Here is a 251,650-nt window from a genome sequence, read left to right on the forward strand (position 1 = left end):
GTGTCGGCGTCCCTCGTAACGGAGCGAACGAGCGCAGTGGGGATGAAAGACGGCGATAGCGAAGAGAGCACGAGGGGGAGGGTTCAGCAGAAGCATGTGGAGAAAAGTGGAGGAGAATATTATAGCGAGAGGGTGAGGAGAAAAGAGAAATGCCGGCGGCGGTCAGGCTTGCTGCGAGCACGGAAACAAAGTGCTGGCCGGAGCTTCGCAACGCCTGCGCATGCGCATGCGCTACTTCGCCGCCGCCGCTCGGGCCCAAGTCCGACGCAGCCTAATCAAATACATGTAAAACGCAAAAAAAAAAACGTTTTTCTGAGATAACCCGTGGACCGATTTTAATGAAAGTTGTTGCATTTGAAAGATAATGGTGAATTCTAGTGACTGTTGGTCGCGGAATTTCGATTTAGGGCCTGAATTTCATGAAACGGATTTCCAAGAATTCGAAAGGTTGAAAAAAAATATATAGACGCACGAAGTTTACAAATTAATAACTCTGCTTCAAAAACAGATATTGCGGTTCTGTAAACGGCATACATTAGATCATTGAAAGCAGACAAACTCGATATGTTATTTATATCGTACGTGAATTTGATACGTCGTGTACAAGGGTTCTGCAAAAGCTGCATTTCCACTTTACAAGATTTTGCAGAGTCATGTGTGATGTATAAATTTTGTCCGCTTTAGATTTACTATTAGATGCAATTCACATAATTGTGATATTGATTTTCGTTGCTCAGTTACAGAGTTGTAAAGTTGATAGTTACGTTTTTTAGAAATTTGCGATCTTTGTCAATTTTATTAAGAAATTGACGACATAAATTGAAAATTCGACACCAACAGTCACTAGATTTTAAGTAATCCTTTTAAATGCAACAAACCTCGTCTAATTTGGTGCAGTGGTCGACGAGAAAAACGAATTCTCCTTTTGCATGTAAATAGATAGGAGCACCTGAGCTAAAGCTTCCTCTTAATGATGTCATTGACAGTCGCACCACCCTTGAACACAATTAGGTGGGAGGTGTTTTGCACGAGGCCTATTCGTATGTGGGCAGCCATTTTGGCATTCGATATCTGCTAGTCTACTTTGCGGGGACATTATAGAAGCGGAAAGGCAACATAGTAGACAATATGGAGAACATACGAATACCGCTTGTATTACTGCACAATTTTCTTAAATAGCGATCTTCTTTCACGCACGTAGATAACTGTGACAGGACAATACTTTGACAACTAATGAAAAGTACTGTATATTGTCACATCCTATATGGTCACCGTGGGTATGTGCCAGGCGATGGGAACGACGCTGAAGTAGCGCGCGAGTGAAAAAACAGAGACGACAACGACGTCGCGTTGACTGCGCTGATAAATTCATGTAACAAAATTTTAGATTTTTACCTCCTTTTCTGAACACACAAGCAAAGTCTGCCAGACTCTTGGCCAATCCCCGCGAGTGGGTAAGCGCCAAACTCAAGGACATCATCATCATCATCAAGTGCTTCCATACGTCCTCTACGCCGGCTTTCCCGTCTTCTACTAGGCTGCGACACTGGTGGAGGTGCTGGGTAGGATTACCTGATGCTCATCACCCCTTCGCGGAGCCATACCTCGAAAACAGAATCACCTTCGTTCGTCGAAACTCCTGTTCACCGGTACAGTCGCCGCCTGCTAGGCCTGACGCCCGAGTTCAACCCTTTGCAGGACCCTGCTGGAACGCGTCTACCTACTTTCGCCATGGCTACTGCAACTCCATCGCAGGTGACGCTGCAGAATCCTAAGATACCAGAAAGTTTCCATGGCGACGCTTTTGAAGATGTCCAAGATTGGCTTGACCAATTTGAGCGTGTCGCCAGTTATGACTGGGGCTCCCAGCAAAAGCTGTCTAATGTCTATTTCGCGCTTCAAGACAGTGCGCGGACGTGGTTGTGAACCGGGAGAGAAGTTTGACCACATGGGATACCTTCCGCACCCAGCTGCTGGACACGTTCACTAGTACCGACAGAAGAGACACTGCGCAGCGCCTACTCGAATCCCGTATTCAAAAACCAAACGAGAGCGTAGCCATGTATGCAGAAGATATGACCCGCCTTTTCCGCAGAGCAGACCCTGAGATGACTGAAGAAAAGAAGTTACGCTATCTCTTGCGCGGAGTGAAGGAGGAACTGTTTGCCGGACTCGTGAGGAACCCACCGACGACAGTGGTCGAATTCACCAAGGAGGCTACCGCTATAGAACGGGCACTGAAGCAGCGGTACCGCCAATATGATCGCGCGAACTCGCCGGTGAATGCTTCAGTTCTACCTGAGAGCTACGGCACGTCTCTGCGTGAAGTCATCCGGGAGATTGTGAGAGAGGAGATCCGGCAGCTCGGGATTTCTCCTATGGCACCAGCGGTGGCTTCTGTCGCTGATATCGTTCGGGAGGAAGTTCGACAGGCCTTTTCGTCCCCCGACCGGCAGGCGGTGCCGCGACGACTAACCTACGCGGAAGCTGTCTGTCGTCCACCTCCCGCGACTTCGATGCTGCTAACACCGTCGACCACTACGACGCAGCCAGCACCGCCACCCCCGACGCCATATTTTCGCCAGTCACAGCCCCCGCCAGCTGTGCCGTATCGCCGCCAGCCGATCGCTGCGCCTCGGTCTTACGGCGAATCCCCTGTGGGCTACCCGCTTCGAAAGGCCGATTTGTGGCGCACCGCTGACCGCCGGCCGCTGTGCTTTCATTGCGGCGAAGCTGGACATGTTTATCGCGCGTGCCACTACCGCGCAGCCGGGTATCCAAGGTTTCCCAACTGCAATTACCCTGTGTTTGATGCTGCACGTACCTGCGACGAAAATTCTACAAACTTTCGGCCAGAAGGTTCAGCGACGCCTCGATCACGTTCCCCTTCTCCGGCTCGTTATACCCCACCGACCCGTCGCGATTTTTCTGATGCCTCTAGGGGCAGGTCCCCTAGCCCACGCCGGGGAAACTAGAAGCAGCGACCTCCGGGGGTGAGGTTGCAAACCGTCTAGCTTTCCAAGAGCCCCCATCACCGACGACCGACGACTCTAAAACTCCGACGTCTCCAACCACACCCCCTGTAACCGATGCCGTCAGCGCCGATCTTGTCGTTTTCATTGACGGCCACCAAGTGGCCGCTCTCGTCGATACTGGTTCGCATTTTTCGATAATAAGTCAAAAGCTGGCCGACAGATTGAGAAAAGTGAAGACGCCGTGGACCGGGCCCAACATCAGAACTGCCGGCGGCCAGTTGATGACGCCGATCGGAAAATGCACAGCCAGGATAGTAATCGCCGGTGAAACCTTCGTCGCCACTGTCGTCATTCTCTTTGAGTGCTGCAAGGAACTTATATTGGGTATGGATTTCTTGAGAGAGTACGGTGCAGTGATTAATGTCCGTGACCTCGTCGTCACATTTTCTACGAGCTCAGACGACGTCGACCCCGTGGAGCACCAGCGACCCCGCTTACGTATCGCCGACGACGACGTCACGCTTCCGCCGCGAAGCTGTGCCCTCGTACCTGTTATCTGCGACAACTTGAACACCGGGACTGGTGTCGCTGAACACATCGACGCACTGGTACTGAGTCAAGGCGTTTCCATCGCCAGGGCCGTAATTAACGTACGCGACGGACGTGCTGAACTCCTGCTGACGAATTTTACCAGGGAACGTCGACACGTTGTTAGAGGCACGGCTGTTGCTTACTTCGACGAATTTACCTCAATACAAGACTGCCTCTCAGTGGAGCACGTGACGGCCACCGTGGCCATGCCTGCCCCTGTGGTTGATATCAGTCGCACTTTGTCACCCGTCGAACGTAACAGCCTTCTTGAGCTCATCGATGAGTTTAAGAGCTGCTTTTCATCTACGTCACGAGTCAGCCAGACGCCGCTCACTAAGCACCGTATTGTCACCGAAGCCGACGCCAGACCAATTCGGCAGAATCCTTATCGTGTGGCACCGAAAGAGCGCGAGGCGATACAAACGCAAGTGAAGACGATGCTTGAGGACGGGGTTATTCGGCCATCTAAGAGTCCTTGGGCATCGCCTGTCGTGTTGGTGAAAAAGAAGGACGGATCTCTTAGCGACGAAGTCCTACACGCCTGTCACAACGAGCCGACCGCTGGTCACTTGGGCTACACTCGGACATTAGCAAGAATTAGGCTAAAGTACTATTGGCCGAGACTTGCGTCGATCGTGAAACGTTACACACAGACATGCCTGGATTGCCAGCGCCGCAAACCCCTACATGGCAAGCCAGCTGGACTGCTGCATCCTGTTCAGACACCGCAAGCGCCGTTCGAACAAATTGGCATGGACCTTTTAGGTCCGTTTCCGCTGTCTACTGCCGGAAATAGATGGATAATCGTCGTCACGGATTATCTTACGCGATACGCCGAAACAGGTGCTATCCAACGTGGAACAGCAGCCGAAGCAGCCCGATTTTTTGTCGAAGCCGTTGTCCTAAGGCATGGCGCTCCCGCAGTGGTCTTAACAGACAGAGGATCTGCGTTGACGGCTGCGCTTCTGGATACCGTGTTGCGACTAAGTGGTACCACTCACCGAAAGACCACGGCTTACCATCCCCAAACCAATGGGCTGACAGAACGTCTGAATAAGACTCTGGCAGACATGATGAGTATGTACATCGACGTCGACCACAAGACCTGGGACGAGATTTTACCATATGTTACATTTGCATATAACACGGCTCGCCAAGAGACAACACGCGTGACGCCTTTCAACCTCGTTTACGGACGTGAAGTGACAACCATGTTGGACGCAATGCTGCCGCACGAGTGCGGTGACGACGAGACTGGTGCCGAGGAGTTTACGCAACGCGCAGAGGAAGCCAGGCAGCTTGCGCGTTTGCGAATCAAAGAACAACAGGAATACGATGCCCGACACTACAATCTTCGACACAGACCCGTCACGTACAACGTCGGTGACCAAGTGTGGGTCTGGACTCCGATTCGTCGGCGGGGGCTGTCTGAAAAGCTCCTGCGAAGATACTTCGGCCCGTACACAGTTCTGCGCCGTATCAGCGATGTTAATTATGAAGTTGTCCCCGACAGCCATAACTGCTCCAAACGCCGGCGGCATCTGCCCGAGGTTGTGCATGTGCTTCGTATGAAGCCATACATTTCCTCATGACCTCAACTTTGCACCGTCTGTGCACAGCCTTCGGACGTTGGTGCATCGGGACGATGCCTCTTTTTTCAAAGGGGGGGCAAATGTCACATCCTATATGGTCACCGTGGGTATGTGCCAGGCGATGGGAACGACGCTGAAGTAGCGCGCGAGTGAAAAAACAGAGACGACAACGACGTCGCGTTGACTGCGCTGATAAAGTGCTTCCATACGTCCTCTAAGCCGGCTTTCCCGTCTTCTACTAGGCTGCGACAATATGTCGTACCGAAAGGTGTGCTTGGCCCGGTGGCCAGTAAAAAGGGCGCAATATAGTAGCAGCTTCGGCGATAGCATGCTAGCGGACGACGACACAGATATACTTTGCACAATTCCTGTGTCGGGCATTTTGTCTCAAGGTGCAAAACCAACCAATTTGTGCCGGCATTCGTCCGCTGCTCTTTGTTTTCTATTGCTTCATTGGTGGATCACGTGGCGGTTGTTAATCGCGGTTGTTAATCGCGGTTAATCGCACATTATGTTGATGCGGTTGTCGCGAGGTTGCTGCGGCGCTGTCGATAAAACGTTTCCAATGTGCTCAAGCATGACTGCTGTTCATGTTGCGGACATTAGCACCTGAAGCATATTCGAAGCAGCATAAGCTAGCGCAAAACATTTTTTTTACTAATCGGAGCTTGTGAGAGATTCGGCACGACAGTCTGCTATTGGTTCCACTCTTTCAAACAATACGGGAGAATGTACTCATCGGCGCTATGTCCAGCGATCATTCCGGTATCGCGTATGAAATCTTCAGTATTGAGGAGAAGTCCTTATTGTATACATGTAACAGAATGCATATGGGTGTATGCGTAGCACCGGCAGGTTGAAGAAAAGCATTTTTGAGTCCTGTACTTTGTTTTAGAAAGCGTAGTGGTTAGTCGGTTTGTTCAAATTGTAGCACACATAGTCAATGAACCAGCACTGGCGCCTACATTTCCAGTGCTTCCTCACTTCACATACACGCTACACAATGTTTTAATCTTCTGAAAATTCACCTGTCAGTAGTTCATCATCAGCATTAGTGTTTTTTCTCCTTAGCTTTTTCAATGTGCTATGTGGTAGCATTTGGTGCATGTTCCATGTCATGTGCTCAAGTTCACGCTGTGGCCACATTTTTTTGTTGTGCTATGTTTTTCATTTCCGTTGCTTAGGTACTCTGACTTTACTTGGCGCGCGAACGCCCAGTGTACACGAAATTTTCGGAATTCCGGTGCAGGATGTGGGCTTTGGAAGGACCAGTTGATGAAAAAATATCAATGTCTGTGCTGCACAGAAAGGCTTGTGGCAGACCTAAAAGCATCGATAGATACGGTGCCTGCCCTGTTGGCATTGCACCAGCCCGCTTCCCTGAAAGAACTTAAGTGCTCAAGAAGTACCTGACTAATCTACTCGGTAATTAGTCTGTGCTTATTTTCATAAACTTTGTAATAATATTGGTGTTACGTCTCCCTACATTGACAAAATGTCGAAATGGACACTGTTATTTGTAAGCACCAATATCAAGCAGCTATACCATAATGAAATGAAATGCATGTTTTGTTCCTGTTCAACTGTCATATAAATTTGTTTTGGAGACCATACACATTCATGATTATGATTTCTGATTTTCCCTTTATTAATGATGCGCGAAGTCATCAGTTGCCCATGATGCGTTGCCATTGCGATGTGAGCTTATTACTGTCCACAATTTGTGATGCACCGCTTTCGTAGCATTTGTAGCCAGAACTTTAGTTTGCTGAAGCTACTTTAGCATGAGCTAGTGTACATTAAGAAATATTCTATAATATTGTGGTTAATCGCAGCTTGTCTGAAGTAACGGTAGTGATGCACTCTATACCGTAGTTTTCAGGATCGTCATTGTGACAGTCTGCATCATCATTTGGCCTGATTTGGGGTCCTACAAGACACGCTGCTACCCTGCGTTTTGTTCCTCGGTCAATTGGTGAAGTTCTGCAAGCCAGCACGAGCATTTATTCCTTCTTATCCTCGTCGCCCACTTCTTTTATACACAGATAACGTTATCAACATACAAAAAGAACCAGTCAGCATAACCTCTGCGACAATCAACGAGCTATCTTGAAGACCAATGCTGCTAGTTGCAGGCAATTTTGTTTCAGTGGAATTTCTTTGAACCTCATTTACATCCCCGTCCTTATATGCGCTCATGAGTTCTTGCTGATATAGAGAATAATCGGTTACCTCAAGATTACTTCCCATGCCTAGCAACTCTAATTAGAGAGTATGACTCTTGAACGATCTGTACCCTAAATTCCCACAATTTAATGCAAGAATTCCTATGAACGGGCAATTACTGCCCTCCCAACCCAAACAGAAATGCACCTGGAATTCTACCCTGACCGCAAATTCATCCGCAATGCAAACCAACCTGGGAGAAATCCCTACCAACGGTATTTCGCATACGCGCCGATGTACGAACATCAGTGGTTAGGACGATGTATACCGTCTTCCAGGTCCCGCCAAAGATACGCATTCAACTTAGCAACGGACCTGGTCCGTTGTCAAAAGCGTCGATGGGTATAAAAGTAATTACATCCAGCAAGTTGTGGAAATATATTAATACGAATTATTTGATACACAATGCATGTAATTCAATGTTGTGCAAAGTTGTCCAATTGCGTGAGAGAATGCGGGAACATTGTGAAGCTTGCAGGAAGCGCGAACGGGCACCCTACAACACGCTACTGGTGCCAGCGACAGGGCTAGTGTAGGTCTAGGTGAAAATTGTCTCGACCGCTATGGCGCTGATCAGAATTCGAGACACGCCCTGTATATATAGGAGGGTGGGGGGTCACGTTCGTGCAACCACATTGGGTGGGCGTGTATACGTGTGTTTGTGCGTGTGTGTGTGCGTGTATGCGTGCGCGCATGTGGGTGTGTGGGTTGTGGAGGAAAACCGAATTGGGGCTCGAGAGCACGACGAATAATTGTGTACGTTTATTTTGATAGCTTTTTTAATTGCGCACTTTTATGCAAAAGGACCACGTTGTAGCTGGAAAGAAACACTCCACGCGTCCACCCGCATATTTACAGCCATGAATTCGTTTCACCCAGTCTCTTTCCATTTTGGTGACATAAGATTCATTTTGCCATTATTGCAATAAAACATCCAACCACGTTTACTTCAATGAGGACATCATGGAAACGTCCCATCACGTACAGGAAAACAAAAAAATGCGAGGAGGCAATATTTCTTAACGTTCCTAATTACGTCAGTAACATGAACATTTAGGTTAATATTGATCTTCACATGCGGCATGCTTCTATACAATAAAAGATTTTTCTAACACGGACTTCTCTCGAGAGACAGCGAAGCGTTGCTGAAAGGAGTAGCGTGACACATCCGAGCTTTTCTTAAAGGCATTTCTTACAAAATTGACATTTTTTACACCTGCGCTTAATTTGGCCCAAGGAATTGCGAAAACGATCCCTCACTTCGCTGATTTTGCTTTTGCGGCATTTGTAGTTATGCTGTTAAAAAAATTCATCCATTTACAGAGAAACCTGCGGGCAGTGCATTCCGGAGAGCATTCCGTATTTAAAGGAGTCCTGACAAAAAGTTTCGAAGCCGTGTTAACGAGTGAGAGCGATTTACTTAGATACACACACATCGTCTGCAGTATATCAACGGTGTATATAGCCTACAACATATTTAAAGTCAATTTTAAAGTACCTGCGCGCAGCCTACCGCAAAACGCTGCCCCTCGCGACATCGACATGAAGAAAGGAATGTAAACAACCGAGAAAACAATACGTCACAAATTTTCGTTGGCTGCCATGCCTCCTCGCATGTTCTCTTCTTCTCAATTATTGATTGTAGTAGGACGCTCTCCGTGTTGCTGCAACTGCAGAATTAGGCGGCAGTTTTCGTCGTGTCAGCGGATTTGCCGCACTATCAGCTTGACTTGGTCCTTTTTCGTTGCTGCGCGCTGCCGTGTAGATACGTCTGCCTCGCTTATGGCGCCGAGAAAAGCGCTGTCATCTTCAGGATCGGCAGGTTCAACAGGCGCGCTCGACAATGTGCCGGCATCTTCGTGTGTGCGACCCGACACGATGGTCATGTCGTATTCGTGCAGGCACAAGCTCCACCGTGCCAGTCGTCCAGAAGGGCCTCTCAGGTTTGCCAGCCAGCGTAAGAAGTGATGATCCGTAGCGACTCGGAATGGGCGGCCCAAGAGATAAAGTCGTAACTTTGCAAGTGCCCATACGATGGAAAGGCACTCTTTCCCCGTGGTAGTGCAATTGGATTCTGTACGCGATAGGGTGCGACTGGCGTAAGCTACGACCCTTTCGCCATTGTCCTGCCGCTGTACGAGCACTGCACCCAGACCGGCATTACTGGCGTCGGTATGAATTTTCGTTTCGGCTTTTGGTGGTATTCAAGGTAGAAAAAATAAATAAGAAAATAGTTACCTTTGCTGGCTTTACTGCCTTACATCGACGCTTTGGCGCAGGTAAAAACATGTTGATATTCTTTTCTGCTACATGACGACGCAAATGAACCGCCACAACGCTTCGTCTCATAGGACCTCGCTGCGTGCTTTGCCCACTTGTATGATAGTGTGTTGATTTGGCTTGTCTCGTTGCATGGTCCGATGTATGACTTTAGAAAAGTCAATGCACTTTTGGTATCATATGTTTATAAGAATTTTACGCCCATAAAGTTTCGCAATTGAAATCCACCTGCTCCGTAGGTTCCGCGGCCTCCGCGCGTTACCGCGACGAGCCCGCTCGGCATGAAAACGCCCTTGAAACTTTGTGCTCGGATGGCGCTTCTTGGCGTTATGTGACTCCAGGTGCAGGGGAGTAGCCGCGATATCCAGCCCGAGTTCGCCATGTTCGTGCCGAAATGTCTTTTCGAGCAGAAAAATGACATTCTAGACGAAAACCAGAATGATTTCCGGCGCCAGGGTTGTTTTGGTTGGCGGTGCATGAGAGCACGAAAAAATTTCGGGGGCGGGGCTGAAGCCCTATAAGCTCTCCCCCCCCACCCCCTGGCTACACCCCTGGTGGCAACTATATTTAGTCTTTAACAAGTAAAACGTTATCCTGTATCAAACGTCTATACACTGGCGTTCCGAACTTATTTCCACCTCTAAAGTATTAAAACAGGGGCCTACAAAAGTAGATAACTGTGTTTCAACCTTTTTAAAAGTAGTGGCCGGCAAAAATTTTAATTTATCAATTTATCGATGAAAAGCCCTGCATCGAAAGTGATTAAACGATTACAGGCTGAAATGATGAATGAATAATAGTTAATCGAATTGACAAGGTAATCGACTATCCCTTAAGTTATCTCTGCCCGAGCCCACTTTGTCTACATCCATTTCGTCACGGCCCGCTGGTGCGTGAACTACGATGCGGTTTCGCCACTCGCCTTCCGATGCTGCGTTGTTTCTGACTTATCCAGCCTCATGTTAAAGCAGGAGTGGTATTTTTTTCCTGCCACTCCTGCTTTAACATGAGGCTCGATAAGTCAGAAACAACGCAGCATCGGAAGACGGCTGGCGACACCACGTCGTGATCCAGTGATCCTGCGATCCTGGATTCTGTGATTGCGCAACATGCTTATTTCCCTTGTTTGGTGCATTATATACCGTGGCTTTTGTTTAGATACGTAGATTTATTGGAGACTGGTACGTATAGATAAATATCTTGTTGCGAGCGTTTGTGTATACGTGCAATGAACTTTGTTTCCAGTGACACTTTTCTGTTCTTCATCAAGCTGTATCTTCGCATTTGTACATTCCAATGTATCTTCACATTTCTAATGTATATTTTGCATAACTCCTGCTTTTTATATATGCTCTCCATTGCTACTATAATTTTGGTGCAATTACTCACAATACACCCCCGATGACAGCTGCTCCTGCGCAATACATTGCAACGAAGGACAGCGCCATTGAGATTTTTTCCTGGCCTTGCATACGTAGAAAAAGGCAAAGAAGATTGTTGAGTTAAAACATTTCATTAAAGTATTTAAATACTTGTCCTCAACTTGCTCATTTCATGGCTTCACGTTTTTCATATGAGCGGCATGCGCTCCTTTGCTGGTTTCGAACTAATATATTCCGAATTTCGTGTGATATTTTCTTTTAAATAGACAAAAAAGGTGGAAGCATCGATATCAGTTATTTCTGGCACAGTATTTTTGGACATACGAATATATTCTTTTATGACGAAATACATATTTTACATGTCTTGACAGTGCGTAGCGCTCAAGAAATCGTTTGCAGCATTTTTGGCAATGGCAATGCAGTTATCGTTGATGTATTTGATCCCTCGACAAATTCTATATGGAGCAAGCCGAGCTAGAACATGAGCCCCCTCCCCCCGAACGAAATTTCTGGCTATGCCACTGGTTGTCACTAGGAGCTTTTGAAAAGATAAACAATATATGGTATAACATGGCAATTAGTGAAGAATTAAATAACAGACGTGACAATAGTCGAGTCCCTGTACAGTTAAACAAGAAATAAGAAAAGGGCGAAATTGAAAGGTGAAGTCCAACGGAAATATGCTATAAATTGCAATATGCACAGGAGAAAAGTAGATTACCGGTTTAGGATCTTAAGCCACATGCTCTTTTCTACAGAGCGAAGGAATGTCAACTGTCTGGGAGGTTTGGGTGAAGCCGACACCTTGTTTGAGTGGCCACGCAGCCAGCATGCGAGAATAGACGCTCGGAAGCTATGCATTTGCTGGAATCGACATGAACTCCATCGCCATGTCAAATACGTGTTGCAAACCGGCGCGCATGCCGTGCCACGCCTTTAGTGGACTGGGAGCCACACGACGATCAACGACTGGGTCGCAACAGCATGCCACGAATTGCGAGGACATTTCATTCTAAAACTGGTACAGCGCACCATACAAAAGTAGAAGCAAGCCGAGCCGGCCAGATAAAGGAACAGAGTGCTCGGCTTGTTTCTTTCTTTGTATGTTGCGCTGTAAAAGTTTTAGAATGCAATACCAAGTCGCCCAATCCTCAACCCTAGTGAGGACATTTCAAGCGTCCGCCTTCGGGCGTCGTGGTGAGGGGGGGGGGGGGGGGGGGGGGGGGGGGGGGGGGTTGAGGGAAGGGAGGTGAAGCGCTTGGCTCGACTTCACTCGAGACTCGCAAGGACAGTTGACGATCACTCTACCACAGAAGCACGGTACCTGCTCGTGCTCCACGACTGCAGTGCGATTTAAAAATTTTCGTGCGACATCTGTCAAACTCTCTAAAACAATTGAGCGAACGGGCCTAATCGATTAAGTCGATTAAACGAAAGGTGGACGTCGATGAAGGTTAATCGTTTGGAGGGATCGTTCTGTGGCTGGCGCAGCCTGGCCTTAGTCGCTTTTGTGCCATTAAACCAGAAATAATTGACTAACTTTAATCGATTAATCCATTGTTCATTCGTCGATGTTACCAACCCAAGATAACTTTTTTATTGCCGACACCATTTATTAAAAGAGCCAGCGACTGAACTCGGCACGTTTTGTGGACATTTTACTGCTCTGCAACGTGTACTGCTCTGCGGCGTGTACAATACCGCGAAAGATACTTTAAATTCATGACATCACACTGAGGCACCGTCGCTGGGGTATTGGCGTGCGATTAAAAAAATGAACCTTTGACTTTTGTGCCGTTTCTCTTCCATAGTAATCAACATCATACCGCGAAACAACGAAAATAAACTTTTGGAAGGACAATTTGTAAGTGCGAATTGACTATTTGTATCGAATGTCGCTTTATTATTGAAACAGTGACCGCTGCCGTCGCCCTTCAACGTCGGCTGTCCTTGAGCCTGACAAAGGAGCTGTCATCGCGCGTTCCGGGGCTAGTTCAAACGCGGCGCGATTTAGGCAAGCGCCGGGCTCCCCTCACGCAACGATTGGGTCCGTGTGTGCCTGCGTGTATCTGGGCGCCCGCTTAGCGGTGGAGCCCGCGCGTGTGTGTGTCTGTGTATATTCAGACAGCCCCGACACTGGGTCGTTATTCGCGCGGGCCGACGTGCGCGGGCCAACGTGCGCGCATCGATCGACGCCCAGTGGGTCACTGGCAGTTATTCTCGCACGCGTTTCGAAAGTTGGCTTCGACATACGACAATTTTTGTGTGACGAAAAATTTTCTGGACCTAGCAAGCATGTGCACCCTTCGGGTGTCAAAAAAAAAAAAAGACAGGCCTAAATGTTTGTGCGCAAACGTCACATTTAGCGAAGCACGGTAAATTATTCCTCTCAGCAGGTGGTGCGAAAGTTTGAGGATTGTCAAGCTTTTATTTTTTTTTTTTTGCCCAATGTGGAAATTTGTCAGTTTATTTTAAACGTGGCGTCCATCGGCAGCTTTGGCTTCACATAGTGAGGCCAAAGTGAGAGGGGATGCAAAAGTATAGTAACAAAATGAAGCACACCACAGCGTTACACAGTACTTGATGCATCGCATTAAAAAAAAACACCTAACGAGCAATCTAACGAGTCGATTATTCGGAAATAGAGGGCTTAGCAATCGTGAAGACATGGCTCCGCGAAGCAAATAGGAAAATTCGGCCAGATAATTCCACTCTGAAAAAAAGAAACTCTCAGGGTCACGAATGCAGGCAAGGTCGTCCAGAATACGCGGCTACGCAGTTCATAGTGGCTTGCGACAGGGCGAGCAATGCAAGAATGAGAAATGCAAGAACGCTCATGTACTCCGATTTAGGTGCACGTTAAAGAGCCCCGGGCGGTCAAAACTTATTAGGAGTTCCCCACGTACGGCTGCTAGCCTGATAATCAGATCGCGGTTTTGGTACGGAGAACCCCATACTGTAATTTAAATGTTTATTCGTTTGAAGCGATCTAGAGGAAATGTAAAGAGCAAAACAAACACGGGACCTAGAATGAAAGCTTGAAACATTCAGAAGCTCTACCACCGCTTGAACAATGCTGACGTCAATTCTGGTACAGAAAGAATGAAAGGACTGGTCTGTCCAATTTGGCGAAACGGCGCTTTCGAAATCGCTTCAAGAGAAACGTCGACAAGATTGAAGGAAACGGGCCAGCGTTTCGATTTGATTACGAAATGAGCATAATGTACGTAGAGGGTTCCAGAAGAGGCCTGTGAGTCTAAAGGTTTAGGGTACGTCTAGTCGCCATTGTTCTGGAGAAGGATATATCTGGCGCGTTTTTCCGGCAGCATAATTCTGGAACGTGAAACTGAACTCGTCATGCAAGTTTTAGGAAGAGGTTTTGCAACCTGTTGGATTTCATTTTTCGTTTCATCTATTTATACTTTCAGCCGCACTAGGGCTATTACAGACGTGGAAAGAAAAACATTCTAAAACCGGAGGCACACCCATTACACAAACAGCAAGGCACGAAGAACGTGTATACTAGAAAAATAAATTTTCATGGGACAATCATATCACTTTACACAAAGATAACGCAAACAAGGATACCACGACACTGTACAACGTCTTGGAACACCACGTCATTTAGATTTTTCAAAAATGAGTTTACAGATGGAGACGAAACAATTGAGTTGGGCAACCTGTTCCACTCACTGATTGCCCGCGCAGAAAGAAACTGCTTAAAGCAATCATTGTTGGATCTGGGAGGAGCAATATGCCTGCTATCATATGCCAATTCAACGGTTACTAAAGCTCATATTTGCGTTTTCGTCAAATCTCCTGAATAATAAAGTTTACGAATTCGGTCCTGTTATAAAATTTTACGAATGTTAATTGCGTTAAGTGTTGCGAAAAGCTAATTATGTTCGCAAGAAGGTTCCTGCTCATCGGTCCTCGCACCTTCCTTTGAAAGCCTTCCGACGGTGAAAGGATGAAAGCGAAATGCTTGCCTGGAGGGGGGGGGGGGGGGGGGGGGGCAAGTTCACACAAGCTCCCGAAGCAAGCGAAATCGGCAACACCAAAGTCACTGAAAAAAATCACCGTGACGTGAAAGAGTGTGTTGCTTTTCGGGTTTCTTTTTTTTATGTGCTGTGCCCTCCAATAGGCGCACCAACCTACCGGACAAACTCCGCTTTTAACCTACCCCTACCCCTTCAGGGGGTCTGGGATAGACACGCGCCCGGTTTCTGTACATAATAAAGTTTTTCTGCTACTACTACTACTACTACTACTACTACTACTACTACTACTACTACTACTACTACTACTATTACTACTACTACTACTACTACTACTACTACTACTACTACTACTACTACTACTTCTACTACTGTGCCAATTTGGTTGCTGCTCAGTTGTCTAAAGTTAATGAACTATTTAAAGAGGCGTATCTATCCCTGGCAATGCCTTAGCTCAAGGCGGTATAATTTTTTTCAACACGCGCTTCCGCGTGCGTAATCAGGTAAATTGAACGAGTAGTTTGACGCCAGAGATTTCGGCCTACGTGTCCATCTTGAAGTGCAAAAACCAGTGACGAGACTTCTCTGCCCATTCGCTTCAACTTTTCCGATATAAGCATATGCTGTAAAATTTGTAACCAGGATTTTTTAGAGTGTTCGAAGTAAAAAAAAAATAAAAGAAAAAAAAGCATTTTCTATATTATAACCCCAGAATGAGTGATTGTTTCATTCCGGACACTTGCGCAGCTACCTTACACATTTGCACGTACGTTGCACATATAGTTTGAGATGTATAAAACACTCGTGGTTTTGAGTGTTCCACTTGTTGGCGGGAGCGTTGGCTTATGCTCTCGATTGGTCGGTCGAGGCCATCTCAGCACGGGACTGGTGTGAGAAGCAATATGGAATTTATTTTGAAGAGAAAAAAATGCTTTTGAATTTATATCTGATACCCGGATATGTTCCAACTACACGTGTACTTTTCGTTGCGATAGCAAATGCTCCTGGAATGCCCATTTCCGGAAACATTTTTGCCATCGCCTTCGCCAAGACATTCAAGGGCTATAACACCGTCGTAGCGCATCGTATGCTGTATGTGGGAGGGAAAGCATGTGACGAAAGCCGATGGTCGCGGCTCAATTTGGCGTGCGTGAAGGAAGGAAGCGGTAAAACCCCTTAAACTTCGTAAAGTAGTGACACTCTCCTTCTCCGCCTTCACTCCTCCTCGTTTCTCCTCTCTTTCACGCTCCCTCCTCACCCGTGGTGCCGCCTACACCGCTCGAGCGTAGCAATGGCGCCAACATTCGCTCCCCGCCACTCCGTAGACGCTTCTCGAGCGAAAATGGCGCTGATGCACGGCGCGAGCGCCCACGTGATGCTATTAGGCCAATAGCGACGCGGCGTCAGCCTCGGCCAGAGCGCACGAGGAGAAAGTGGCATTCATCAAAGCGTGGTGCTACTTTACGAAGTTTAAGGGGTTTTAGGAAGCGGTGAGCTAACGCGCCATCTTCCGTCTCGCGAAAGGCCGTGGGGGATGGGAGGGAGGAAGGGAGGGGGCCGCGGCGTTGTGCTCTGGCAGCTGCTGCGTATTTCGCGACCGGGCGCAAGGGGATCTGTCGATCGCGGCTAAATCTAGCTCGCGAAAGGGAGGAAAGTCGGGAAGCAGCACGGGAGGGAGGGGGTGCGGCTTCGACTCCGCAAAGTGCGTACTTTGCACAGCCTTGATATGAGGTATGAGCCTTCTGCAGATCCCTTGAAAGGGATCTGCAGAAGGCTCATACCTTTGTGCACGCTGTGGTCTCGCTACCTTTGCGTTGAAACAATAGACATGACAGCACCAAGGTCACTTTGCTCGCTGCTGCTGCCGCGCAACGCTCACACCAGCGTTTTGACAGCGAGTATCCGCGCTCATCGAGTGTGATTGGTTCATGTTTGCTTGTGCGTGCTGACATCACGCTTGTTAACACAGTTAGTAAACAAATGTTTCCAAATTTATAAAACTACTATCCTTACTTCGTACAACTGCCTACTAATTTGCTATCGCAATCGATGCTTCGCCTTTCGGACGAAACTACGACTTTTTTATGCGCGTGTTCGTTTTATGGCCATGACAGGCGATGGTTGAATGCGACGAGGAAGCAATGTAGCGGTTGCAAGAGGACGAAATAGAAACGGAAAATGAGAAAAACACGTTACCTGTAAGACGCAGTTGTCAGTCTGGTGTAAACAGTTTTCTTTGACGCTGTTAAATAAGCGAAACGTGCTGCTTCGCCAGTTGTCGTCCTCCATGCATTTATCAATTTAACTTTGCCGAGAATTCTGGGACATCTTGCTCTTGTTGCCAAAGTCACGAATAAATTAATTAATTAAATAATAAATAAATTTGTCTAATCCGTTCATCTTTTTCGGAAAAAAATTTGTTTGTCTGTTACGCCTGTAGAAAGAATAGGCTACGTTCTGGACGCGATAATCCAGCTCGCTTAATAATCGTCTTCATATCCTGCGTTACTGCCCTTGGTGAGTGTATAGCTACCAGGTCTCGCAGGTGCCATAGGAGAAAGGCCTACCTATGCGGCGTCCTTATCGCCGTCATTAGGCCTAGGCTGATGCATCACTTCAGACAGTGGCGTCGTCGCATCGACGGGGGGTTAACGCCCATTACTCCTTTCGATCGTAAGGAACGTGCGCCTCTGTAGGTACACGCAACAGTCATAACAACGACCGTTGCGTGTACTGCTGAAGTGTTCGCATTCGTTTCGATCTTTGTTTCTTCATGCCACGGGCTGTGGCGACCGAGTGGCGGCGGCGCATAACCGCCGTTTTCGCAAGGCTCTGGTACGACGGGCTCGTGTCCGTTCTTTGTAACGGTTTTTTGGTTCGGCGAAAGCGAACTTAGCGCGCAGCGGTCAGCATGGTGGCACGTGGACACCCGAGAACTCAGAGCCCTGCTCCTCAAACCTCGCATGCTTTTTCTTTTTCAACCTTTTCTATTTGTTAAATCTTTTTCTCAGAAACAGTTCTGGTAATGCATGAGACGATGTTTCGAACCATGAGAAGTTGCCGTCGACTCAAGCCGAAGCCGCGTTCAGGATTACTCTGTGTGGGACCAAAACAAAAGAATACCTTCAGAAGCACCAGCGATCGTTTTAAGGCGCAGTTAGGGAGCAAGTGTTTCTCGAAGAGCATTAGGGTCGGACAAGTTGAAATGGTCAGGAGGTGAACCGCGCACAGTGATGATGGGGCATCGTTTCGAACGGTAATGACTTAGCGTTACAAAAGTACGAAAGACGCGCGCAAGAAAGTCGTGGCGGCTCGCCGAATCCTTCGCAATCCTGTTACGTAACGCGCTTCCGACTCCGCTCGACGAGCGCTGTACAGACAGGGGCCGTTGTTCGGCTGCCGTGGGCCTCGCGTTTCGCAAGACCCGGCGCGCTATGCTCTACATGCGGCGCTTCGGTATTCCCTCGGTCCAAGGCAGAACGAAATAGGCGAATCGATCTGCAGACAGACTTGAGGGCCAGCTTCTGAGTGGCGTTTTCCTGTTTGTGTGGACGCTTCGCGTAGGATGATCTCGACCTTTCTGTATAGCAAGCAGGCAATTGCTTTGAGTGGACGCTGAGGAGACAAGTTTAGGTGTATTTTAGTAAATTAACCCTCTACAATACCAAATAAGCCAATCTTGGCGGGAGTGGAGACTTGGTAGGACAGATAAAGCGCAAGAAGGAGAGGGGGGTGGTGACCCCGCCTCAGAGTTTGCGCACCAACCTGCCGGTGACGTCAGGGATTTCGACGCTGCCTGCTCGGGTCTATTAAATTTTTCTTAATCGCTAAAGATCGACTACATCTTATTCTGAAAGAAACAGAGACCGACCTTGGCACTATCCAAGGACTTTTACTGAGCCGAAGTGGCCCAAATGCGAGGAAATTCCTTGAAATTTGTGACGTCACAGTAATGTTATCGGCGCTGAGGTTTCGGCGAGAAGGGGAAAAAAAACAATAAAACTTTGACCTTCGCTTTCTCTACTAGTAGTCAACCTACCACCGCAATATCAAGAAAAACAAAATTTTGGAACTATACTTTATCAACATATATGCATTACTTTTATTTCCACTGCGGGACCGGAAGCCTCTCCGATTATCCGATTATCCCTGGCAAGCACTATAGCTCATGCCAAGTTATGTAAGCAAATTTCCTAACTTGATCACACCAGCTAATTCTCGCCCTAATTCTCGACAGCGCCTCCCTTCCCTTGGTACCCATTCTGTAACTCTAATATAGACCAACGGCTATCTTCCCTACGCATTACGTGACCTGCCCAGGTTCACTTTCTGTCCTAATATGAACTAGAACATTCACTAGAACTAGAACATTCACACCCATTTGCTCTCCAATCCTTACCTCCGTCCTGCAGTCTCTTGACGTTACTCCTTACATCATTCTTCATTGCTATTTGCGTGATCCTTAACTTCTTCTCGGGCTTCTTTGTTAACCTCTATGTTTCTGCCCGATATGTTAGCAACGCTGCAATGCAATGATTATACACTTTTCTTTTCAGCGATAGCACTCACCTTCCGGTCATTATTTGGTAACGTCCGCCGCAGTCGCTCTTCTTCTATAATCACGGTCCTCTGTTGTCAGCGTCCGCTGTAATTGAGCTAGATAAACATACTTCTGTACAAATTCTAGAGGCTGACTGCCAATCATGAATTATTTCTCTCTTGCCAGACTGTTGAACATTATGTTCGTTTTCATTCGTGTCCCTTCAAAATAACACTTTCGACCCGGTCACCCGCCGTGGTTGCTCAGTGGCTATGGTGTTGGGCTGCTGAGCACGAGGTCGCGGGATCGAATCCCGGCCACGGCGGCCGCATTTTGGTGGGGGCGAAATGCGAAAACACCCGTGTGCTTAGATTTGGGTGCATGTTAAAGAACCCCAGGTGGTCGCAATTTCCGGAGTCCTCCACTACGGCGTGCCTCATAATCAGAAAGCGATTTCGGCACGTGAAACCCCATAATTTAATTTTAACTTTCGCCCCGGTCGCCCACGAAATGTTTGGGTCTTTCTAATTTGCCGTTCGCAATGCCATGGAGTCTGGTCCAGACAAACCAGGCAGATGAGATTAAGTAACACCTTGGCGACCGCTCTCGTAGTCGGTAAAATGCTTGTCGTCCATAAGGCTGGTTCGACGATGGCGTCAGCGCTACGAACGACTAGTCCGGCGACCGTTTCCAGCACTTGTAGTATGTATACTCTCTCGATGGCTCGAAAGTTTCAGGTGACGAAGTGTTTTGACACGAGCCTGTTCGGGGCGCAGGGTAAAGGGACAAAATAAAAAGTATTGAACGACTGTGGTAAAGGTATGAGAAGGCCGATTGCAGAACGTGTGCATATTACCGGGGTTTAAGCAATGTTTGAGCAAGCCTTTCATGCGTTCACTGTGGTTGTTGGGCAGTTTTGTTACTGATGGTGCACCTTGCAGTTGAACACGCAAGCAGATCGTATTCGTTTAGGGTCAGCAAAAAGAGAAAACAAATGTATAGATAGATAGATAGATAGATAGATAGATAGATAGATAGATAGATAGATAGATAGATAGATAGATAGATAGATAGATAGATAGATAGATAGATAGATAGATAGATAGATAGATAGATAGATAGATAGATAGATAGATAGATAGATAGATAGATAGATAGATAGATAGATAGATAGATAGATAGATAGATAGATAGATAGATAGATAGATAGATAGATAGATAGATAGATAGATAGATAGATAGATAGATAGATAGATAGATAGATAGATAGATAGATAGATAGATAGATAGATAGATAGATAGATAGATAGATAGATAGATAGATAGATAGATAGATAGATAGATAGATAGATAGGGGAGTTTCATGGCGCTGTCACCAGACTATCCTCGAGTGACAGGTCGGCTTGATACTGACGCATTACGGTGGCTTAAGTATAACACAAGTATCCCGCAAGATTTTATTTAGGGCATTACTGCCACTGGCATTCTATATTTCGTCTGATCACGCTTCAACAAAAACGTGGTATCGTAAAGGAACTGCAAGCTTCGGAATGCGATTCGCTTATTCGATTGACGCAGCAGATATGAATGCAAAGCACGTGCGTGCGCGTTCCCGATGTGGTATCGGCCCATCGACCACCTGCGACACGGAATGGGATGGTCAGAGGGAAAGGGGTGGATAGCGAGGGCTAGGGAAAAGCAGGCGAGGGCTAATGATGCCCGTTATGAGCATATTTCCATTCAAGGTCGAAATCGCCGACGTCCAGCGACAGTTGGCCGGAGCATGTGTTTATCGATTCCGGGGCACCAAGCGGAGATAGTACACCGACGTGGCGTTGTTCGTGGAAATATTCCACGCAACCAAAGGGTCCGCGCAACGAAGCGGTCTGCGTAGCCACGATTCTATTCAGTGACTATGCGTGCACTGTTCTTTCGTAGGTTCCTTTTTCTTGACCGTATAATCGGCGATGTCGTGCCGTTCGGTGTGGTATAGAAAACACAGTTGGGCGGAGCGCGACAGCGGGTCATAAAAAGGAGAAAGAAAGGGCGTTGACTTGCCTTCTAATTTCCGGACGGAAGTTCGGTGCGGGAAATGAAGTCGAGTTAGAAAATGTCGCGTGCGTGTTTTTACAGCTGTTCCAGTACCTTCCGTGCATTTCCTGGCAAGAAAAATATTTTACTTGGTTAGTTTTACTTCAAAGAAGGCAAAAGCGAATTATACTTTATAAAATTGTACCCTAAAACACGAAAAAAAGGAGCATTTCTGTCGTTCATAAGCCGAGAAAGACTATTGACTTCGATTTGACCAGAGTTTAAAAAGAAAGTTAAAGTGGTTACAAAAGTTCGGTCGCCATTATTAAACTTACTCCGCCTATAAGGAACGGGCACGGTCGATTGAATATAGCGCTTGTTATACGTATATGATTATTAAACTCGAGGAGTTGACGAAAGCTCGCGTGGACGTTGGAGATCGTGGTCGGTATAGAGACACACCCTGACCGAATTCAAGACATCAATAAAACATAAAAGAACGACGTTCGAAGACGCTTCTGTTTCCGCACGAGATTATAAAAAGGCGTCGGTGCGGAATCCTGGACGCCTCTACTGCTCTCCGTTTAGAGCGCACCTCTTAAGCGCTCGTTCCTGCGGCCATCGTCGGCGTCGGTGTCCCTCGTCACTGAGCGAACGAGCAAAGCGAATGGCGAAAGAGCGAACACGGTGCTCAGCGAGGGATGAAACACGGGGATAGCGAAGGGAGCGCGAACCATGAAGTGGAAAGCGGGAGACGGGGATACGTCGACAGCTAGAGAAGAAAAGCGTAGTGCCGCGCAAGACGGGCTCAGCGGCGGCGATGAATACGAGATTGAGCTAGAGTAGCGCACGTAGTCTGTTCACCGATGACGTCACCGATACCATATATTGAAATAAAGCGCTGCATGAGCGGAAGACTGTCTGCGGCGGCTGCTATGAATCGCGTCCATGCGTCACCCACGTACTGCCTCTCACGTTCTGCCGATTAGCGAGGCAGTCGCGCCGCACTTCCCTCTGTTTGCAACGTGCCGCACGAGACAGATTGTGCGCGCCAGATATCGACAGATATCGCGAAACGAAAACACGTGTAGTGCAGCGTTCAAATTTCACGTTAGGGAGTATCGTAATCGTTGGTGAATATTTTTTTTTTAATTTCCGGTGCAGTGTGACTTGTGCTTCTTATTGAGACACGAGCTAAACGTTTAGAATTGTTTCTGTCTCTCTTTAGTGTTACGCTTTGGTCTTCATGCCGCCATCGTCAGACCATCTTCTTCACCTGCATTCCCATTCAGTACATGTCTAGTAAGAAAGCAATTTCGCCAACTACCGCCACAGGGGATCAAATCGATGTCCCTGTGGCAATAAAGGATGTCCAAAAATTGGTAGTCACGGCTTATTGTCGGTTCTGAAATAATTTCCCGCGCATGCAGCCCGCAAAAGCTTGGAGGTAACGATCGCTCATGCGTGGATATATAGGCACCACCCATGCACAATTGGGAACTGAACGTGGGAACTGGACGTGCCAAGCACTGAACTATAGCGCCCAGCATTCGCAGTGGACAATTTATGTTGAATTTTATGCACCAGCCTAATTATGAGAGCGCTGGCGCCTTTGCATGTCGTTCGGAGGCAGCAACAGGCAGTGTGCTGTATTGGACGAAAACTATTGAGTGATGTATCGCAATGAAAAAATTGTTCTTCAGATGATGGTGCTGTCTTCTTTTTTTTTCTTCTTAATTGCATGGAAAGCAGATCTAGAGGTTAGCAAAGCACTGCACGAACAGGCACCTAAAATTAACACACACAAACACTCCCATGCATCCAGTTAAAGAAATACAAAACACAAGAATATATAGTCTCGCGGCTGCTACCGCTTCACATACACACTGCACACATACTACACAGTCTTCATGGAAAAATAATCACCTCGTAGACTTAGGAGTCCTTGCGTGTCGCCCACAGATCCGACTTTGCCAGAGTCTATGTAGTCCCTTGAAGACGAGCGTATCATGGAGGGCCGTCGGAGTTTATAGATGATAGAAAACGTATTGAATATGGTGTACCGTCTATTACTTTTCTATGTGTTCTTTGTAAGATACCCCAAAGGAACACCGCACCTCTGCAGTCTACGGAACGATAGTCAGTGTTTGAGCTCTCAGACACAGATGGCAATTAAATGACGGTGGTCCAAAACGATCCCTTTCCTCCAACCACGCTTTCACTTGAAAGGGTTGCTGAATGCGGCTTAAAAAATGTGAAGGTCTGCTGTCACAGTAGATGAGTTCGGAGCAGGACAAACTGCTAATTCTGATGATAAACTTTTTATCTGTATCAGGCATTTGTTTCACTAGTGCCTGAACATGTAATACTTCATTGAACAATTCACGAACTTATGCTCTATATATAGAAGTACTCAGAATGACAATATAGAAAAAAAAGCTGACATATTTTTTTTACAAGGCAAAGCTTGTCGCTCTCAACAGTTGAGAGGCCACTGACCCACGGGGTTCATCTAGGTCATACGCGGAAGTAACCTCGGCGAATCTAATCAAATCAAAAGACGGAGGAGCAGAAGAAGATGCCAACCGCAGGCAATCACGTCCATTTAGAGATTGACTTATAAAATGTACTGCGTCCCTTATTTTTTGCCGCGCAGCCTTCATTACAACGACACGTTGTTTTAAGAGGCGTTTATTCAGAGCGACGCTGAGGACGTGTTTCACAGCTTTGTCTAGAGAGAATGTCAGATAGGAGCTGCAGGTATAATGGTGTTGAAATGCGAAATTCTTTGCTCGCGAAGGATAGGTACTATATTCAACCACATTTTGAAATTTTGTTTGTGCTTAAAAAATGTTGTTGATACAGGATCGATCATTCGTTGGAAGGGATGATTTTGTGGTTACAGAAACAGGGCGCGAATTCACGATGCTTCATGCTTGTATAACGCAACTTGCTTATCACTGGCGCCCGTCACTAATAATATGTTGGTCATCGCGGGGCTACTTAGCCTGCTTTTACGAAAGGATCAACACAGCACACCAAATGCTTTGCGAATAAGGGCCCAGTCTTGCAGAGCTCCTGGAAGTGATACGTACGCCCACGAACCCACGAGTTGCAGAAAACGTAAATAGCTTACACAACTCTGTCGGTCAGAATCCCCGACACCTCTCTCTTTTTTAAGCAACTACTCCTTTATTGCATTTGAAAGATGGTAGCTCCCTTTCTTCAGGCTAGCTAATTGAAGCATAGGTTTTGCAGAACTGCCCACGTTACTCTACACCACTTTATCTTCTGTCACCATTGTTGTTGTTGTTGTTGTTCTTGCTTTGCGCCTGACTTGTCGATTGATCGATAGACTGAACTGCGCATCTCAAGGCCTATACGGTCGGCATATCTATGTAAGAGCCACCTGCATGGCAATCTCAGTACTAGCCCGTTTTTGTATTCTACCTTTATGCAGAAATTAGGCCGGCACGGCATGGAATATCGAACCCACGACCTTATGCACAGCTGCACAATGCCACAATCACTCAACCCTGACGCTATTATTTCCACGTTCAAATGAACAGGATGATCCTTGTGAAGAGAACTTTCCGCACAGAAATAAGTGAGGCCAGCTCAGGCAGCGAAATGCTGCTCAATAGAAAGTCCGTCTTTCTGTGCTGCCAATACGCCGGAAGCGCCGGTATCACTCAGACGCGAGTGCACCTATCTCGCGTGCAGGCTTTCGGGATCCACTTATTTTTCGCCCTCACTTAAACATGCTACGCACGCTTCGTGTGTGGCTCAACGCGTCAGCTTCCGGCCAACGTCCTTAGCGCTTTCGATTGGCCCATGGCCTTCTTTTTTTTCAGGCCCCGTCTCGCGGTCTGAGGTCCCCGTGGGACGTTCACGTCGTGTCGACCGCTTAAAGTTCACCGGTGCCAAACGTGGTAATGGAGAACCGCGCCCGTCGGCCAGACGTGAAAGCGGAACACGCGCGACAACCAGCCACGTCCCTCGCACGTCCGGTCTGTGGACGCGATGTTCTCCGCGTAGGTGACGGTCTTGCTTTGTTATTTTTTTTCTCTCGTTTTCTTTCTGCGTTTACCGATTGCGGCTGCTGATGATGGCGCTAGAAATCGAACTGGACATTTCGGTTGCCATGGTGCCGACGGTCGACGCGATACTATGGTGCGTGCGCCGTATTACGGCTGCGGCCCTCAGAAGCGGTCGAAGCGTCCGCCGAGTCTCGCTCGCTTCAGTCACCGTTCTTGACTTTCCGTACCTGAGGAGAGGAAAGTGGCGCAGACTGTGGGGACTGTGCGTACCCGCCGGCGTCTTCGTCGATGGCACCGGTTGGGGACGTGTCTACGACTGTCCTGTGCTCAGAAACGTGACGATTGATGGGGGTGCGTGTACGACCGCAGCTGATGTGAGCCGGCAGCACAGTGATTCCTGCTCGGATTGGTGATGCCAAGACTCAAGACTCTGCGTGTCTCATTCTTTTCAGAAACGTAAAGCCATATTTGAAGGATTTATGGAGGTGGTACGTGGCTGACTGCCGTTTATGTGTGAAACGGTACCTGCCATCCGGACGCAACTGTGCGGCAGATCATCGCCAATATTCAGGACCATGAAGTTGCCTTCCAATCTCAGTGTTTGTCTTCGGGACAGAGAAGCAATCGTCATCGTCGGAGGGCTTCGAGAAACGCGGTATGTGTGGTGCCTGCACGAACAATTACACAACTGCTGCTAGCTGTAGTTCTTATTACTTTTGCTTCCTACAGTCAGGTCCCAATGTCGGTATGGGGCCGAAGTTTCATTGGAAGGTTGTTTATCCCCACTCGCATAGGAACCGTTCCGGGTCGTGATGATGTCATGGGCGCACCCCGAAGATCTTGAACGGTGGACAACAGCAAGCTCTGCTGTTCCGCGGTTATGTTGACGTGCGTAAGGTCTGATAATGCTGAGAGACATGCGAACGGACCTGCCTTTGGCAGTGTCTGAAGATTGTGCTCTCTCGTTCCTTTGGGCGACGGTTCTATGACACAGTTGAAGAAGGCCCTGGGCTACACTCGAGCGGCGAGTGACCCTGGAGACCGCAGAAGGGGAACCCTTTTGACAGCGATTCCGCAGTCAAATCGCCACCCAAGCAGCATCCGGTGTCTTCAACAAAGTCCGAACGATTTATTGCGCGGATACCAGCTGAGCAGCAGTGCCGGATACTTGTACGGTGACATGCGTCCCTTTGAGGAGAACGTCCCTGCGACAGCATCGGCAGCCCTCGGCAGGTTCAGAGAAGAGAGATGCTCCATTTACGAAGGTCAGGACAGAACTCTGTCGCCGGCGTGGTGCACCGGCAGTTCCTATCGAAGGCTATCCGTCAACCTAGACGACGACGTGTCAAGACTGACCGCTTCGGCGCGTTCCAAGACGTCGCTGGGACACAGGTCTTCGTTGTCCAAATACACGCCCCTGCCGGCAATCGGAAGCGGTTGTTCTCAAGAGGAAGCGGAGGCCGCGACAAAAGAAGACGAATCATGCGAAAGCGACGATAGACGGGAGTCCTCACAAACGCACGACGAGAGTGATGCAGGCGACTGTGACCAAGAGGAAGGCGTGGATGACCAAAGCAGTCACGAGGCCACTGCGACAGAGTCGGAAGATGGCGAGAGTCTTGACGGGGATGGTAATAATCTCAGCGGTGATGAAGCCGATGGGAACGAAGACGAAGCAGCGGACAAGTCACAGTCGGACGTTGACGACTGCGGTGACCGGCATCAAGGTTCCAGTTGCAATGCGGAGAACGTGAGCGAGGACGCGCGTCCACCGCTCGTGAGGTCTCGGACTTTCACAGTGCTGAAAGTGGACGAGTCCGAGGGTGAAGATGTTAGCGAAGGAGACCGCACGGCGAAGAAAGGTGGGGTCGCGTTCTTTATCGGTGGTGCTGACGACGGCGATGGTGGAAAGGAGGATTCTGAGGGAAACGAATGCGAGAATGGCGACAGTCAAGTGGACTGATGTGTCGCGGACTTTATGAATCACTCGAAACGATGGTTTTGAATCTCGTTTCCGGTGGTGACATGGTTGAAAGCTCGCCGGTTCTGGTGTAGTTCGGCCGGACTCTGGACCTCAAAAACAAAACATTCTGGAGCTCACAACGGTTGTTTGTGACACTTTCGCGAAAACGCTTAGATTGACAGACACAGTGAAGTAAATGCGGCTAAATGGTTACTTCTTTCATAAAAGAGCGTGCCACATTCGATTTCGTTCTTTTTTCTTCACCGCAGCCCAAAACAATCGGACTATCGGCTGGCAATAAGATATGAGTGCTAAAGGCCATGCTTAGTAATCCAATTTCTCTTGACGTGCAAGCCGCCTTTTCTTTCTTTTTCTTTTTTCTATAGGCTTGCTTCACAAAAGTACCTTCGTAATACTTAATGCCTGATGAATCGGGCAAAGCTCTGGACCAGTAATGAATCGTCCAAGTTTTGTTGTATGGAGTCTGGATGATCGCTTGTTCTTACGCGGCCTCGTAACTTTCATGTTCCGAAGATCAACCGCAATTCACACGTCCGATTTCTATCTAGACACACATATTATGTCTTGCTGCCAAAGGAGAGTTCAGATATTGTGCAAGCGCGTGCAAAAGCTACAGACCTACCAGCAATTTTCAAACCGTGATTGGGCGTCGTATGAAGGGACGTTACCGTTATTTCTCGTTTGAGCGTAGTCATACCCCTGGAGGATATCCTCAACTAAAAACAATGGTGACACCTTTGCCAGCTGATCCACAAATTGTGGCCAAAACGGAAGATCCTCTCTTTCTTTGGGGGGGGCATCCGTTAGATTTGCACACAAGGGTACAATAGGTGAACAGAGCATTCGCTGACATCAGCCGCCACCACTGTGCGCCGTAGTATTTGGTGTATTGACTTAATATGGACACGTCATCACGCCTACGATGCATAGGTAAAATCATAAATCATCACTGATACTAAATCACAGATAACAGAAGTTTAGACACTGCACAGGCTAAAGGAACCCTTCTATGCAAATGGCCTCCAGCAATGAATTAATGTAATTTTGGCGCTTTACGTACCTGATTATGATTATGAGGCACGTCTTGTGGGAGACTCCGGACTATTTTGACCACCTGGGGGATTATTTTGACCACCGATGTGAACATAGTCTCATTCTCGTGGCAAGGATTAAACTGATGTTCTAACAGCTAAACATGGATGCGAGCACGAAATGTGTACTTAAGAGGAAGCTTTAGCTCGGGGTCTCTTATTTAAATAAAGGAGAATTCGTTTTTCTTGGCAACTAAGCTGCCACATATTTGGCGAAGTTTCTAGTATTTAAAAGAAAATCTTAAAATCTAGCGACTGGTTGTTTCAAACTTCTTATTTAGTTCGTCAGCTTTTTATAAAAAATTGGTAGGAATTGAAAATTTCCAGAAAACAATGCTATCACGTTTACAACTCTGTGACTCAGCATTGAAAAATGATAGCACAATTCTGTATATTACATATAATAGCACATCTGAAGCAGACAAAATTGATTTGTTACACATGAATCTCAAGATTTTAGTAATATGAAAATACAGCTTTCGCAGAACCCTTGTACACAACGTAACAAAGTCACGTAAGAGAGAAAATCACACATTTAATTTGTCCACTTTCAGTGATCTGATGAATGACGTTTACAGAACCGTGATATCTGTTCTTGATGCAGAGCTATTAATTTGTAAACTTCGTGCTGATATTTTTTTCAAGCTTGCGAGTTTTCGAAAAATTTTTAAACAAAATTCAGGCCATAAATGGCAATTCTGCTTGCAACAGTCACTAGAATTCAACTTTCTATCTCAAATGCAACAATTTCATTAAAATCGGTCAAGGGTTTTTTTCACATGTATCTTAATAGGCTGGGTTGGAGTTTGGCCCGAGTTAAAGCTTCCTCTTAAGAGCTATTCGTTTCGCTCTTCTCATAATTATACAGGATTCTACTTTTTTTTTTCTTCTATGGTCCCAACAACGCAGTCATGGCATTCGATCAGGTCTACGTTTTCCATATGCTCAGCCGCGTATATTGATTTCATGATGGCTCCGCCATTTCCTAATCGTGCCCTTATTGTCGGCTTGATGATCATGGGCACGACAGGCCGCGCTGTACAACCTACAGTAGAGACCAGCGACGCTGCATCCTAAATCACAGTCAAGCGCACCTGAGTAGTGGAACCTCGCTGTCGTGGGCGTCATTTTATCTCGGTGTCTTTTGGACGGGTACATGCTTTCACATTAAGTTGTATTTCAGTGAGAGCGAGCGCGGTGTCGTCCGAAATCAGGCTTTCAGAAATCGACATTTTGCTGAAGATCCATTTTCAACAACGGCTGAGCGATGCAGCTCGGCTCCGAGCGCCGAAGTGTTGCGTCTCTTGAGGAATCATTTGTCGCACTCTGGCAAGCAGTGCTTCTACGAGAAGCTATTAGCAAGCTTTCCTTTACTGGCGAAAGTCGGCATGGTTCAGTTTGGTTTGGTCGCGGCGCTCGTTGTGCTTGTGTTCCTTACTACCTTCGTTATTTCTTCCCTTGAAAGAGAAGGACTACTTTGCTGAGTTCAGATCGATTCGGTGTTCGTTGGATCTTGGTATCTGGCCACTTTCGTCTTGTAAGTGAAACAATTCGAGGCATTCTAGTGCACATACGGTAACGAAAAAGATGTCAAAATGAAGCTGAGAACGAAAAAAGGTGCTGTGTTCAGATAGAGTTGGGGTTCGTGAGATCTGGGTAACTGGCCACTTTAGCATCGTAAATGAGACTAAGTACTTCCAGTGTACGCAGAACAACAAAAAGGAGCTAAAACGAAGCTTAATACAAACAAAAAAGGCGCATCGAGTTAGCGTAGAGCTATCTAAAGAGTAGTAATAACGCATAACTAGCGAAAAAGGCCATAACGAAACTCAGAAACGCTCGTTCAAAGTGCACGTGCCTAAAACGGGAACCGAAAATGTGGCCTTACCTAACGAAAAATGCAGATTAACCCCGCAGATTGTGCAGTGTAAAAATGCAGTTTGATCCCGAAGGTAGAGTAGTCTAAACAGAAAAATAGCAAAACAAATAAAAGTGAAAGTTAAGTGTAAATAGCTTTATGTAAGAGTAAAAGCCGGATAAGGTGGCGTTGGTGAAGTTAAGGTAACCCAACAGGCAGTTTACGCGGAAGAAAGACAAGGCCTCCTGGAAGGGTCTCTCTTCCCTCCCGAATAACAAGCATGGAAAAACATGGAACAACAAACCACATGGTAAACTAATGCGCCCTGGAAGACATCGTCTTCGATGTCAACCACTGTTGACTCGCCTTTTTTTCTCCGTTTCTCTCTTCCTTCCATCCATTCATTCACCGTGATGACCTGCCCAATGTAACCGACGGCGGGGATCCGGTACACGTTCCGGTCACACATCCTCGTTCCGACAGAGGGAATCGTCCCACGAAACACGACGCGGACACGTGCAAGCAGGTTGAACCCCGCCGTGGTGACTCGGCGGTTGTTCGCGTTCTGCCGATGAGCACCAGGTCGTGGGTTCGAATGCCGACTGCATTCTGATGAGGGGCAAAATGCGATGAAGCTCGTGTTCTCAGATTGAGGTACACGTTAAAGAACCCCAGGCGACATAAGAGAGAGAGAGAGAGAAAGAGAGATAAATTCAGCGCCCTCCACTACAGCGTCTCTCACTACTCACTGCGCCGAGTTTCAGGACGTTTAAACTCCCCCAATTCGAGCAGCACCTTGAACTTGCTGCACAGACACACGCACGCACAGTTCGCCAGCGCGAGCTCTCATGCGAGGGCTCAGCGCACAAACGTGCAGACACTGCGGCGCAAGGGCGCCGAGTGTAAACGCGAACGCCTACACGCTCACACAAAGGGTAATCGGCTGGCAAAATTTTTACAACTTGTCTTTGAGGAGCATTTACAGAAATTACCATTTTTAATGCTTCGAAGGAACCGCGGCGATGAGTTTCTCTTGTTCGCTGGTTTCCTTGTTCACTTGATTTTCCTTCGGTTGCCATGATTCTCTTTCTTTCTTTCTTTCTTTCTTTCTTTCTTTCTTTCTTTCTTTCTTTCTTTCTTTCTTTCTTTCTTTCTTTCTTTGGAAGCCACATCGTGTGCATTTATAAGCAGCAGACCACGTCGAGCTGTGGGCTTGCTCTGAAACGAGTATACATCTGGCGACAATCTCGCGCTCCCGTGATTTTCCAGGGCGGGGATGGCCTCACTAAACATGTAGCAACAAGAAGTCTCCTGACGTCACAACGTTTCGCATTCCCCTCCTCGCTAACGCAGGCTGTTGCTGCGCAATGCGAGAATAACAACGACCACGGCATATGTGGTTATCCACACGCCTGTCGCTCGTCAGCTCTGTTTTCGGCTGGTTGCGTCGGCCGCTGCGCATGCAACAATATACAGCTGTCACCAGAATCCGTTCCATAAGGCTGCATGGTTCGCGCTTTCGCCTATTGCGCCTCGCAGTCGAGTACTGGGGGTCACAATTAATGAAAGCCAAGTTACTGACTCATTGTCTCGCATGAATCTTTTGCGGAACTTTGCGCGCTACGAAAGCTTAAAACATTTAAGCGCGATTTGGAACTTTAGATAAACTTGAGGACACGCAGAAACTGTTATTCGAAGAATGCGGTACCTCAGCTGAGAAATATAGCGAAATCTACAAGCCGCGAATAAGCGTGATGCATGCTGCCGGCTATTCACGACTTTTTTTTTTTTTTTAGTGGGTGGGGAGGGGGGAAGGGTGCGAAAATGAATATGCTTTGGTGTTTAATGGCACAACGGCATATCAGGCCATACTGTGTCACATGCTTTCATGTTACGCGATGACGATGATATGAGGAAGTACCAAGTGTACTGCAATGAAACTAATCGGTATGTAATTATTGGTTCGAGCGAAGCTTTGGTTCGGCGATCGTGACAGTTCTCTTCGCATGGTATTGCTCGATTGGTTACTTGATGACATCGGAAACGTTGCCACCTATAGTGTCGCCGGCTTTACCGCATATAGGGAACTGATCGGGCGGCCACCCCACGCACTCTGGAAGCCCACTAAAGTCAACCAAATTCTTTCTGTTGACGAAATAAAGATGTTACCACCACCACCCACCACCACTGCATATAGATAGATGCCGTATAAATTGATGTAAATTGAGATGCCTTAACTAGGCACGGTCTTACTGAACTTTACTTACGACAGGAATTTGCGAACCATGGTCCGCATACACTCACAGCGGCCGGCCCAAGCGTATCAGTCACACGTCATGCGCGCACATATGCGCGCGCAAACGAATCTACCGGCTGATCATTTTTGAGTTTAACGTAATTTTTTTTAATTCACCTTTGGCAGATAGCGTAATTCTTGTACTTGAGCTCGTTTATTCGAAAAGGCAAACATTATTCGCACGAGGAAGCGGAATGCATAACGGAATAATTAAAAAAACAACACAGATGAGCTTTTTAATAAATTACTTCCCGGCACATATTGTAATTTACGAATTGTAGCCGGTGAGTGTTCGCAACGAGTTTTCATTTGCAATTCAATTTTCAGGATGACACCAATTTCGATATATTCGTTCCCCAAGTGTGGAAAAGAAATATGTGGGTGTTGCAGATACTTTTCTGCTGCAATGCATAAAAGAGCGTTTGTTAAAAATGGCAAGTTGTACAACTGTGCATCTTTACGCGAAGGTTGATGGCGCCCATCTCCAAAGAAACTTAAGCAAGTTTGTGCGAGGCGATCATTATAACAGGTGTATCTTTTTATGCGGAACACTTAAAAAGGAACTGACATATCTAGGCCCCGGCCACTCTTGCAGACAGGTAGCGTGTCTAAGCGTACTTAACGAACAAGAAAATTTTCGACGATAATTTTGCTAATCAAACAAAACATACTAGTTAACTGCGTAATAACTAAATTTATGGCATATTTTGTAATTGCGAAATTGAAGCCCAAGAGTAGTTAAGTCATGCCTGTTTATACATGGCAGAAATCACAAGACTGTCGCCACTTTTGAGATATCCATTCCCAAAATCTGGTAAAAGATGACTCGGCGTTCTAGTTATTATCGGTCTCAACTGCACGCTTTTGCAAAAGTTTTACCTGGACCGTCAACGTATTTAATTCAACATTTTAGGGTCGCGTATCTGGAAATTAGTGCTAGCCTTAAGATTTGTGCTTGGTAGACATCGCTTAACTACTCCTCGGCTTCAAATTCGTATTATAACATGTGCCTTGAAGTTAGTAATAGGAAGGTGATTAGCATATTTTAACGCGAAAGCGTTAATGGCCCCGTGTCACAGAAAATGCGGTGTCGGCGTCCGGCAAAAAGATTTTCTCCTACCCACGAAGGCTTGCCCGGCAACGAGAAAGCGCACGCATTGCCCCGAGAGCGCATTTACCGGTACACCAATGCAGCGCCTCTCCAGCCAGGGAGCCCCAACAAAAAGAAGAAGACATAAGACTTGCAGCGAAATTCTCACTTATTATACAATGGGAAGGAAAACACTGCCAGAGGCGCATAAGCAACTAAGTAAGCAAGAAGAGATAACATGGAGGCAAGCCCAAGCGAGGGTGATCTGCAACCCCTACATTCTGAAGAGATGGCACGGTAACACTGAGACCAAGAATAGCAAGCACTGCGGGGCAAAGGTGGACGTAAATCTCTCTCAAAAGCTGTAGACAATCGTCACCTAAGCCTTCCCCTTTCAGAATATCCCACAAAATGTTGCGGTCTACGTTGTAATAGGCTCCTGTAATGTCTAAAAAGGCCACGTATAACAGTCTGCTTTCTACTTTTGATATTTCAATTCACTGAGTAAGAACAAATAAGTTATCATCTAAACGCCTACCTATTCTGAAGCCGTTCTGGAGTTCTCCCAAAGCTCTCCCAAAAGCGGACGCGCGGAGGTGAGCGCCATCTGGATGGTGTTGGAAGGAATCGAGCGCGCCGCTCTATGAACTGTGGTAGAAGCGCTGCAAAAGGGTTTCGTGTTTGAGTTTCCGTGTAATTGAATTATTATGTTTTCTCGTATATTCAAATTGGAATCCGACGCTATCATATCTATAGGTTGTCTGTAAGTCGTATTTTACGATTCTGCTGAAGCATTCTACTTTGAGAAATTCAATTTGTTAAGCAACGTTTTTGCGCTACAAGGAGGGCTTGCGTGGTTGGGTATGCGTGGTTCGGATTGATTCTTCACTCATAAGACGGTTGACGCTGGACGCGAGACCCTTTAACGCTTATGACGGGAGGACCGCAGTTTGTTTGTTTGTTTGTTTGTTTGTTTGTTTGCTTGCTTGCTCGCTTCCCTGGTTTCATGACTTTTTTGCTTTGGCTGCCGCTGCTGCCATCAGCCACATTATAATGCGAAATTATTACGTGCCCCATGAAGTGGCAAATCCGGCGTGCACCATTAACATACGATGGTACCAAAACCCACGTGACCAAGTGATAACGCCACGTTCCCGGCGCTGGAGCTGTTGTGGCTCGCACTGTGAAAGCCCACTGAACAACCACGTCGTCGGACGGACGCCATTGGTCCACAACCAAAAGAACCGACCTAGCCAACTCTCAAAACTGGATTAAGGTAGATTAACGTTGGTAGAAACCAGAGCACGGTACATTAAAGTGGATCAGGCCAGTGTTCTAATTTAAGGTAATAACTTAGAAAAGTCAGTGTACTCTCGCATTGAAATCGCGTAAGGATACTTAAGTGACTGTTAACTTATTTTCCCTGTTTGAGTCTGTGTCTGAGGTTACCGTTTTTTTTGCGGACTCACTGTAGAGACTTTAAGACGGGCCTTTTACATCGGTCCGCATCACGAAAGGGTAGACAAACTATCGCGCAAATAAATTGTCGAGTAAGCCTGCAAAACGTTTTCTCTAAAACTTTAGATTATCCTTAGTACCGGACCGTTACGAACCCGTACGAAGCATTATTTTTTGCTCGGGAGCTGAACCTAAACCGAAGAAGAAAGTATGCAGAAGCCCGAAGCCGAACCGAACCCGAAAACTGTTCGGTTAGACACCCTGATCTTATCACACTTCGACTATAGACGGAATAACACGGCGACACCGACGCCGTCGGCGGTGATTCCCCTGGAATGTCCATATATAATTGATATCGCAATAAAGATAGCCAAAGAACTAAAGACAGAAAGCTATTCAATTCTAAAAAAAATGTCTGATGCGTTGAGATCCCAAGATCTGTAGATGCTAGCTTGAATGACCATTGAAGAGCACAGGAAGACGTTCGCAAAGCAGACCAGTTATAGCGGCACGAAAGCACACGCAGTAAAGCCTCTCGCGTGTAGTGTGTACCGGAAATAAAAGAGTACCCCGGTGGGTGGATGTGGAAATGTGGTACCGTTCGTTAAGGTTATCAATTGTATACGATACCCGACAATATCATTTGTCATATTTTTTTTTTAGGCTCTCATTTACGACGCGACTTCAGCCGTGTACAAGAAGCCAAGATCGACTGCGCGAAACCTATCGTTGATTTAGCTATTCCCTTGCTTTCCCCTGCTTTCATAACTGCACGGTCCGATGGAACGTGGAGCACTCCTGATCAGCCACCGGCTCCGCTTTCGAGTCTTTTTTTACGACTGTCAGCCGGCAAGTCTGCTGTGCTCAAGCTTTTAAACAAGCCATTCAATAGTGACTTTCGCAATCAGCGGATTTGTAAATCACGTGTTATGCCTCGACGATCACGTTCAGAGAAAGCCACCAACGGTGTTTTTCAGTATTAGCGATATCACAGAGCACATCATCGCGCCTGAGGAGCACGGTATGTCATGAAGGAATGCGAAAGGACGAAAATGTGTTTTGCGGAGTCCTTTTAAGGCAACTGTCACGTGCACGCTTGCGCAGAACTGCCCCGTGTTTTCCCATTGGCGCGCATGAGTCATAGTTAGACTACTCTGTTGACTGATTCATTGTCGATGAGCTCAGATGTTTCATTTGCACTCGAGCAAAGTGTCCGTTCGGTGTTACGCCTAAAGAGTCACACGCGCACGACAGTCGAGTCGGCCATCTCAGCTTTATGCTCTCATGCATGCGCTACGTTGCGCCGGCCCCGAGTTTCAATGACACGACATCCATCTTATAGGCAAGTTCCACGTCGACGAACACATGCGTCGAGGCCGCGGCACGACACTGCTCTACATTATGCGCTATATTTAGCTGCAGGCCATCGACTGTGCCCGGACTCGTGCAGAGAATTCTTGCCTATATTTTTCTACAATGAAGAGCCAGAGACGTCCGAAACGTGAATCTCATTGATCGTGCCCGTGAACCGATTCATTTCGTGAAAGGTCATATTCGAAATAGAAAGTCCGGTGTAGGTGTAGGTCGATCAACAGTCAACTCGCTGTGAGTTTGCATCGCATCTTTACGATGTACAACAGACGCTTATTACTATGGTTAGACTACGTTCTAAACTCGGTGAGGGGAGAACGGGTATATATACAGGGTGTCTCCACTATCACAAGATTTAGAAATATGCATATGCTACGTAGCTGAACAGAACCAAGGTAATGTTGTTGGCCGTCGCTTGGAGATACTCTGAGTTTTTTTCTTCTTTTTGCATTCCGCCTAATTACATAATTAGTCTGAATTATTTAACCAAGTTCTCAAATATTATAACTAGATGAAAAATGTCAATGAGAAAATTGTAGAGCAACATGAAAGCCTCCCGGTATAGCTTTCTGTCGCTCAATATGTGCTACATAAGACTGTCTTTCCGAAATTGAAATTGCCGCGCCACTGGTCGCTCGAGGAACATTGCGTGCATTCGCGGGCCTCTTTCACGCTCTGAAAAACATTTATCTAGCACGTATTTAGCAGCAGGAAGCTTGAAGGAATAACCGTTGGAAGCAGCAGGAATAACCGTTGGACGAATAACGTTTACTCCTATCCTATCCTATTTTTCGCAAGCGCAAGGGGCATATTTTTCTTGACGCAAACATGATTAAACAGATATCTGCACCGATAGCGAGAAGAGGCTAGTTTCGGGTCCAGTGTCAAAATATAACAGACAATCTGGTGCACTTGGAGCATATTTCGGGAATACATAATAATCGCTTCCGTACCACGAAATACGCGTGCGGATTTCCGTGCCTACGTCGCGGGGCTCGTGCAAGAGCGCTACGACAGCGACAAGGCGATCGGCTCGGTACCATATGTGTAGACGTGCATGGCTACGCACCTCCGTCGATAAGTCCTCACGGTCAGCGTGCCCGACCACACCTTCCCACCATCACTGCAGCTGATGAGGCAGCCGCTGACCTTCACACCGTTTGTGTAGACCTAGAACATGTCGCCGTTATCTCTGATTGCCAAGCTGCTTGTCAAAACTTCATCCGAGGCCGGCTCGCCGCTGTTGCCCACCGTATCCGTTGCCGTGCTACCGTCATACCATCCAGCATGAGCATCGTATGAGCCCCTGGCCACGAGTCTCTTCGCGGAGACCAGCCAGCCCTCGCCACCACCCTGACGCCCAGTAGGCCCGGACAGGGGACCGGAATGAAATAAATTTCTCCCCCTCTCGCTGCCGCCCGAGCCTATGTCACCCGGGCGCCGCACCCTGAAGTAGACCGTGACCGCAATGTCGAGTCCAAGCCCCCGTTTACCACACTATCTTCTAACACAATCGCATTTGCCACTGCCTCTGCCCCCTACCTAACAAAACCCTCGAGAGAGAAAAAGCCGTTGCGTAGCGGCAGCTACACAGCAATAGCTTTCCGCACTTAAGCTAATATCGTGCCGTTAACCCCACCCTCTATATTCCTGCAATCGCCCACATATGTAAGCATCCCTTTACCACTCCACCTTGGCATGCCCAAGTAGGCCTACCATGACTCCCGTCACAAATCCTACCTCCGAAAAGCGGAAGGCCGCCCTGTCCTGTCCTGCGTGACCAGCAGCAGCTTGTGTACCGGGCCCAGCGGCAGCCAAGTTCGAAATGATCCTGGACTGAGCAGCCCTGCTACCGCCCGCCCCCCTACCATGCACACGCACACGCACATTAGCGCGAATCGTAAGTAAGAGGAAGCTGCCGACTCACGTTATTTTTCTTTGTGATGTACTTCTGAGCATACTCGTACGCTTGTATTTCACTTTTTACTTGTTTCTTTCTCATTCTTGCGGTATTTCCGCTCAATTACTTCTCTTATACTTACACTTCTTGACCTGCATTTTAATGACCTGATATTGCTTTAATTTACTGCCGATAGTAATTCCTCTCACTACCTAACCTTCACCGGAGGTGCCAATACGCTCTGTGGCATTATGGGACCTCCATTTACATTTCATATCTATCTAAACCCGTAACCACTTTGACGCAAGAACTTTGAAACTTTGAAACGTTTTTCCTCCTCCACCTCCTGAGCCGCGCCTGTACCCGGGCAGGAGATGGCACGTGCCCAACAGATGACGTAGTCCCTACACATGATCTATCATACAACATTGTAACCTCGCATAATTCAATATGTCACCAGGATTAGCGTCATCAACGGAGTCGTTGAGCCGCCTATACTACGGTTTCCGACGGCTGGACATACGGCCGGAAGACCGCGGTGTCTTTGGAATGCCGCTAGCAGCCTTCAGGCTTTCTTTTTCGTCGGCCTTCTGCACTGGTAGAAGTCTGCGCTTAGCGGACGCCGTTTCTTCTGCCAGTGCTGCGGTGGCGTTGACTTCGAGCTGCCGGGGAGTGCGCCCACTAAGCACGTGGCGATCCATGGACCGGGGTGTCTCCACCGAGCTGGCGGCAGTGCGGACGTCTTCGGCAGGGTCGTTCTGTCGAGGCACTGGAGAAGCTCCTACGGAAGACGCACCACTGACAACACCGTCAAACTGCCCCGACGCTCCGCCTCCACTTCTACGCGTCGTCGGATCGGCGCTAGACTTAAGGGACCCGGTCGTTGCGACGCTGACTTCTGTGTCCACGAGGTCGTTGAGTGGCACTTGCCTCGATCCCATAGCGCTGCCGTCAGCAGCGGCACGGTCGCTCTGACGAAGCTTTCGCTCCGCGGTTGACAGACGAGCCGGCACTGTGGGGGTCGTGGTTTCGCATTTCTGTCCTTTGTTCTTCGTCCGGGACAGAGTTGTGGTGGTGGTGCCCGCGGTGGCAGTAGCCCCGCCCTCGTCGCCTTCCGGTTGACGTGTAGCGCGGACGGGGGGCCGTTGAGACGCCGGCGTCGTGCTGGCCGTGCCCGCTGAGGCTTCGGCGTAGCCTGAAAACGGTGGCGACCAGGATCTTGGCGTTCTCTCTCCTGGGGTTGGTGCTTCCAACGTACGAGTGGCCGTTCGTCCACCAGGAGTTCGTCCTCCGGGTGTACGGCTGCCTGGAGTCGGCCCGCCGGGAGTTCGTCCGCCAGGGGTTGGCCCGCTCGGTGTACGACTGCCAGAAGTCTCCCCGCCAGTGGAGGTCGCTTGCTCAACCGGCGGTAGGGTTTGTCCACCAGGAGTACGCCCTCCAGGAGTTCGACTGCCTGGAGTTCGACCACCTGGGGTTCGAGTACCGGGAGTTCGTCCGCCGGGTATTCCCCCTGCAGAAGTTTTTTCACCGGGTGTACGACCACCTGTTAGCCACCCGGTGAACGGCCACAAGCGACCTCGCTGTCGTCCCTTGGCCCACACGTTGACTGGAGCATTCTTGTCGAACGCCCTGCCCTGGGTTAGCTGGTAAATCTTGTAGAAGCCGTATAGCAACGAGGTGTAGTACAGCTGTAACGTTAAGAAGTGCAGCTGTGTAATTACAAGTATTACAGCGCAATCACGGTACGCATTTTGGCGTACTACGTTACATGGGTCAAAATGCGCTATTTGTCGGAATGATCAGTTGTAGTGGTGGCAGAGCTTTAATTTAGGCAGCACACAAGGAACTTTGCGCTTGTTGCTTGCTCCATATTAGGAGTGGCACCTGTGGTTAAACGGGTATTCCAAATCCGCCACCATGGCCTCAAGCGGCTCTGGCTAACACTTTGAAGGCATAGTAAAATCTAGGCGAAGTACCGCAGCTGTCGTTAGGAAGTTGTTGATTTGGCACCCGCCCAGAGGCAGATTGTCCTCTTTTTTCCTTTCTTACCTTCTCTTTAATATGTAACGGTAACTAAAATTAAATCTAATCTCTTATTAGACTCTACAATTAAATACTATTCCTTTATTATTTATTTCTCACTTATGTTTCTGCTGAATTTAGATTCGTTGTCTTTTGAAGCCTGTAAGTTCCTTCGCTTATTCACGCAACTCTACTGCTTGCAGTAGGATGTCGGAAACCTGCTTAAAAGGTTTTCACTACGCATCTCATATAAGTACGCATCTTGATCATATCGATGCTTTTTTAAACAAATAACTGTGGAAAGAGCATTGGCTGCTGCTGCTGACGATCACGGTTTATTGGCATTCCCTCTGAAACATGGCGGCGACAGTCACCTAGCCTGCTTCAGTTAATGAGGTATACTATACATGCTATGCATTCTAGCATTTCTGTATACATTTCCTTTATCTTTTTTCTCTTCCTCAAAACTTGTTTGTCTACATTGTACCGCTACCTATACCTGTAACAGATCCGGTCGCATCCATCTCTTCCCTGCTTTTCTTCCCGCCATTACTCTAAATGTCTCTAGTTTATCTCGACTGCTGACCGGTCGATGCCTCCATTCACTTTAAATCTGCGGGCTTCGGGAAGGCGTACGTTGCCTACGGGTCTCATAATTTTGATACCTTTGCGTTCCATTAGCACGTGCTGAATGGTCCCAGATTTTTGCTGCAGCAGAGACGTGCCTCTCTTGTTTCTACCTCATCTCGTTACGAATACCTGCACCGATATGTTTTTGTCCTGATGCAACTAGCTTGAGCCTGAAATAGCAAGGAACTGCCCTGTGCTCTCGTACAATTTTTCCCTTCTAATTTCTTTGTTCCCATTCTGGTAGGTCTGTAAAGGCATTCTCCATCGTGTATCCGTGCTCTTCAGGTACAGATACTTGTGCACTTTAGCCGCCTGCTTATCTTCATCAATGTTACTGAGCCTTTCTTCAAAACTAATCGTGCCCTGCGCTTCTCTGACTTCGAGAAAGAGGTTCAACCCACGTCAGGCTGGGCTGCCGCATTTGTCGTTTCACCGTGGGCTTCCTAAGCCAACTGGCCCTATCGATCTTTGGGTAACCTCCAACCCCGACAAGATATCTGATTTCAAGCGCAGAATGGCGTTCGCGAACGTTTGTGCGGGCACCATTACTTATTTCCAGATTTCACGCACTACGTCATATTTATTGTTGCCCCAAATCTCTATATCTTTCATTAGTGCTCCATTCCGCTTCCTCTTTACTTTCAGGTTATCTTGGCGGGTGCTTGAGTGTGTCTTTCCTTCGTTTATGTATACGGCGAGGTACTTATACTTCTTAACTGTGGGTATGACTTGCTGTTGAATTTACTCCACGTAATTTCTCGTATCTTCTTTGAAGATCATAATTCCCGATTTCTTTGTGCTAAACTTGACGCCTAGATTTGTCGCTGCGTTGCCACACGTATTCGCAAGTGCCTATAAGGGCATTGTCCTCTAGTACTGCTATGTCGTCCGCATATATCAGTTCGGGGACGTTTTGTTGCAACATTTGCGCATTACGCGTCTAATATGAATGAAGCTCTAAGTTATTTTTTTTTAGTCGTCTCTTCGTGCCTTTAATATAAAGCGTGAAATACAAAGGAGACAGAGGACATGCTAGCTTCAGCCGTTGGTGAATTTTCACCACTTCATGACATTTTCAGCCTTCTCATACAATTCGTATTCGGTCGTCTCTATATCTCTTCCTCAGCAGCTCCACGAAGTCATCATCTATGCCTTTGTACTTGTGAATATCCCATAACAATACCCTGTCTACGTGGTTGTAGGTTCCCTTAATATCTCGAAATGCTATCCATCAATGTTTATTCTGAGCTATTGAAATATTGATGCACTGAGCTACTTCAAACATATTATCGTCTGTTCGTCAGCCTGGTCTGAACCTACGCTGTAGTTCCCCCAGTATATCATTTTTTTTTCTTATGGCGCCACATGCGGTACCGCCATCTACCGGAAGCGTTCCACTGACATAGTATGAAGGGCAAGACTGCGTGCTCCGCATAGCTTGCATGCCGGCGCTCAATTGAAACGACGCTCAGGCGCCCTCCTGGAGATTTATGTTAGTGTTTTCAATGTGAAGAAAGTTGTTCACTACCACATTAATGGTCCTGGGCAAACTGAAATCTCACGGAGTCGCAATAATTGACTGCTTGCGCGTGTTTATGTACGGCAGTCACGTGATCATTCCATTTCGCGTTTGTCGGTACTAGCTATACGTTTCTGCTTGACTCTTTATTTCTTATTTCGAGCGAATACCTTTGAAGATCATGTGTGAAACACAGCGCAATTCGGCCTGCACAGGAGCAATACATGAAAAGATTACGTTACTTTCACGACAAGATGGAATACCTATGCTGCTAATGAAAATAATTCATTTATAAACTTTCAAAATTATTCACTTGTTCCAACTGCGAAATTTTTACCGAGGACTGTTGCAGTCATTTATGCTTAGCAGAAATCCTGAAACTCGCAACACTGTCGATATTTCTTTATTTCCAAATTGTGCTCAAGTATATATAAGCATTAGCGTCGCAGCAATGTTCTTCACATCTAGAAGAAAGCCGTTGAGAAAATGTAAAAAAAAAATAAGAACAATGTATTTTGTACCACATTTTGGATATTGATGTGATACAGGTGGCTCTATAGTCTTGATATTTCTGTTAAGCTATGCATGACTAACCGTTGCTAAATTTCACGATTTCTACGCGTAACCTAAATTTAATTATTATAAAGCAAATGAACCATTAAGTGTAATTAGCTACATGTGCTTTGCGATTCGCCATGCAATTATTGTCCGCATCTTCAGAAAATCAACAAGGAATTCCTACAAGAGAAAAAAACAGTATTTTGAGTGATAAAGATACATAAAACGTGGTATATAAAAAAGGGTTTGTATTTAACATCACTGGTACAAATTCATCCCGCAAAATGTTGCGACAGATACGGCAAAATAAAGAGTAGACAGCACAAATCGCACTTTGGTCCGCTCTTAATTGTCCCCTATTCGGCGCAGTTTTCTTTTGTTTTTCTTTTCTTTTGTTGATTATCATGAACGCGCGATATTTTACATATTTACACTGAGCTTTGCGCTTTATGTGACAGCACGTGAGCGCTCGAGAGGCCAAATTATTTTTGAGCGAGAGCTTTCGGCAGCTGTTCGAAATACGTTATGCAGTTATAGTAACTTCGTCATGCACGGCGACATGTGATGGCCGTTCACAACGACCCAATATTTCAATAAATCCTTCGACGTGGCATTGTTCATCATGGCTACGCTGCAAACCACCGTGCGGCTAGGTCTCACACGTTGTTGTTTAAAAGCCTCCCCCCCCCCCATTCTCCGCTCCGTTTCTATACTCCCGACGCCGCCGTCACAGCCAGCGCGGCAGCTGTGTCCACGTGATCCCTCATACTACGTCACGCCGACAACAGTGCCAGACGTTCCAGTGGTGGATCTGGTATACACATTACCTGGTTGTATTAAAGAGCTTTCCGGCAGTAAGGCATTTAAGACAGCAGTGATAGTTTCTGCAAAGCTGTATAGCCTCTCTAAGATTTAATTCAACCATACGCAGGCTTCAATGGGATAATTACGTCTTAGAGCTGCTGCAGTCCGTTGTTCAAAGAATACTGCTTTAAAGCCTTTATTAACGGCTTGTGTGGCAAAAGCCATACCGACTCGAAACAAGTGGACAAATGTACCACTAGACAAATGCGAATAACCTACCTTCACGAATGCGGCGAAGATTATCACGGGAGCCCAGTACACGACAATTGTCAGCTGCGAATAGAGAGTTATGCTTCGATTACACTACCATCAGCGTGCCGTCGATTATACACTACACCTGACGCGGTATAGCCCGGTGGCTATCGTGTTGCCCTCCTGAGCACGAGGTCACGGTTTCGATTCAGACTGCGGCGGCAGCATATCGATGGGGGCTACGTGTGAAAGCGCACGTGCACATCGATTTAGGTGGGCGTTAAGGAACCCCAGGTGGTCAAAATTTTATGGAGATCCCCCGCAACAACGCGCTTTAACAGCGTCCTGGTTTTGCCACGTAAAACACTAGGATTCAATTTAAATTGTACAACGTGACGAACAGACTGGTTAACTCTAGAAGTAGTACTTATTAAGTTTGTGATCAGTAGCTGTCTCGCTTACAGTTGTTTTGGTTGCTTCACTTGTATAGTTAACATGTAGCTAACAGTTATGAACACGCACATTGCGCCTACGGGTCCTAGGTCTTCTAAGTTTTCGGCACTGCTCTTCCATTCTTAACGTTCACAGAGGCTTCAATGAACTAACTAAAAACAGATGGTCCCAATTATTCCGCAGTCCATCTCTAAGGCGTTTCTGATAGACTTTATGTGTCGCTATGGGCGTTAATTAGTTTGACCTACAGCTACCGCTCTAAATTTTGTGCAGCGACGGTTTTACCCATACTGCGTAACGCGAGGTGGTCGCAGTCATTTCTCCGACTTACGTTATCTCTGAGAGTCAGGCTGCTTGCATATTGGTTCGTGTACTGGAAGAAATAAGAGCACAAGCGACAACGTCAAGCCAATAATGTGCGTCTTCCTGCAGGCCGTGTTTGAGCCATGAGCTCACTGCAAAGTGTTCTTTCCAGAAGATTTTGAAGCCTCGCTTACATGGTGGGCTACTAAGGTTGGAGTAATACAGAACTGAATCTTCGCCACCAAAAATAACATTTTTATGAAACTGAACCGGTTTTACCCATATACCGCCTTGCGCGACGCTGAATTCGACAAGATGTGGAATTAAGAACAAATCAGGCGATCATCTCCTCACGACTTCGTGTTCTGCCGCATTGCCAAAAACGTTTTGACCTCGACTTAATCTTCCTACCACGCCTATAACACCCGATGATCCCGCAGTTGCTGTTAAATATTACTGGTTCAGGTAATCTAAAAGTAAATAGCTCTTTACAGCATGAGATCAGATCCACGTGGCACTCGCTAACAATGCATGAAACTCACAATGATTTCGAGTTGAGCAACGCCACTGTATTCCCGGTATACGTCTATAGGTGTACGCTTGCTAATTTATACCTGTGTTACGCGGGCATTCTTGATTGCGATTAAGCGCGATCGGGGTCGAATTTTGCAATCGTGCTTGGTTCCTTTGCCCAAACTTCGTAGGACAACCAAGAAGAGAGCTTCCTGTGGCACTGACGAAATCCCTAACGTTTTTCTAAGGCGATATCCTGATCTTATTGCCAGCTTTCTTGTAAAAAAATTTTCTGCTTCACTGCTGTCGGGACCACTGCCGGATGAGTGGAGGGTGGTCCGAGTTGTTCCAATATTCAAAAAGGGGGCTCGATTTAGATTACAAAATTATCGTCCCATTTTCTGACATCACAATGCTGCGAACTCTCGGAGCACATTGTGGCAAACTATATGAAGGAATTCTTCGCTGAAAACAACGCGCTCACGGAGTTCCAGCCTTGCTTTAGGGAGAGTTGCACGACTGCAACACACCTTGTATCAGTGATTCACTCGTTTGCTTTATCTCCCGACAATAATGACCAAATGAATGTAATATTCTTAGATTGCACCAAGGCCTTCGATAAGGTTCGACACGACAAATTAATGTTGAAACTTAGAATGATTGGCATACCTGACATTTTGATAAAGTGGATTATTCTTTGTCTGACCAAACGCACTCAGTACCTTATAATTGGTGAACATAGCTCAGCCACTCTTCCAGTCACGTAAAGGGTGCCGCAAGGCAGTGTCTTGGGGCCTTTGCTGTTTCAAGTGTATATAAATGACATCGTTAAATACATAACTCACGGTGTGCAAATTATACTGTTTGCGGATGATTGTATATTGTAGTGATATAATTTGTCAGAATGGTCATATTCTCCTCGAAAGGGATCTAAACAACACATTGAAGTGGCGTAATGAATGCGGGATGTTTATAAACGCTGAGAAATCCGTATTTTTTCTCGCATTACTCGTAAAAAAAGCACTAAATTGTTCTTATGCGCTAGGTTCTTCCGCACTGCGTGAGACCAACAACTACAAATACTTAGGTGTTACTTTGACTTCCACATTGTCTTGGAACATATGATATGTGATGTTCCGCTTTCCGCAAACTCTGTTTCGTAAGACACAAATTGAAAGATGTCCCTCCTACTGTAAAATTACTATGTCATTTTTCACCTATTAGACTAAAGCTAGAGTATGCATGTACATCATGGGATCGTTACACTAAGTCAAATATCAGGCATCTTGAAAAAAATACAAAAAGAAAGCAGTTAGGTTTATATTTCATGAATTCGCAAGGTTGGACTCTCCTTCGGAAATTATGTCAGAAAATTCTGTACCTACTCTTGAATCACGCTGAAAGCAGTTGAGGCTTGAATTCATTTCTCTCCTTCTCAATACAAGCTCGAAATGAAACCATCCACTTACACAACGCCTGCTATAACACGGCACACAAGACAGTATCATCCTGACTCACTGACACACTGTTATGCTCAAACTGATACGTTGGAGTTTTCTTTTTTCACCCGAACAATATCGGATCGGAACGACGGTTTACAGACACACTGAGACTAAAATTGTATAAATTTATACATGCTTGTTCCTGATTCGTTCACTATTGTTTGTATGTATCCTATCGCCCCTCTGCTTGGACCGAATGGTCTGCAGTATGTAATAAATAAATAAATAAATAAATAAATAAATAAATAAATAAATAAATAAATAAATAAATAAATAGATAAATAGATAAATAGATAGATAGATAGATAGATAGATAGATAGATAGATAGATAGATAGATAGATAGATAGATAGATAGATAGATAGATAGATAGATAGATAGATAGATAGATAGATAGATCGCGAACGAGAACCTCAATACCAATAGGGCTCGAACCCGATCGAAAGGGCGCCATCTGATTGCGGTATTAGGTATAGTCATAAGGTCTTTCGTTTTCAGGTTTTACATTCTTTTTTTTTAATTCGGCGTTTAAAAGTCCTGTGTTATTGTTAAAGAAGAAAACCGAAGAGAAATTAGGGGTTGTGCTTTCTGGTAGAAAAAAGGTCCCCGATTTTCCCGGTATGTTGTAGAAACTAAGCAGTTGTATCTCTTCGAGTACACGCGTTCTTTTTGAGCAAGCGAAATCACCCACAGCACGTTTTGGCAGAGGGCTGCTCGATAATCACGTGACGTACTCATCTGTCAAAATCCTCGTGGTCAGGCGATAGTAATACATTCAAAAGATACCACAATAACAAAAAAGAACAAATGGACACCGCTTTTGCGAACACTTGTTCGCCGCGTTCTCTGCATATATTCAATCAAAGAAAAAGAAAGTACGAAAAGTATTTCCCTCGGGCATGTTTCGCACGAAGGCCGATGCTTTTCCTTATCTTACACGATCTTCTTAACGTGTATTATCCTATGCATTGGAGTCACTTCTGTGCCCACCATAGACATGTCGAGCATTTCGTCCTTGTCTGCTGCCCTTCCGGTTTCACTGGTTCCAACATACGCTCATGCCACAACATTAGTGAACTATCAACTAGGCGAATCGGCAACCCTTAATTGAACGTACTTACTTGGAAAAAAATCCAACACATCATCTCAACGTCACAGCTGCATTTCCCAATTCACAGCTACGTCAGCGCTTCTCTGTCCGCGTCCTGGTGCATTACCGCCGCTTACGTCTTTGGGACGTGCGGGAAGTGTGATAGAATGTTTCTTTGTTGTAGCCCTGCAAACGTGGCTATTAAAAAAGCACCAAGATGTCGTTCCTTCAACGCCGGCAGGCGCTGAATATATTATATGTTTATACGTGCAAGCTTTCACTTGAGCTTCAGGCAAAAACGAGGGAGACGCCCCATTCACGTATTATTAATTCGATATATATTGACGACTCTTTTAAAAAAAGGTGCTCAGCCTTCATTGGTGTTGCAACACCTGGAAGTTTTTGTCCTTCACGGAAGGGTAGGTTTCGGGCAGAATCGTATTTCCAGATTGAAATTTTTGTTTCACTTGGTTAAAGGTAATGATAATGTGCACATGTCGCAGATACTTTCTTTCTCTACAGCAAATGCCACAGGGTAGAGACAGGCACTGCAAGTATCTCCTCTCAGCACCCGGAATAACGCGTTCAAATATTAGCTTCTTTCCTAGGACAATAACAAAATGGAGCAAACTTACTAATGAAGTCGTTTCACAACCATACTTAAACCTTCTTGCTGTACACCTCCAGCAGTGATTTGTCTCGCATAACGTGCTATGCTTATTATGTGTAATGAAATAAAAAATAAGGGTTTAACCTGATTTTCATAAATCCTTTGCGAGGTGCAAGAATCAGGTTCCATTAGGCTTTACCCAAAGGACGAAAGAGCCCGGACCATGCTGAGTGCAGCCGAGTCAGGTTGAATAGGCTTGCTTTGAAATATCCCATTCGACAACAGCGAGGTGGCCGTTCATCCACTCACCCACTTGGGCGGGTATCGCAGTCCCATCAAGTTGGCTCCGCAGCAGAGCAGCATTGCGGCGGTGTTCCACGCCACGAAGGCGCCGAGAACGCGCGGCATCTTTCCCTGCGTTCACCAGGCCCAACCTTCAAGTACTTCTTTTACATGGTTCGTTGGGTCACCACCCTGAATTAGCTCTGTCAAGCGCATAATTTTGTTCCAAAAGCCAACTTTATTATCATTGAGAAAAAAAAGTCGTGAAACTCACCATAAGAAAATTCACCATTCAGTAGAGAATGAAATTAGATGTTCATAAATTAAGAAGTTTCATGTGGTCGGTACAATTTAACGACCAGGATCAAATGGTTGCCTCTATCTTCAACACCATCGCTTACGACCACAACAAGAAAAAGAGAAGCTTTTCGTGGAACTCTCCTTCTTAATGCTTATTTGAAGAGAGAGACAGGTTTTTAGCAGTTTCGTGATTGTACTGGTCTTGATGATAATTATTTTATCCGGCATATTTGGCATCGCCATGTTGGAGAGGCGCTTGACCTGTTGCGAGGAAGCAAAATGCGCTCCGACTAACACTTCACTCTATACGCAGACATCGCGGTAGAGCTACAGAGTTACTACCGCCTGGAAGTAGACCCCCCGAGACCCAGAATCAGGACGCACTGAGGGACAGGTTAGAAGAGTAAACGACACGTCTTCAAAGTGGTACATCTGTACTGAAGAGGAACGAGCAGTAGGCACTGCTTAGAGAACGACGACGACAACGAGTGGTTGGAAGCCTTGTGCCTGTGTTGCCAAAGCTCTGCGTCCTCTCGCTGCGGTGCTCTGCTATCTGAGCGTTTTGGCAATCGAACTATAACGCCTCTTGACATTTGGTGGAGCTGCGGGATATCGATCCCCGTACCTCTCGCATCTCGCTTCTCGTACCTCTCGCCACATCTTTTGCATCCACCAGGCATCAAAGTGGTACGTATATTTCGCAATAACCAGGCACCGAAGCTTTAGGTCAGTTTTAGGCCAAGAGCCGCGTTAAACGCTCTAGATCGCCGGACATTGACATCAAGGGGCACAAATCCCACTGCACCATACACGGTCCCGATATACTTTTACTGAGTTATAGCTCAGAGGGCGACATGCTATCCATGGTCAACGTAGTCTACACTTTCGACCCGCTAAGCACAATATTCTAAAGGCAATTTTTCGCCACGAATTTAATTCCATTGCAGTTCAAGAATCTGGCGTCTACTCATTTTCCTGGATGGAAAGCTTGTCGTCTGCTCTACGTATACAATATGCGGCATAATCTGGCTGTGTCTGGGCCTTAAATGTGCGCTACACTTTGCGCTGCCCGATGCGTAGCAGCATAGCAGATGACCGAGCGACCAAGAGCGAGAGCCATAACGTCACAATGTTATGCTCCCACGTGACAACCTTCTGCGTCCGCACCACTCCGTGGTCCGCAAACACACACCAATTGTTTCGGGAGCGCTTAGCCTGGCCCGTATTCTTCCGAGGGTTTCGAGCTCTAAGATCTTCATGTAAAGAAAATAAAAACTCAACTATGTCATATATGTCTTCTTTCGAAAACTGCGTGCCATACTATTCTTAAGCTTTAGAACCCTCCGTCAGACTTCCATTTCTTGTTTTCTTTTTTTCCTGCTTGATAATTGCAGTGCTCTGAAAGTGTCAAGAACCCCTCGTGTCTCGGATGGACCACTGAGCTTGTCGCTAAAGCATTAAAAGCCTTATACGGTAGAGCTTTTTGCGCCTATCAGATTTCAGGCCAATATCAGTGTTTTCTTGACTAATTGATCACCGAAAAAAGTGATAAAATCAATACCGTGACTGGGATAAGTAACGACTATTTCTTGGCCAATTTTTCTGCATTTTCAAAAATCCATTGCATAGGTACAGCAAATTCTTGTAATGTCGCAGGTGGTGGTTCAGCTTGTAGGACAAATGAATGGGAGTGCGAAAAGTAATAGCACCGCAATAGCAAGGTTCCGTTACTGCTGCCATGTCTTGCGGCTCGCACAAACACGGGTTATCTATGTGTAAAGTCAAATATATTGAGTTTGACAGATTTTTGCTGTATCTCTTGCAGCCATCAAGTTCGAGTGTTTTTAGATAACTTGTTTATTATTATTATTATTATTATTATTATTATTATTATTATTATTATTATTTTAGCTGGTGTATACATCAATAGCGAGACATTCGTGTTACCTTTAACCATTTTTCGAATGGGGCGAGCTGTCCTTGAGGCGATGTCTGAAAGGCGTAAAAAAAATTAAGAAAAACAAGAAAAACAAAACAAAGTTGTCTGTTCACTGCATTGTCGTCAACTGGCTTCGCTATGGCAGGAGGTTTATGCACTGACGTGATTACTGCCGCCATGTTGTTTCACACTTTATGACCGTCATCGCATTCTGCCTAATCAGCGGCGTTGTAAAGATGGCGGGTAAGAAGGCGACATTGCGTCCGTGATGTCACGTCAATACACACTAAAATGTGCGGATAACATTCTCGCGTTTCTCTATTTGCATACAGCTGAATCCGTGCCGGCCTCGAAAACGAGATAATCATTATTTTTCCCGAATTCCCGCGCAAACGCAAGTGTGCTTACGAAAGCATTCAATTTAGAAAAAGAAGCTGTCATATAAGAACGTTTTCATGACATTACCCGACGGACAATATACATGAAACATACATGATATGTGACATTGTAATAACTAAATATAAAATAACATATGAACATGAGTTCACACTGGAATTATAATTTCTATTCTTAATTATTACCTAGTACAACACATTGATATCAACAACATTCGCATCTAAACGCATATAAACGTTTTAATGTGCTTCTAACAACAACCCATGAAAAGCAAGATTTAAAATGTAACACACACACGAACATACGAGCATGTGTGTATACGAAACACTTCACTGGTACACAATTGCATGGATCGGGATAAACGACGCAATTTGAATGCAACGTACGTTTTATTTTACAATTTCCCAGAAAAGAAAAGAAAGTGTTCTGCAGAGAACTTACGTTCGTGGTATATGCACCTGTCTATTCACAGTTAGTATAATGTCCTTTTTACTTCTGCAGGGTAATTGTCGTATATCGATATTCTTTTTCGAAAAGTTTTTCTATAGCATCGGCATTCTGCATTCCAATCTATTACGGCCTTGCTCGGTCAGTGAAAAAGGAACCATCAATATTCCGCGATCTCGAATGTCGTACTGAACTTGCAAAGTCTAAGAAACTTGGTAACATTGCATCTAACGCTAGTCACGTGTTTTATTGCAAGATTGAAATCATACACATGATAAAAGGGAAGAACGTTAAGCGTCGAAACTAGATGTCCCGTGTGAGCGTCATGCGCCACCTGACCAACGTGTCGCAAAGCTTTTTTTTTTTTTGTAAGACAGATAGCCTACTTTATTTTGTACGTCGTTCCCGACACAAGGCAGCATTAGTTAGCGTGAGAAGCGAACATAGAATTGTAATGCAGTAGCTTCATTCTTATGGGGAAGAGTGTCCCGCAGTTTACGAAGTATACCACACGCTCTTGCCGTATTTGCCGTTACGCGCTGAACATGTTCATCCCAACCTAGATGTTGATTTAAGGTTAGGCCCAGTGTTTTCACACTAGCTGCAGTATCAATTTTTTAATATCCAATGAAGATTTCCAAGTCATAATTTGCCTGTTTTTGTGCAGGAGTAAACAGTATTACCGTTGTTTTTTTGTGTTTATATCTAAGGAGTTTGCTTTTGACCACAAGAATAGGTTACGCAATACGGCGTTTGCTGATTGTGTAGCTTTTACATCTAGCATGACTGGAGGAAAAAGGCTGCATCGTGAGCATAAACTATAACTTGGGCTTCATCGTTAATATTTATTAAGTCATTAATGTATATAATAGAAAGTACGGCCCTAAGTAGGCTCCCTTCAACAACCACAGCCTGCAAGTTTAATAAACCTGAGCGACCATTTCCACTACTGACACATTTTCTTTTAAGACTAATGCAGTTCAAGAGGCAAACCCCAAAAACCATAATGGTATAATTTCATAAACAACGTGATATGCTTAGTCCTATTAAATGCTTTGCAGAAAGCTACAAAAACACCGAAAGTTTTCTTTTCCTCAAACCCTGTCAGTATGAGGTCTTTTGGCTTTAACAGAGCCATTTCTGCTGACATGCCTCGACGAAATCCGGATTGATGCTAAGTTAACAGAGAATAATTCTCGCAAAATGACACTACCCTCTCACAGATGATTTTCTCGAGTCCTTTTGAAACTATTTAAAATAATGACACAGGCCGATAATTGGAAATGCTGTTTATGTCACCACATTTAAACAACATAGTAGCTTTTGCACATAGCATGCCAGACGCAAATCCTTCGGTAGACAAACAGTGTATATGTGGGAGGATGGTGTCGATAACAAATTCAATCGGCTTTATCTGTAGCTCATCAATACCGCATGCTTGGGCGTTCTTTATATACGTAAGAATAGCGTACACTTCATCTGGAGTAGCAGGTTGAAAGAATCCACTTTCCGGGTTTGGAACACCTAGAAAACGGGCAGCCTCAATGTCGTGAACGCTTGATACGAGGTTCGTAATGAACCTCGTTTGCTAAGTTTGTGGCTAAGCGGTTTGCTAAGTTTGTGGATTTTAAGTGTCATCCATTATCATTGAATTCAAGTTGCATATTCATCTGCCCTTTCAAGTTTAAAGTTGCCCTTTCCTATGTCTCATTATTTAAATAGTTGTGTGTTATCATTGCCAGTAACCTAACGTGGAAGGATCACATAGATTCAATCAATGCAAACGCTAACCCAAAGGTAAGATGTATCAGACGAAGCCTTCGCCTTAGCAATACTACCGTTAAAAATAGTTACTATGCACTATACATACACTCGCCCGCATCTTCAATGCGCTTCAATTGTCTGGGATATCGCTAGTGTCAGGTTAACTAACCAACAAAAAATCCAGCACAACATCGCTGCGCACGTTTCATATTATCAGACTACAACGCCCGTCCAGTGTAACCTACGTCAAGTCGCAGCTTAACCTCTCCCCACTTGCAACACGTCTGCAATTGTTGCACCTCTGTTTGTTCCACAAAGCATTTTACCGCAATCACTACCTTCAAACGCTTTTGATAAAGTCACCAACACATATCTTCTTACGTATTGACCATGCCTAGAAGGTATGTGTGCCAAGATGGCAAGCCGTAACATGATCTGAATCTTTTCGCCGAAATCTTGTATTGATTGGAACCGCCTCTCCCAAAATATCGTACTACTAGGTGACCCCTCCGGCTTTTGTGCTACACTACTCGACATTTTTAACTGACATTCATTCTTGTACTACCAGAGTTCAACTGCTTGATCACTGTTGTACTTCTTTGTATATCTGTCCATTTTACTTGCGACTGCTTTTCTCTTTTCGCTCGTGCCTGCTTCCTTCCCTCATGTTGTGAATCCTTGAAGGTAAATATAAATGAAACAAAATTCAATGAAATGTAAGAATATTCGTTTCTTTTTTGTTTAATTTTCCACTCCTGTCGCGCTTCGGCGTCGGCTGGCGTGTCGCCAGGTCTCCGCTATCGCCAGTATCAGCCACTCGCTGCGACAAATGATAAGGAAAGCATCGAATCGAAATAAAGAATTCTTCCTATAATACGGCTCCAGCATGCTATTATTTTCTCACATGGATTGTCTATACAAAATGTCAGTCTTCAGCTGCTTCACTATCCTGCCACATAATACAAATGTACGTTCTCTTGAGTCACGCATGTTTAGTACGTCAGAATGTCGACTTCTCAGTGTCGAAAAAGATGTTAGAGCACTAGAACGCGTCACTAGATAGCTTCTATAATAATATTTATAATAATAATAATAATAATAATAATAATAATAATAAAAGAGATAATTTACTCACGGTTTTCTCGTCCGCCTTCTCCTGCATTTATGGGAACGTAATAACAATAAGTACGGACAATGATCGGCGACTCGTGATTGATGAAACAGCCCGTTAGCCCGTGCAACCTTCAAGCTATGTTGTCATTGGCATTCTTTCGCAGTAATATTGGAAGTTCTTAAAATACACGTTTTCGCCAGATGTCTACAATTTTTGTTGCTTCGGCTTGATAAGACTTCCGACAGCACGTTGTTTGTGGACATTGTTCGCCAACCTGTTGTCCGGTGTGTCGGCGACAAATAAAGTGTTTGCAGCTGTCACACGACAAAGTGTTGTCGCCCGGCATTTGGCAAACAAATACCGGGCGCTCATTTGCAAAGCGCTCTGTATACGCCAGGGTAGTTCACACAGACAGACGCTAACCATCCGTGATTGTGAACGCAGAACTTGCGAAGAGCGCCAGCCCACTCTTACCCAGCTCTCACGAACGAAACTCCTCAGATTTTTTTCCACTAATATGTTCTTGCGTAGGAGGAATTTCTCATGGGCCGGCGTTCGTATACCTACGGTTCACAACATTGATTGACTTCGATGACCAGGAGATCGTCGCGGCAATGGGCAATCGCGGACGGCACTTACGTAAAAGACATTTCGCAACTAACGGCATATAGTTTTCGCTTATATTCCTTAATCTTCCCGCACTTTTCCAGGTGTTCACACCTCTAACGCCAAGTGGTTCAAATACGTTATACACTAAACCATAGTCTCATCAACTCTATGTGACTCATGGGATTTTCTCCCGTGCGTGGAAAGGGTAACGGCCTATGAATTCAGACAGCCTATGGACGAGAACACGATAGTCTCGAACCGGATCGGCTGAGCGCATACTCCGGAACCCAGTGACCGGCCGCCATCTTCCCTGAGCTGCCAAGACGCGCTCGCGTGCATGTAGCGTGTGTGTGTTACTGGGTGTTCAATGTGTAAACATGTCTGTGCCCGCAACATCCAAGTACTGAACATCATCGGGGCATCCTGCGTCATATATTGATGTGCAAATAACCAGCAAAAACGAAGCAGATTGCAGAGCACCGTTTGCGACGAACACGATATACGTCGAGAGCTGTGCCCCTGTCGCATATTCAGCCATGCATATCCTTTTGTCTCTGTATGTGTGTATCTGTGCGCGTCTCTCTATGTGTATGTGTCTGTCTACGGGCCTCGATTACACAAAAGCCTGAGGTGGGCTTCGTACAGCGGCTCTCATCATAGAACTTCGCACCTGATTCACAAGTAAATGCAGCGAAAGTGTTCGCACCGCTGCAAAGCTCTGACGCTCATGACAATCGAACTCATGCGTAACAGATTGAATTCCGTGCACTGGCGTTAATGGCCACGAACTTTCGCAATACCTTTCAGCAACTATTCGAAACCTTTACGTGTGAATGCCGGATTGTGCTGCTTATCGTAACTGCTGGCCAGATGGTAAGTGCGGCGATGTTTGTTAAAAAAAGTATGCATACATTGCACAGTAGATCCGACATGGTTGAATTAATGGTAATTCATTTTTCCGCCGTCACAAGACAAAAAACGGACACATCTGGGCATCCCCGCACGTGCGCTACGCTTACTCGAACCTGCGGTATGCCGCCTGTTTTCAAGGTGCAGGGCCGCGAGATTTTTCCAGGCATTACGACGCGGAGGTAAAGTATATCGCGTCCTGCAAGGCTTTTACTAGTTCATAACGTATTGTCACACGTGCAAATCAAAGTGGAATAGCCGCAGGACCAATGTTTCCGAATGCAAAGGTAACGCGGACTTATCCGAACGATCCGCTCCGTCTGCGGACGTTGCTCTTGCCACAGCCATTCCTTTTTGCAGCACTATCTTGCCGAGAAGCTGAAGTTCACTAACTAAATTCGCTAGCTGAAATTCACCATCCCGTCCTTCGTGAGAACTTCAAAAAAATATCAAAGCACAAGCAGCGCAAGCACTGCGTCTACCTGCGGTCACCTCGCTTGGCAGCTCGGAGCCGTTGGAGCAGCAGGTGGCGCCACCGCGCTTTGAAAATGGCGCCACTCTATTTTTTTCTGTGTTCTGGTGTATAGATTGTCAGTTGACTAAATGTACAGATGTAGACAGCCTTGCTTACCCGTAGATTGTTCCTCTATGGCTACCCTCCGCAATGGCCTAGCGGCTATGGTGTTACGCTGCTAAGCACGAGGTCGCGGGATCGAATCTCGGCCATGGGGGCCGCATTTCGATGGGGGCGAAATACGAAAACACCAGTCTCCCGTTCATGGGGGGAACGTTAAGTACGTACTGATGGTCAAAATTAATCTGGAGTTCCCCACTACGGCATGCCTCATGATCAAGTCGTCGTTTTGGCTCGTAAAACGACGGAATGCAATTCGTATATGGCTATATATAGCTACACATGCTGTCCATACTAAAATGGTTGTGTTAGAGTACTTCGTGTTTTACGGACGGCTGGTTTGAATTCACGAAGTCTATCGACATTACTGGAGACGAGGTAAGCGTTAAGCCATTATTCGACAGGTTGTTCCTGTAGACAACCTTCGGAGTTCGCAGAAGAAAAAATAAAGGCGTCCATGGAAGTTCCATATCATGCCAACATATATATATATTTTTTTTTTTTGCAGGGGCATTTCTAGCACATTTGCAAAAATATCATGACAGTCTTACCACTCTCCAAAGAAGCAGGATCACTATGACGTCACTGACGATATTGACAACGGACTCGACACCGAGCAATGCGTCGAGCAGGAGCCCGAAACGCGCTGCGAAAAAAAAAAAGCGGTATAAACAGTAAATGGACAATGAAGATCCACCCTGGATATACTTAGAAGCAGATTGTTATCCTACGACGGATGAATATACACGGAGAAAGGAAAAAGAAAGTATAGGTGGAAGCGTCAGAGGATAAAATTTGAAACAAAGAAAAGTCGGTCCATCACGTGGCCATGTCGCGGTATGATTTATTGTCTGCTACACCGCGGTGCTAGCCACGCTCAGCCCACGCCCTCGTGAAGATAGGACGGTTGCGACAGCAACGTGCTGCTGCCGTTTTCCCACTTGCAACGAATACGATAAATGTAATACGTTGCAGTAAATAACCAATGTCACATAATCACATATATCTGTAGAGAACCTGCGCAGGGCGGTCGGAAAAAGCACCCGAACAAGTTCGCATCACCTAGAAACTACCATGACAGCAGCACACCGGCACTAATCCGCCGCGTGCGGTGTCACGTGTCTGGATGACTGAGAGATAAAACGAGGAGGGCTTCGCGGTGGTTTGCCTTGCCAAGGCTGGCGGCGTGTCGTATTGTTATCTCCTAGCTTGCTTTCTTACTCCTCGTTAACATGCTTAAATAGACATTCCTTCGTCGGTCTATTGACATTTGTTTGGAGGGAAAAGGTTGACTAATGTATTGTACCAAAATGAAATCTCAATTTTTCTTTTTTCTTACATTAAATCTTGCGCCGATACCCCGGCGCCAGCAGGTAAGTGTGGCGTCGATGATTTGAAGCCATCTTCAACCCCACCTTCTTATCCGCAAAAAAAGTTATCGGTAGAGGCTGAAGTGATTATTCGGTTTTTACGCAATGCAATTGAAATTTCGTTAGGGACAAACAGTCCTGAGCTGTTTAACTGTCATAGTACCCGTCGTTACGTAGAGCTGTTCGCGAGTTGGCCGTCGGGGTCACATACCTTCGTCCTCCCGTCTTCTATATGCACCTTACCAAGCCTCAATTGACACATAACAATATTAGTGGTTCGGAACCATAGATCAGCAAATTCACTCATGAGTCGACCCACTTAGACGCACCGAGATTGAGACCGGCCAGTGAGTCTGAGTTTGAGCGAGCACGGCTGGCTGAGTACAATTTTGGTAAGCCTCAGTCCGAGTGAGGGGGGGGGGGGGGGGGGGAGGCCCAGCTGATAAGTTTGGGTGAGTACGAGTCCGACTGATCCCTAACCAAAGATATAATTTGTTAGTGAGTCTGAGTGAGTTCCGCTTATTCTTCCGACCTGTGTTCCAAAGTGCAACCTACCAATGCCGGGCGACTTAATATTCCTCTTTAAGTGAGAAAAGATTATATTTTTTTTCGCGGGGGAGGGCAACTTTTTCGATGGGCGATTCAACGTGTGCTCATGTTTATGCTAAATCCAGTCGCATCAACTGGGTCCGCGACAGATAGCTGACATATGAGCATTCCTGCACGGCATCCACCTGCAGCCGCACTTCATGACATAACCGTTCTTTAATGGCTTCCCCGCAGTACAATTGTGTGATTTGATCAAATGCACACATGGCCGCTATTTCGATGAAGGAAAGTGTGCATTTACGTAAGTGCTAAGCGTAAACAACGTGTCGTTATTTAGTACACTTGTGGGCCGATCTTTGCGAGCTGCGCTTCTTAAAACACCGAACTCGTAAGTCTACTGACGTCATCGCATGCCGTACAGCGCACTTACCCGATGAGGTCCGGTGAAAACCGTAGGAGAAACGGGCGACTCCAACGATGTTGGGCACCTGCGATTACAAGCGAACGTCTGATATTTCACGATTATCTGAATAGACACCCCTACAAATGTAAGCATACGTAGGGAAGAACATATGTCAGTCTTGCGTTGTCGAAAATTGGTTTTTACTTACGATGTGCATTCCGATCAAGTAGATAGCCCCCCTACGTGACGTGATCATTTCTTCTTCTTCTTCTTCTACCTCCTCTTCTTCTTCTTCTTCTCTCCTCTCGTTCTCACTGTGTAAAAGCCGATGATGACGACGACGACGTTGATGATTAGGAAGATGATGGAGATTGAAGATATGCGTCGGCGCCTTTGCTGTGGCGCTGACGCCATCCCGAAACGGTTCAATGAACAAATCCAATCTCGACGACGAAAGGGCGCTAAGATTTAGGTGGTGAGGCTGTGATTGGGTGACAGTTGGTTACACATTCTTTTGTGTAAACGCGCAATTTTGCTCAAAACCAAAAGAAAAGTCTTCAAAACAGGACGGAATGTGGTGTGTGTTCCGTCCAATTTTGAATTATATATCTTGGTTTTGTACAAAACTACTTTTTTTTTTGGCCGATACATTCACTGTTCGGGTGATGTACTATTTTTTGCCGAATTTTTAGCTTTACATTTTCCAAGAATTGATTGCCCCTTTTACTGTGAAGCTGCATATAGCTAGCCGATTCGTCCGGCTGTACCTCTGTCGCTTGTACGGCAAAAACTACAACGGTGCAACTCCATGCGCGTGCGCGAAAAAAAAAAAAGGAGGCGCGCGATTGGCTGCGCCAATCGCGCGCCTCTTTGATGATGTAAAGAGAATAGAGATGATGTGAAGACAATACAAATTTATTCTTAGTTGCATTAGTAGGCATATAGATAACATATCATTACACCACCTTGTGATATTTTCCGTCAGTATTTAACTTATTAACGAGAGATTAGATATAGTTATGAGGGGTGAATATGGTGGTGTCATCTGCGTACAGAATGCATTTTGTGGAAGAAAGACAATTAGGTAAATCATTAAACCAAAACCAGAAGTGGCCCCAGGAAATTGCACTGGGGCACACCAATGTTAGTCATTCGCTGTCGGGAATAACCATTACAAATAGAAAGAACTTCAACTCTGTTATGTAAGCAGCTTTTTAGCAGTGAAAGTGCAGGCCCGCAAACGCCAGTTGCTTCGAGCTTAGAGAATGGGATATTATGATTTATGCTATCAAATGTGTTGCGTTAGATCGATAAACACTGAGGCGCCGAGAAATCCCTCGTCGATTAATATTTCTTTAGTTGCTCAATAAGATGACTGAGAGAAAGAGAGAGAAGTTTAATGATACGAAATGCTGAGAGGTCGGCCTGAGGTATATTCCTCTAGCCAGCTACTCGGCATTGGGGGAAGGGGAAGAGGGAAAGAAAGAGGGAAGAGGTGCATGATGGGTGACGATGACGATAGAAGGAAGATGTAGAACATATCGCAAGCAATTTGGCATGCTCAAAGTCTGCAACCCAGGCCCGTAGTTTTTAAAAAGTTCAGTAATGCCTGAATGGCCTTGAAACTCGATTGAGCATCTGGCCAAGGGCCTAAAATAACGTCCTCCGACAACGGTGCGCTGTCGAGACGCGTAAGGTCGTTGTCCAACCTTTCACGCTCTTCCACGTACTTAGGGCAGTCACAAAGCACATGACCTATAGTCTCAGTCACATTGCACACCTCACAGTGTGGAGACTCGGTGCGTCGCATGAGGTGCACGTATCCGCGCGTAAACGCTACCCCCAGCCTTAGTCTGTGCAGAAGACTGGCACAGCTTCGTTGAATTTTCGGTGGTAGCCTAAAATTCATGGCAGGGTCCAATCTCTGGAGTCGTCTGTGGCGATTATCCGGATTGTCCCAGTGCTTTGCTGTCAATGTTCGGATGACACTGGAGAGGAGACAGTTGGCGTCCGCTCTTGAAAAGGGAATTGAAAGCAGTGACTCTCGTTCTTCGAGTGATTTCTTCGCTTCGGCGTCGGCCAGTTCGTTGCCCTGTATACCACAGTGACTGGGGATCCACTGAAATGTGATGTGGTGGCCGTTTTCTTGCGCTAAAGTGTAGAGCTCGGCAGTTTGAAGAGCCAACACTCTGTAAGCGCTTTCTTTCAACACCACTCTAAGTGAGTGCGAGCTCTGTGGAAAATTCATGGCGAAAACCAAATTGGCATTAAGAGAGCGTATTAAATTTAGAAACGTACTTGGTTAGCCGTACTTCAGTTATTTCTCAATAACATTTCCAAATAACGGTAGAATGCAAATGTAATTATGTATTAATGAGCTGTCGCCTTTTTTCAGAAGTGGGATTATTTTAGTATAGTAGTTTGCTGGGCCAGTTGGTGCGTGGTGAACGTATAACGGTTTCCAGCAGGCACGGACGCGAGCACAAGTAAGTAGAAACGGACAGGACAACGCTGGTTGTCCGCGTTGTCCTGTCCGTTTCTACTTACTTGTGCTCGCGTCCGTACTTGCAGGAAACCGTTATACGTTGGGAGGATTTTGCCACGCTTAAATTGAAAAGGAAATAAACAAACCTGGAATAATATTTCGACAATAAATGAAAGTATGTCTGAAATTAGGTGCACAATTAATTTTATGTTAGCAGGGTGCACCTCATCAATTCCAGCACTTGCGACTTTTAGATTATTTATTACGGCAGTTATTTCTTCTGGTGTTGTAGGAAATAAAAAAGAACGAATGAGGTAGGTGGTTCATGCTGATGATCTGGGCAGGAGAACGTAAATTGTTATGTCGAAAACAAAACTACTAAAAGCCTCAGCTATATCGGCAGGGGACTTGAGCTCTACTCCATCCTCTAAAATTATGCATACCTGATTTAGTCGTGTGTTCCTGTTTAAGAAGGAGTTGGCAATCTCCCATGCCTTTTAGCGTCATTAGCAAGAGCTTTGTGGCGCAACCCACCGCCCCGTTGCGAGGGGGACGCTCACAGCATCTATCCATCCATCCATCCTGACCGGAGCCGCCGCGGCAGCATTTCACAGTTTTTGCTTATGGCGCGTGCTCCGCTTGCTTTCCTTTGGAATTTTAGGCTGTAATAGTGTAACCTCCTTGGATATATAGTGTCAACATTGCAGTTGTCCTTAGCTCGAAGTCAGCGCTTAGAGCTGGCGTCTCAGCAGCGTGCTGGCCACGTATGCAGAAGGAACACGTAAACGCGCTCAGCAAAATGAAGCGTGCATTAAAGCGTCGAGGACACCCAGGCCCGAAAGCAGCGCAGCATGGAACAGGAGCGTCTTCGCTACACAGCGAAACATGGTGCAGACCGTGAATGTATATATACAATGTATACATACAATTATACGTCTACGTGTACAATATTTATACGTACAACTCCATAATTCAATTTAACACATCTGCCACGATGCGATGTGCTATGTGAGCCAATGATAATGCTAAACGCTAGCAGAGATTATGAACAATGATGCCTCAAGCAAACGCGTATCCCTGTGTGTTCTGTGCACTATACGCAGACAAACAGCAGTGGTTCACGCAAGGTAACGTTTAACGACACACCATGCAATCTCGTATTAGACTAAATGCTGAAGAAATCGCACATTCGCCGCCGATTTTACAGCTAATTATCGTCAGTCAACGCAAGCAGCATACAATGGTTCGCTTACATCGACTCCCACATTTCGTGGGATCCGCCGATATTAAGAAAGCTTTAGACAGCTCATGGAGCAAAAAATCTTATGTCGGGCGTTATGACACCAAAATGTATGGCACCAAAATTCATAGGCAGTCGGACCCTCGACCTTTGGTGGGAGTTGAACCCACGATCTTGAGTGTTAGGCGAATCAGGCAATCAGTTTCGTTATAAGAATCGTAAAACCGAGGCGAATAAGCGTCAACATGACCTGTGGTGTTAATGTACTTTCCGAATGCAGCAAGATGGAAGAGTTATTTTGATCTTTTTGGTTTTTCTTTCAATAAAGTTTTTTATTTGAATATTTGATTGTGGAGCAAATGCGGAAATAGTGAAAAGTGTTTTGTAGCTTTGCGGTCAATATGAGCACTGTTGTAGCCGTGCAAACTTAATGGCGTGACAGAGAAGGTCCACATAGCACACGGCCTGAAAGCGGCTCCCTGCAGCTCTAATAATACAATCGGTTCTATAAGAAAGTACGTTGCCAAATTTTTTGTCAATCTTACGAAACGGTGTTCACTGCAAAGCACGCACGCTTCACCTACCTACTCCTCTATCAAACAAAAAGAAAAAGAAACCACGTTCGCTACACTCACAGCGAGTTTATAAACAGAATTGTATAGTCCTAAAATAAATTAGGTTCACCGCTGCGACATGACGCGGCGCATGTTCCCATTCAAGTAACATGCTGAATGAATTACCCTTGGGCGTTTCAGACGCCGCGCTCTTTGGTGCAATTGTAGCCTAAAGAAACATCTCGCGGCTGCGACTGTTCAACTTGGGTCAGCAGGAAGTTGAAAGGATTAGTCGGCGGTACTGACAAATAAGTACGCTGCTTTACGGAGCAGCAAATTGATGTGTCGTCAACTCTTAGTGCTGTTCACCGTTGCGTCACTCGACTACACATACTTCTTAAATAATTTTTACATATCGCCAGCTAAATTCTCTTCTATTTCTTGCCACCACGAAATGGTCTTTCGTGATATTCACGCGTTGGGCACATGCATATACTACGTACACGACGCAGAACGACGCTGAGCGGCTCTGATAAGGCTTTATTTGAACGCCGTCCGACATCGCGTCCCGTTTCAGCCCGACAGCAATCACATTATGATGTTAGCGTTTTGTATACGAAAAATTCAAGCAGTTACATCTCGAGTGCTTCTGCTTCGTAGTTTCTGGTTGCCAGCTGGTAACCTAGCTCTTCACTCTCTGCTTCCCTATAATGTTGACTTACTTTTTTATTTTTGCTAGTGCAAGTGGTTTATTTTTCTTGACACAATCATGATTAAACAAGTATCTGGACCGATAGCGAGGGAAGGCTGGTTTCGGGTCCAGTGTCAAAATGCAACAGACAATCTGGTGCACTTGGCGCATATTTCGAGGAATACAAAAGGCTCGCTTCCGTACCACAAAATACGCACGCGGATTTCCGTGCCTGCGTCGCCGCGCTCGTGCAAGAGCGCCACGACAGAGACATGGCGATCGGCTCGGTACCATATGTGTAGACGCGGCTACGCACCTCCGTCGATAAGTACTTACGGTCAGCGTGGCCGACCACACCTTCCCACGATCACTGCGGTTGACGAGGCAACCGCTGACCTTGCCACCGTTTGTATAGACCAAGAACATCTCGCCGTTATTTCTGATGAAGCTGCTTGTCGCAACCTTATCCGAGGCCGGCTCGCCGCTGTTGCCCACCGTATACATTGCCATGTTACCGTCATGCCATCCAGCATCAGCATGTCATGGACCCTACTCAAATGTCTCCTCGCGGAGACCAACCAGCACTCGCCACCACCCTGACATCCAGTAGACCCGGACAGGGACCAGAACGAAATAAATCTATGTCTGTCTCACTGTTGCACGAGCCTATATCACCCTGGCGAAGCACTACGAAGTAGACCGTGACCGCAGTGTCGAGTCCAAACCTCCGTTTAACGCACCATCCTCCAATACGATCGCATTTCCCGCCGCCTCTGCCCCCTACCTAACAAAACCCTCTGGAGAGAAAAAGCCGTTGCGTGGCGGTAGCTACAGACCAATATTTTTTCGCACTTAATATCATGCCATTAACCCCACCCTCTATGTTCCTGCAAATGCTCACATGAGAAGCATCCCTTCACCACTCCACCTTGCCATGGCATGCCCATGTAGGCCTACCATGACTCTCGTCACAAATCCTACCTCCGGAGAGTGGGAGGCCGCCTTGACCTGTCCTGACCTGCGTGACCAGCAGCAGTTTGTGTACCGCACCCAGCGGCAGCCAAGTCCGAAAGGATCCTGGAATAAACAGCGCTGCTAGCGCCCCCCCCCCCCCTACCACGCACACGCACGCGCACACTAGCGCAAATCGGAAGCAAGACGAAGCTGCTGACTCACGTTATTTTCTTTGTAGTTTACGTCTGTACATACTCGTGCATTCCATTTAACTTTTTACTTGTTTCTTTCTACTTTTAGGGGGGTATTTCCGCCCAACTTCTTCTCTTATATTTCTGCTTTTTGACGTGCATATTAATGGCCTGATATATCGCTTTAATTTGTTGCCGTATAGTAATTCCTCTCACCACCTAACCTTCACCGGAGGTGCCAATACACTCTGTGGCATTATGGGACCTCCATTTACATTTCATATCTATCTAAACCCGTAACCACTTTGACGCAAGAACTTTAAAACTTTGAAACGTTTTTCCTCCTCCACCTCCTGAGCCGCGCCTGTACCCGGGCAGGAGATGGCACTTGCCCAACAGATTATATCGTCCCTACACATGATCTATCTTAAAACATTGTAACCTCGCATAATACAAAATGTCACCAGGGTTAGCGTCATCAACGCAGTCGTCGAGCCGCCAATACTACGGTTTCAGACGGCTCGACATACGGCCCGAAGACCGCGGTGTCTTTGGAATGTCGGTAGCAGCCTTCAGGCTTTCTTTACCGCCGCTCCTATGCACTGGTAGAAGTCTGCGCTTAGCGGACGCCGTTTCTTCTGCCCGTGCTGTGGTGGCGTTGACTTCGAGCTGCCGGGGAGTACGCCCACTAAGCACGTGGCGATCCGTGGACCGGGGCATCATCACCACGCTGGCGGCAGTGCGGACGTCTTCGGTGGAGTCGTCCCGTCGAGGCAATCGAGAAGCTCCTACGGAAGACGCACCGCTGACGATATCTTCAGGCTGCCCCGATGCTCCGCCTCCACTTCTACGCGTCGTCGGATTGGCGCTGGACATACGGGACGCGGTCGTTGCGACGCTGACTTCGGTCTTCACGAGGTCGTCCGGTGGCGCTAGCCTCGATCCCTTAGCGCTGACGTCAGTAGCAAGGCTTGCGGCGCCGGCGATACGTTTGGCGGCCCTGGCGCTTGACGTCCCAGAAGTAGCAGCGCTACTCGCGTTCGCCACCTGCTCTGCGGCGGCACTGTCGCTCTGACGAGGCTTTCGCTCCGCGGTTGACAGACGGGCCGCCACTGTGGGGGTCGCGGTTCCGTATTTCGGTCGTTTGTTCTTCGTCTGGGACAGAGTTGTGGTGGTGGTGCCCATGGTGGCAGTAGCCCCACCCTCGTCGCCTTCGGATTGACGCGTTGCGCGGACGCGGGGCCGTTGAGACGCCGGCGTCGTGCTGCTGGTGCCCGCTGAGGCTTCGGCGTAGCCTGGAAGCGGTGGCGACCCTAATCTTGGAGTTCTCTCTCCTGGAGTTGGTGCTTCCAACGTACGAGTGGCCGTTCGTCCTCCAGGAGTTAGGCCTCCGGGTGTACGGCCACCTGGAGTCCGTCCGCCGGGAGTTCGTCCACCGGGGGTTCGCTCGCTCGCAGTACGACTGCCAGAAGTCTCCCCGCCAGTGGAGGTCGCTTGCTCAACCGGCGGTAGGGTTTGTCCACCAGGAGTACGCCCTCCAGGAGTTCGACTGCCTGGAGTTCGACCACCTGGGGTTCGAGTACCGGGAGTTCGTCCGCCGGGTACTCCCCCTGCAGGAGTTTTTTGACCGGGAGTACGACCACCTGTTAGCCACCCGCTGAACGGCCACAAACGGCCTCGCTGTCGTCCCTTGGCCCACACGTCGACTGGAGCATTTCTGTCGAACGCCCTGCCCCGAGTTAGCTGGTACGTCTTGTAGAAGTCATACAGCAAGTTGGTGTAGAACAGCTGTAACGTGAAGAGGCGCTGCTGTGTAATTACAAGTATTACAGCGCAACCACGGTACGCATATTGGCGTACTACGTTACGTGGGTCAAAATGCGCTGTTTGTCGGAATGATAATTTGTAGTGGTGGCAGCGTTTTAATTTAGGCAGCACACAAGGAACTTTTCGCTTGTTGCTTGCTCCATGTTAGGAGAGGCGCCTGCTGATTAACGGACGTTCCAAATCCGCCACCATGGCCACGAGCGGTTTTGGCTAACACTGTGCAGGCATAACAAAATGTAGGTGCAGTACCGCAGCTGTCCTGCGAAAGTTGTGGACTCGGGTCCCACCGAAGGCAAATTGTCCTCTTTTATTCCTCTCTTACCTTCTCTTTAAGATGTAACGGTAACTAAAATTAATCTCTGATTAGACATTACAAATAAATACTATTCCTTTATTATTTATTTCTCACTTATGCTTCCGCTGAATTTAGATGCGTTGTCTTTTAAAGCCTGTAAGTTCCTTCGCTTATTCACGCAACTCTACTGCTGGCAGGAGGATATATTCAGGGTATTCTGATGGATGTAAGAAAGGTGCTTTAAAAGTTTTCACTACGCATCTCATATAAGTACACCTCTCGATCATATCGATAATGTTTTTTTTTTTTTTTTTAACCAATAACTGTCGAAAGAGCATTGGCGGCTACTGCTGATGTTGACGATTTATTGGCATCCCCTCTGAGAAGTGGCGGCGACTGTCACCTAGCCTGCGTCATTTAATCAGGTATACTATATATGCTATTCATTTGAGCATTTTTGTATACATTTCCTTTATCTTTTTTCTCTTCCTCAAAACTTCTCTGTCTATATTGTACCGCTACCTATACCTGTGCCAGATCCGGTCGTACCGATCTCTTCCCTGCTTTTTTTTTCCCGCTAATGCCCTAAATGTCTCTTGCTTATCTCGACTGCTGATCGGTCAATGCCTCCATTCACTTTAAATCTGTGGTCTTCTGGAAGGTGTACGTTGCCCACGGGTCTCACAAGTTGGATACATTTGCATTCCATTAGGACGTCCCAGATTTTTGCTGCAGCAGATACATGCTTCATCTTTCTCTGCCTCATCTTGTTACGAATATTTGCACCAACACGTTTTTGTCCTGATGCAACTAGCTTAACCCTGCAATAGCAAAGAACGGCCCTGTGCTGTCGTACAATTTTTCCCTTCTAATTTCTTTGTTCCCATCCTTGTAAGTCTCTAAACGCTTCCTTTATACTATGTCCTTGCTTTTCAGATACAGATACTTGTGCACTTTAGCCGCCTGTTTATTTTTATCAATGTTACTGAGCCTTTCTTCAAAACTAATCGTGCCCTGCGCTTCTCTGACTTCGAAATAGGTTCAACCCACGTCACACTCGGTTGTCTCGTCTGTTTTACCGTAGGCTTCCTAAGCCCACCGGCCTACCGATCTCTGGGTAACTTCCAACCCCGACAAGATATCTTATTTCAAGCACAGAATGGCGTTTGCGAAAGTTTGCGCGGGCACCATTACTTCTTTGCAGATTTTGCGCACTACCTCATATTTATTGTTGCGCCAAAGTTCGAGATCTTTCATGAGTGCTGCATTTCGCTTCCCCTTTACTTTCAGCTCATCTTGGCGGGTGCTTGAGTGTGTCTTTCCTTCGTTTATGTATATGCCGATGCACTTATATTTCTTGACTATGCGTATAACTTGCTGTTGAATTGACGCCACGTAATTTCTCGTATCTTCTTTGACGATCATAACTACCAATTTCTTTGCGCTAAGCTTAACGCCTAGATTTGTCGTTGCGTTGTCACAGATATTCGCAAGTGCATATGTAAGTGCATTGTCCTCCAGTACTACTATGTCGTCAGCATATATAAATTCAGGCACCTTTTGTCGCACAATTTGCGCATTACGCATGTATTATGAATCAAACTGTACTTTTTTTTTTTTCAATCGTGTCTTTATATTCTTAACATAAAGCGTGAAATACAATAGAAACAGAGGACATCCTTGCTTCAGTCGTACGTTGGTGAATTTTCACCCCTTCATGACATTTTCGGTCTTCTCACACAACTTGTATTTGGTTGTCCCTATATCTATCCCTCAGCAGCTCCACGAAGTCACCATCTCTGCTCTCGTGCTTGTGAATATCCCATAGCAATACCTTGTCTGCGTGGCCGTAGGTCCCCTTAATATCTCGAAATGCTATCCATGAAAGTTTATTCTGAGCTATTGAAATCTTGATGCAAGATGATCTTGATGATGCAAGACTGCGCGCTCCGCATAGCTTGGATGCCGGCGCTCAATTAAAATGACGCTCAGGCACCCTCCTGGAGGTTTATGTCAGCGTTTTCGAAGTGAAAAAAGTTGTTCGCTACCACATAAATGGTCCTGGCAACACTTAAATCTCACGAACTCAGAATAAGTGACTGCTCGCGCGTGTTTATGTACGGCAGTCACGTGATCGTTCCATTTCGCTTTTGTCGGTACTAGCTATACGTTTTTGCTTGACTCTTTCTTTCTTTGTTTCAAACGAATACCTTTGAATATCACGTATGAAACAGCGCAATTCGGCCTGCACAGAAGCAATACATGAAAAGCCATACGTTACTTTCCGGACAAATTGGAATACCTATGCAGCTAATGAATGTGATTCACTTACAAACTTTCAAAATAATTGCGTTGTTGCATGCAACTGCAAAATTTTAACCGAGGACTGTTGCAGTCATTTCTGCTTAGGAGAAATCCTGAAACTCGCAACACTGCCGAGATATTTTGTTTCCAAATTGTGCTCAAGTAAGCATTAGCGTTGCAGCAATGTTCTTCACATATAGAAGAAGGCCATTAAGAAAATGTAAAACAATAACAACAATGTAGTTCGTGCCACATGTTGGAGATTGATGTAATACAGGTGGCGCTATAGGCTTGATATTCCTGATAAGCAATGCATTACTAGCTGTTGCTAAATTTTACAATTTCAATGCGTGACCTAAATCTCATCATTAAAAAGCAATTAAACCACTAATTGTAATTAGCTACATCTACTTTGTCGTTCATCATGCAAGTATTGTCCGCATATTGAGAAAATCAACAAGGAATTCCTAAAAGAGAAAAAAATGTTTCCTGTAAGAAAGACACATAAAACGTGGTTTATATAAAAGCGTTTGTATTTAACATGACTGGCACAAATTAATCCCAGAAAATGTTGTGACAAATACGGCAAAATAAGGAGAACAGTACAAATCGCACTCTGGTCCGCTCTTAATTGTCACCTATTCGGTGCAGTTTTCTTTTCTCTTTTTGTTTATTATCGTGAACGCGCGACATTTTGCACATTTACACTGAGCTGTGGGCTTTATGTGACAGCACGTGAGCACTCGAGGCCAAATCATTTTTGAGCGAGAGCTTTCCGCAGCTGTTCGAAATACGTTATGCAGTCGTAGTAACTTCGTCATGCACGGCGACATGTGATAGCCGTTCACAGCGACCCAATATTTCAATAAATCCTTCGACGTGGCATTGTTTATCATAGCTAGGCTGCAAACCGCCGTCCGGTTAGGTCTCACACGTGTTATTTAAAAGCCTTTATTCCCAGTTCCGCTCCTTTACTCCCGGCGCCGCCGACAGCCAGCGCGGCAGCTGTGTCCACGTGATCCCTCATACTACGTCACGCCGACAACAATGCAGGACGTTCCAGTGGTGGTTCTGGTATACAAATTATCTGGTCGTATGAAAAATCTTTCCGGCAAAAGGCATATACGACAGAAGTGATAGTTTTTACAAAGCTGTATAGTCTCTCTTAGATTTAATCCGACCTTACGCGGGCTTCAATGGGATAATTAAGTCTTAGAGCTGCTGCACCCCGTTGTTCTAGCAATACTGCTTTAAAGACTTTATTAACGGCTTTCGTAGCAAAAGACATACCGACTCGAAACAAGTGCACAAATGTACCATTAGACAAATACGAATAACATACCTTCACGAATGCGGCGAAGATTATCACGGGAGCCCAGGACACGACAAAGGTCAGCTGCGCATAGAGAAGTATGCTTCGATTACACTACCATCAGCGTGCCGTCGATTATACACTACACCTGACGCGGTATAGCCCGGTGGCTATCGTGTTGCCCTCCTGAGCACGAGGTCACGGGTTCGATTCAGACCACGGCGGCAGCATATCGATGGGGGCGACATGCATAAGCGCGCGTGCACATAGATTTAGGTGCGCGTTAAGGAACACCAGGTGGTAAACATTTTATGAAGATCCCCCGCAACAACGTGCTTCAACAACGTCCTGGTTTTGGCTAGTAAAACACTAGGATTCAATTTCAATTTTACAACGTGACGAAAAGACTGGTTAACTCTAGACGAAGTACTTATTAAAGGGACACTGAAGGTTAATAATAAGTCAACGTGAACTGTTGAAATACCGTCCCAGAAACCTCGAAACACTTGTTTCATGCGATGAAGAGACTTATTTTAGGAGAAAATGCGTTCTGTCCGCGTACCTCTAGCGCTGTTCAAATCGCCCGCTCTCCAATCGAGGAGTGCTGACGTCATGGTCTCACAGTGACGTTGCGCCATCGGTGAGTAAAATGGCTGCCGCAGGCGGCGCTACGGCTTTTCTGCGCAAAACGCAAACGCGCGGCCAGAAACAAAGCCAAGACAAAGCCGACAGCAGCGCGAAAGTGGAACTATGATGGCTAGCGGAAGGGAAAGCGCGCGACAATAAGCTGGTTCTTTATTTTATGACTCCAACTTTGACGCTCGTTGCAATCGACGACCCTGACAACGACACATTGACTCGCGATGCGGGGCTCGACTTCAGTGATTTAAGCACTGATGAGCGTGACCTGCTGCTGAGGGCTCATGCTGCCGGCATCGTTGCGTACTACTACGACGGCAACTGTATGTCATGGCTGTACATATTCGCGCATTTTTAGCTTTTCCTTCGTGAAAACCAAATGCCGCACTCACCGCCCCGTCTTCGACCTGCAGTTGTTCTTACGCTTCGGAGAATGCAGGCGAGACCGATGGAACAGCACTACGGCAAACCGTTGCTTTGGAAGGCACTCCACACGACTTCAGTAAGTCGGCGTTGAACTCGTAATCCTCCGGACGAAAGTGCAGCGAGCACACTATGCGATTTTTCGGCTCTTTGCCAACGCGCCGTGGCAGAGGTATGGCACTTAACCACTTCGAACGGAGAGATTCACTCGTTGGCACACAGTGATAAGTAACGTTGGATTCGCCGCTGCAACTGCCCTTGACCAAGTTCCGCGGACCGTTCGCGCAACGCACGACGTCACATGGACGTGGCATTCTCGCTGCTTGTTCCAAATGCAAGTTTCGAGAGCCAGGAGAACAAGCGCAGCACGACGCGATAACGAAACAATTGAAACTCCAAAGCGCGCCAGGCGCAGAGCCGAGCGCCCAGAGTCCAATGAAAACGAAGCCTTTCGGCCACCCATACTACTGAAGGGTAACGTCAAAATGTTATTTTTTTCTTAGGATCGAAAAGAAGTAGACTAGTAGCATTTTCTTCCATCTTACAACCTAATGCTATTATCTTCTTAATACGAGTAGTTGAGTACTAGTGACATAAATTATGATGAAAAGTGCCTTCGTTATCGGGCTACTACCGGAACGTCGCTGGGGGGTCTAAAATTGTGTCATGTATTTATCTCGATTTCTCGGTTACTAAAGCTCTGTTCGCGATTATATTGACGCCTCAGACGTTCTAGAGCATTGCTTTATCACTTTAACTTGACTTCATACTAACCTTTAGTGTTCCTTTAAGTTTGTGGTCAGAAGCTATTTCGCTTACAGTTGTTTTGGTTGCCTGTCTTGTATAGTTAACATGTAGTTAACAGTTAGTAGCACGCATGCACGCACAATACGCCTGCGGGTCCTAGGTCTTCTATGTTTCCGGCACTACTCTTCCATTCTTAACGTTCACAGGCTTGAGTGAACTAACTGAAACAGATGGCCACAATTATTCCGCAGTCCATCTCTAAGGCGTTTTTGATAGCCTTTATGTGTCGCTATGGGCGTTAATTAGTTCAACCTACAGATACCGCGCTAATTTTTGTGCAGCGACCGTTTTACCCATACTGCGTAGCGCGAGGTGGTCGCAGTCATTTCGCCGGCTTACGTTTTTTCTGAGAGTCAGGCTGCTTGCATCTTGGTCCGTGTACTGGAAGAAATCAGAGCACAAGCGACAACGTCGAGTCAATAATGTGCGTCTTCCTGCAGGCCGTGTTTGAGCCATGAGCTTACTGCAAAGCGTTCATTCCAGAAGATTTTCAAGCCTCGCTTGCATGATGTGCTACTAAGTTTGGAGTAGTACAGAACCGAATCTTCGCCACCACCACAAATGACATTTTTATGAAACTGAACTGGTTTTACCCATACGCCCTTGCCTTATGCTGAATTCGACAAGATGTGGAATTAAGAACAAATCAGGCGATCATCTCCTCACGACTTCGTGTTCTACCCCATTGCAAGAACGTTTCGACCTCGACGTAATCTTCCTACCGCGCCTAAAACACCCTATGATGTCGCAGTTGCTGTCAAATAAGACTGGTTCAGGTAATCTAAAAGTAAATAGCTCTTTACAGCATGAGATCAGATCCACGTGGCTCTCTCTAACAATGCCCGAAAGTCACAATGGTTTCGAGTTGCGCCATGCACCTGTATTCCTCCCGGTGTACGTCTATAGGTGTACGCTTCCTCATTTATACCGGTATTACACGGGCATTTTTGATCGCGATTAAGCCCGATCAGGGTCGAATTTAGCAATCGTGATTGGTTCCTTTGCGCAAACTTCATAAGACAACCAAGAAGAGGGCTTCCTGTGGCCCTGACGATACCCCGAACGTTTTTATAAGACGATATCCCGAACTTAATGCCATGCTTTCTTGTGAAAATTTTTTTTCCGCTTCACTGCTGTCGGGACTGCTGCCGGATGACTTGAGGGTGGCCCGACTTGTTCCAATATTCAAAAAGGGGGATGGATTTAGATTACAAAATTATCGTCCAATTTTTCTGACATCACAATGCTGCGAATTCTCGGAGCACGTTGTGGCAAACTATATGAAGGAATTCTTCGCTGAAGATAACGTGCTCACGGAGTTTCAGCACGGCTTCAGGAATAGTTGTTCGACTGTAACACACTTGGTATCAGTGATTCACTCGTTTGCTTTATCTCTCGACAATAATTGCCAAATGGATGTAATATTCTTAGATTGCACCAAAGCCTTCGATAAAGTTCCGCACGACAAATTTATGTTAACACTTAGAATGATTGGCATATACCCGACGTTTTCATAACCTGGATTATTGCTTGTCTGACCAAACGCACTCAGTACCTTATAATTGAACATAGCTCAGCCATTCTTCCAGTCACGTAAGGGGTGCCGCAAGGCAGTGTCTTGGGGCCTTTGCTCTTATAGTGTATATAAATGACATCGTTAAATACATAACTCCCGGTGTGTAAATTATAATGTTTGCGGGTGATTGTATTTTGCACAGTGATACAATTTGTCAGAATGATCAGATTGCCCTCGAAAGGGATCTAAGCAACAGATTTAAGTGGTGTAATTAATGGGGGATGTTTATAAACGCTTAGAAATCCGTATTTTTCCTCGCATTACTCGTAAAAAAGCACTAAATTTTTCTTATGCGCTAGGTCCTTCCGCACTGCGTGAGACCAACAACAACAAATACTTAGGTGTTACTTTGACTTCCACATTGTCGTGGAACATTAGATATTTGATGTTCTGCTTTCCGCAAACTCTGTTTCGTAAGACACAAACTGAAAAATGACCGTCCTAGTGCAAAACTACTATGTCATTTTTCACCTATAAGACTAAAGCTAGAGTATGCATGCACATCATGGGATCCTTACACTAAGTCAAATATCAGGCATCTTGAAAAAATACAAAAAGAAAGCAGTTAGGTTTATATTTCATGAATTTGCAAGGCTGGGCTCTCCCTCGGAAATTATGTCTGAAAATTCTGTACCTACTCTTGAATCACGCTGAAAGCAGTTGAGACTTGAGTTCCTTTGCCTCCTTCTCAAAGCAAGCTCGAAATGAAACCATCGACTTACATAACGCCTGCTATAACACGGCACACAAGACAGTATCATCCTGACTCACTGACACCCTCCTATGCTCAAGCTGATACGTTGGAATTTTCTTTTTTCACTCGAACAATATCGGAACGGAACGACGGTTTACAGACACACTGGGACTGAAATTGTATAAATTTATACATGCTTGTTCCTGATTCGTTCACTATTGTTTGTATGTATCCTATTGCCCCTCTGCTTGGACCGAATGGTCCGCAGTACGTAATAAATAAATAAGTAAGTAAATAAATAAATAAATAAATACATCGCGAACGAGCAGCTCAATATCAATAGGGCTCGAACGCAATCGAAAGGGCGCCGTGTGATTGAGGTATTAGGAATAGTCATAAGGTCTTTCGTTTTCGGGGTTTACATGTGTTTGTTTTAAATTCGGAGTTTAAAAGTTCATTGCTATTGTGAAAGAGGAAAACAGAGGAGAAATTGGGGGCTTTGCTTTCTGGTAGAATAAAGGTCCCCGATTTTTCTGGTAAGTTGTACAAACTATTAAGACAACCCGCCGTGGTTGCTCAGTGGCTATGGTGTTAGGCTGCTGAGCACGAGGTCGCGGGATCGAATCCCGGCCATGGCGGCTGTATTTCGATGGGGGCGAAATGCGAAAACACCCGTGTACTTAGATTTAGGTGCACGTTAAAGAACCCCAGGTGGTCGAAATTTCCGGAGTCCTCCACTGCGGCGTCCCTCATAATCAGAAAGTGGTTTTGGCACGTAAAAACCCATAATTTAAACTATTAAGACAAACAGTTCTATCTTTTCGGGCACACGCGTACTTTTTGAGAGAAGCGAAATCACCCACAGCACGTTTTGACAGAGAACTGCTCGCTAATCATGTGACGTACTCATCTCTAGAAATCCTCCTGGTTGGGCGGTATTAATACATTTACGAGAGACCACAGTAACAAAAACAACAAATGGACGCCGGTTTTGCGATGCCTCGTTCACCACGTTCTCTGCATATATTTAATCAAAGAAAAAGAAAGTGCAGCAAGTATTTAACTCGGGCGTGGTTCGCACGACAGGTGATGCTTTTCCTTATCATACACGACCTTCTTAACGTGCATCATCCTATGCATCGGAGTCACTTCTGTGCCCACCATAGACATGTCGAGCATTTCGTCCTTGTCCGCTGCCCTTTCGCTTTCACTGCTTTCCAACATACGCTCATGCCACAAAATTAATTAAATATCAACTAGACGAACCGGCCACCTTTATTTTAATGCACTTCATTGGAAAAAAAATCCAACACATCATCTCACCGTCACAGCTGCATATCGCAATTCACCGCAACGCCGGCGCTGCTCTGTTCGCCTCCTAGCGCACTACCGCCGCTTACATGTTGCCACGTGCGGGAAATGTGATGCAATGTTTCATTGTCGTACTCTTGTAAACGAGGCTTTTAAAAAAAAGCACCAAGCTTTCGTTCCTTCAACGTCGGCAGCCGCTGAATATATTATATGTTTATATGTGCAAGCTTTCGCTTGAGCTTCAAGCAAAAACGAGCGAGACGCCCCATTTACGTATTATTAATCCGATATATATTGACGACTCGTTTAAAAAAAGGTGCTCTGCGTTCATTGGTGTTGCAACACCTGCAAGTTTTTATGTCCTTCACGAAAGGGCAGATTTCGTGCAGAATTGTATTTCCGGGTTTAAATTTTTGTTTCACTTGGTTAAAGGTTAAGGTGCACATATCGCAGATACTTTCTTTCTCTACAGCATACGCCACAAGGTAGAGACAGGCACTGCAAATAAGTCCTTTCTGCGCCCGGAATAACGCGTTCAAATATGAGCTGTTTTCCTAGGACAATATCAGAATGGAGCAAACTTAAGAATGAAGTCGTTTCACAACCATACTTAGACCTTCTTGCTGTACACCTCCGTCAGTTATTTGTGTCGCATGTCGAGCTATGCTTATTATGTTCGGTTCCAGCGAAGCAGTGTGTTGCATTGCGAAAATATATACTCCCATTTTCTGTATTTTTTTCTTGTTACAGGTGTTGGCCAATTTGCAGAACGGAACAAATGTAGCTCCACTCTGCTGAAACCCCAAGTCGAAGTTGGAGTACTTATATATATATATATACATATATATAATGAAATGAAACAAGGGTTTAACGTGATTTTCATAAATCTTTTGCGAGGGGCAAAAATCAGGTTTCATCTGGCTTTACCCGAAGGACGAAGGACCCTAAACCATGCAGATAGTAGCCGAGTCAGGTTGAATAGGCTTGCTTTGAAATATGCGATTCGACAACAGCCAGGTAGCCGTTCATCCGCTCACCCACTTGGGCGGGCATCGCAGTCCGATCAAGTTGGCTCCGCAGCAGAGCAGCATTGCGGCGGTGTTCCACGCCACGAAGGCGCCGAGAACGCGCGGCATCTTTTCCTGCGTTCACCAGGCCCAACCTTGAAGTATTTTTTTACGTGCTTCGTTGGGTCACCAGCCTGAATTAGCTTTGTCAAGCGCATAATCTTGTTCCAAAAGCAAACTTTATTATGATCGGAAAAAAAAAGTTGTGATACACACTATAAGAAAATTCACCATTCAGTACAGAATTAAACTAGATGATCATAAATTAAGAGGTTTCATGTGGTCAGTACAATTTAACTACCAGGATCAAATGGTTGCCTTTATCTTCAACAGCATCACTTTCAGCCGCGACAAGAAAAAGAGAAGCTTTTCGTGGAACTCTCCATCTTAATGCTTATTTGAAGAGAGAGACAGGTTTTTAGAAGCTGCATGCTCGTACTGGTTTGGAGAATAATTATCTTGTCCGGCATATTTGGCATCGCCATCTTGGAGAGGCGCTTGACCTGCTGCGAGGAAGCAAAATGCGCTCCGACTAACCCTTCACTCTATACGCAGAAATCGCGGCAGAGCTAGAGAGTTACTGCTGCCTGGAAGTAGACTCCATGAGGCTTATAATCAGGACGCGGATTGAGGGACGGGTGGGAAGAGTAAACGACAAGTCTTCAAAGTGCTACATCTTTTGCATCCACCAGGCTTCTAAGAGGTACGCATATCTCGCAACCACCAGGCACCGAAACTTTAGGCCCGTTGTAGGCCAAAAGCCACGTTAAACACTCTAGATCGCCGAACATTGACTTCAATGGGCACAAAGCCCACTGCACCATACACGGTCCCGATATACATTTACTGAGTTACAGCTCCGAGGGCAGCACGTCGAACGACATGCTGTCCACGGTGATCGTAGTCTCCACTTTCGACCCGCCAGGTACAATATCATGAAGGCAATTTTTCGCCACGAATTTATTTTCATTGCACTTCAAGAACCTGGTGTGTATGCATTTTTCTGGATGGAAAGCTTGTCGTCTGCTCTACGTATACGCTATGCGGCATAATGTGGCTGTTTGTGGGCCTTAAATGTCTGCTACACTTTGCGCTGCCCGATGCGTAGCAGCATAGGAGATGACCGAGCGACCCAGAGTGAGTGCCACGACGTCACAATGTTATGCTCTCACGTGACCACCATCTGCGTCCGCACGTACACACACCTGTACCTAAAGGAAAACCAAAACTGAAACTCGTTCGTAGAGATGCTCCTTTAGGGAATTGTTTTGGGCGCGCTTAGCCTTGCCTGTATTCTTCCGAGGGTTTCGAGGTCTAAGACCTTTATGCAAAGAAAATCAAAAATAAAAACTCGACTATGTCATATATGTCTTCTTTCGAAAATTGCTTGCGATACTATTCTTAAGCTTTAAAAGCCTCCGTCAGACTTATATTTATTTTTTATTTTTTTCCTGCTTGATAATTTCCGTGCTCTGAAAGTGCCAAGAATCCCTCGTGTCTCGGATCGACCACCGAGCTTGTCGCCAAAGCATTAACAGCCTTATACGGTCGAGCTTCTTGCCTATCAGATTTCAGACCAACATCAGTGTTTTCTTGACTAATTGCTCAGCCGAAAAAAAAAAGGAAACAAAATCAATACAGTGGCTAGGATGCTGTGAAGTAACAATTATTTCTTGCCCAATTTCTCTGCACTGTTAAAAATCCATCGCTTAAGTCCAGCAAATTCTTGTAATGTCGCAGGTGGTGGTCCCGCCGCAGGGGAAATGAATGGGAGCGCGAAAAGTAACAGCACCGCAGTAGCATGGTTCCGTTATTGCTGCCATGCCTTGCGGCTCAAACAAACACGGTTTATCTATGTCTATAGTCAAATATATTGAGTTTATGACAGATTTTTGCTGTATCTTTTGAAGCCATCAAGCTCCAGTGTTTTTAGAATTTTGTTTCTTTGTTGTTGTTGTTGTTTCTTTATTTCTTGTTTTAGCGGGTGTATGCATTAATAGCGAGACATCCGGGTTACCTTTAGCCATATCTCGAATGGGGCGAGCTGTCCTTGAGGCGATGTCTGAAAGGCGTAAAAAAATTTAAGAAAAACAAGAAAAACAAAACAAAGTTTTCTGTTCACTGCACTGTCGTCAACTGGCTTCGCTATGGCAGGAGGTTTATGCACTGACGTGATTAGTGCCGCCATGTTGTTTCACACTTTATGACCGTCATCGCATTCTGCCTCATCAGCGGCGTTGTAAAGATGGCGGGTAAGAAGGCGACATTACGTCAGTGATGTCACGTCAATACACACTAAAACGTGCGGATAACATTCTCGCGTTTCTCTATTTGCATACAGCTGAATCCGTGCCGGCCTCGAAAACGAGATAATCATTATTTCTCCCGAATTCCCGCGCAAACGCAAGTGCGCCTACTAAAGCTACTAAATCCACAAACACACCGAGTGTTTTTTTTCTTTCCTCAAACCCTGTCAGTATGAGGTCTTTTTGGTTTAACAGAGCCGTTTCTGCTGACATGCCTCGACGAAATCCGGATTGATGCTCAGTTAACAAAGAATAATTCTCGCAAAATGACTCAACCCTCTCACAGATGATTTTCTCGAGTCCTTTTGAAACTATTTAAAATAATAACACAGGCCGATAATTGGAAATGCTGTTTATCACACCACATTTAAACAACAAAACAGCTTTTGCACATTGCATGCCAGACATAAATCCTTCGGTAGACAAACATTGTATATGTGGGAGGATGGTGTCGATAACAAATTCAGTCGGCTTTATCTGTAGCTCATCAATATCGCGTGCTTGGGCGTTCTTTAGATAGATAAAAATAGCGTACACTTCATCTGGAGTAGCAGGTTGAAAGAATGCACTTTCCGGGTTTGGAACAACTGGAAAACGGGCAGCCTCAATGTCGTGAACGCTAGATACAAGGTTCGTAAAGTACTCATTTAAGCCGTTTGCTAAGTCTGGGCCTTTTAAGTGTCATCCATTATCAGTGAATTCAAGTTGCATATTCATCAGCCCTTTCAAGTTTAAAGTTGCCCTCTCCTATGTCTCATTATTTAAATAGTTGTGTGTTAACATTGCCAGTAACCTAACGTGGAAGGATCACATAGATTCAATCAATGCAAACGCTAACCCAAAGGTAAGATATATCAGACGAAGCCTTCGCCTTAGCAATACTACCGTTAAATATAGTTACTATGCATTATACATACACTCGCCCGCATCTTCAATGCGCTTCAATTGTCTGGAATATGGCTAATGTCAGGTTAACTGACCAACAAAAAATCCAGCACAACATCGCTGCGCACGTTTCATATTATCAGACTACAACGCCCGTCCAGTGTAACCTACATCAAGTCGCAGCTTAACATGTCCCCACTTGCAACACGCCTGCAGTTGTTTCACCTCTGTTTGTTCCAGAAAGCATTTTATCGCAATCACTATCTTCAAACGCTTTCGATAAAATCACCACCACATATATTCTTACGTATTGACCATGCCTAGAAGGTATGTGTGCCAAGATGGCAAACCATAACCCATTCTGAATCTTTTTGCCGGAATATTGTATTGATTGGAACCGCCTCTCCCAATATATTGTACTACTAGGTGACCCCTCCGGCTTTCGTGCTACACTACTCGACATTTTTAACTGACATTCGTTCTTTTACTACCAGAGTTGAACTGCTTGATTATTGTTGTACTTCTTTGTATATCTGTCCATTTTACTTGCGACTGCTTTTCTCTTTTCGCTCCTGCCTGCTTCCTTCCCTCATGTTTTGAATCCCTGAAGGTAAATATAAATGAAACAAGATTCAATGAAATGTAAGAATATTCGTTTCTTTTTTGTTTAATTTTCCACTCCTGTCGCGCTTCGTCGTCGTCTGGCGTGACGCCAGGTCTCCGCTATTGCCAGTATCAGCCACTTGCTGCGACAAATGATATGGAAAGCATAGAATCGAAATAAAAAAGAATTCTTCCTATAATCCGGCTCCAGCATGCTATTATTTTCTCACATGGAGGGTCTATACGAAATGTCAGTCATTCAGCTGCTTCAGTATCCTGCCACATAATACAAATGTAGGTTCTCTTCAGTCACGCATGTTTAGTACGTCAGAATGTCGACTTCGCAGTGTCGAAAAAGATGTTAGAGCACTGGAACGCGCCACTAGATAGCTTATATAATAATAATAATAATAATAATAATAATAAAAGAGATAATTTACTCACGGTTTTCTCGTCCGCCTTCTCCTGCATTTATGGGAACGTAATAACAATAAGTACGGGAAATTATCGGTGAGTCGTGATTGGTGAAACAGCACGTTAGCCCGTGCAACCTTCAAGCTATGTTGTCACTGGCATTCTTTCGCACTTATACTGGAAGTTCTTAAGATACACGTTTTCGCCAGGTGTCTACAATTTTCGTTGCTTCGGCTTGATAAGACTTCCGACAGCACGTTGTTTGTAGACACTGTTCGCCAACTTGTTGTCCGGTGTGACGGCGACAAATAAAGTGTTTGCCGCTGTCACACGACAAAGTGTTGTCGCCCGGTATTTGGCAAACAAATACCGGGCGCTCATTTGCAAAGCGCTCTGTATACGCCAGGGTGGTTCACACAGACAGACGCTAACCATCCGTGATTGTGAACGCAGAACTTGCGAAGAGCGCCAGCCCACTCTTACGCAGTTCTTACGAACGAAACTCCTCAGATTTTTTTCCACTAATATGTTCTTGCGTAGGAGGAATTTCTCATGGGCCGGCGTTCGTATACCTACGGTTCACAACACTGATTGACTTCGATGACCAGGAGATCGTCGCGGCAATGGCCAATCGCGGACGGCACTTACGTAAAAGACATTTTGCGAATAACGGCCTATAGTTTTTGCTTATATTCTTTGATCTTCCCGGACTTTTCCAGGCAGTTGTTCACACCTCTAAGGCCACGTGGTTCAAATACGTTATACACGAAACCATAGTCTCATCGACTCTACGTCACTCATGGGATTTTCTCCCGTGCGTGGAAAGGGTAACCCGCTTATGAATTTAGACAGCCTATAGTTGACTATACTTGTACAGATGTAAACAGCGTTGCTTACCCGTAGGTTGTTCCTGTAGGCTACTCGCCGCAATGGCCTAGCGTTTATGTTGTTGCGCTGCTAAGCACGAGGTCGCGGGATCGAATCTCGGCCGCGTTTCGATGGGGGCCAAATACGAAAGCACCCGTGTCCAGTGCATGAGGGAGGAACGTTAAATACGTCCTGGTGGTCAACATTAATTCGCAGTTCTCCACTACGGCATGCCTCATGATCAGATCGTCGTTTTCGCTCGTAAAACGCCGGAATGCAAATCGTATATGGCTATCTATAGCTACACATGCTGACCATACTAAAATGGTTGTGTTAGAGTAGTTCGTGTTTTACGGACGACTGGTTAGCATTCACTAAGTCCATCGACATTATTTGAGACGAGGTAAGCGTTAAGCCATTAGTCGACAGGTTGTTCCTGTAGACAGCCTTCGGAGTTCGCAGAAGAAAAAAGAAAGGCGTCTATAGAATTTCCATATAGTGCGAACATTTTGTTGTTGTTCTTTTGCAGGGGCAGTTCTAGCACATTTGCAAGAATACTATGACAGACTTACCGCTCTCCAGAGAAACAGGATCACTATGACGTCACTGACGATATTGACGACGCACTCGACGCCGAGCAATGCGTCGAGCAGGAGCCCGACACGCGCTGCGAAAGAAAGAAAGTGGAATAAACAGTAAATGGACAATGAAGATCCACGCTGCATATACTTAGAAGCAGGTTGCTATCCTACGACGGATGAATATACACGGAGAAAGGGAAAAAAAGTATAGGTGGAAGCGTCACAGGATAAAATTTGAAACAAACAAAAGTCGGTCCATCACGTGGTCATGTCGCGGTATGATTTATTTTCTGCCACATCGTGGTGCTAGCCACGCTCAGCCCACGCCCTCGTGAAGTTAGGACGGTTGCGACAGCAACGTGCGGCTGCCGCGTTCCCACGTTGCAACAAATACGATAAATGTAATACGTTGCAGTAAATAACCAATGTCGCATAATCACATATATCTGTAGAGAACCTGCGCAGGGCGGTCGGAAAAAGCACCCGAACAAGTTAGCATCACCTAGAACCTACCAGTAAACCAGCACACCGGCATTAATCCGCCGCGTGCGGTGTCACGTGTTTGGATGACTGAGAGATAAAGCGAGGAGGAGGGCTTCACGCTGAGTTGCCTTGCCAAGGCTGGCGGCGTGTCGTATTGTTATCTCCTAGCTTGCTTTCTTACTCCTCGTTAACATGCTTAAATAGACATTCCTTCGTCGGTCTATTGGCATTTGTTTGGAGGGAAAAGGTTGACTAATGTGTTGTATCAAATTGAAATCTCAAATTTCCTTTTTTGTATTACATGCGCTGATGCTCCAGCGCCATCAGGTAAGTGTGGTGTCGATGATTTCAAGCCATCTCCCCGAGTTCTGATACGCAGGAAAAGCTACCGGAAGAGGCTGAACTGATTATTCGGTTTCTACGCAGTGCAATTGAAATTTTATGAGACACTAACAGTTCTGAGTTGTTTAACTGTCAAAGTACCCGTCATCGCGTAGAGCTGTTCGTGAGCTGGCTGTTGGGGCCACATACCTTCGTCCTCCCATCTTCTTTAAGCAACTTACCAAGCCTCCATTCGTGCATAAAAAAATTAGTGGTTCGTTACCATAGACCATCAAACTCACTCATGAGTCGACCCACTCAGACTCACCGAGATTCAGACCGACCAGTGAGTCTGAGTTTGAGCGAGCCCGGCTGAGTACAATTTTGGTGAGCCTGAGTCCGAGTGAAGGGGGGCCCCAGCTGATGTTTGGGTGAGTACGAGTCCGACTGATCCCTAAGCAAAGTTATATTTTGTTAGTGAGTCTGAGTGAGTTCCGCTTATTCTGCCGACCTGTGTTCAAAAGTGCAACTTAAACTTACGAATACACAGCGACTTAATATTGCTCTTTAGGTGAGAAAATGATTTTTTTTTTTCTACGCGGTGGAGAGCAATTTTTTTCGATGGGCGATTCAACGTGTGCTCGTGTTTATGCTAAATCCTGTCACATCAACTGGGTCGGCGACAGATAGCTGGCATATAAACATTCGTTCATGGCATCCACCTGCAGCCGCATTTCATCACATGTGTCTCATACGCGTTCTTTCATGGCTTCCACGCAGTACAATTGTGTGATTTGATCAAATGCACACATGGCCGGTATTTCGATGAAGGAAAGTGTGCATTTGCATAAGTGCTAAGCGTAAACAACGTGTCGTTATTCAGTACACTTGTGGGCCGATGATTGAGAGCTGCGCTTCTTGAAACATCGAAGTCTACTGACGTCATCGCATGCCCTACTGCGCACTTACCCGATGAGGTCCGGTGAAAACCGTAGGTGAAACGCACGACTCCAACGATGTTGGGCACCTGCGATTACAGGCGAACGTCTGACATTTCACGATTATCTGAACACACACCCATACAAATGGAAGCATGCGTAGGGAAGAACATATGTCAGTCTTGCGTTATCGAAAATTTGTTTTTACTTACGATATGCATTCCTATCAAGTAGATAGCCCCCCTACGTGATGAGATCATTTCTTCTTCTACGCTTCTTCTTCTTCTTTTTCTCTCCTCTTGTTCTCACTGTGTAAAAGCCGATGATGACGACGACGACGTTGATGATTATGAAAATGATGGAGATTGAAGATATGCGTCGGCGCCTTTCCTGCAGGACTTGGGCCAATAATCGGGGTGTTTGCACGCACTGATATATATAGAAAGGAGTGCATACCCGGTAACTTCGAAAACATTTGAAGGAAATGATTAACCGCTTCCTTCTTTTGCTCTTGGCTGTATGTAAATGAGGGACGTTTATAAAGGTGACTACGTCCGCGTTCTCATGCTTCTACACTCAACAATAAAAGAGCAAGGCGCACGTGTCGCGATTATGGTCTCAGCATCAAGTTCGGAGTTGCTTTCCATATGCGCTGGCACTACTTGAAACTTTAAACAAAGCTGCTCACGTTTATTTATTATTTAAGGCAGTAGCGTTATGAGTGTCAAAGTGGAAAGCAGTGCATGTGTACGAAGTGTGGGAAGCCGCTCACGTGGTAGAGGCAGCGAGGGGATGGGAGAACTTCTGAGCTTGTGTGTTTGTGTGTGTGTGTATGTGCAAAGGTGTATGTCTGCATATGGATAATATAAATGTAGCGCAATTCGCGGTTGTCTGCTGTGGACCGCCGCCAGTCGCACTTCGCACCTCGAAGAGGCAGGACGTGGTTCGAATGAGCTGGCGAACGCGGTGTGAATCATTGATCTGGGATCTCAAAGAGGTGCGACGTAATGGTAACGCATTTTTATCGCATTTACCGCTATATCACTACTGAATTTTTATTTATTTATTTATTTATTTATTTATTGTTTTTTTGTTTTTTTTGTTTTTTTGTTTCTTTGTTTGTTTCTTTGTCTGTCTGTCTGTCTGTCTGTCTGTCTGTCTGTCTGTCTGTCTGTCTGTCTGTCTGTCTGTTTGTCTGTTTGTTTGTTTGTTTGTTTGTTTGTTTGTTTGTTTGTTTGTTTGTCTGTTTGTTTGTTTGTTTGTTTGTTTGTTTGTTTCGTTCGTTCGTTCGTTCAGTCGGTCAGTTGAATCTTACGCGCAACATGCCACTGAATATATTGGAACTGTGGCTGGTACAAAAGTCCGGCGATCCACGCCAGAATCCAAGAAGGTTCATGTACAGCGCCTAGAGCCCACAGCTGGCTTATATTCAAAAAGCTGGCAAAAGAAAATATCCATACGATGGCCCAGTGCCTACAGGACGCGATGTGGTCAGTGCACTACAAAGTTCTCCACAACTGACGCCACCGTGCTCTTCTCGGCGACCGCGCACGAACATTACTTTTGTTACCACGTGATCAGTTTCCTTTTCCTCCTAATTGATATTTTCTGCTACTACTCCGCCCTCACCCCTCACACCATTTGACCGCATCATATCGTCATCATCACGATCACTACGAACTTCATCATCTTTTTCACTGTCATCGACGCCCGGCCAGGACACGAAGAAGAAGTTTCGCATTTACTTGTGAACGACCATGAGCTTTTCACGGGAAACCGTCCTCTGGCTGCTCATTTTCTGCATCGTAAGCTCACCCATTTATCACGCTATAGCGACAGTTTTCAACTAACTTTATCGAATCAGTATCGCAATTGCTGGCCGGACGCAGACGTGTAATTTACGGCCTTTGCTGTGGCGCCGACGCCATCCCGAAACGGTTCAATGAACAAACCCAAATTCGACGACGACGGGGCACTAAGTTTTTGGTGATAAGGCTGTGATTGGGTGCCAGTTGGCTATACATTCTTTTGTGTAAACGCGCAGTTTTGCTCAAAACAAAGAAAGACTTCAAAACAGGACGGAATGTGGTGTGTGTTCCGTCCAATTTTGAATTATTTTTCTTGGTTTTGTGCAAAACTACTTTTTTTTTTGGCCGATACAGTCACTGTTCGGGTGATGTCGTTCTATATTTTGCCGAATTTCTAGCTTTACATTTTCCAAGAATTGATTGCCCCTTTTACAGCGAAGCTGCATATAGCTAGTCGATTCGTCCAGCTGTCCCTCTGTCGCCTGTACGCCGAAAACTTCTCCAGTGCTACTCCATGCGCATGCGCGAAAAAAAAAGAGGTAGAGGCGCGCGATTGGCTGCACCAGTAGTGACGTCGTTGCTCCCTGTCGCAGCTGAGAGTGCGAGCAACAGTTTCTCTCCGGCTCTGAAATAGGTAGGCAACGCGTCATGCGTACTCCTGAGGAGGAGGTGGCTTTCGATCAGCATCGCCGCGAGCAGAACCGACAACGAGAGGTCTACGCCGTGCGATGCTGCAGGCCGGGCACAAGAACGGGCTCGTGTAGTCAATCGCAAACAACATCTGCGTACCGAGGATCTGGCAGCCTACCAAGCCATCGTTTAATGAACCGTCGGGATTACCCAATGATAAACACCGGGGCCGCACGTTTCAGCTTCGCTGGCTAACCATCTGTACGGAGTGCTTGGGCGATGTTTTGTGATAAGCTATTGTAGCGTACTTCCTCTTGCGGTAATGCAACTGTTGGTTTGAAAAATGCTGACCGGCAATCCGGCCAAATTTAGTAATTATGGGCTTTTACGTGCCAAAACCACGATCATATTGTGAGGCACGCCGTAGTGGCGGACTCAAGGAATTTGGACCACCTGGAGTTCTTTAACGTGCACCTAAGTCTAAGTACACGGGTGCTTTCGCACTTCGCCCCTATCGAGATGCGGCCGCCGTGGCCGGGATTCAATCCCGCGTCCTCATGCTTAGCAGCCCAACACCATAGAACACGGCCAAATGAACGAAGCCTGCCCTGTATATACATGCAATCTCTAGCTGAGCTTGCGAAATTGGAGTTCCACAGTTTATAACAAGGGCCGCAAAATTGTTGATTGTTCTTGCTTCTATTAGATTCTTTGACTATAGACAGTATGCATAGACCGTACGTATACAAAAATTACGATGTCAATTTCTTTGGTTTCAAAAAATATGTAGTTCATGTTAACAACCATCTATATGGAGTAGGGATGAGTGAATGTTAGAAATTTTCAACGCGAATCTAATAGTCCTTGCTTATCTGTTCGTATCCGATTCAAGAATTCAGTATTCGAATTTGTCCCATATTAATTTCGTACGAATTGCGGTTGTTGTGCAGATAATCAAGTTCTGTAACAAACACATTCTAGAGGTCAGTTATGCACAATACTTTGCAGCTGTTGAGTAAGTATGTCTCGTTTTAAGCAGGCTATGAGTTCGCTGTCTCTCTTTAGACAACGCAATTTGTTACAATTTATTCATACGCAGCCGACAGCGGCTGCGTATGACGCGGCTGATCAAGGCCGCGTGAGCCTTATCTTTAAAACAACCTGTGATAAGAAGGGAGTCTAGGTGCGCCGAAGGCTGACAGCCTTACACCGCTTAGTTGAATCAATGCTTCGCCGTTTCGGGCGAAACTGCGACTTCCTTTTTTAAAGAGAAGCTTTCGTTGCCTCTTCTCCCGACTTTCCGGGCGCTGCTTCTGTCTTGCTCGCGCACGCCGCTGGGTTTCTTGAGACAGCACCAGATGGTGCTCGACTCCGTGCATTCCGGTCCACATTAATTTCTCAACATTGATTCACAATGGAGGACAAGAACTAGGAAGCTTACAAGCAAGTATGCGACCAGTATGGTGAGAAATACGGCAACAAAGAACGTCAAGCGGAAAGTCAGATAGGCTGAGACAATCTCATGGGTGGCTGCAAGGAAAGGAAACCTGCCATGAGTGACTACTTAAGAGGACAAGACGAATTTAGGGAAGGAACAATTTATGATAACTTAATGAGAAGCACTTTACTTTTCGATGCTAAATCAGGATGCCTTAGAACACGCACTTAAAAGCGAGATACAACGAGGAAGAAGAAGCATGAGCTTGCTGCGGTAAGGCTAGGGAAACGATGGAGCATGTTTTATTAGAATGGGAAGATATCTGCCCAGCGGTCGATTCAGGCAACTCTGGCCTCCTTGAAGCCCTTGGATTCAGAGAAAGCTGGGGGAAAGCAAACATGTAGGCAATAGAGATTAGTAAGAGGCGATTGGGAGGTTTGTGGAAGAAAAGTAGGGAAACGACAAAGGAGGCGTAAAAAAACAAAGTTCCCAATAGGTGTTCAGAAGGCTTCACGATATGAATTCCTCGTGTTTTTTTTTTAATATAGGTAGGGCCTTACGTAGTATAATCAGAATTTATTATAAGAAGTTGGGTCATATTAGACGTATTTAGTATACAGGAGGAGGTCCCATAGTCAAAGACTGTATTGGGACCTCCTGTACAAGAACAGTTATGATAGTTAACATTTCAAAGCAACACTAGGATATAATAAGGAAGTGCGCAAGCAAACAGAAAAGAACGATTACACAGCAAAACACATAATTGATTATATATAATAACAAGGTTTAGCCTACCTCATGGTATCAGGAAAAATGGTGTGTGAAGAAAGTACCAAGAGTTTATTTACAATAACAACAACAAAAGAAAAACAGCGAAAAACACGAACAAAAACCGAATACAATAAACCTTCTCGTTAATCTTTCAGTGATAAATGCAGTATTAGTTCTCTTTTAAATCTGCTGATATTATGAATCATCAGGTTAGATGGTGAAAATGTGATTGATGGTAGCTCATTATTCACAGATCTGTAGAAAAAAATGCCTAGTTTGTGTTTAGTGAGTCCAGAGATGGTAAGGATGTTATTCTCATGTAGTAGGGAATTGGTATTAGAAAAGCGTCGACTACAAGTAATTATTCTTATGGCTTCGTTCTGAAGTATCTGGAGAGATGCAATATGAATATTATAGGTGTTTTCCCAACATATCATGTCGTGAGTAATGTGAGAGTGGACTATTACGTTAAATTGAAAGCAATGTGGTACGTGTGAAGTAAGGGCATGTTTTAAGATGCGTATGCCGTAAGCTGATTGTGATATTTCAAATTACAATCAAGTAGAACACCAAGGAAAGATGAACCTGAACTTGGAGGAAGGCAGTGAGGACCAAAAGTGATAGGTCGAATGGATGGTATGCTTCGCTGATGTGAAGAGCATACAAATTTAGTTTTAGTTGCATTAGTAGATAACATAACATTACACCACCTTAGGATATTTTCCGTCAGTATTTAACTTATTGACGAGAGATGAGATATATTAATTGTGAATACGGGGTGTCATCTGCGTAAAGAACGCATTTTGTGGAAGAAAGGCAATTAGGTAAATCTTTAATATTAATAATTAATAATTAGGTAATCATAAATCGACTGGAGGAAAGCGCGGATTGTGCCCGTGCTGAAAAAGGGTGATACTGCCTTGATTGCTAATTATCGTCCCATATCAATAACTTCCACATGTTGCAAACTTGCTGAGCATATCATAGCTATATATATTATAACTACATAACTACATTTCTAAACGATAACAAGGAACTTACCCCCCATCAGCACGGGTTTCGAAAAGGCTTTTCCACTGTCACTCAGCTAACTTCTGTCATTCATACTTTTGCAAGTGTACTAAATAGCGCTGGTCAAATGGATGTTATTTTTTTAGACTTCAGCAAAGCCTTTGATGTTATTTCTCATGCCAAACTAATTTACAAACTTGAACTTATTGGTCTTCCTAATTTCATAATTCGTTGGATTTCCTCATACCTTTCTCACCGCACACAATTTGTTTGTATTGATGATTGCTATTCAAACCACCTGCCGGTCACTTCAGGCGTCCCACAGGGAAGCGTCCTCGGACCTCTCCTCTTTTTGATATATATCAATGACATTACTAACGTTATAACTACCCCTGTTCAAATTAGATTATTTGCAGGTGACTGCGTTTTATTTCACCAAATTACTTGCCAAGATGATCAAGTTTTACTAAACTCCAATCTTCAGAACATACATACATGGTGTAATAAATGGGACATGAAGCTAAATTTAGAGAAAACAGTATACATGACGATAACTAACAAAAAGGCTTCCTTCTCATTTCCTTACAATATTTCATCTCACCTTCTGACCGAAGTCAGCGAGTACAAGTATCTAGGAGTTACAATAACGAAAAACCTTAGCTGGAATAAACATGTATCAAACGTATGCTCCTCAGCCTTTCGTAAACTCTGCTTTCTTAGACATAAACTAAAACTTGCCCCACCTGAACTTAAAAAATTAACCTACTTTTCAATAATAAGGCCATCACTAGAATATGCGTGCACCGTCTGGGATCCCTACACTAAACGTAACATCGAGGCCCTTGAAATGATTCAACGCAAAGCCGTCCGTTTTATTTTTTCAAAGTATCGTGTAACTGACTCACCAACGGCCCTCATGCGAACTCACGGTATTGAAACATTACAGCTGCGCCGGAAAATTCAAAGACTGAAACTACTTTTCTTACTAAAAAACCATAAACTGTCTATGAATGCAGACCCCTTCCTTAAACCTAACACTACGCGCCAAACACGAAATCATCATGCACAATCATTAACCCCTTACAGTGCTAGGATTAACGCCTTTAAATACTCATTTTTTCCACGCACCATTGAGGAGTGGAACAGGTGTCCGCCAGATCTTTTAACCAGAGCTGATTCTTTTGACTCAATGTTTTCTTCACAGCATTCAATTTGAGAGCCATTTATTTCTACGTTTACTTTTTGTATTTTGCATCTGAGCCTTGTATTTATTGCTGTATTTTGTGTTACAACTTGTACTTAACATTTTTCAATTTTGCTAATCCTGTTCTTTTTGCATATATTATGTATTCGCCCCTCCTGCTTGGGCCTACTTTAGGCCTGCAGTATGTTCTAAATAAAAATAAATAAATAAATAAATAAAATATAAACCAAAACCAGAAGTGGCCCCAGGATAGGGGCCTGGGGCACATCAATGTTAGTAATTCGCTGTCGAGAATAAGCATTAGAAATAGAAACAACTTGAACTCTCTTATGTAAGTAGCTTTTTAGTAGTGAAAGTGCAGGCCCACAAACGCCAATTGCTTCGAGCTTAGAGAATGGGATATTATGATTTATGCCATCAAATGTTTGCGTTAGATCGATAAAAACTTCGGTGGCGAGAAATCCCTCGTCGATTAATATATGTTGGTTGCTCAATAATATGACTGTCGGCTCTTTCATATCTATGGCGATAACCAAACTGGCATGAATAGAGCGTATTAAATTTAGAAAGGTACTTGTTTAGCCGTATTTCAATTATTTCTCAACTTTCCCAAAACTGTAGAATGCAAATGTAGTCATGTAATAATGACCTGTCGCCTTCTCGCAGAACTGGGATGATTTCGCCACGCATAAATTCAGAAGTAAATAAACCCGTCTCGAATAATAAATTAACAATAAAGGAAAGTATGTCTGAAATTAGGTGCACAATTAATTTAGTGTTACCAGGGTACACCTCATCAATTCCATCACTTGCCCCTTTTAGATAACTTATAACAGCAGTGATTTCTTCTGGTGTTGTAGGAACTAAAAAACGTAACGACGAGGTAGACGGTTCATGCTGATGATCTGTGTAGGAAAATGTAAATTCTTATGAAAGAAAAATACTGCTAAAAGCCTCAGCTATATCGGCAGGGGGAATTGAGCTCTACTCCATCATCTAAAATTCTGGATACCTGCTTTAGTCGTGTGTTGCTGTTTAAGAAGGAGTTGGCAATCTCTCATTCTCTTTAGTGCCATTAGCAAGAGCTTCGTGGCGCAGCCGCGCCGCCGCGGCAGCGTTTCACAGTTTTCGCTTACGGCGAGTACTCTGCTTGCTTTCCTTTGCAATATCGGGCTGTGATAGTGTAACATCCTTCGATGTATAGTGTAAACATTGCAGTTGTCCATAGCCCAAAGAGAGCTCTTGGAGCTGGCGTCTCAACAGCGTGCTGGCCACGTGTGCAGAAGGAACACGCAAGCACGCGCCAGAAAAATGACCCTATAGCGTGCATTAAAGCGTCGAGGACACCCATGCCCGAAATAAGCGCCGCGTGGAACACGAGCGCCTTCGCTACACAGCGAAACATGGTGCACACCGTGAATGTACATACACAATGTATACATACAATTGTAATTATAATTGAAATGCGTACAACTACGTAATTCAATTAAAGTTTAACACATCTGCCACGATGGCGATGTGCCATGCGAGCCAATGATAATGCTAAGCCCTCTCAGAGAATATGAACGATGACGCACAACAACGCGTCAAGCAAATACGTCTCCCCGTGTGTTGTGTAAACTACGCAGACAAACACCAGTGGTTCGTGCAAAGTAACGTTTAACAACTCGCCACTCTCGTATTAGACTAAACGCTGAAGAAATCGCAGATTCACCGCCGATATCACCGCTAATTATCGTCAGTCAACGCAAGCACCATACAATGCTTCGCTTACATCGACTCCCACAGTGCGTGGGATCCGCCGATATTAAGAAAGCCTTAGACGGCTCATTCATAGGCAGTCGGATTCTCCACCATTGGTGGGAGTCAAACCCACAATCTTGGCCGTTAATTAAAGCAAATTAGGCAATCAAGTTCTTTAAGAACCGTGAAGCCGAGGCGAAGAAGCGTCAACATTACCTATGTTGTTAATTAAGTCAAAGTTAATCAAGGTACACTTAATTAGGATAGAGTTAATTATGGCTCTCGAACCGACGACCTCCAAGTTGAACCCACTTGGAGATATGCGCGAACCGGCCATATCTCCAAGTCGGATTCTAATCGCCATCGCAAACGTCGAGAGTGGCGCCCATGAGCTTTGTGGGAATCGAGCCCTCGACCTTTGGTGGGAGTCGAACCCACCTGGATACATATGGCCTAGCCGGCCGTGTCTCCAAGGTGTATTGGAATTGACGCTGTGAAGGTCCTGAGTCGAACACACGACCTTTGGTGTTAATTAACGCGAAGTTGATTAAAGCACTCGAACCCACGGCCCAACATGGATATATGGCCGAATCGATCATATTTTCAAGTCGGATTCCAATTGACGTCGTGAAGGACGACATTCGAACCCACTACCTCTGGTGTTAATTACGGCGGAGTTAATTAAGGCACGGTTAATTAAGGTAGATTTAACTAAGGCACTCGAACCCACGAGCTTTCGTGGGAGAAAACAACTAATAGGAAGCAAGAACGCATTAGAATAAAAATGTCAAGTAATGTAATGAATGTCTCGTGAACGGGCAGGCTTTCGCCTTCATCCGCTTCAGCGTATTTCTTTTTTTATCCCTCAGCTATTTCCTTCTTTAAAAAATTTGAATATTTGGTAATTGATATGATATTCGATGGTCGTCTTTACTTAGTATTCGCAATCGACTGGGTTCGGAAATAATTGTTGGACCAACGCTCAAAATTAGACAATCTGTAGCAGCAACAGAAAAAATCGTCTGCATTCTTTCTGTCCATTGCGCTATTTTAATGTGTGTTTATGACTGACGTGGAATGGTGTTCTGTTCGCTTTGCAGAACCACCAGGCGCGCTTATTACTAAAACTTGAAATTTATAGCGTTTCAGCTACCCGTTCCGGTCGTTCTAAAAACGCAGCGTAATACAAGGTGGTTATGTCTGTCGGCAACGCATTGTTCGTAACGTTCGGCATTAGGAACTGTGCAACGTAGTCACCAATAAACTATTTATTTACCTAATACTTAGAAAACATTTTGCGAATTAGTTTGTTAAAGAGAGAGGGGGGATCGATAGACAGAGAAGAGGAAAGCCTGCTTGCCGCATGTATGGCACGCGGCTGACACCTGAACACCGACCGGTCAGCCGTGTGGTTATGAAGGAGAGCGGGCGGAAAGATTGCAGAGATAGGAAGGAAGAGAGCGCTTTGGAGCTGTTACCACTGCCAGCATTTACTGCTCTGCCGACGCTATAAACGGTGGCAACCTAAGAATTACAAAGAAGCTCCACCCACAGAAACGCAGTGGACCTGCTCTTCACCTCTGCAAGAGAGCTGAGCCATCTGGAATCCGCCCACAGCTTAATGACGTTGGTGGGCTAACGTAAATGCTTGGCTAACAAGGAAATGGAGGATAGTTGTTTCAAAATAAGTATTACCTCTGGCTGAGCAGTGACATCAGGATCACCTATAAAATGTACCTAGATGTTCAGGTTTCATCTTGAAACCAGTGGCACAAACGTCGATCTTATTTCGCAGTGGCAGGATCGAAGCCGGGGAATGGTGAAAAGATGTCCTACATACGTGCGGTATATAGGAATCCGAAAAGTATATGGCACTAGCTTTTCGTCACAAAGACGCAGCAGATAGGGTCAATATCGATATAAATTTGTGCGCGCTTACTGGGGCCCGCCAACGCGTTTCTTTCGCTCTTGTAAAACGCGATCGACATCTCTGGTTTGGATAAAGCACCACATGCTTATATTTCGACAACGTCGTTGATTAACTTGATCCATTGGCCGAACACAGTGACTTATGTTAGTTTGTGTCATAGCAATAATTTTGAGTCTAGTGATCTTTGCTTACTAGTAGTGAACACGCTTCTTCCAAGCGGGATGGTTACGCGGAGGTCGGCCACCTTGTTCACCTAATTAAGAATGATCAATGGGGCAAGTCATGTGTACTCCGTGCTTTAAAGAACCAGGTTGAACAGGTCCACGAATTAATTTTCAAATCAGCTGTCTGGGGGCACTGGTCAGCAAACCAACAACCTACTAAATGTTGACAAGCTGGCGATGCTACAATTGCAACCTTGTTTAGCGGTGCCTCATTGGCAGATTTCCCGCTATATATGGGTCCATGCTTTAAACCACGTGACTGATCTGGACGAATAGAATCGCGAGGAGTGCTGCATGGAAAGTTCACGGGCATCACTGCGCTTTCTTTGGGAGCATTTGCAGTAAACGTAGTTCTTGTTCTGAAAATCAGGGTGTACGAAGCTGTGTTAGAGGGGCGAAACTGAACAAAATACCCCGTATTTCCGCCACTATCTACATAAATATTGGAGGCATTCATTGCCAATACGCTCGGGAGCTGCTAGAAGTTGCACAAGTGGTCACGCGTTTTGCGCTTACCTTTCTCACCGTCTATTGCAGGCTGCCAACTGCTACAACATCGGCAATTATGTGCTTGGTCACTACAGAGTTTTTGGACGTGAGTCCGTTTCTAACTCTCTTTAATGCTAAGCCATATGCCACTGTATTTTTTACTATTGTTTTATGCGTTTGAATGTCTATAGCTTTATTTTAAAGATGCTACGCACGAAAATGTACTACATAAACTCAGTTCTGGGGTTTTACGTGCCAACGGCAGAATATTATTACGAGACGCGCCGTAATGGGAGACTCCTGATTAAACTTGACCGACTGGGGTCCCTTAAGCTCAACTAAATCCGAGTACACGGGCGTTTTTGCATTTCGTCCCATCGAAATGCGGTCGCCGCGTTCTGAATCGAACCCGCGACCTCGATCTCAGCAGCGCAAGGCCATAGCCACTGGACACCTCCTGCGGGTGCGAAAACGCGCACGGCATGTTGTCGGACATAAACAATTTCAAAGAAAGTGGTGTGGAGGGGGGGGGGGGGGGGGGGGAGTGGGAGGGGGTGATGGAGGGCTTCAGGATAAATATAGAATACTGACAAGCTCCCCCTCATCCCCCTTCCCTTTTTTTTCTGTGGAAAATAAATACCATATTTTCTTGTCTATAGTCCGCACCGTACGTATAGTACTTGAACATATTTTGTTAGGCACGCATCACGTTCCCCAGTAGCTAAGAGCAAAACCTCAAGAATTGTGAGGGTTCCAAATGCGATCTGAGGTTTCTTGGATCTTTATTCATAATTGGTGTGCTTCAGGTTTTTACCAGGCAATGGTGAGGACATACTAGTTCTACAGTGGGTCAACTCGATATCTGAAATGTTTGGCCTCGACATCTATACTTTCTTGCCTGTGAAGATTGTTTGTAAGCACATTCACGCAAGGTAACTTCTCCGTTCAGGACCGAAGCGTGACGTCACCGCCCCCGCCCCCGCTGTCAATGTTCCTTGCGTCCTTATAAATTATCGTTTCCAGAAGCTTCTCCGGAACATTTAAGAGATCCACTGGTTTCCACACATGGTCCCCTTGGTTCTCCAACAACTGGAAGAACCTAAGTGTACTCCAGCGGCGGCTGCGTACGACGCGGCTGAGCGCGCCCACGCGGGCCTACCTTGAAAGCGGCGCGCGATGAGAACAGAGTCTAGGTGCACCGAGGGCTGATCGCTTCGTGTGCACGGCGTTCTGGCCGCTTAGTTCACGTTGTAGTGAGTGGCAGCACGAAGGTCGATTCGCTCGCTGCTGCTGCCGCTCTTCCTCATGCCAGCATTTCGACAGCGGCTGTCCACGCTCATTAAACGCGATGTGTTTCTGTTTGCCTGTGCGCGCGTGACACCATGCCTTAGTTAGGAAGTGAATGTTTCGAGTTTATATGGCAGATAAAACAACTATCTTTATTTCTTATAGGTGTCGACTTATTTGCTATTGTAATCGATGCTTCGCATTTCGGGCGAAACCGCGGCTTTTTTTTTTATCGTTCGTGTAGCTAACAAGGTGCGACAACACCCGCCTGCGGCCGGCTAGCTCCCTTTCCACCAACCCCCTCTCCCCGAAAAAGTTCCTGGCCATGTCATTGCTTTTTGCTAAAACTAAAATAAAGGGCATAAAGTTTGAGTATAACAAGGAAACTTCATGCAACAGGGATGAAGCGCAACGTTGAAAAATTAGGAGCACACTTCACCTGGAATATTATATTCTATTTGAGATTAGAAGAAAAACAATGAAGACTGACACGTCGCGTAATGCGTTGAACAAAACGTTCTGTATGGGTTTGGTGGTCCATGAAAGTAACAGAATAGGTCTTGGGGGAAGGGAAACGCAGTGGAAGGAAATATACTATTGTAGGAAGCGTAATGAGATTAGGAAACCTAAAGGCGTAGGCTAGAGTTAGCTGACAAGAGATGGTTGTAATGGCACATTGCTGGTAGGTACCTTTCTGCAGTTAGCACAAAATAGTGCTAACTGCAGAACTGGTGATGGTAACTGGTAACTGGTTATGGTGACGAAACGGAAACTGTCGCCCCATGGTTCCACCTCTTCGCACGCTGATGCTGTTGCACTCCGCTTCTTGTTACCCGCAAACTGGGACAGCTCGTGGTTTCATCTTCGACGTCTTGCTCTGCGTTGAGACAAGTGTCAACCTGGTGTCCGACATCATGCTGCTCAAGGTGCTCAATCAACCGGTAAGCACTAAAGGATATCGCAGCGTTTGTTGTAAATACAGGGAATTTCTAACAACGGCGTTCTTATCCTAACTATTCATCCCCCACGGCCTTCCCCGCGTGCAAAAGGAGTATGTTTACTCTTTTTGAAAACAATAGTAAGCCTATAAAAAAATGGGGAATATTAGGGGAATTTTCGTAAAGGGAAGTCAAATGTGCAATAAGCATGCTCCCTTCCGCATTTAGGGTCATTAGAACTCCTTTTTCTTTTAGAAAGAAATTCGAGCTCGTATGCGAAACAGAAAGCCTGCGCAAGATATAACTGCCGTGTTCGTTGGGCACTGCAGATAGAGTAACAAGACTTCGTAACCATGGCAACAATACGTAGGACCAAATAGCGTGAGACGCGGGACACAGCAATAGCGTGTGCGTTGTGCTAACTTTGGCCAATGTTTTGAATACACGAAAACGCTATAGCAAAACGCAACTGAACATATGTCGTTGACCTTATTTTATCGCAAGTCAAACAAATTTGCATTCAGTTTTGTAATACAGTTGGTCAATATAACTTGCGAAATTTAGCAAGTCCTAGATGAATGTCCAGAGAAAAGGTTGCAGTGTGTTCTTGAAAACGACCGATCCTGCACTATCATTCCTACCTATTACGCAATAATTCCTTTTTTCTTTCGCGTAATGAATACCCGCAAGAAAAAGCATGTGATGCTCTGCGTCAAGTAAGTTTTCGTTGCGTCAGCCCGTTTAATAACGCTCACAATTCGTCAGCCAGAGACTCCGCTCAGTACCCGGCAAACTGTTCATTCCTTTGATCTATCGGCTTTTCTGTAATATTTCAGGCTAACCCTACCCAGCCGGGTGCCCCTCATGTAAGTACATCACACCGCTTGAGTTTTGGGACAAGGAGAACAAGAAAAAAGGTTTTTTTTGTGTCGGCGATGGTACGACGACCTTGCGAAAAAAAGAAAGTATCAGTTTGCTCAAAAAGTGGAGGAACCCTTGCGATTAAATCATTCCAATATGGTGCCACATGCATGTGACGTTATCATAGGGCAGAATTTGTGCGTTGTCGATTGTGTTTCAAATTTCGAAATGATAAAAGTAGATGCTGTCAGCGAGCGAGGACATGGCGTGTGAAGGGAATAGGAAAGGCTGTTGGCTGCACCGTGACTATTCAGCTCCCGATCAGTAAAGGCGCAAACATTAGTCAGCAGCATGGGAAAGGAAGGATAAAGATATATGTTGTTGTGCCATTACCACCAGCCCGGATTCCGAATCTTCAAGATGCAGAATTTATCCTGCGAGCGCCCTTTGGACAAACCCGGGGCTGCGCCGAAAGGCACAGCGCCCTAATTCTCCCTTGACAAGTCAAGATGCTGAGCCGTCAGGCAGCGGTGTCATGCGGAGAAGCATCGGCGAGCAACATGTTCAAACGTGCCGCCAAGTGCCAGACAGCCCGGCGCGTACCTCCCCTTGCCTGGAGGTCACCGCGCCCGCCAACTTTGAACGGGGTGGCCAGCGCGGTCGCTGGTTGGACCTCTCGGACGACCGTCGAGTGCTCACTTTGTATTGGGCCGTTTGAGTGACAATGGTTTCTCGGGGATTATAAAGCCGCGAGGCGGCCGCCTGAAAAACCGGATCCGCCGACCCACCGGGAACGAGTGCCGCTCTCGACTGGAGTGAGATGTGTCACGCGTTTTCGCCGGACGTCGCCGTGCGGGAACAGTCGCGTTTGCTGTGAGCTCTCGGGCCCAGTGCCGATCCATTCATGTCCTGTATAATGACCTGTATATAGTGTATAAAGTCCCTTTTGTTATTCTCACCGACGCCTGACTCGGAGTCTTCGCTACCAACGCTCTGTCACGAAACGCGTGACGAGCGCTACGGGACCACCTCAAAGTCGTAACAGTGGTGGCACCGGTGCAAAGTCGTAACAATGTGCAGAAAGGGCAAAGGTTAAGTTGAAGCCTCTTCGCGCAGAAGCTGCCGACAAAGTGCTAAACGCAGTCGGATTGAATACAAAGCGCGGGAAATTCTGCTGTGTCATCGCCGCAGAGCAAAGCAGACGAACTATCGACGTCATGCGATGCCAAGCCATAAATGCGCTTGAAAGACGTTTCATGTGGTTCCCCGCTAAGGACTTGTAAATGATCACAGTGTCAATAAATAAAAAAAGATGCTTACCACCTTTCGGCCCCTTCATTAGCGCAAGGGTCCAAGTCGGCAAGAGAAGGTTATGAAATTTCCGTTAGTAAAAGATGGCGCTCTCTGTTACACATGAGCATTTGTCAAATGAACGCTGCTTTTTTTCGCTATGTGTGCGTCCACGTTCGCAGGCCGAAGTGGTGGAGACGTTGCGCAAGTTCCTGACGTTGAACACCGGAACCATAGTGTTTTGCTGCGTAGTCCACATAGCCGCATCCCACTACACAGCTCAGAACGTAAGTGTTTCGAAAGATAACCACCGCACTTCAGTGACACAGCGCATAGTTTACATTCACATTCCATTCATTTGCTCCTGAACACTTATAGTGCCGCTGCAATTCTCTTTTATGACGATAAAGAAAAAAGAAAGGCTACTGCGGTCTGTAAACAATGCTGCCATGAGCATGCGTGCCAAATAATATTCAGCTGCATACAGCAGGAAGCCCACAATGTCTCACAAAAGATGACTCGCCCTCTCCTGCGGCTCGTCGTGGCGCCCTCTATAAAGTTCAGCCTATGATGTCATAGACCAGCGCGACAGCCCATAGCGTACGTCATGACCATGACTTATCCCGGAACGCAAGCTCGTGCATGCATACGGCACCCTCCCCATTTTCTTGCCAACGGGAAAGCAGGAGTTAAGTCCTATTTACGCTCGAGCCGCACGCCGCACCACCCGCCTGCCGCACGCGTGCGGTCGTGCGAGAAACTGCACATGTCGCCCGCACGCGTGCGGCAGGCGGGCGGTGCGGCGTGCGCTCGAGCGTCGTTCCGCCTGCCCTGTCACCGCTTCTACGCACTATCTTTGTCAGACACCAACCTCGAAGGGTTATCGTAAATGCACCGTCTCGCGGTAGCGGCACATGCTAAAGTAGCAGAGATACATCTGAGAGTGCTCCTCGAGCGTACAAGAGTGGATGCATGAGCTTGATGTATCGTTGCCCGATGGCATCGCTTTTGGTGCTTTTAGGTTTAGTTTCTCAAGTATATCGTGAGCAACTTGAACCTGACCCACCCCATTGCAGGTCCGCGTGGAAGGAGCTAGATCCGTCAAAGAAGAAAATGATGTGCGGGTGAGCTAAAACAGATTTGAATTCTTCTCGGCGCTGCTTGAATTATTGTCTTTAACTGCCCTGCGGTTTAGGCGCTTAGCCTTCGCAACTGCTTCGAACATGTTCCGCTTCTTTGTTGCTGTCAAGCAGCTTCTGGAAGCGCGCTACGTTTCATTTCTTTCTCTCGAAGTATCGTTATAGGCGTTCCTACTAAGACTTTTAGCAATATTTAAAAATAGATGTTTTGAAATAAAAGGGCGGTTCCTTCACAGACCTTCCTCTAGCGTTGTCGACCGTGGGGGCACGGGGGATATACGAAGTAATTAGTTGCTAACGGACAAAAAATCCGATAATTATGTTTCGAACTCTTAATGTGAGCGGGCCCATTGTAATCGCCATATTGAAGCGTGCATTCCGTACAAGTCAAGTCCTTTGGATCTGGGAAAATGCGATTACCGGCGGAAATGTGGAAGGACGAAATTCGGCTATCAGAGCGCGCGATACCGAAACCGGAAGGCTTCAGCGCGCGCGTAACGGCATCTCTCGAGGCGACTTTCTGCTCACGTCACCCAGCGAAGGGCAGCTAATACGTTGCAAGTCGCCGCTGGGTGACCTAAGCAGAACGGCGCTCACGTCCTCAGAATGAAACTCAAAGGCAACTCTGACGGTGAATTTCACTACGCCACCGCTGGTATCGCCTTCGCTAAACTTCGGCGCCGTGGCAACTTCGGCTAGGGAAAACATTGAGTGTGACATACGTACCCTTCTAAGGTAGATCACTGCCTGGTACCACTTTATTTTCGCGCCTGCTAACAACTAAGAGGCCGTAAAGACATTGCATTCCTACAAACAAGCTTATTATGAGCATCGACTTGCACACATAGGAGAACACCACAATAGACAGACTCGGAAAGTATGTATACATAGTACTAAGGCACGTGTGTTGTTACACTGCGTTGCCCCGCACTGGAGCAGCCAAAAAATGGAGAGGTGGATTAATTTCTTTTTTTATATGCGTTGCCATAAAGCTCCCCTTCCCACTTTGTTCTTTTCGTCGTGCTCAGTGCTGCACCTTGGCGAGTTCTTGCGCGCGTGGATGCGTGTTAGCTCTTTCTTGCATCTTGTCGTTTGATCTCTTGTTTTGTATTAAATTTGCAGCCGCATGCCTAAACTTCACCTAGGCCAACCTCCCCACCTGTCATTAAAGTTTCTCTTACCAGCGCACAGTTATTTTCGCTACTGGTTGATACTACGGTTTACTTGTGATACATTCTTGGGATACGCAATATGTGTGCATGGTGGGTGGGCTATGCGGTGTGAATGACGTGAGGCGGCAGTGCGTGTTCAGCAGACTATTGCCCTAGGTTAGTGGCATGGCATAAAGCAGCACCAACATTTTGAGCAGTTTGGCTCACAGGACCCAAATGGAAAATATCATATTTTTTTCCCCAACACTATATTTCAAGCATATACAACGCACTGAGATTTGCTGAATACGTTTGAATTTCACCGCTAACGCTTTCCTTTTTTAATTTCAACACTTCCTTTTCGGTGGTCCTGTTCGTACAGCGCGGAAACCCCCACTCTAATGTGAACAGCAGTGTCTACACACAGTTCCTATTTGTCATACTTGCAGGACCTTGTGTTTTACGAATTGGCCGTTTACTACTTGTTTCTGGCTGCAGTAAAGGTAAGCCAGAATTTTATTGACAAGCAAACGTTCAGAAGCGGAAGCTCGCTACCATTTAGGCGTGAATAACGGTCAAAAACATGACGTTGTAAGTCCCTGTCTTTTTCTTTTATGTCTGATTTCGGGGCAGAAATTTTATAATGTCTGTTAAGTTTGCGAGCTTGACGTACTAAGTTTTCTAAGCGTAACGATCCGTCTAGTTTAATTTCTGTAATAGTCTCTTACATAACAGGCTGCTTTATAATCACCTCAGTAGATTCTTAGTCTTCTTCCTACATCACTACTTTTAATTTCATAACAAACAGACAAACAAAGCGTCGAATAAGACGTGCTAGAATAACGGTTAAGTTACTCAGCCGGTAACTGATTCATGCCCAGTGAACTACGTTAATTTCCCGATCGGTCAGTGGCGTTGCCCAACAGTGTTCTCGAAAGAGATACTAGTGACCTATTTCATTCGCAATGTAAAACTGAGAAAGTCAGAGTAACAGGTTTTCAAATCCAAGTACGCCATAAAATATTATTGCGCAGTAACTATACGGACACTTGAGGCTCCTATCTCCCATCGGTGTCGCCGTCGCCATCGCCCCGAGGATCAGTATAAAGTCCAAGGGCGATAAAGTCGTCACCGCGCGCCGTATGTTGTATGCGCGAATGAAAGCGTACGAGGGTCGGCTCAATCTCATGCACGCGAGGGAGGAAAGGGGGGAAGAAGCGTGCCGCCTTCCGTCGCGCGCAAGGCCCAGGCAGCCGCGCGCGCCCCCCTGAGCCACTGTATGTTGAAAGTCATCTGCGACGGGGACAGAGTCCGCCGTGCGCTGTTTTTGCGGCTTAGTTCGCGTTGAAGCGAGAGGCAACGCGAAGGTTGATTCACTCGCTGCTGCTGCCGTGCTTCCTCACGCCAGCGTTTTGACAGCGAGTGTCCGCGGTCATCGAGTGGCGTACATATTTTTGCCTGCGCGCGCATGGCACTATGGCCGTTAACTTAGTTTGTCAGGGAATGTTTAGAAGTCTAACGGCCGATAAAACTACTGTCCTTATTTCGTATAGCTATCAAATAATTTCCTATCATAACCGATGCTTCGCCTTTCCGGCAAAACTGGGACTGTTTTAATTATAAACTTTAGACCGCCAAGGACAATGGCGCACCTGACGCTAGTGGCAAGCTCGCAACAAATAGGCTCCTACAACGGATCGATTGCTCTTACTTAACGCAAGCTGGCCCAAAGAGTTCTGACTCGTTTTCAGTGTTACACCGAGGGCGCCAGGAGAGCACGTAACAACGCCTAAATATTAGGTCGTACGACAAGAGCCACGACACGAAACGAATATCGCGAGTTCCGCTCGAAGCGCGAAGCTCTGACAGCCATACCAAGGTTTAGCGCGGAGCTTGAACTCCTCGGATTGTGTTTTAACTAAACGTGGGTGCACCAAAATTTCTGGCACTCTTAAAAGCCTTAACACGCCGTCCATTGTAATGGCGTTGAACAGGTGCCACTACGCAGCACGTGAGGAGCGGTAACCAATGAAAATACATCAGTTTCAGATAGTGATCACTATGGCTTTGCTATTTTTTTTAATAGTCTTAGACGGCTTCAGATAACAGGAATTGGCTATGACTGAAATGTTTCATTAATTTTGTTTGCGCGCTAAATACTAACAAATACCTGAGGAATAATTTACTGGACAACATAGAAAGTGGTTTTTCCAAGTTTGGTGGTTAAATAGTATAGCAGATACCTCGCATATGCGGCATACCTGTCCCACTAATTACCAACTTATGTCATTGACACCCGTTCTTAGACATATAATATACTCGCACCTCATTGAATTTCTTGAGTCCAATTCCTTCTTCAGTATTTATCAGCATGGATTCCGTAAAGCAGTTCCGTGCGAAACGCCATTGCTATGTTTTACCGACGACTTGTTTATTAACGCGGATCATGACTTTGATACTGATTGGATATATTTAGATTTTGCTAAAGCATTTGACTCCGTCTCACACAATCAACTTATCTTCAAGCTTAATCAACTTAACATAGACCCCAATGTACTTGCATGGATTAAGGAATTTCTCTCTCACCGTAGTCACTATGTGACGGCTAATGACTTTTGTTCACCTAATTCTGCCGTAACATCTGGTGTCCCGCAAGGGTCTGTTTTGAGCCCTCTGCTTTTCTTGATTTATATTAATAATCTTCCTACTTGCCTTTCTTCCTCAACTGTCCGACTGGTTGCTGATGACTGTGCAGTTTACCAGAAAATTACTAACCATGCCGATTATCTCAACCTGCAGCACGATATAGATACATAGGGTATTTGAATGGTGCAGTAAATGACACATGACACCTAATACAACTAAACGTAAAGGTATGCAAGTTTCTCGCCAAAGCACTAATCATTGTCCGCGTACTTACTGCCTCAATAATATTCCATTACCATCTGTTGACAGTTATAAATACCTTGGTGTTCACATTTCTTCTAATCTTTCCTGGAATGCGCATGTCGAATGTGTAACTAACAACACGTTGAAACCTTTTTGATGCCCCATCGTCTCTGAAGTTATCACTTTACGAAACCTTGGTACGGTCGAAATTAGAATACGCGTGCGCCATATGGGATCCTACTCAGACTACACTAATTCAAACTCTTGAAGCCGTTCAGAACCGCGCAGCACGCTTCATCTTATCGAATTATTCACGTCATTCCAGTGTCACATCTATGAAGAAAACCCTAAACTTGCCTGACCTTTCGTTGGGTCAAAAGTCATCTCGCCTTAACCTTTCTAATAAAATCCATTATTGTAGCAACGATTTGAGGGACGTTCTGTTTAATCCACCTCATTATATATATTCAAGGACCGATCATCGCTTCAAGGTGTGTCTACCGTCTTGTCGCACGAAATTGTGTGGGCTCTTTCGTTCCTATAACAAGCGTCGCATGGAACCGCCTTCCCTCCACAATCGCCAGCATAACTAACGACCATGAGTTGGAGATCGCTTTACAAGATGCCTCGCAATTCCTTCCCCCACTCCTTTCTGTAGTGCACTTGGGCCCTGAAGGGATTTTTAATAAATAAATAAATAATAACCATCTAACCATGCCACATTCATATGCACAAATATACGGGAACATCACGGCGACGCCGACAGCGGGAATGCTTCTTGAGTGTTCATACATATGCTATCGTAACAAAAGCAAAAAAGACCTCGTGGCGGCAAACCTGGCGGGCTGCCAGCCGTCACTGCTTGGCGTATGTAAGATTGAGGCTCTAATAGGCGTGCCACGAGATGAAGTGCAACAACAACTCGGCGTTCAGTCCTGCACTAGAGTTCCACTCGCAGCAAACGAAAGGCTGGGTGAGCTTATAACCTGGTAAAAGTACGTCACTACGAAACTGGACAGAAGCACTAGCAGTTCAGAAGTCGGAAAGTTCTCGTTAAACGACCCCTGGGTATGACAAGTTTAAGCAATCCTACCGCAGTGCTCCAGCGTTGCATGTTGCCGCATAATCGCGTTCTTTCGACGTGTACGTAGTTTGGTCCGAAGGTCTTGTACGCACTTTATTAAATGCCTCTATTGTGGCTCTCAGCTGAAACTTCTTCCTGCTTGGCCATTATTTCTGGTTCCTGCGAAACATCAGCCTTGCTTGTGGTCTACGGAGCTCAGTTGTCATCTTAAACGATTGGATCCTTGCTAGAGGGAGCCCTGCCCACCTGAAAGTAGCGATCTATACAACAACCTGCCTGTTATAAAACGCTAAAGTGTAAAAACATTTACTTACCCAAAGCGCCCCTCCTAAAGCCCTGCAGAGGTTTCTTTTTATTTGTTTTTGTTTATGAAACGTTCTGCTACCTCGCTGTCTCCCGGCCTGTGTGGTAAATTCAGATTGATGAAGAGTGTGTCTGTGCATTCTGTGTCCCGTTCCCTGCATCTGTTTTCCTCTATGCCAATGACAAATTCATATTTCAGGCTATCATCTTGTACCAAATCTACGGCTTCTACAAGGAGTTGAAGGAGAACCCGGCCGTCGCGAACGTTGTCCTATTCTTCAATCCGCTGGGCGCACTGAGACAGCCCGTCATTTTCGTCAACGTGAAGGCACCGGCCGCGGCGACGACGACGACGACAACGCAGTAGAAAGCGCCATTCGTATAGTAATTTGTAACAGATTTTTCGATACATAAACAATATATCTTAGTACGTGTGACTACGAGTTGATTGTTTCCCAGATTTGTCGTTTCTTGTGCCATGTTGCATCGGGCACGGCAAGTAGGCCACTACGCTAAAGTAACTGCCAGGCGCTACTATATATCAGGCTTAGCACATACCGTACAGTCTTACCAGCGCTGACGTGTATAGATATGCTGTGACAATAAACACGAGAGTATATGCTTAATCTAGTTTCACACAGTTTCTACTGCGTGGAAGCTTGACCTTTTGAATTGTGGTCTATTAACTTATTGGAGCACTCGTTCACGAACAATGGTCGTGAACGAATGTTCGCGAGCGTCGGTTCTTCTAGCAGTCGAGCTTCGGGCAACTGTTAGATCTATATCACTCTTACTATCGTTTTACACAACTTTCACTAGGTGGAATATTTTTATCTCTTTCTAAATATATATATATATAGGTTCCGCCAACTAAGCGGCACATATTTTCAAATGTGCAGCTTATACAAAGTGAAACTTAAACAAAATTAGCGGTGCAACAACGACGCTGGTTACATCTCGGAACACTGTGGTCAACCATGCCGCGCAGTAGAAACGTTATTGTAATAATCTCCACTGTATAGCGGATACTTATGCATATGTTAAAGCGATAGCCTTCTTTGGCTATCCCCTCCACCCAGTCTGCAATCTGCAGGTTTATGGCCGTTTATAGGATACTCGAAGCCATTACTTCCCATTAGAAACAAATAAATAAATAAACATGTCATGGTCGGGGCTTTGAACCGTGGCTCCCTATAGCACGGAAGCTTGCTCGCGAGGCTCTATCCATTTAACCACAGATGCTTTATTTTTCAGCGGTGCCTTGACGTAAAGATATTCCTATCTGTTGCTATTATAATACTGCGCAAGCCATCCACGATTGGTCAAACATTCTTTCGGACCAACCCCACTTCACCTGACGGTCATGCGACGTCACGAAAACATAGAAAACACCATATCTGAAATGACGTCTACACATTGATTATGCATGAATAGGCTGGAGAAAGGGCAAAAATCGTTATTTCCTATTCTACACTTTGCTCGCGATGTGCCCGCCGCTTTGGCCCAACTTTTTTTTTTTTTTTTTTTTTAGGGCTGCGTACACTTCCCCTTTCGGTCACGCGACGTCACAAAACAACGAAAACTCGACAAGTCAAAGAGACACGTGTGCCACTAAAGATGCATTAATATGCCGAACAAAAGCGGCTTTTTTTTCTTTTTCATGATAGCGATGGTCGGAGACTGCCTCATTACGAAACGAATAAAATATGGCTACCAACCAGTCGCTCTGGCACTGACTACTCATAGTTGTGCGGAAAATGTATTTCTCTGCATATGTTACAATTGTTTGAGTCACCCGCCGTGGTTGCTCAGTGGCTATGGTGTTAGGCTGCTGAGCACGAGGTCGCGGGATCGAATCCCGGCCTCGGCGGCCGCATTTAGATGGGGGCGAAATGCGAAAACACCCGTGTACTTAGATTTAGGTGCACGTTAAAGAACCCCAGGTGGTCGAAATTTCCGGAGCTCTCCACTACGGCGTGCCTCATAATCAGAAAGTGGTTTTGGCACGCTAAACCCCATAATTTTTTTTAATTATTTGGGTGTTAGTATAACGCTGGCGAGCCGTTCTCGCACGCATACGACATCGCTCTGTCAACTCTTCTGCGCATAGGATTCGTTTTAGCGTCATTTTAAATCTTACGGGCGTCACGCCACCGCGATTTTCGACCAGCCACTGTAAACTATGGAAAGGGTAGCAGACTAATCGCAGCTGCCGGCGCCACCCTCCTCATGCGTTTATTTATTTTCACTGCGCTCACTTGGACCCATTGCAACCCTCTCCCCTTGTGCGTGTTTTTCGCCTGTCGTCAGCCAATTATGTAAGAAAAACCTTTAAAGGTATAGGCAGCAGCATCTGCTTCAAAAGCAAACAAGAGTGGCCTCCCATGAACGAGGATAGCGTTTGATGGGCTGTTAACAACAACTAAAGAAACAAAAGTTACTGACGATTAGGACCCTCGCTAATGCAAAATATGAGCGCTTCTGCTTAGGTGTTTTGAATTCGCCATATACTGAGGCAAAGAATTTCAGTCTGAACGGCGGGATGGTCTCGGCGGCGGCGCTGAGCCTCTGCTCGGGTAGCTCATTTAAGCAGCGGCAAACCTCCACTGGTTGCGTCGCTCATTGGGCAGAATGAATGCGTGAACACGGAACCGCGGTGCTCCCGCATCCTCTAGCGGCGGCGCCGGCGGCGAAGTAGCGCATGCGCATGCGCTCGGAAGCCCCGGCCAGCGCTTTGTTTCCGCGCTCGCCGCAAGCCTGGTCGCCACCGGCAGTCCGCCTTTCACCTCACACTTTGGCCACATTCTCCTCCGCTTTTCTCATGCTTCCGATGCTTTCATGCTTCCGCTGCACCCTCGTCCTCGTGCTCTTTTCGCTGTCGCCGTCTTTCATCCCCGCTGCACTCGTTCGCTCCGTTACGAGGGACGCCGACACCGACGCTCAGCGCAAGGACGGGCGCCTAAGAGCTGTGCTTTAAAAACATTTCACGAAAGGGTCTATATAACGCATTCGCATTCCTACAGGTAAGCTGTCGTGTCTCTGCCGAAATTTCGTACACAGTACCGTTGTAAATACCATAGGGTTTCCTATAATATACTAGAGGGAACCCTGGCGCTATAGTCGTTGTCCTACCATTGAAATGATGGAAGTACATGGATTTGTCTTATTCTTGTGCTTTTGGATTCAGACATTCTTGGGGTTTTGTATATTACGCTACATAAATCTTACTGTTGTACATTTCAGAGCAATCTATACTCTTCGAAGTGCAGGAGACGCCGCGAAAACGCACAATCGCTACTAACTGCAACGATTGAGCTTGTTGAGGTGGCCAAATCGAAACGCGCCAAGCGTCTCAAGGCGTTTGATGCCCGCGATAAATTCATAAGGCCTTTCAGATCTCTTGTCGATGCATGCGTTCGTGGCTTGGACTTCCACTTCAGCCACCGAGGTGAGCGGAGGCGGAATGTTGGGCTCTTCACGAGCGGCTTCAGCGACCCATTTGGGCTGCGGTATCAGCGTAGAGAAAGAAAAAGACTATCAGGTCGACGGAACAACCAGGCCAAGACTACCAACTGATTTTACGAACGCTGCCGTATGGCATCGCGGCGATGCACTCTCCCCTCACGCAATGCCTCACCCGCTGCTTCGGCAGCTGCAGGTGTCCGCTTTCGACCGCTTTGCTCCGTCGAGGCGCGCTCGTGCCCGGCTTTCCGGCTCAATTGGTGCGATTGCATTGATGAGGCCGGATGCAGCGAGAAAAATCCGACAATTTTCTACTAAAGCCTAAGCATTATTTTCCACCGGAAAGATCATGGGTAGACGCGCATAAGCTAGGAAAAGCAACTAAGCAAAACTAAGCAAAAGCGTATTTACAACCGAGCCATAGAATGCTTACGCATTAGTAGACAATTCTCAGAATTTCTTTAGCGTTTTTGTTCGTCATATTGCCACTCGGTTCCTAGCCTACCTCCTGCAGTGGGTTTGTGTTATTGTGCAAAAAAAATGACCATCATCATCATCATCATCATCATCACCAATATCCGCGCACGGAGGGCTCTCACCCCAAGGTCTTCACTGAGTTGCTCTCAAGTTTCCGTGTTTTCTACATTTAATTGCGAAGCGATCGTTTGACAATAGCTCGCAGGCTCTTGATCCACGAGCGTGGATCGTGCTCATAATAGATCGTAGTCATGATGATCGTGATCATAATGATGATGATGATTATCTCAAGCGCGGCTACGCATAATACCCTCAAAAGTCCATTGGGCAAGAATAGGGTGACGTATAAGCAATATGTGCAATACTGGGATAAGTCCTCAGCGAGAGAAATAAATGGAGACAAAAATAAAAGAACTGTGTAAGAGATGTGTCACTAAAAATTTTTCTCGTGAGCCATACGGCACACGCATCCAAACTTTAATGCATTTCTAATGCGACTCCACCTACACTTCCCTCACAAGCATGGCGCCACGCTTGACGCAGTATCCTTCGACACTTGAGCAGATTATCCGATCCTTTGTCTACACAAACAGCAAGGGCTGTTGTATCAGCACGAGCCAGGCAGCATCAGCACGCAGTGGATCGAGTCGTCGTCGTCTTTTATTTCTTGTCGTTTGTGAGGTTGACGCTTACTTGCACAAGTCCTGTGAAGTGATTTTAGAGCGTAGCCCCGTTCCTGTGTTGAACGTCGACGTCTCTCGCCGTAACCGCGAGAACGCGCGCGTTCCTCGTCGTCTTCTTCCACAGCTGGCTCACTGACGGCACTGGCCTACTGCCAGTAAGCACGGTGATTTCGTTCTCAAATTCTTTGACTCAATATATCGCGAAATGAAAACACCACCCTTCGCTCCGTTGTAAATGCAGCGAAGTGTGGTGCCGCTGCGTCGCTAATCGGAAGATAGCGAGAGGAAGCGCATGGGTGACGCGTGGGCGCGATTCACAACAGCCGCCGCAGACAACCTCCGCTCATGCAGCGCTTTGTGTTCATTCAGACGATTCGCGCTACTCCGGCGCCATCTCGTAGCCATAGTCGCCGCAAAACTTTTCATGCGCGGCACTACGCTTTTCTTCTCACGCTTTGGCAATACCTTCCTCCTCGGCTTTCCTCCTCGCGCTTTATTCGCTTTCACCGCTTTTTTTTTTCATCCGCCGCTGCGCTCTGCGTTTGCTCTCATTTGTCGCGCTGCTTGTTAGCTCGTTTACGATGTAGGACGCCGACGCCGACGCTCGCCGCAGGAACGGACGTCTAAGAGCTGCGCTCTATTATTAGGTAACAGATCAGATAAGGCTGATCATACTTTCTGAAATGCTACACTACAGAGTTATGCACAACAATGCACAAGAGTGGTCGGATGACGCTGGGGTACCACAGATGGTTACTAAGGACTTACGGCATCTTTCAGCAGCTGAGCAAGGATTACTGTAAGAAGTCATGCAACAAGTTGAATGTATAATGATTGCAGCAACGTGCTACGGTATGCGGAATAATTAATCGTCGATTTGTAGCACAGTCCAGCGTGCAGAACGCATGTTCCACGAAAGCGTGTCAGTTCAGAGATGGAGCACCTTCAGTAAAAAATGTTTACACGTAACAGGCGGGAAGAAAACACAGAAAAAAAAGTTACGACCACCGTATGTGCTCGACTCGAAGGTCAATGGTGGTCAATCCGAAAGCCACTTCGTTAAGTGGGGTGTTTGGAACCGAGCGTACCGATTGTACGGTCCAACCTACTAAAGGCGCACCCGCGGCGCACTTTTTGGACGAGTGGCCACGGATTGTGGGCTGAAGACTCCCAAAGGCAAGCGCGACCCGAAGAAATGAACCATGGAGCCGTAGCCTGCGCTGCTGGTGGCCGAACCGGACGCGTGGCCAGCGAGCATCGTGACAATAGAAGAAGAAGCCTTGGTGGCGCGATGCGGCGCATGCCCGCATGTTGCCCGTGGCTCGGGCTGAAACAATGGAACCGCCTGCAGCTGCCACCAGGTTTTTCGAACACAACGTGGTGGGCTTTCGGATGGTCGGTGTCTGCGTGGCCTGCTGCCTCCCCCATCTGCGGCCGCCGCAAAAGTCCTGAAGAACCATGAGCAGCGGAGCCAGGGAGCTGCCCGCGCGCAGCGTCTCCTCGGCACAGTGCCTCATTCGTGAGGGCTACACCGTCGGAAGGACCATTGGCGAGGGCTCCTACTGCCGGGTCAAGTAAGCCTCTCTCACGCGCCGGTCCCGCCGGGCTCAGGGAGGTGCCGCGCCCGGTGCGGGCCAGCCGGCACCGACTGGCCGCTGCCTGGCGGACCTTCCCAAATAGAAAGCTCTCCTTTCGTGACAGTTCTATTAAATATTAGGGCCAATTTTTCAGATAATTTAGCTTTTTTGTCCGGAATTAGCCGTTAAGACCGCGAGGCTTCGTTTTTGACTCTGCTAGTCTTGGGCTCCGCGTTCGCCGATATCGTAGACAGCAGAATCTGCCCTGTTTCTTGCGGTCTCTTTTGAGAGAAAGCGCTTTAGTGTGCAGTTTTCCGACTTCGTTTTTGCCCTGGTCATTGTCATATTACCTGTCGCTTTGCCCTGACGGTTGTTCCAGCCGCAGGAGCAGTATAGCTCGCGTGCCCTGGGTACTTCGGCAGAGACGTTAGCTCAGCAAAACTCAAATTGCAAGCTGGATACCGAGTGAATTACGGCTAGGTGTATACAACGCTTTGGAGCAGCCCGTATATAGAGACACAGGTTGAAAAAAAGGAAAAAGAAAATCGCCGACGATTACTGCACTCCATAATCCGAAATTTGAGCGCACCTCTATATGTGTTTTTATTTCACGATATATTGATTGGCGAGGACAATCTATCTCTTGCTGCACCTTTCAAAGGGAGCGAACTGTGGCGCGACTGCCTCGCTAATGTGGAGATCGCAAGAGGCAGCGCGTGGATGACGCGTGGGCGCGATTCACAGCAGCCGCTGCAGAAGGCCTCCCAGACGACGCGCGCTACTATGGGGCCATCTCGTAGCCGTCGTCGCCACACTACGCTTTTCTTCACACGCTTCCGCCGTACCCTCCTCCTCCGCTTTCCACCTCGTGGTTCCGCTGCCCCCTTCTCCGCTTTCCTTCTCGCGTCTTTCACCCTTTGCGCTCCGCGTTCGCTCTTTCATCCCTCACTGCGCTCGTTCGCTCGTTGACGCCGACGCCGACGCTCGCCGATGGAACGGGCACCTAAGAGCTGCGCTAAAAAAAATGAGGAAACACTGACGCTCAGAAAATGTTTCATGTGCTTCTATATGGCGTTCCTCGCGCGAATGGTAACAAAGCAGCGTGAATGGCTATGGGAGAAAATTGTACAAGTAACTGGTGTGGATGAAATGACGCGCTGCATTATTACATGCATGGCGAGCGAGGTTCTCCCAACAGCCGTAGTTGCAGCTGTGGTGACCTCGACGCGTCTAGATATGTAAACCTTGGTTTGTCGGCTAACAGTTTTGACACTGTGCCAATTCACGCTCGGGCGCACTGTGTAGCTTCGAGCACAACATAGTCATCAGAACTTTTCGTCATTCGCGTGATCTCCAATGCCCACAGCATCGTACTATTTAGTTGTTTGAAAGGCCTAGCTTAGGTTTTGTTCGGCAAAGTTCAATGCGATCGATAAACATCGTTCTGCGGCGGAACGCTGGGACATTTAAATGATATACCACATTTTATTTATTTTTTATTTTTTGTGAAATTGAGTCGGCCGGTCACTAAGGTCCCTCGTTGATAGGTTGTGGTGCTCTATTTTCGACTTCCTCGTTAAACGCTCATTAGCGAAATTTCCACCGACTACGCTAGCAGCCTGCCGACACGTGCAGGCAATTACCGGCAACCTGAAAAATTTGTTCCGGACGCCGTATTCGGAACGTCTGCGACTTCGCGTTCGCAGTTCATTCGTGATTTTTAATACACTCTCACTGGTGGTTGGTGTATGCAAACTAATTCTCGTTTGCAGAGCAATTGACATGCCCATGCTTTGCTATGTCTTCCTGTTTCTCTACCCTTTGAAATGAAATTGTAAGTTTTAAAGAAGATTGGCTCTAAAAGAAAGAGGGCGCCTTATCTTTTTTTTTTTTTCAATGGCGCATGTAAATTTCATACAACACGTTTAACCGCAGCGTTAGTTTCGCCAACGGCGTTAGCCTTTAGAGTGACGAGGACTGTATGTACCATCATTCATGGAAAAGAGCACAGTCCAAACATCCAACGTAATAAAGATATATGTGAATGCATGTTAGTTCGACAAGTGTACAATCTGATGCATGGCAATCGTGAAGGAGTAGGAATCTGACAGCGAAAGCATGCCATGACGCTGGTTTCAGGCATTGAAGCAAAGCCCCTGTCCACTTAAGCCCTTCAGTATAGTATAAGCTCGTGGGCATTCAAACATCGAATGAAATGTCCTCGCCGTGCGGTGATGGCACAGCTGCATTCGTGACTAAGTGTTCAGTAACTTATACAGCTGGGATGAAAGATATCAAGAAACGTAATGGCGCATGTAAATTTTGTACAACAGGTTTAACCGCAGCGTTAGTTTCGCCAACGGCGTTAGCCTTTAGAGTGACGAGGACTGTATGTACCATCATTCATGGAAAAGAGCACAGTACAAACATGCAAACATGCAACGTAATAAAGATTATGTGAATGCATGTTAGTTCGGCAAGTGTTCAATCTTATTAAAGGCAATCGTGAACGAGTAGGAATCTGACAGCGTAAGTATGCCATGACGCTGCTTTCAGGCATTGGAGCAAAGCCTCTGTCCACCTAAGCCCTTCAGTGTAGTATAAACTCGTAGGCATCCAAACATCGAATGCAATGTCCTCGCCGTGCGGTGATGGCACAGCTGCATTCGTGACTAAATGTTCAGTAACTTATACAGCTGTGATGAAAGATATCAAGAAACCTACTCCCCCCTCTCCCCAACCCCCTCTCCTATCCATACCTCGCTACAGAAATATCACCCGAAGAACGTTGCCGTGGAAGCGCATAACGAAGTCAATATGTTTCTAAAAGACGGGACGCAGCACCATTTTACGGCTCTGTCAGATTCAAACATGGCAGCGGTGGCGGCGATTGCACGCAGAGAGATATCGAAGGGCCAGGAGCGGTACGCGGTCAAAATCATCGCAAAGAACCAGACGTCGTCGGACTTCGTGAACCGGTTCCTCCCACGCGAGTTGGACATCTTGCCGCGCATCGAGCACCCAAACATCGTCAAGGTCTACCGCATCCTGCAGGCGCGAGAGAAGGTCTTCATCATCATGGAGCTGGCCGAGCATGGCGACCTGCTGGACCACATTCGGGTGAGCAGCAGCAGTGGTGATTACTCGCTTCGTCGTAGTCAGTGGCTCATTTAGCGCAGATCACAGACTACCGTCTGGCCCTCGCCAAAGAACAATACTTAAGCGCCTGCTATACGGCGTCAGCCCAAGAAGCACGACTATGTCCCGAGATATTTCCTCGACCGAGACGACAAAGAAGGTTAGCCTTAGCAAGAGAAGGGAGCGTGAGTGCTATCAGTGTGTCAGCGGGAGCTCTCGCTGCATCAAAAACCACAACGCATGTGTTGATCGAAGAGGCTGTAATCGTTTTGCGACGTAACAGAATTAATAGTGTGTAGCTAGCTTCCGCTATAGGAATACTGATTCTTGGGTCAGACGGGAGTGCCTTTGTAGAACCATATATTGCATTGCATTGAAAGCTTTCTTTTTTAATATCCCCAAAGGCTAAGAGCCCACTCAAGCCCTATATATATAGGGTGCACTAGGGAAGCGTCAAAGCGCCGGTTTCTTGCTCGCAAATTTCTTTGACGCAGAGAAACCCGCATCAGAGTATTCCGGCAAGTAAAGATTTCTTCGCCTAAGTACAAGTGATTCTAGTGGTCTTCCAAAACTCAGTGACAGCAATGCCAGAAACGCGAGCATGTGCCGCATGTGAGCATGAGCATGCTCTGTGGAAGACGCAACAGCAGACTCGGCTGGAAGTCTTAACCGCAGTGCGCGCAGTACTGAATAACGCTCACTCCGTTCGCATTCCACGCAGAACCACGGCCGCATCAGCGAGGACAGGGCGCGCCGATACTTCGGCCAGCTGGCCAGCGCGCTCAACTACCTGCACGGCAAGAACATTGCGCACAGGGACCTCAAGTGCGAGAACGTCCTCCTCAAGGACGAGAACACGGTCAAGCTGACCGACTTCGGATTCAGCCGCTTCTGCCGTGAGTGCAAAAGGCATAGCTTGCCGACTCCCTCGCCATGAACGGGTTCTTTCTATAACCATGGGGCGAAGATGTATATGATTGAATGCGTAATTTATTAATAGTATTTCACTTGTTACCATCATGCCCACAGCGGGGTTCTAGCATGTCACTTGTAAGCTCACGCTGTCAGTTCGTTCTCAAGGTTTTTGTCAGCTTTCGAGCTCGTGAGACAATACTGCTTTCGCAAGCTGCCTGAGCTTGACAACAAGAAACGTAATCAAAGACATATAGCGCCACTGTCCATGAGTAACGTCGGGCAACGCGCCACCAAGAATCCGTCACAGGTTTTCTGTCAATCTGCTCATGAAGTTTATCGCGCTGCAGCATCGAATAAGGTTGTCCTCCGTAGGCTCGTTAAGACAAACGCGGGGACGGCGGGTCGAGCATGGTATAAAGCATCCGCTTCCCAGTCAACGAACTTGTGCGCACGACAAAGCGCCCCACATGTATATTGCTGAGCGAGTCGGGCTGCTTCCGCCTGCAACACGTGCATGCGTGTCGACTCGTCACTACGCTCACCCCTAACCCGTTTTTCGCCTGGTTCTTGCGAAACAGCTCATACATATTTTCCTTTAAAAAAATACTTCGCATCGACCACAGAAATGCTCACCTCCCACGTCTCCGCACGTTCGCCTCGCGCATGCGCAGATGACCCCAGCGGCAAGCGCGTGCTGAGCTCGACGTACTGCGGCAGCGCGGCGTACGCGTCGCCCGAGGTGCTGCAGGGCATACCGTACAACCCCAAGATGTACGACGTCTGGTCGCTGGGCTGCATCCTGTTCATCATGGTAACCGGCACGATGCCCTTCGACGACACCAACATCAAGACCCAGATCCGACTGCAGATGCACCGCGACGTGCGCTTCCCGCCCAACTACTCCATCAGCTCCTCCTGCAAGAGCCTCATCCGGCACATGCTCGAGCCGGACATTGTGAAGCGCGCCACGCTCAAGCAGGTGCTGCGACACCAGTGGCTCGAGGAAGGCGTCGCCGTGGCCTCGTGAAGCGCCCGGTCCGGGGCGCTGTGACCCCCGGCGAGCAAGCAGAGCACGCACCCCCCCGCCCCCGCTGAACTCGCCTTCCGTTCGCTCGCTCTTGTGCCTCGCGTTGCAGAGAGAGACAATCAGGCGACTCAAAAGTGTGCGTGCCACGCGCCATTAGGACGCTCGACCGCTGGCGCGGAAGGCGCCGGCGATGCTAAATTCCCGCCCGCCATCGCAGACGCCGACAAGTACCACCCAATAAAGCCCATACCACGTTAAAAAACACACACAAGCGGGTTCTCTGGTTTCTCTGCTTAAATCAAGGAGGCGACCATGCTAAGATTCCGAGCTATAGCTGTGCCGCCTTGCAAGCTAGTTTACGACTATGTACAGAAAACGTATCTGTAGAAAAAATATCGCTATGGGATAGCAAATGTGAAGTAATGTAACGCGGCGGTCAGAAATGAAGAAAGAAATGAAAATAACTCGCTACCCACACGGCTTCTACATAGCTCACATAATGAGTGACTGACACGGTTCAGCAACTTGGCACGGTCGATCAGCACTGCCATGGCTGATCGATTTCGACCGTCGGAGGAGTGGCCTCCTAGCTTGAATGGCTTCACACAAGCAAACCGCTTTCCCACGGGTAAGACGGCGCAGTCTGCGAAATAACTCTTGTGCAAATGACAGCGTTGTCATAACAGAATGATTCAGTAGCATATGCCTGTCAATTTTATCTGAATGTTCATTCAGCGAATTCCCAAAGCAACAAGATGGATATCGGGACTGTTCTTTCCCAGGCACCAAAAGCTCGGTACATCAGCGTTTAGTATTCTGCCTCCATGAGAATGCGGTCGTAGCGGCCTGGGACTGAACCCGAGACCTTGTGCTAGGCGGTAGAGCGCCGTTCATATCTACGACCTTAAAGGGACAAACATTCGTTCCACACGCGGATCGAGATAGCTCCGCTAATGGAAAGATCGTCTCTCTTATTGACTGAAACGGGCGCCGTTTTCTTCATTGAACGACGATTTATAACTTTAATTCTTCACAAATTGCGCAAACTGACTTTTGGCGCCCTCACGCCTGTAAAAGCATGACGAAAGATAGGATGCTCTATCACGTGACCTTCTCTTAGTATACGTGGCTCCTCTACCTTTTTTTTAAATATTGAAATGCAATACATTCTCTTTCTGTTATAAGGTCTTTCTGCAACTTGCAATGCGCAGCTAAATCTTCGCTTGTTGCGAGCAAAAAAGCGACGGCATTGCCTGCGAGATCCGGCGGCGCCCGCTGCAGCCCGTTCCCGGTGCCCATAGTGGTGCTGTGAGAACGTGCGCCCACGGTCAAAAAAAAAAAGGGGGGGGGGGGGGGGGGGGGGGGGGGAACCACATTGTCACTATAGCTAGCACTAGGATTTGCAGCCCCCCCCCCCCCCCCCCCCCCCCCCCCCAGCCAGAGAAACTTATTACAGCAACATCGTGTTTTGGGACGGGGGCTAAAAGTAAAAAATGCGGATGGAACGTCAATGAAAGTTTGCATTCACTCCTGCGAAAGTCGCCCATCGTTTTGCTCACCCGATTTGCGAGGCGGGCTATGGGCGTCGCTCTCACTTCTCAGTGTTGCTGGCGTCGGGCCTATTTTTTTTTTTTTTTTTTTAATTGCTCGAGTTGAAAAGTGCGGCTTACTTGCAACATGTGTACGCGCTTCTGGAAGTACCCGCTGCGGGCGTAAACGCAGCCGAGGATGGGAGCTTCGTTGCCCCATAAAAAACTGGGTCCGTGAAAATCGATTGTCAGCACCCTTATAAGCACCGCGCTTACTGGGCCTGGTTTTTTTCCACGTGTGGTGCCGCGATGTAGAACTGGGCGCGTATTTACACTGCCGAAGCGCCGCGGCGCCACTCGCTCATATTCAGTTGCAGATCCACGAAACGCTAGCGAATTGCGGTATCAACAAAGACTGCGCATAAAAAGGCACGCTGCCTCTTTGAACTATATTTGCAGCTTTCTTTAGCCCAGGGGAAAAAAAATCGGTGGCGATTTAGCGGGACATGCGCGAGAAATGCGTTATCATTACGTCGCATCTCTTTTTTAGGCCTCGGATCTATAACTTAAACTACATTCCGACACATTGCAAAGTGTTGTTCGGGAGCTCACCCGACACAAGTCCTGCCACTGCAACGGAGCGTGGTCAGTAGGAAACCACCGTCATTCTCCTCTCTCTCTCTCTCTCTCTCTCTCTCTCTCTCTCTCTCTCTCTATATATATATATATATATATATATATATGAGAAGCCCACACAGAAGGACAACACAGCGAGCTTATGTAGCTTATGAGAGTTTATCCACTAGTTGCTTTCACCCAAAAAGCACGTACTCGTGATGCCTGCGGCAGAAAGGATGTTCCACATCCGCCGCCAAGGTTTGTAAGTGGTGGCACTGGCTAACACTCCCAAGGTTAGTTCCAGTAGCAAAACAAACACCCAAGAAAACAGATGGGAAAATGGCGCCGCGGTAGCTAGTTTGGTTAGAGCATTGTAATGCGAAGACGTGGGATCGCTCGCCACCTGCGGCAAGGTATTCTTTCATCCACTTTCATTGCCATTAATTTATCGAGTATTTAATTATTTATCGTGTATTTAATTCAGTTAGTACAAATAATTTCCTCTATGTTGTCCTTGGTGTATGTTTGCTGGCTTCTTATGATATGATTAATAAAAATCGGGCACCTCGGTTAGCCCCCTTTCTTCTCGTTCATATACATATGTACACACCTCTCGTGACCTACCTGTACCATGTGACCGGCCTCCCATACCTTTCTTTTAATTTTGACGCCCTTAATGCTAACACAATAAAAACAACAGTGGGCATAAACAGAAGCCTTTGTGGAGCAATTATTTCGACAAGGAGACTTGTGCAACCTTTGTCACGCACGTGAAACGGTTGCACTGTATTTCTGCTAATCTAGTTATATTCCTACTATGACTTATCTGCTTAGAAAGCAGCTACTAGCATGGTAACACGCACACCAGACAAAAGCAATATCACAAAAATCAAGACCTCCACTTTATTAAAAAAAAAACGACAAACACGGCAACACTCATACACGAGTTAAACAAATCGTCACTGCTCTTGTGGCTGTTTGAAGGAGATCTTGAAAACTATATACATAGGGTTGGTGACATCCACTACTAAGAGTTCTTGGCCGTCAACAAATCCAAGTTCTGCAAGCAGACATGAGAAACAAACATTACGTTTGCGAGAAAGTTATACATGATAAAAATAGCTTGCCGTACATGACACACTGTGCTTAACTGCTCGAAGTCTTGGCACTAATTTATTTTGGTGACTGCCCAAGCACCACATATTGAGAATTCATGCAGAGCACGTATTTTCTCTCTCTCTCTCCATGGACGTGCATGAAAAAATGACATACGTGCTCTTTTCTCCTTCCACCTCTTATAACGCTGCACCGCGCGCACCAGTGCATAACGTGGTGCACGCTTCACAGGGGAATATCGGAGCCAACAGGCGACAGCCTGCAGAGTTGTTTCGGAAACTACCATCCCATGTAAATATGCTTACAACCTTCATTCACTTCAGAATGACAGCTCTCCCACTTCCCCACTCCCGCCTTCTTCCCTAGGAACACATAAACCCGAACAGGGACGAACCGCCTGTTACGCATAAGTATACGTGAAAGTGCGACGTGAAATCGCCCCGTAGCCGGATTTCAAGCATGGAGCACAGCCCCAAGTGTATGTTCTGGAGGTTAAGTTACGCCGCCGGTACAAATACACCTGAATCTGGGAATAAAATTTACGCATTGAAGTAGTTTCGGAATTATTCGAGTTTGTGTTGATCACGTGTCCATTTCATATCTGTCCTGTCATTATACGTTATTATACGTTACTGCACTAATAAATCATTCAACGACGATTGCAGGGCTTGTTTGTCGTTCTGTCTTTCTCGTACATTTTTCCCGTACAAAAAAGTTGACGCTGCCGATTTCTCCACCGTAATGAATTCAAGAAAATTTCACGCATAAAACCGATATTGCGGAAGAAAGCGCCGCTGTTACGCCTTTAGCAGTCGCCCACCAGTGACGAGCTGTTTGCACCTCACAGTCGCGCGAGCATGAAGCGAGCGTCCTTATCAAGCCGCGATCTCGATGAAACTCTAAGCAGTGGGCTCACATGCTACAAGTTCGCTGTATACTCTCGTCTTGGCGCAGCTGACGGTCTTAAAAATTAGGGCTTTACGAGCCAAAACCACGATCTCATTATGAGGCACGCCGTAGTGGGGGAGACTCCGGAAATTTGGACCACGTGGGGTTCTTTAACATGCACATAAGTCTAAGTACACGGGTTGTTCTCGCATTTTGCTCGCATCGAAATGCGGCCGCCGCTGGGGGGGATTCGATCCCGCGACCTCGTGATTAGTACCTCCGCACCATAGCCACTAAGCAGCCACGGCGGATTTGCTCGCGGACTGACCGCGCCCCCTTAAAAGTGCCAAACGTATTTCTCAAAAATCGCGATTAATACGCTGTAACTACACTGATGCACCACTGACTACGTTTACATGAACCCGTCGAGATCCACTGCAAAGCTCGGCGGATGTAACGTGCCATTTTCCTTCCCTCGTTCATGGGACAAATTGGCGGTGTCCAAACCATGGCGGCCATGACGTACTTATGGCGTTCCTGCCCGTAGAAAAAGCAAAGCCTTTAAAATCGGTGTCTATTTCTTAAAAGGTGCCGTCGGTAGACGGGGATTTTGACACCACGATTGGGGCGCTGGTAGTGCTCTCTCTCTCTCTCTCTCTCTTACATGACCCTGGTCATCGCGGCGCAAAGTGCGAAGCCGCGCTCGGCCTCTCCGTGAAAAAGGGCGGTACTTAGTTGCCCCATAAGCGCCAGTGCGAGGAGGTTTCTCCGAAAGTGACGTCAGGGCCTCTACTCCGAGAGATTGTGCAAGCCGGTGCAGCCACAAGGTGTGCGCGCGAACATTTGTTGACGATGTTAATCGGAAGTCGCCGTGACCGTAGAATTCTGTTTTTCTTTTTTTTTTTCACTTTTTGGCGATGCCACAGGCGCACACAAAAATATGGAAACCTTTGGGTAGCGACCTTTGTCTGGTATTTCCACAGTCGAGATTTCGAGATATTCGGAGTCCGGCGTGAAAACCTTGCGAGATAAGGGGGCAAAAAATACACGGAGCTGACACAGCGGCGGGACACAAACGTCGACACAGCCGACATTTCGGGATATCAGAGTTCGAGTTAACGAAATGTTTGCTATATCGTCGGCTGTGAACTATTTTGTCGCACCATTCATAGTGCTTTCTTTTGCAACTGATGCGAGGCAACGTAAATCGTTGCCACACGTATATTTAATTATACCGTAAAAGAGAAATAGTGGGCCTTAATTCATCCCACAAGACTACCAGATTAGCATTTCTGGTTTCATGTGGAAACTCGCCTGTATTTGCATCGGTTTTCAACAGATCACTGAGACATTCTCCAATTAATTGGAAAGCTTCACATCACCACCGCTGGCCCCACGGACAATGTCTAACTACGATCGAAATATCGGACGAGTTGATCCTTACTGCGTGCGATAATTCAGACTCCGTATGCACAGCCGCGTGCTAATTAAGGCCACCGATTTGTGCAAAACTAGCAGTACTTAGGTTCAACTGATAAGCCACCAGAGAATGTTCGTCGGCCATGTCGACTGTGCCTCCTTGAAACCGAAACTACAGAAGCCTAGGTGATCCAGTAGTCAACTGCGCCAAATCTTAAGTCAATCCAGTAAGTTGTAAAGGCTGCATTTGCGGATTGTTGTGCGAATTCCACACACCCAGCGTTAGTTCAATTACGTGTTAAGTGGCGACATGGTCTCGGACGACTTCCTCACGCAGTTTTAAGTGGTGCCAACCCTTTGTCTACACCAGCAAGGGTTGCGTTTAAATGAGCCCTGAAAGACGTTCTGAAGATACATAGTAAGAAAATGTCGCCAATCTGTTAACGAGGCTCCTCTGAACATGTGAGCCAAATATTATTGCACTGTGTGCAGCAGAGGATTGACAATCTCATGCCAAAAGCAGTGAAAAAGCGCTCCTTCACAATGTCGTCATGTAGCATCATCACAAGCAGCTGGACCCACCAACAGCTGCTGGCTGATTTCATGACCACTGAGAATGTTATCAGTAATACAATTATTGCTCATTTAAGTTAAATAGATGAAAAATATGTCTGCAGTTTCAATAAGACGAAGACAATTTCATCTTTGCGCTGCCGGTCTACACAGGACAGCTGCGTGTTGCTGCGACTGCTGCATGTGGCCTCTGAAATGAGAAGCACAGCGTAGGTAACACTCTCGCCACGGAGTGCTGCCACGAGCTGTCTCGCTGGTGAGACGTTCAACCTTCGAGCGGGGCCAGCAAAGCAGTTGTCCCTTGCCCCCCCTTGCCGTCTCCCCTGTGTAGCTAATGCAATAGAGAAAGCTGCTAGTCGGTCTGATAACTATGACCAATCTTGCTTGTGCCTGAAGGATCAACAAAATTTTTGCGGCAGGAGATTCGCAAGGCAACTTAGTGTAATCGTAATGTCATTCTACGATAACTTAGGAAAGCATTTCAGGGCCCCTTTAATTAAGTGAGGGACCCATTGCACAATGACTGTTGCGAAGAAACTGAGGATCATTCAGCTATTCAGTGCGGTCGACTTGTGTTATAACGCTAGGGGAACAAAGATCCGGTGCATGCATTGACTCTTTCATCGATCTGTTGCAACAGAATGACAGTGGTGAAGACACAAACTGATTCGCTGGAAGATGAGTAACATTATATATCACAAATGACGGGAAAGCATTTATGCACGCAACAACCGCGTTGGCAAACTTGGCCCATATTCTCAGATCATCACTTCGAAGATATTTTCACTTTCGCAATATTTCGCACCACTAGCACCAGACGTGTCGACAGCCACCAGGGTTCCTGGCACTTTTATAAGACAGCATTGGCACTGTGTAAAGAACAGAATGCTGTTGCTCGAAGACATCATTGCTTCTGGCGCTAGTCACGCTGAATCTCTCGAAATGACCCATCGCCGAAAGTGATCATACGAGAATACGGCACACCTTTCTTTTTTAATCACTTGTGATATAAAGTAAATTACTGGCAAATTCGATATTCCGGACACCCGATTATTAGGACTTTTAGACGGTCCCCATCGAATCTCAATTATCAGTCGGCAACTGTATTCGCACATTTATGCAATTGGACAAACTTCCAAAATAATTATAACAATAATAATAATAATGATCATAATAATAATAATAATAACAATATTAATAATAATAATAATAAAGAGGATTCAAAAAGGAAGGGCAGAGAGGTGAGCCAGAGCAGATTATTCAGCTCACTACCTTACACTATCTGAAGTATAAGAGCCGATAAAAAAGATAAGGGGATAAGGGGGAGTGAAAAAGCATGGAACACACATGAGCACAGAAACACAAGAAAACTTCACGAAATGCGCGAAAACAAGTATGCAAACATGTTAATAACAGCCTCCTGATGAACAGTCCCAGTAAAAAAAGAGAACAAGTGATTGGTGGCTGGAGCGGCAAAATCACGACAGGTAGCGCTGTTGTTCCCAGGCACGCCAATAGCGAGAATGCCAGGCTCATTCCATTTTCGAAAGCAGGGTTGACCGGCAGAGACCAATCCATCTTAAAGTTCGCATTTCGAAAGCTATCATATGTCTCACTTTTTGGCCAAGCTATGCGTCAACGAAGCTGTGATAGAGAAACTACCATTGCTTATAACGCCCGCAAATAAAAACATTACTGGGCTCACGTGCGCAGCCTCATTGGTGCAAAGTGTCGCCGAAAAGTGAGGCATATGACAGCTTTCAAAATGCGAGATTTAAGGTGAGTCGGTTTCCAATGGCCACCCCTGCTTTGGAGAATGGAATGTGCTTCGCACTCTCACTATCGCCACCATTTTTATCAGCACTATTGACATCTTGAAGCAAGTATTTAGGCACTCTACCACAATACGCATCTCAGCGACTGCACAGAACATGTTCGTTTTAGCAATGCGTGTTTTTTCTTTTATTTCCTTACCCTTCAAGGTTTTCTTGAGATTTTCTTTCGTCCGCTTCTCAATGTCGGGAACCGAAGGCATGTACAAGGTTTTGCTGCGTCCATCGACATTTGTAGTCATGCCTGGAGACTTCATCTGACTGCAAAACCAAACAATTTTGCATTTAAGAAAGGCACGGAAACAGATGCACAGTGCTCGGTGATTCAAATGTGATAATCGACTCTCATGGTGGCCGACACCTTTCCCGCCACCGCTGTGCGCTGGAGACACCGAGCTGATGCATTGTGGCATATGACGACTGTGAGGGCCTTTGTGACGCATTGTGGCTGCATTAAAAATGCACCTTAAAAATCTCACACCAGCTTACCATGACTGAACTTGGCAAGTTTCAAGTACTGTTACTGAGCCGCAATGGTCAAAACACAAAAAGCATCACTTCAAAATTCACGACGTCACACCGACGTACAACCGATGGTGTTTCAGGGTGAATTTCAAAAAACTAACTTTGACCTTCATTTTCCCATCTCATTATCAACCAATTCCCACAGTATTAACAAAAATAAGGTCTTGAAAGAATATTTTACCAGCCTAATTTGATTTAATGTGCCTTTATACAACGTTTTGCTAGCCATCACTCATACACTAAAAATTTGCCTACTGCACACGTTCCTTTTTATATTGTATTTGAATCAAGGCCTTTCTTTTCCACTTGTGTGTATTATACATTTTATATGCAAGCAAAAAATTTTGCATTTGTCACACATTTTCTTCCCAGTGAGTAAGGCCCCCCAGTTGCCAAGCCTGTACAAATCTTATGTCCACATCCAGTGATGATGATCACGATAACAACGTCAATGAAGATAACATAACGAATGAGCCCTCAAGATCGACAAAATTAAAGAAACATGTAGGAGGAACGTTGCAAATTCATCCCGCTTGCCTAGTGAACACACCTTATTCAGACACCCACAGTGACCTCACAATGAAACATGCATGATGCATTTTTTAAAACATCTGCAACGAAGTTTACACATCATTAAGCTGCGACTTACTAATCATGGCTGTTGATCAGGTGGTCATAGATTTCTTGCAGCTTGGTCTCTTCAGTAAAGTGAAGTGTGACAGGAACCTGACTGCAGGCGAGACATTTTTCCTGAGTGGAAATCAGAATGTTAGTATGTAAGAACAAGTGGTAACAATTAACATACCGCCCATGCAAAGAACTTGCAGAAGGAACTGAAGCAGCAAGCACGACATTCACAGTAGCAAACACAATCCTTATACCATTCAAGCTAGACAGATTTGTTGCTAAACAATAAACGAAAAAAGAAAAGAAGAAAACTTGTAACAAATGAGACCAATATAAGAAATGATAAGAGAAAATCTATAACTGATATGGTGCTTTCCATCGGTTAAATAAGCCCTGCTGTTTAAGTATTATTGCAATAAAAAGGAGGAACATATCCCATAAACCCACTGGTACACACCCAAAGGTGCAAATAAAGATGGCTCCAGAAAAGCAACCATTATTAAAACATTATATGGATGTTCTAAATGTCACCTTACTCCAACTTGCAATCTCAAGCACCTAAGTCGCAACTGTCGTCATTTGAATAAACGGAGACAAACACAGCAGATTTTTGATTGACCTCAGTAAATTAAGAAGTTCAATCACACAGCAGTTTATGCTAGGACATGAAGCAAAATATCTACTCAACATTTCGTTCAGCTTCAAAGGTGTACGTGTAGATGCCATCGGTGTCATTGAAAACCACATAGTTGTTCAGAGGGTTGCAGCAGCTGTGAAGACAACACAACACGGCATCTCATTAGGTCGGCCATATAACGGTACAAATCTGAAATGCTTTATCCCCATTATCTTCATATAAACAATGTATGCCAATAAAAAATATCTAATATAACAAAGACATTTTTGTGATAGGTATGAATTAGTTATAAATTGCCAAGGTTTGACAGCAGTAATGCAGCAGACACCCATTTGTCGCACTGGTTAACTCCACTTTTGATGTCACAATTAACTCTGTGTTTGCATCACTCTGACTCGCGAGAAACAAACTATAGCAACATGCATGATGGGGCAGACTTTGTGACAACATTACCTGGTAGCAATCTTGAAAACTTCATTAACACAGACTGCAGCTATCACTGCGTTGGTTGATGCCACAGCGGGTATAATCCTCTTAACTACACCTGCAATGTCAACGGAGGTTAAGGGAAACAACATGTAGAACATGAATGTGTCATTGTCTGCACGACAACAAGCAAGAGAACGCTCTTGATACCGTATTTGCATGAATCTAATGCATGTCTTTTTGCCGAAAAAATGGGTCCGAAATTTGCCTGCACGGCATAGACAACAGTCTACTGTCAGACACAGAGTCATTGCTACCACGAGAGGTGGCAGACCGCTTTTTCTTGAAGGTTGCTGTGGATTCATTTTGTGCTCGACTGTGATCACTTTCGGAGGTACTGTAACGTCACGAGATTTCGCACGGCTCGGCACCAGATGCGCAGGTGCACAAGGTCACCAGCATTTCTGGCGCTGCGCCAAGCTCGCTATCTGAGCAGAGTGCCAGGAATGCTTTCTACGGCATATCTTGTCAAACCCGATGCTGAGTCATGTAATATCTCATGAAAGTGATAGCAGTAACTCTAAAGGCGATCGCTCAAGAATAACACCTTGTTTTCTTGGTATCTGAGGCTAATAAAGCACGAATGGTGATGATGCGGGCCGCTTTCATTTCGAAAACTCACTAGAAAATGCCCGCTTTCTGCGAAAATTGACCACTTTTTTTTTTTATCACGAACGTAGGGCCATGCTATATTTTTATTTTATATATCAGGCACATATTAGATCCAGGTGCAAGTTACAATCAGATGCATGTTACAATCAGATGCCCTTTTATTTTCTTACTTTAAGCTTGCAAAAACTGGGTGCACGTAAGATTCAGGGGCGCATTAGAACTGTTCAAATATGGTAATCAATACATTAACTATGGTTGCCAATACTTTCCGATGCCGTGGCCAACTAGTGGTACCTTTGCAACACTTTTTACTCAATTTTCACGGAGTCATGGTATAATGGAACTTAAAGGGTCCCTCAAACGGTTCGGACAAAATTTGTAGATGTGGAGAGTACAGCTACAGTGAAACATTCGCACCACAATTTGTGTGACGCATTTCACAATAAGGAAGCTACGGACAGTTACAAGTTACCCTCCTCCATAGCCATACTTTTTCTCCTCAACTAATTCGCTGAGTGATCGGCACTAAGCTCCGCCTTCACTAGCTTTGCGTCATTATGGGACGTCATGTTGTCTACTTCCAGTTGTCTTGGAGACAGCGTGTGAAGCTTCTCAAACCTCTCCGCCAGCCTAATGGCACTCGATCCCAAGCTAGAGCTATCGAAGCAGCGCGCGTTGCGAGCATTCCGTCACAGAGCCAAGCGTGTCTGGTATTCCGGTAACCACAGGCAAGCTGGGCATATTGAGGAATGGGTGGAGGCGCAAGCTGAAGCCCCTCCATACTAACATTGCTGTGATGAAGGAGTTTAGCATAGACGTACGTGAGCAGCCTGATCGGTCTGCACAGTCCAGCCACTTGGTGGTGAACAGCTTAACCAGCCAAACAAAAAGCTAATACTGCTGTAACCAAGTGTAAAAGATTTTAAACATTTAGAAAAGCATGTTCACAATTTTGCCAAAAATTTACACCAGCAGCAAAGTGGAATACACTTGGTTACTGCTATATGAGTTCTGTGTTTGGTTTAGCTGCGCCACCAAGTGGCTGCACCGTGCAGGCCGTTCCCGTTTGCGCCTCCGCTCACCCCTTAAAACACCCAGGCTCAGTCCGCTTGTATTTACCCAAATACCAGACACGCGAAACATTATACTAGTCGTATATAGTAATATCTTGGCATAAAGTGACAGCCGCAAACGCGTCGATGCTGGTGCCGCTTGGATACAGTCAACCAGCACTGCAGCCTATCTGCTGGCATGTTTGCCTTGCAGAGGGACACGATGTCGCAGCTTGACATGTCGCTGATTGCTACGTTTGCAGCCCATAACACAGCTCGCGTGAACAGGGAGCATGCTGTAACAGGATACAACCCTTGCTGTGTACCGAAAGTGCTTGAGTGCAGCGATACATTGTCCGTTCTGTTACTTTCTTTTTATAGAAACAAATTAACTAGCGTTTGAACTATTACGAACAACATTTGTTCACCATAAAGGTGGAAAAATTATCATGACCCGCCTTTGGCAGCCAATCAAATAGCTCGCCCTACTGGTGTCATATGGTCATCCCACGTCACTTGGTCAGGGGTGGCTGAAAACTCAGGGGAGTGGCATGCTGCGATCGGCAGTGATGAACATTTTTAAACCTTTTAAATAAATTACATCAAATCACGACATAACAAATCACACGGGACCGCTGAAAATAATTCATTATGTTGAAATATTGTTGTAATGAAAAACGTTCATTTATAAGCCAGTGCACAAACCTATAGCGGCCTATATATATATATATATATATATATATATATATATATATATATATATATATATATATATATATATATATATAGCGGCTCCATAGCCACCGTAGTCCTCCATAAAGAAAGCAACAAAATCCCAATAAAGAAAGGCGTCAGGGAGGGAGATACGATCGCTCCGATGCTATTCACAGAGTGTTTACAGGAGGTATTCAGAGACCTGGATTGGGAAGAATGGGGGATAAGAGTTAATGGAGCATACCTTAGTAACTTGCGATTCGCTGATGATATTGCCTTGCTTAGTAACTCAGGGGACCAACTGCAATGCATGCTCACTGACCTGGAGAGGCAAAGCCGAAGGGTGGGTCTAAAAATTAATCTGCAGAAAACTAAAGTAATGTTTAACAGTCTCGGAAGGGAACAGCAGTTTACAATAGGTAGTGAGGCTCTGGAAGTGGTAAGGGAATACATATACTTAGGACAGGTAGTGACTGCGGATCTGGATCATGAGACTGAAATAATCAGAATAAGAATGGGCTGGGGTGCATTTGGCAGGCATTCTCAGATCATGAACAGCAGGTTGCCATTATCCCTCAAGAGAAAAGTTTATAACAGCTGTGTCTTACCAGTACTCACGTACGGGGCAGAAACCTGGAGGCTTACGAAAAGGGTTCTACTTAAATTGAGGACGACGCAACAAGCTATGGAAAGAAGAATGATTGGTATAACGTTAAGGGATAAGAAAAGAGCAGATTGGGTGAGGGAACAAATGCGAGTTAATGATATCTTAGTTGAAATCAAGAAAAGGAAATGGGCATGGACAGGACACGTAATGAGGAGGGAAGATAACCGATGGTCATTAAGAGTTACGGAATGGATTCCAAGGGAAGGAAAGCATAGCAGAGGGCGGCAGAAAGTTAGGTGGGCGGATGAGATTAAGAAGTTTGCAGGGACAACATGGCCACAATTAGTACATGACCGGGGTAGTTGGAGAAGTATGGGAGAGGCCTTTGCCCTGCAGTGGGCATAACCAGGCTGATGATGATGATGATGATGATGCACAAACCTAGGAATGAAAATGACGTACCTTGGCAGTAGACGCGTGTACAGACAAGTATACTCTCAAATAAAAATGTTTTACTCACTTCAAAGCTGCTTTATTTGAAGAAATCAGTGATTTTCTTCTGGTGCGTGCAGCATGCATGACCAATTAGGAATACGTCTACATCTTCCACTTTGCGCAATACCTCATCGGGTACGTCATTGCACCGAGCGATGAAAGTGCAAACTTTGTTCATGTGCACTAAAACATCAATTGTTCGGCACGATGTTATCTTCTGTGTTTGGTGACCCACAGTCATCTTCCTTCAGGTCATCATCGTCACTAGAGACGTCACGAACACACTTAGCAATCTCTTTAGTAGTCAGGTCCACCGCCATTAGTGCTCTGCTGTCGCTCTCCACGTAGTCATCGAAGAGACAGCGGGCAGCAATTCCGCAACCTCGGTCCACAGGTCTTCTGGGTTGTTGCCAATCGCCTCCAGGTCATATTCAAGCTGCACAGGCACTTTGACAAGCCCTGCTTTTCGCCAGCAGTTGCTAATGATGAATGCCTTCAAGTTCCACCAAGCTCCTGTGAGCATTTCTGCTGCCTGACGAATATTGATTGCAGTCAGCTGCTTTAGGCGGAGGTAGATAACCTGTTATAACACAACTGTTACGACTGCTACCGGGCGGGAACGGCATCCGGCCGGACGGCCAGGAGCATAATAACGCCCACACAAGAACGGGAACACTGCGCCCATTTATTCAGCGACAGCCCTTTGTTCAGACGTTCTCAAGCCGCTTCAGCACTTGCGATGACGTCTGTCTCGCGCCACGGCGAACGCGGTTTTCTCTGTCTTCGTTGTTGTTTTCACTTTGCAACACTCTTCCCTCCTTAAGGAGAGTACTGCTGTACGGATTTTCGTATACGGGTCGATCTACGAAGCACAGCTGGTTGAGCCTCTTCTGGTAGCGTCAGTACACCAGCTGGTTGATCTTGCGAAGGCTGTGCTGGCACAGGACTGTATCGAGGACGGACTTGATCCATGTGACGCTGATGCTCACCTTCTGCCATTTGAATGGTGATCATTCGGGATTCTCTTGTTTCTTTCACTGTGGCTGGCAGCCACCTTTCTCCCTCTCCGAAGTTGCGAGCCCAAACAGGAGTGCCCGAGCTCAGCTTGTTTTCTTGATCTGCCTGTGGACAGATAGGAAAGGTTACGGGTGGTGGAAGGCATGTGTCCAACCGAGAACGGTTGAGACGGTGATCGTCCATCATCCAGGGGCGTTCTACGGTAGCTAAAGAGCAGTTTAGCCAATCGCTCAGACAAGTCACCTGACCTAACCTTCTTGAGGCCATCTTTCAGTGTCCGCACGGCGCGTTCAGCAAGCCCGTTCGATTGGGGGTGATATGGTGCCGTACGAAAGTGCTTTATGTTATTTCCTGTCAGAAACTTCATGGAAGTCTCTGACGTGAACTGAGTTCTGTTGTCTGTCACAATGGTTCTTGGTATGCCCAGCCTGCTGAAGATTTCACGCAAGGATGTAATTGTCGGTTCTCCTGTGGCATGACGCACTGGAATTGCTTCGATCCATTTTGAATGTGAATATATATAGCTGCTTTAGGCGGAGGTAGATAACGAATTGCTGCACAAGGCACTTACGAAATTCTGCTTTCACACTCTTTATAATGCCCTGGTCTAGGGGTCGCAGCAAGGACGTCTTGTTTGGTGGCAGAAACTCTAAGCGAACGTGCGTCAAGCGAACATTTACAATGTGAGCAGAGCAGTTGTCGACAACCAGTAGAATTCTTCGGTTATCCCTCCTCATTTGGTCGCCGAGTTTGATGAGCCACTCAGAAAAGAGTTCTCTGGTCATCCAGGCTTGCTTGTTGGAGTGGTAGTCATACGGTCACGACATGACGTTTTTCATGAAGCGAGGTTTCGCGTACTTGCCGATGACGAGCGGTTAAATTTTTTTCGTACCTGTAACATTGCAGCAGAGCAGGACTTTCACCAGAGATGCGACTTCCTCCCTCCTTTGCACTGCTGCCCTTTGAAGTGCATCGTTCGGCCTGGCAGGAGCTGATAAAAACATGCGGTCTCATCCACATTGAAAATATTGTCTTCAGAGCACAATTCAGCCACCTCTAGAAAATGATCATTGCGGCAGGAATTCGCACCTTCTATGTCAGCAGCCTTTTCCTCACCCGAGACTACCTGCTAAGTTATGCCATTCCTTTGGCAGAAACGAAAAAGTCAACCCGCACTGGCGTCGAACCCAGTTATTTCAAGTGCACCGGCAAATTTGCAGGCTTTTTCTTGGAGCAATGGGTCAGACACGGGAATGTTTTGCAGTCTGGCATCTTTGAGCCACGTGAGAACAGCTTGGTCTACATTTTTAATGTTTCCCAGTCGCAGCTGTTTCATAGTAGGAGCGAGCTTGACAATCTTGTCTCGGTCTTTCAAAATGGTCACAACAGTCGATGGGGCAATGCCATGCTGTCTGCACACGTCGATTTGCTTTTTTCCTACATCAATTTCCTGTAATACGTCCAATTTGTCCTGCAGCAAAAACTGCATTTGCTTCTTCTTGGTGCCGCCGCACAATATCGTTCATTCATCGTTGGATTTCGCGCAAACCTAGCGCGAGATCGTATTTCGTATCATTACTTGGCATTTCGTATCATTAAGCTTCTCTTTCTTTCTATATATCAGCTTGAAGCCAAAGACTATCTTGTGAAAGTCTAACAGGCAGAAGACAGCCAAGAACAAAAAAGGAAACTACCCTAACCCTGCACACCAAGACATTTGTTATCCAAAAGAATGCACCAGTTTTTTATCTGGCAAGAGTCATGCTTGCAGTAAAGACAGCTGTTGGCTTAACTGCACACGTACAAGTGCCCTCTTTTGTGTTTGTTGGTTTAGGCCAACTCAAAACATGTCAGCACAAGCGGGCCAGTTTACCTCACTGTTGCGACACATGCTTGGAGGGAAATCTAGATTAAATTTTTCTACGCAAGTTTGGTACAGCACAGTTCACAGCACTCTAGTGTAAGTTTTATTGTTGCACGGAGGACACCGTCTACATGCACTGGAACATTAACATGTTCCCGGTAACAGCACATTCAGAGGTTCTAACTCCTGTGTCATGACCCGCTGGTGCATCACATACCATGCGCCACAGGCACGCTGTGGCTTACTGGCTAGTCGCACACTTTTGTGTCTTTCTCAAGCTCCCAGGAGACGGCATCACTGCATATGTAATTTAAAGAAACAAGAACTTTTCCCCTGCATTATGTTTCGCAAAGGATATTGCTTCCACACTGCAGGAAAAACCTGCATTTGTGAAATAAAAGCTTCACGGATAAAATGACACTTGCCTTGTGTAAGCCTGTAGGTAACTCCACTGATGTTGTACTCGCTGGCGCGCTCTGTTGCTTTCTCGTGGATCCACTGAATGTGATCAGGATTGTCACCATCGATGGGAGTGTCGTCTGATTACGCGGAGCAAAGGGGAAAAAGAAAATGAAGGGCGTGTTTCATCAGCACCAATATTGTTTCTCCCGTGAATATCAGTGAGGAACTGCAGTCACTGTTCTCAGTTCTATAGCCTTTTGGCAACATTCCATTGGCAGGCACCATCAAAGCAACAAAAGTTAAGACCTCGGTGTCATTCTCTGGGCCTAAGAAATAACCTAAGCAGCCCGAAAGGAGAGTAAAAGTCAATAGCAGTACTGAGTTACCTTTACAATGTACCAACATGTGTAACAGGAGTGGTAAGGATTGAGATGACAACTTTCAATTCTCTTTTACACATCACTGTGGGGCCATAGTTGAACCTACCGCAGACATCAATCAGTTGGGAGAGCAATAAACATATTAAGGGTGTGCAAATATCTGATAATTTCAAACACGAATAGAATAGTCCTTGCTACTCAGTTCAAGAATTCATTATTAAATATCGATAAAAATTCAATAATGTTTAATTCCTTTAATTAGACCTTGGTGGCATCGACGAAATTGATCAAATTATACGGCGAGTCGAATTAAACAAGATGCAGGAAAAATGCCAAACTTGAATAATTTGGCAATATTTTCCTGATTGTAACATGAATCCCAATAAAATGCATGCCCACCTTCTACGTGTCCAAAGTAAAAAACTAACGTAGAAATGAAATGAAAGCTCCTAGACAAAGTATAAACCTAACGCACACCCAATTGTTTAGCAAGAAAAAGTCGCAGTTTCGCCTGAAAGGCACACCATCGATTGAGATAGCAAATCAGTGGAAAGCTATATGAAGTAAGGATAGAAGCTATATCGGCCATACAAACTTGTAAACATAGGCATACTAACTAAATTAACAAGCATGCTGTCATGTGCACGCAAGCTAACACGAGCACATCTCACTCAATAACTGCAGAAACTCGCTGTCAAAACGCTGCAGTGAGTAAACGCAGCAGCAACAGTGAGCGATTCGACCTTCATGCAGCCGCTCGGATCAGTGCGAACTACGATGTGAAACCATAGCGCAGCGCGGACTCTGTACCCGTCGCAGGTGGCTTTCAAGATACAGCGGCCCGGCCGGGTGCGCACGGCCGCCCAGATTTCTTTCAGAATCAGACAAGGTATATTTGAAAGATTGCAAGTTTCAGGAAGCGTTCTTGTAAAATAATTATTCAGAGGTGAACATTACAAGCCAAATTAAAGCAGTTTGGGTGCTTTGTTGTCCACTTTTCCATTCTACATGTGCCTATGGCTCACATCACCAATTCAGACAAAATAGCTACATTGAAAATCTGTATTTTCTCTATCTCACACATGAATTCATTCTTTTGTCAGTCACATTCTGAAGCCATGAAGCATACTGCAGGAGAAGGTTCCAGGTTAGTTCCAACAGCCTCGGGTTTTTTTTTTTGATGCATGCAAACACATCAACCCCTGTTGCCGAGTGGTCACTGGCAAACTCTGCAGGCACAGAGGGGGCTGTATGCAGACCTAAAACTCTGCGATTACAGCCATCAGTTTAGCCCGTTAATGAGATTTCATGCTTGATCGCCGATGAGGTCTAGCAGCACAAACAAACTGATGCCGAGCTTCCCACAACAGCTTCCCACCAGCCACTCCACCAGCCGTTGGCAAATTTTCATCACAGCCATGCTGTCTAGGCCTAACCAGCTCCGCTTCATTGGGAGTTGGCAAACGAAGTTGTGGTTTGGTGCTGAGTCTACTTTAAGCCAACTTCCATCACAGCTGCCATGTTTGCAGCATTGCGCACGCAGATAATGTCTGAAAAATAGAGCCACACCCTATGCAGCGGCGGAAATTTTGGTTGCCATTATACACTGCCATAGTCCGAATAATTGTGCAGGTACGAAACATTAGACTTCCGAAAATTTGGCCAGAGGCTGCATTTGAAATTTTTCTAGCAGAATACATCCAAGCCATTGCAAAAATTTTTAAATGTGCGTTGCAGTAACCAATACTGCACAGGGTACCACATTCTTTGTTTTGTAGTGACAGGAGATTGCTCATAAACATAAAAGCTGACCAACTAAATTTTATATTTACTTATTTAAAACAGATAGTTGGTTACAGCATCTAATCGTTGTTCAAGTGCATCACCACCTTTCCAGAGCAGACGTTCTACCAACTGAGTTGACCAGGATGCTAACAAATGGTAAGCGCATTACTCTTCTAGAATCTTTTCAATGATTGCTCTGTGCAAAAAAATAAGCAGCAGATAAAATCACTGGCATTAAGTAAATAACCAGAAATGGTTCGTGAAGAACATGGCCTTTGTTTTCTTCATAGTTATGGAATTAAAGCACTACCATTTTCCTGTTTATGGTCGTACACAACCAAAGTTCTGTTCATAAGGCCTCTGTTCACTGACCTCCAAAAGGCTTTTCCTTGGGCCACAAGAGGATCTTCACATATTCGATGCAGTGCTCCGGCAGCCGTGGAGTGTGGGCTATCGTGCACAGTGGGAAGTTAATCTGAAAAGGAAGCATTGCCCTCAACTTTTAACAACAAATTAAGGTGTTTGACTTCTCGAAACGGTACAGTGGGTAATGAGGGATGCCAAATGGAGTGTTCCGGATTAATTTTTACCACCTAGAGTTAATTAAAGAGACATAAAATGAGAAATACTGAATCAGTTTAAGCTGATAAGGTTTTCTTTGAAAACTATTTTTGTTATTCCTGCAATAGTAAATTGATTTCTAAATGAGGAACTAAAAATCGAAGTTCAATATTTTTTTTTTTCGTGGCGGAACCTTAGTGGTAGTACTTCGGTGTGATGTCACGAATTTTAAATTATTTTCCTGTGTTTGGGCTGTCGTGATGCAGTAACATTCACGAACTTTACTAAGTTCAGTTCTTGGTTCTTTCAGAATACAAAGCAGTTCATCTTTACCAATAAAAAACAAACTATTACAGGCCCAAACAGACACTGCAAAAATCCATGATATCCACAATGTCTTGTGAACGATTTTGAAGGTAACTGGCTATCCACCATCGTAAGGGGTTCTGCAGAGCAATACTAGGTAGACCAACATGTTTGTGTACGGTGAGCAATAGCGTACTAGATACAAATGTGCAAGTAGTGACAGCAGCAAGGCAATGAAAATGGCGATGACAAGAGTATGATGGCGACAGCAATGGCATGACGAGTGATTTATTGTACTGCGAGGACGAAACATAACAATTTGTTCCTTACAACCCGAGCCAAGCCCGAGGCCTGAAAAAAGTCACACTGCATCTCAAAGCACTAGTTGCCACAAGGGAATGGCGAGAGGAACTGGAATTCTCGCATTTATAAGCAACTTGTTACAACCTCATGCAACACACCCGAAGGACAATGGTAGCGTTCAAATTCAGATTTACTGCGCACATACTAACAAAAATATAACGAAGCAAATAACACAAAGGTTGAGAGTTATTTGCATGTTCTATTTCTGCGTCTGTGTCCCGACGAAAATTGGTGCACGTGCACATTCTCTCACTATCTCAAGTGAATCGATGCTACGCAACCTGGCACATGCAACCTTTGTCTCAAAGTTCTAGTTGGTGTTGGCACGAGTGAAGCACTGTAAATGTGCACATACAATACAGACCCAGATATCCATATGAGGCAAAACTTGGGAAAACCAAAAAGTGAGAAAAAAAAAAGTAATTTTAATCAGTGTATACAGTCGCCGACCGTTTATTCGGACCTCACGGGGACTGCTGAAATGTCCGAATAAACAGGTGTCCGAAAAAGCAGATTAAGAAGGAAAAAAAATGAAATCCTTTATTTCCACGCACTTATTCGGGCTCGGCAGTAGGCTTAAAGAAATCGTGAATGCGCCGTTGCACGCTGTTCCGTTTACGCGCAATCAGATAAGCCTGAATCTCGGAGAGGGTCGTACGGTCACTATAGGCGGCTGAAAGCACAGCCACTGCTTGTACACGATCCGCATGCGACGGCAGCGTAGCACATGGTGCGTGAACTTCCGACTCGGTCATCGTCCGGCGGTGCAGCAGAAACCTCACGAATGATCTCGCCGTCGTCGAGTTCTGCGCATGTCAGTACAGCAGTGTCACCACCTGTGAAACTGTCAATGAGACGGTGTCCGGAATCTCAATGCAACCACTGCGCAAGTCTCGGCAGAACATTTTCCGCGTCGGTAGGGAGCACATCGGAAGGCGACAAATCTTAGGCCTCCCGGCACCCGCTTGCCGGCATTCCGCAGCGCAGTCTGCGCGGGCACTGTCGGCGCCGTTAGAGACTTGACGCGATGTTTCCGTATGCCGCGTTGGATCGCCGAAACCTCGACACAGCACACAAAGCAAACACCGCCGTGCCGACACCAGTCACACAAATGAGAAAACGCGGCCTGCTCGCAGCGTCGTGCGCGAAGAAACAAATCAGCTGCTGGATTGTCTTGACATGGCTCACTAAGCTGAAACCGGAACTGCTGCAGAGCCACTCTATCGAACCAGGCAGAAACGATGATGATGAGCGGGGATTTCCAGTAGCGCCACTTCGTGGGGCAGCAAGGAAGCTCCGTTCAAAACAAAAATGGCGTTCAGCAAGTCGCACCGTGCACCGGTCAGAGTCTGTGCACGGTGCTCTCGACCGAGTTGGCTCAAGGAGAGTCCGAAAAATCAGACGAGAGGTTGCAAGGTGTCCGAACTTTCGGCAGTTGTTATACATTATGGTCTATGGGGAGAATGGCGGTGCCGCGAAGCTGACCGAATAATCGGGCATGTCCGAATTTTTGGAGTCCGGAAAATCGGTCGGCGACTGTACAGTTAGGCCCCAATAGAGATAATGTCCGTAAAATCGGCAATTTGCTTCATTATAATGAAATTTCGTTGTATTGAAATTCAACCTCTTATGGAAATAATTAGGTACAGTCGTCACTAGACTTTCCTCACATGGAAGAGGCTGCAAATTTTTCCGAAATATCAGGCAAGAGAAAAAAGCAAATTTAAATGAGAAAAAAAAACATTCATTCTTTTGAATTTGCAAGTCAGCAACGAAAGATACGGTTTCATGCTGTGTCGACAATATCTTTGCATCGGCGGCACAAATTAAGTGAAGCCAGCCACGCATTTGCGTCCACTCCGCTCCCGTGGCTGATATAGGGTTGCCCGCAGTGCGACGTTCGATGCTATCATAAATAGCGGCGGCAGTGGGGAACGTATGCTTCATCTGCCTCTCGGTTCAACACATCTCGAAAAGTCTAGATTACACAACCTCCCCTACTAAATGCGTAGAAAGACACTGCACATGATGCCACGCCACCTCAGGACGCCCACTCCTTGCATACGCAATCAGATGACCTCTAAAACATGGCACGTGTGCTTTGTATGTGCTCAGCCATGCTAGAAAAGGAGATGCACACCAATATGCACACCCTGCATCCCCATTCGCATGCAGGTACGCTTGATCATGTTACCGCGAGCGCACTCTCACCACCCCCACCCCCCCAGTGCCCCTTGCTCGCACAGGAAGACGACACTCATCAAGCCACGATCCTCAGCTCACCCTCGCAAACTTTCACTCGCACCCAAAGCATACAGCATGTGGGCGCAATAGAACCTTATTACACTTGGACTTTATACAGAATAAATGAAGCTGCTCCACTTCGGCGGTCACTCTTGATAGTACAACGCGTGATTTGAGAGATGCATTCACAAGCAGCCACTTGTAATTCAACCATTTAGTTATCTGCGCCCACAAAAGCTTCCACTTGGTTTCTTTCTTTTCCTTTGGGGCAGCAGTGAAATTTCGTTATACATATTGCAATTCTAGATAAACACACTGTTATACTGTGGTTCTAAAATCAAGGTGTTCTATATACAAGAAGTTCAGAAAAGTTAACAACTTTGTTATATCGAGACTTTTGTTACATAGAAGTTCGTTAAATCAACGTTTAACTGTACTACAAGTGAGCACAAACCCAAGCGTTATGCTGAGCATACCACACCGTGGTGTACACAAAGTAGTTCGAGCGGAACGGACATTACACTTCTAGCTACAAACGTTGATGGTTTTCCCTCAATCTCATTTCGTGCCCCACTGAGCTGCTATGCCTGCAACGTCAGTGGTGGTGCTCCTCATGACGGCAGCATTGTGAGATGCCTAAGCAGCTGCCAGGGTGCTGTTTTTGCTGTGCAGCAGTTGCCTTGAGTGCTATGCCGCCCCAACATGCCGCTCCTACGTATTCTTAGAGCACCGTCCAAGGCACTTCAGTGCAACGCTAGACCTGGATATCGCTTTCAATGCATCGGCCTTCAGGCAAAACTGCCCAATTTTCTTTGAAGAGGCCCGAAATGAGGTGCAACCAGAACTAACTTAACTACTGCAAAATGCCTAATACAAGGCAAAGAATGTTTCGCATCAACAAGTGTGAATACACATGACAAGGGGCCATGTTTTTCATTTCTTCATAATCGGAAGTGTCACCCAGGGAGGCCAAAATAGGTAGGCACCCACTTGAAAACAATGAAACAATGTCTCATTGTGCAGCAAAGGATAATAAACCGCAGATACTGTTGAACAAAAGCACTGCATAGTATGGAGATAACATAGCTGACATAGGGAAACTGATAAGAAAAACTGTGTGCACAGTTAACACTAAGAAATATCGTCTACACCTGAGTAACCTGGGCACCTAGTCCAGGTTTTCTCGTAAAGGGTTCTACGTTCAGTCTTTTTTAATCATTTGGACATGTCCATGCCACCTATCCCTGCTTCTTTGTCCCATACTTTTTCACGACCGCTGTGACATAATTAGATCAATTTATGTCCAGCACCTTCTGATACAGCAGTGGAGATACTGCTGCTTTTTACTACAGAGCATCAGCTGAACACTGTCTGTTTGCAGCTCCATCTCTATGTAGGTAGGACGAACCCCTTGCATAATGGGCAACAATGTGTTTATGGTTTGGAGGGGCTTTCATTGTGTACAGCACTCCGAGAGAGTTGCCTAACGGTGGTACCTTCTGTGTTTGTTCATGACTCAAGATGACTGACTGACTTTCAAGATTACATCAGCTGTCTACTTTAGAACAAAGCTTTACTACGTTGAATTTAAGCTCATCCTCCTATGTTAATTTGCATTTGTTGTGTTTGTATTAAATTATGCCAGCAATAGCTACCTAAATGGGCGGAGTGTCTGTGTTCTAAAAGGATAGCTAGAAGTGGTGACACAGAAAATTGTGACTCCGCTCTAGGAGCATGTAAGTTCCCAGGAAATGTTCGCGCCCATTAGTTTTACATTCACCTATTTTCGACGGTTAGTCGATGTGGTCGAATAATTATAGCCAGATGTTATTTAATCACTGCGAGAAACAGGCTCGTTTGCAAGGAAACATCACAACTAACCTGTGGTGGGTACAGGTCCAGTGTACAGTCGACGCAAGCATTCATGCTGGGCAGAATGACACGGGCGTTGCCCTTGAATCCTTCTGTTCCACCATCCACCATTGGCACTATCGAGCCCTGATCCACAAGGCTGAGCTGCATATGAGAGACAGAACCAAAATCATGTAGCAACATCACTGAAGACAAGGAGTGCACTAATCAAATGCTTCTGTGTTGTGAAGAGAACATTGAAAATGCATGACTGAGTTGTAAAGCCCTCGTCAAATGTACAGAGGCTAACACATACAACTATGACTCTAGCTAGGAAATATTGTTCGTAATTCTTTGCTTTGCTTGTGAAAGTGAGAATGAGAAGATTTCAGATTGCTTCAGTAAGTTTCGTTTGCATGGTACCTATATACGCTTTAGACAAAGTGTGTACCATGACAGCCTAAGCTAAGCCATCCAGGGCTTTCTGGTGGATCAGTATTGTTGCAGTACAACAGAACGTTCTCAATACATTTTCACAGCTGCTACATTCTACTCCTGCAGTCCCATGACAGTTCCATGGAAAGCACATCAGAGTGGTTATATTATACACTGTCTTTTAAACAATGCGAGTTTAGTAGCGACGCATCGAAACCGGTGTCCTTGAAATTAGGGGTGCATCATCCGCTAGGTTCACCACGCAACCTAACCTCCATGCCGCCCCAATTACAATATAGCTGTTTCACCTTGACTCACAGAAATAACCTAAACATCTGCATAACTCGAACATTATTGCCATCATTTAATATTGCACCGATTACACCGCTGCATCATAGCCTTCTCACATAAAAATGTACTCTGCACTCCCTTTAAACAGAAGTCAGAATTGAGCACTCCTATATTACGCAGGCATCAGACACTATTCTCAAGTAGTTATTTACCAAACTATGATCGGTTACGACCCAGGCAAGTTCAACAACCTGCAGTAGTATAATCTGTATCAATGACAAAAAAAAATCATAATGTAGCCAGGTATGGCTGAGAATTTGAACAGAGAATATGAACACTACCCCAAAACAGGATTTATGGGTGTACTGTAGACTTCTCTTAATTCAACTCCGGTGAAGTTAATTTTTCTGTTAATGCAATCCCATCCGGTCCTGGCCGGCACCCATGCATTTCTATGGGCCCCAATAACATTATTTCAATCCTAAAATTAGCCTTCACCAGATAACTTCATCACCAATCAGCACACACATGCCTAACTCCCATTCTATTACTCTAGAAGAATTTCTGAAAGAGTTACTAATTTTCAAATGTTAAAGTCGAAAAAAGTGTCATTCTAAAAGGACAAAATATTTAGGAATTCTTGTGCATAATATATCACTAGAAAGGCACAAACTACGCCACTGTCTTGTTCAATTTCCGCAGTTTGTATTGAAAAACAAAGACTGCATAATTGGCTTCGCCAGGAACTGAACTTCCTTGCAGCCAAAATTTAAATTTTCATACAAAAAAATTGTGGTATCTGAAAATTTCAGACCACAGTTGCATTCTAAATATAATTATACTCCAGTATGCAGCTCACTGATAAGTCTTCCTTTTGTTATACAAGAATGATAGTTTCGTGAAAAACACAGATTGACAAAAACAGTTCAAAAATTTCTGAAGTGTGTCCTCTTATTCAAATTGCATCTATCATAACTAACATCCTCCTGCAGCATACACTGGGCCTTCTTCAATTCAGCTTTTCTCTGTTGAAATAGCTGCAAGCTTTCTTTTTTTTCCAAGCCACTTTTGAGCTGTCAAGTGCACTGGCTTTTGCGCGTGACAAACACTGCCTGATGCTCGCTACAGGTGCTCCAGCGCCAGAAGACTGACAATGCATCAGTGTCAGGCAGTGTGCTCAATGAAATCAAACACAAGGGCAACCCTCGCACAGCCAGTCATTGGCTGCTGGCTCATCCCCTAGATTTCGTGAAGCATCCCCGCTTCCCAAACCGGTGCTATGTAGGTCATCTTCCAAACAAAAAAAAACTCACAGAAGAAATTACAATCACATAAATAGTGCATAGGAAAGCCATGCAAGGTCTCCAAAAACAGAGCTTCGGTTCAAGTAAAATGAGCACCAAGAGATATGTTGCGAAATAGGACCTGAGCAAAGTGGCACGAAGAAGTTACAGCAACTAGAAAAAAAAGAAAAGGACCACTGCTGCCTTCTTTTAGACAGTGTGGTATTCCTCCTCGCCCCCTGCAGCTCCGTGCGAGTGAACCGTGGAGAGTCCACAAGCACAGCGAAGCTGCAGGAAATCGGAACATTCTCGTTTGCGGGGAGTCACCGGCTTGTGATAAAATATCATTTTGAGCATTTCTAGTGCGCTGATGAAGATATAATATAGTTTTGGCACATTCTCAGAAAGTAAAGGAACCTGAAACTGCTATAATTTTGAAATGCACCCCATGTGACCCCCTTAATACCCGCCATCTCAAGTCAAAAAGGCCTACTTTCGGCCTGCCCTAGGAAGGTTTTCAAGCAATAACCATAGCTCACAATGTGCGATTATGGTATTCAAACACATGCCTTCCTTTCTTTCCAAGAAAAGTAGGCCGAGAATTGCCTGCGTGGTACAATCCAACAAAATACTAAAACCATGTTCACATGCTTTGCCGCATAACAAAAATATATTACGGTGAAGCTGACACTAGGAAACAGGCTGCCATTGTGCAACACACATCTTGCCTATTATTCTTGCTAGAATTTCGAATGCACGTTAGATTTCTACTTTGTTTAGGAGCTTTGATGCCATGTCTATATTAGTTTTCTACTTTGGGCACACAGAAAGTGGGTGTGCATTTGATTCGAGGGTGCACTAGAATAGAGGAAATAATGCCAAATTAATCAGTGGTGTGTTCTGGCCTTCTTTCTGCATCTTGTTTCATTCGATCCGCCAGATAACTTGATTAATTTCATTAGTGACGTCAAAGTCTAATTAACAAAAGATCAACTGTATTCACACAATTTCATAGATTCAACATCGCAGTCCCATTCAGAGCTTCCAAATTATTATAATTATTGTTATTATTCGGTATGAAAACATAGATATAAAATAAAGAGGGAAATAGTGAAGGAGCAGGCTGGCAGCTGCCACTGGGACGGGCCAGATGCCTTCCATCTCTTTAGGAAGGAGGGGATAGACACAGAAGTTGAAGATAGGAATAATAATTGATCTGATCAATAACGATCTGCTACGCTATAACGTCTGGTATCCCAGGGATTCCAGTGTTGCCCCTGCGCCTTTCACCACACTCACCAGCATGCCGTTGGCCCAGCGCCGTGCTACGACAGAGTCGAGACCACAAAGGACAATGTGGAACTCTGCACAAAGAAGCAGAAAGAAAAACGGGATGAGCCACGAAAAGAAATTTCAATGAAAACCAAGATTTAAAGGAGCACTGATGCGAAATTTTTATGACCTTGCTTTTTTTTGTTGCGCGTGCATTTTAAATTAGTGTCTTGGACCTTGAAATTTTAGCAAAAATACTGGCAATCCTCAAATGGTCTTAAATAATTTACTATAATAGCTTTTCTACGAACAGTTTTGCTTTCATTTAACAGAAGGTCAGAAGGTGTCATTATGGAGAAGGTGGTCATGTGGGATGTTGTGATGTCACTGCACCAAATGACGTAGCCCCAATTTCAGGATCGAAATGAAGAATGTTTTGGCCCATAGCCATGTATTGGCGCCAGCCTGGACTTTTGGCCAAGATTGGACTGAGGAATAAAAGCCAAAGTCAAACTAACGAAAATCGACAGTGCCATTACTGGTTTGTAAAGTAAGTGTCATTGCGTCCTATGGTGCGAAACATAGGCAGCACTCAAGAAAATATGCCCTCACGTTGGTAAAAACTTTCATCATAGTCCTGGATCTTCTTGAAGTGCCTGCATGATAAACAACAAGTCAAGGATACAACTCCATCCCAAAGTACCACACAGCGGGTGCCTCATAATGGCTTACACCGAGGCCACATCCTTGGATTAGGCAATTTCGAGAGTTTCCATGCTCAGCATATGCAAAGCACCTAAGATCTCAATCACATTGTCTCAAAGGCAGTCTATGCTTGCAAAGAGAAAAAAAAGCAGAGATTCAGAGTTCCGTTCATGACAACAGTCAAATGGTATAGTACATACTATAGATGGTCTCAGAGAAAAGGTCAACTGCAATGAACTGTCACTTAGACTCAATTGGTTACAAATGCCATCACTTGATACCATTTATTGGCTGTACACCATCAAACCAACCTTGGAAAATGGGCAGGTCTTGCAATTTTCAAATTTTCTTTTAGTAGCACAGATTTTAACCCCTTAATGACAAGTGTTGCCAGCAGGCAACATACCAAAAAAAAATTGAGTATCTACGAAGTTTCTGGCTATGTGTTTTCGATCAACACTAACTGAAAGGCAGCAAGCATGGTTTGTTGGTTTAGAGCAGGAACACAGGATGAGAAAGAAGCTTGGCATGCGTCTCACTCTCTTTTGAAAGCAAAGTCAGAGAGACAGACTGACGCAAGGTCTCCGGCTTCTGCGGCGTCACACGTGATGCAAAGCAACTGAAATGTACACCCACGGTTCAGATATTTCAAGAGCTGTCTTTACAACATTCGAAATGAAACCATAGTTAGCTTGGGGTGAAGCCCACTTTGTTTACTGCCTGGTGTTTCTCCCATATGGCTTAAAAAGTTTACACAAAATATTTTTTTTGTTGATTATGCTTACTCTCTATGTCTTTTGCACATTTATGTAGCAAATAAACATTTTTTTGGGTATTTATATGTGCTGTCAATAATGGTTAAGTAGCACCATAGCAGCAACACGGGCACTTGGTCATTAACAGATAAGATGCAGATTTCGGAACAGGGCCTCCAAAATCTTAAGCACATTGTAGGTGCCTCTTAACCTCGGAAGTCATGCCTTGGTGCTGTGCTGCTTCTCAGCCTTCCCAATTTTAAGTCATTTTCGGTGAGTGGTAATGGCAGCATTCATTTGAATTTTGTAGCCCGAAATGTATAATTTTGCTGTCTTCTCATGACACATCTACTCATACTTCAAGTGTAAAGTTTTACATAACAGTTGCTTAGTACCTAACACTATATGAAACTAGGCTTTTCTTACACAGCTACACACTTCGTTGCAGGTGGCACTTAGTGCCATATTCTTAAATTACACTTCTACAACACCAAAAGAGCCACAATTACCATTGCAGAAGGCGTGGTAAGCCAGAAAAGATGCAAAAATGAAGGACTTCTGGTGAATTTCGGTATGAAGGCTTTTCACCAGCTTGCCGTGACGCAACGAATTTTGACACCATCTGCTCGGGCCCATAATAAACCCAGTTACCATGAAATAAACGAAAATATAGCTTTTAAAGAATACTTTGTCCATTCTAAACATTAAAAGGCCTAGCTTGAAAGGATACGCCTTGACTTGGCAACCAGGTACACGTTGATTGATGAAGGCTGCAGCCACTTCAGCTTTTGGTTTTCCAATGTCACTTTTCCTGAATGCAAAAAAAAAATAAAAAAATACATAAATAAATGACATGTTAATGGTACTATAAGGGGCCAGCACATTATGACCTCTGCCAAAGACGTTGACCCCCTGTACATACCTAAACAGAAATTGTCGGTTGAGGTTGGACAGGTCAATGGTGTCCATGTCGATCACATCTATGTGCCGAAATCCCATTAAGGCCTGCACAGAAGCACATAGATAAGACCAAGAGATCCAAATTTTGGTTTCATTATCTTTCTTTAGGTAGAGCTCTACAATACCCTTCACAGAACAAGTAGGAACACAGATTTGACGACATTAAAAAGCAACAAGAGAAAATTAAAAAGTGGGCAGTCCATGGTTACGGTGCAATACAGTCCAGGTACGGTCCATGCACACGCAAGTGTGGCATAGCCAGCATGACATTCTCGTGTCATCAGACAAGCTGGACATCTTTCCCTGGCCCAAAATTCCTGCAGAACTTTTTGTTGGGCTAGTTGGTGCATGTTACTGAAGTACTAAAGCGCCAAACAGACAACACAAGAAGAGACACGGACGAGCGCTTACTAACAACTGATGCTTTATTGACGGAAACACACAATATATACTATACGCAAGTCTGGCGGCGCAACTCACACGTCGAAAATCACATGTTAACAGGCAAAAGGCGATAAAACGATTGTAATACGCTCTGGTTAATGACACGTGGTGTATAGGAGCCGAGATGTGAACCAAAATTCCTACTACAAGTAGGGGCCGAGATGTGAGGTGGTATTAATCCTTAAACTTGCAAGCTTTATCAAAAACAAAATTGTGCGATATACCAAATTAACTAAAAGCACCAGATTACTGTAAACAGCATCACAATTTGAAAAAATTGATCATTTATGTGGGTTATCCATGGCAATCACCCGAAATAAAAAGGGAATATACATGATTAAGAATGACATGTTAAGCTACAAATTAATTCCCATTTTATATGACCATATGACATGCTTTTAGTTGAGCAAGGTGGCTCATTTCGTGGAGCAATGCAAAGGCAACTATGGCCAGGATGCGCAGTGGTCATCTTTGGCAACAATGGTACATAGTGGTAGAAGAAACACAGCTCAGGCTCGGAAGAAGAAGCATAACTTGACACGCAGTTATGGGTCACACAAAGCATAAACACCATAATATAATCTGTCAAGGCCCATGCTCAAAAAAAATTACCCAATGTCAACAATAGGCGACAACAGAATGTAGATGGGCACTTTAATTGTGCCTCGCAAACCTATTCAATGAACCTGCACATTGTGTATATTATTCACTTGCTTAATCCACAATGCGACAAGCGAGCACTTTATTTAGCCAAGCTGAAGTCGAGTATGACGATTTTTAAAAGGGTACTGAACCACTTTTTATCAATGTCGGGAAATGTATTTGACTAGAACAGACTATTCCAGAAATACCTCGCAGCAAAAAGTACTTAGAAATGCATTTGATGTTAAAATGAACTATTTCAGAAATACACTTCCACAAAAAGTAGTTAAAGCGTTCAGCAGAAGTGGAGTTATTGGCCTACTGAACATTACAGTGGCATGCAGTTCAAATTTGATTTTGGATGTTCACATTTATGCCACTATCAATTTTGGCGCCTACGCAGTGCAAAACTAGGAGGCTATCCCTCAGCTTATGGTTGAGTTCACGATGTCTCATTTCTTCGTTGTGCTACAGCAAATTAGATAGCTGCATGCAACTATTCTCGCACTGAGTGACACGAGTAGCACATTTTCTTTTGCACTGATCTCTACAACAATCACACAATTTTCACGGGTGGAACAAACTTCATCTTCACATATATTCATGCGAGCATGTCAGCAGCATGCACATCGGCTAAATGATAGGTGCAGTAGTTTGGAGTCGTATTGAAAGGATTGCTAATGTAATGAGTTTCGACTGTGATGACAACACACCTCGAATATGTGCAACTTGGGAAGCAGACGATCAGTTCATCAGATGTCGCCACTTTGGCCTTGAGTCATGTCACCCACAGATATCAATCGGAGCATGCTCTTGTACTCGACAAGCTGCAGCGAGCAGGCTCATCGTGGAACCTCGCAGCGGCTGCAGTATCTACGCTACGCTGCAGATGAAGCTACATACATGTAACTGTAGCGGCTAACCATGTGCACAACAGGGCTGGAGAACATATTCGCATTCATGTGCTCCAGTCTGGCTGTGCAGGTGGTGCAGGCCAGTTTTGACCTGCACCAGCTTGACCAACGGATATCAGCCACATCCAAATTGCACATTTTCGCAACAGCTCAATACGAAGCAAAGTCTGCCAAGGCATCTAGCCAGAAGTATCCAAGAGTGAGCAAGCGATGGCAAGTGTACGTCTGGTCTGACCTTAAGTTTCGTGTGCTTTGCGGTTAGTTGAGTGTTCAAACCTAAAACAAATTAGCAACACCCAATGGCTACGACAATGACAAGCAGTGTAGGCAAAGTTTCATTTCTAGACAGGTGGGTGCAGCCGAGCATTAGCATATGACAGTCGCCAATAGTACAACAGTCGTATTTTCAGAAGTACGCAATTCCTATCTTATGCTTACTTCAGCCTGTTTATTAAACTGCGTCAATAAATACACACAGTAACAGCAGAAAGAAGCACACTGATCCAAACACCTTTCTTGATTGATGTCACCTATTGGCCAATAGCAGCTGCATATGGAAATCTGCTATATGATTATATGGCAACCCCGAAAAGAGTGAGGGGAAGGCTTCTGTTGAAAAGAGTGTTTGAGAAATAGATGACTTCAAGCTCCACTTGCCAGCTGCTCACGCTGTGCATGACTGCAAAACTTGACCGAGATGTTCAGAGCAGTGTGTGCTATCCACGGACTGTTTTTTTTCACCAAGCCCGAGAGGTGGTGCTGGATCTCTTTAATATATGAAAGGACTAACAAATGCTGTTTCATATGTTAAAAATAAATATGTGAAAGAAGCATTGTTGGAACAACAACAAAAGACAAATGGTAACAAAAAGAGACTGAAACATCTCATTCAACCCAAAAAGGAGTTGGGTTCCTAATCACATGTCATTCAGACGTGTGAAACCGGAGGGAAGAGTGGATGACAGCATTTCTACATGCAAATATAGGGGGTTATTCTGTAGAGATAACAATTGTCCATGACTTGTGAAATGTCACTGACAGATTGCCAATGTCACTAACAAGTCAGTGAATGCAGGTACAACTGTTTGAAAAAGGGAAAAAAGAAAGAAAGAAATATACACTGGCTTACCAAGTCTTTGAGCATCTCGCAGCCTAAGCCACCGGCTCCAATAACCAGAATTTTGCACTTGTCGCGTATCATCTCCATGTTCTGCATTGAGAGGAAGGCATAGAACAGGTTTGTATCCATAATAGTAAGCATTTTTTGACAAATTCGTAGCACCTCAGTTAAAAGTAATGTGAAACTAAATCCAGTAGCAACAAATAGGGCTGCATTGACAGCAGCACACCCAATCACAGCCAGGTTAGGATCTAGGTAAGGAAGTAAGGATCTCACATCATATATGTGTTATGTTTTTGAGGGTGTCCACAGTATTTCCTAGTTGGTCAAACAGTGCACTTAGCTAGCATAAGTTATTCACATGCAGTTGAAGCTAGTTTTATACATAACCAACTCACTCGCATCTTAGTGGGAAGCACTTGCTCATATGTGAACTCAGCTACACTAGTTCTACTGCTTAAACAGTGCTTACAATTTGCTTTGATGCTCCATCCCAGTGACTGCTTTTCAACTAGCATTTTGTTAATAAAATTTCAGCAGACATGCACGTGACGTCTCTATCCATATATAGCAAAAACACTTTTTAAAACTAAGTACACTGCTTGAACAAAACTTTGCTAGAACGGAAGTGCTGTATGAAAGCATGAGCAATGATTATGGTTAGCTGCCCTCCTTTCACAGGTGCAATGATTATGTTATTGTCTTATGGCCTGAATTTTCTTGCCTGAAGAAAAAAATCTAAATTGCAGCTAAATACCTGTATGCAAGGTAATGACATCCAGAAGTACAAAATAATGCCTTTATATTCTAATTTTTTCACACTGAACAAACTCCCGACTTGGAAGGAGAACTGCCTCGCATCTTATAGCAATCTGTAAAACAGTCGGTATTGCAGAGATGGCAAGAACAATTTGTCCACACGGATGGATGCAGCCTCACGAGTTTCTTGAAGTGTTCACACTTGTTGGAGGCATCAAGCACAAAGCGTCGTTTTCTGACTCAGAGATGGCTACATGCTGACAAATTTTAGCTGGATGATGACATCGTGTCAAAATCAATTTCTCTCGCCCAAGCATCCCATTTGTATTTATGATCGCTGCTTCGGTATGTCACAATACCATGACAACATGCTAGAGAGCCCATTTGCCACACTTCAATACATATGCAACAAAGAAAGGCACAACTATGTCAAAACTTACCCCAGGGCCTGGCTCGAAGTCTGGGTGCACAAATGGGCCAGGTCGGAGAAGAATTTTCTCTATGTGTGTCCATCGTTTTGGCCAGTCAGCACTTCGAAAAGAATGTTAAAAAAAAAGATGTGAGAGTGGAACAAACAGTAGCAATGAGGGTTGCAAAATTTGCTTGAATGCACAGCGCACAACTAAGGATAAAAACTTCCTTCGAACAGATTGCAACAAACTAAGGCAAAATTTTTCTTATGCAACTTGCAGTTTTACAGAGGTGAAAACAATTGGCCAATTTAGCTAGTGCTGTTTTGCTGGTTTCTTATTTCTTAAACTGATAGAAATGGCGAGCTTTAGAATAATTGACCTAAAACAGCAGCAAAATTTAGCCTTGGCGAACAAGTAACATACCACAGTAGCATAGAACTGTCAATATTAAAAAAGAAAAACACAATCCAGAGAAATTGGCATTGAATGCTTACTAACGTTACCACAACCCAGAAATCACCGTCAAGACTGTTTTCTCAAAGCCTGGGACTGTGCGGATTCCAGTACATTCGTTTATACACACATACTCTTCTACATAACTGCAAAGGCGAAAGTAATATTCTTTATTTCAAACCTACTTAGTGTTTGCACAACCAAACTAAGCTACGAAGCGGCCATATCTATGGTTGCCGACACATCGCCACGTAGGCTTAAAACAACAGCCTTGCTGGACCAGCAAGTATTTGTGGTTCCAAGGTTTTGCTGCGCAAGAACAGTAAGAAAAAAAGTTACCATATCGCTCACCGTGCGCAACGTTCTGTTGCGATAGTGCACGGAACCTTTAGCGACAGCGCTCACGGGATAAAAACATTGTGGTAAAATGCATGTGTTACTCATATCGCACGAAATACATAATACTCTACCCTTAAATGCGCAAGCTACTAATTGTTAAGAGAACAGCGAAAGAATAAAACAAGGACCGACAACTAAAGTGCAAGCAAGCCACAGACAGCGCCTTGCGAGTGTCTCACTCGTCATATTTTACTTAGCTTTGCGCTCTTTATTTAAGAACGAAAGACAAATCAACGAATATTTAACCACTTATAATTGAAGGCAGGTATAATAAAGTAAGACAGGGCAAAGAAGCGGCAGTAAATGTCGATACGCAAGATCATCTTGCGGTGTTTGTGACGCTCCCAAGATCATTAAACTACCAGCACATCGTTACATGTTAACTTGGTGGGCGGAATCATGACAAACTCTTGCCGCTATACAAATTACAAAGTCCAATTACAGGCACGTTTGCTAAAAAACATACCCGTCAACATCCATGTCGAGAGCCATTTGAGAGCAGGCGGCCCGGCTTGCCCAGCTTCTTGGATTGTTGTGTGTCGGATACTTACGCGCCTACACAGAGCCATAGTCAACCAAAACCAGCTACTTTCATGAGCAGAGAACCGAAACTAACAACTGCCACTGTAGTTCGTAGCTGCGCCTGATTACACCTGCGGAAACAGTTTTGTTACGTGCGGACTTCAATGCGTATAACATAGTAAACCTGCTTGAGTTCCTTCTTTTATTTTATATCACTATTTCCTGTCATTTCCTGTCATTGCGCGCGCTGCCGAGAGGCTGTTGCGCATGGTTCATTTTTGGAACATATACTATGTTATTGCGATAAGAATATGCTCAATTTATACTTAACTGTATTGCGGCTAAGGATGGTTACGCGCTATTTCGAAAGCGCGTCCTATAAGCAAGACAACAACCAGTTGTTTTTGGACTGGCGCCATATCATTAGGATATGCGGCTTACTACCTCAAATTCAAAGCAGTGAATCACCGAAGCGCTTCACTTTCTGTGCACAGTTGATCACTCCACATATCGTTCGCCTATGCTTTACGTTGCAGCCCAACCAACTGTTCAAGTCACAGGCATCTCAGCTTGCTTAGTGTGAAACGCGCTACTACGGGCTGCTAACAGTTGGTTGACTTGCAGCGCTTTTTCCCGCAAGAACTTCTTGCAACGGAGAACAAAGGAACTAACGGCCACAATCTAGCAAGCGGAGAGGCATCGCGCTGAGCGGCCTGTTTGTGAGATACTTTTGGCGGCGATCGCGCGTTGGGCGGGTTTTGGGGGCGCTGCCGTTGAGACCGCTGAGACCCCCTCGACCTGCCTGCAAAAATCGATCCGCAAAAGGGAGTAGTGCAGTAGAGAGTTCTTTCCGTGATGTCCTCGCTGGTGGAAATGGAAATGTGCCGCTTTTACCACTCGTGTGTGTTACACTAGTCAAAAAGTGTCGGCCCTGTGGACTAACCTGTGACTTCGCCAGACTATCAACATGACCAAGGACAGGCTCGCCGCCCTAAAAGCGGTAAAGTACCCATGTAACTGAAACGGCGACCGCATCTGCGGGGCGGGTTGCATCGGCACTGCGCTACCGTCTTGGGACGGAAACTAACTGGTTGTTTGAAACATTTTGTGGGCAGAAATGCGGTTGGTTGGTTATTGTTTTCAGCCAGCCGACTTTCGGCGACGTTATTCATACGTAAATAGTGTTGTATGTCACATAGTTCCGGCTCCTGACTGCTTGAGATGGGGAAAAAAAAGGTGGCATCGCTCTAATGCACGTAAGACGGGCACGGTTGTACCAGACTCGAACTTCCAAAGAAGTGCAGAGGTACATCCGAAATAAAAAGAAATCTTGCGCCAACACGGCGCCGTTGAGGGTCGCCTGGACGCAGGACTGTCTACATGCTTGGCGTCCAGTTTAGACGCAGCTCCGTGTTGTGAGCTACCAGGGCACGCATTGAATCGATCAATTTCACGAGCGATGTGAGTGCTTAAGCCTAAAATCGTGGCTCAACACCTTCCAAGATGCACTGCTGATCGGCGATTTTGGAAGAGCAAGGCGAAGATCGAGCGATTGTGCGAAACTCCGAGCTGGTTTCGCTGCCGCAGTGTGCCCCGGCCGCACACGCAAGCGTGCCGCGGCGCTCTGCTCATGGGCGCAGCACTTCGCTACCGATCAACACTCCCTCGATTCACGACGGGAGCGGTAGGGGGGCGGTGAAATCTCGCGTGTGTTTGTATCGTTGCTGGGATAACTGTCACAGGCCGCGGTACGAAACCAAAGATTGTTCCCTCGCACGACTCTAGCACGGTGGGTTGGAATCAAAGCCGTGTGTGATTGTGTCTGGCGAGAACACTGCGGTCGTTGCTCACTTGGTCGATTAAGAAAAAGTCGTCGAGTGGTGTGTCCGTTCGCTCGTTCGTAGTGCGGTGGCGTGCAAGAAGGGCGCAGAGGAGGAAAGGAGAGGTGGTTCCGCTTTGGTGGATGCCGACCCTCGTTCTTGTGTTTCTTTTGACTCAAAAAGCTCGTAGTAGTGGCGGCATGGTGGTGGAAGGGCAACCCTTTCCCCTCTCTTTTGCTTGGTGTCCCGTGTGTCACACCGTGGCCTTCTCGCTCACCCGGAGACGACGCGACGTTCCCTTCGGCGTTGCCAGTCAAGGGGCGTGGGTGTTTCATTCACCGCCGACGTCAGGAGCGCGGCGGCGTCCTCGTCTGCGGAGGGACACTCTCGCAGGAATTCGATTAGTCGGGTCTAATTGGCCGGTCCTGATGAAAACGCCGTCATCGGTTGCCGCGAATATAAACTCGTTTGCGCCTCGGACGCTCGCTGTCCTTGCTCGGCGTATTGTAGGCCGCCGGAGTTGATCGCTCGATTGTTCCGCCGAGGCCGAGAGACATTTTTATGTCCCCTCCAGGAATGCGGCGCTCCTTCTTCTCTTGTGTGTACGCAAGGCGTGTTCCGTCGCATATCGGGTGTCTCCGCGCGCTCCAAGCTGCCGACCAGCCTGTTGATTGACGGGCTGCCCTAAAACAACGGCGGCTGGGACCACATTATTCGTGTTTGCACTGCCGCATTATCTCGGCACTCGAGCTTTATTAGCAGCGCTTTGCTTTGGAGGAAACTCGTGAATTTTTGTCTTTCACGTGGAAGACGTTGATCTGCCGTCGCGGTCAGTTGAGCTTCTCAATTCACCGATGCAAGGAGCGCCAGTTACGCAGATGCTTACGAATTTACAATCTTGTCGAATCACAATCTGCTTCAAGCTGGTGTTGCGTAGTTCTAGTACTTCAAAAGATGTATGTAGGGCAACGTATTGTCTTCTACGTACGTTCCGTGTATCAGGGCTGAACATAGGTTGCCTGAGCTGCTTGCCAGCATTTCGCAAAAGCGACCAGCATTGATTATACAAGCGGATACGCATTGTTACTTTTTGAGAGCAACTCCTAGATTGCAATGTTCAGCGACGCTTTCAGTCTTATGCAGTTTTGACTCATAGTCTAAGGAAGTCACCACATAGAATACCTGCAACAAGTCACTCAATATGTTGATCGAAGCTTCAAAATAAAGCACAGTCATGCACTATAGCCAGTAAAAGAGATTCTGAGAACCAGCTGTGGTGCTAGATAAGCAAAAAAAATTTGTCTGGCCGCTTTTTGAAGTTGCCGGGGCTTGTTATATAGGAGATACAAAACACAATAGAGTTCATTTTGATGTGGTAGGAAACCTGTGCTTGTAACCAACCATGTCCATGGTTGTTTAGAAGCATATCAGATGGTACAAAGTAGTTGAGAAGGGAATAGATGTTTTTTTTCTATTTATGTATAAGGATGGCTTTAAAGTAACTTTTAAAGACAACAAACAGATTGGCAAGGTAAAAAAAATAATATTGTTTTGTCAGATGCAGTGTGAAAAGAATGCTGAAAAAAAAAAAAGCAATGCAAGGCAATTAGTTGGGCTCTGGGGTCGTGTTACAGTTATGTCCAAGTCAGCTGCATTAAACCAGTTCAGCTGTTTTGAGCGTTGATTTTTATCACTTATGTTTTTATTTCTTTTTTTGCCACAGCTTGTGGGATACGTGTGTACATACCTTGAATAGCAGTTGTGTTGTGCCTCATTTTATGACTCGTGAAACCTTTGTTACAGACAAGCAGGTCACGCTTCATTGCACCCAACACTCATCTAGTCCGTACCGTCTGTTGCCCTTGTAGTGGGGCTGGTGACTCACACTTCCTTGTTTGTCCGAATATGCATGAAGGAGACATTAACGTCCCTTGTGCAATCTTGTGCAGCTTGCCTGTTTTCCATTTGTGTGTGCATATGCACAATGTGAAATTTCTGATCTGATGGTAAGACTTGCACAACTCTGGCTTTGTCGAGCACTTAGCCTTCTGTTCACTTCAGTGGTCAAGAGAAATTAGGAAACGACACCTCATTGCTGATAAGGCTGCCCTATCAGTGACTAGGCCTCTGCCGAGTTGCCTATTGCAACTGCACTTTGCACACTTGCATTCCATTCTCTGGACATATTTTTGATAAAAACAGAGCAATGAGCTGTTAAATTAGCACTGCATCTTTTCGATGCCAGCAGTCAATATGAACTAGTAATCCGATGCTGTTAATGTTCCTGGATGATAATCCTTTGCTAATAAGAAGGTGTTTACGAAGGTGACAAGGTTAGTGCTATATTCTCACTGGCATGTTGCCCAATGTTTGCAAACAGATGCATGCCTTCACCCTCAACCTGCATCCTGGACTTATTTGGCTCAATGTTTTCAAAGTTGTGGACTTGTACAGTTAGTTTTTTAGGGTTAAAATATACATTAGTGGAACTTGTCCTCCTTTTTGTAAAGTAAAGGAAGCCACCCTCGGAGCATCTTATGACTACAGTGTGATGCATTCATAAATTGACTTGAGAAATCAAGATTGTTTTGTATATAGTTTAGCTAATTGGTGTATGTGGTTGTCGTTAAGTGCTTCCTGCACCCAGCTCTTTATATTGCAGCAGCATGGGTAGGGAGTGTTCACGTTCCAATTATCTGATTTATTACATGCATTCAGATAATGGTTGACTCACTTGTGCACAGCTATACTCAATTGCAGTTGTATGCTGGTCAGTCAGTTGCAATGCATATTAAGTGGCTGGTTTTTAAGGCAGTCAAAAAATTGATCATGTCATGCTTCAGCAGGTCATATGCAGAGTGGTAAAATGATGAATAATTGTTCCTATCATGCTTAGGCAGGATTACATCTTAGTAGGTGGTGTAGTGTTCAATTTATTGGAGCAGAAGTAGCTTCTGAGAAAGTCAACGTAAATGTAATACAGGCATTTGTGCCCCTTGCTGGAGCACTGTTATGAGTGAATTGCAGTCACGCTTGTAAAATGTATTTCTATTTGCATTTACATGTGCTCCTTCTCAGTTGTATGCAGCATAGCAGACGTGCTTGAAAAGTGTTATGTTACAAGCAAATTATGGCCACCAACCCTTAACATAACCAACCCATTTAATGCCACCAGCCATCAACTCTCAGGCCAAAAATTCAACTCTCAGGCCAGCCACAATGAAATTTTGGACAGCTTAAAAAGCCTAGCTCATAAAGCAGCTTCCAAGCAAAATTTTACATTTGTAATGCGAATAGATGCATTTAAAAAAAACCTAGCAAAGTTAAACGTATTTGATACCAAAACTGAAAAATATGCTGCCGTTACTGCTTGCCACAAGTGGCGTGTCACCCAAAATGTTCAGAACCAGCACACTTCTTCAGCATGGCCTTCGAGATAAGACAACACCTGCATGCATGCAGGCATGCTACAAAATCTGTGGCAATGTGCTGGAATTTACATCGTATCCGCTAACCACCAGGTGGCAGCATCATCTGCTTAGGTGCTATTTAGTCTGCTAATAGGAAAATTACACAATTACCAGCCTTGCAGCTTTGCCAGAATTGCTTCAACAGCACATGCTACTCATAATCATTTAAACCAGAGTGAAGTTGCTTTTCAATTGGCCTTTAAGATATTTCTAAACTGTGAATTTCTTTCAAACAGAAGCATAGTGCTGTTGGACAAATGCAGTAAACTTTGAAGGAAAACACTAGGGAGTATTACATCAAGGTAAATCAGTACATTACACTTCTAGCATATTAAATGAGCTATTCCATCTGCAAGCAGAGACTTGATGCCCCAGAAAGCTCATAATGAAATATGGTTAATGACACTCTAAGTCAATCAATCAATGTTTATCCTTATCACAAATTACATGGAGGGAGAAATAAAAACCACCATGAAATTTCCACACCACTTGTCTGTGATGTAAAATATTTTGCCAGTGTGTGTCTGGGGCTGGTCGTTAAATGATTTCAAGTAAAGATTACATTGCATTAAAAAATGAGCAAGGATGCAACTACACAGCTTCTATAAGCTTTTCCTGCACGAAAATGATGCAAATGCAATAAAATATGTTGTGAAATTGTCATGATGATGTCGTTGGTGCAGTGGTTACATAGGAAATTCAAAATGGGGTGTTCATTCTTGCCAACTCTCCTAAATTTTTCGCAAACTGAACGAATTTGGCCTCATTTTACAATTTTCATGAATAGTGTGTCACATTTTAAAAAAAATGAATTATTTTTGTGAAAGACTTTCTCTGTACCTTCTTTTGGAACAATTCCAATGGTGAAAGGATGCCAGATGTGGTACTTGCTTCAAGCAAGATTATGCAGGCAAGTTCCTGAAGCAGGCTTAATTGGCAATGCTAAAGTCACCAAGAAATTGCTGTGATCTAAAAACAATGTGTTGTTTATCAGTATTTGCTGTGTCAAGTTAGTTGCCACTTGTGAGCTACATCTAAACTTAAATCATTTTACTAAAGTGCATGCGTATCTCTCGTAAAATGTGTGCACTCAGGGCAAGCCTTTAAAAAAGAATTCATGCTATTTAATTTCCCCCGCACTTGCTACCCACCGTCGCAACCCACCCTCATGTTCTGTCGGCAAGATTTTACTCATTTTAATTCCACAGGTCGGCACTTATTTGCGTTTATTGTTCACGTTAAACGTGCCTCTTTCAGGTAGGTCACTAAGTCAGTAGGTACTGATCAAAGGTTCTCAAACTTTAGAAGCTGGTCAGAGATTTTCAGAGTCTTTCCTGGAGGAACTGTACTGTAGAAGACGACCTACCAATGAGCCCGTATAGCCACCCTCATATACTTTACGACACAATTTCTGTTGTGTCATCGTGTGCACACGCTACGTCCGAACCAAGATCTAATGTTGGGAACAATGCTGAGCCTCTTGCCAAAAAGGAATGGAAGTCTTTGTTCACATACGACTTACTCACTTCGGATAGCTTGGTGCTACAGGACTCCAACCTAATTAGTAGCAACATTGACGCTGGGCGTCGGGTTAGTTACTACCTTTCAAAAGTGGAGCTACACGCAAGATGCCCACCTGACCACCATGTATAAATCTATGGTCCGCATCATAGGTTTCATCGAACATAGCCAACTAATATGTGTATATATAACATGTACATATCAAATGTTTTGTAGAACAGAGCAAACTTTCGAACAAAGAAAAGTGTAGGTTAGTTTAAGTGCATTCATCAACGCTGTGCATGCACTCTTCCTTTTGAATATTTTTGCCCATGTCTCCTGGCCATTACCCGAAGCTACAGTCTTTCTTGCTTGTAGTGTGTACCAGTTGCAAATAACAACTGTTCTACAGTGAATTAGTATCTGGTCTTTGTTATTTGGTTTTGGTTTTGCCATGCACATGTAACCATTGTATCTCCAAGTACACCACCACTGGGAACACAGGATGGGAAAACATATTCCAGGCACATTCTGTTCAGCAAGATTCCTTGCGAAATTTGTAGCAGTTACGGATGCTTTGAGGGCTGAAAAAAAAATTTATTTAAGAAGTATTGGATAAAAGCACACTGGAAGGCAACATGACAACTCCAGTTCTATATTTAGGCATATTGGAGCACAGTGCCTATAATGCCCCACATGTGTTTGGACAAGATTCAGTGTTTTCTGGGCAAGAGTGTATGAGATTACGCAGGAATATGGGCTGGCACAGCTGTTAATGTTCATGACTGTACAGAAACTAACATGTTCACAGGTCTAGGGCTCTTTTTACTTATGTTCTCTTAGTGTCTGAAATACAATGACGCATATGGAAAAATGCCATGAATCAGCATTTAATAGCATCCTCGATGAAACCCAATTTATGGCTTAATTTTTTCGCCTGCTAAACTGCATTCCTATGCCTTGACTATCTTTTAGTGCACTGGTGCGGACACAATATGTACCTTTCAGCTGATGCTTTCTAATGCTTTTTTGTATGTTATGGCACGGAGGAATTTTGTTGCTGAGGTCTGAAAAAAGAGTGATCATGGAAGGGCAGCTTGATAGACTTTCACACACGGGTTTTGTTTTGTTAAGGCATTTTGGTGCAAATGTGACAAACAAGGAGGGACAATCATGTGACACTGAAAGTGAAGGGGTTGTCATGTATTATGAATGTAGCATTAGCACTTACTGTTGTGAAATTCTACTGTATAGTTTCTCCATGCCTTGAGACTTATGATAAGGTGAACGGAGTGCTGTCCTATTAAAGTAAATAAAGCAATTTGCCCTGCATTATTTTAACCAGTCTTCAGCATACTGGTTCTCCAAGGACAGTTTTTATTGGATGAAATTCAGAACTGCCATATATAATTTACTTGCTGTGATTCCCATTCGAGTTTTTTAATTACCCAGGAGCTGACGTGCCGTTAAAGAGGACTTTGAGGACTTTTGAAATGAACACATTCATAGTGTAAAGAATACTGTGACAGTCATTTTTGGTGAACATGGCAGCGCTAGCATGGCAGGGCAACAAAAAATGAAATGATAGCAATACCATACCCCTCTCCAGACCAAGCGTTCCAAGTTGATTTTTCTTTTTTTTTCACTCGTTGTGACACCAACAGGAACCTTTGTGTGATGTCATAAAGGTAAAAGCTGTCGCTTAACCAGTCAGACCAATGATAGCACCAACTTGACGAGAGCTGCCTCTCTATTCTAAAAAAGAAGAGGGAGCCTCGCCCATTGTATGCCACTGATCCTTCCTTGAAGCTTCCATTCAGTTGGCATTGCATGGAGGGCTATTAAGGGCAGGCAACGCAGGAGCATTTCCTCTGATATATTGAGTGTGACCTTTAGCTTTCCCTGTACCGCGTGGAGCTGGTGAAAGTACGTGGCGAGGAGAGTGCCAGTGGGTAAAGTAGTGAAGGCAAGCAAGAAACTGCAGCGGCCATGTAGTTGTACATCAAATGCCTCTAACTTTGCTATTATGGCATCATTTCAAAAAGTTCTTGTAACTGTTTGTTCATTGTAGACTGGCACACAGCTGCCACTCTATAACAAATTTATCTTTAAGTATACTGTACAGTTGATATGGTATTGATCGAGGCTCCCAAGTGCTGCGAATTGGTCACAATTTTCTGAAGTTCAATAAAGTCAGATTCAAAACAGAATTAAGAATGACTATGCAAACGGATACACAAACAAAGCCTTTTTACGTAATGTAAAGAATAACTGTGTATTTTTATCATTGCATCTGTGTTTCATCATACATCTAAATTGTTTTATTTTTCACTACACAAGCTACTTGCACTCTTTTAACTTCTCTTACTTGTTTATATTTAGCGTCTAACACAAAACATGGTCTCACATAAAATTATCTATTCCGTTGGCTAGACAAACCTCATAGTGACACAATGACATCATCCCATACAGAAACATCCTTTTTTCACTTAATACATACTGTAAATGACATAATCGATACCTCGATGTTCCAAGCTTTGGTTCATGCCGAAATTTTACTATATGTCACAGGCATTAAATTTCACAGGATGGCCATGCCACTACAGATCTGCTCTAAAAAAAGATTGAAAAGCATGAGAAATTGACATTTTTGAAAAATATTGTTTAAGGCATTTAGCTTCTCTGCCCTTACTCCTGCGAGTTTCTTCTTATAAAGGCCACAACTTGGTCGAGTATTTTTTTTTTCTTTTTCTTCTTTTTTTTTTTTTTTTTTGTGGGGAAAGGTGGCACCCTTGTGCACCGCATTCTTGTGCACACGGCCTCACTGGTGCATGTTCTCTACTAGGCATCGCATTAATTCTATGCCGTACTTTCTACCTTCTGTAATTGGGGCACCTTTTATCTTGCCTTTACAGGCACAAGGTGAAGACGACGTTTCCGTCACAGTAGAAGATGGGGCAAATTTCATGGAAGAATTCTTTGCAGAGGTAAGTAAAGGTTACCCATTCTCTTATTGGTTCAAAGCACGGATTGAGGCCAGTAGCCTGCCACTAGTAGGTCAGTGAACAGTATTTTCTACACCCACCACCTCTCGAGATAATTTGCCTCCAATTGCAGAAATAGTCTTTGAAGGAAACGCTGGACTGAATGAAAGAAAATGTAATGTATTATGCAAGCACCAACCCTTTTGTTCAATCAGCACTTTACGAAGACTCTTAAACCCCCCACAGTAGGAATCACGCTGCTGAGTATGAGAGTTCTATCCCTGTTGTGGTGGCCACATTTCGATGCGAGTGAAAATGTGAGTGACTGTCCCATGGCTTATGTGTGAGACGGTGTTTTGTCCCGCTTTTGCCTCTCCGGTCCCCAAGTTATTCCAAAATGCCTGCCCTGTGATACCGAATCGGCTGTTCACTTTCTCATGTGCGGTGGCACCACTTTCAAACACTTGAAAGGCAGGCAACGAAGCCACACACTGCCGGAAGTGAAGCAGCACCTGTGATCCTATAACGGCTCCAAAAGTTAACCGTTTGCTCTCCCTCGTATGGTTGGTCAAAATGACACTTTTGCTGACGAAAGTGTGCTTCTGATAACAGTGCGAAGGCAAGCAAGCGGTTCACTTTACGAAACGTTGTATGATCGCAGCCCTCCTAGAACGCACAATCACTTAATGCCTCGTACGTTTTCTCAACGCCGCTACTATGGGCTTCTCAATATGATGGCTAACGAGCCAAAGCACACTGACCTTGCTGTCTTCATGCCATCTTACTTGTCGTGCACGTGGTGTTGGAAGCACATGGAATAATGCCAAAACACAACTGCAAGTTTACTGAATAGCTTGGAAAAGAGTTTCCCTTCACATAACAAAACTTGAAAGAAACTGTTCTTTCTATCTCCATCTTTCGTCTCACTTTGGCGTTCGAGGAATATAGTGACATTACTTCTAACTTACTTCAAGGCTTGTTAAACTATGACTTTGTCCGACTTAATAGATAGGAGGGGCACACTGTGGCAATACCTCGCCACGGCTAAGAAAAACAATCTATAGTTAGCAGTAATTGGTTTGTGTTTAGCCTGTTAATGTGACTGCTTGATTATTTTCACTGCTTCCAATAGTGTTGTCTATTTAGAGTATTCAGAGCAACTCACCCATGACAACTATTTTTGTTTTAATTGCTAGCCTTTACTAGTTTGTAATGCTACACTGGTCTCGCACAACACAGGCACTTATGTTGTACACTGAAAAAATTAGACGACTGAATCATTTGTCAAGGTTAAAACATTCGGTTAATGTTAAAAAAATGCTTTGGCACAAAGAGACATTGAAATAAATGAGAAAAAGAAGTATTCTAAAAATGTTATTAGCCCACCCGTCTGCATACTTCCCATCATTCGTACGGCGGCCGCAGCTGCCACACCAAGTTGGCGTCTAGCAGTGTTTGTACGGGACTCTGCATGCCTCGTGGGCGACTTTTGCCGGCAGCAGCCAGCTGCTGCCTTATCTCCCAACTTCACAATGACATTTTGACGTGACCAGGGCCATCTGCAGCCTAAAGCTCCTCTCCATGGCTGTGCTTCCACAGCAGCAACATTTCCGAGAGTTCGCTGCCCTTTGTGCTGCAGCTGCGTGCATGACAGCTAGCGAGCCGCGGAGTGACGTGCGTGTTGTTTCTGTCTTGCTTGAGCCCTTGGGCCTACCACTGTTCTAAAAGAAAGGGAATTGTATTGCACAGTGCACCACTGCTTATTTCTCTCACCTCAATAGAGGTTGGCTCATTCTTTTCCGTGAGAAGGTCACGTCCACATGTTACCAGCTGTTGGATTATAAATCGGTAATCGTGTGTCTAAACAGGCCGAGACCTTTGAGTTCTGTTCTGTTTACTTTTTTTCCTCGGTCCTTTAGCTGATTGCAGGCTACATTTATGCAGTCCAAAAGCATTTTAATGTGAATCTTTTCATAGAGCTTGCACAAAAATGTCATCCAGCACTGTATCAGGTGCTTTAGTGATGACCTTAGATAATTTGTAAAGAGTGTGCCCCAGGCTTCAAATGGTCCCATTAGCGTCATCTGTAGCTTCTGGGTTTTCATCCCAACCAGCCTTGCTCAGTTGGACTCATGCACCATGTTTCCACTTTCTTACTCTTTTTTATGGAAACCAGGGCTTCCGAATCACATGTAACAGCTTTTTGAACCACATACATGTAGCTAATTTTCGCAGGGCACACTAACGGCTTTGGAACAAAAAGAAAAGTAAAAAAGTACAACTGGCATAAAGAGGTGCTTACTTGGTGATGCAGTAGTATTTGTGCTGGCAGACATCAGATAAGTTACTCTAGAAAGCACATTGCATTTGCTGAATTGAAGCCAGCCAGTTATCAAGGCAACGCCACTACTGACAGTCTCAGGACTAGCAAGGTCCGAAGCTGTCGCCAGCTTCTAAATATTCATCATGGCCGATATCTTAAATGAAGTACAGTTTTGTTCCACATAGTTTTGTTTTACAGCGCATAAGGAAGGCATTCTGGGAAAAGGTAAGCGGAACATGAATGTGTCTCATGACACGTTCATAGAGGGATATCTTGAAACTGTTGCTGGTAGTCTCTGGTTTCTTAATAAGCAGACGTGCCCCAAACACTGACCACTTTGAATTTTGCAATTGCAGCACATGCCCTGAAGTAATTAAGCAAATATTAATGAATGTTGCAGTTATTGTCATGCAATTTCTTATGTTCACTGGCATGAACATTCTGTTGCTGAAAAAAAAGTACTTTTATCTATCTCAGATCAACTGCATAAGTTATTTCTTCACTGAATACTCTATCTATAATAAGCACATTCACATACTTGTAGCTTGTATGGCTATGTGATTGTCATGTACTATACTATTCAGATTTTTCAATATTTGTAGTGATACTACTATGTTGTTACATATCTGTTTTGGAATATCTGCTTCATCATGTGCCATCTAATGACATTTCTTCAGTGTCTTTCTTGCAAGATTTGTTGCACAAATGAGGCTGCTTAGCAGACTTTGATGCATGTTCTGACGGGTCTCCATAGATTACTCACAGTGCATGGACATGCATTTTAGAGCGCGACTCTTAGGCAGCCGTTGCAGTGGCGAGCATTGGCGTTCCTAACCGAACCGAGCGTATGAGCATAGCGAAGGATGAAAGAGCGAACACGGAGCGCAGGGGAGGATGAAAGACTGCAATAGCGAAGAGAGTGTGAGAAGGAAAGTGGAGGAGGAGGGTATGGCAAAAGCGCAAGGCGGGCTCTGCAGCAATGACAACTATGAGATGGCACCAGACTAGCGCATGTCGTCTGTATGGAAACAAAGTGCTGCATGAGTGGAAGTCTGTCTGCAGCGGCTGCAGCAAATCGTGCCCACGCGTCACCCGTGCACCTCCTCTCATGATCTCCTGATTAGTGAGGCAGTCGTGCCACACTTCGCTCCATTTGCAATGCGCCATACGAGACAGATTGTCCGCACCAGCCAATACCTAGCGAAATGAAAACACTTGTGAGCTACGTTCAAATTTAGCGTTAGGGAGTATCGTAGTCATCAGCAAATTATTTTCTCTTAAAATTATAGAAAAATGATTTGGCATTTACCACTGCTCTGTTTTTACTAGAATTTTGCAGAACGATCACATTTTATAGTTCAGATCGTTCAGTATAACACTTAACAACGTTACTTACCTGGTTTTAAGAAAAAAGAATAATGACATGTTACCTCTGTGGTGCATCTTTCAAATGCATCCCCTAGCAATTAATGAAAACCAATCTTGAAAGCCATGCTTTGTCATATTGCACACAGCAGAAGTGGCATAGCCGCCATGTTTTAAGCATCACTTACTACTGCAAGGGGTGCAGATGAAGGCAAATTCTAAGTTCTTCTGCTTGACACTAGAAGCAAGTAACAGCACCAAGTGTGATACGTACTGAACAATTCGCACCTTAAAATGAGATCTTTCTGCGAAATTTGAGCAAGAACAGAACAGCATTAAGAGAGAAATCTGTTTTCAATGATTTTGACAAATACATCACTGGATGCTTGTTTGCATCCAACAAAAAAAAAGTTCATCTAACTGGAGGATTGGGCTGCAGCTTGGTGAGTGCCACATGCTCCAATAGATGTGCTTATGCTTTCTTTATAATAAGAATTTGGATGGTGAAATTTTATTCGCACGTTGTCACTTCTTGTTTATAAGATGCTCCTTTTCTCTGCGTTCTATTTTCAGGTGGAGGAGATTCGTGAGAATATCGACAAAATACAAGCAAATGTCGAAGAAGTCAAGAAAAAACACAGTGCCATTTTATCAGCTCCACAGACTGATGAGAGTATGTAGTATCATACTTTTTTTTCTGTGTGTCTGATGGGGCCAGCTGAAGATAGCTCCTTACATTAGCTGCAAGTAGACATCAATGTCTTCAGAACTAAGAGCACAGGAAGAAAAGCAGTTGTTCAGTTTCTGATTGCCAGCTATAAGAATGAGTTTGTAATAAGCAACTGCATTCTTTTCTTTCTTTTCGTTTTTTTGTCAGCAACCAGGGTAACAGCTCCCGACATCAAAACAAAGGGGGTGAAGTTTGTTAAAAATAATGCAATTTCCACATTGGAGGCATTTAATCAGTGTCCTGTATTGTTAGTTATATTTTACGTGGGATTCGGTTGTTACTGAACATCAAGGTCACTGGTTCAATTCCCAGTGTCAGTGGCCACATTCTGATAGGGGAAGAATGCAATAACACTTGTGTGCCATGCTTCAGATTGTTGTTAAAGTGTCCCGGATTGTCATGATTATATTGGATCCATCATAATGTCACAACCCACTGTACTGTTTCAGGAAATTGAACACTATAATATTGTTTCAATTATATTTTACACTCACATTTAACATTAGCCATGCAAAGGAAAAAGATGGATACAGCATTGAGAGATAGAAAAATGCAGCTGTATCAATTTAAAGATAAGATGCTGGTGCGATATGTGCACGGTATTCAATTTGAGATTCAATGGTGAATAAAAGAAGCTGTGCAGGTCATGTTACCTGTAGAACAGATAACCATTGGTCTATTTGATTATTAATGCAGATCCAATAACTAGCTTCCCTTTGTACGTTTGTACCGCTGTAGAAACCAAGGGATGAGTAATGCAGTTGACAGGGATGCAGGATAGATGTAGTCGTGAGATTAGGAAATCATGGTGTAGGGTCATTGTAGTTGATGCGTGACATAGATAATCAGATTTGTAGAGGTCTTCATTCTGCAATGGGCTTAAATTAGTTGATCGCTAATGACGGTTGTGATATTGCTGTGCTACATTATTTTTTTTTCTTGCTTGTGTTTTGTGACACAGAGGTCAAGCATGAGCTGGAGGACCTTATGGCCGACATCAAGAAGACTGCCAACAAAGTACGGGCCAAGTTAAAGGGTGAGTACTGCCACTGTAATGATGGCTAGACGTCTTGCTTTCTTTTACAACGCTGGAAGGGCTGTGCAATAATCTTTCAGTGCTACTGGTTCAGCTTTATGTCTCTTCCCTGCACCTCACAGAGGTGAGAGGGAAAAAGAACCAAGGGTTAAATTTATGCTCATTAACCAGAAGTTCTTCACCTGAATATAATTGAGAATTGAGAAGAACTGCCATCAATTCACAGCTGATAGAATGCTGCATACAATGTGGAAAGCAGTGGAAAGCAGTGGAAAGTTTATTTATATTTTATTTCTTTATGCTTCTTTTTATTTTAGAGTTTAGGCTGACGCATTGCCATTGCCATATAACTCTGATACCGAGGTATAGCCACAAACAGCAGTTCTGACAGTGGCATCTAATGGTGCTGCGTTGAACCACAATGTGTTCAAAGCATTTTTGTGCTGTGCAACCTTTTCAGTAAGAAAAAACGTTGAGACCATTTTTAAGAAGAGCACTTTGCTGTTGAACGTTTACACCAGTGGATAAGTAATACAGGTATCGCACGGTGCACCCTTGACCATGCTAAAGTCCAATTGGGATTGAGTATCTCGACAGCGATTGGCTCCTTTGCACAATCTACGGAAGGGAGCCAATTACAATTGAGAAGTTCAATTCCAGTCGGGCTCAACTGCAATCGAAAATGCACCTTGGGACGCCGATATAAGACACCTGTAGACACCTGCAGATACCTAGATCCACCTGCAGCTGTGGCTCCATGGCTATACTAGTATTATGCTGCCAAGCACGAGGTCTTGGGTTTGATTTTTGGCCACTACAGTTGCATTTTGCAGGAGGCAGAATGCAAAAACACTCATGTACTTAGATAAAGATCATGATAAAGAATCCCCAGGTGAGGTGGTCAAAGTTAATTCGGAGTCATTCACTACAGCATCTCTAACAGTCCCAGTGCTACTCTGGGATATTAAAACCCTATGAATCAATCAAAGCATTGTTCTACATTGCAAGAAGGGTTCTGCATGTTTTGATTGACAACTGGCTTCGTAAGAGATTACTGCTAATTCTGACGTTCTGAGCTATGTCTTAATACCACGGTGACATGATAAATTGTAGTGCAGTCTATAGCTAACACCCACTTAATAACACCCACTAATTGCCCACCCTAAGCGAAAGGGACATAATGTTTCCATGTGCACCTAAAGCACCTATGTGCACATTTGCCTGCTTTGGCTTCAGTGCCTGTTAGAGTCTCCCATTTATAGCATCTAAGTCTTTTGAAACCTGTTGTCACAAAGTGCATATTCAGGAATGCCATTCGTTGTTATTTACTTTCTCATTTTTTTTCTCTCAATCCTGTTTCCAGTCATGGAGCAGAACATTGAGCAGTTGGAACAGACGCAAATGATGTCCGCAGACTTCAGGATACGCAAGACACAGGTAACAAGCCAAAAGCGTTCTGGCCTTGCATCACTGTGTGACCTGACCTTGAAGGAGAAAGAAAAGTCATTTCCTTCTGGTAGACATGCAAAGTGAATTTCGAAGAGCACTGTTTTGAACTCATGAATGGTATGTTGTTACCCATAAAGCATAAATTTGGCAGGTTCTTTTTGAGTAGTCAGTATAGCAATTAGAGCCCATTCTCAAAACAGCACAGCAATACTAGGCCTTGTCAGCAGATTCAGCCTATTGCACTCTTGTGCTAAAAATAAATCTTAATGCCTAATTGCATCAAATGCAGGCACCTACAGTGTTTTCTTTCCATGTGCTTAGCATTTCATAATATAATTATATCTCCAGGAAAAGTATAAGGACTATGCTGCTTCCAAAAAATCTTAATTTAGCCTTGAATTGACAACTGCTGGCAGCTTTTGTGTGTTCACGTGTGCACCACAGTCTTCACTTCAGGTTGCGCATGTACGCTACTGTGTGCTATCACATTGCAGCAACATTTAGTCTTTGTGATGGCTTGGACATTGGTCAGTTGGTTTTGCAGTCATCGTGAACATCTAACAGCTGAAAAGCCAGAGGGAAAGTTAAACAAGAATGCAACATACGTGACATACGGATGCACTAACATAGGAGTGTCGGTGCCAGTGTATGTCGTCCATTGTCTTTTCAAGCCATGCGATGTTCACCATGTACTTGGAGCAGGATGCCTGTAATGAGCCGACCAGAACATTTAATGTAATTTGGAATGCTGTCTTCCCTGTAGCCATTACTAAAGTGACCATCTCTCTCTCTTTCTTGTCTCTTTTCTCCATTTTCCTGCCACCCTCTGTATCCATTCGACATGCAGCATTCAATGCTGTCTCAGAAGTTTGTGGAAGTGATGACAGACTACAACAAAACCCAAACAGATTACAGGGAGAGGTGCAAGGCTCGCATTCAGCGGCAACTAGAAATCAGTAAGTTCCACACTAGTTTGAGTAATTTGCATTTAAATACTTTACTAATGTTTGGTAGTGTATTGACCCCAAGCACACCAGACCTGCAGGTGGATTTTGGCCTGTTTTCACGAAGTTGTTTGCACAGTTCGTTTGGTTATTGTAGTCATTATAAGGTTTGTCAGCTTTCAGCCTTTTTGTTTTAAAAGGTAAATCAATTTGTGTTCTCACATGCATGAATCCACTGGCATGGTCATATTCAGGCTACAGACACACTCTGTGGTCTGGAGTGCAATGTTCTTGTAGACTAGAAATTTGTCAAAACTCAAAGGCTGCCCAAGAGTAACCACTATTATTGGGTTAGTGCAAGGTTTCTTTGTGAGGATGGCAACCAGTCTTTGGCCATTTTTGCTCAAGGTTCTTCAAAATTCATACACTAAGGAAGAATAGGCATTCTTAGTATGAAATATTGTCAGAGTATTGGGCTACCTATGGGCCAGCTGTGGAACTTATTTGGACTTGTTTTTAGAGGTCTAGCTTCTTGTTTGCCCAAACACATCGAGTCAGCCTAATTTACCATGATATAAAGGCCACAGTATTTATTGATCTATTAATTAGTTTGCCTCGGTTGCATTAAAAATTGTTTTAGCTAGAAACATGAAGTGTTTCCAGGGGGCTTGAATCACTGATGTTTGTATGCCAAGAAACAACCAGTGCACTGCTTTGTTCAGTTCATAGATGCAGAAAAAGGATCTATTTTATTCAGCTACATTGAGCAGTTGTCTTTAGACAGTTGTGTAATTATAGAGCTGTAGAAAGAGTACTGATCTGTTGAAGAGTCTCGGGAAGCTTGGGCTATCATGCTTTGTTATTATTGGATTACCTTGAGTTAATGTTGTGAACCTACTTTCATGTGCTCTTCTGTGCTACGCTAGGCTATCTATGCTAAGAAGCACTGGATTAGTGTCCAAGTTTGAACAGATGTTCGTGTTTGTGGAGAGTCTCTAGTTCTTCGAAAACCATTACATTGTAGAATGTCGACAGTTTTAATTGGACTGAGAAAATGCTGCTTAATGACCCAGCCAACTAGCTGCAAGCTGTACGCAGACGTGTGAAGAGCGGCATGTCGCCTGGTATCCACTGTCTGGAAACTGTTGGTATAAAGCATGGCCTCGTCGTTTTCTTTTCTTCGTCTTTAATTTTCGAAATTTGGTGAAAGTTTCAGGCTGCCTTGTTTCACACACTTGTTTATTTGATAACAGAAGGATTGTCTTGCCCTTTCATCGTCTTAGTGTACCAAGTTATGATGTGTGCTTGAGATGTGCAGTCGTCAAATGTCAAGCTGTCATAGGCTTCTGCAGCTGTAGTGCATTATCAAACCGCATATGCTTTGTCTTCTGCAGCTGGGCGTATGACAACCAACGAAGAGCTTGAAGAGATGTTGGAGAGCGGGAACCCTGCCATCTTTACACAAGGAGTAAGTGTTGATCTGTTTTTAAGTGACAGGCCACAGTGACAAGCATTTGACTGCCTTTTAAGCGAAGCTTAATGGGAAAGTAAAGTCCATTTCGTTGGAGAAAGTGTTACGAAAATAGCACCAAAAGGACAAGTCATGGTGCGATTGACATATGTTGCTAATGTTGTATAGCTGTTTGTGCGTGTGTGCATACACATGTACACGTGTGTGTCCTGCACATAAGAGAATGTTAACAAAATGAAACAAGAGACACACTGTGGTCTTGCAGCAGCACTTTTGCATTCTATTGAATGCAGAGCTACTTGTACCATTACGGCACACATTGACACTTGTGAAAGACGCATGGATTTTTTAAAAGTTATCAATCATTGGTTTTCTTGCTACTCGTTGTCTTGGTCACTTAATCCTGCAGCTTCACGCTTCTATAGGGGTGTTCAGTACTACTGAGATCTAGAGTTTAGCAACTAGTTGTTCTCTTATCGCTGTTGATAACCGCCGCAAGCCATGTGAAATCGTCCCTCTTCTTGCAAGCAGTGCCATTTTGCAGAGGCTAATTCACCTGCAATGCCATCCCTCCTTCCTCCCTCTTGGTTAGATCATCATGGAGACGCAGCAGGCGAAGCAGACGCTGGCTGACATCGAGGCCCGGCATGCAGACATCATCAAGCTGGAGACGAGCATTCGGGAGCTACATGACATGTTCATGGACATGGCCATGCTCGTAGAAAGCCAGGTGTGTGCACTGGGGATGAGTGTCTTGCTTGAGCAAGTGTTGTTGGACAGGTGCTTCCCAAACATTACGAAACAGCCTACGCAGAATATAGATGACCTCTTTGAACTTCTCTTCTACCCCCTGTCACACATTAAGATTTGCTGTCATTTACACGAAGTGACTGACTAGACAGACCGCTACTTTTGATTTCAAGGATGCGTTGGTGACCATGCTGGCGACATATGAAGATGTCGCTTTTCGGCTTAACTTGGTCAACTTGGTGGCCAAAGTGGCATGGTTGTGCAGGCAGAGTGCGACAGGGTTCTAATTCTCAAGCAGTACGCAATGTAAGGTGTTCGATGTTTCCTCAAAGCTGTCTTAATTATCGGTTGGTGACTGTATCGTAACCCAAAGGCCTAGTGCCTTATAAATTCGTTTTTAGAGATGCTATCTTGGAAATTACGGATCACCATGCTAGTGCAACTATTTCCTGCTGGTAATTCAAAAAGAAAGATAATCACACTGGTGTGCCCCGTGGATTATGTGTATAGTAATTCACACCACAGCATTTACCACTGGTCATTCGGTGGCAATGCGGAAAGCCTTAAAAAAGAACAAATTCTTTTCTGCATCATTAATTTGCTTATCCGCTGAAGCGCGACACACATTGAAAGTATCCCAAAACGTTTAATCATGCAGCTCTTTACTCGGTTTCAAGGGTAGTTAATGCATGCTCTGAGGGTCAACCGTATCATGCAATACTAAAGGCTCAATTTCCTCAGTACTTGTCGATACGGTTGAGAAGGAAAAAAACGGCAGCGCAAAAGAAACGAGGACGTGACGAGAGCACAGGACTGGCCTTGTCCTCCTTTCTCTTGTGCTACCATTTTTTTCCTTCTCAGCCATGAACCAACTCGCCCAACAAATTGTTTCTACTCAGTCAATATGGTGGCTAAAGATGCACTGGACATTGGCCTTTGACTCAGGCTTGTACAAAATGCAGTCCATGAGAGGGGGGTGAGAAATTATTTTTCAAATAACGATTGTGCGGTTGTCGCAGTTCAAACTGGTGGAAGTATTTTTTCCCATTTAAGTACATGCGGCTCTGCCGGGATCGACTGATCAGTTCTAATTATTCACCACTTGAATTAAGATATTTCAAATTACCAGGATTTCACTCAATCATCTCAGAATGTAGGAGTTGTGCCTCTACTAACTCGGAATTCGTAGGCTGAAAATGAGCAAGGCTCAACCTCGAGCAATGTGAATGGAGATTTTATATACATATATATATATATGTATATGTTTGACAGTTTTGTGCACCTGGGATTCCAAAGTGTTCACCTATAAGAACCCTAAATTTCTTTTAGCAGAAGAACAAAAGTCACGTTTCTTGTCTAGACAGACTGCACCTGTGCACAAACTTTTTTCGACAGCTGCTGCAATACACATGGGATGCATTGAACTTGTTTTATGGTGCATTTTCTGTGTCGTGACTCATGAACTGTTCCCAAGGAGTCTTATTTTTTTTTAAATATTGCTATGCATTTATTCATTGTGGCGCGCTTTTGTTTTTGTCACACATTGGGCCACAAGACCATGTATATTTCCTCATATTTATTTAAAAGAGTAGAGTAGTGGGGAGCAGAGTGACGAGTAGGGTAGAGTTTATTACAGAGAGGTGCAGTTTATTGCTCATGTGTAGCAGAGTTTAGGTGAGCCGCTGTCGGCCGGCGTGCTTATACAACCACAAAACGAGCGGAGCCACTGCAAAAAAAAAAAAATTATAAATAGTAATAATAATAATAATAATGAAGATGACCACTTAACTACAGTCACTTCCAGCACGCTTTGCACACTTCCGCCTAACATACACGCAGCCAATATTATTCCTAAGCTACTGTCTACAGTACACGTTTCTCAAAATACTGTGAATTACTCTAAATTCATATCTGCAGTGTCCACGGCCAAAGAGGGTAGGCATTTTGTGACCTCTTTCACTGTCCTTGCCAGTGACTGTTAGGCAGGTGGTGTGAAACCCTCAAAAGCTTCAGTAACGTTGGCAATGCAATCTCCTTATTTACCAGGTCACATCGTCAAGCGCATTGCCGTTGTCAAACAGTGTCTGCCAATGCTGCCAGGTCTTGTGGAAAGAAGAAATTGAGTGGGCTTTCAAAACAAGAAGAGAACCCTAAAAAATAATTTTCAGGTGCTAAAAACAAAAATACCGTATTCACTCGAATCTATGCCGGCTCCGATTCCAAGCTGACCACCGAATGTTCGAAGCCAGAAAAAATTAAAAAAGCTTACCTTGAATGTAGGCTCAACAAAAGAAGTGAGGACAGCATTCACAAAATGATAAGAGCATTTATTTAATATGAACATGCAGAGCTCACTCTACGTCGTCACCGTCGTTAGCATCGTCCCTATAGCCCAGGCCACACGTACACTTGCGGATGCGCGCAAGCTCGCGTCCCTGCCGCCATGCATGCGCAGACAGTGCGGCGTCGCACGCATTGAAACGCAGCACGATCTCAGTGAACAGCTCCTCTCTGTTATTGCACGCTTATCTTACTTATCGCTATCATCTCCTCATTGCGGCACACTCAAAAGCGTCTCCCATTGCCCCTTCCAACGAAGGACGTTTTTCTCATCGATGCTGAAGTCCCGCCTGGCTGACTATGCTTCTGTGGCTAGTACAACTTTTCGTTTGAAAGCGGCACTATAGTGTGCCATTGCAGTAACGCCACACCGCACGCCGATACCGTAGAATCAGCTCCGATACTACACAGGTCAAAGCGACGACTTCGTTCGTGTACTTCATTTGGCTACTGGCCCGACTAGTAGTGGCTGCGATAGTGACTTTTCTTGATGGCGCTAGCTGTGGATTATATTTATTGTCTTCAGTCACAAACTGGCGCGTTTTTTAATATCCTCGAATCTAAGCCGACCCTAGAGTTTTGTATATGATTATTTGGAAAAACTACCGGCCCAGATTCGCATAAATATGGTACGCTTACATAGACATGCTGGGGATAACTAGAGATTAATAAGCACTACAATGTCAATGCTAAACCACTTCTTAAAGGGACATTAAAGGCAAATATATAGTCACGCTAAAGTGGTAGATTAGTGCTCGAGAATCCTTAAGGTGTCAATATTGTCTCGATTAGAGCCTTAATAATTGAGAAATTGAGGTAAATGCAGGACATGATTAGAGACTCTCCTGGGACATTCAAGTACTTGCCCGATGATTAAAGCACTCCTCAGTTAAATTCTGTCACTAGTACCCAACCACTCGTTGCAAAAAAACAGCCTTGTATTGTATTATAAGACAAAATAAAATGCTACTTGTCCAGTTCTATTTCATTTTTAGACAAAAGAACTCATTCAAATTATACTTGACAGCGACGTGGGCAGTCGAAATATTTCGTGTTTGCTCGACTCTGCGCCACCCACGCTGTCGCGTTTCAGTAGTTCCATTATCACATAGTGCTGCGCTGGTATTTGCTGGCTCGCAAAACTCGCACAAACTGCTAGTAGCAGAGAATTCAACTTCCATGTGATGTCGCAGGATGTGCAAATGGTCTGCACCATTTGACCAAAAAGCAGCTGCATAGACGAATCCACCACTCTTTCTTAGCTTGATACCGCCGTCTGTCAGGCGCCGTTTTACTCACGGACGGCTGCAAAGGGTGGTGATGTCGTATGCAACGTCGCCACTCCCTTGGTTAGGTGGCGGGAGATTTGAATTTCTAAAAAGGTATATTCGGACCCTTCAGATGCAGTTTTCTCGTAAACTAAGTCTTTTCATGGCACGAAACAAGCATTGCGAGGTTTATGGAATGGTATTTAAATACGGTCTTTGGTGTCCCTTTAACCTATAGTTCATGCTCATACACCAAAAGGGTGGGGCTCTGGTGCATGGAAAACAAATAGGCATTTGCCAAAATCTGGTCTCTGGTCACTGTACACTTGAACGTCCTTATAACGAAGTTGAAGGGGAAGCCGAAATTACTTTCTGATATCGATTATTGCCCAATGGGTGTGCACAACTTTAAACATGCAAAGAAGGCTACGACACTGGGGCCCACCGAACCACTACACAGCCACATATGTGATTAAATTTCAATGAAACAGCAGCAAAATAATCTCTGGAGTGTGTAACACGCGCCTAGTTATCACCTGGCACGACAGCTTTTATTATAGGCTCCTTCTGTTCCAAAGTGATGTTCTTTTGCATCCTCTTTCCCTTTGGCTTTCTCATATTGTCATGAAACCAGCGAAATGACGATGTGGTCAAGGGGAACAGCTAGCACGCTGCAATGCGAACAAAGTTCATCGTGTTCGAACAGCACGTGGCACACAATATGCTGTGCCGACTACACATCTGGGGCGGTATTCTCAGGCAACCTCCATGATTTTATATTGTAGTGTTGCATTTGCGAGATTTCACGAAACCCTTGGAAGCACAGCCGACTTCAGGTAATTCGGCCCGGACGGGACCGACATAATTGATCAAATTATCCGGCAGATTGAGTTATACAAGATACGCAATAAAAACTTCAAAACACAACAGTGATTGATTCATTTGGCAAAATTTGCATGATTTTAACGCACCACCGAATGTAATGCACGCCCACTTTCTATGCGTCCAAAATGGGGGCGCCTAGTCTTGCCAGCTACGTATTGCAGCAAGAGAAAAGTGCTGCTTGTACATGGCCACTGTATGTGTGTCTGCACACAGTGGTAACCAATGTTGCTCGATGGTGTATTCGACAGGAATTTTGAACTGCCGTGCCAAATGAGTGCTGAAACCAATGGATAGCGATATGCCCAGTGTGCAATAGTCGGTATTTTTTTAGTTTCGGAGATGTATCTGGTTTGTCATGACAATTTTATTTTGTTAAACCAAGACCATGTATATCGTCCATACATACAAATACAGTGAAACCTCATTAAACAGTACTTGGCCGAAGCTCGGGAAAAGTACGTACTAAACGGTAGTACTGCTTATCCGAAATAGCATGAGATCACCCACTTACCTGTCAGAAACGGAAGAGAGAGTGTGATGAAAGGGAAAAAAACATGCAGTATTTATTTACTTCGCGCGACAAGCGTTATTTTTGTTTGATGCCGCCGCGGCCTAGCAGTGACGACAGTGGCCTCAAACTTACTGAAGCTGCGAGCCAGCTTTTCAACCAGCCCCCTCTTCTCAGCACACTCGCATTGCAGATTCCTTGTTAGTGTTGCATATTCTCCGCGCGCGGGTGCTGTAGCATTGCAGAATTCGCGGGGCGCCTTTTCATTGCGAGGTGCTGTTTTCGTTGCGACGATTGCATTCGTGAGGCTGACGTAACGCGCAGCTTCTGCCACTGTCGGGCCTGAATCGCCGGTGCTGTCACTTTCTGTGCCATCCTTATCACTGTCGCTAGGCGACACTTCGGCAAAACGGAGGCAACAATGGCCAAAAATCTAACCTCGCAGCCGACATCTCTTCGCGGTTGCAGCAGCGCTGCCAAGCAACTTCACATTCCAAATGCCACACACCGAAGTCAACAGTAGACCCATGTCGCGTGCCAGCTCCGACTTCTTCGGGTCACGTTCGACAGCACGAACGATGTCTAATTTTGCTTCTATGCTGAGCACCTGGTGTCTTTTATGATCCGAGTTTCGGCATGACGCAAGTCCTCGCTTACATGATGCTACAACGCTCTCTGGGACGGGGCCAAAATGATGTTGATGTCAATGTGGCTTCACGCGCAACCGCTCAGGGCGCTTGGAGGCCGTTGTTCAGATCTCTGAGGCTTGTTGTTCTGCCAGGCCGCCCGATGGAGACAAAGCACCGCCATGTTTGCGCAACGAAAAGTGGAAACACTACGTGTTAACCGTTATGTACGCGATACGCAATAACCGTTATGTACGCAATAAGTACGGTTTATGTGGATGCAAAACACATTGTTTAATGGCCGCTGAGTCGGGGATCTGACTTTACTACTTTTTAAGCGGGTACGGTTTAACTAGGTTTTACTGTACATTGATCTCTGTGGAGATGGCAAGGGGAATTGAATTTGCTTCATTATGCCCTGTTTCGTTATCACGAGGTTCGAGTGCATTTTCAGTTGCACGAGGTAACCATGAGTTCTCTGCATTGGGGTTACAGAGCTCCAGATGTTGCTGACTAACATACCGCTGGTTACATCTTCAAATTGATCGTAAGACACACAGAAGACACAACCACAGTGGGCTGTCTGTGTATGAGATTGGTGGAACAACACTGCCAATGCATGGTGCTTGTGATTGTTTTTGTTTTAAGGAAAGGTAACACAGATGCACAAAGTATCGTGTGAATGCCTTAACTTGTCACACCACCAAGTGAAACAGTGGGGAAGTGTTTTCATTAACATTCAAATGTTTTTGCATTGATCAAACTAAACTGTAATTGTTGTCCATTACAGTTTCAGAGTATCGTTCATGTTTAACCAAAGGGCGATTCCTCCTTAGCCTCATCTAAGGCTTTAAATGGGGCAGTTAGGAAGGGCATTGGCAATGATCCCTTTACATTCTGACACACTGCCATGCATTCTTACAGGGAGAGATGATCGACAGGATTGAATACCATGTAGAGCATGCACGGGACTACATCGAGACTGCCAAGCAGGATACCAAAAAAGCACTCGTCTACCAAAGCAAGGCCCGAAGGGTGAGTTCGATGTGGCTCTTTCAGCCTCTGCTGCACAGCTGTCCCAGCAGCTCTACATTATTCAGACAAGAGCAGATGAGGTGCTCAAATAGCAGCAGTCATTTACTCCGAAGTTAGCTTCACGTTTTATCATTCATCATTTGGGACAGAACGCTATTCCACTATGCGGCTCACACAGCGTATAATAGTATGCGCAGAGCATGGTAGTGGGATGTGTACCGGTCTTGAGTCCTTCAGAACCGGACGTCATAGAATGGTCAGCGTGCTCCTCTTTCCTTTTCTTTGTTTTTATTATTTTTCTCTTTTATTTTTTCATCACTTGTTTAAGAAGATTGTGCAACTGACTAAATTAAAGCAACTCTGAACAACACACTCTAACTTAAGTGGAGACTTGTAGATCCCTGTGGTTAATTAAAAGCTGATGCATTCCACTTGTTTATAATGTACAGGCAAAACATTGTTGCAGTTTTATAGTAAGCATAGCCAAGACTGCAAAGGAAGCTATTCTCTTGTGTTTGTTTGTCTTAGCAATGTGATTTTAAAGCATGGGCTCAACTAGCCTTTTGTATTCCAAGGCAAGGAAAAAGCCAGCCATGCTTGGTTTTTAAGTTGGACCAGATACGTCTTTCAGAATGTTTCTGTGCACATTTATTAAAACGCGAAGGCTTTTGCATATGAGCACACCAGATATACCTCACTGAGAGCCGCTTTCATTTGTACAGGCCCACTCATTCTTTTTGCTTTTCTTACTTAATTGGAAAGTAGAAATGTTTTACATGCAAGCAGCCATAACTGGATATTTTTGCATGATTTGCAGCAGAGCGCATGTTTTCTTTTTATTATTATTATAATATTGTCGAATGTCAGTATAGTAGTTGCTCACCACAGTTTGAAGCAAGGCTTGTCACACTTCATGTGCAGAAATGAGAAACATTTAATGGACACACTTAATTGGCTAAATAGCTAAAATGGAAAATAGGGTCGTTGGGTCATTCATGTTCACCCATATGATGTGTTGATTTCCATCAGTTTATTTAATTTTTGTTCTAATTTTGCTTTGCATCCTTTGAGTATTTTCAGTTTCAGTTACTTACTTTTGTATTTTTGTTTTTCCTCCCTTTTTTTCCCTTCCGTGCTTGCCTGCACTCTTCCTTTTTTTTTCCCCACCACTTCCCGATTGCCGATTGTTCTCCTCAACAAAACCACGGCACCGACCGTTTGTGCTCTGCAGAAGTGCATCATTATAATCTCCATCGTGGCTGTGATACTCATCATTATAATCATAATCCTTGCCGTGAATTTGTCATGAGGGACCAGAGCAACCTGGACACGAAGGAAGAGCCTACAACAGTGCTTGAGTGCTCGAAAAAAGATTGTTGAAGACGATGCGTAATGTCTGTTGGCAAGGCTGCCCTCTCCTCTTCCCTGCACCGCACATTCATCATGCCCAGCAACAAAACGTGAATGCGCCCCTGAATTTATTATGCCTCAGTGTTTGGCTGCCTGTGCCAACTGCTGAACGACATTTTGGTTGTATCCCCCCCCTTATATCTTTCATTACTTTATATTCAGTTTCTTTCATTTGACCAAACTTGATGCCACCTTCCTTTTTTATTGTGGTTAGCTGCAGAGAGTTACTCCCATATTCACCAACAGGCTTTGACTCCACTGAGTGTAGGACAGCGTCGCCTCTTCACCAAAGTAAACGTAACACATTAGTAACGCCCCTCAGCTTTTCCTTGTGATGAGGAGATGCTCAAAAAATGCATATTAACTCCAATGCCTTCTTGTAAACATCAAAACATTGAAGAGTACATACATACAAAATTAGAGGCATTGGGATCTCTGGGGAGCATCTTAAAAGCATGGTGACCACTTTGGCCAAGGACTGGCGCTCACCTTACACTTTCTGAAGCCTGTTGAATTGTTTAGTGGAGGAACATTTAATGATATGAGGGTTAGCGAATTTCATAGGTGCAACGAAAAGTTTGCTGGTCAACGGAAGAACCTGTTGCTTGTGCACTGCTTGGCCGGCACCGTCTACACTGCTGGTTGGCCGCTGCATATCTGCTCAGCAGGACTGTCCTGGTGGTTTTCTTGTAATGGCTGCTGCATATACAGGAAATTGGAATGGGAGAAACTGAAGGAATGTGAACGGCGCTCCGCAGGGCCGAGTTGCTGAGCTGAAATCAAAAATGGGGGGCTAGTGCTATTTGCCTCTTCTGCCGAATGAGCTACTTCTGTGTTCAGTGGTCTCCCTTCTCTCACCGCTAATGGGAGTTGACCGTGATGCTAGTGGTGCGCTGAGATAAAAAGTATGTGCTACTGCTTAAGTGTGCTGGCTGGCTGAGTGTCCTGCAGGGCTTACACACATTTGGAATGTTATCTCGCGGGCGAATGTGCATGTGCACGCATTTTGTCTTTTTAATTGTTCACAAGGTGACATTGGAAAAGATACGAAACACAACAAGACGTGAGGCAAAAGATGCAGTGCGTTTTGTCTTTTACTTGCCTTTACCTATTGAAAGTGTGAACCAACATTTGGAAAGAGCTCATCACGAAAATTTTTATTTTTCTGCTCCCTTAGCTGGTGACTTCATCTTTGGTCTATGTTATATTGAGGCACTAGTTTCAGCTTTCCTACTGCACAATTTCCTTATTGTAATGGCTGCTTCCCGTCTTATTGCTTGTGAACTTTCAGAATAAACCTTGGGAAGTTTTACAACTATACCTGGCTGAAATCTAACTAAACCATCGTTGGTTGAAATGTAACCTTCAGTTCGGGCAAAGAGAAAAGGCACAGTGAAGAAAATTAGCCGCTGTGGGCTGTGTTTGATTTTTGTCTGTGCATAACTTCCCGTCTTCAGTAAGAATTAAGCTACAGTGCAATAATCACGAGCAAGTCCTAAACAAGCGTTACAATTTATAGTTATGAAGCTGCTTTTTTTTGGCAAAGAACACCAATTGAGTGACACGAAAGGTTCCTTCTTTGGTTGTGAAGAACAAATCTGCTCTGTCATTTGCTTTGTAAATGCCTCTAACAGTGTTGGCGAAAAACACCTCGGGCGTCTGCAAAAGGTAAAAAGTGGACAGGCATTGTGGAATTCTGTTGGTAAATACCTTGGTAGTTGCTTTTGCACAACACGGCAGAGCAGGAAAAAAGACAGCATGACAGTTAAGAATGACAGGCATATTTCGTGTAATGTCTTCCCTGCACCATTAACAATTTACTAGAGAGGTTACGCTGCTGAAGTTAGGCTGCAATGCCACACCTCTCAGTGGGTGCCCCTGGTTCTCGAAACTTTGCATGTATTGTTTGCGAGGGATGGCTTGCTTGCAAAGCAACCGTGGGACATTTGCTTGCGAACCTGATGTATGCGTGCTTTTTTGTTCCTATGCCCTGCGTTTAGTGCAGCATTTCTCAACACACGCAAAAAGATGTGTGTAGTTTTGGGAAGCCTTGGCTTGAAACTTTTGGAGGCACCGCCACTTACTAGTCGCATTGCAAGGTTCACAAACAGCCGGGCTTTTTGTGTGTGTTTATTTTTTTTTTTTACGATTTTTTTTTATGCAACTCTCCAGTTGTATGACCCCAATGCATGGTCTGGTGGCCGCATGCTTCCTGAGCAGTTTTTCATTGATTGTAGAGAGCCAATTTTCTATATAACTCTGTTTTGTCATTGTGTTGCTTATTATTATCATTTCAGCTCTAGTGTTAATCCTCAGATTTCTCACTGTTTTCTTTTTTCTTCATCTTATTTTTGGTTGCTTATGCTTGAAGAATTGCAACTTGAAAGATGGTACTTTATGTATAGTAAAGCTACCATCATCTGTTCTGTATACAGATTGATTTCAAATGAGTGTGAATTAGGTGTACTGTGTGGCTGAGGTACGGTCGCTCATAGCTGAGGTACGGTTGCTCATAGCTGCAGCTCCGAGACATTCTATGCACACACACAAAAAAAAAGTGGTGATCTTTGGCACTGCCATTATGAACAAATCTTGTGTGAAGTAGTTGGTGTTTGCACCAAAGTGTGTTTCTCTGGATTCATTTGTTATTTAGTGCACCCTCCTTCATGTTGTCTGTGGCCAGTTGGTATCTGTAACCTGCGCTGGCGCCTTTGTTGTTGACACTTCTCTTCACAAATGCTACACAAGGTGTGGACTATGTGATTTCTTTCGGTTTTTATGCTATTTGAAAAGGACCTTTAAAACCTTATTATTTTATTTTTTCCACGTAATAAGGCCTGTAATTCTTAGCTTGTAGGGCATTATGCATCTTGGGGAAGCGCTAACTACCGCACGATTGTCACATAGAGTAGTTAAGTTGTTTCGGGTGCAAAGTTACATTTAGCCTTGCTGAGGAAAAGGAATGTCATTAGTTTGGTGCCTTAAATGGTGTACTTACTACCCATTCGTTTCTTGCACTTTAAATGTTGACAGTTTGTGCCTGTTGAACACGGGAAAGGAACAATGACTTTGCATGCATGCTTTCATTGAGAGCGAGCCACTGTGAAATGCCACATGGGAACTTCGCGCATCTGACTCAACGCAACCAAGGTTGTAAGCACAATTGTAACAGAGTCCAAACACTGGCAGAGGACACCATGCTTCCTTGCTTAGAGTATTGCAGCACTTTCAAAAGCATGTGAGCTCGGCCATCTTGTTCGGTGTGAAGCGAGCAGGTGAAATGAGCTTGCGGTTTCTGTGCCTGGTTTTGCGGCTTGTGGTTAGCACTGAGGATTTAAGCGTTACTGTGCCTGACAACTCGTGCGAAGGTCCGTGATTCCTAAAGAATCCAGGGTAATTGAGGCTTTTGTGATCAGTGTGCCTTCACTTGGAGTGCGCTCCGCATTCAGTTGTGACTGGCAAAATAGAAAGTGGCCTGATGTACCTGCTTGTCGGAAATCTCAGTTGCCATCTCAGTTACATTCTTTCTGCTGCTAGCAAGAGCGTAGATCTAGGTAGACAGTAATTTTGTGTCCGTGGCGCAAGTCTTTCTTTGGTGGTTGTCGCTATATGACACTTAGCTTGGCTGCTGCTTGGCTAGCAATGTAAGGTTGCTACTGTACTCAAAGATTTGTGACCAATCCATGTGGCTTTGTGACTTTCCTTACCCTTGTTTTCTTTGAAGGAACTGTATTTTTTGAAGCTTTTAGTGTGTGATGGCTTATGTGTCTCTTCCTTTGCCCAGAAGTTTTTCTTTCTCTTTTTCTGCATCAGTTCCTCATTGTGGCTGTCCGTAATAGCTCTTTGTGTGCCAGAAGAAAAATATATGTGCATATATATTAAATACAATATATATATATACATTTTATTTAGTTGTTGCCCGTGCCTGTTCATGTGTTACTATGTTGGTGTCTTTTTCTTTCTTTTTTTTCTTTTGGGGGGAGGGAGTATATTTTCTGCTCTCTTAACAGTTCTTTCAAGAATACCTTATTAGGAACACTTCTAGACACATTTTAGCATATTGAGTGGGCCTGTTGCCTGCTCTCAAAACACTACATGACACCTACAGTTGACAGGATATTCCACATCTGTTGCCATGGCGATGAGGGGCACTGGCTAACATTACCAGAGCTGGATCTAGTACACACACAGAAGTACTCAAGAAAGTGGATGGGGGACAGCTCCTGCTTTAGGTCGGTTGGTACAGCATCGCACAGATAATGCGGAAGATGTGTGTTCAGCTGTCATTTCGTCCACTTCCATTTTCCAAATTGTTTCCTATCTTAAATCTTTATAGAAATGTTTATTTTTTTGTATGCTTTCCCATATTTATACTCAATTCTATTCCTTTTGTTTATTTTTTCTGTGTGGGCAAGAAAAGTGCATTCGTTAAAAGCTACTACATTTAGTACCCTGACGAGGTGAATGCTCCCTCGACACGACGTTTCTGTCTGTTGGTCTCACGGGGCTATAACAAACGAAAATGGAGCCCCTCGGTTACCCTTATATTCTTTCGCTCCATGCGTAATACAATAAAGTGACCGAATAGAATTTATGTAGAAGGGACGAAAGAGGAAGCACTTAAAGGTATGTTCCAGTGGCTGAGTGACATTCTTTTTGCTTTTTTATATATTTTTGTTGTTTGGATTGCTGTATATGGTAATTTATCAATTCCAGAATTCGCAGTTTGAGGGTAGTTTGGCGACGCTCAGGCAAGCCAGCGTGTTGCAACTGTGCGTTCTGCTACGTTCTGCATAGCGCCACTGTTGTACAATGACACGCTAATGAGGCGTACTCCGGCTAAGCTGGAATGGTAACGGCTGCTCATACTGTGAGAGCATGGCCTCCGAGATCGGGTTGCGCACGCTGTGATCTCGTAGGCCATAGTGACGGGAGGTGCGCCGCCCGCAAGTTCCCGCACCATGTCGCACCGAATCTGCGCTCTAAAGAAAGTTTACACCCTTTGGGTTGTGTTTCGTCCCCAAACAATAATCGTCATCTGTCTTGGCCGTATTTCCCTTCTTTAACGCTGCGAGCCCGGTACTTCCTAGTCACAAATGACTTGCGCATTATCAGCTTCACACAGCATTCTCGACAGGAAAGTAGCGAGCGCCGAGTTTTTCAAGGGAGGAAACGCAAGCAAAGCAGATGATTATTGTTTGGGGACAAGATAAGCCCCAAAGGGTGTAAACTTCCCTTAGAGCGTGAAGGACTACGTTATATTCCATAATATTAAAAAAAAGCGCTACCGAAACAGGACACAGAGGAGAGAATGGGACATACACGGCGCTGACTTACAACTGCGTTTGTTGGGAAAACACGGTTGCTTTTTGAAGCCTTTACATCAAGCGCGCCTGCGCCTACTCAGTGTCAATGAAAGCACTTGTCTTTCCCAAAGCATTGCCTCGTGGTCGCGGGTGGGATTAACACCGTTGTTCACCCCTGTTTAACAACCCCATTTCCTTCGAAGATGAGGCCACAGAAGGCTAACAAAGCTTTTTCTCGTTATGAGATAGAATTGAATCTCGCACAGAGTTAAAAAAGTAGGAGCCACATTTGTTGTCGAACTCTTGTTTTCAGCTCATAATAAAGTGGGTAAGGTGGGAGCAGCTGTCCAAAGAAAGAAGGAATAGAAAAGAAAAAGATAGGCTGTAAAATAAACCATGGAGAGAAGCCCATTTCCTGTAAGATTGCTGTCTTCTACCAAATTCATTTATCCTGCGGTCTTCCGTACATTGTACACACAGGATGGTGCATTGACGTGAGGCTAACTGAGCACCAGAATTCTTTAGACAAGAAATCTACAAACCTGGAAAATCGGTGTTTCGAATGGGAGTACAAACCGCTCTTTGGTGACACGAAAATCCTGTTTGGGCACACTGATAGCTGTACAAGAGAAGTGGCGGAAGCTTTTCTCACAATGAGAGAAGGTAGTGGATGTGTTAGTCGGCCTTCCCTAGCCTTACCTTCGAAGGAAATGGTCTTGTTGAACAGGTGTGAACAACGGCGCGCGCTAATCTCACCCGCGACCACGAAGCACTGTTTTGGGAATGACGTTGCTTTTATTGACATTTAGCACGTGCGCGCATGCTTGATGTTAAGGCTTCAAAATACAATCGTGTTCTTCCAATAAATGCAGTTGTAGGTCAACGCCGTGTGTCCCACTTTTTTTTTTTTCTGTGTCTGAGTAGCGCTATTCTTTACACATAATGGAAAACCACCGAATCGCCCAATCTGCCGTTCTTCCTCACTATATTCTAAAGAAGCCCAAACAAAACCAAGGAAGTTGCACGAAACGTTGCACCTGAGCGGTCCGAATACACGCTACTTTGAAATCCGTGACGTCACACTGACGTGAAGGCGCTAGTTTTGGCAAACCAATGTGGGTGTTTGGCTTTTGATTATATTCGGTGATGAGCAACATTCTGCCAAATGAATGGAAACTGCATTTTATTTAAAAGAAGCATACCAACTATCCTGCATTGCCAAGGTTTTGCGAGGTTGTGCGTTCGATTCCCGACCGCGACGGCCCCGTTTCCGTGTAAGCGATCGAATCGCAAGAAAAGCTCTTGCACTTATATTTGGGTCCCCATTAAAGACTTCCGGCCGTGTCTGGACATTGCAAATGGACAAGCAATGTGCGTGTGTCATTCGCTGACGATCGTGTCTGCAAGCAATATATTACGGCAGTACGGGATGAAGAACGCGAAATTTAAACGAATGCGCAAGCTCCCTTCCACACGTCTCCAGCGGGGGGGGGGGGGGGGGGGGGGGGGGGGGGGGGGGGGGGGCGCTGCCCTTACCGGCAGGGACAAAATTCGGAAAGGAACCATTTATAACTCAAAGGGGAGCTCATTACTTTTCGAAGCGAGATCGGGATGCCTTAGAACACGCACCTATAAAGCGAGATGCAAGAAGGAAGAAGCAGCATGTGCTTGCTGCGGTAAAGCTAGGGAAACTATGGAGCATGTTTTATTAGAATGTCTAGACATGTGCCCAGCGGTCGATTTAGGCACCACTGGCCTCCTTGAAGCCCTTGGGTTCAGCGAGAGCAGGGGAAAGTAAACATGTCTGCAATAGGGATTAGTAAGAGGCGATTGGAGGATTGGTGGAATAAAACTAGGGAAACGACAAAGAACGGAGACGTACAAAAGCACAGTGCCCAATAGGGGATCATAAAATTTGGTTGTGGGAGTTCATAGTGTTTTCTTTTTTTATTTATTGTTTAACCTAGGTAGGACATAAGGCAGTATAATAGCAAGAGCTTAGTGGCGCAACCCACCGCCCAGTTCCAAAGGGGACGCTCATAACATCCATCCATCCGGGACGCCGGCAGGGAAGCTCATTACTTTTCGAAGCGAGATCAAGATGCCTTAGAACACGCACCTATAAAGCGAGATATAAGAAGGAAGAAGCAGCATGTGCTTTCTGCGGTAAAGCTAGGCAAACTATGGAGCATGTTTTATTAGAATATGAAGACATCTGCCCAGCGGTCGATTTAGGCACCACTGGCCTCCTTGAAGCCCTTGCGTTCAGCGAGAGCAGGGTAAAGTAAACATGTCCGCAATAGAGATTAGTAAGAGGCGATTGCAAGATTGATGGAAGAAAAGTAGGGAAACGACAAAAAACGGAGACGTACAAAAGCAAAGTTCGCAATGGGGGGGTCAGAAGATTGGCCTGTAGGAGTTCATAATGGTTTCTTTTCTTTCTTAACTTGGGACATTAGGCAGTATAATAGCAAGATCTTGGTGGCGCAACCCACCGCCCCGTTGCAAAGGGGACGCTCATAACATCCATCCACCCGTCCGGGACGACATCGCCGATGTCCTCACTGCGTCACACGCGTCGCGTGCGGTCACAGAATACCCAGCAGCAACGCGAACTCGAGCATTTCCGTGAAGCTGAATGAAGCCCTCAGATACGCAGAGCGCGCAAACATGTCACCACCGGAAATGTTCCGCGCATCAGGAAAAGAAACGAGAATGATAAATGAAAAGGTGCGGGTAGTGACGTAAACGTCACGTGGCTCTCAGGTATACTAGTACCCTTGGCCATGAACATTGTAGTTTTGGTATGGAAGAAGCATGGAGGGAACGCCTCCGCAGATGCTGGAAGCAATAACTTGTGGGCGCTGTTCGAGGCAGTACGGGAGCGAGGTGTTGCGGCGGCTGAGAGTAGTTCGCCTTGCGCCATCGCCCCGCAAAATTTTGTTTGCTTCTGTCTCCGCCATTGCTAGGCCCCTTTTAAATATTAAAATGAATATATATATATATATATATATATATATATATATATATATATATATATATATATATAATACACGCAGGAAAGAGACGACGAACTTTTTGGAAGACTTACAAACGTTTTCGGCTGGTCCACCAGCCGGAAACGTTTAGAAAATAAGTCTAAGTCTTCCAAAAAGTTCGTAGTCTCTTTCCTGCGTATGTTACGTTTGGTCCTACGTGCTGAACTTTGAAGAAACTCCCTATTATATATATATATATATATATATATATATATACATTGCAGTAATCCTCTACCGGGATGGCGTCTTACAACTTTCATTGTATAACCCGAATTCCCGAAGTGGCATGGTGAGGGGGCCCCTTCGAAGAGCCCCGAGTAGTCGAAAGTGTCCATTTGCTTTCCTTGTTTGTTTGTTTGTTTGTTTGATTGATTGATTTTGTAGCCCAGCGCACTGCGCGTCCTTGGAAGACCTTTTGACACTCGACGCTATTAGATTTGTCGGACGGTCCTACCGCTGTCGACCAGATGTAGGAGTCGTCGGACTATCTCGCCGCTGCCACCATTTCAAGGAGATGAAGGTCGTAGACAGGAACTCGGTGAACAGGATTTATTTACATATTAACAGTTTAAGCAAGATACATTGGCAGACTAGCGCGACTCCCATATGGAGCCCGCAAAACTAACATACAGCAAACAGTTTACGAGCACACAGCTCACTAGTACATTTCTAGTATGACAGAGCACTCAGCTCCCGACAACGATCACGACACGAGCACACTCTAGCAGCCGGCAAACGCTGCTTATAAGCTCTCCGCTTGACGTCATAGTTCGACGTCATCGTTCGGACGAGGACGGAGGAGGAATGGTCGGGAAGGTTCGTCCAAGCATTGTAAACTTGCCGCCGCCCCGTGCCAATGCACAGGTGCGAACCCATACACACAAAGGCTCCGGAGTCGACGACCGAGGGCTTCGTAGAACTGTGCTCCGTCTCGGGTGGTGCGGCCAAGTACCACATGCCTGAGCTGACCGCGCGCCACGTGGCCGCCGGCCGTCCGCAGTACTCGGAAGAGCTCCCTGTCTGGTGGGCTTGGAACATGTGCAGCGGGCTGAAAGCTGGCCCGTACGGCCATTCTTAACAGCTCCTCCATGGCCCGGAAAATCTCGCCTGGCCAGTGCTGGCAACCGCTGGGCAGGAAGAGAATGGCTGGCGAGCAAGACGATGGCTTTGCTCTCTGCAACCCCTGCGTACTTGGAATGCCTTCAACCATCTTACAACAACTGGCACAGAAGAGCCGACCCGGCAACACAATACCGCTCAGCGTTCAAACGCCCGGAATCAGCTGCTAACCCACCAGGCCTCCTATCACAATTTCCATGCAAGTCACTCAACTGGGAATCCCAAATTTTGCCCCAAAATTGCGTGTCGCCAAAGCGAGCGTTCACGTTCCTCCTGAGTTCGACCAAACCCGACCGTCGCGCTGCACAAGAGTAAAGGTTTACGCAGAATTAAACCGAAGCCTTTCAAACACCAATACTCAAACATAACTTCAGCAGCCTAACTTCGCGAACAGCCTGTTCCTACCCTATCACAGTGGCGTACTTATGTCATGTACTGCTGCCACTGAACCGTCTGGCCAACTCCACAGGTACGTCATCACAGACGCGCTAAGTTTAAGGTCCCTATTCCGAACACGTGCTTGCATCATACAAAGTTTTCATCACGCTGACTCACATTTGTTCCTTTAATCCACACAGGACACGTTCCTTAAATAAACAACCAAATTTGCGTAACTTACGCAACACAGAGGAACCTTCGAACAAATGTGTCTTCTACTAACTAGCTCTTCGCACGCGTACTAGAGAAGTCAGAATACGGCTGCCTTCGACACACCCGAGCAACCCAGTCATAAACGTTCTGCTTCCTTCCGTCCACACAGGACACGCGCTAATGGACCTAAGAGCTCTTCTCAGTGCAAATCACGCACTTACTGAAAATCTACGCGCTTAACCTTAGAAAAATCAAAAACACCTAAAAAGAAAGAAGGTTAAATAACACACACGCGCGTTACGATAGGCCTCTCAACGATAACCTTGACCTACAGGTTACTCACACACACACAAAAAAGAAAGCCTATGTACTTATTAATGAACACCTCGCGAGACTACAGGTTTACTTTAAACGCGTCTTTCAAATCTCGAGCTTCTCAAACAAAACATAAACAGAGCTCATACCTTACTTATTGAAAGAAATCCTAGTCTCAAATCGCGAAAATCTGCAAATGTTCAAAAATAAAACAAAGCAACACTACTACGGAAGCTCTTGGCCTCCCGTTCCCGATTGCTTACGACTGACTCATACTTTCAGCCGAACCCGAGGTGGTCGCGGTTTAAAAGCTACTCTGGCTACGGAGGAACAACAAAAGGGCTGACTCACTATCAGCTCCCCCAAGACGTTACGGTCTCCTGCCAATTTGCGTCCTCGCGCCCCGCTTTCAACATGACCTCGACTGACCGCGTCGCTACTCCCCACCTGGTCTCGTCTTGCCACCTTGCGCTTCTTTGTACTGCACGCTGAGCTTCGAAGAGAACGACGGAACGACGAGGAATTTGACTGCCCCGTGCCCTTTGTCCGCGTCCGTGCAGAACAAGCTTCTCGGTCCCCCTTTGACCGGTGGCTCGAACGTTTTCGATGCGTCAACATCGTCAGTGACGACCGCACCTGTCTTTTCTTCGCGCCCTGCCTTTTCGCGCTTGTCGCCGTCTTTGGCTTCGCTACTTTAGCCACCGCATTCCGATCTTTTCGGCGCTTCTTTCTGCGGCGCTTTCTCCTCGAACTCTCTTTCATGCCGTAATCTCGCGCCTCGTGCTGGCCGGTACACATTTCGTCGGCCCGGATCGGTCTCTTACCCGCACAGTCTGAGTGATTTACAGTTAAATCTACTCTCACTTTGCCTCGACTGGCGGACAGCTCAACCGACTCTGGCACAATGCAGCAGGCTTTACTCGAGTTAGACAACTCGCACTCTTGCGAACTGCCCTCTACTACATTGCCCAGCGCACGCTGTGCATCTGCACACAGCCCGTCGGTATCGATCGCTGTCTCACGCGCACAGTCCGAATGATTAACAACGGAATCATCCCTATCTAGGCTATCTAGACTGGCGGAGAGCCGCACCGATCCCTGAGCAATGCAGTTGTTCTCTCGTGAGCTACGGAGCTCGCCACCCCGAGAACTATTCTCAACTGCATCGTCCAGTTCGCACTTCACTTCTGCACGCAGATCTGACTCGACATGGGTGCTCGCGTCTGTCAAGTTCGCAGTATTCTGTACCTCGCTAACGACCTCGCTACCATGAGATGCGACGCACACTCGCGGTAACTGTGCCAATTTGTTCGCAGCTGGCCTAGCTGTCTCTACAGTCCTCTGTTGGCACAGCACCTCGTCGCTCTCACTCTGGCCTTTAACGGCCTCTGCTGCCACTAAGGCATCGTTAGCTGCTAGCACTTCGAGTTCACTTATGAACGTGCTGCTACTCTCACAGGTACTACTACTTTCCTCGGCTTTTGACGAAAATCTGTAATCTACTTCCTCACACTTACGCTGCGTCCAGCCTACAGATTTCTCAAGCCGCTGTTGACTTCCTGCGTTTAGCTGCTGCAAATCCTGTATCTGTTTCTCTACTGCTGCAATTTCTTTTCCAACCTCCTGCCGTTTTTGCTCACGCTCTTGGCGTTCTTGCCTAATTGATTCCCGTTCCTGTCTTTTGTTTAGAATTCGTTTACCCATTTGTTCTATGAATTTCGAATCATTGTTACTTTCTAGAATTGTCTTACGAATTTCTGATTCCGTCAAGTCCTCCTCTACGTTTACCTCTATCTCCTCACACAACCACAACAGGTCAGCTCTCGTCAAACACATTAGGACCATGGTCGCTACTTTAAGCTTTGGCTCTGCTGTCACACAATACTTGTTGCCATACCCACGCAAATCAAAATACAAGTAAAAGATCCCCAGCGAATCAAATCCAAAAACACAGTGAAATTGAAGCCTGGTAAATCTTACAGCCAAAACCAAACGCTTACCCACTGAAGCAGCACCATATCACCAGTCCTTCCCCGCCGTATCCAGTCAGTTGCAAGAGGTGGTCAATCTCAAGTCGCCTCCAACTTGATCAGGATGCCGGTCGGTCACCATGTGCCAACGTCCGTCAGCTGCCGTTGCTGTCTCCCGAGTCGTAGGCCGATCTAGGAGCCGTAGTCGGATCTCACCACTGCCATTCAGTTATTAGATTTGGCAGATCTAGCTGTCGGGATGAACTTGGGACGACAGGACTAGGCGAGCAGGATTTAATTGCAGGATTTACATTTTGAACAGGACATACATTGGCTGTCTTGGGCGCGACTCCCATATGGAGCCCGCAAAACTAACATACAGCAAACAGTTTACGAGCACACAGCTCACTAGTACATTTCTAGTATGACAGAGCACTCAGCTCCCGACAACGATCACGACACGAGCACACTCTAGCAGCCGGCAAACGCTGCTTATAAGCTCTCCGCTTGACGTCATAGTTCGACGTCATCGTTCGGACGAGGACGGAGGAGGAATGGTCGGGAAGGTTCGTCCAAGCATTGTAAACTTGCCGCCGCCCCGTACCAATGCACAGGTGCGAACCCATACACACAAAGGCTCCGGAGTCGACGACCGAGGGCTTCGTAGAGCTGTGCTCCGTCTCGGGTGGTGCGGCCAAGTACCACATGCCTGAGCTGACCGCGCGCCACGTGGCCGCCGGCCGTCCGCAGTACTCGGAAGAGCTCCCTGTCTGGTGGGCTTGGAACATGTGCAGCGGGCTGAAAGCTGGCCCGTACGGCCATTCTTAACAACGCGCGGTCCGCATGTGCACCGTCGATAGCTTGACAGCACGGCGACGGCGCGCATGATTGCCGTCGCAGTAAAAGACAAGCTCAACACGAAACGAGCGCGCACGGCACAGAGCGGTGCGTGTGGTTCCCCGTAACGTGCTGACCTCTAAGCAAGCGCGCATTCATTTCGTGATATGCTGTCATCACCGCTCCCCTGCCGGGCCTGAAATGTGTGGCACCGCTATTGACTACGACGTTTCACTCGAATTTCGCGTGGAGAGAAGGTCGACTGTGCGGCTTGTTTTCTTGTAAATTGAACTTTAATAACTTCGTACAACAACCACGGTTGACGTCAATGGCTTAGTTAAGATGGCGGTGAGCTTAGTCCTAACTCCAGTCACATCCGTACACGAACGTCGACCACTGCGCGTACACGCGTACACGGCTGTACGACCCCTTTGTTTCTCCAGCGCGATAGCTGTCGCGGGGAAAAGAGAAAAATATTGGTTAAATTGCGGTGGTTACTGGCTCTGCACATTTCTGGAGTTAACGCTTCGCTTTGCAATGTCTGTCCTTAAAGGTTTAACGTTTATTAAGCATTACTGAGCAGGTTACAGAGGCAGGATTTAGAAAGGCACTACTATATAGGTATCATGTTATGTTGGACGAAAAAAAAAAAACGTTTTTCTTACCATGAACGGAAGCTTGGCAAACCGAAAAGACGTAAATGCGGATGCTCATTGTGGATTTGGACAGTTCTGCTCTGGACTCTTATGTATAGTTTCTAGCTATTCAAAAGTAAAACTGTTACTGCATCCTGAAGAAGCCAAAGACTTGTCCTGTTGAGTTTTGACAACTTCTCTCTGGAGCAAAATAGGCCAAACGTGCGAAAACACCTCTAAAATCCGTGACGTCACAGAGACCTAGCCGTGCTGCGTTGACAAACAGCTACAGACTGCGTCATCGATTGAGGCGTATACACGGACGCTGAAGACAGGCGCCGTTGTTTTGAAAGGCAGCGCTTGGCCACCAGTCATGTTCATACGCAGGTGCACACACGCACTCTTCACCCGCCGTGCACTGCAATATAATCTACGCCTTTAAAAAACGGAGTAAATGTAGTCGGATTTGCGCCCTTATTTTACACCTAGGAAGGACGTGAGTTATAGACAGATTTACACCTTTATTCAAATTAAAATTGAATTAGTGGCTTTGGCGTTGCATTAAGGCCCGAGGGCTATATATATATATATATATATATATATATATATATATATATATATATATATATATATATATATATATATATATATATATATATATATAGAAAGTCACTTTGACGAAGGCTGGTCCATCAGCCGAAACGTCAGTGGAATATACTGTGTCAATTCAACGTACGCCGTACTCTCTTTTTAGCACAACATTTAGCATTTTAGCATAGAGCTTCCTGTGAAAATTGCTAGAGGGAACTGTAGCGCTGCGATTGTTCAGCTGCCTTGGAAATTATGGTTAGTACATGGATTTGTCTATAATTTTCGAGGTTTATGGCCTCAGGGTTTCTTGTTTCGTTACTTCGTTACTCAGAGGCCTCCGCCCACATGTGTAGTTATTGCGAATTGCTGCGTTTATAGCAGAATGTTCCGTTGGAAATGATAGACACTCAAAGTTGCAAAGCCGTTTGAAGCCAAAAGGACGAAGTTTGCGCAAATCCGTGTGTACCGGCCCATTATTACACGTTAATCTCATGCTGGCTGTCCCGCCATGCCTGTATCTCTCGTAGGCCCTAGCGCCAGAGTTCCTTCTAGTAACCTTTGTAGAAAACGCAATGTATTTTGTGGACAGTCTTGTACGACGGCCTTCGAAACGCTTAAGGGCATACCGGGGTCTCTAAGTGCGAGTCTATCTACTTTTTGTGCACATAAATCTTTCTTGTCGCTCTTCTTCGGATGCCTTAACTATGCCTCGATGTTACAGAAATTCTCTTGACCAGGTAATCAAAGAGTCTGCTTACTAAGTCGTAATGAGAGAGCTCAATTCTGAGGCGACGACCCTTGAGCACTTCAGCGGAGAAACGCCCATTCTTCAAATGAGTCGTCCTTTAGGCTGGGGGAGCATCAATAGGATATTTAGACATTGCAAGTCTTATTTCTATCTCAGCCGCTAAAGTTATAGAGAATAGCATGACTTCGAAGTGACATATTTGAAGTCTTACCTCTCAGGAGAATAGTGAATGCTTACATAATGGTAAATGTGGCCCATTGCCGCTCATAACTTTGTCCTGGATTCTTTGTTTGGTAAAGAATGATTTACAATAGCTTACTGTATGTTCAAGGGGCGGGCTTCTCAAACCTTGTCAGTTCAGGCTCGCTGTTTATTGTTAAACTTAAACGAGTTCGCTGGAATGTGCTGCCACGGTTCTCCTGCATATCGGGAGATTATTGGCAGTACGTTCCTGTTAAGCATTTTCGATGCATCATCGTCATCATCATCAGCAGCAGCCTGTTTTATGTCCACTGCAGGACGAACGCCTCCCCTGCGATTCCCAATTATCCCTGTCCTGCGCCAACCGATTCCAACTAGCACCCGCGAATTTCCTAATTGCATCGCTCCACTTAATCTTAATTCTGTCGTCCTCGATTGCGTTTCCCTTCTTTTGGTACAGATTCTGTAACCCTAATGGTCCAACGCTTATCTAACCTGCGCATTACACGACCTGCCCAGCTCCATTTTTTTTTCTCTTGATGTCAATTAGGATATCGTCTATACCCGTTTTCTCTCTGATCCAAACCACTCTCTTTCCGTTTCTTAACGTTATGTCTAGCAATCTTCGTTCCATCGCTTTATTTATTATCTAGCAGCCTTACGCCAGTTCATATTAGCGGGCCACCAGACGTGTTCCGTGGCCCAAGCATGTAGGATTTCACTCTGGCATGAGAGAGCAACTGCATCACGAGCAGCGCGAAGTAATTTGTTTTCCAAAGTCGGCTGGTGTCGATGCACGTAGGAAAATCTCAAGTTTACTAGCAAATCTCGCCTGATAGGCCATTCTCTCTCGCACAATTTGCGAAGGTGCGTGCAGACTTCAGTCTTTCAGTCACTGAAAACAGTGACTGAGAGACTGAAGGCAGCAGGTAGCTTCAAGAAGTATAGACGAATGCTTCAACGTTGTCTTCGAGATGGTAGTGTCTCCTGCTGTCCAAATAGTGCCTGTAGCTAGGAGAGGTGCTTTATTTTGCACTGGTATAGCGCCATCCTCATCTTCAGTCTCTGCAACCTGAGAGTTCCCTCGGCGAGCTTTTTTCGAAGTAAAGATGGCAAGCAATGATTTATGACCATTCTCAAGCTACACAGCTCGCCCAACAAAAGCAATTGTTGAATTTGTCGAATGCCCATATTAGGGCAAGATTTATTCGTAAGGCTTGTACGTCTATGAGCGTAACTTAGAGAAATAAGGCGTGATCACAGAAAACGTGTCATTCGTTTGCTCTTGCCGGATTATCCCTCCGAGTCGGTACGAGAACGCATCTTCTGTGACGACTGTCTGTCTCGGTGGGTCGTAGACGCGGCAAGTGGCTACCTGACTCTTCGCCACGCCGTCTCGTTTTTCCCGCAAGGCCACAATATGCAGCTTCTTTAAAAGTAAACCTTAAAGGGGCACATCAACACCTTTTAACACGGTAAGAAATCGTCGGTGATACATAAACATTGCTGTCATAAACATGCGAGCCCAATATTATTCCGCTGCATGTGCCACTAAGCCTACTATCTCACATAAAGAATCTATATATATATATATATATATATATATATATATATATATATATATATATATATATATCGTGCCCGATTTCGTAGCCCTGTTATATCTTTATGAAGCCGTTGTCCCGAGTGACAGCCCAGAGACACCAGATATTTAGTGATTGTTCTTGATGAGTTACTTCCCGAGCAAAAGTTAGCGCATGCATACGCATCCCACCAGTATTCTAGCAAGCAGGGAAACGGCGGTTCTTAACGCGCTCCGCCCTTCCCGTCTCCTCCTTTGTCGCTCTCTGGCACCGATGTCAGACGCCAATTTCGAAGAGTTACCATAAGTGTGCTGGGGCAAGTAAAAAAGGTATGCAGAAACTCCACTGGACTTATCTAAGTATGCGCAAGCATACGCCCTACCCCCCCCCCCCCCCCCCCAGTTTCAATTGGCTCACCCCCAAATTTTAGTTGGCCCACACCCAACTTTCAAGTTGACCCATCTGCAAACTTAAGTTGGGCTGCTCCTAAATTTCAAGTGGGCCCAACCACAAATTTCAAGTTGGCCTATCCCAAAATTTAGGTTGGCCCACCCCAAATTTCTAGTTATCCTAATCCCAAACGTAAGTTTGATCATGACAAAATTTCAAGTTGGCCCAACCCCACATTTGAGTTGGGCCGCCCCCAAATTTATGTTGGGCCACCCCCAAATTTCATGTTGGCCCATCCCCAAATTTCAAGTTGGCCCACCTCCATATTTCAAGTTGGCACACCCCCAAATTTAAGTTCCCCCATGCCGAAATTTCAAGTTGGCCCAGCCCCATATTTTGGTTGGCCCACCCCCATACTTCAGGTTGGCTCACCCCCACAGTTAACTTCGCCCATTCCCAGTTTAAGTGGGCCTACCCCTAAACCTCAGTTGGCCGATCAATGCATTTTGTATGGAGCCCGATGTATCCCTGTGAGAATTCTCTCTGATCAACATTATTATTTTCTTTTCGATTGTTCCATGTCGCCTATAAAACTTTCAGTCACATGCATTTGCACTATAATAACGATTGGATGTCTTAACTTCACAAATTACACATTTTTGTAAAGATACAAGGCATTAAACTTTTCGCATGATTGGGTGGGGTACTCGCGAAAGAATGCGTACGCATTATAAGTATGAAAGGGACGTCATGGCGCAGGGCTTTGCTATCGGCGTCACCTCAGGTGAGATCAAACGTTGTGTTGATGAGGAATGAGGAAATTAAATATTACTATCATTATATCGCAGTCAATAATGAGTTCTTCCCGAAAGAAATTATGCGTGTATATTCATTTAAAAGAATCGCACTCGCTCCCAAGCTTAGTCTTGGGGGAAAAAAGGTTGCAGTGCCCCTTTAAATCGTGCTTCGTAGCAGTAAGAGGCTTTGCGCGGAGAAGCCCACTTTCAAAGGTAGTGGTTTTACGGTTAACATTCAGCGTAGTACCCGAATCATCTCGATTCTGATGGCGTTACTCAACCGATATTTGGTGCTTGCGCTGGTACCTATTTTCTCGCTGCGAAGCGTGCAATGTGTGCGATGTGTGCTCAACGCCAGACGTTTATGACAGTTACAACGTGGCGTATAAAAGCGATGGTAAAAAAATTTGTGCGCGCATAGGAGACATTGCAGCGATGGTATGTAAGTCTAGTATGGAGGTGAAAGTGGTGGTTTTCGGGAATGTAAGAGCATGGCAGCGTCGCGGAAAGTATTTCAAACGTGTTTCCGGTGTGGCATCCAGCCTTTTACCGTGGGCGGAGTGCGTGTGCTGTGGTACGTTCACTTTAATCGGTAACAACATGGGACATATTTCGCACGGAACTAAAGAGCGGTAAGCGAGATGTGTAAAATATGTGCACGAAAAATGGGTGACTCCTTGCCGAAGGTGGTTTGGTTAATTAATTAATAAATAAATAAATAAATTAATTAATTAATCGATTGATTGATTGATTGATTGATTGATTGATTGATTGATTGATTGATTGATTGATTGATTGATTGATTGATTGATTGATTGATTGATTGATTGATTGATTGATTGATTTTAGCGCATCGTATGGACACGGCTGACCTACTGTGGGCTTATTTAACACACACTTGAGCGTGTTTGCATTCCGCCTCCATCGCAATGCGGTCACCTATGCCGGGGTCCGAAACCGCGACCATTGGTTCAAAAGTTCAGAAATGCAATAGCCACTAAGCCGCCGTCGGATGTGCGTTCCGCGTGGTTGCCGCTTTTTGGCGCTGTACCGAAGCCAAACCTAACGTTGTGAAAGATTTGGCAAATCAAAATGTAGGCAAGGCATCGCGAAAAGGAGCGTATAGCGGCAGTTGGAATAGAACGACTTCATTGTGGCAGCTCGCGCTACTGCAATATGCCTTTTATTTTGCTTTCGCTACGTGGAAAGCCCGCACACTAGCCACGACGGTTCCGCGCGTTGTCCCTCTCCACTGGTATCAGCCAATGGCATCGTGGCGCTGTTATTGACATAACTGTTGGGGGCAGAGGACGGCACCGCTCTGCCAGATAGCGTATGCAGTGTCTTTTCTTTCTTCTTTTCTTCTTTTTAAATTTTTCCCCCACCTTTTTGCTTGCATCTGTATGCTCACTGCCGTGTGTTGATCAGTATGGTATTGTTGGCGAACACTGTCGCCACTAGTTTTCCTGCGCACTGTTCTCATTGCTTCGCAACGCTCGTATACCTGTGTATAAAGACCTTTAACTGGAGGCTGGAAGACGTCCTTCGCTGCTAACGCGTCGAATTGGCTAATAAAGCCACATAACCGCGTCACTGTGCACACTCGGCGAGCCTTAGCATCCTGCTGAGTGCCTGTCGTCGCCGCGTTTTCTCTTTCTTTCTTTCTTTTTCTTGCCCATCCGCAGAAGAAGATCATGATCCTGATCTGTGTGGTGATCCTGGTGATCATCCTGGTGTCCACACTGGGCAGCTGGCTCGGCTTGTCCTAAGGACAGGCCCCGCCTGCCGCCAGGAACAGCGCGCCCCGCTTCCCCACCTTCTCCAGCGCTCTCGCCGCACTGTCCGCCCAGAGAGGTGCCCGCGCGGCACAGGCCACCACCCGACCGACGACGACCCAGCAGCCTTGCGGAGAGGAGGCGGAGGAGGAGGGGGAGAGACCCGCCACCGTGCAACAACACGGACGTCAACAACCACCACCACCACCCCTCCCCGCACCCAGCGACGGCCAGGGCACAGGGACACACGACAGGACGTGGACTGCGGGCGGCGGCGACGAAGTTCGCGCTGTTCCCTTCTTCCGGTGCGCCACAACGCTGCCGCTGTCCCCCCGTTCCGCACGCGGTATCTACCACGAGTTTTGACTCCGCTCGTTCGGCGCGTTCTCCTCCTACCCGCCGCACTGCGCGTGGTTGTGTGTGTGTGTGTGCGCGCGCGCTCTGTGAAACTGGCCGCGTACGTTAAAAACGACCGTGCCTCTGTGCGTGCCACGAGGCGCGGCGCCCAGGTATTTAGGAAGGGAGGATGCTGCACGCCACGCCGCACGCGCCTGATGTATACATTTATAGGCCGGTCACACCGGAACTGCGGTAGCGGTGAAGAACGGACGGAGAGCAACTCGGGGTTTTCTTTTCTTTTATTACCTTGGTTTCTTTTTTCTCGACGTTATACTAGGCGTTTCTTCTGGACTGCAGCTAGAGGTGCGGGGGTAATAGAGACCTGCGCGTGGCTTTGTGTCGCAGCACTTCGTCGCTGCTTCTTGGTGTGCTCCTGCGAGCGGCTCGGTGTCTGTCGTATATATACATATATCGTGTGTGCCACATCTCGCGAGCAGGAAACAAAAGAATAGCACTGACGGAGACGGGCAGATACGCGCACGTAATATTCCTGCAGCTTTGTCTGTAGTACGGAAGGATCGCAAGCGCTAAACGCGGAACATATAAATATATATATTTGCTGCGAGGTGCTGTTTATAAAAACAAAACGAGAGAGAGAAAGCTTCCGGCGAGACAGACGACGCTCGGAGATTGGGTAGTGAGATTGCGTGTTTGTTAAGCCGTTGGTTCTCACTTTTAATTTCATTTTATGTTCTTCGCGGCCACGGTGCACTTGTGGTTGGCGTCCTCGTCGTCAACATCGTGGCTTTCAGGGCCGAGCGCGCCCAAAACGCTACTAGATGTGGCGGGAGATAGTTAAAAGAAAACGAAATGGCTGAACCAACCTCTCCGCTGTGTGTATAAGAAAGAATGTGTAAGGCTGCGGGTGGGCCCGCAGACCTTGCAGCCTGTGCACTGTACTCGCAAAGATGTGCACTGTTGAAATCTACATGAAGCATCGCGCTGTAGTTCTCTTTGCCGCTTCCGATGCTGTTTGCGCACCCGTTTATGTTTGACATCTGAACCGAAACGCTGTTATTCAAGAGGGAAAGAATGAAATATATATATATATAAATATATGTATGTGCAGAAGTGTAGTTCGAAAACGAGACATCGTCTTGGCTTCTATAACATATAGTGGCTATCCGCGACAACACGTTTGTGCTCATTCTAAATATCTAACCCGACGCATTGTAACAAGCCATTCGCAGAATTCCGTTGATGTTTTCTCTATCTCGCTCTTATGTGTTGTTCACGTATCTCGGTATACTATATACATATATATATCCATATAAAGGGATAAGCAAACGCTGATCGCAGGCGCGTGAAATCTGTCGAGATAGCAAAAGCGATAACGTACACTCGCTGTATAGTTTTGTAGGGTTCAGCTTCTGGCTTTCATCAGCACGTGTCAGCGCCGGTTGAGTCGTACCGCTTATAGCGCATTTCAATCGACACTCGACCCCCACCGGCCGGTTCGTGAATTCAAAACTTTTTTCACTCCCCGTATAAAGCCCACACACCGCGTGTCTATGTATAGAGGCAACATCCGCCGCGCTCTCGCTGTTAACGCTCTCTCGGTCGACATCGGCGCGAATGGCGGTCGCTGTGATTTTTTTCCACTTAAGTGCTGGCAATAAGCATGTTCCCTCCCCTCCCCCCACCCCCCCACTGCCCTCCCTCATTCTCCCCTCCCCTTTACCCGGGGACGAACAAGAAACGAAACGCGCGCGTCTCGTACGGTGTGTCTGTGTTGCGTGTGATCGGGTTAACGGGTCTTTCTCTGTGTGCTCCTCGAGTGTAGAAGATGCGTAGCGTGCTCTTTTCTTTCTTCGCTTTTTTTTTTCTGTCTGGCGCGGAGTTCCGCTTCATCGGGAAAAGGTGGCGAGAGCGTGAGTGCTGTGCTGTCGCCCCGACGTGGCGCGCATCTCCGTGGCAGCAAGATATGCGGGCGAATGAAGCCTAAACATCAGTGAATTAACAATCTCGACCGATCGTTCACTTGACAGCGCCCGACGAAACAAAGACAACCTATACGCAAACGAATACCGCGAAAGGTTTTCCTTCTGGCGCACTGCGAGTCGATAACCAGCAGGCCGAAACACTGTCGATTCATAATTTACGGGAGACATACTTACTTCAGTGTGGCGTGTTGTCTTGCACGACGCCTTGTTGAAGTGACGGGCATGTCCTCTCCACTGGCTTAGCCAGTCAATGCGCGCTAAGAGTGATAGATCGCCAATTTGACCTCGTGGCGTCGGTGTGTCCTACCGGAAGCGCGCAGCTGGTCGGCGGCAAGTGACCCGAACTATAATTAGGTCATATTACTGGGACGCGGCTTCACGCTCGAAGTGATGACTTTGTAATTACAAGCGCCATAAGGGGGGCAGGTTGGTGTGGTTAAATGAGGAAATGTGCAGCCATCAGATGGAATGAGCTGTCGCTATAGACAAGGGTAATTGGAGATCGTATGGGAGAGGCCTTTGTCCTACAGTGGACATAAACAGACCGATGATGATGATGATGACGTTGAAGTAACAATCCTGTCCCACTTACATTGCGACGATGGTATGGTTATGACGTCACGTAACCTGTCCTTAAGTGACACATATCATATAGCGAGATGTCGGTCGGCTTGGCGCTGAAAACGTCTCTTTTCCTCCGCCACGAGCTGTTTGAAGGTAATACGACGCGCGCTATATATGATGAGAAACAATGTGAAGAGGAAAAGCATTGTAAGGTGCGACGGAGAGAAGACCTGCGACGCTCCTGAAATGTTACACAACACCGTTATTCATTCGCCGCACTGCTGTAGCCTCACGCTGCTTACGGAGATAGGAGGCCACGTTCGTTCTTCCGGGAATAATGGAACAGAATCTCGTCTGCCCCGTGTATTAAGCTTGACTTGGATTAAGTTGTACTTGTTTTTATTTCTGGTTTTTCTTTCTCTCTTTTTTTCTTTCTTCTTTTACTTCATTCTCGCCACTGGTCTACACCGCTTAATGTCAGGTACTTTCACTGTTGCATCGCACGTGAAAAAAAAAAAAAAAAAGAGCAATACGAAACGACCAACGACGCGTGCTTTGACGTGTATTACGCTTTCGTGCCAGACCATGGCAGCTTGGCAGCAAACTTCGATCTGCGTGCCGTTACAGACATTCAGCGACATTCAAGCGAGGCGACTGGTGGAACGTTTAACACCGATGCCTGGTGCCTATTTCTCTCCCGTCATTCCCGCTGAGCCCCGGAGGTGACAGCACAGCTTCATACGTCGCCGTTCCCTGGGGAAGGAGGGGGGGGGGGGATTCAATGCCTTCCGTTAATAGAATCGTGTCGTATCCTCAGCGATGGTGTTGAACCAGTGTGTGCACTTTAGCGCTGGCGATCGTGGCGACGCCGTGCGGTGATGCGGGGTAGTTTGTACATACATACATGAAACAGAGACGACCCGGAAAGCGGACTGCCAGCTAATTCTGCCTACACCGAACAGGACGGTCGAAAGAGAGGCTGTGACGACGGGGGACCGTTCTTTGTCGACAACAATCACGTGGTGCCGAAGTGCCACGTCGCGTGTGTCTATGTGTGCGTGTCTCTATCTAAAGGGACCTTGCGTGTCTCGTGTCGTCGACGCCCTCTAACCGTACAGCCGCGTTCGCAGCGCACGTTCTATAGGTGACAGTGGCTGCACTGCTGACGCTCTCGGAATTCCAGGTGGCACACTTGACGCACGGGCTGATTTGGGTGCTGATCAGATAAGTCACGAACACAGAGGTAATGCAAGTCGTCCGACCTGTACGCCTCGTTTTTTAAGGTTGTTAAAGCGCGCTACTAGATACGACGGTACTATTCTTCTGTAGCTCTAACAAAGACAGCAAACCCGACTTGTGCGTTAATGCTTTTGTTCGTCGCGCGAATCCTTCCACGCTAGTTCAGTGGCACCAAATACCGTCGTGCCTCGTGCTGGCGCGGTCTCTGTGCTCTCCCCCACTTTTTTTTCTCAATTGCTCGGCCGGCTAACTTGGCAGGCTGGAAGAACATCGAAAGTGTATAACGCAGTCGCCGTAACTGCGTCCTGTCGAACTCACAATGTATGGCAGCAGCATTGTTGCGCAATACTTGCTCTCCAGAATGCTCTTCTCATTTTTGTTCTGGGCCTTTTGACGAACGGCAGGTTTTCGGTTCCGCATTAGAAGGCGTTCGCTCACATCGTTTACTTTAAAAATTTTTTTTCGATATTGTGACATTGTGACGCAGAGGAACATTTAGGAATGAGTGTTTCATCGAGTTTCATTCGCCGTTTGTGTTCACTTGGCTGAGAACAGTTACATGCCGGCATCAGTATAGAGGCCAGCATAAAAGTTCAGATTGCTTCCCGTTGTCTGTGCTCGGATAACGTGTGTCTTAAAAAAACGAAAAGATAAGGGGAACGATGAGCTTCTGCTTGTTCATTTGTAACCAAAGACATCACGGGATGGAGTACTACGAACAGAATCGCACAGGCACGTCGTCGAATGAGGAACTAATGCGGAAGGCTCTTGGCGCATGGCATCCGAGATCTGCAAAGCGCGCAGTGTCGTTCGCGCGCGCCACCTAATCTCGGAGTCCACCATAAGACAGACGTAACAAACAAAGCGCCGAGTGAGGTAATCTCTTATATTTGCCACGAAACAGTCGACGCTGGAGTGCAGATGTCGTCGGACTAAAGAATAAAAAAAGAAAACACTGCCTTTTGGGTTCGTGTGAGCTAGTATTCATCAGTGCGTGCTACAAGGCGTTCGATTTTGGTCGCCTAGCCGACACAGACGTCTTGGAATATTAAGACACACAGCACCTGGTACACGGCCGGCCGCAAATAATGTACCTGTGGCAAACTGCGCATGTGCTCGTTGTACAGCGACGAACGTACGCAGTTACCTCGTAGCAACGTCATAAAACTGGCTTGACGCCAACGATAACGCCGCATAACCATATGCCGAAAGTTTCCGCCGTCTCAGGTAAAACAAGGATTGTCAGGGACAGCTTCTGCCATAACTCGGGAAGACGTACGGGCATTTGCACGCGGAAACCGACCGGCGAAATTCTCCCCGAAAAAGCGCACGAAGGTGCGGTGAAAAAAACACTACCGGTTTTAGCAAGATGGAAGGAAAGGGCATGAGAAGTCCGACGACTTGTCAACGTGTGTAACTGGCACACCAAACAAAGGAACACGTCTCCACCCCCTGCCATGTTGCCGCATGTTACTGCTGTGACCGAGCTGATATACCGAGTCAAGTATGCGCATTTACCAACGGCAGGAAACGTTATAGAGCAAAGGGGATTATATATATATAAAGCTTTAGCGCACATTGTGCTCGAGCCGTTTCGTCACCGCGCATGACCGACTGCGCGCGAATCACGGAGGCCGCGCATACGCGCTGGCTTGGAGCGCAAGTCGGGCGTTCTTTCGTTGTGTGCTAATGTACAGCCTTCGTCAAAAAGTTGCGAAGCCACTGCAGTCGTGTGTGATCCGGTCATTGAGTGGAGTGCGGCTGTAGCTGCATCTTTGGTTGCTGCAAAGTTACTCCAGCGATTCTCACACCCTTAACATCGGGGAGTGCCAGAGCGACAGACGTACGTCAGCGGTAGACTGGCCTCAGTACTCTTTTTTTTTTTTTTTTTTTGACAGAGGCTTCAAGGTCGCGAGGCACGTCATCCACGCAGAAGGGGCTGAACGCTGTACGTATGGAGCTGTGAGAACTGCACAGTGGGTGTCTGGGCTGTCGATCTCTGTCACACTGTACTTTGAGACGTGTCTTACGTTTAACTTCTGTTATCGTTACTTTATTGTCAATAATTAACAAAACGCACGCTTTACTGGTGCGTTTATCAGCCGCCGTTGTGATACACGTCCGTGCGCAAAGAGTGCTGCTATCTGGGATTCCGCGCATCCAGTGGATCGCGCGCTGCGTCGTCGCTTTTCTTTTTCTTTTTTGGGTACACCACCACCAACCGCGCGTTCACTTTGACCCCGATCCCGATGCCCTTGAAACACGCGAGCGGTCGCCGACCGCCTTCGACCCCGTGACCGGCGCACCGATCGACGGGCGCCGGGGAGCCGAGGACAGCCGTCGTCTCATCAAACAACAACAACAAAAAAACAAGCCAATACTGCCAGCGGCGTCGACATAGACGTCGCAGTAAAATAATAATGACAATAAAAGGAAGGTAGATTATCCGTACACGCCCATCGCTTTCAATCTCGCCTCACCAATTCCCTTTCCTTTGCTGGATTCCTCTTTCTTCACTGCTTGTACCGTACGACAACCGTCTCCGTCGCTGCGATTCCTTGCTCGGTACGCGCACCAAACTTGCGGAGAGGTTAAACAAAAGAAAGACGTGGGAAGCAAGGATGGCGATGTCATAAACGACGTCACTTACGACGTCATTGGGTTCCAGCTTGTGTTGTAACCGATAGGAGCGAAATTCCCAAGCGTCATTCGCACTTGTGTGGCATTGAACCTCGCACAGGCGTGGACATTTCAGAACTACGGGTACATTACTTTAAGAGTGCTGGACAATTGGCGTCGCGCGCGCTCAAGCGCAACCGTGTCCTATAAGTTTGTTAGAATGACTACCACGGCGTGGTGAAAGCAGCCGTTCCTGTTGAAAGTCGTCAAGTTCATCGTTAATCACGTGTTGCGCGAGAACTGCGGCTGCAGTGGTCGGCAACTGTGTCTGTTGTCCAGCGTCTCAACTTTTGACGCGGAAGCTGTTCCACGACTCGAAGATATCTCTCGTCCCATCTGCTTACGCTTTTTTCTTTTCCCCGCTTTTTCTAGAGAAGTTCTGCAAGAGTGCGCATAAACTGGCCACTTCCTGTCTAAACGCGTTTCGTGTAAACATCGGCAGTGTATCGACTATTTCACCGTCAACGCACTGTGTTTGTTTGCTGCGTCTGCTCGAGCAACATGCGTTGTTGCACTTGCGCTGTCGTCTAATGATGAAGCGCTGGCAGACTTTAATACTTCTGCAACGCGCATGCAATTCCCATAGGCTCATCACGTTACGGATGCCCACCCCCAGTTTTGAACGTGATTTCAGTTATTAAACAAATAATAATAATAACAACAATAACAACAGTACTGTAGACCAGTGAACAGTACTCGCGGTGAATACGATGGTCGTGCACCGGGGCAAGGAATTCGGCGACGGGGCGACGTTGCATATTTCACGCTTCTGTAAGACGTCACCGCTTATTCGTTGGGTGGAGCCTGCATACGAGGTTGTAGCCGTGTCGTATACTTTCCGCCACTGGCTTTCTGTTAGGGTCATTGCCTCCGAGATCAGGCCGCGTTGCGCGTGCAGAGTATGTCGGAGGCCACGTCAAAGGCCCGCGAAGAGATTTAAAAAATAAAAAAGGAAGAAGAAACGTTGCCCGAGAGGAGGATAATTCCGTGCGTCACAGCGTTCGGCTGATTGGTGTTCGGCCGCCTGCGATTGATCCCTTTTCCCCGCCATTGATTGCCTGCTGCCGCTATGTATTCTGGTCTCCCGCATAGCCTTCGCTTCGTTTTGCGACATGGTGCTAAATGTGATGACTAAGCGTACCGCGCGCCCGCTACTGCTGTTGCTGCGTTGTTTTCCGTTTCTCTGTTTTTCTTCTCCTTTTTTAATTCCCGGGCGCCAAGTTCTCATCCGCAAGTGGACTGCCTCGTGTTTCGGTTGTCGTTCTTGTACTCTATACCGACTATACTATAAATATATAAATACATATACATAGAATATACACGTACTTGTTCTCCTTATACATAATGTACGATGAAAAAAAACATATATATATATACATGGGAGCGGTCACGTGACCGGTAGTGGAAGGAAAGAGAACGCTCTGCTCTTCAAAATACACGACACGCCGCGGGCGCGTCACAAGCAATATATGGCCTCCTCCTTCCTCCCTACCTCGGAGCTTCCCCGCTTTGCTCGTTGTTCGGCCTTTCCGGCGGAGAGTGTGACGCAAGCGTGATTCGCTCGCACTGGCTTAGTTTGTCGCAGGTGTCAGATTTATGTTTTGGATTAAAATCAAAAAACGATGCTCCCGTCTTCAGCCATTTTTTTCCCTTTCTTTCCCTTTCTTTTATATTCGATGAAAGCCGTGCATCGCGGAGGTCCGGTAACGCAGGTACAGTTCTGTCGCAAAAAAAAAAATAATGTAATTATTCATTTAGCCAAACTCATGACATTATAATTACGGATATAATAGAGTCGTGATACCCGGCGTCCGATCCGGTTCCCCTTTCTACACGGCTGCGTTTATGGCTGGAGCTACGGGGGTCCGTACGTATACCGGACGCGCTTGGTAGTATAACGAAATCGATGTCATGCTACCTCACGTAACTCCCGTCACGATCAGTGTGGTGCGTACCGTCGACGGCGTGTGCAAAACCGATAGGGTCGAGACTCGCGTCTTTGGCACCGAGGTGTTGTTGCACATCGTATTCTTGCGATCTGCTGGCCACCATCGATCGTGCGAGCTGCGAGAGATAAAGCGTCGAGCAGCGGCGGGGACGCATTGAATCCGTTCCAGCTGTCATTTACCGTGACTGCGGAGTGGGCTTTGATTGGGCTCCGTGAAATAGGAACGGCGACCTTCGGCGGGCGCAGAAAAATGCGCAGATCGTTTAAGTTCGGTGCTCGTGATCGCCGCTCGTGGTTTGCCCTGTCGTCGACATCTTTTCACTCCGTGGAAATCTGTCGCGTAAGCAGAGCTCTTACATTGAAGGTTATACGCGCTGTGACATTTCCGGTTCCACTCGTGGCGCCATCTTGGGCTTTCGTAAAAAAAAAAAATGCAAGTCACGACGTAGGAGGAACAGCGTCGTGCCATAAAGTCCGAAAGTCTAATCTGACTGGACGAGCCGCTATAGCTTACAAACATTCTGCGTAGCCACAAATAATAATAATAATAATGACAATAACAATAAAAAAAACTGGCGCGACAGAGTTTCAACTATATCAACGTCTTTCACGCGGCATTGTTTCTTTTGTTTCTATCTATCTCTCTCTGCACTTTCAGAGTTCAATGAGTGATTCCACTCCGTTGCCTACATTTACTTATCCCTCTTTGTTTCGACGTCATTAATTCTGACGCGTTTATCGTGATAGGAGGAAAGGCGATAAGCCATACACATTCGATGGCGTATGTGATGTGTTCAACAAACCGATGACGACAGTAATAACGACGCGAACAGCCCTTCCCCCCACTCACCCACCCGAACCCTCATTAAACTCGCGTAATTTACCTATTACCCAATAATCCTCCCCCCCCCCCCAGCCCATTGTTGCTTGACGACCCAATAATTCTTCAGCGATCTGACGCGCCCGGCGTGGTGCCTGTAGGTCTTTTTTTTTTTTTTTTCGTTAGCGTCATTCACCGCGTCGTATTCTCTTCGGCATCGTTGTCAGTGGGCGTGCGCTGTATGACACGCCCGGTCATTTTCGTCTTTTGCTTCCTTTCGGAAGGAACGACCGAGTCGACGCGACGGTAGCGTTATTTTCTTCTCAGAGCCCGCGCTTACCGATGCGTGCACAACCAGACCGGCGGAGTGATGTCGTCAGAGTGGCTGTGCGCGTTTCCTTTGCTCCCTTTTGATCTTCTCGATTCACGTCAGTGTAGTCGTCTCTCGTACGCGACAGAGCCGTGTTGTTTTCTTCTTGTACATAGGGTGCCCATTCTTGTAAATATATGATACATATGTATATCTCTCTCTATGTCTTTGTCGCGAGTCTATAAATATTGAATATAAATAATATATAATTATGCTACTCGACGTGGCGTAACACGCGTTTCTCCCACCACGCCAGCGTTGAGCTTTTAGACTGCTCTCGGGGGGAAGGGGGGGGGGGACAACAGCCCCGCGATCGTCTCCTCCTGCTCCCCCCCCCCCCGCCCCATCCCCCCCGCCCCTTCCCCCCCCCACACACTTTGCCTCGTTCCTATTTCCTTGCATTAATGCCCGAGGAATCAGCTTGGAGAGGACAAACCGTTGGTCCGCTAATTCCCTGTCGTTGCTGGTCTGCGAGAAACCTGCTGTATAACCGTGAAGCATGAGCACCCGGAAAGCACCGGATCTGCGACACGAACATTCGCTCTGTCTAAACACCTACGGTGGTGTGTTTGTTGCAGTGTGCAGTTGCGTCCTCGGATGCTTACAGCAGATAAATAAATAAGCATTCAAGAGATAATTTATTACCTTCACTTTAATTTTTATAGAAACAAAGGCATGCAGTAAGCACGTCGGCGACAAACGGTCAAAAGTTGCTTTGAAGTAAAAAAAAAAGAAAGAAGAAAGACAGCAAGAACGAAGGGATCAAAGATATCTAATACTGATGATGGACAAAACGTGGTATACGTTTATCATCTGCTCCGGTGATGAAACACTGAGTAATAGAAATGCGCTTGATTGCGATATGGCAGCAAACATGCCGTTTTCATACTGCTCCTTTGCGTTCGGGTACATCTTGACAGCAATATAAAACTTCAACGTTATCGTTATGGCGGCGTACTTGCAGACACTATCATGATGATGGCTTGCAATGTAAAGGCTAGAGCATAAAAAAATATTCCCTAGGCAGAGCGCAGTAAACTGCTGACGCATACTAACTGGGTATAGCTATGCCACCGTGGTTTTTGTGTTAGAACTTGCAGGCTGACCATCGGCTGGTTTTCGGGTCAACGGTTTGTTGGTCCTCTCCCTCGCTCTTTCCCCACATGCACCCCCCCCCCCCGCGCTGTTTCTCAGTAGCCTTGTGAAAGCGGATTCACTCAATCAAACGATGCTGCCGCGTTCATTGTTACTACCAGGGCAATCCTACAAAGCGACACCCGTACCGCAAATGCTCACGCAGTGGGCTTGAATGTCGAACGGTGATAGTGCATTCAACACACAATTGGTACATTCCGGCTGTTTTCCTGGACGCATCTGCTGTGTTTAGTCTGATGTTCAGGACTTTTCGAGCTCAATCGCCAGCTGTAATTTGGCGTTTGATAGGTGTTTCCCTCCGCTGTTCTGTCACCGTCTGTGTGGTCACAGTGATGCCGATTCAAAGGCGACTGGCCTGCATTTTCTGCGTCGCTGAACCCGATATAGCCGCGAAGAAATACCGTGTGCGCAGCCTTCACCACAGTGAGCCATCAGAATTACTGCGCCCCTGAAAATAGTTCCATGCACATTTGGCCCGCAAATTCCAGATTGTATAAAAATCCAGCCGCACACTTACCGTGTTTTGCAGCTTCCTGACGCGTTGACGGCAATCTCTAGATGTGGCCGCATTCCTTTCGTGTACTGACTTTGTAGTTTCCTGTCTTAAAACGTTCAGTGTTTGTCAAGTTACATTGCAGCAGTTCACGTGTTGTGCTCTCCACCGAGACGAACGTTGCGAATACGTATGTGCCTCTATACGCTGCGCCTCTCATCCACGCCTGTGCCCTGTGAAGAACAGGGCGTGACGTCAGGTCCGAACACAAGCACGTGACGTGACCGAGAACAGACATGACGCGGGTGGGTAAAAAACGCCCTGCCCTGTTGCTGCGACTTGAGGATAAATTAGCGAATTTCTGTGTTACGTGTTGTCGCGTCCGTTGCTCGCTGCTACTGCGAAAAGACCATTATAAGCATTCGCTTAAGTATTTCTTCTTTATTTATTCGTCACGTGCGTCTTGCTCTCAGCGTCGCTACGAAAATGCAGGCAGTCGTTCCGTCACCGGCGTTCGTCACGCGTAGCCTCTAAGATCGCGCCAATCTCTGAGGCCACGCTTCATACTGCGGTGGAGCGTTCGTCGGCAGGGGATGTCGCTCGAGCAGCAGACTTGCGGAGAAAGAGAGCCGAGTGTGGAAGGGGGATGATATACAAAAAAGTGCAATTCATTGTCTGGTTCTACTCTCGTTACCACATGCTTGTTAAACAATATTATTACATCGGTCGGTATAACCGTGCGTATGAGCGGCTGTATTAGCGTGCGTGAAGTCGTCGCCCTTTCCAAGCGTTCACACAGGACGTCTGTTTGTGAATGCCCTTTGCGTGCGTTCTGTGGTAACAAGCAACCTCTGCAGGAGAGAAAAGTCAATAAAGCAGCACACTATCTGCTAACCGCCTGCGTTCTTGTCTACGCCGCAACATGGAACTGAAACTGTAATACCTATACATCGTTTCGTTATGGTCGGGAACAATTCAGAAAGTTGTTCTCTTGCACGCTTACTTCAGTTTCGCCTTAAGGTTAACACGTGCTAGAGACGCCTCGTTTTGTTGAAGTCATATCTCAGCCATACTCGTAGAAGTACATCTGTATCAATAAGTTCTGCATCGGCGTGGTGACGTAGAGGGGCCGAATTCACACAGCCTGTCGTTCATAAGTGTTCTTTTGTCCGCCGCCTTCGCTGATAATGTGTCCAGTATCTAGGTTAGCTGAAAAATTTCTCTTACGAACAACCCTATGGCATAAGAGCTTATTATAGATGCGGGTGGCGGATTGCCATCTTTCTTTTATTTTTCATTTTTTGATAAACTCCTGCAGAGGTTTCCACAGCATGTATGAATCCTCTCTGGTACTTTCCTACGTGACGCTCTTGTAGAGAATATTTGCAATTCCTCTTTTTTTTCTTTGTTTGTCCAGGTGACTCCATAAAAGTGCTACTATAAACGCATCCAACCACGGAAAGAAAAAGTGACTCTAAACCAGTGTTTACCGCGCTTACAACCAGGTTCATTCGACGACTGTCACGAATGAGCCGTGCATAGAGCAACGAACTCCTTTTCTACGTCGCTTTCCGAGGACACGAAACAGTAGTGTGTCGTGCGTGTCTCGTAGAGAAAAGAGTGAGAGTGAACGGCGATGCGAGCCGGAAATGTCACGCCTCTTTTCCTTTTCCCCACCCCATCGGTCTTCTCGGTGTTCTCTTTGAAACCTTTCAAGAAGAGCTGTTCTTGAGAGCTACATCTCGCGTGTCGAGTTGACTTCTTACCCCGTGCTTTCGCCCCGTTTCAGTTTTGTTTTGAAAGTGCTATTAGAACCATCTGTGTGTCGTAAATGCGAAGAGCAGTTGCAGACGAGTCTAGAAACGGAAGTGGGACGAGGAGGCGCGAGGGCATCGCGTCGCGATTCAGTAGACATACTATAGGTGCACGTGATCGTCGATCTTTTCCGCAGACAAAGACAATGAGCATGGTTTCCAGCTGCCTTATTCAGCCAACAAAGCTCGCTTCCGGGTTCGTCTCGGCGCAAGACCTATACCTGCACGTGCTTTAGTTTCCTAGAGTTTTCATTTTTTTTTTTACACTTTTGGATTGCGATTTAACATTTGAGCGTTGAGCCTCATTTCGTTAAGTCGTGCCTGACGATGAACGCTAAATATTATTTTAAGCTAATTTGTGTATACAGTGCGTTTCATATTCGGACGTAGCCTGATCGGTGTGCAGGCAATGTTAACCATTACATTCTAGGTGTTCTTCTCAAGCAAAAGTTGTTTACACGACACGTTCGGTAGACATCGGCAAAATGATAGTATGCGTCTTCATACGTGCCTGGACCTGAGTTGTGTAGCAGGCCTTTCAGTGGTACCTCGTCTCATCTACTTCGTCAGCGGATGCTACGGGTATCATCAGCCAATCGGGCAGGATAACTTGCTGCGTGTCCGAGAGAAGTAAGGGCTGGGCCACTGTGCACTGCCACTAATCCTTCCGCTAATCCTTCCGTGAACGAAAGGATTAGCGGCGGACCAATGGACAAGCATTTCTCCAGCTCCTGATTGGCTGACGCGACCTGCAGTGCGCAGATAAAAAAAAAGGATATCGCGTTTATAGCACTGCATGGGCCACCGTCGATCGGTGTCATTCCCACAACACAGTCTACGCAGTTTAATCACAGGGCTGATTCCTTCTATAGTTTCGGATTCACGTAGCGCGCTTATGACGTCAGTTGTGGTAGCGGTGATGGGCAGCGTCCCCTTCCGCACAACGTGGCGCGATGCCAAGCCCCCTCGTTGCCCCCCCCCCCCCCCCCCTTCTATTAACTTGCTTTCTCTTTGCGCATCGTCGTATATAGACATCTTTCGGGTTGTACATACAAGAGACAGTAATGATACCTGTTGGAATAGATAGGTATTGCCGACAATAACTGCAAGTGCGTGTGACAAGAAGGGATGAGATAAAAAAAGAAAGAGCGCTAGCAGAGCTCTGGGGATTGAGTCGACAACTTTCACAAGGGCTGTAGTATAATATACCATGGGGAAGAGACCCTGGCCGAAAGGTGTGTCATAACGCTTCTCTCATAATGATCGTCTGTAAAGCTTGAGTCATATATAGCTGGGCTCACTTTTCCAGTTTCTTTTTTCTTTTTCACGAGTCGAGCTTTCCACGTTGTCTATATTAGGGTGACGATGCCGCGAGAGTTGTACGTATACCGGCATTCGGTCTTAGGCCTAACCGATCCCTGTGTGCGCGTATATCGGGTGTGGCCAGGTCAACTAGTGATATCTGTGTGCAGCCGTTTTGGAGCCACCGCGGGTTATACTCTGCTATACTGACTGTGATTCTGTTCGCTTTGCTTCCCCCCGTCTTTCTCTCAGAGTGATGGTGGCGATGCTGATGGTGGTGGTATATGGTAGCTATACAACGTAGTTCTATAATAACGCGCGGGCAGTTTTATCGCCTCGTTGCACTCTGCGCTAACAGTCAGTTTATTTCACTCTTTTTATTCCTTGAGCTTTACACGCTATTGGTCGCGGCATTTTCATTCTTGTTCTTTTGTTTCCGCTATGTTACTGATAGTTGCACGTGCAAGTTGACGCGCGTGTCGTTTGTTTCACGGAGGTGCGATCGTCCCTTGGAGAACGCTCACGTCATTGGCTTTGGCCGAGGATTCGCTTCCAGACCGAGGATCGTCTTCCGTGCAGGAAGACACTGCCCCGTTTTTTTCTACAACTTACTATCGTGGACCGATGAAACCCGAGCGAAATGATTCGACCAGTATATCATTCGGCGGAAATAATCCGGATTTGGTCTCTTCGATTGAAACTTTTGGCGTAACGAATTGTACCCTTATGCAAAAGTTTTTTAAAAACAATATGGTTGCTTTTTTGTTACACTTGCGTGCGAAGTTTGCACGTTCGTATTTCATTTGTTCGCGACAGTATTGCTCGACATTATACTGCTTTCCTTGCAACTGTGCCACGTGAAACGGTGAAAAATGAGCGCGCATTTCGCTGACCAGTCATGGACACACACACACAAAAAAAAAAAAATAAAGCGTTTCCCGGATGCTTTTCGATCCGGAAAGACCTATTGTGACGAACGTCTATCTTGTTGTCGTTTCCTGTTTTTTTCTTTTGGATCTGTACATTAGATGTTTAAACACAAGTTAACCATCTCCCTTAAATTAAGCTGACGAACATCTCTGTTTGCGCCTTCAGCAGCTGCGAAGAGTGGACGCTTATCTTTCTTCTGTGAGAAAAACGCTATGGCATGCGCGGTTAACGTTCTTTTCTGTATTTTGCGCAGTACATTGCGTAAGGCACTGTCTCGTAATGTTGCTCGCGCATGCGCTTTCGAGCCGTGTGTATATAAGTCCTCGATCAACAGACTGTATACCGCGTAAAATGTGGCGCGCCCGAAGCCGTGAGATTCAGGTCACGGATTCGCATGATTTAGGTTGTCTGTCCTCTTCGCTTTGTGGTACTCTCTGTTGGAATCTTGGGTCATCGCGTTCACATGACAGGTGCAGCGCAGTTATTGTGTCACCGTATACCGACTAGGCAAGTCGTCTCTATATACCGTGGCGAACAGCATATAGCGAAGTGAACCAGAAAAGCTGCCAAGGTATGAGCGTGTTCTTTTTCTGGGCGGCGAGCACAACGCGAACTCGTGGCGAAACTAAGGTTTTGGCCTCCGAGCGAAGCCCCGCTTCGTTGAACAGTCGTTGAACAATCATTCCTTCGAACCGAGCTCTGGCGATATGACAAGCCGCGAAGCTGTCGAGCATATCGCTTGCACAGAATGGGTGACGCGCTGCTCTCGTGTGCGTCCAGGCCTGGAGTCCATTCTGGATGAAACGCGGCTCGTATACATAGATGATTTCTTGGGTTACTGCCCGTGGTTTGCGGCCTTACTGCGATACGTTGCTTGTCGCTAAAAACAACCGGATTGATGCGAGAGCGCTCAACAAAAAAAAAAAAAAAGAAAGGAAAGGAGAAAGAAACAAACAATCGCGAGAGAGGCAAACGAAGGATGAGAAAAAGCAGTTACTGTCGAGATTCGTTTCGATTCCTTAAATAGGGCTGCTTTCGTTTGATTACGAAAAAGCATGTCAAAAGCGAAGTTCAACTGTCGTGCCCTATTTTTTTCCCCTGCCACCGATTCGATTCCGTTACCGATAAGCAAAGGGCCTCCGGTAACGACACCGCACAGATCCTAATATATTGCACCTCCGTGCCCTGCGACAACGCGACAAGCGACATTAAGAAAAAGAAGAAAAGGAAAGGCCTGCGATTGCAAAGGTAACACGACTTTACGCACACACGGAATTCGTTCTGTGCCAACGATATGCTACAGCCACGATACGCTGGCCTGCACAGGAGCCCAGTATTTGCTCGCGGTCTGTGCTCTCTGATATGCGGATGTATGCCGAGGTGAAAAATCACGAAAGTGCCACTCAACCTCTCAATACAAACACCAATGTTACGCGGACGTGGGGTAAAAAAAATGTGAAAGTTTTTTTTTCTTCGTCCCCTTCACTTCTGAATTTGTTACTGGAGAGTGTGCCTATATGGAGCTACGCTAGACAGTGCATAGCTGATTGTGCAGATCATTGCCCGCAAGACGTTGTAACGACTGGGGTGTGCTAATCTTTAGAAATTAATTTTTTTTTTGAAAATCCGGTGTATAAGCTGAATCATCGCGCTTGTCTTCCTTCGACCAATGGGGTTGGCAAGAAAAGAAAACACAATAAAACAAAAAAGAAACAACACAAGGCTTGACACTTCTATGCACTTTGTTTCTTTTGGCTCGTTCTGTTTCGATTCTTTCCTTTGTGTACATAAGATGCGATATGAAATAAACGACTGTTCTGCCCTCTTCCCTTGAGCCCTGTCGGCTTTACTTCACTTGCAGACAAGCTTCGTATGTAAATTATGATGTCGCTAGCGCGCAGGCGCGTGCGTAGAATAAAATTCGTGGCCGCAATAATCTGCGGCTTCCTGCATACGACGATAAAAAGCTACTGATCAATGGGATCATGCGCGCCTACCAGAACCAGCAGGTTCGCAGCTGGCAAAGATCTGTATGCCGTCATGGCCTGGGGCAGCTCTGTACAGCGCTGGAAAAAAAAACTGCTGCTGGAGCGAAATTGTCGCCAACGTTTCATTCGAAGTTCTAAGCAGTGACAGCGGTACAGCCAGCAATCGCGGCGCGTAGATTATCAGGTGTCCCAGCGGCCCGCTGCGCACTAATCGCGCGCACCGACGGACCTCAAGAAAGTTATTCATCCATCCATACATTCAGCTAACGTTAGCCAAGCGGTTTAACGGGTTAAAAAAAGCCACTTAAAAAGCGGGGTGCAAGATACGATGAAAAAGCGGGTGCAAGACCTCAAGTGGACCGAATAAAGTTCACTCACTCACTCACTCACTCACTCACCTAAGGTGTTCGGTCGTCACAGCTCTGCCGGTGGAACACTGTAGGTTTTATTTTGCGCCGTCCTTTTCAACTTTTTCTTTCGTTGAACAGCTTGGCTGACGTTAGCTGGGACACGCGGTATAGTAGCGTAAGCTGCTATTCAAATGTATTTCTATTCATAAGTTCCTCTCCACGCTTGGCTACCGTCATCGGGGTTCGACGGTATGGTAGCCCTGGCACTTCCGAGTAGGCACCCGAGAGACCCGTCTCCCCAAGGTAAGCGAGGAGTGCACCAAGTGTCCATTCTACTGATTTGAGTCGCGCTCAATGTCGGAAGGTGAATGTGTGTGTGTGTGTAGGTCGCGTTTGGGGTGAGGACCCCGGACACGAGATGCGTCACACAAGGCGTTTCACAATATTCGTATGAAATTCCTTAAAGAAAACTAAGGCAGACGAGATTATAAAATTGCTTTCTCTTGATTGCTTTTACCACAGAAGAAAAAAAAACACGACTTTCACACTAGATGACGTCGTGTTGCGTTGTCGGTCAAGCGTTGTGGCCTTGAGCAGCACTTAACGACGCCGTTTCCTCCTACTCAACGTGGTTCAGGAGGAGGGAGCTCGACACAGGGATAAGCTAAAGCAGGTAAGTTTACGTGGTCGCACGAAAAAAAAAAAAGCATGACACGCTACGTGCCTGCTCTCCTAAGATCACGCGCTACGTTACGCCATGGGGCAAAAAAAGAAAAAGAAAAGAAGGGTGCAGGGGGTGTTCCACATCAGCCCACCTTGGCTCCGAGTGGCGCTGACTAACACTCCTAGAGCTAGATCTTGTCAAATACCCAAGTATAGCGGACGTATTGGTAGCCGTCGCTGTTGCACTATTGGTAGCGCAACGCGCGCGTAATGCGGAGGTTGTGGGCTCCACTCCCGCCGGCGACAGGTTATATTTACGCCCACTTTCATTTCCCATTTCTTCATTATTTTCTGCTGTTCAACTACAACCGATTTCTCCGATGCTTTCCTTGGCTTCATTGTCTGTTGGCTTTATCCAACTAAATCGAGTCCCTCGATTCCCGTTCTTCTCCACGCTGTAGAGAGGCGCCTTACGCGCCACAATGTGTGCATGCATGCATGTTTGCGTGCGTGCCGTCACACGTTGAACGTTGGTGGATTCAAGAAATAAAACGATATAAGAGACTCGAGCCTGCAGATAAACGGGGAGTTTCTTCGGTTGCCGTGGTGCCTGGCCGCGCTACCGGGGTTTCACTCAAACTTCGGTAACGGTTCAGGCAAGAGTTTTGCCACTCGCGCTAGGATTGTCGCGAGAAACGTTGAAACGATCACACTCGTGGTTCCTGTTGAGTTTCACATAGACACTTCCCCTGCCTGCAAGCGACAGTCCTTGAAATCGTTTTGCTCCCGCTGCTCAACGTAGCGAGGATGAGCACGCTGTCAGGTGTGCACGTGCGTATGCAGTTATTTGATCTCTGTGTACACTCTTTACGCGTCGACAGATTTCGCCAAATTCACGCTTCCGCCCGTGCGGTGTGGAAACGCGCGGAAAAAGAGTGGAAGCAGCGATTCTTCACATCTCGTTTATTTCGTGCGCGCGTTAAACGGAGGTTAAACTCGCTGCAGACGCCTTTGCGGGAGACCCACGCGCACGAGCGTGCATGCTGTCCTCGCGTGTCACTTGAGTTCTTCTCAGCAGTCTCTTGCGTCACTTGTCCCCGTTGCGCAGGCGCACATAGCGTCCGCGCACTCGCTCGATGCGCACGAAGTTCTGTATGTGCTAAGTTTCCTTTCCGATCAAATTTATCGCAGTTGAGGCCCGTTCGACCATCCAAGAACGAAATAGCCCTTTTGTCAAAACTCGTAAAAGAAATATATAAAGCACAGTTCCAAAGAGATTAGAACCCTCTTCACGGTCCTCAACTATGCTGACGTGTGCGGCAACACATCCGTACTTGCACTGTAACGCGCGCGACGGGTTCAGGAAAACATTGTAAAACGAAATGAATTAAGGAATCGCAACGCAGAGGGCGATGAATGAAATGTTTCACGATGCGACATATGATGAACGATAAGTGAATAAGTTAAACAAATAAAGTTGAATGTTGCAAATGGGCAATAGGTGAACGGTACGGAAGATGAAAAAGAAACTATACATGAATAATGGTTAATGGGGACGCTCGAATTAGGCGAGAACCACGTGGTGGTGGCTTTTGTTCGGTTGGAGGGCGCCGTCGTCGCTACTTGGCGAAGGACATGTACACTTCCTCGAGCGTGGCCTCCGAGACGAGCACGTACTCGCAGCGGAAGCCCTTGGTGAGCAGGTCCACGCCCGAGAAAACTTCGCTCCAGGGACGCTTCTCGCAGATCTCGAAGCTCAGCAGCCCCTGCGGACAGAGATGGGAAAAAGGAATGCGCTACGTCAGCCTTGCGCGCCACAACAAGCGTTAAGGGAGCATTTGCTCGTCTGCTAGTTAGAGACGCTCCCCAACTCGCAGAAAAGCGAAGCTTTTTTTTTTTTGTGAACCTCGCCAGGTTCTTGTGTACGTGTGTGTGCTGCGGCGTGGCTGTTCTCTAGCCGAATAGCCCAACCATTCACAGCGGTGGACGCGTGCCGCTGGGTTCCTTGCAACACCACCAGATGGCGCGCGCCTCCGTGCATCCGCGGCAGCATCGCATTGGCCTCTCTGCAGTGCCTGAATAAAGGCTTCCCTGTCACTTTGTGCGGAGTTCAATAAACACAAACTTGTGTTTCGATTCCTTATATATGCACTCACACAGCTTCGCTGTATATAGATTCCAACTCGTTGGATCTGCTGCAGTTATTTTTTTCGCAATTTATCCGCCGTAGTATATAGCCCAGTGGCATGGCGTTGCGCTAATGCGGCTTCAGATTGCGGATACGATTCCGACAACGACAGTCGCATTCCGGCGGAAACGGAATGCAAAAAAAAAAAAAAGAACGCCCGCGCACCCGTGCATTTGGTGCATGTTGAAGAACTCCAGGTGGTCAGAATTAATCCTGAGCCGCTGTAGTACGACGTGCCTCATCCCTGTAACTTTTTTAGCCACTTATCTCATTATTCGTTCGAGATTAAGGCCCATATGACAAACGCGAGGCAGGACTTATGAGAAATTTTGCATGCCACGGAACTGGACTCGTGGCTTTGCAAGCACGTAGAGGGACCGCTGTGTAATGTACGCCTTAATACCCTCCTTGCCTGTTCTTTCCTTCCTACATGCAAAAAGCTTTGTTAAACTGCCGGGCTACTTGGCGCGGTGACACACATGCATAAGCTCCGCCCCGGTAACTTTCCACTTAGACGGGAAGTTGTCCGCTAGTTTACATAGCCATGCTTCACTGAGACGTGGGCAGTGCTTTACCTGGTGGTAGTATATCATGCGGCTGTCGGGGAAGAGGGCTGTCATGACGGGCTGCACCTCGATGTTGCGATCCTTCTCGGAGGCGGCCAGCTGGATCTTCATGACCATGCCCTTGCCGAATTTGTCGCGCAGGTGCTCGATGGTGCCGATGCACTGCAGCTGCCCGTCCACCATGATGGCCAGTCGGTCGCACGAGCACTCCAGCTGCTGCATGCTACGTGCGCCGCCCACGAGCAACGGTGTATATATAGCATTATACGTCAAGCAAGGTAAGGACCGCGCAAAGAGCGATGGGACGAAGAATGCTAGGCATATAACTTTACGAGACAGAAAGAGAGCGGTTTGGAACAGAGAGCAAACGGGTATAGCCGATATTCTAAATGACATTAAGAGGAAAGAATGGCTCTGGGCAGGTCATGTAAAGCGCAGGTTAGACAACCGTTAGACCATTAGGGTTACAGAATGGTTACTAAGAGAAGGGAAGGACAATAGAGGGACGGCAGAAGACTAGGTGGGGCGATGAAATTAGTAAATTCACGGGCACTTGTTGGAATCGGTTGGTGCAGGAAAGGGATAATTGGAGATCGCCTTCGTCCTGCAGTAGACATAAGATATGATGATGATGATGATGATGATGATGAGGAGGAGGAGGAGGAGGAGGAGGAGGAGGAGGAGGAGGAGGAGGAGGAGGAGGAGGAGGACGACGACGACGACAACGACGACGACGTCAAACACGTAGGAACAACAAGTCGCGTTGGGCTTGTCGGTTCGACGTGATGCGGTACCAGCGCTAGTGGCACAAGGGACAAAAGACGAAAGTGGCATAGCACAGTGCCCACGACGTGCCACCGTGCTGTGTCGCCTTCGTCTCGCAGGCTTAATAGATCTGGTAAAACAACAAGCATGTATAGAGGGCCTTCATGCAAGTCTTGTTTTTTGGGGTGGTGACGATCATTCCCAAGGGTATCCTGCCGCCGCATTCTAAATTGTCGGTTGACAAAAAAAAAGAGAAAAACTTTCCGGAATGGCCAGAGTCCGTACAGGAAAGCTTCAATGCCCGCGATCGCTGATGACGGGCAAGTATTCACTTTCTGCAATAAGCTTCGCCCCAGCCAGACGCACACTCTCTCACACACACACACACGCACACACACGCGCACACACGCGCATGCACACACACACGCGCGCACACAAACACACGCGCACACACGCACACTATATGTGCTGTAAAAGCGTTGATTAGTCGCCGGCGTTTGCGACCGACCGTTAGCGCAGGGCGCGGACTCAGCACGAGCGGCGCTCACAGAGAACAGCGCTGGAGAGCTTGACCCACTAGAAAGCGCTGGAGACGATGGCCCGCTATAGTGCTCCTTGGCGGAGACGTTATAGTTAGCAATGTCGTTATAGAGACGTCGTTAGCAAACGACGGAGCTTTGTGAAGGCCTCGTCTTACTCGGACGACTATGAAGTGAGGGGCCCGCAGCTTCCAAGTAGCTTCGTCAGGGGCAATATGATGGCGGCGAAATTGCGAATGAAGCGTCTTAAGTAGGAACACAGACCGATGAAACTGCGCAATTCTTTGACGGACGTTGGCTTAGGGAATTCGGCGACGGCCCGAAGTTTGGCTTCATCGGGAAGAATACCATCCTTGGATACGACGTAGCATAGAATTGTCAGCTTCCGAGCAGCAAAGTGGCACTTCTTGAGGTTTAGTTGTAGCCCTGCGTTTGTTAAACTCGTTAAAACAGACCGGAGCCGTTGAAAGTGCGTGGTGAAGTCAGGAGCAAAAACAACGTCGTCAAGATAGCACAAGCGCATGTGCCACTTCAAGCCGCGTAGAACTGTGTCCATCGCGCGCTCAAATGTTGCTGGCACATTACTAAGTCCAAAAGCATTACGGTAAATTCGTATAAGCTATCGGGTGTGACAAAAGCTGTCTTACGCCGATCGGCATCTGCCATGGGTACTTACCAGTACCCTGAGCGCAAATCTAGAGATGAAAATGATTCTGCACGTTGTAGACTGTCAATCGCGTCATCTATGCGCGGGAGAGGGTAGACGTCCTTGCAAGTGATCTTGTTCAGGCGGCAGCAGTCGACACAAAACCGCACAGAACCATCTTTCTTCGTAAACAGGACGACAGGGGATGTCCAGGGACTGTTGGACGGTCGTATCACCTCGCGGCGAAGCTTGTCGTCGACTTGTTCGTTGATTATACGACGTTCTGCAGGAAATACTGACGTTGCTACAACGTCGGTTTTGGGCGAGTATCGGTGCGATATGTAACAGGTGGAGTCCAGCTTTGGGAAGATTGCCCTACATCGAAAGAAGAACGAAATTCTTCTAGAAGGCACAAAAGCTGAGACCGGTCGACCGGTGTAAGGGCATCGGCAATAGAACAACCGAACACATTACTGGGCGATATAGGTCACACGTCGAAACAGCACTGGGCGCACTGGAACTAGCACAGTAATTGTCATTGGGCACGTCCATAACTTGCACGTCTTCGATCGCTTCTACATTGCCAAGACATTCCCCTCGGAGCAGCAACACAGGGTATGGGAACGGGTTGCAAATGAAAATGGCGCTGTAGCCCTGTGTGATGTCCACTGTCGCAAAAGGCAGCAGCAGACATCTCCGAGTAAGAAAGCGGTCAGAGGGAGGCAGTAGTGCAACAGCGTGTGGGAACGCCGTTGAGGCGTTCGGAGGAATGTGGGTGTCTGTTTGGATAAGTAGTTTCCTCGAGAGCGAAGAACTGTCGGTGAGCAGCAAATCTAACAGCGGCGAGGGTTCTATTTCGGCCCATGCGCAATGAATAAGAGCATTGTGGAGCGAGAGAAAATCTCAGCCGAGGATAACGTCATGAGAGCACGAGGAAATGATGATGAATTCTATGGAGTATAGAACGTCATAGAATTCATGACGCGCGCCATAAATTCATGACGAGTACGCCACCGGCCCGCCGGGCAGCTCCCATCGATGACACAGGACGCGTTGTACGGGGCGGCTGCTGAACGGCGGGCGACAGTCGGGGTCTAGGCACGAAGTCGGCAGAAGGGAGAGGCATACTTGAAAAGAGTGGCTGGGTCCTCGCGACGACTTCAGCGCAGCTGAATGGTGCAGCCACCGGGACCTGTTGGGGTTACGCAATGACGTCATCGTAACTTAGTGGTACAGCGTAAGAAGAGAGGCTCTGATCTGGCAAGACGTCGGCGATTACCTGCTCGATCGCGCGACGGAGCCGAGGCATAAAATTCGATGCAGGCTGTTGGAGATGAGGCGGCTGTGCGAGGGATAGCAAGGAGAGCTGGCGTGCAACTTCTCCCGAACGAACGCTTTCATTTCAGCAAGCAACGCTGACTGGTCGGAGATGGCAGCCAAACCAGCAATGATGTCGACACGCGAGAAAGGGCGACGTGTGAAAGAGCGCTGCCTGCACGGCTCCTCGTAGCTTTGGCATAGAGTGATGATGTCTGTTACGGACTGAGAATTCTTAGCAAGTAGCATGCTGAAAACATCGTCCTCTAACCTCGACATCGTCGTATTAACTTTCTTACACAAGCCCAGTACATCTTCAGTGTAGCTGGTAAATGATTCACCCGGCTGCGGTGCACCTTACGGCAAAGGCGATTCCGCGCGCAGCTTGCGCAAAGCAAGGGCGACCAAACGCAACCAGTAAAAAGGTCTTGAAAGAGGACGACGTCAGAAAGTCGGTGTCATGGTTGTTGTACCAGAGACTGGCGACACCCGCGAGATAGAAGAGCACGTTGCTGAGTTTGGCGGGATCGTCCCATTTGTTGTGGGCGTTTACCCTTTCATATGTCGTCAGCAAGTCCTCGACGTCGATGTCATCCGCGCCGTTGAAAATGGCAGGGTCTCCGTGGCGAGGCACACCAGAGCCACGTCCACCGCTTGTAAAGGCGTTTATTAGTCACCGATGTTTGGGACCGACCGCCAGAGCAAGGTACGGACGCTTAGCACGAGTGGCGTCTCCCGAGAACAGCGCTGGAGAGGATGGCCCACTATAGTGTTCCTCCTCTTCGCTGTATATATATATATATATATATATATATATCACCTGTGTGATGTCTACGACGCGTTTATGAGGGGCGTTCCTACTTGTGCAAGGATTTCTATTCGGAGGACATGTCTTGAGCATTGACATGCTTTAGTCCCGCAGTAGCAAAACGTAACTCAAAAGCCACAGGTAAACGTTTCAATAAATGAAAGTATCCCAGTAGGCGTCAACGCTAGTACGTTGATATATACATATATATATATATATATATATATATATATATATATATATATATATATATATATCAAGGACGCCCGCCTCACCTGACCGATGCGTAGATGACGGTGGTGGCCTTGGACCTGCTGCGCACGTGCCTGAGCATGTCGAAGAGCCTCTGGTGCGTGCCGGTGTCGACACCCTTGAGCGGCTCGTCCAGGAAGACCAGGTTGGGCGGCCCGATCAGAGCGATGGCGAGCGAGAGCTTGCGCTTGTCCGACATGCTGCACGGGAACACACACGAGTCCCGCCGATCGCGCTCAGTGTTTCTTACGGCAGAGATGTTATACGCTTGGCTATGGCAGTTTGTGTGCGCATGCAATAAAGATGGCGGCCACCTCAGAGGTAAAAAAACCAAAGCATAAAGCAAAAGCGTATCGCCGGGCATGCCCCCAGCTGGTTTAATCGCGAGAAATGTCAAAACGTATTGTGATAAAAAAAGATATCGTAATAAATAAAGTAAAACAAGAATGGACACTGTTTAGTATGGATTGCGGTTGGACGTAACGGGCTCTACAGGCAAAACACGCAACCTTATCTCAGTTCCCTCCCACCCGTGCAATGGGTAGGCCGCGTGCGGTGAGTGCTGCGAAAGAACAGCGCGCCTACGAAGAACACCGCCATGAACAGAACCGGGAATTTGCGCGGCGACAGCGATCGGCACGTAATACGGACGAAGATCGTGCCGTAACGCCAAGCGTATGCAGCTTTGGTTGTATCATCCTTGCCGACTCCACCCCCACGTGACGTTTCGCTTGGAAAGGCTCGGCATTCAACGATACACAAACATCAGTGTGCCCACGACGCGTCATCGGTCCTGTGTAGACTTCACATTGGCCAAGAACATTTCCAGTGTCACCAAAGAGGCACTGGCCGTGTATCATAGCGATCACAAAGCGATAGTCACCTTCGTGAGCAAATAATAAATCCAAAGAAGCAAACAAAAGAAGGTTAAAAATAGTAAGAAGATTGAGTATGCAATTTAATAAGACAAGAAATTCGTGAAAGAACGAAACTCATAGTGGTATGTGTCTTATTTTCAATCAACATGATGTTACAGGGATAACGTGTATTTACAAGTTATAACTATATACAAGGTTACAATAGCCACAAGCAGCGGCGACTGATGCAAGGCTTCCGCGCGTTCCTCTGGCCACTTCATCGCCGTTGTCATAGTCCGACCGACAGTAACAGCCCATTCACTGTCTCGTGGCGATATTATCAATATATTTATCAACGTATATACAACTCTGCCAGTAATCCACCTTCACAGAGGGAGTGACTCTGATTTATTTATTTATTTATTTATTTATTTATTTATTTATTTATTTATCTTGTGATTAATTTATTTATTTAGTCTTACCTCATACATATAACTCACGGACGCCGTTTCCAAATAAATCGTACGGCTGCACACATACCCAGAAGATTCAGATTTCAAAAAGGGCATCGCGTTCTCCAGCGCTCAGGGCTGTACAAGCATCATCTGGTCGCGGATGCAGGCGTTTCCCCATAGAGCTCTATAACACCAAGGGCCGAATTCACAAATATTTTCGTTCGTAATTCACCGTAGCTATTGACTGGCTGCCTTCACAAATTGTTCGCTCTTACGAACAATTCGAGCGCAAGAACTCTGTTTTAAATACGGGCCCCAGATGTCGCTTTCACGCACCGCGGTAGGGCAACTGACAGTCGGTTCCCATGATCTAATTTTGCAGCTGTCTAGGTGCCCCCGACGTGTCAGTGCTGGACGCGTCACAGCTATATGCCGCGTCTGAAACACGCGCGGCCCATGCCGAACAGCTTCGCGACCATGACGCGGCAAGAACCAGGGGCCGAATTCGCGAATGATTTCGTTCGTAAAAGAGCTCTTTGAAATTGGCCGACCGAATTCGCTGGTAGTGCGTGCACCATCACGATTGGCTGGGGCTTAGTTGTACCAACAGTTCCATAGCGTAAGTAACATCGTGAATACAAATCCTGGGCACCAAATTCACGAAAAAAGCTCTTACGCTAAATCTGCTCGTAGAATAGCAGGTGCCAACCGACTACGATGTCGGACATATTAATATGCGACATCGGCCGGTCAATGGCGGACGGCGCTTACGAACGAACGAATGCTTCGTGAATTCGACCCCTGATGTATGCGCGCGGGGGAAAAAAGAAGGTACACGCACCCCAAGTCCCTGGGACAGTTGAGTTTCTTGTCGTTCAGGTTGCAGGCCGCCAGCAGACTGTTGATGCAGCTCTCCTGGTGCGCCGATGGAACGCCGCGCAGCCGCGCGAACAGCGACAGTTGGTCGCCCACAGCCAGACTGAGCAACAGGCCGCCCGACTCCGGGCAGTAGCCGATCTGGGACTGCCACTACACGGGAGCGCGGGGTAAACGATATAGTCTGTGGGCTGATACACCACGGTCACACACATCTGGACAGCGGGCTGACGTTGGCACGATGTGGGTTACCGTACACGGTTGCCTCGACTCTATATTCAGAGCCATTGCAGAACGTGTCCCACAAGGCGACGAGAGTAACGCTGTACACGCACGACGTTTCAGCGGAAGAAGCCTGCTCTGCGATCGCGGTTCGTGGCTCCGCGTCAAAGCACCGCGCTCGTGACTGGGAAGGCCCTCGGTCCCAATTACGTTTTCGATAAACTTCTTTAAAGCGAAGTTTCCTTGGCGAGTTCGAGGCACTTTATTTCGTACGTTATCTCGCCTGTAACGAAAAACGCGTTTAACGGGCAGCCGTTGCTGATGCGGTCTCTTCATCGGTAGCCATGGTGACAAGTTCGATGTACTGACCGCTGCGGAGTTCCGTGGCGACGACAGGGATCGCAAAGCTCCCCCAAAGTGTTACGTGTGGCAAGACAAAGACAAAAGTGACTATTTACACTGTATTTATACCGGAGCCAGACCGCCAGACAGACACACATTCGCGCCAACAGCCCAGACCCCTCACCGTCTGCTTTCGCGGCGGCTCATCTCTTGAGCAGCTGTTGCTGGTATCGTAATATTTTAGTTGCACACTCGAACTGCAGTAGCGCCTCCTGTCCAGCACGGGATAGCTTGCACTGACCTCATCCTAACCGCCATGTTGGAGGTACAACACGGTGGGAAGCTCACGCGGCGTTTCTGCCGTATAGTTCTGGCACAGACGCTAGCACCGTTTCGACCGGGTCTCTTATTACATTCGAGATTGCTACCCGTGCAAGTGAATATGATACACTATACATCGTCTTAGCCGCCATGTTGGAGGACTACATAGCTCGCACGTGGCGTCACCGACACAGGTTCTCACCGTGCTGGTCCTCCAACATGGCGGCTACAATGACGCCAATGTATTCACTTCCACCAGTAACACGCTCCAACGCAACACAGACGCGGTCGCGTCTTTGCCAGAACCGTGGCAGACTTCAATAGACGCAGCTTCAAAACAATCATTGTCTTCCGACATGGCGATTAGGATGAAGTATGTGCAAGCTCGCTATGGCGGGCGCAAACATTACGACGCACCTTCCTGGGCGACGCGGACAGCATATGCTTCTGGCTGTAGGCGTTGCCCGACGTGCGCACGGCGAGTGCGCTGAGCACCTCGAGGAGCAGCGTCTTGCCGGACCGGTGCATGCCCAGCAGGCCGAAGCACTCGCCCTCGGTCAGGCACAGGTTGATGGCCTTGAGCTGCGGCGCCCGGGTCAGCACCAGGAAGCGCCAGATGTCGCACACCACCAGCGGGCGATTTTCGAGACCCGGGATGGTCGCCACTCGAGGTGCCTCGCGGGCCTCGTTCTCCAGGTCCGAGTCGAGGACCTCGTTGTACGTGTGTACGGTCTGCCCAATACGGAAGCCCGGTGGGTGACGAGAGGGAATTTTAGTGTGCTTCTCGGACGCGTCAAGTGGGTATACGCACGTTGCAAGGAAAAATGTTTATAGCAGAAAAACGCTGACGTGGACCGCAGCGAAGCGACATGCAACACGCCAGAAATCGTTTTCAGCAGAAAACACGGTAGTGCATCGTATACTGGGAAACGGGGCACAGATCCGACGACGACGAAGAGAGACGCACTGAAGACACACACTGCAGCGCTGTACTTTCACCAAAAGCTTTATCTTGCCGGCAGACAAGTTTTATACTTATCCCCCCAACAACAACAACAACAACAACAATAACAACATTCATGCGCAGATACACTGCTTCTCGTTTGTCTACTGTAGATTAGTCTATGTCAGTGTTTTCTGCTTTAACCATATTCTTGCTATTCGAGAAGGTCGGCGGGACGTGGCCAAATATATAACGGTCACGTGAGTGCGCTGGCCGCGCTACCGAGGTTTCCTGAAACTTTCGTTAATTAGGGCTTCAGGATTTTACCAGGCAAACTATGCGGAATCACATCCCCTCCCCAACAAGACCGAGATAACGCAACAATTCCACTCCCATTCTTTTCGCGCTTCGTTGGTACTCCGAGCCGCGCTCAAACTACGTTATCACTGTAGTATCGTCTGGTCGTGAGCGCTGGTTGATAAGTCGGGTAATTATAAACGCTTATTTAAGCGTTTCTTGCATTTTTATGGACGGCCTCCTCAGTCCCAGAAGCTGTGGTCGTCAGCTGCACTCGCTGCCCTGTTCGTCACCCCGTGTTGGACATCCAGGGCCGGGTTAAACAGCAGGCCTTGCGAAGGTGGTAGAGCTCACGGAGCTGGTCTCGGAGGACAGTTCAGCACTATGTGCTGGGGAGTATTCGGTTGGTCTTGGCAGTATTGACCTTGCCGCTGGTAGAGTCGGGGGTGTATTGCGTCTAGTAGAGTGCCGTGACAGTACGTGTTGGTCTGTAAGCAGCGCCAGGTGGTGGCCTGTTCGTGGTCGAGCTTGCGGTGTGGTGCCGGGTGTTACTGGCGTACGTTCCTTCCGTTGGTGTTTCAGGAGGTCTCGGTATGTGTTGCAGACTTCGGTTGCCGGGGCTGGACAGGCGGTGTTAGGGCATGCCCGGTGAGTGCGCCCGTGGTCTGCAGCGTGGGCCGCTTGGTTCTCCTGTACCACCACATGTCCTGGTGTCCAAACGATTTGGGTGTCTTCTAGCGGTTGGTGAAGTGAGATGACTACGTGTAGTGCGGTGCTGCTGATGATACCCTTCTGGCAGTGGTAAGAGGCTTGTTGGAAGTCCGGGATTCTGGCACGTGACACACCGTATTTTTTTTAACGAAATGACTAAAACAAATTATGGAGTGCTACGTGCCATGGCCACGGTATGGTTATGAGACCTCGTCTTCGGGCTTAGCAGTGCAACGCCACAGTCGCTACGCCACTACGGCGAATTCGAGGGAGAGGAGTCGCTGCATCATTACCTTCAGCCCAGTATTCCACATGTGCTTAACTCACTGTCTGAAAACTTAACCCCCCGCATTTATTAAAATTTGGTTCCGTGAACCGAATTAACAAAGTATTTCCTTTTCGCAAGAGATGTTATTTGTCTTATGTCGGTATAGCCTCCGCTTATGTGTGTACAAGCACAATTAACTGCCAGCTGTCTTTGCGAGAGATTTTAGCGTCAGCAGCCTTGTGAACGTGGACTCATGCAAAGGCCGAATTCAGGCAGTTTCGTTTGCAGATGTGTCTCTCGACAATAATAATAATAATAATAATAATAATAATAATAATAATAATAATAATAATAATAATAATAATAATAATAATAATAATAATAATAATAATCCATTATGCTGGCCTTGGTGTCATTGCTGGTTTATTATATATATTTACAGAGCAGTGGGTCATATATAGTGCGACTATGAACAATGACGCCGATTTGGCGAAGCAAGCATGCTGCTGTTTCGGGCAGCCATCTTGTGTATCCAGCGTTGCTGCAATTCGCAAATACCTGTAAACACACCTTCGCTTAACTATTTCTGCCTCGTGGCAATATAGCCAACATGACTGGCTGCTCATAGGAACAGTTCTAGAGTAAGTGCGCATGGGAGCCATGTTGGACATATTAACGAACGCGGACGGCCACGTGGCAAACGACACTTGCAAACGAAAATCATTTGTGAATTAGGGCCCCCGATTCTCATCCTAACCTAAATTTGTCTGGCCAGAAAAAGGCCGGAGGCGCATTCGCTGAACCCTGTGGGAAGGGTTCAACGCATTTATCTCCCTTTGAAGGTGCTACAAAACCATAAGACTACAGTTCATCCTATTGAGGTGAAAAAAAAACAGCTATCGGCTCTCTGATAAAGCACAAGCGAGGACTCATATGCAAGCTTGCACGAGCTGGAGCAGAGCAACAGCATCCTTTTTAAGGCGAAAGCCTATTATGTTTCAAGGTCGCGTTGTGAGGTACCGAAAAAACGGAGGACGCCGGGAAAGGGAAACAGCTGCGCCGGAGGACCGTTCTGAGAAAAGGCGAATGAGGAGAAGGGAAATGTCAGCGGCGGCGCCCGTAGAACATCACGTGTTATTACCTTGAAGGTCCCCAATTTGGGGGTACTTGGAAACGGCGGCAGAACTCCCGCAGCGCGGCGACTTGTATACGTCGCCGCATGGGCTCAGAGCTTCATTCCACATCGCCATGAGTGATGGCGATGTGGAATGCTCAGCGAAGCTGCGCACGTCAAGAGAAACCCAGCGAAGTTCTAGCAGCTCCACTGTATAAATATGGACATGGCTTCACAAAGAAAACGGGCTTAATTCTTACCCTCTCTGCAAAGATGTTCCGGAAGGTGAACAGGGTGCCGGAGTCGAGGAAGGCGACCGCCACAAACATGGCGATCCCCTCGATCAGCAGCACGAGCAGGTTGACGCCGACGCACAGATCGTGCGTGTCCAAAGGGCTCAGCGTGTACGGAGGCCCGTTGTTCGCGTCACGGTCTGTAGCACGCAGGCGCGGTGAAGGAAACGCGCACGAAGTCAGTGGTCTCTGCGGTCAATCGGAATAGCTCATCCCCTCTCGTGTAGTCATAGAGCATAGTCAGGCCCTAAACTCGAACACGCTATGTGCACCTTGGGATCCTCAACAGCATAAGCCATATTAACATGTTCGAGTCCGCGCAGAACCGCGCAGTAGGATTTATAAAGCACGAAATGATATCAGCTCCCGTTGTCGGCAACCTACAAGCCACCTTGAGCCAAAAGGCAGAGCCGTTATCAGGGTACCCAAATGAGAATATTCAGACAAGTTGCGAGAACAAATCGAGATCATCTGGGCAAGCATTGAAGACCGCATTACACACGGTAATTACTAGCCAAACAAGTTACAATAAATATTGCTTCCGAGTTCTTCCAAATGTTCACGATATCACTCAAGCTGTAACTTCTAGTATGCGGAAGTTTTATTCGTCATTTACAATAGCGACGTTCAAAAGGGAGATATGGCACTATACACTTGATTGTCATCTTAAGGCGCTGAGACAGAGTTGGCTGCGCTCTTTTCAACAGCAGCGGTCTGTGAGGTCTGCGGCGCCTCCGGCCAAGTGGCTTTGCTCCGGCGCGCCGGCAGCGCCCAACCCGATAGCGTCTAGGGAGCCTACATGCAAGCAACGCTAGCATGTAGGCTCCCTAATAGCATCCGGCGCACCGTGGATGGCTGTTTGACCCAGACGAGACGGGCAATGAGGCTCTGTCTGTGACAGGAAACAGTATGGCGTGGTGCGGTGTGGTGTGGTGGCATGTGCGGTTGCTAACATGCACTACACCCATGTTAAGATTGTGGCTAGTGTCATATCCAGCCAATCTGCTTTGCCAGTAGCCATTTTATGCTTACATCTACTCTCGATTACGGGAGAGCCGGCATTATTTTAACGCGACAGCGTTAAGGAGGTCGTGTCGCAGAAAAGCCGGTGTCGTCGGTGTCGGCGGCGTTGGCCATGAGCTAAAAATTCCGGCAGGCAATTCATAAATAAAAACAACTTGCAACACAGGCCGCTTGGGAATCGAAAATGGGTCTCCGGAGTGTGAGGCGGAGACGCTACCACTGAGCCACGAGTTCGATGCTTCAAAGCGGTACAAAAGCGCCTCTAGTGAATGCGGTGGTGTCTTAGAAACTTGCCGTAGAAAGTTATACTGCGGTGTATATCGGTAATTATGAGCATGTAACTTACAGAAGTTGCAGTTACACGAGTAGCGAAGTACGTTTCCGCTACATTTCTTCTGCGCTTTCCGCACACGCAGAGCCATCTTGCGGCAAACACAGAAGACCCCCTCCTCTCAATGTACGGCGCTACCCCGACAGGTGGCGCGCCACGCGCGCATTGGGGCTGTGCGGGGACCGGTGAGAGGCGCATCGCGGCCCCGACTCCCTCTCCCCTGACGACACTTCGCCGTGCTCTCTCACGGGTTGCAGAATCAAGCGTCCTTCCTTTCTTTAGATCACTATCTATATATCTCTCTGCCCGTGCCGATCACGACGTTTGGCTTGCGTAAATCGTTTCCCCCTCCGAGACACCGAGTCCTTTGGTTCGTTCCGCTTGCTCAGGCGCACGCTTCGTTGCAGCGCCGAACGCTGCGTTGCTCGACGCTCACCGCATGATTGGTGGGTGCAAAGTCCGATGCGGGGCGCCTCGTAAGTGATCGCTGCGCCCTAGCGCATTGTCTTACACCCCTTGGCGGGTCGAAGGGAACGCTGTCGCGTTTCATTCTTGAAGGCGAAGCTTAAGCGTCCTCCAATTTTCTTTTCTTCATTACATTTGTTTGTGTGCTGCCGTTCTCAAAATTCTGAGCAATAACTTTGTAAAGAATGAAAGACAAGATACGAGCAACTTTGGTGGTAGAAAAGTGGTTGGTAGAAGACGGTTGGGTTGGTTGGTAGAAGAGTGTCCGAAGCGACGTCCAACGCTAGACGCCGGAACGCCAACGCCGGATTTTCTGCGACACGGGGACCTTTAACGCTATTGCGTTAAAATGGCGCGATTTGACGTTGTCGAGAATAGCACTCCAGGGGTGGTATTGTGTAGGAGTCCACCTAGTGGACTGTCCATTTCGGCCGCTGCTGATTCCCTGGGGCCGCTCGTCTCCTCCTCGCTCGTACAACTGTATCCAATCAGCAGCGGCCGAAATGGACAGTCCACTAGGTGGACTCATACAGAATACCCCTCCACGTGTACAGGACGCAATAACACGTGTGCCGAAGCTTGATCAACCTTCATTGCAGGGGCTTCTGCTCCCGTCTGCGCCCGGGCATGCCGGGCATGCCGGCAATACAGACTAAAACTGCAAAGAAAGATCGATCGCCCCCCCCCCCCCCCTTCCCGTGTACGTTTTCGCCCGTACTCTGGCAGCAGATGTCGATGGCCGCCAGCTCGAGATTGGCGCGTTCGGCGAGCGTTCCCTCGCAGGCGACCCGCAGCAGATCCTGCACGCCGTCCGTGGCGCTCGAGTACTCCTGGCACAGGTGGTTGTCCGCGTCCAGCAGCAGCAGCTTGATCACGCCCGACGAGAAGGCGTACGGAGGAAACAGCGTGAACAGCCATTGGAGCACCGCGTAGTTCATGTTCAGGGTGCTCGCCTGCAGGGCTGTGTCGACCGCGTGGAGGAGGAAGTACCAGACGACGTGCGAGGTTTCAGAGGAGTACACGCACCGCACGACCTCGCGGCGCGTAAAATGACGGACACTCGGTAAACACGAAGATCGACAAACGCACGTGTTAAAGCGAAGCTCTCATTGCGAGCCCTCCCGACCGTTGACCGCGGCTGTCGCTTGACGTCTTGCCGAATAGCTCACAGAGGACAGCGCCCGTATAACGAATGGGCATAAATGTGGCAATATGTGTACTACCCCTAACGGATGTGCCGGTGACCCGCTCTGTTCTGTACCTATAGGGTGGGCCGTAGAGGTTTCGCAATAGCGAACTGGGCTGATACCGGAGAGAGTTTAGTTCTCGGTCACGTGACTCGCGTTGTCAGTCTCCGCGCATTGCCGTTCCGATGGGCGTGCAGGCAATCGCTCTGTTGCAAAACGCGGGGCATAAAATGAACTGTTTTATAGCATTTCACTAACTTATTTACATAGATTTCAACGTGCGCTTTGAATCTGCATATATATTTCTTAAATTTGATACTAATGTTGGTATGGAAATGTTGACGTCGTGGCAGCAAAACGTAACTTCCTGCAACGATAAGACCATGGATGATGACGTAGCTCAAAAAAAAAAGAAACAAGACTAGCCTGCGTGTTTTCTCTTTCTTTCTTTCGTTCTTTCTTTTTTCTGGCTGCGCTATAGCGTGTCGCAAGCGATAGCAGGAACGGAGCGACATCGAGTCAGTGTGTTATGACGTCACAATTAATCCACCTACTGAGTACCGAAACCACGCCGAAACAGAACCTGCTTTGTAGAAACAAGTATTACGGTTGATTAGCTTAGGAATCCCCAACGCTAGGATCTTTATGGTTATGGTTCCTAGGATCTTTTTGGTTGTTGTAGGCTGCCTAGCAAGCTGGACATCTGAGAACATGCGGTGCGACAGAAAATTTTATATGAATTAAAAATAATATCAGTTACCTTACAGCAGTCTTGCAACAGTAACGGCCGATGGAAATCGTGCCCCCAGTGACTGTTTTCTCGGGTTAACGGAAGCCGATTTCGAAGGTCATGCTTTTGTGTACTGCAAACGGCGAAAGTGATTGTAGCAGCCGGAAACACGTCACGGTCGCCATGCTTTACACGCCTTCTCGTAGATAATAAACGCGTGCTTTCGCTTCCCTACGAGTTTTTTGCAGGAGTTCTCTGGTCTGATGTGTTTTTATGGCGCGACGAGTAAAAAAATTGCGGACACAATCCGCCCTCCCAAGAATCGAGGAGCCGTTGTTCACTTCCAAGGGAAGACATCGCGCGAAGTGGTTTCTGCTGGAGCACTTGCGATACGCTCTCTAGGTATGACACGCACATGGTTTCTGAACGTTTCGGAGCAAGCGTATCGGTTCCCGCACTTCTTGACGTCACACAAGCCACGCCAAAATGGCGGTCGTTGTTGTGGGAGGCGATAGAGGCTTCGATTTCAAAGTGAAATTTCCGTGTTTAAATGCGCGCTGAGAGGCCAGCTACAATATGGTTAAGCTATATTGTGCTTCACCCTATTTGCCACGTTGCACAGTGATGAACTAAAGACCGTTGGACGGCCTTTTATGATCTCTTTAAAACACCGCGAACGAACAGTTTGTCAGGTTTCACCACTCATTGTTCGAAACGTGCTTATGTGGTGATGTTTGTGTGCGTGTACTTACCAAAAGCCGAGTACGTGCAGAACAGCAGTATGTACGAGATCTCAACCGACTTAGCAATGAAAGATGCCAGGTACGACACGCCCGTGAATGTCGGGTAGCCTGCCAGCCCCAAGAGGAATAGAGCCACTGAAAAACAGAGGTAGAAATTGAAAAATCGAGATCGATTTTAAAATACTGATCACTGAAAAGCACTGTCGTTGTGTGCTTCTAAGTGCGCGTTGGATGTCTCAGCTTTGATATTGGGTGCTCATTATTTCTGAAAGGAAACTGAGGACGATGAAGCCGAGTGACAGAGCAGTTAGAACTGAAGATGTGTTCCAGAAATGGGTGTTTTATAACATCTGCTTCAGAGGTATGTGCAGTAGATTTAATATATTTAAACGCCGCTTTCAGGATGTGTTGCCGAGTTCGTGCTATTTCGTGTTGATGCGCCCGCGTTCCAATTTGACACTACGCACTGGAAGATGAAAATGAGACTTCGCCATGCTGCCCAAAATTTTCGAGCTATGTGAAAGATGGGCCCCTAACCTTAACAGAAAAGTTAAGAGTGAACTTCTTTCCTTTTTAATCAAGAAATAAAGAAATTCTAAAAGAAAGAAAAACAGGCAACGCAGCTGGATCATGCCCAGCTTTCGTAAACCGAGTGTTACATAGATATATAGAAGCGCCCAGTGTGCGAATTCTTCCAGTTTGACTGGTGGATGATCTGCGCTCAAATTTTACATAGATATAGCATTATTCAGTGCAGTCCCTTTATTCCGTCTAAACGGGAATTTAATCGCTCTCCAAGATCAGTGACGGAATTACGCTGATATGCCACTTCTAGATTGTTTTTTCTTTTTCTTTTTTTTTTGCGGTATGCTTCAGGAAGGCTCTGAAAAAAGGATTGTGCAACGAAATATGCAGATGACGGTGGTAGCTATATTCCGAGTTTTCATTGTATCCAGGCGACAGATGCCGTGAAAGAAAATCGCCTCCAGTCGAACCTGGATGAAACGAACACGGATCAACGAATTATTGTTTATAACAAACTAAATGCAAAATCTTCCTAGCCTATATCAGCATGTAATAAATATATACTGGTAGCGAATGTAGGATTTAACGAAGGCATTTTTGGCCCTGGATTCGACTTTGTTATAAAGAGGTTTTCCAGTATATTCTTTATTCCAACAGATATCCCAAAAAGATATCTTGTCCTCCTCGAACAACATTCTGGTCCGCCTACTCGTGTTTATCTCTAAAATTCGCATGTTAGTCTCCCCTCTTGCGGCATTTATCCTATTGGTTCTTGCATGCCTGTGTGTTTGCGGGGTCAATGTTGAGCTGCATGAGATTGACTGCAGCAACCAGGGGGGCTATTCTGCAAGTGCCCACCTAATGGACACGTCCATTTCCTCTGCTGCTGAAGTTCTCATTGGCTTGGCTGGGGTACATGTCACATGTCAGAAGGAGACAGGCGCTCCCAGCCAATCAGCATTTCAACAGCAGACGACATGGAGATGTAAACTAGGTGCACATGTAGAAAATGTACCCCCCCCCCCCAAAAAAAAAAAAAAAAAACCATCGCCCACGGCTTTGCGAATATTCCGCACCTTCGAATAACGAACCGGATATCGCCCTATTCGATTCGGTCCTCTTTCAACCAATCTACAGTGAGCATAAAGTGCCAGAGCACGCTGCGTCAGTCAGTGAGCCAGATCTCTACGGCTGAATCACAGTATATCGTAATACATTTTTGTTTAGACAAGGTATTCGGCAGTGGGTACTGTTTGGCATTATTTATAGACGCACCGACTGTGTCCTCTCATCGAGTTGAATCCGAATACGCTTCATCGCAACACACTTCATACAACAGTGCCACCATCTGCCGCGACCATTTGAAATAGAAGAAAAAAAAACGTTTTGTTTCGTTCTGCCAGCATTGCAGGCGACCCGAATTTCAAGTTTGGTCGCGAAGGCAATTTGCCATTTTTGAACTTTATACGCCTTTCAGAATATCGTATGGTAATCCAAGTCTGCGCATGCTCCGAAGAGCCTAGAGTTTGCGAACTGACTGTTTAGTAAATTGTTCCTAATGCCCACTTTGCGCTTTAAATAAAGCGTGTCTTAATAACAAGCAGTGTAATGGCCAATACATTCTAACGTCGCGAATACGGGGATGTTGATATATCAAACATATCAAAACTTAGACTTATCGCAATTAATATAATAATGGCGAAAAGGTTGTAGACGTTATTCGAAAGCTATTAATAAATGTTTATATTTGATGCGATTCGTGTCTGGCACTGTTGCAATCGCATTCGATCCGGTCGCCAAAGCTACTCCATTCGCACGACCCTATATTAGCAACGTGGCAAAGTGCGGTAAATCGTTTCCCTCCTGGCTTACACGTAACAGCGGCAGATATCTGAACTGAAGCTGTACACACGCTCAGAAGGAACGGAAACTGGGAAAGATGTTACGGATTCATGGCACAATTAGAAGCGTGCGAGGACGATGAAGCCGAGTAACAGAACACTTAGAACTGAAGATGTGTTCCAGAAATGGGTGTTTGATTGCAACATCTGCTTAAGAGGCATGTGCAGTAGATTTAATATATTTAAACGCCGCTTCCAGGACATATCCATTTCAATGCAGACGCTTTCGATACGTTAGTTACGTTAGTGGGCTAATTTGACAGTTTCCTAACTAACAAGCCCGGAGCGTTCCCCAGTTCGAATCAGAGTCGGGCAGAGTTTCGGCATTGGTATGACCACTGAGGAAAAAAAAAATCTCCTAGCGTGACGTTATAATTCTGTAAACTTGTAATAAAAACATTACAATCGGTGTAAGGGAAACTTGAATGCACAGATTTTCTCATAATATTACCTAGAGGGTAAATCTGGCGCTACTGCGCACTTGTATATGCATGGGAATGCAATGGATTTGGTGGCTTCGTATTGACATCGTTCCCGCAGAGTCAGGACACCTTGAAGACGCGTCTTGCTAGCCCCGTTCCGTACTCACAATGCTTTAACTTTATTATTGAAAAAAACGTGTTTGGTTTAATCATGAGGTCTTTTTCTTGGACGTACAACTATATGAAACGTAGAAAAAGGTTCGCGCTCGCTTTTCGACAGTTTGTCGTCTGCTCTTGCTTTTCTTCTGTTGATTATGCACTGCGGGTGGGTGAACGTCATCGAAAGATGCAACACGGGTGAATGAAAATCCTTTATGCTGGTTTTATTTAAGAACCCATTGTTTGTGCAGCCGTTTCAACGCTCAACACCAACCAGCACAAGTCTCGAACACTCATATACCGTCCTTCCCATGACGGCAGAGCACGCGTTAGGAAAACTCCCACTGATGGTGCCGCCAGATTTCTCTCTAGGCAATAATGTCAGGAACGCTGTGGTTAGATGAGCCGGCAAGACAAAACGGCGCCTCGCGATAAGAAACGCGCAGCGAATTTTGGCGACGAACGCGTCCATAACGGTAATCACCCACGATGGCGCGCCTTGCAGAGATAAGGTTAGTGTTTTATTCAGGGGCGATACTCTATATAGCGATTAGTTTCTATGTTAATCTCACCTTCGCGTGACTCAGCACCGGACGCGTCGAGGTGCGCGGCCTAAAGCGTTCCAGGTACTGTGCAAACATAGCGGGCTTCGGCCGCCGAAAACGCCTGTCAGCCGCCAACGCAGTACACGCCAACGCATATACACGGTGCCGAATCACGCGAAACCTCGCGAAAGTGATCGTATACATCCGCGGCAGCGACATTACGGTGGCGATAACGTGGCGACAATTCCTATTCGGCGAGACAGGCGACGCCGACACGCCAAATCCCCGAGAGGTAGACAAAGGAAGTTTTGATTTTAAAGGGGAAAGGAGGCATGGTGGGGGGTGGGGAGCAGCTTGGTGGCTGCTCGCTGAGCGTGCGTACCGGCCGTGTCGGTGCGCACGCTGTTGTTCGCCACGAACGCGACGCCGGCCGTGAACCAGAGGAGCGCGTAGAAGAAGCCGTCGAACAGGTAGTGGCCGAGCCAGTACACGTAGCCCGGCAGGCCTGTCATCAGCTGGAGCCGCTTGGAGCCCGACGCCGTCTCGGCCACGGGCGCCACCGCGAACGCTGCCCCGGCCAGGCCCATGATGGGCGGAAGCATCAGCTTGCGCCAAGGGCTGAGAGAAGGCAGGCCGCGCTCCACGAAACCCGTGGTGTCGCGAAGCACGGTGTGCGCCACGTCTTCGTGCACCGGGGTGTTGGTCGATCTCTGCGGCCGGGGAAGGCGAGATGAGAAAAGTTTTGAAACCCTCGAGTTTGCTGGCCCGTATATCGCATGCCGATGCCGCATCAGCTATTTCAGGAAAGGAATTGCACACGGCAACGTACACTAGAAAATACTGCTAAAGATTTGTTACGCTACTACAGACAGTGACGATGCCATTGCTAGCACCCTTGCAAGATTCGAATCGTTGATCGGGACAAATGAAGCATTTTTTTAGGCGACCTTTCCTAGGAGAGTAAACAGCGACACGATATCAGACGAGACTAAAATTGCACGAAGTAATCATTGACCCACTGTCAAACTCTCCCTTCGCATATATCGGTGCGCACCTGGGGGCCAGAATTATGGCATGGTGTTTTCAACTGCGGATTCTCTCATCACAGCTGTAGTTTGAGCTAGTTATCGTGCATAGTAAAATTTGTTTACGGCCTTAAGGTTAAGTGTGTTAGCCATGGAAAAAAGTAGCACCCTATGGCCCTATGAGCACAAGATTATTTACTGTTAGGTGGTCGCGGCTGCAAGGAAAAAAAGAAGTATGAAGTGTTTTCGCGAGCGGAAATATTGTCAACCAAGTGACTTTTTCGGTCATCAGAAAAGCGGAAGGAGATTCATGCAAAGAAAAATTATATTTAGTAGCTTCTTCGGTAAATAATTTATGGTGCACTCACCAATGTGTCAAAATTACGTAATTTTATTGCAAAATGTGCAATATTGCGAGATACTGCCGACTTCATTGAAATACACACAAATGTAGGTTTAGTGCAGAGTGAGCCGTGTAGCCTCTGCCCCCGCCCCTAAAATCACCGGCTAACGCCACACGCTCCAATTAATTGTTCGCTGCAGGCATTACGCGGAAGAAAAAAATGACAGCAGAACTCATATCTCGATGACAGTCCATGATAATGCGATTAGCATTCGAGCAAGCATTCGAAAAATGTAGCGACACCCAGTATTTGTGAATTGTAAGACATTGTAAGACTTTCGTTTCTTTATTATCGCCTCGGCACTTGCTTGTGGAGGTATCTTATGAGAATGGCGACGATAGTATGACGCCGACGCAGTGACAATAAACTGACGAACAAGGAATGACGTCGATGTAGCTACAAAGGCGGTATAACGACGACATCGTGGCAATGGCGACATGAGGTCAATGTGATTACGACTAGCGTTTTACGGCGATGGCGTGAAGATTAGGGTACGGCGAAAACAGGTTAACGATGCTAAGATGACGACATGGCAGGACCACAACGAGATGACGACGATGGTATAATAACGGATACTTGTCAGCAACTGTCTCACGACGAATCACGAGGAATGATTTATTGAGGTCGATCGATCAACGAAGGTGGTGCGATGCCGACGGCACGACGGCAATGGGATGTCGTTATTGAAGTGGTGACGATTGTAAAAAGACAGCGCGGCGATAACGGCACGACGACAACGCCACGACTGTGTGAAAACGATGCAGTCGACGACAGCATGACGAGAGTCGGATGGCGACGATCGAACGACAGCATCACTGTGACGGTATGACAATGACTGCACGCATGACGACGACTGTATGGCGACGACACAACGAGGACCATGGCACGACAATAGTTCCAAGAATATTCGTGATGACGACTGTGTGGCGACGAAACAATGACGACGATAGCGTTTAAGAATGTTCGTGATGACGACGAGTGTATGGCGACAATGACGTCACGACGACGGCCGGACGAGAGTCGGATGACGAAGCTGGAGTGACGACTGTGGCACGACCACGGTGCGAGGACAATGGCGCGAGAACGAGCGTATGACGACATTGGTGTGACGACGGCTGTATCACGAAGTCTGTGTGACGGTGATGGCACGACGGCGACGGCATGAAGACAGTCGGATGACGAAGCTGGAGTGATGACAATGGAGCTGCCGCAACGACAACGAATGCACGACGAATGTGTGACGAGGACGGCTAGAATGCGACAGCTAGAATGACGACAATGAAACGCCCACTGTAGCATCACCACCACGAGCACATACCTACTGTGGCCGAAGCTGGTATCGGCGTAAGAGGACGGACGGACGGACGGACGGATTCGAAACGCCTGAAGTAGGAAGCGAATGCTGATCGCTTTGAACACTGTTCGCCACTGCAGACTTCACAACGGTCACTCCACGTATAGCGCGTCGAACATCCCGTCAAACAGGACAGTATAAAGTGTCGCTTGATAGCAGTACTTGCAATACTCTAGAGGAAATAAACTGTCATATTGGGTGAATTCAGCAGAGCGTTCAATTGATTCGCAGCTCAAGGACTGCGCTTATTTCTTGCCACAACTGGACACACCCGGCTTAATTATAATGTTGGAGAAAATTGCTCAACCCTTGTCTCTTTGCCCTATTTTCACGCGTCATGCGAGACTCGTATTAGGTTCCCCCGGAGTTCTCGTTGAACTAAAGGAGGCACTTTGTGTAAATTTGGCGAATATAAGGGGCGGCTTGCGGGTGATGTCATATTGAAGGTTCGAACTTTGTGAAGTGCGGCTCTTGCAATAAACTATGTACGCAACCGCACCGGAGGTATATAAGTCTGTTATACGAGCGGCGCGGAACATAGCCCGCTGCTAAGGAAGGACTATAAATGTCGCCAAGATAAAATCAAGTCAGGATAGGGCAAACTCTACGGCTTATGTGCGCGCGAAGTAAGTGGGTGTGGTTGAATCACTGCCGTCGTAGACATTCCTTAACAAGTGCTCGACACTGCTATATGTTGAGGCAAGGTTTAAAGCTGGCGAGTCTTAGGCGGGCATCGTTTTAGAGTACGGGTTTTAGTTACAATGTAATTGAAATTCCCATTGAAACTTCTCAAAACAATAGCGTCACCGGAAGTGAGACTGATTCGGCAATATATATATATATATATATATATATATATATATATATATATATATATACAATGTTTCAAGAGGAAATTTTGTCTAGACGTAAATTTCATAACGTATACGTGGAAAGAAGAAGCAGTGCAGGATCACTCTTGCAGAAAAACCAACACGATTGAAATACGCCGTGATTTCTAATCATCGTTAAAGCAACATCATCATATGATAGTAATATTGTTCATTTAGGGAATCATTTTGCAGTGACATTCTTATGCTTTTGTTTCTTCTTGTATATCTTTACTGTTTAAATATATACAATTTCTTTTTTAGCTTCTGTCGCATTGACTTGGTTAAACAGCCGGTATCCGGTAGGGCGAAAGTGTATGGTCGTATGTTCTTTTTCTTCATTTATTTATTATTATATGAATTTATTTACGCATGCTGTGTTTTCGAGACTCCGCATGCTGTGTTCAGAGACTCGCATGCTGTGCATGCGAGTCTCGGATTAGAGGTCGAGATGCATTTTTACGTAATATCCATATCGCATTTAAAAAATTTGATTGATTGATTGATTGATTGATTGATTGATTGATTGATTGATTGATTGATTGATTGATTGATTGATTGATTGATTGATTGATTGATTGATTGATTGATTGATTGATTGATTGATTGATTGATTGATTGATTGATTGAGTGAGTGAGTGAGTGAGTGAGTGAGTGAGTGAGTGAGTGAGTGAGTGAGTGAGTGAGTGAGTGAGTGAGTGAGTGAGTGAGCGAGCGAGCGAGCGAGCGTTTAACGTCAAAGCAACTCTGGGGCTACGATACACGCCGTATAGCGGAAGGCTCCGGATTAATCGAAGTACACAAGCATTTTTGCGTAACGTACGACGATGGAATAATTCTGTTCCCGTTCTATTGTTTGCGGTTCGGTGCGGCACCTTTACAACGAAGTGACCTGTATAACGAATGATTTCGGAGGCGCCAAGCCCTTCGTTACAAAGGCGTTAGTCTGTGCATGTGCCACGTGCCGCTCACCCTGGCGAAGGCTCGCAGGTGGATGCGGAACACGGCGCTCGCGTCCCCGCTGTAGTAGCGCAGCAGCGCGCTGTTCATGAGCGACGTGGCGATGCTCTTGCTGTACGGCACGTACGGGTTCCACCATGCCTCGGGTCTGCATCACACGTGACATGCGTCCAACTTCGTTGTGACAGCCTGTACATGTCCGCTTCCGTCACGCATTACGATGGACTGCCGATAAACGCGAGATGCGCGTGTTTATATAATCTGTCTAGTTAACCCAATTGCCAATCCCGCGGGAAAGCTTTTCAGGAAGGGTGCAAGATATATCGAACGTGACACAGTATAATCAATAAAAGGTCGCATAGAACAATCAATAGTGGTGCATTAGGAGTAGTACAAGCGGACATGGTAAGAACGAATCCATTGTAGCAAGGCAATATATTTTACACGACAGTTATTGGTAGCTGTTTTATGACTGCATAATGAAACACTATGGACGAAACATTTTACCTTTTCTGGCACTCCCGAGTTAATAATCATAGTTCAGTTTATATTATTATCATATATTTCTTTAATAGTCAAGGTTGCAGCGCATATGTTTTGTATCTCAAGCTAAGGTATCCAGTACAAAAAAAAAAAATAAAGGAATATGAACGCTAAAGATCAGCTTTTGTTCTTTTGTATCACGTTTCCCCTTTACTGTGCTTCCGAAATAACTTACCAGCAGCAGCCCACTTACTTCAAACACTACTGTAAAGGCACAAGTCACAGCGATACGGTATGCTCACTTGTCATGACTACAGCTACGAACTGCTAAAACAAATTTAAAGTCTGCAGCGCCATAATTTGAACGCAGACGCCTTCTTCCCGCCCGCTGTTGCCATTGGTCGATGGCGGTCTGCCGCGTTTCTTTTTCTTTATTTTTTTATCCCCTGGACTATCATTCATTCTGGCGATGGTTGAGAGACAGTCTACTTTGACATCCAAGCACACCGCTTCGAGCTCAAGTAATAGAACGCATTGGGAAAGCGTCTCATGCGACTCATCACATCTCGCGTCGACAAGAAAATCCTAATAAAAGCACATATATACTCTGTATTTTAACACTTCGCGTGTGATAACCTAAGAAAAAAGGAACGTGTAACTTACATTAAGCGCATAAGAAAGTGCGACTGCGTTTTTCCAGTCGAGTTTGCAAGCATTTTGCTCAGTTGTCGTTTTGTTTGAACAGCAAAGTATACCATGCATCGCTTTTTTACTTCGATGTTCTCTTCGCGACGCTTCCTTGTAGCGAGTGTTGTGTTCTGGACAAAGTAAAATACTTCTGTATTCTCATATTCGCCTTATTCTCAGTTATGATAGGCCTAACAGGGCTCTCTCATTGCCTGAAAAACGTCAACATGGCGGAATTGTAGAGAGCAGAAAGCAATGGCGGAGCTAGGAAAGCAGGCGGGTGCTGTCATACGTCATTTTATGCCGGGTAATCTGGCACATATGTTTGAAGTTTATTCACTTTTCACTTTTTTTGGGCAATACATTGTATTGCCTGCGAGTCGAGACTAAAGAAGAAGGGCCCCGCAGGCCAAAAATGCAGCAGTGACTTTCAAGTCGCACAAAATAACCACCATTTCGCAAACATCAGTCATATGTATCGGTCACATGCATAGACACATGACGGCGTATAAGTACATGTATATGGACTGTTACCAGTAGTAAACAATGTACCAAGAAATGAATAACCTTTGTATGAAATAAGCTAATATGGGAAAAAGTATGACAGGTGAAAGAGGGGTTAAGCATAAGGATTAGGAGAGCTTCTCCTAGTTAAGCTGTATATACATAGCTGAAAAAAGGCATGTCACACATTACTTACCACTAACGTGCTAAGTACAAACTTAACACGTCATTTAACACATCTAACACCTTAACACCTTAACACCTCTTAACCTTAACACCTTAACACGTCATTTAACACCTTAACAACTCTAACGCGCTGCGTGCTCAAGTAACGAACACAACACATGCTTGAAACCGCCTGTAGCTTTATAGAATCTTTAGCAATGGTAATATCAGGATAAATGTTGCATATAGGGGGTCCGATAAACTGGTCTATGGGTATGTTCAAATAGATTGTCCGATCCATAACTGATATATGGGCATGTTCATATGGGTAGCCCGCTTAACTGTTATATGAGTGTGTTCATATGGGTATAGTCCGCTCCTTGGCTGGTATATGGGTAGGCTCATGTGGGTAGTCCGCTCCTCAACTGGTATTTGGATATGTTCATATAGATAGTCCACTCTTCACCTGGTATATGAACATGTTCATATAGGTAGCCCACTCCTCAAGTGGTATATGTGTATGTTCATATGTGCAGTCCTCTCCTAAACTGGGATACGGAAATGTTCATAAGTGCAGTTCGCTCCTCAATTGCCACGAAGGTTCCGTTCGTCTTGTACCTCCGTCGCTGTGCTCGTCTCGCTGTAACTTTCTCAATTTCTTGCTCAGCATTCCATATAGTCTCATTCCACATCTACCTGGACTTACGCCCATAACCATCGCCCATAATCATCGTCCAGCGTACGCCCATAACCATCGTCCATTCATCACTGTGTTCTCAAAAAGAAACGCTTTGTCAGCGGCATGAGATGTTGGCACGTATCTCGTGTCCGCGACGGCAACTGAGATACAGATTTGTATTTTAATGCGTTAGAAATCTTGGAATGCTTCGCGCACTTTCCGGGCGCTATGTATGTATGTATGTATGTATGTATGTATGTATGTATGTATGTATGTATGTATGTATGTATGTATGTATGTATGTATGTATGTATGTATGTATGTTGTGGGGATGCGCGACTCTCGCGCGTCCCCTCATATTTTGTTTTCCCGCATGGCTCCTGTCTTCTGCAGTGCGGCGTCGCCGCGTGGTCTGGCGCCCGCGGCGGTCGGGGTGGTTGAGGCGCAGTGCGAGAGATGGCTCGAGTGTTGCGCTGCTAGCGCCGCCTCACGGCAGGGTTACTTGGGGGTGCGGGAAAGATAAGGGTCTCTCTTGGGCGGTGGGCCGGCGAGCGCGGCGGACGTCCCGTGCGTGCGTCGATCCATGCTTCTGCGAGACCGTCTCGCGTGGCCGCCTTCGAACGCGCCACCGTTCGCGTGACCGTACGCGCGAACGACCAGGCGTTCGGACCCAGCATGGGGCGAACATATTCGCTCGTTATCCGGTCGCGGTTAGTCGGACTACTAGATTTGTCGCGCGCCCATCGGCATGTTTTGTGGATAGCAACTCGGCTAGCAGGCATTCATCTATGAAAGGTGCAATAAATGCCCTTGTGATTGTTTGCACTACTGTGTTGTCATTCCTGCGTTTATAATGCTATATTATCTAGTAAAATGGACAATTAGCGAAGTCGCAAAATTGTCTGAAGCCATGTAGAAGGACAAAGTTTAGGTAAATTCATGTCCTGCCCCTAAATTCCCAAGCTCGCTGAACGGCCACGTACTTGCAGCTCCAGCAGAGCCTAGTGCCAGAGTTCGTTCGAGTAAATCTTGCAGGAAAATATGGCGGACGCCATCTACTGCGGGAGAAGGAAATGAGAGCGGAGGTGGTGGTACTTTACTTTTCGTTCGTTCGCTTGCTCATTCGTCGGCCTGTCCTGTCTGTCCATCTGTTGTCTGTCCTGTATTTCGTCTGTCCGTCTGCCTTGTCTTGTCCTTTGTCTGTCTGCCTGCCTGCCTGTCTGTCTGTATGTATGGTCTGTCCTGTCTGTCCGTCTGCCCTTTATGTTCGTCTGTCTTGTCTGTCTCTGTCCGTCTGCCTTGTCTTCTCTTGTTCTGTCTGTGTGTCCGTCTGTACCGTCCCGTTCTGTTTGCTTGTTGGCTTTGTGTATGCCAGCGGCCCCCGAATCGGCGGCTTGTTAAGAGGAAGCTTAAGCTCGGGCCCAACTCCGACGTGGCCTATCCAAATACATGTAAAACGC

At 46.1% G+C, this 251,650-nt stretch overlaps 6 protein-coding genes and 1 long non-coding RNA gene across 10 annotated transcripts; 4 read left to right on the forward strand and 3 right to left on the reverse strand.

Annotated features, from left to right (window-relative positions):
* The first annotated feature begins 65,820 nt into the window (after positions 1–65,820).
* Positions 65,821–79,930, forward strand: LOC140216724 (uncharacterized). The gene is made up of 2 exons (XR_011893390.1): positions 65,821–67,536; positions 77,729–79,930. It is a non-coding gene; the product is annotated as an uncharacterized lncRNA (long non-coding RNA).
* Positions 79,931–85,806: 5,876 nt separating this feature from the next.
* Positions 85,807–108,063, forward strand: LOC126546568 (uncharacterized). 3 transcript variants are annotated; one of them, XM_072287186.1, is made up of 8 exons: positions 85,807–87,248; positions 96,740–96,797; positions 98,828–98,919; positions 99,753–99,782; positions 101,250–101,354; positions 102,144–102,191; positions 103,807–103,860; positions 107,833–108,063. In XM_072287186.1, exons 1-8 carry the CDS (start codon positions 87,201–87,203, stop codon positions 107,998–108,000), a joined length of 603 nt encoding a protein of 200 aa, XP_072143287.1. In that variant the 5' UTR covers positions 85,807–87,200; the 3' UTR covers positions 108,001–108,063. The 3 variants fall into 3 exon arrangements, with proteins under 3 accessions (XP_072143287.1, XP_054918542.2, XP_072143288.1); XM_055062567.2 differs by lacking the exon at positions 103,807–103,860; XM_072287187.1 differs by lacking the exon at positions 99,753–99,782.
* A 5,473-nt stretch (positions 108,064–113,536) lies between these two features.
* On the forward strand, positions 113,537–119,174 carry LOC126546360 (testis-specific serine/threonine-protein kinase 1-like). Its single transcript, XM_050194546.3, has 4 exons — positions 113,537–113,829; positions 116,733–116,952; positions 117,692–117,866; positions 118,557–119,174. The coding sequence occupies exons 1-4, from the start codon at positions 113,714–113,716 to the stop codon at positions 118,910–118,912; spliced, it is 867 nt and encodes a 288-aa protein (XP_050050503.1). The 5' UTR covers positions 113,537–113,713; the 3' UTR covers positions 118,913–119,174.
* A 2,763-nt stretch (positions 119,175–121,937) lies between these two features.
* Positions 121,938–154,835, reverse strand: Uba3 (Ubiquitin-like activating enzyme 3). Its single transcript, XM_050194457.3, has 15 exons — positions 154,727–154,835; positions 153,436–153,526; positions 152,246–152,326; positions 149,079–149,161; positions 148,887–148,967; positions 147,309–147,352; positions 146,724–146,788; positions 143,446–143,580; positions 138,463–138,565; positions 135,949–136,062; positions 129,130–129,220; positions 128,728–128,809; positions 128,062–128,162; positions 127,030–127,148; positions 121,938–122,119 (listed from the first exon to the last, which is right to left on the reverse strand). The coding sequence occupies exons 1-15, from the start codon at positions 154,750–154,752 to the stop codon at positions 122,019–122,021; spliced, it is 1,317 nt and encodes a 438-aa protein (XP_050050414.1). The 5' UTR covers positions 154,753–154,835; the 3' UTR covers positions 121,938–122,018.
* A 657-nt stretch (positions 154,836–155,492) lies between these two features.
* Syx1A (Syntaxin 1A) lies at positions 155,493–211,157 on the forward strand. 2 transcript variants are annotated; one of them, XM_055062566.2, is made up of 10 exons: positions 155,493–155,782; positions 164,488–164,559; positions 168,818–168,917; positions 169,936–170,010; positions 171,374–171,447; positions 172,307–172,415; positions 173,798–173,871; positions 174,467–174,604; positions 181,176–181,286; positions 202,503–211,157. In XM_055062566.2, exons 1-10 carry the CDS (start codon positions 155,750–155,752, stop codon positions 202,584–202,586), a joined length of 870 nt encoding a protein of 289 aa, XP_054918541.1. In that variant the 5' UTR covers positions 155,493–155,749; the 3' UTR covers positions 202,587–211,157. The 2 variants fall into 2 exon arrangements, with proteins under 2 accessions (XP_054918541.1, XP_050050504.1); XM_050194547.3 differs by lacking the exon at positions 202,503–211,157 and adding an exon at positions 182,518–184,016 and having other exon boundaries at positions 155,505–155,782.
* Positions 211,158–219,887: 8,730 nt separating this feature from the next.
* LOC126546129 (phospholipid-transporting ATPase ABCA3-like) lies at positions 219,888–237,800 on the reverse strand. The gene is made up of 7 exons (XM_050194238.3): positions 237,567–237,800; positions 234,997–235,169; positions 231,821–232,135; positions 230,484–230,671; positions 228,354–228,530; positions 224,013–224,226; positions 219,888–223,015 (listed from the first exon to the last, which is right to left on the reverse strand). Exons 1-7 carry the CDS (start codon positions 237,784–237,786, stop codon positions 222,869–222,871), a joined length of 1,434 nt encoding a protein of 477 aa, XP_050050195.3. The 5' UTR covers positions 237,787–237,800; the 3' UTR covers positions 219,888–222,868.
* A 5,434-nt stretch (positions 237,801–243,234) lies between these two features.
* On the reverse strand, positions 243,235–248,725 carry LOC140216355 (uncharacterized). The gene is made up of 2 exons (XM_072286718.1): positions 247,685–248,725; positions 243,235–243,770 (listed from the first exon to the last, which is right to left on the reverse strand). Exons 1-2 carry the CDS (start codon positions 247,760–247,762, stop codon positions 243,375–243,377), a joined length of 474 nt encoding a protein of 157 aa, XP_072142819.1. The 5' UTR covers positions 247,763–248,725; the 3' UTR covers positions 243,235–243,374.
* Positions 248,726–251,650: the final 2,925 nt, after the last annotated feature.

Source organism: Dermacentor andersoni, chromosome 3 (assembly GCF_023375885.2).
Source record: "Dermacentor andersoni chromosome 3, qqDerAnde1_hic_scaffold, whole genome shotgun sequence".
Classification (NCBI taxonomy): Eukaryota; Metazoa; Arthropoda; class Arachnida; order Ixodida; family Ixodidae; genus Dermacentor; species Dermacentor andersoni.

What these genes read in the sequence shown, in the direction of transcription:
- LOC126546360 (XM_050194546.3), top strand. Translation starts at nt 113,714, where the DNA reads ATGAGCAGCGGAGCCAGGGAGCTGCCCGCGCGCAGCGTCTCCTCGGCA. An exon ending in GGCTCCTACTGCCGGGTCAA is followed by an intron (nt 113,830 to 116,732) that starts GTAAGCCTCTCT and finishes GATTGCACGCAG; the next exon opens with AGAGATATCGAAGGGCCAGG. An exon ending in CGGATTCAGCCGCTTCTGCC is followed by an intron (nt 117,867 to 118,556) that starts GTGAGTGCAAAA and finishes GCGCATGCGCAG; the next exon opens with ATGACCCCAGCGGCAAGCGC.
- LOC126546568 (XM_072287186.1), top strand. Translation starts at nt 87,201, where the DNA reads ATGAGCTTTTCACGGGAAACCGTCCTCTGGCTGCTCATTTTCTGCATC. An exon ending in TCACTACAGAGTTTTTGGAC is followed by an intron (nt 96,798 to 98,827) that starts GTGAGTCCGTTT and finishes AAACTGGGACAG; the next exon opens with CTCGTGGTTTCATCTTCGAC. An exon ending in CCCAGCCGGGTGCCCCTCAT is followed by an intron (nt 99,783 to 101,249) that starts GTAAGTACATCA and finishes CCACGTTCGCAG; the next exon opens with GCCGAAGTGGTGGAGACGTT.
- Uba3 (XM_050194457.3), bottom strand. Translation starts at nt 154,752, where the DNA reads ATGGCTCTCGACATGGATGTTGACGG. An exon ending in AACCGACAATTTCTGTTTAG is followed by an intron (nt 148,968 to 149,078) that starts GTATGTACAGGG and finishes TTTTGCATTCAG; the next exon opens with GAAAAGTGACATTGGAAAAC. An exon ending in CTGATCAACAGCCATGATTA is followed by an intron (nt 127,149 to 128,061) that starts GTAAGTCGCAGC and finishes TTGGTTTTGCAG; the next exon opens with TCAGATGAAGTCTCCAGGCA.
- LOC140216355 (XM_072286718.1), bottom strand. Translation starts at nt 247,762, where the DNA reads ATGAACAGCGCGCTGCTGCGCTACTACAGCGGGGACGCGAGCGCCGTG. An exon ending in ACCTGCGAGCCTTCGCCAGG is followed by an intron (nt 243,771 to 247,684) that starts GTGAGCGGCACG and finishes CCCCGGCCGCAG; the next exon opens with AGATCGACCAACACCCCGGT.
- LOC126546129 (XM_050194238.3), bottom strand. Translation starts at nt 237,786, where the DNA reads ATGAACTACGCGGTGCTCCAATGGCTGTTCACGCTGTTTCCTCCGTAC. An exon ending in CATCGACATCTGCTGCCAGA is followed by an intron (nt 235,170 to 237,566) that starts GTACGGGCGAAA and finishes TGCGTGCTACAG; the next exon opens with ACCGTGACGCGAACAACGGG. An exon ending in GGAACATCTTTGCAGAGAGG is followed by an intron (nt 232,136 to 234,996) that starts GTAAGAATTAAG and finishes CGTATTGGGCAG; the next exon opens with ACCGTACACACGTACAACGA.
- Syx1A (XM_055062566.2), top strand. Translation starts at nt 155,750, where the DNA reads ATGACCAAGGACAGGCTCGCCGCCCTAAAAGCG. An exon ending in AGTACGGGCCAAGTTAAAGG is followed by an intron (nt 170,011 to 171,373) that starts GTGAGTACTGCC and finishes TCCTGTTTCCAG; the next exon opens with TCATGGAGCAGAACATTGAG. An exon ending in CCATGCTCGTAGAAAGCCAG is followed by an intron (nt 174,605 to 181,175) that starts GTGTGTGCACTG and finishes GCATTCTTACAG; the next exon opens with GGAGAGATGATCGACAGGAT.